Source organism: Leucopleurus acutus (assembly GCF_964270905.1).
Source record: "Leucopleurus acutus genome assembly, chromosome: 3".
Classification (NCBI taxonomy): Eukaryota; Metazoa; Chordata; class Mammalia; order Artiodactyla; family Delphinidae; genus Leucopleurus; species Leucopleurus acutus.
In genome coordinates, this window is record NC_139145.1 from 126,959,490 (window position 1) to 127,209,872 (window position 250,383).

The 250,383-nt window shown below is 36.5% G+C and overlaps 2 protein-coding genes and 1 long non-coding RNA gene across 3 annotated transcripts; 1 reads left to right on the forward strand and 2 right to left on the reverse strand.

Moving 5' to 3' along the window:
* The first annotated feature begins 24,884 nt into the window (after positions 1 to 24,884).
* On the forward strand, positions 24,885 to 131,149 carry LOC309960542. Its single transcript, XR_014326135.1, has 2 exons — positions 24,885 to 24,981; positions 131,020 to 131,149. It is a non-coding gene; the product is annotated as an uncharacterized lncRNA (long non-coding RNA).
* On the reverse strand, positions 27,147 to 243,447 carry IPO11 (importin 11). The gene is made up of 30 exons (XM_082837371.1): positions 243,299 to 243,447; positions 213,052 to 213,195; positions 209,957 to 210,057; positions 194,428 to 194,500; positions 192,834 to 193,037; positions 184,017 to 184,149; positions 179,445 to 179,503; positions 174,625 to 174,673; positions 173,090 to 173,160; positions 170,579 to 170,771; positions 169,580 to 169,732; positions 168,268 to 168,311; positions 166,321 to 166,411; positions 164,160 to 164,207; positions 163,294 to 163,399; positions 159,930 to 160,056; positions 152,003 to 152,036; positions 151,751 to 151,791; positions 150,334 to 150,450; positions 144,844 to 144,957; positions 135,917 to 136,032; positions 131,315 to 131,391; positions 124,965 to 125,044; positions 124,450 to 124,530; positions 113,961 to 114,056; positions 113,539 to 113,652; positions 100,435 to 100,556; positions 62,162 to 62,257; positions 54,814 to 54,898; positions 27,147 to 28,520 (listed from the first exon to the last, which is right to left on the reverse strand). The coding sequence occupies exons 2-30, from the start codon at positions 213,187 to 213,189 to the stop codon at positions 28,356 to 28,358; spliced, it is 2,928 nt and encodes a 975-aa protein (XP_082693497.1). The 5' UTR covers positions 213,190 to 213,195; positions 243,299 to 243,447; the 3' UTR covers positions 27,147 to 28,355.
* On the reverse strand, positions 77,552 to 79,596 carry LRRC70 (leucine rich repeat containing 70; the record flags this gene model as incomplete). Its single annotated transcript, XM_082835348.1, has 1 exon — positions 77,552 to 79,596. One exon carries the CDS (start codon positions 79,594 to 79,596, stop codon positions 77,701 to 77,703), a length of 1,896 nt encoding a protein of 631 aa, XP_082691474.1. The 3' UTR covers positions 77,552 to 77,700.
* Positions 243,448 to 250,383: the final 6,936 nt, after the last annotated feature.

The window sequence follows — 250,383 nt, forward strand, 5'->3', positions numbered from 1 at the left end:
AGATGCAGAGAATCTTGGTGAGCAGAGACAAGCTGGGCAGCCAGAGGTGGGCAGCCTTCCAGGACCCGGGTCCCGGCCGACCACATGTACACTGCACCCCGTGGACATGTGCACTGGCAAGGATGGCCTTAGAAGCTGGAGGAGGGAGCACCTCTCCCTTCGCCTGGAGGTTTTGGCTTACAGACCCATGAAGCACCAGTGTGGGCTCTTGCGGGTCTTTTTCTTTCAGACAATCCAAGACCATGCAAATCCTAGAGAGAGAGAGAGACTGTGCCTGTGTGTGGGGATGGGGCACCGGGAGAGGCGATGCATGCGTGGGAAGGCTGTGTGAAGGCCAGGCCAAGTGTGAGAGGCTGCATGGCACAGGGAGGGGAGGAGGGATAGCGCCTGGTGAGTACGGGTGAGGAGGCCGGGGAGGGAGATGGCTGATGGATGGCTCGGGGGCCGTGCAATGATGTGGTGAAGAGCACGGCCCGAGGTCAGGCGGCCCAGTTGATATCAGCGACCAGCCGTGGGACCCAGGGCCTTTCTCAGCCTATTTTCATAACTGGAAAATGGAGGAAATAATACTCATATTGTGAGAATCATATTAAATAGTACCACCATCAAAATGATCTTTGTCGTTGTTGTTTGCTGGATTACAATCATGGGTGCAGAGTGAAGGGAGGTATTCTTTGAGGTCTAGGAGCACCTAGGGAGTGACTCTGAACCACTCTGACTCTGACTCTGACTTTATGTGATTTTTCAATGAAAGTAGAATCCCATATATTCATCTACAGTGAGAAGTACAACTTGAGAGGAGACCAGACCCTTGTGTTCCACCAGTATACACTGTTTCTGAAGACAGGCTCTAGGGGGATAAGGGCCCAGTCGAGTTACCCCAAGGCTCTCTTTACCCTGGATTTTATGGCACTGACAACTCCCATCTCTAAGGAGTCTGATCTTCTGGTTTGACATGTTAGAATCACACTGGAAATTACACAGGGGGGTGATATGTAATTTGATATGATTTAATGGTGTTAGACAATAGTGGTTAAGAACTCTGCATGTGAGAGTAAGACAAGGGAAGGGTAAGCAGAAAGGAAGGACCAGGGAAGGGAAAGAGAGGCATAGGAGAAACACCCAAAGGCTGAGTAGCCAGGAGCATTAACTGCACAAGCTTTAAGCCACAGCCAGCCAGTAGCAGAGAATACAATTCAATCAAGTGTCCAGTCGGCCCCTGGAGCCTCTGTGGCAAAATATTATATCTTTATTTTACACCACATGGGGTTTGCTTAAATGTCTTTTAGATGGTTTATTGTGGGAGAGGGCAACCTTAATGAAAGAATAGGTATCATATACATACTTCAGGACTCTGAAAGAAGTGTAGAAGGAAGTATGACTTGCTACTTTTTCTAACAAAAATGGAAATTTGTAATTTCTGTTAATAAAAAGGCTGCCACCACATGAAGAGATGCTCAACATCACTAATTATTAGAGAAATGCAAATCAAAACTACAATGAGGCATCACCTCACACCGGTCAGAATGACCATCATCAAAAACTCTGCAAACAATAAATGCTGGAAAGGGTGTGGAGAAAAGGGAACCCTCCTACACTGTTGGTGGGAATGTAAATTGGTAGGACGGTTATGGAGAACAGTGTGGAGGTTCCTTAAAAAACTAAAAATAGAATTACCATACGACCCAGCAATCCCACTCCTGGGCATATATCTGGAGAAAACCATAATTTGAAAAGATACATGCACCCCAATGTTCACTGCAGCACTATTTACAATAGCCAAGACACAGAAGCAACCTAAATGTCCATCAACAGAGGAATGGATAAAGAAGATGTGGTACATATATTCAATGGAATATTACTCAGCCATAAAAATGAATGAAGTAATGCCATTTGCAGAGACATGGATGGACCTAGAGCTTATCATCTAAGTGAAGTAAGTCAGACAGAGAAAGACAAATATCAATATGATATCACTTACATGTGGAATCTAAACAAATGATAAAAATGAACTTATGTACAAAACAGAAACTGACTCATAGATCTCGAAATCAAACTTATGGTTACCAAAGGGGAAACATGGGGGGAAGCAATAAATTAGGGGATTGTGATTAACATATACACACTACTATATATAAAATAGATAACTAATAAAGACCTACTGTATAGCACAGGGAACTCTATTCAATACTCTGTAATGGCCTATATGGGAAAGGAATCTAAAAAAGAGTGGATATATGTACATGTATTCTGGATATACGTACTGATTCACTTTGCTGTACACCTGAAACTAACACAACATTGTAAGTCAACTATACTCCAATAGAAATTGAAAAAAAAAAAAAAATGCTGCCGCAGTGTTTTCTGTTCAGTGAGGTAGAGACCCCAGAATGGCCTGCCCAGGCCTGCATTACCAGACCCACAACTGATAGGCTCTGGGTCAGTGAGCTGGGTCTTGTAGGACCTCAGGAGACTTTCTAGAGCTGGGAAAGCCTGGAAAGACTGTGGTCGTCAACAGCCCTTGCAGTGAGCGTGCAGGCTGCCAAGCTCTCACTGGCTACAATGGAGAGTTTCCTCTAGACCCCCCTTGGTTGGGCCTGCGTCCCAGCTCACTCTGCTCTTCATGGTGGAATCTTGGAGGGTACAGTGCTCATCCCCCCTGCCCTAAAAGGCAGCCCAGAGCATCTGCCTCATGTTCCTGCTGCCTAGTAAAGAAGGCTCCTCAAAGCCAGTTGTGGCAACTGTCCAGCAACTTCATCACTGCCTCCTAACCTGCTGCCTTCCTGCCCAGGTTTGCTCTCAGCACCTCATTCTTGATTTTGGCTCTTGCCTATAGCCCTTATCTAGCTGTTTGGACTTGGAGCTCCTGGGTAGGGAAGAGTCTGAATCCGAGTAGTCTCTCCAGACTCTGGATCTTCTGCCCTGCGCGTGCTGAAGAGAAGCCATGCTAGTTTCGGTTCTTGGAATGCAACTCTGTGCTCTGGGTCATGGAAGCGTGGCCGGGCTGCCCTAATTACAACTGCCGAGATTTCTTCTTATGCTTCTGTCTATGGAGGAAGAGATGCAGGTACTCCCAGAACAGAGAAAGCTTTCCAAAAACTCTTGTCTGTCTTCTGATAATTTACTAACTTGGTTAGATCTTTCTTGCTAAAGAGAAAACAGCCAAGGGTTTAATGCCAAGGTTCCACATTTGTGGAGTTGTCTAGGAAGTACTGCTTCTAAGAGAAGTGAAGCTGGATGAATCTTACGAAGTCTAATCAAGTATATTTGATAAAGCCAGGACAGGAATCAGAACTAGTGAGAAAGTGTTAAGAACTAGTGAGAAAGCGTCTCTGCTATTCTTTGATGTTTATTCTTTTATGTATCTTTTTAAAATGCAGCACTTAGTAACGCTTACATAGCATAGCTGCTTTCCTTAGAGAAAAAAGGTATTAATTGAAAATTTTACAATTCTGATTTGAATCTCATATATTAAAGTACATCTCTAAGTATTTATTCTAGTGGTTATAACCCTTTATGCATCAGAAATAACTAGGAAGCATATTAAAAATACAGATGTTGAAGCCTCATGCTCATAAATTCTGGACCCAGGCATTTGCTCTGTCAGCATATGTGATGTTTGAGAACCACCAGTGTAGTGCCTCTCAAATTTTAAAGTGCATATGAATCATCTGGGACCTTGTTAAAAAATATCGATTCTGACTCAGTCGGTCTGGGATGTGGTCTGAGATTCAGTGATTCTAACAAGGTCCCAGTCTGAGTCTGATGCTGCTTGGTTCGTACATCACATTTTGACTAGAAGGCATGGACCATGGAACCAGGTGCAACCGCTCAGCTGTTGGCAGCTGGGCCCAAATTGGAGGCTAGGTACCTGAGAGAAAATAATCAGGCTCCTCAGGATGGACTCCTGACACTAAGTTGTGGAATGATTAACAATGGACTTTACATACATCATCTCAGTAAATCTGCACATAAATGACACAAGATCAATATTATTACTTTTTTTATATATATATATATATATATATATATATATATATTTTTTTTTTTTGGATGAGAAACCCAAGACTCAGAAAGTCATACAGCTAGTAAGTGCATATATTGGTTCTCTATTGCTATTTTACAAATTACCACAAACTTAGTGGCTTACAACACAACTTTATTATCTTTTGGTTCTAGAGTTCAGAAGCCCCAAAATCAAGGCATTGGCAGGGCTATATTCCTCTGGGGGCTCAAGGACAGAATCTATTTTCTTTCCTTTGCAGCTTCCGGAGGCCACCAGCATTCCTTGGCTCAAGCTCCCTTCCTCCATCTTCAAAGTCAACAACATCTCTGACCTTTTTTCCTTCATCTCCAAGCACTGCTGGGAAAGCATCTCTGCTTTTAAGGACTCAGGTAGTTAGACTAAGCCCCTCTGAATGATACGGGACACTCTCTCACCTCAAGGTCTGTACCTTAATCGAACCTGTAGAGTCCCTTTTGCCATCCCAGTTTCCAGGGATTAGGGTACAGACATCTTTGGGGCCCATTATTCTGCCTACCATCGAGGGTAAAGCAAGATTTGGAGCCTGGAATCAAATTCAGATCTGATTCCAAAGTCCACGCTCCTTCCAGTACACAACTCAAAACAGCAGCTAAATTGAATGTCGTTGTTGTTGTGTTTTCTGGAGGCCAAATGGAGAATGGAGCTTAAGTTTAGTGCAGCTGTAGGCAGCCTGAATTCTATTATCATTTTTAATTGAACTCAATGGTGCTGAAGTAGATTTTATTTGTTGCAATTCATTTTGCATTCTCCTTAGACTCATCGAAACAGGCCTGCTGTGCTAGTGCAGATTCGCACTAACATCTAAGTGTGGTTCCTGGTTGTTATTTAACCTAACTAAAACATTAAGATGGAAACCAAGGAACATCTTTCAGATTTGGCAACGAATTATTTATACTTTCAAGCAACAATGTGGAAGCAAGATTAGTAAATGAACCTCGAGTATTTGACTGCCTTGCAGGGAGCTTGTGACTACTGAGGGGCTATGTTCACCACATCAAACTCCCCGCCACCATAGCAGCAAGGTGTTCCTGTCTGCAGAGATTCAGCCCTTAAACTGGGGCAAAACTCCTCCCACTCTTCGTGAGTGCATTTAGAACTAGGTTTTCTTTTTAAGAGCAGCAAGTTCATCCACAGAACTGGGGCTTCTAGTTATCAGAAACATTATCATCAGGACAATGTGAACAGAGAAATATTTAGTATGGGTTCTTTTAAATCCATCTATTACGGGTTGAATTGTGTCCACCCCAAAATGAATTGCTGAAGTTCTAACCCCCAGCACCTCAGAATATGGCCTTATTTGGAAATGGGGTCCCTGCAGATGTAGTTAGTTGAGATGACCGTTGTCCTCATAAGAGGAAAGAGGCAGGGGGAGAAGGTGCCCATGTGACAAGATGCAGAGACTGGAGTGATGCATCTATAAGCCGAGGAACGCCAAGGAGTCAGTAGACACCAGAAGAGGCAAGGAGGGATTCTCCCTTACAGGCTTCAGAAGGAACCAGCCCTGCGCACACCTCAGTTTTGGACTTCTAGCCTCCAGAATCATGAAAGAATACATTTGTTGTTTTAAGCCACCCAGTTTATGGTACTTTGTTACAGCAGCCCTAGGAAACTGACATACTTATCTTTCAGGATGTTGTTACAATTTGTATTTCTCACTTTACAGAATGGAGGTATTACTGAAAAGGTAAATGAAAATACATCAAACAATGATTGGAACATGACTTAAACACTGGAGATGTAGTCCCACAGAATGATTTTGACTACAAGATGTTACTTAAACCACACCACAGAAATCTTGCCAAAACACCATTCATGGGGCTTCCCTGGTGGCGCAGTGGTTAAGAATCTGCCTGCCAATGCAGGGGACACGGGTTCAAGCCCTGGTCCAGGAAGATCCCACATGCTGTGGAGCAACTAAGCCCGTGCACCACAACTACCGAGCCTGTGCTCTAGAGCCCACGAGCCACAACTGCTGAACCCACGCACCTAGAGCCCATGCTCCGCAACAAGAGAAGCCACCACGATTAGAAGCCTGTGCACCGCAATGAAGAGTAGCCCCTGCTCACTGCAACTAGAGAAAGCCTGCGCACAACAACGAAGACCCAACGCAGCCAAAAATAAATAAATAAATTAATTAATTAAAAACAAACAAAACCACCATTCATTATGAAGTTGAACTTAGCAAAACAGGCATTTCCTAGTCTGGTTTCAGGAAGTTCTAAAATAACATTATAGAGCATGGACACAGCTCAGCAGTGGCAGTAACAGTCAAATGAGAACCCACTCACTTGTAAAGCACCTACTATGCTCCAGGCACTGTGCTAGGTGCTTTTCAGACATATTTTTCCAGACTATTACTCCTCCCTTTTGTAAAACAAAAAACAAACAAACCTTTTCCTTTGGGTGTTGACCTCCTGCAAGGGTAGAAGCAGTGGAATGACTAATATAATCAAGTAGAAATCTCTGCCATGGTCCCACACTGACCCTTGTCATCACCGAAACTGCTCCTCCTTCTGAAGCAGTAACCTCAGTATCTCTGTCTCTCATTACCTCTGCCTGCCAGTCCTTCCAAGTTACTTATTAACCACTCCTGCAACCACTGTTCTAACCCCATCAGGATCGGCAGTCCTTTGGACTTCCCATTTACCCTATCTTTTGCCTTCCCCTATCTTTACTTCCTTTCCATTAGTCTTAGAATTCATTGCCCATCATCTGGCTCTAAATCCTTCATCCTCTTCTAACAGCAACATCCGCTAAAACCCAACTCTGTGGCTACAGCTGAACAGAACAATACTGCTGGAGAAAGTCACACATGGCTATTTACCACAAACATATGTTGCTTTTATAATGAGGAAAAAAAAATTATTAAAAAACAATTGCTCCACGACGGGAGAGGCCACAGCAGTGAGAGGCCCGCGTACCGCAAAAAAAAAAAAAAAAAAAAAAAAAAAAAAGCAATTGACCATGTAATTGGCTTGAAAGGTTTTTGCATTTTATCAGCTTTTCAAGTGCTATCTCTAAATTATTTCAGAAACAAAATTGCTAGTCTTTTGAGTTTTCCTTCTCTGAATGTTCATCTATAGGTTATTTATACATACATACATATATATATATAACCTTTGGACTGTTTCGGCTCCAACATATGGCTTGGAAGTTATCACTCCAGTCCTTACAGGAAAAACCTGGACAAACTGAAAACCAATGACTTTTCTTGGACTCATCAGAGAACTGAGTTTGCAGGGCAAACTGTCTCCCCAAAATGTGGAGAGACAGGCAAATCCAGAGTCACAGCTAAAAGCTACTTACTTGGAGCAGAAGTGCCAGAGCCATAAACTGGTAGGATCAATTCTGGGGACCACAGTCTCAGGAGGAGCCCTTACTTTGGTGAGTATTACCTCCAGGAGCCCCACCAATTTCTCCTGGTATAATCAGAGAAAGGTTCACTCATGGCTCCGGCAGGTGGAAGGGAAGGATCATGCTTCTGAAATACACCCAGAGCTTTCTCCATAACAAAGGCCTGATCCCCAGGGAAAAGACTTTACCAGACCCTTGTCCTAAAGCATGGGAAAAGGGCATTCCTCTCACTCCAGCCCCTTCTCACCTTCGTGTCTTACCTCAGAGGGACGAGAGGGCTATCCAAGAAGAAACACATGGGACTTCCCTGGCGGCTCAGTGGTTAAGAATCCACCTGCCAATGCAGGGGTCACAGGTTCGAGCCCTTGTCTGGGAAGATCCCACATGCCACGGAGCAACTAAGCCTGTGCGCCTCAACTACTGAGCCTGTGCTCTAAGGCCCACAAGTCACAACTACTGAAGCCCTCACGCCTAGAGCATGTGCTCCACAACAAGAGAAGCCACCGCAACGAGAAGCCCGTGCACCGCAACGAACAGTAGCCCCCACCAGCCGCAACTAGAGAAAGGCTGCACGCAGCAACAAAGACCCAATACGGCCAAAAATTAATGAATGAATTAATTAATTTAAAAAAACAAGAAAAAGAAACACATGGTGGTCACAGGCCAGACACTCAAGCCCATTAAGACTTGAGATTTAATCATAAGATCAGAGAACATTCCCCTCCCACACACTTTTCCACCACACCAACAGGGCTCCAGTATAACGGTGGATTGCTGCTAAAAGAGATACCAGACACAGGTCCTCTCTGAGGAGAAGTACTTAGGGAAGCCCAAAGTCAAAGAGGGGAAACAAAAACAAGAACCCTAGGACAATTTGAAACCTCTGGCACCAAGAGCTAACATTAAACATTAAACACAGCCTAACTCCTAGCCAGATTAACATACCTGCTCACACTAGAAGATCATTTATCTCAGTCCCTATTACCCAACACAGTATGTCCAGCTTTCAACCAAAAATTAAAAGGCATGCTAAAAGGCAGATCAAGATCTGTGATCAAGCAAGAAATCAGAGATCTCGGGCAAGCATCAGAATGAGACTCATATATATAACATAGATATTAGAATTCTCAGACAGGGAATTTTAAATAGCTACCATTAGTATGTCATGGGCTATAATGAAAAAGACAACATGCATGAAGAGATGGGTATTGTAAGCAGAGAGACAGAAATTCTAAGAAAAAATCAAAAGTAAATGCTAGAAGTCAAAAACACTGTAACAGGGCTTCCCTGGTGGCGCAGTGGTTGGGAGTCTGCCTGCCAATGCAGGGGACACGGGTTCGTGCCCTGGTCCGGGAGGATCCCACATGCCGTGGGGTGGCTGGGCCCGTGGGCCATGGCCACTGAGCCTGCGTGTCCGGAGACTGTGCTCCGCAACGGGAGAGGCCACAGCGGTGAGAGGCCCGCGTACCGCAAAAACAAAACAAACAACAACTACATGAAGAAAGGATGCTTATTGGAGAAGAAATAAATGAAGGTAAAATCAAACCTTTGTGGCTTTTTAAAATTCTTAATTGATCTGAAAGGTAACTGTTTAAAGTAATAGTAACAATGTATTGGGTGATTACAGCACATAGATGAGTGAAATAAGCGACAGCAACATCATAAGGAGTGAGATGGGAGAAGTGGGAACACTGCTATAAGATACCTACACTACACAGGAATACTGCTATTTGAAGGTGGACTTAGATTAGTAAAAATGTAAATTGTAAACCTAGGCAACCATTAACATTTTTTAAAAAGAGATATAATTGAAAGTACATTGGAAGAGGTACTAGGAACCCAAGGCTATAGGCCTCACCTTTCAGGGCCCATTTCCTCACCTGTGAAATGGTAAGGTTAGAATAGATCCTCTCTCTCTGATTCCCTTCCTGCTCTGAAATTCTTTAACTAAAATCATTAAAATAAAACAAAAAATAAAAAATAAAAAGCCTATCTTCTGCCTTTACATATATCTACAAGGAGGAGCCTTTTGAAAGGTATAAAAATAATCAATTCCCTAATCTATTACTGCAGTAAGTTTAAGTTTGGGTTTCCATAGTTCCATACTGTGAGGTGCCTTTAGCAGGCTTATCTGGTAAGTATAATAAAATATTGGATTTGCTCACCTGGTTCAGCACTTCTCAATGCATTGTGTGTGAGTAAAGAACACACAAGGCTGAAGGAAAGGCCATTTCACACTATTGATTTCACTGCCAGAGACAGCACAAGACATATGCCTTTCAATCCAAAAAAGAAAGAAACCGAGCTGTTCCTTGACTAAACAGAACTCATAATTAGTTTGTGATTACCTCCTGAACTGTCAATAGACTTTCCTTTCCTGGCTGGTGTCAATACGCTTCTGAGCTCAGAGTATACATTTATGAGCTACAACTTCGCTGTCAATCAAAAAGTTTTGCTCTTCTAGATTATTGCTTAAGTTGCAATGTTCATTAAAAAGGAAAGAAAAAAAAGTCACTTTAGGGCCAGCCCAGAGAGCACTGTGGAAATGACCTGCCTCTTCTGAAATGAGATACTGATCTTGCCTCAGGCTAAAGCTATTGAGAAAACAAACAGCTCACTGGCAGATCTACTCACAGCTCATCTCCAGACTTAACCTGCTTTAACCCCTTTCAGTAAAAAACCCCAACAAGCAGACTTCTAGTCATAAGGCTAATTTCCAGCTTTAAAACATCATCCTAGTGGCAGACAGATATAAATGCTGTAAGCCTCACTGGACTCGTAACCTGTTCTAGCAGTTACTTGCATTCTATTTTTGCCCTACAGGGAAATTAAAGTGGCATGAAAATCAATGTTTCACCTTGAAGGAAAAAAGGGCTAGATGACCAGACATCAATACATTCCTTCTTGGATTAGACCGTTCTTCAAAGCACACTTGGCTAAATAACTTTCAACAGGCCCAAATGAGCTGGATGCAGGCATTAACTGGAACAAGGAACAAATCTTGCTTGTTAAAGATCTTTGGCTAACTGGAGACACTCTACTTGTTACAGTAGGAAAGGATTCAAGAGAAAATGTAGTCAATGACTCTCAGTTCTGAATTTTACCCAAGTGCTTCAGACCATAAGAGTCTCCTAGGCTAGGAGTTCAACTGGCCAGAAGCAAAATCAGAGAAATTCAGACCAATAGCTACAGCTCTTTTCCAGGGTATTAGGGTATTCACCTCAAGGGCTCAAAAGCTCAACTTCAGACAACTGCACGGGGCTGTCATGGGACATGAGGTTCTGCATACTAACCTGGATGTGTTTGGGACAGAATGGTTTCTTCTTAAGAGGAAAAAGGTAACTTTGAACTGCCGTTTCCGATGTCACAGTCCTATGGAAGTACCGAGATCAGAGATTCACATTTAAGGAATGATTATTTTCTTTTCTCTCCCCATTTTGCCAGCTGATCCTAAACCACACTAAAAGAAAATGTTCTAAAGTGTGGCATGTATTCTGCCTTTTAAGTTCAGACCAAAAATGATAACGTATTTGTGAAGTGTTAAAAAAAAAAAAACTATTTGTTGCATATTTGCCTCTTTGCCAACGGTTTACAAATCCAAAAACAACAAAGAGAAAGGCAGTTGTTTGCCTTCATTTCTTCATTTTTAGGTGGCATGTGAGTTCAGGTTACATAGGTGTTCACAAAGATCTACATATTTTTTAAAAATACAAGGGGGCAGGGGAGATAGAGAGAGGGAAAGAGAAAGAGAGGACTCTTGCCTGAGGTGTGCCATAATAATAATGGAGTTTAAGAGATTTAGGACAGTTGATGAAATGCGCACCAGGATCAATCTACCTTTCCACAGCTTGGTCATTGACTTATCTAGGTTAAAATAAAATTGCTGAACTTGCTGTAAATGAAAAGGCAAGCTAGTAGAGGTTAAGAGTTCTATGGCCAAAACAACAAAACAAACAAAAATACCACTGGAAATTTCTAGTACTGTAAGGTCTTTGAAAAATTATAGAGAGGCCTGGTGAGCACCACCTTATCCACTGTAGCATCATCAACAGAGAGACAACCTGACATTCTGTGCATCCTGTGACACCATGCAAGTATATTACCGATGGAGTCTTGTTGCCAAAAATGTTAACCTGAATCCAGTTACAAGGAAACAATTAGAACACTGCAGAGTAATGGAGATTCTACAAGACAACTACCTTGGATTCTTCAAAAAAGCGCCAATGACATGAGAAAAGGACTATTCTAGAGTTAAAAACTAAATCACCAAATGCAATATATAAATGTTCAGTAGATTCCAGACCATAAAACAAAACGGGCATGATATAAAATACATCTTTGAGGGCATTTGGAAAATTGGAATACAAACTATTAGATATTATTGCATTAATTTTCGTCAGTATATAGTGGTATATTAGTGGATATGTAGAGAAATGGCAGTCTTAGAGGCATGGAAAGAGTAAATGTGGCAAAATGGAACGATTTGGTGATGAAGGGTACACTGGTGTTCGTTATACTGTTTTTTGAATTTTTGAATTTTATTTTATTTTTTAATACAGCAGCTACTTATTAGTCATCCATTTTATACACATCAGTGTATACATGTCAATCCCAATCGCCCAATTCATCACACACACCCCCACCAATGCTTTCTCCCCTTGGTGTCCATACGTTTGTTCTCTATCCCTGTGTCTCAATTTCTGCCCGGCAAACCGTATCTGTACCATTTTTCTAGGTTCCACATATATGCGTTAATATACAATATTTGTTTTCCTCATTCTGACTAACTTCACTCTGTGTGACAGTCTCTAGAAGCATCCACATTTCTAAAATTACTCAATTTCGTTCCTTTTTATGGCTGAGTAATATGCCATTCTATATGTGTACCACAACTTCTTTATCCATTCGTCTGTCAATGGGCATTTAGGTTGTTTCCATAACCTGGCTATTGTAAATAGTGCTGCAATGAACACTGGGATGCATGTGTCTTTTTCAATTGTGGTTTTCTCTGGGTATATGCCCAGTAGTGGGATTGCTGGATCATATGGTAATTCTATTTTTAGTTTTTTAAGGAACCTCAATACTGTTCTCCATAGTGGCTGTATCAAATTACATTCCCACCAACAGCGCAAGAGGGTTCCCTTTTCTCCACACTCTATCCAGTATTTGTTGTTTGTAGATTTTCTGATGAAGCCCATTCTAACTGGTGTGAGGTGAAATCTCATTGTAGTTTCGCTTTGCATTTCTCTAATAATTAGCAATATTGAGCAGCTTTTCATGTGCTTCTTGGCCATCTGTATGTCTTCTTTAGAGAAATGTCTATTTAGGTCTCTGCCAATTTTTGGATTGGGTTGTTTTTTTAATGTTGAGCTGCATGAGCTGTTTATATATTTTGGAGATTAATCCTTTGTCCGTTGATTTGTTTGCAAATATTTTCTCCCATTCTGAGGGTTGTCTTTTTGTCTTGTTTATGGTTTCCTTTGCTGTGCAAAAGCTTTTAAGTTTCATGAGGTCCCATTAGTTTACTTTGTTTTTATTTCCATTACTCTAGGAGGTGGATCAAAAAAGATCTTGCTGTGATTTATGTCAAAGAGTGTTCTTCCTATGTTTCCCTCTAAGAGTTTTAGAGTGTCTGGTCTTACATTTAGGTCTACAATGCATTTTGAGTTTATTTTTGTTTATGGTGTTAGGGAGTGTTCTTTCATTCTTTTACATGTAGCTGTCCAGTTTTCCAGGCACCACTTATTGAAGAGACTGTCTTTTCTCCATTGTATATCCTTGCCTCCTTTGTCATAGATTAGTTGACCATAGGTGTGTGGGTTTATCTCTGGGCTTTTCATCCTGTTCCATTGATCTATATTTCTGTTTTTGTGCCAGTACCATATTGTTTTGATTACTGTAGGTTTTTAGTATAGTCTGAAGTCAGGGAGTCTGATTCCTCCAGCTCCATTTTTTTCCCTCAAGATTGCGTTGCCTATTTGGGGTCTTCCGTGTCTCCATACAAATTTTAAGATTTTTTATCCTAGTTCTGTAAAACATGTCATTGGTAATTTGATAGGGATTGCAATGAATCTGTAGATTGCTTTGGGTAGTACAGTCATTTTCACAATACTGATTCTTCCAATCCAAGAACATGGTATATCTCTCCATCTGTTGGTATCATCTCTAATTTCTTTCATCAGTGTCTTACAGTTTTTGGCATACAGGTTTTTGTCTCCCTAGGTAGGTTTATTCCTAGGTATTTTACTCTTTTTGTTGCAATGGTAAACAGGTGTGTTTCCTTACTTTCTCTTTTGGATTTTTCATCATTAGTGTATAGGAATGCAAGAGACTTCTGTGCATTAATTTTGTATCCTACTATTTTACCAAATTCATTGATTAGCTCTAGTAGCTTTCTGGTGGCATCTTTAGGATCCTCTATATATAGTATCATGTCATCTGCAAACAGTGACAGTTTTACTTCTTCTTTTCCAATTTGTATTTCGTTTTCTTCTCTGATTGCTGTGGCTAGGACTTCCAAAACTATGTTGAATAATATTGGTGACAGTGGATGTCCTTGTCTTGTTCCTGATCTTAGAGGAAATGCTTTCAGTTTTTCACCATTGAGAATGATGTTTGCTGTGAGTTTGTCGTATATGGCCTTTATTATGTTGAGGTAGGTTCCCTCTATGCCCACTTTCTGGAGATTTTTTATCATAAATGGGTGTTGAATTTTGTCAAAAGCTTTTTCTGCATCTATTGAGATGATCATATGGTTTTTCTTCTTCAATTTGGTAATATGGTGTATCACACTGATTGATTTGCATATATTGAAGAATCCTTGCATCCCTGGGATAAATCCCACTTGATCATGGTGTATGATCCTTTTAATCTCTTGTTGGATTATGTTTGCTAGTATTTTGTTGAGGATTTTTGCATCTATATTCATCAATGATATTGGTCTGTAATTTTCTTTTTTTGTAGTATCTTTGTCTGGTTTGGGTATCAGGGTGGTGGTGACCTCATAGAATGAGTTTGGGAGTGTTCATTCCTCTGCAAGTTTTTGAAAGAGTTTGAGCAGGATGGCTGTTAGCTCTTCTCTAAATGTTTGACAGAATTCACCTGTGAAGCCATCTGGTCCTGGACTTTTGTTTTTTGGGAGTTTTTTACTCACAGTTTCAATTTCAGTACTTGTGACTGGTCTGTTCATGTTTTCTACTTCTTCCTGGTTCAGTCTTGGAAGATTATACCTTTCTAAGAATTTGTCCATTTCTTCCAGTTTGTCCATTTTATTGGCATAGAGTTGCTTGTAGTAGTCTCTTAGGATGCTTTGTATTTCTGTGGTGTCTGTTGTAACTTCTCCTATTTAATTTCTGACTTTATTGATTTGAGTCCTCTCCCTCTTTTTCTTGATGAGTCTGGCTAATGGTTTTTCAATTTTGTTTATCTTCTCAAAGAACCAGCTTTTAGTTTTATTGATCTTTGCTATTGTTTTCTTTGTTTCTATTTCATTTATTTCTGCTCTGATCTTTATGATTTCTTTCGTCCTGCTAACTCTGGGTTTTGTTTGTTCTTCTTTCTCTAGTTCCTTTAGGTGTAAAGTTAGATTGTTTGAGATTTTTCTTGTTTCTTGAGGTAGGCTTGTATAGCTATAAACTTCCCTCTTAGAACTGTTTTGCTGCATCCCATAGGTTTTGGATTGTCATGTCTCCATTGTCATTTGTTTCTAGGTATTTTTTGATTTCCTCTTTGATTTCTTCAGTGATCTCTTGGTTACTTAGTAACATATTGTTTAGCCTCCATGTGTTTGTGTTTTATACGTTTTTTCCCTGTAATGGATTTCTAATCTCATAGCATTGTGCTCAGAAAAGATGTTTCATATGATTCCAATTTTCTTAAATTTACTGAGGCTTGATTTGTGACCCAAGATGTGATCTATCCTGGAGAATGTTCCGTGCACACTTGAAAAGAAAGTGTAATCTGCCATTTTTGGATGGAATGTCATAAATATCAATTAAATCTATCTGGTCTATTGTGTCATTTAAAGCTTGTGTTTTCTTATTTTTTGTTTGGATGATCTGTACATTAGTGAAAGTGAGGTGTTAAACTCTCCCCCACTATTATTGTGTTACTGTCGATTTCCTATTTTATAGCTATTAGCAGTTGCCTTATGTATTGAGGTGCTCCTATATTGGGTGATATGTATTTATAATTGTTATATCTTCTTCTTGGATTGATCCCTTGATCATTATGTAGTGTCCTTCCTTGTCTCCTGTAACATTCTTTATTTTAAAGTCTATTTTATCTGATATGAGTATGGCTACTCCAGCTTTCTTTTGATTTCCATTTGCATGGGATATCTTTTTCCATCCCCTCACTTTCAGTCTGTATGTGTCCCTAGGTCTGAAGTGGGTATCTTGTAGACAGCATAAATATAGGTCTTGTTTTTGTATCCATTCAGCAAGCCTGTGTCTTTTGCTTGGAGCATTTAATCCATTCATGTTCAACGTAATTATTGATATGTATGTTCCTATTACCATATTCTTAATTGTTTTGCATTTGTTTTTGTAGGTCCTTTTCTTCTCTTGTGTTTCCCAGTTAGAGAAGTTCCTTTACCATTTGTTGTAGAGCTGGTTTGGTGGTGCTGAATTCTCTTAGCTTTTGCTTGTCTGTAAAGCTTTTGATTTCTCCATTGAATCTGAATGAGATCCTTGCTGGGTAATCTTGGTTGTAGGTTCTTCCCTTTCATCACTTTAAGTATATCATGCCACTCCCATCTGGCTTGTAGAGTTTCTGCTGAGAAATCAGCTGTTAACCTTATGAGAGTTCCCTTGCATGCTATTTGCCATTTTTCCCTTGCTGCTTTCAATAATTTTTCTTTGTCTTTAATCTTTGCCACTTTGATTACTATGTGTCTTGGTGTGTTTTTCCTTGGGTTTATCCTGTATGGGACTCTCTGTGCTCCCGGGGCTTGCGTGGCTACTTCCTTTCCCACGTTAGGGAAGTTTTTGACTATAATCTCTTCAAATATTTTCTCTGGTCCTCTCTCTCTCTCTTCTCCTTCTGGGACCCCTATAATGCGAATGTTTTTGTTTCATGTTGTCCCAGAGGTCTCTTAGGCTGTCTTCAATTCTTTTCATTCTTTTTTCTTTATTCTGTTCCATGGCAGTGAATTCCACCATTCTGTCTTCTAGGTCACTTATCCGTTCTTCTGCCTCAGTTATTTTGCTATTGATTCCTTCTAGTGTAGTTTTCATTTCAGTTATTGTATTGTTCATCTGTGTTCTTTAATTCTTCTACATCTTGGTTAAACATTTCTTGCATCTTCTCGATCTTCGCTCCATTCTTTTTCTGAGGTCCTGGATCATCTTCACTATCATTATTCTGAATTCTTTTTCTGGAAGGTTGCCTATCTCCACTTCATTTAGTTGTTTTTCCTGGGGTTTTATTTTGTTCCTTCATCTGGTACATAGCCCTCTGCCTTTTCATCTTGTCTAACTCTCTGTGAATGTGGTTTTTGTTCCACAGGCTGCAGGACTGTAGTTCTTCTTGCTTCTGCTGTCTGCCTCTGGTAGATGAGCCTATCTAAGAGGCTTGTGCAAGTTTCCTGATGGGAGGGACTGGTGGTGGGTAGAGCTGGCTGTTGTTCTGGTGGGCAGAGCTCAGTAAAACTTTAATCTGCTTGTCTGCTGATGAGTGGGGCTGGGTTCCCTCCCTGTTGGTTGTTTGGCCTGAGGCGACCCAACACTGGAGCCTTCCCCCGGCGCTTTGGTGGTGATAATGGCAGACTCGTGGAAGGCTCACACCAAGGAGTACTTCCCACAACTTCTGCTGTCAGTGTCCTTGTCCTCACTTTGAGACACAGCCACCCCCCAGCCTCGGCAGGAGACCCTCCAACACTAGCAGCTAGGTCTGGTTCAGTCTCCTATGGGGTCGCTGCTCCTTCCCCTGGGTCCCGATGCACACACTACTTTGTGTGTGCCCTTCAAGAGTGGAGTCTCTGTTTCCCCCAGTCCTGTCGAAGTCCTATAATCAAATCCCGCTAGCCTTAAAGTCTGATTCTCTAGGAATCCCTCCTCCTGTTGCCAGACCCCCAGTTTGGGAAGTCTGACATGGGGCTCAGAACCTTCACACCAGTGGGTGGACCTCTGTGATATAAGCATTCTCCAGTTTGTGAGTCACCCACACAGCAGTTATGGGATTTGATTTTATTGTGATTACACCCCTCCTACCATCTCATTGTGGCTTCTCCTTTGTCTTTGGATGTGGGGTATCATTTTTGGTGAGTTCCAGTGTCTTCCTGTCGATGTCTGTTCAGCAGTTAGTTGTGATTCTGGTGTTCTCGCAAGAGGAAATGACAGCACGTCCTTATATAGTATTCTTTCAATGCCCCTATAGTTTAAACTTTTTTCCCCTGAAGTTGGAGGAAGGAGATACAATTTTTTGTGACATGCATCTCTTGCCTTCCTTTCATCAGCTCTCCAACAACTTTTAAATTGCTACTCACTTGGGTTTTATAAGGAACATAGAAATAGAACAGAAGAATATTCCTCTCAGTAGGTGAGCCTTATGTTTTAATTAATGGAATTAGGAACTGGTTGAAAGGTACAGAATTCTAACATTTTCAAAATCTCACTGATGATTTTATGTCAGAGTAATTTCAAATAGCTCTGAGTCTGGGTACTTTTAAATAACCTTACCAAACTATGCCATTTGAGATCAATTTTTAAAGGGAGATAAAATTATACAGTGCCAACATCATTCTCTTTTGTGAAAGATCTCCTTCCCCTGCATGCCTGCTGCTCCTGAACACACACTTCCATTAGAACCACTATTTTCGTATATCATACTGGCAAGTGTGTTCCCACTGAATTGTAAAACTTCACAAGGTAAGTACCATGTTCTAATCCCAGAATTTAGCATAGAACTATGGCATAAAACAGGAACTCGACAAACATTAGTTGAATAAAGGAATAGGTAAAATAAAGATATAACGTGAAGATTTTTCAAGGGAAACTAAAAACATGAATATTTTAACATCTAATGATGTTGCTTCTGTAACATGACTGGTAGGGGAAAGAGGAAGGAGGGACCACATATAATAACAACTTTAAAATGTTAACTGTTCATCACATGGGCCTTTGTCAGAGGGTTAGGAGAAGTCTCTGGAGTATAAAATAAATAGAAAAGGAGCACATGTAGGGAATGGAAATGATCATAACCTTGTATTAGGAAGCACAGTTCAACCAGAGGCCTGGCTGAGTTGTTTGTCCAAAACTTAATACATTTGCTATAAGGCTGAATTAATGAACAGAATTCTATAAATCAATAATTACATTTTATATCTTAATCGAGCACTTAAAAATTCAATAATTTCTCTTTTTCTCTGAGCTATTTACAAAGCCTATTTAAAATTCTGAGCTTTAAAAAATGAACCAAACTTTTCCCCTGAAATATTTTTTACTTTTTTTGCAAGGTGGCTATTTGAGTAACATTTGCTATAACACTATAATGAAATCTGTCAGGAATTGGAAAGCTGAGTATTTTACCATAACTGAAAAATGGGAGCATGTATGTGTATTTCTGAAAACACTAATGGAAATAGTGCCTCAAATGAAAATAATAATGGAAATAGTGCCTCAAATGAAAGAGAAATTATTCTTCTTAGGCCAGTCTTGAGGACTGAGTAGTAATGATAAAGAAATAACACTGGGGGAAGGAAGCAAGATGGCGGAATAGAAGGACATGAGCTTATCCCTTCTTACAGAAACGCCAAAAGTACATCTAACTGCTGAAAAACCACCAAGAAAAAGACGCTGAAACCTACCAAAAAAGATACCCTACATCTGAAGACAAAGAAGAAGCTACAACAAGACAGTAGGAGGGGCAGAAATGCAATAAAATCAAATCCCATACATGCCAGGAGGGGAACCCACAAATTGGAAACTAATTGTATCACAGAAGTTCTCCCACAGGAGTGAAAGTTCTGAGCCCCATGTGGGGCTACCAAGCCTAGGGGTGTGGCAATAGAGGGAGGAGACCCCAGAGAGTCTGGGTATGAAGGCCAGCGGTTTGATTGCAGGAATTCCACAGGACTGGGGGAAACAGAAACTCCTTTCTTGGAGGGTACACATAGGGTCTGGGTGCACCAGAACCCAGGGATAAAAAGCGGTGACCTCGTAAGTGACTGGGTCAGACTTACCTGTTAGTGTTGGAGGGCCCCCTGCGAAGGCGGGGGGGGGAGGGGGCGGCTGTGGCTCACCGTGGGGACAGGGACACTGGCGGTAGCAGTTCTAGCAACTGCTCATTGGCGTGGGCCCTCTAGGATGCTGCCATCTTCTCGCCAAGACCTGGCCCCACCCAACAGCCTGTAGGCACCAGTGCTGGGACGCCTCAGGCCAAACAACCAACAGGGCGGGAACACAGCCCCACCCATCAGCAGAGAGGCTGTTCAAAGTCTTCCTGAAAATATAGCTGCCCCATAATAAACACACCCACAGACACTGCCCTGCCCACCAGTGGGATAAAACCCAGCTCCACCCATCAGTGGGTGGGTACCAGTCCCTCCCACCAGCAAACCTGCACAAGCCTCTTAGCCAGCCTCATCCACCAGCGGGCAAACAGCAGAAGATAGAAAAACTACAAGCCTGCAAAACGGAAACCACAATCACAGAAAGTTACACAAAATGAGACGGCAGAGAAATATGGTGCATATGAAGGAACATGACAAAAACCCAGAAGAACTAAGTGAAGTGGAGACAGGCAATCTACCTGAAAAAGAATTCAGAGTAATGAGAGTAAAGATGATCCAAGATCTTGGAAGAAGAATGGAGGCACAGATTGAGAAGATACAAGAAATGTTTAACAAAGACCTAGAAGAACTAAAGAACAAACAAACAAAGATGAACAATACAATAACTGAAATGAAAAATATACTAGAAGAAATCAATAGCAAAATAACTGAGGCAGAAAAACGGATAAGTGACCTGGAAGGCAGAATGGTGGAAATCACTGCTATGGAACAGAATAAAGAAAAAAGAATGAAAAAAATGAGGACAGTTTAAGAGATCTCTGGGACAACATGAAATGCACAAACATTCGCATTATAGGGGTTCCAGAAGGGAAAGAGAGAGAGAGAGAATGGGCCTGAGAAAATATTTTAAGAGATAATAGCTGAAAACTTTCCTAACATGGGAAAGGAAACAGTCATCCAAATCCAGGAAGTGCGGAGTCCCAGGCAGGATGAATGCAAGGAGGAACGTGCCAAGACACATAGTAATCAAATTGACAAAACTTAAAGACAAAGAAAAAATATTAAAAGCAACAAGGGAAGAGTAACAAATAACATACAAGAGAACCACATGAGGTTATCAGCTGATTTTTCAGCAGAAACTCTGCAGGCCAGAAGGAAGTGGCACAATATATTTAAAGTGATTAAAGGGAAGAAACTACAGCCAAGAATACTTTACCCAGCAAGGCTCTCATTCAGATTCGACCAAGAAATCAAAAGCTTTACAGACAAGCAAAAGCTAAGAGAATTCAGCACCACCAGACCAGCTTTTCAAAAAATGCTAAAGGAAGTCCTCTAGGTGGAAAAGGCCACAACTAGAAACAAGATAATTATGAATGGAAAAGCTCACCAGTAAACACAAACATATATAGTAAAGGTAAGAAATCATCTGCACACAAATATAAAATCAAAACCAGCAATTACGAGCAAAGCAAAAATGTAGGATATTGGAAACTCATTTGAAATTAAAAGACCAGCAACTTAAACCAATCTTGTTTATATATAGACTGCTACATCGAAACCTCCTATTATCCACAAGCCAAAAACCTACAATAGATACACACACAAAAAAGAGAAAAGAATCCAAACACAACACTAAAGTTAGTCATCAAATCACAAGAGAAGAGAACAAAAGAGAAGAAAAAACACCTACAAAAACAAATCCAAAACAATTAACAAAATGGCAATAAGAACATCCATATCGATAATTACCTTAAATGTAAACAGATTACATGCTCCAACCAAAAGACACAGACAGGCTAAATGGATACAACAACAAGACCCATATATACGCTGTCTACAAGAGACCCACTTCAGACCAAGGGACACATACAGACTGAAAGTGAGAGGACGGAAAAAAGGTATTCCATGCAAATGGAAATCAAAGATAGCTGGAGTAGTAATACTCATATGAAATAAAATAGACTTTAAAATAAAGAGTGTTACAAGACACCAACAAGAACACTACATAATGATCAAGGGATCCATCCAAGAGGAAGATATAACAATTGTAACAATTGCACCCAACACAGGAGCACCTCAATATATAAGGCAAATGCTAACAGCCATAACAGGAGAAATCAACAGTAACAATAATAGTGGGGGACTTTAAGACCCTACTTACATCAATGCACAGATCATCCAGACAGAAAATCAATAAGGACACACAGGCGTTAAATGACATATTAGACCAGATGGACTTAATTGATACTTATAGAGCCTTCCATCCAAAAGCAGCAGAATACACATTCTTCTCAAGTGTACATGGAACATTCTCCAGGACTGATCACATGCTGGGCCACAAATCAAGCCTCAGTAAATTTAAGAAAACTGAAATCATATTAAGCATCTTTTCCGACCCCAACACTGTGACATTAAAAATCAACTAAAAGAAAAAAACTGTAAAAAACACCCACACATGGAGGCTAAACAATATGCTACTAAATAACCAATGGATCACTCATGAAATCAAAAAAGCACTTAGAGACAAATGAAAATGAAAGCACGACGATTCAAAACCTATGGGACCCAGCCAAAGCAGTTCTAAGAGGGAAGTTTATAGCAATACAACCTTATCTCAGGAAACAAGAAAAATCTCAAATAAACAACCTAAGCTTACACCTAAAGCAATTAGAGAAAGAAGAATAAACAAAACCCAAAGTTAGTAGAAGGAAAGAAATCATAAATATCAGAGCAGAAATAAATGAAATGGAGACAAAAAAAACAATAGAAAAGATCCACAAAACTAAAAGCTGGTTCTTTGAAAAGATAAACAAAATTGACAAACCTTTAGCCAGACTCATCAAGAGGGAGATGGCTCAAATCAATAAAATTAGAAACGAAAAGGTGAAGTCACAATGGACACCACAGAATAAGAGACTACTACATGCAACTATATGCCAATAAAATGGACAACCTAGAAGAAATGGACAAATTCTTAGAAAGCTGCAATATCCCAAGACTGAACCAAGAAGACACAGAAAATATGAACAGACCAATCACAAGTACTGAAATTGAAACTGTGATTTAAAAACTCCCAACAAACAAAAGCCGAGGACCAGATGGCTTCACAGGCGCATTCTATCATATATTTAGAGAAGAGTTAACACCTATCCTTCAGAAACTGTTCCAGAAAATTGCAGAAGGAACACCCTCAAACTCATTCCATGAGGCCACCATCACGCTCAAAACAAAACCAAAGATACCATAAAAAAAGAAAATTACAGGCCAATATCACTGATGAATATAGTTGCAAAATCCTCAACAAAATACTAGCAATATGAATCCAACAGTACATTAAAAGGATCATACACTATGATCAAGTGGGATTTATCCCAGGGATGCAAGCATTTTTCAATATCTGCAAATCAATCAGTGCAATACACCACATCAACAAATTAAAGAATAAAAAACATGATCATCGCAATAGATGCAGAAAAAGCTTTTGACAAAATTCAGCACCCATTTATGGTAAAAAACTGAAAGCATTTCCTCTAATATCAGGAACAGGAGAAGGATGTTGACTCTCACCACTATTATTCAACATAGTTTTGGAAGTCCTAGCCATGGCAATCAGAGAAGAAAAAGAAATAAAGGAAATCCAAATTGGAAAAGAAGTAGTAAAACTCACTGTTTGCAGATGACATGATACTATACATAGAAAAATCCTAAAGATGCTACCAGAAAACTACTAGAGCTCATCAATGAATTCAGTAAAGTTGCAGGACACAAAATTAATACACAGAAATCTGTTGCATTTCTATATAGTAACAAAAAAAGATCAGAAAGAGAAATTAAAGAAACAATTCCATTTACCATCACATCAAAAAAATAAAATATCTAGGAATAGGGCTTCCCTGGTGGCGCAGTGGTTGAGAGTCCGCCTGCTGATGCAGGGGACACGGGTTCATGCCCCGGTCCAGGAAGATCCCACATGCTGCGGAGCAGCTGCGCCCGTGAGCCATGGCCACTGAGCCTGCGCGTCCAGAGCCTGCTGCTCTGCAACGGGAGAGGCCACAACAGAGAGGCCCGTGTACCGCAAAAAAAAAAAAAAAAAAAATCTAGGAATAAACTTAACTAAGGAGGCAAAAGATTTGTATTCTGAAAACTTTAAGACCCTGGTGAAAGAAATAAAAAATGACAAAAACTGATGGAAAGATATACCATGTTCTTGGACTGGAAGAATCAATATTGTCAAAATGAGTATACTACACAGGCAATCTACAGCTTCAATGAAATTCCTATCAAATCACCAATGGAATTTTTCACACAACTAGAACAAAACAATCTTAAAATTTGTATGGAGACACAGAAGACCTCAAATGGCCAAAGCAATCTTGAGAAAGAAAAACAGAGCTGGAAGAATCAGGCTCCCTGACTTCAGACTATACTACAAAGATACAGTCAACAAAACAATATGGTACTGGTACAAAAATAGAAATATAGATCAATGGAACAGGATAGAAAGCCCAGAAATAAACCCACACACCTATGGTCAATTAGTCTACAACAAAGGAGGCAAGACTATACAATGGAGAAAAGACAGTCTCTTCAATAAATGGAGCTGGCAAAACTGAACAGCTACATGCAAAAAATAAAATTAGAACAATCTTTAACACCATACACAAAAATAAACTCAAAATGGACTAAAGACCTAAATGTAAGGCCGGACACTATAAAACGCTTAGAGGAAAACATAGGCAGAACACCCTTTGACATAAATCACAGCAAGATCCATTTTGACCCACCTCCTAGAGTAATGAAAACAAAAACAAATGAGACCTAATTAAACTTAAAAGCTTTTGCACAGCAAAGGAAACCATAAACAAGAGGAAAAGACAATCCTCAGAATGCGAGAAAATATTTGCAAATGAATCAACTGATAAGGGATTAATCTCCAAAATGTACAAACAACTCATGCAGGTCAATATCAAAAAGACAAACAACGCAATCAAAAAGTGGGCACAAGACCTAAATAGACTCTTCTCCAAAGAAGACATACAGGTGGCCAACAGGCACATGAAAAGATGCTCAACTTCACCATTAAAGAAATGCAAATCAAAACTGTGATGAGGTATTACCTCACACTGGTCAGAATGGCCATCATCAAAAAATCTACACACAATGAATGCTGGAGAGGGTGTGGAGAAAGGGGAACCCTCTTACACTGTTGGTGGGAATGTAAATTGATACAGCCACTATGGAGAACAGTATGGAGGTTCCTTAAAAAACTAAAAACTAGAACTACCATATGAACCAGCAATCCCATTCCTAGGCATATACCCTGAGAAAACCATAATTCAAAAAGAGTCATGTACCCCAATGTTCACAGCAGCACTATTTACAATAGCCAGGACATGGAAGCAAACTAACTGTCCATCAATAGAGGAATGGATAAAGATGTGGTACATATATACAATGGAATATTACTCATCCTTAAAAAGGAACAGAACTGTGCCATTTGCAAACACATGGATGGACCTAGACACTGTCATACAGAGTGAAGTAAGTCAGAAAGAGAAAAACAAATATCATACATTAACATATATATATGGAATTTAGAAAAATGGTACAGATGAACCTATTTGCAAAGCAGAAATAGAGACACAGATGTAGAGAACAAATGTATGGACACCAAGAGGGGTAGGGTGGGGGGATGGATTGGGAGAGTGGGATTGATGTATGTACACTACTATGTATGAAGTAGATGGCTGGGTGAGAGCCTACTGTATAGCAAAGGGAAAAAAAAAGGTGTAATCTGTTTGCAGGACATATATTAAGTTAACCTTAAAAATGCATTCCAATATATGTTAGGTGCAGACAAATATTGTTTGATTCCACTTATATGAGGTACCTAGAATAGTCAAATTCACAGAGTCAGAAAGTACACTGGTAGATGCCAGAGGCCGGGGGGTGGGGTGGGCAGGGTGGGGAGGGAGAATGGGAAGTTCGTTTTTAACGGGGAGTTTCAGTCTAGGAAGGTGAAAAATTCGGGAGATGGATGATGGTGAGAGTTGCACAGCAATGTGGATGTACTCAGTGCCAGTGAACTGTACAGTTAAATACGGTTAAAATAGTTATGTTTTATATTATGCGTCTTTTACCACAATAAAAGAGAGTCCGCCTGCCAATGCAGGGGACACAGGTTCGTACTCCGGTCCGGGAAGATCCCACATGCCGCAGAGCGGCTGGGCCCGTGAGCCACGGCCGCTGAGCCTGCGCGTCCGGAGCCTGTGCTCAGCAACGGGAGAGGCCACAACAGTGCGAGGCCCGTGTACCGCAAAAAAAAAAAAGGGGGGGCAGAAGACCTAAACACACATTTCTCCAAAGAAGACATACAGATGGCCAAGAGGCACATGAAAAGATGCTCAACCTTGCTAATTATTAGAGAAATGCAAATCAAAACTACAATGAGGTATCACCTCACACCGGTCAGAATGACCATGATCAAAAACTCTACAAACAATAAATACTGGAGAGGATGTGGAGAAAAGGGAACCCTCCTACACTGTTGGTGGGAATGTAAATTGATACAGCCACTATGGAGAACAGTATGGAGGTGCCTTAAGAAACTAAAAATAGAACTACCATATGACCCAGCAATCCCACTACTGGGCAAATATCCTGAGAAAAACATGGTTTGAAAGGATACATGCATCCCAATGTTCATTGCAGCACTATTTACATGGAAGCAACCTAAATGTCCATCAACAGATGAATGGATAAAGAAGATGTGGTACATAAATACAATGGAATATTACTCAGCCATTAAAAAGAATGAAATAATGCCACTTGCAGCAACGTAGATGGATGTGGAGACTATCAGGTGATAGTCTCCAGTGAAGTAAGTCAGACAAAGACAAATATAATATGGTATTACTTATATGCGGAATCTTAAAAAAAATTGATACAAATGAACTCATTTACAAAACAGAAACAGATTCACAGACTTATAGAACCAACTTATGGTTACCAGGGGGTAAGCGTGGAGGGGAAGGGACAGATTGGGAGTTTGGGATTGACATGTACACACTGCTATATTGGAAACAGATAACCAACAAGGACCTTACTGTATAGCACAGGGAACTCTGCTCAATACTCTGTAATAACCTAAATGGGAAAAGAATATGAAAAAGAATAGATACACATATATGTATAACTGAATCACTTTGCTGTACACCTGAAGCTACCACAACATTGTTAATCAACTCTACTCCAATATAAAATAAAAATTTTTAAAAATGAAATATCATATTAAAGAAGCTTCTGGTCTTTAAATGAAAAGAGAAACTGAAAGGGTAACTAGGATTTGCTACTTGAAGCACTGCCACCTGCTAGGACATAGTTAACACCAGAGTATGAAAGAAAACTTCCCTTTAAAATTCATTGGGCAATTTTTATGAACTCATTTTTTGTAAGGCAGGAAAAATAATCAGGCAAGCAAAGGTGAGGTATCTTTGGAAAATTTAATTTGGACCATATTTTCTTTCTTTTGCTTAAAACATCAAATATTTCCATACACTTTGGGTTCCACAACTTACAAAGGGGCAGTGGGTTTCCTGCAGTTACATACTGTACCCAACTTTCTATAGAAAGATCAGACATTTTCCAACCTTGCTTTTGAGTATTTTCTTAAAAATGCTTTAAAGGTTCCTTACAGTCAATGGCAAGTAAAACAAAGTAAGGCTTTATTTTCTCCTTTTTCCCCATTTTTGGTACTGCATGTTGGAGGAATAAGGAAGGAAGACTTGTCACATCAGTGTCGGTACCCTGGGGATCACTGCTGAGTCCTCCACGTGTATCCATATCATCGAGGCCCTGATGTACCCCTGCACAGAGGAACCTGAGATGGGTAAGTGCTGAACAGCCTGTCACAGCCATTTCGCAGCACAGGGGGTCTGTGGCTGCTGGTTTCTGTCAGTGTTCACAGGGCTCCTGGACTCCAGGGGTAACAAAGGAACTAGGATCAAATCACGACCAGAGGTCTCCCACCTGGCACTGCAGTACCACAGGTTCACATCTGTGGGCCTTACAATGTGCATTTAAAGACTAAATGTAATTACTGAAAATAACACAAGAAAAAAACCCCATTACTAATTCCCATATCAAATTACTAGAATGAAAATAAAAGCATTTGTCTGATAAAACATGTTTTCTATGTCAGATGAAAGCAACTCCCTTGCAAGATAATCTCAGAATGTATATTTGTCACTATTCATATACTTTTGCCTGGTATACAAATTTCCGTAATTGCATCATCTGAACAGGTTTGTCATTTTTCAAACTTGTAGTCTCATTAACTTAAAAAAGGGATAGATAAGGCAGCCGAATTTAACTAATTTTGGTTGCAGAAAAACATCTCAGACATTAGCCTTCTTCTTCTCAAGTGTTAAGAGCATATGATTAAAAGGTAACAGTTTCTTCTCTTAACAGGAAGCTAAGCAGCTATTGTTGTCAAATCTATCTTTAGTAAACACAGGGCCCTCATAAATATAAAATTAAATTCTTTTGAGGAATAGGTTTGTGATTTTAGGTATGCAGGATTTACATTTATTCGCTGAATTTTGTAGTAAACAAACATGTGGTCTTCCCATCTTTCTTTCAATACACAAGGGATTTCTCCATCGTCTCAGCAGGCTCTCACACACAGATGGCAGGCTGGTCATCTCAGCCACATGTCACGTGCTCTCAGAAGCCCTGCAAAAACTCCTGTAGCTGGGTGACGATCTCGGTGTCCACTGTTTCCATGAGGGACTGGAAGCCTTGCTCTCCCAGCAGCTCCTGCTGGGCCTTGAGCTTCTCATAGATGAACTGCTGCAGTGACACGGTATGCACAGGGTCCTTCAGGGCCAGCTGCAGGACAGAGAGGAGCCACACTGTGTCAGAGAGGCAAAACAAGTTCCTCTTACATGTGAGTGACTCAATTCTTTGTAATGTCTTTCACAGCAACAAAATTGCTTCTGCCTCCCTTCTTGCAAGGGATTCTAAAGGAGCCTCATTGTGGAAAGTTTGTCAAAGAAAATTTCACTCAATTAGTCTAACCTCAGCTCCCTAGGGCCTCTAAGCATAGTCATCTGATTAGCCCAATTTCTCAACAATTCATCCATGTAAAGAATCAAAACCTGGTGGAAAGTATCCTAAAAGGAACATAACATGCCAAAGAGCACTTAAACACAACTGTCCAGGGTTCCTCGTAGGAAGATCAGGTACTTTATTGTGGCAGCTTAGTGAGGCCCTCAGGACTGACAGAGGAAACACTGCCCTATCCTGGATTGCTATGCTACTTATATACATGTATATTCTTCTGGTTAAAGAAGAGAAAGAAAAATAATAAATAAAAATAGATTTTAACAACCCAAACACGTGCTCCTCCTCTTCCATTGGGATATTTGAAAAACAAAAGAAATATAATTAAATAAAAATAACCCATCCATCCACTTCCTAAAGATAACAATCACAACAGAGAACATTCTGGCCTTTTCTGTGCCTGTGGCATGCACATACATACACATAAATATACAATTAGTTCTGTTCTTTGCACTTATACTATCACACAAAAAATTCTACTCTAACACAGTTTAAGAATTCTAAATCAACTTATGTCATAATTTTTTTGTTATAGGCATGTTGAAGTAATCATGGTCTAGATTAAATACAATTTTAACTATAATTTTGCTGAATAATCTTTCACAAACACTGTTCCATGTTACAATCTATACAGCCTTTCCTATACATTTCAAATTATTTCTTGAGGATATCTACCACTATTTCAGAAGGATTACTAGATTACAGTGCATAGACAATTTTATGACTCCTGATATATATTATCAGGTTGTTTTTCCTACAGTTTGTACCAACTTAAAAGAGTTTTCAGCTTGTGACACTGTTACCACTGGTATTATCAGTATTTAAACTCCTTAAAATCTAAGAATTGAAAAATAACACAACTTTGCTTTCAGCTATATTTGCTCTCATTATCAACAATGCTGAAAATGTGTAAGGCTTTAAGTAAAGTGCATGAGTTTCTGTGTGAGAAATTCTTCTCTTTCCTTTACTGAGACTCAATTCTATTCTACGTAGATGAAGTAGCTGAGTCAGATATGCAGTTTGAACAATGTAAGTAGATTTTATTTTATTTATTTTATTTTTTAACATCTTTACTGGAGTATAATTACTTTATAATGGTGTGTTAGTTTCTGCTTTATAACAAAGTGAATCAGCTATACATATACATATATCCCCTAGATTTTAAAATAATGACCACAAATAGAAAATGTAACTGAGAGGTAGAGACATAGGAGGCATGAATGTGAAATTAAACCCCTTATGTGAACATTCCAGAGTTACAGGATAAATCCAAGGCAAGGGTAATTTCAATACTCATTCTCCTGGAAGATGGATAGGAGAAAGAACAGCAAGAAAAACTGCAGACACAAAGCTCTAAATTCACAAGCCTGAAGATATCATTCTACAAAATGCACAGAAATTGAAGATGAACATTTAAAAATATCTACTCCCTTAAGCAACATGCAATAATGTTCAATATCATTTTAATTAGTAAGCAATAGACCTCTTACTAAAGAGGATGTGAACTTTGTTGAAATATCAGTCACTAAAACCACCTGCTACAATATGAGTGAAAAGAAGCTGAGCTTGAAGATGATGTTCAACAAGTCACTCCCACTACTGAAACAAAGCTTAAGAGTGTGGTTTAAATGCTGTTTCAATTTGCTCTAAGAAACTGTAAACAGTTAACTTATCACATCTCCACGGTTTAATTTCCAACAGACTAATAAAAAGGAAAAGTATCCCCATACTAAACCCCACCAGCTGTGGCATAACACGACATTGGTATATATATTTTTAAAGTGTATTGATCAGTCATTAGAAGATTAAAAGTATTTCTGTTTTGTAAGAAGAGTTGTGGAGGGAAGAAGGAATTTAAAAAAACATACAGAATCTCCAATTATATACCTTACAAGATCTTAAAAACAAAACAAAACACACACTACTTTTAGTGAAAAAAACTACACGTTCACAAATAAATGTCTGTTTTGGCTTCTGGCAGACATTCCTTAATCATGGTTATTAATACTCTTTTGAAGAAATATATAAAACAGATTGACCACATGATTCCCTAGAGAAGAATTATCATTGCACATGCACTAAAAATCCAGGTATCATTTCTTTGAATGCAATAATGCCTATAGTCACTAGAATTAAGAGACCCTGAAGTCACTAACAACATTTTCAAAACTATTACTTTTATGCAAATAATGTCCACCTAACATAATGAACTTAATTATATGATTTAATGTGAAAAAATACAGAATGCCTAGCATGTTTACTAGGTGGTATGTTCTTGAGAAAATAATTAGTTTTCTAACATAATAAGTAAATTATAAACAGGAAGATGTTGGACATTATATATAAACAAACATAAGAAGACTCTAAAAGATGGAGAGAAGAAGGCAGCACAGCACCCAAGGAACAACATGGTGTTGAGTGCCCTTTCTTCTTGCCTCATAAATTCCAGATTTGGGGCTGAAGAAGCCAGCAACCTGGAAACACCAATGAGCACAGACAAAAAAAGCTAAAACAAATAGCCTACTCTCTAGCCAAAGGACCAGGAACGGGACCACAAAGCAAGACAAAACTTTTAGACAATAATTGCTCTACTTCAGCCAAACACCACAGAATAAACTGTGGCCCCAGTCCCACTGAGCTATTAGAAGGATTCAACCCACCTCCCATGTCTGTGGAGGTCCTTGGGGATCTTGAACTCTCCCGTTCCTCACCCAGGGAGGTATCAGTGGAGGCTTAGTGGGGAACACGGCCTCTTCCCCTACCTGGCAGTAACAAAAGTGGTACATCCACTTCTTCTGCCAGAGCAGTATCAGAAGAAGCCAGCTAAAACATTTAAATAAGATGCAGAGTCTCATAACACAATACCCAAAATGCCCAGGTTTCAATAGAAATCACTCACAATACCAACCAAAAGGACAGGGCATGGGCAAGAGGGAAGTGGATTTAATTATAAAAGGGCAACTGAGAGGTCTTGTGCTGATAGAAATGTTCTATATCTTGGCTCATTAACGTCAATATTCTGGTTGTGAAGTCACAGTTTCGCAAATGTTATCACTGGAGGACATGGACAGCAATAGTATATAAACCAGAGAGATCATTAATCTGGCAGCCTCAACCATCAAGAATAAACTGGGAGGCAAGAAATTAACTTCTGAAGGTGAATGACCAAAATAGTTTGACACCTATATGTGCAAATTTAAACAAAGTACTCATAGAAGAATCTTACAAAATCAAATTATTTATTCTTCTTTCCCACACATTTCTAACAGGTGTGATTATATTTGTTTAGCTGCAGGTTTGCTTAGATGCACAAATCTGAGGAGATAAATACCTGCTACAAGGAAAACAAAGGCAGCAATACTGAGGCTCAATTGACAGTATGAAAACATTGGGGATAATGGGAAGAAACAGAAAACTATTAAAAAACAGATCCAGACTAGATACAATGTGTGGTATTTTGGATTGAATCCTGCAACTAAGAGATTAGTGGAAAACTGGTGAAATTTAAATAAAGTCTGGAGTTTAGTTAATACTAATATACCAAAGTTGGTTTCTTAGCTTTGATAAATGTACAATACTAATGAAAGATGTTGATATTAGGGAAAACTGGGTGAAGGGTGCATGAGAACCCTCTGTACTACCTTTGCTACTTTTCTGTAAACCTAAAACTATTCCAAAATAACAAGGTTATCTATCTTTATGCCAGTACCATGCTGTTTTAATTACTATGGCTTCGTAATATATTTTGAAGTCAGAAAGTGTGATGGCACCAGCTTTGTTCTTTTTCAAGACTGTTTTGGCTGGCTACTCAAGATCTTTTATGGTTCCATATGAATTTTAGAATTGTGTTTTTCATTTCTATAAGAAATGCCATTGGGATTCTGATAGGAATTGCACTGAATTGGTAAACTGCTTTGGGTAGTATGGACATCTTAACAATATTAAGCCTTCTAATTCATGAACATGGATATCTATTTGTGTCTTTAATTTATTTCATGAATGTTTTGTAAGTTTTCAGTCTACAAGTCTTTCATTTCCTAAGTTAAGTTTATGCCTAAATATTTTATTCTTTTTGATGCTATTGTAAATGGGTTTTCTTAATTTCCTTTTCAGCTAATTATTAGCATATAGAAAACACACCTGATTTTTGTACATTGATGTTGTAACTTGCAACTTTGCTGGATTCATTTATTAGTTCCAGCAGTTTTTTTTTGTTTTTTTTTTTTTGCAGTATGCGGGCCTCTCACTGTTGTGGCCTCTCTCATTGCGGAGCACAGGCTCCAGACGTGCAGGCTCAGAGGCCATGGCTCATGGGTCTAGCCGCTCCGTGGCACATGGGATCCTCCTGGACCAGGGCACGAACACGCATCCCCTGCATCGGCAGGCGGACTCTCAACCACTGCGCCACCAGGGAAGCCCTCCAGCAGTTTTTTTAATGGTGTCGTCAGGGTTTTCTATATATAAGATCATGTCATCTGCAAGAGCGGACAATTTTACTTCTACTATTTCAACTTGTATGCCTTTAATTTCTTTTTCTTGCCTAACTGTTGTGGCTAGGGTTTCCAGTACTATGTTGAACATGCAGAGCAATGGAAATGAATAGAGAGATCAGAAATAAATGCACACATATAGAGTTACCTATAGATCTTCAATAATGGTGCCAAGAATGCACAGTGGGAAAAGGATACTCTCTTCAACAAATTGTGTTGGAAAACTGTATATCCATATGCAAAAGAATGAAACCCTCATCTTACACCACACATAAAAATCTACTCAAAATTAATTAAAGTCTTAAACATAAGACCTCAAACTGTAAAACTCTAGAAGAAAACATAGGGGAAAGGATTCATGACAGTGGCCTTGGCAATGATTTCACAGATATGGTATCATAACCAAAATACACATGCAATAAAAGCAAAAACAAACAAGGGAAACTATGTCAAACAAAACTTTAAAAAGCTATTTTATAAAAAGGATTCAGACTAAAAAAGTACATACCTCTGTGGCCATTTGGTTGGGGGACAAGCTGCCCTAGACACCTCAATTAGCTGACACAAATGTTCATTATATATACAGAATGTTTAAGCAGCAAGACTTGCAAGCTCATTTTCAAAATGAGAAAAACTGACAACCCTAAGCTTTGAATGACATCCAAACCTGATTTTTCTCATGTTAACGGCATCAGTAGATGCCATTAGAATACAGACTTCCAAGTTCTTGGTTTGTTCTCTTTCTGTTGCTTCCATATGCCTAACTCCCATTCTTGCCCTTCAAGAAAGCACATGATTATTTAAGAAGTATTTCCTTTAAAATGGTTATGATAACATTAGGAACCTTATAACAGGTTTCAGTTATTAGCAGAAGATAACTAGCTAGAATTCCTGACTCCAGGGTTATGCTTAATAAATGAAGTATTAAATAACCTGACTTACTTCAAAAGTACATACATTGGGTTTTAATAAGCAAGTCCGGTATTCCCTGGTTCTGAAATTATTACTTGAAGACAGAACGGTTCTGTATGGTTCTGTACAGTTCAGAATGGTTGAACTGTGTATGAGGTCCTTCTGTTGGTAACTTATATAGCCTTCTGACCTACAACAATTGACCCATAGGTGTTTAATCTTTAAAGCTGGTATAAGATTTTTAGCTCCTGTGGTGCTACTTACGAAGATGTACATTTCTTGTTCTTTGAGATTTTTATTCCTTAAAACTAAAATATAATTCACTACATTAATCTTCAATTTCACCCAGAAGATACTCAGTAAAGCTGAATCTTCTATTTTTCTTAGGTTATGTGGCATATTGTGTAACTGCTCTCTTTTCAAGTCTCCATATAACCTATGATAATTTTCAGAAATTATTTACTGTAACATTTTTTCATATGATATTTTGCTAAAGTTTCCTGCCTTAGAAAAATACAGAAGATCTTTTTAAAAATAATATACTTTCTATGACACCTGGTAGATTATGTATAAACACACTAGCTATGCAACAGGCCAAAAATATTAAAGAAAAATTTGCTTATAACAATGTATAACCATGTGGTCTTCAAAAATTCTGTAGTTTGATGAAAATATCTTTTGTTTAAAATTATCTTCTTTTTTGACCTCTGATTGTTTCACCATAGGTAACTCAATTTCTAAAATATATCTAAAACGTCTAAATTTCTAGAATCTCTTAGGATATAAACTCTTTTAATTTGGTGGCTTAACAAAGAGTTTGAGGCCGGCAGATGCCAACCAGAACTCACCTAATTAATAGGGCTTGGCAATGCAAATTTAGTCACTAACTACACCAAGTGTGAAACCCAAATTCCAAGGGAGCCACCTGAGATTTTTACTTTACTCTTATTTTTAAATGTATTTTTATTTTAATCACTGTTGTGGCTGTTCCCTGAGGAATTTAAACTACAATTTCTATCTGATGAGCTTGTAAGTAAAGGAACTATTTACACTGCTATGTCTAGAAAGACTGGGACCCAGACTTAATGAAATAAAAATGACAGCACACGCCTATCTCAATGACAAAAACTTAAATTTCAACTTAGTTATTAGCTTGTAACCTACGTTTTCTGATACAATTATTATTCTCTCCACCAGTCCTAGACCATTACTACTTGGGTATTTTTACTCTAGTTTTAATTTTTTTCTAGTTATACCTTTCATAGGAGGGTGCATCAACTCTTTGCAAAGTAAGCTTAAGAGAAATGCAAAATTTAAACAATGAGCCCAACTATTTATTTCAAGTCCAGCTCTGAGGAACAGAACATCTGCTTATTTCTTCACATTTGTCTCAGTATGGAATGTTCTTCATGAGAGCAATGAAATAGAAATCAAAATATATTTATATTTACTAAACTCCAAACACAAGCAAGGCATGTGCTAGGCACAGGCTAGGTCCTTCACCTATAGTATTTCCTTTAAAACTCACAATAAGGCATCTTAAGGAGGCAAGGAAGCCTTCAGCAATTTAACCAAAAATCCTTAAAGAACAGTGGTTCTCACCCTTGGCAGCACACTGGGAATCGTTTGTGAAACTTTTAAAAATGATGACATCGAAGTCTTACGTCTACAAATTCTGATTTAACTGGCTTCAGGCACGAGGATTTTTAAAAGCTCTCCAGGTAATTCTGATGCACATCTAAGTGTTACAGAAAAATTTGGAAAAACCAGCTTTGAGGACTAAGGTCTCAAGTGAACCTAAAAAAAACTCTATATTTTTACATTTAGTAAAATAAAAGAATACAGGTAATAGACTAAATAAAACATATGAAACTTAATTCCCACTTACCACCATCTATTTCTAGAAACTCTTCAGGGCTTCCTTTCTCCTTTAGTTTCAGTGAGGCATTTTTAAATTCCTTTTGCTTTACTTGTATGCATACTAGGCAATGTCAGTGTCTTTTTTTTTATCATTGTCTGATTCCTCCACCATCCCAAAGTTTAATGCCCTTTGACGTTTGGTTTTTGACTCTAGAATTCATTATCCAGTGGTATGTTTGTGTTTAGTTTTAAAAAGTTATTTTTTTAACATGTTAAAAGCATATTATTATTCTATTCCTATTTCAATAGAGGCTTTGCCAGGGATAAATGGTGAATTTAATGCTAGATTCAATTTGCTAAGGGTAATTTATATTTTTGCATCTATTTTTATAAATATAAAAATTTACTGTTTTTCTTTTTTCTGTTTCATTCTTTTCCTGACAATTCCCACAGCTTTCTAGGTTTTAGAATAGTTCAACTAGCACAGCATTACCTGTTCCTTAAATTTTGATACTACAAAAGGAAGAAAGAAAGAAAAGAATGAAGGAAAAAAGGGAGAAAGAAGGAGGAAAAAATGGGGGAGGGAGAGAGAGAAGGAAAGCTGCTGCCAAAAGGATGTCATTAGAAAAGTTAAACGCATTAAACTGTTTAATTGATAGTACATTCCAATAAAACCACTTGTAAAATGAGCATATAAACGTTACTGAGTACTGCGGGAGAGTGTTTTATTGTTCTTTTTTTTGAGGAGTGGGGAGGCAATTTAAAACATTTCTTCCATGGCTATTATACATCTATTTCTACCTGGTCCTAAGTTTTTTGTTTTTTGTACTTTTTTTGTAATTTATATTTTATTTAAAAATTGTCCATTCTGACAAGATTTTCCATTGATTAGCCAAGAGCTGCATGTATAACTCCTGAAGTTATATGTGTCCTTATCTCTAATATTGATATTTATATTCACTTCCCCACCCCTTGATTGTGGCTCACCAGAGTAGCAGCTCAGGGAGGTCAGGTGGGCAATGGAGTTTTTTTTTAAGCTCAGGTCCATCTCACAGTGGGACCAGTGGGTTGCCCATCTTGTGGCTATTTCCCAGTTCCAGAATGTATAATTGGAACACACATACTTAGCATCTGGAAGAATCCCCATATTGGGTTCTAGGTTTCCTAAGGCTGACTTTTGCTTTTTACTCACAACTTGAAATGAGTTTTGGGTTGATTTATTTTCATTCTTTCTTGTTTGATAATAACATTACTTAAGGCTATGTATAATTTAGTTGTACCCACATGTTTTTATGTGTAATAATCTCAGTGGAGTATGTCACCTAATTAAAAATTGCAAGCTTCCTCTTTAAGATATCATTTTAAAAACTTTATGTGACCAATATTTTTCTCAACAATTGCTTAATTTTGGGTTTCACTTCATTGCAGTCAGAGAATATGACCTATACTATTTCTACTCTGAAAAACTGGAGGTATTTTTGTAAGCCTCGACTATGCTCTTTTTCTAAATGTTTTATGAACATTAAAAAAAATGTATGTTCTATTTATAGGGTAAAATTTTTATTTACAGCTACTAAATTAACTTTACTGATTATATTATTCAGATTTGTCACTACACAACCACTAGGAGATCCTCTTAGGTTCAACTTTACGTAGGATCACAAGACTACTATAGGCTATCCTTAGCATCAGTTTACTCAGAAGGCCATGGGGATGACATGATATCGCAAAATGGAAATGTGTAGACAGATAAATTTTGCACCAATAAAAATTATGATAATAGGTGTATTTTTAGAACCCTGTAAAAATATGCTGCCTTTTCAAATGACCATTTTCATGTTTTATGAAAGCATTTCTACTATAAACCAACTTTAGCAGTAAATAAAGCTAATTTTACTGTGTAAATTAAGGACTATCTCCATTCAATTTCCAGCAACAGAGTTATCTCTTTACATTAAAAAAAATCAATTCTAATACATAACTAAATTAATAAATAAGAGGAAGATGCCCTCCTTCCAGTCATCTTAACATCAGAGTAAAATGACTATATAACAAAGTGTAACAGAATACTGAATTTAATAACATCAATGTTATTAAATTAGAACGGCCTGCTAGATGTCTAAATATGTTACCACTTAGCAATGCCTCTGATTCTACTTCCTACTCAAAGATATTATTAATATTCATGTTTGTCCACTCTGTGACATAATATACTATAAAACCAAATATGTGCCATAATACATTGATCCAATTATATGTAGTTTCCAGGTGACACAGAGAATGGAAAAGATTTATAAACAGAAACAGTGAAGAAAACTCAGATGAGATTTTCTATTTGCAATCTAAATGCTATCTTTGGATATGCTCAGTTTTCTGAATATCATTTATTTCTGTGTATAACCTTATTAAAGGGACTGAGAACATCAGAGTGAGCCATCTATAGGCAACACCAGCTCCCTTCTCTCTGCTTATTGCTCCAACTGCTTCCATGGTTCCAAGGAGTGAGATCACTGAGCAAATATTATGAGAATCTCTACTTTCCTGCTAAGATTCTCTACAAGGTCAAGCTATCAGGTGAAGGATCGAAGTGTAAGTGCTATATACAGGAAATTCCAAAAGAGAACTTTAAAGCCAAGAACGTTTAATAAGGAGCCAGTCAGCGCCCTCAATCTACTTCAAAAACTGGGATTATCATTTATCAAACTGTAAACCATCAATAATTTATAAAAATGAAAGAATATGACAGGAATGAAAACTTCCCATTCTGACCATCTGCTGATATAGCAAAATTGTTAGAGAATTTGCAGTATTTTAAGACCTGCACTAATTCACTATTTCTGTGAAGGGAAAAACTGTTCTATGGCTGTTTAACCTACATTTGCTGGAGTACCTGAAATGATCTCATACATGATTTAAATTACATTGTGTGTTTATTGTAGTAGGCATGCTTGGCACAAAACAAAGGAATAACTGCACAGCAGTGCCTCCAGAACTGAATTATCTGTGGAAGTCAAGTGGAAAACTCAAAAAACAGCAACACTATGATTAACAAAGATGTAACACTATGATGTCTTTAGAAAACAACACAATTCAAGCATTTCAAAATGTCTGTCCCACTATTACCTTTTAATGTTGGAGTTTATTTAAGTCTCAGAGAACCAAGCCTATCAACATTTATTTTGTTTACATAAAAACAGAGTAATCACAATCAGAATATCTACAATACCCATCCGATTTAAGACCATAAATGATCTTGTACCAGTCTCTGAGAATTACGCTTGTTCTTTATTCAAGGAATAAATTCATAATGAAATGAAACTAGTAGAGTTTTAGAAGCAATTCATGAACACCTAGTTACCACAGGCCAGATCTTTCCTAAAAAAAGGTCACCCAAATCTCCAGTTCATGTTAACTGCTGATTTATACACGTTGAAGAAATTTGCTACCACTAGCATCTAATTCAATGAAAAGTTACTGAGAATCCATCTTGTACCATTCTACATCCACACCCTGTATGTAAAACGTGTTTGGGGGGTAGGGTGGAATTAAGGTAACAGGAAAATTAGTGGTGTGATAAATTTTTATATTAAATGGTAAAAAGCTGCTGCATAAAATGTCCTCTGGAATGAGGCAGCACTGTGTGTATGTGTGATGAAGGGAGGAGATAAAGAGAGAAGATGGGGGAGGTGAAGAGGGTGCCGGCAGACAGCAAAGAGAAGATATTTCTCTCAGGTATCCAGGTCAGAAGAAAGCTAGCTGGTTATGTGGTACATCCAATGGCATCAGTATTCACTGGGTGGAAGCAGTTAATTTGTAGTTACATGAATGGCGTAGGAAATGAATGGAGTAGGAAAACACTGTCAAGTTCTCTTAGCAAGCATAACATTGCAAGCCTCTCCCCAACTGTATGGCTAAGCACAATCTCAAACCTTTTCTTACCAAAAGTTTTCTGCTCTATTTTTTCATTTACTGAGAAATTTTTTAAAAAGCCATCAGATGGTAAATTTCTTTTAAAATACATATATTGGGTTGGCCAAGAAGTTCATTCGGGTTTTTCCAAATGAACTTTTTGGCCAACCCAATACATCTGGTCTACAATGAAAATAAAGGAGAATAGGATTTGCATGAGAAACACTGGCTTGATAACCAACTTAGTTAGAACATATAGGTATTCTGTAAAATAGCCAATAAGTGATTTTTTCCCCCAAATAATTGAGTTTTACAACAACAACAAAAAAATGACAAAGTGAAAAGATCCCCTTTTATTTAGAGAAGCTCTTGACAGGATGCATTATAGTTTTTTTGAGTGGAACACAATTTTGTTTATAAAAGACAAAACCATTTATAGCATGCACTTATAGCTGTTCAGTTAAAAGAAAATCTGTGGATTTTTGGTGCAGTGGGCCCCACAGGTGGCAGCCTGTCAGGAATGATAAAAGGTAAGAGCTAATGGAGAGGCTGTATGGTTAATAGTTCTAGAGCTTATGGAAATGAACAAAGGAAACAAAGAAGAGAGCCTATAGTTTGACAATCAGTCACATTACATAATGGCCATTTTCTTAAAGAAAAAAGTGAACATCTATAAAATTCATATGTAAAGTATGCTAAGGAATTATGAGACAAATATCTATACAGATAACTTTAGTTCAAAGGAAAGAGAAGAAACAGTTATTAATAAGCAAGGCCTTCTACCCATGAAATGTGAAATGTAACAATGAAAATGTGGACATATTTCTGGAATTCAGGGTTTATACCCTAATTCACAAAATTTAAATGGTATCTGAAGTTTCATGGTCCACTGTCATTTATGCAGTCATAACAGATGAATAAGCAAATTCGTGGTAGAATATGGTTGTACAACAATCTTCTACAACACAATCTGACCAGGTCACTCCTCTGATGACAACTCTTTAATGGCTCCCTATTCCTACCAAATAAAACCCAAACTCCTAGCTTTCTATGGCTGCTGTATCAACCACAAATTTATTACCTTCTGGTTCTGTATATTAGAAGGCCAGAACAGTCTCACCGGGCTAAAATCAAGGTGTGTCAGCAGGGCTGCCTCCCTTTCTGAAGGCTCCAGGGGAGAATCTGTTTTCTTGGCTCTTCCAGATCTAGAAGGCTTCTTCCTCCATCTTCAAAGCAATAGCAGGTTGAATCTTTCTGACACTGCATCATTCTGACCCTCTCCCTTCTGCCTCCCTCTTCACTTTTTTTTTTTGTGTGTGTGGTACGAGGGCCTCTCACTGTTGTGGCCTCTCCCATTATGGAGCACAGGCTCCGGACGCGCAGGCTCAGCAGCCATGGCTCACGGGCCCAGCCGCTCCGCGGCATGTGGGATCTTCCCGGACCAGGGCACGAACCCGCGTCCCCTGCATCGGCAGGCGGACTCTCAACCACTGCGCCACCAGGGAAGCCCTCCCTCTTCACTTTTAAGGACTCTTGTGATTACATTTGGCCCACCTGGATAATCTCCCTTATGATCAGCTGATTAGCAACCTTAATTCCACTTTGCTGTGTAACAAAACATAGTCATAGATGATACAACATATTCACAGGCTCCAGGGACTAACTAGGACACGGATATGCCTGAAGATGAAAGAGATTATTCTGCCTACCACACTTATCATATGGTATACCAGGCCCTCTACAACCCATCTTTTTTTTGACACACAGTAGGCAGCTAAATAAATGTCTGAGTGACATTCCTGCCACTACCCACAGTTCAGTGAAATAAAACAAAGAATTACTTGTCCTGAGTATTGCAGGATGTTTAGCAGCATCCTTGGCTCCTACCCACTAAATGCCAGTCGCACTTCTCTGGCCTTGTGACAATAAAAAATGTCTTTCAATGCTGTAGGTCCCCTGGGTGGGGGCGGGGGCAAAATTACACTCAGTTGAGAACCACTATTAAACAAGGATCTACTGTTTGTACGGAAAAGTAAATGTAAACCTACTTAATTCACACAATGACATAAAGCCATTTTGACTAGGGTTAAGAAAGTCATCAGTTTCTTCATTTCTTCCAGCTCAGTAAGAAAGTGTGGGGAAGAAATTAATTCTCGTTTAAGTTAAAAGAAAGTTATAACTAACACCTGGATAGTTTCTAGAACAAAATCTTTCCTCTTTTATACCTGTTTTTATTTTAAAGTAATTTATTTCAAGGTGACAGTTCCTGAAAAATCCAATGACTTATTAATATGATCTTCACATAAATAAGTACAAAATTGTGCAAAGCTGTTTTAAATCATTTCACTTTGCTAGGGTTTATGTAAAAATGAATTAGAGTGGCTAGGATAAAATGAAATCTGTATCATTTAATTTGTAAATTCTTTAGTTAACAAATCCTCTTTCATCAGAAGTGATATTTTATTTGTGAACATATCACTTTATACAGGAGAATTAAATCATTTTAATTGTTTTAAATTAATATAGATGGACATGTTCTTTCTCATATTTTCTTCATTTGACTCTGAATCATGGTAGCACACCCTAGCTTTTGGTATAAGCTATGTCTTTATTCACATCACACAGTTAGGGTGAGACAACAAAGAAGCAATTGCTTTCAATGCACTGCTCAAAAGATCTAGCTGGAGTATGTATGTATGTATGTATTAGACTGATCTAAGGAATATTCTAAAAGGAAAATAAATCTGCAATTCTTAGCATCAAAATAGCCAGTCTTACGCCTCTGACTTTCAAACAATACAGTTTTTGCTGTTTTCCAGCATAACTCTTTCCCACTTCAGACCAAGGTAATTAACAATTATTTAATAAGTGTTCAGTTTACCTTAGAAGTTATATTATGGTGAATTTTCAAGTAAAATATCCTTAGAAACATCATTATGAGTATTAAAACACATTGTTAGGCTACAGTAATTAAAATAGGCAGGGTTACAGACTACAATTTGGAGTTCTGAAATAAATCCATGTTAATCTGGCAACGGAGAATCTGATTGATAAAGGTGGCATTTCAAAACAGCAAAGACAAGACAGGCTACTGATTAATTTTGTGACACAAGCCATATGTGTATGTATGTGCATGTATGTATTTATATATTTATACACATATACATATACAAAAAAAGCTGATGCTCTACTTCACTCCTTTATCAAAAAATTTCCAGTTAAAGATTTAAATGAAGTAAGCCCATAAAAACACAAGAAATGATTTCTTAAGAGTGGGGTAGCCATTCCAATCACTCCATAAAACCATACACAACAAAAGAAGAGTTCGAAAACAAAGTCAAAAGCCAAAAAAATGCTGTCAAATTAAAGAGATGAAAACAACTACCACGGAAAACTCAATATACAGTGATGATCTCTCAAAGAGGAGTGCAGATCTGGATTGATCATGTCCTCAGAAGATAGCACTTCATCTTTCAGAAAGAGGGTCAAATGAAGTGAAAAGAAAAAAAAGCCTCACGGATAGTTGTGAGGGGGAATCTGAGAACTGAAGCAGAGACAATTTGCAAAACTGTACCCAGGACTCACAAAACAGAAAAACTATCCTAAACCATGACATGCAAGACAAGCAATCTAAACCCATACTATTTTACCACAGCTCATTTAGATCCACGTATTCCAAGACAAGAAAACTGACAACTGATCCAATGGTAACTGCACTGAACTCGTGTTAAAGGTAAGACCAATGACTGACCCAGCAAATTGACTGGCTTACAAATTCTAACCAATCCTTGACAAGACCATTCTGTAACTAAACTCCAGCTCCCAATGTGTACATTCTCCCTTGTAGTAACAAGCTAATAAACCTAACTTTGTTCCTAGTTTTAGATAGATATACAGACAGACAGATAGATAGATAGATAGGTAGACAGATAGATAGAAACAAAGATGAGAATTAAGGGCTGATTTCTTTAATCTATAAACAGCTTGTTCAGGTTTACTGACTGTCGCCTAACAAACTAGTTTAAACTAGGTGGCATAAAATAACAACTATTTTTTAATGTTAATGGAGTCAGTGAAGCCGTCTTGGAGTTGGAACTACCTGAAGAGTCACTCACTCATGTGTCTAGCAGTTAATGCTGGTTGTTCTCTGGGACTTCTGCTGGGGAAAATAAGACCTATGTTCTCCTTGTGGATGCTTGGGTTTCCTTACAGCATGGCAACTGGCTTCCAAAAATAAGTGTCCCTAGGGAACAAGGTGGAAGCTATATCTAATGATCTAGACTCAGAACTCATAAAGCACCAGCAAGCCTGACCAGTTTCACCAAAAGGAAATACAGGCCTAACATCTTAATGGGGAAGAATGTCAAAGTCACATTTTAAGAATGGCATACGGAATGGGAGATATTATTATGACCATTCTTGGGAAACATAATCTGTCAGAAAACTCTTATTTAAAAGCAAAAAAAACAAAATTTCTAATAGAAAAATAGAAGTCATTCATCAAACAAAGGGATATAAATGAGCTACAAGCATCTGAAAAAGGTTCAGCCTCACTCATAATTAGAGAAAGTACATTAAACAACAAATTACCGCTTTCTAACAATCATATTTTCCAGGGTACAGGACAACCCATGTACCACCACTGGGCACATAAATTTAAATTGTTAGTTGTTTTCCTTGAAGTGACGTGCTTACTTTCGAGAAAATGCATGCCAAATGCTAAAGTCTGAATGATCATATTTATCTTTCAGCTGCTCTTCCACTTCCACATTCAAGTAGTGTTCATGAAAAAGGTTTAATTCAGCTCACAACTCAATCACAAAGGTACTTTTCCTCAAGACCAACCACTGTCAGAGAATATTCCCATTTTGACACAGAAAATATTTAAAAAATGAGCACTCAAGAGTGGAGATATATGAAAATTAATAATTTGTACTATGTCATCAAAGACATTCTTAAATGAAACTGGAGCTTTAAAAAACAAAAAACTAAGTGTATGGTAGTGGAGAATATGATGACTGCTAGTATAGTTTGGTGTCACTGACCTTATTAATGCTGAAGTGCCAGCAGTTATACCCACCACTGGGTACAAAACATTGTTTTAGCACCACCGGTACAAATGTTCACACAATGAAAAGGGAAATAATATCTTAGTATTATTATGAAATCATTATTATTATTATTATGAAACAATAATACTGTTGAAAGGGTTTGGGGAACCCCTTGTTATCTGTGGGCTACACTTTGAGAACTGCTGCACAAGAGATGCATGGGATGGAGATCCATTCAATGGAATGTCATTGTGTGCAGCTATTAGAAGAAATAATGCAAATCTAAATTTATGTACAGGAAATATGCTCATGCATTTACTACATTTAAGAGGAATCAAGCAGCAAAATAGAATGTATAGTGTTTCTAATTTGTGAACTACATACAGATGTTTATATATGTAAACTAAATGTTTGGAAAGATACATATAATGTTAGTAGAGGTTGCCTTGGCGAAAGGGTATTCCACATCATACAATGATTTTGTGATTTTTTAAATTAGTATAGGTTACTTTTATAATTAAAAAAAAGTCTTCAAAATAGGAACTTCCTTACATAGAACAATTCTTTGAAAAGGCTTCTTAAATTTCCCTTTCCTCAAAAGATAGACTCCTTATAAAAACACAATTAGCATACTGCTAATTTATTGAGAAAAAGAAAGAAGCAGAAGAGGAAAGCAGGAATAGAGTAGGAAAACCCATCAAGAAGACAGTCTAAAGTTCACTGTAATGTTACCTAAGTTCTCCCAAACCAGGTCATATTCTTCATCTAAAAATATGAAGACTTTATTTATTGAATCAATACCACATTGCCAAAGATTCCAAGTGAACAGTGGCAAATTACTGAACTCTTCCTGATTAAAGTTTTCAGTAACAATTCAAGTAAATAATGAATAATGAGAGGCTGCCTATTTTTTTAATACTCAAGAACAATACTGATGTCAGCAGGGAATTAATCTGAGATCTCAACTAAAAGCAAAAACTTAGAAGCCATCACTTTATTTAGTTCCAAGATCATTTTCAATAGAATTTTCTTTTCTAGTGTCTTTTGATTACTATGATGTAGCTACTGTGAAAGATCTTAACCTCTTGATCTCAGACTATCTTTTGATTAACATTTTAGCTCCATCACAGGGAAAAACTGCTATCTCAGGAGGATGCCTGGTTATCAATTTGTGCCTTTATTACATCTCAGTTGGATTATTCAATTCATTACTTCCTATCCTCTTGGATGGTTTAATGTTACTTGCAATTCCACAGTTTGTAAGAGCTGAATTAACCACTGCAATAGCGTATTTCAAGATATGGGGTAAGTTTAACATTGATTTTGAAGTCTCACTTGGTACAGAAAGTTTTGTTCAATCCAACTTTGAAATATTTAGTATTTTTTATATAGCTGGCCTTAGGTATATAAAAAATATACCTAGGATAACCTTTTTTACATTTTAGCATCACCTAGAAATGAAGATAAGGATACATTAACAGCAGTATAGCAGTCAGTCAAACTTATAGGTAGAATCTAAGCAAAGCATAGATAAAAACAAGTAGATCCTCCCATTTTAAGAAACTGGCTTTGTAATAAGCTAATGGCATTGAATATTTTTAAAGAATATGTATGTATTATTTACCAACATACACAAGAAAATAGGTTCTGTGGGTGGATAAACATGCTAGCAGAGAAAATACTGATTATAAAGATCAATGCTTTGTACATGGTGAGCATTCAAAAATGCATATGGAATGAATACAAAAGAAAAATAGCTCATTTTGAAGATGCTACTCTATTGCCACTGTGTGGAGGTCAAGAGAAGCAGTTGTGTAACTGCAGCAGGTAGAATTATTTGGTACCTGACTAAGAGTCAACAGAGAACTACTTTTAAGAGAATGGTGAACTGGGAGGATTTACACACAATTTTAATAAATTGGGCCTTAAGAGAATCAGAATGGTAGAAATATGTTAAGTGACAACCAAAAATAAGTGACAGCAAGCAAGTAATATAAAAATTTAACCAGTACAACTGCTTTACTTGCAAAATCAGAAGCAATCATTTATAGTCACTATTTTTCAAACTGTTCTTTAATATTAAAGTTTAAGAATTGAGTTTTAAAGCTTTCTAGGAGGCAGAGGAACAAAGACAAATTTTACCTATTTATAATGTTTTTTAAAATTAGATATCAATAAAAACATTCATAATGAACAATTTAGATCTGATTTTCTTGTTAACAAACCAGCTTCTGAATGGCTTTTTCCTATTATCTATCTACAGACTTTATAGATCACTATGTATCAAAGACTGAAGAAAAAAATGAAAACATCTCAGCAATTCTGAAGGAAAAAAAAGAATCAGATGGCAGGCCATAAAGTAACAAATGTGAGCACTTCTATGTTAATGATTACAAAGCATTCAAGCCTACACTTCTATAGTTTCAATCAAGCAGTAGCATAAAGAATATCCAGTAGTATGATAAATGAGAAAAATCTGACAATTAGTATAATAGATTTTCAGGGGCCATCTATGATACTATTATAGGTTACGTAAACAGCCTGTAAATATTTCATATTCTTGTTGAATAAAGAAAAATGAGAAAACGGGACATCTTTCACTGTTATCAAAATAAAATTTGAAAACTTCACAAATTAAGCAGGGATTAAATAAAACAATTTTTATTTTCAGTAGTAAAAAGTTGTATCAAAAGATTATTTTAGTAATGTGAAAATAAGAGAAACGATTTTTTTCTTTCAATACTTTAAAAATGTTGCTCTGCTACTGGCTTGCCTGCACTGTTTCCAATGACAAGTTTGCCACTGGCCTTATCTCTTTCCCTCTCTATATAATGTGTCTTTTTCCATTACGCTAGGAGGTGGATCCAAAAAGATATTGCTGTGTTTTATGTCAGAGTGTTCTGCCTATGTTTTCCTCTGGGAGTTTTATAGTATCCAGTCTTACATTTAGGTCTTTGATCCATTTTGAGTTTATTTTTGTGTGTGGTGTTGGAGATTGTTCTAATTTCATTCTTTTTTTTTAATTTATTAATTTTATTTATTAATTTTTGGCTGCACTGGGTCTTCGTTGCTGCATACAGGCTTTCTCTAGTTGTGGTGAGTGGGGGCTACTCTTCATCGCAGTGCGGTGGCTTCTCTTGTTGCAGAGCACAGGCTCTAGGTGCGTGGGCTTCAGTAGTTGTGGCACATGGGCTCAGTAGTTGTGGCTCACGGACCAGGGCTCGAACCTGTGTCCCCTGAATTGGCAGGTGGATTCTTAACCACTGTGCCACGAGGGAAGCCCCAATTTCATTCTTTTACATGTAGCTGTCCAGTTTCCCCAGCACCACTTAATGAAGAGACTTGTCTTTCTCCATTGTATATTCTTGCCTCCTTTGTCATAGATTAATTGACCATAGGTGTGTGGGTTTATCTCTGGGCTTTCTATCCTGTTCCATTGATCTATATTTCTGTTTTTGTGGCAATGATATACTGTTTTGATTACTGTAGCTTTGTAGTATAGTCTGAAGTCAGGGAGCCTGACTCCCTCAGCTGTGTTTTTCTTTCTCAAGATTGCTTTAGGGGCTTCCCTGGTGGCGCAGTGGTTGAGAATCCGCCTGCCAATGCAGGGGACACAGGTTCGAGCCGTGTCTGGGAGGATCCCACATGCCGCGGAGCAACTGGGACCGTGAGCCACAACTACTGAGCCTGCACGTCTGGAGCCTGTGCTCCGCAGCAAGAGAGGCCATGACAGTGAGGCCCGCGCACCATGAAGAGTGGCCCCCGCTTGCCACAACTAGAGAAAGCCCGTGCACAGAAACGAAGACCCAACACAGCCAAAAATAAATTAATTTAAAAAAAAAAGATTACTTTAGCTATTAAGGGTCTTTCGTGTTTCCATACAAATTAAAAAACATTTTTTTCTACTCTGTGAAAAATGCAATTGGTAATTTGATAGAAATTGCAATGAATCTGCACATTGTCTTGGGTAGTATAGTCATTTTGACAATATAGATTCTTCCAGTCCAAGAACACAGTAAATCTTTCCATTTGTTTGTGTCATTTTTTATTTCTTTCACCAGGGTCTTATAGTTTTCGGAGTACAGGTCCTTTGTCTCCTTAGGTAGGTCGGATTTTGCTTTTACGCTTTGTTTGGCAGGAACAGAGCAATACCTAATCTAGGGCTAATTTTGCTCCACTGCCGAGGTAATACAATTCTGAGTCCTCTACCTAATACTCTGTGAATTCTGAGATTTCCACTCTGACATGAGGGACTACTCCCTGCTCTGTGTCAGCTCTGAGTATTGTTCTCGTAACAATCCATTCTGGAGGTTCTTTCTCTGGACTTGGGTAACTTCTGCACTTGTATGTGCTAATCAGTACTCAGGTGAAGACTGAGAGGGGACCCAGTGAAGATCCCCAAAATTCTATGTGAGCAGCTTCCTCTTCTCTGGTAACCTGAGCCACTCTGGTGTCTTCAGATTTCCAGCTTCCTCTCCTCAAATCAGAGAGACCACTGGGCTCCCTAGGCCACTCCCTGGAAACTGAAGGCAGTAATATGTGGCAATCAGCGGGCTCACAGTGTTTGTTTTTTGTTTCTCAGGGATCATTATCTTTCGTATTCTGATCTCCAATATCTTTTTTAAAATGCAGGTGGTAAAGGCAGTCAAAACATACAGAAAAGTTGCTATGTAAGTCTAGCAGAGGGCAAGATCATTTCTGTAACTGGGTATGGGTAGGAAAGGTGATCAGTGAGAAGAGAGAGTACCTCATGAGAAAAATGGCAAAAGAGTAAGCTGAGTGGAGAGAAGGAGGATAAAGGGGCTACTCCAGATGAAAGGACTAGTATGAACTCCATAACAGAGACAAGAAAACATAGATATGAACGGAGATAAGTTATTTGGTTTAGCAGACAGCATGGGGAAAAAGGAACACAAGCCTCAAAAGGTTGGCTGGAGTCATATTACAGAGGTCTGTAAAGATTAACAAGGAGTTAAATTCTTATTGCAGTGGTTCTCAACCCTGGTTGTACATCAAAATAATATGTGCCCCTTTAAAGAAATATGTATGCTTGATTCCCAGGCCCAGAAATGTAGTAGGTCTAAAGCAGGGAGGCAAAGGATATGGTTTGTCCAAAGTTAAAAACAGCAGAAAAACAAGGAAATCTAGGTTAAAAGCTGGGAAAGTGATTATGAAAACAAGGACGAATTATGGGGCTCTAGATAAAGGTACAAAACAGATTTACCAGGAGAAAGGGAATAGTTAGTGAGGAAGAAGAAGAGGTTGTGATGAGAGAGAAATGTCAGAGTTCAGGATTTTGGATGAGATCAGTTCCAAATTAGGATAAGTTCAAGATTTAGCATAAGAAATAGAGGGGAAAAATGTAACAGAACTGGGCGAGTTGAGGAAAAGCGAAAAGCTCTAAATTCATAACCAGAGTGACATTTCATGCAAGTTGAATACTAAAGAGTATTTTCAACAATTGTATAATTTACCTTGATTACTCAATGTTATAGGGTAAGGATTCTCAAAAGGCAGTTCAGAAACCACCAATAATAAGATAATGGATTAATCTCATATTATTTGTAAAATAAAAATGTCTTTTAACATGCATTTCAAAATACTGATATTGAATTAAGAAGAAGACAGTACCTTATTAGTGACAAATACAATTTTGTCTTTCTACTAGTTCTGCTGAGTTTTTTAGAGGTAAATGGGAACAGGTAAAAGAATAATCTTACTGGTTCTCAGTGATCAAAACTGTTCAGGCCTAGGGGCAGGACAGGAATAAAGACACAGACGTAGAGAATGGACTTGAGGACACGGGGAGGGGGAAGGGTAAGCTGGGACGAAGTGAGAGAGTGGCATGGACTTATATATACTACCAAATGTAAAACAGATAGCTAGTGGGAAGCAGCCACATAGCACAGGGAGATCAGCTCGGTCCTTTGTGACCGAGGGGTGGAATAGGGAGAGTGGGAGGGAGACACAAGAGGGAGGGGATATGGGGATATATGTATATGTATAGCTGATTCACTTTGTTATAAAGCAGAAACTAAGACACCATTGTAAAACAATTATACTCCAATAAAGATATTTTTTAAATAAATAAATATTATGTAACAACCTAGAAAAAAAAAAAGAAAAACCTGTTCAGGGAGAGTTTACAATGTCCCATCCCAAACCACCACTATAGTGCACGCTGCTGACATTATATTTGAACTAAAAATTTACAAAACAACATTGTGGAATATTTGCAACTGATAATAAGGTAACTTTCCCTCCAACAATGTATTCTATATTCCAAATGTAAGTAAAAGTCTGAGGAAAACTGCTGTATTTCATAGTTACGCAAATAAGTTTTCAGGGAGAGTTGATGAGAAGGAAGGAAGCTGAAGGGAGAAGGAGAAGAGGGAGGGAAACAGAGGCAGAAGTGGAGAAAGAGGCCATCTATCTGCTCTCAGAAAGAGAAATATCAGGTACCTGAAGGGTATGATTTTCAGACAAGTTCCACTCCCACAATGCAGCACTTGTCCCTCCCTGACCCAGCGCTGTATTTGGCAATAGTAGCACAGGAGACAATACTCACTCGAAGGCAAAATGCAAGGCATGCTCAGGCTTTATTATATTTGCCACAAGACTTAGGATCTGGTCATGAATTTATCAAATAAAATGCAACCCAACCTAACATATCGTCAATTTGCTTAGCTGTGCTACAGCAAAAGCAGAAGACCATATGAATGATGTTTAGATAGACCTTTATTTGTGCTACTGCTTCTACTAGCACAAGTGAGTGAGAAGCTAGTGTAGTTTTAATAATGTTCAACTTATTTATACCCCATTATCAATTAAAGCATCTCTTAAGTATGTATAAAACTAGATTATTATTTACAGAAACAGATTATCAAAATATTTCTAGGGCTTAAACTTTAACAGGAAAGCATGATCAACACAGCTTTACTTATTATATCAAATGTTTCATTAATAATGCTTTCTTAGCAGGTACCAAAACATTGCCAGAAAGCATTAATATGCTCAAAAACTTAAATTTGAGAAGTTTCAACCAATAAATGCCTAGTATGTCGCATTTCACAAAAAAAGAAATTATAAGGAACTTAAAATGTTAAGGTATTAGCTAAATTCTTTATAGAAGAGGTCATGAAATTACCATTCTACTACTGGAGTATACTGGACTGAGAGGAAACTTAGAAATGAAGTGTAATGCTTAAGCCACGTTCAGTCTTCTCAGAATTAGTTCCCCCCAAACAGAACAGAGAAGAGCTGGATAAAAAAAGCACACAATCAAAAGTCTGGACCGCTTAATAGCTTTCCTGAACAGAAATTTCATCCTTATTTTAGATGAAATACAGAGAATTCTCATAAACTTATGGAAAATCATTTGGCACATCTGATATAATACTAATCATCCACCTTTCTAAATTATAATCACTGCTGCTTCACTCTACCAAAGCAGCTACTGAAATGAATACGCCACATTTTAGGGACTACTTTAAGACAACAATGACAGTCAGTAAATCAGACTTTCAACTATGTAATCCTGGAATCAAGCAGCTACACTTTTTCTTCCAAGTAAGTAAAAAATTTCATTTTAAAATGAAAAAACTCTTTGATGCTAGATTGGTTTTTCTTTTGAATAATAATTCATAATCATCTACCAGCAAACACTTCCCTTTGAAACTACAACCAAGACACATTTAGATAATTCTCAAATAATTTCTAATGTTAAAGACATCACAGTACAAGAATGATGATATAATTACAGAAAGAAAGTACATAATTCATTCTTGTAACCCTGAAGATACAGTAAAACTAATCTTGTTTGTTACTGAAAAATTAGCACTGTATTCACAATTATATTTATTCAAGGCTAATATACATAATCTCAGCATTAATCATAAACACTGTGGTATTTATCAGCATAAAACTAAAAGCCTTATGGCTAAGGCACTGGAAATCTTAATAGAGATGACAATATAAATCTACATCAAATAGCTACTGTGACAATTAATTTCAAATAAAATCAGCCACTTTAAAAAATAAAAGTTGTTCTATAAATCAATACTACCTAAAACAGAATAATGATAAAATAATGAGTGCTCAAATAAAATTTAGGATCACAAAACTAAATCAAAGAACTTTAAGGGTTATTTCGAAAACTATGTTCTTACACTGCTCTCTGAGATAGTACTGGACTTACCTTCAAAATAAAGTTAGAATTAAAATTACTACTCTATGATGTTACTAAAGATTCTATATGTAATGAAGAATAGACCTGGGTAGATCAATTTGCAAAGGGCAGATCTACCAGACTAACCATGTTACTAAGTGTACAAAAAGCTGATCTGAAAGGAAGCAGAATACCTATTATTCATTTATAAGTTCAGAACATTATTAAGAAAAATGTCATCGTATTTTTCTATAACACCAATGATATATTCAAGGCTTAAAATGTAGAGGGGAAAAGACAAATTGTTACGTTCTACCAAAAGATTATCATTATTCTAAGTGAAGAAAATACATTTTGCATGTATTTAGGATACTGCTTAGCAGTCTCATTTCATGGGAGAAATATTTCCAGAGATATATTCACAATTGAAAACTTCACTAGGACACAGATAGTGGGGAAAGAAAGGAATGGTATTAAGAGCTTTAAAAAACAAATCAAATAATTTTTTAGCTCACAGGCCTTGGAATTTGCTAATCCAATTTTCCCCTCATTTCTCAGATGAGGAAATGATTCTCAAGAGACAAGGTGACTTCCTCAAGGTCATAATTAACAACACAAACAGGACTAGAATTCAGGTTTTATGAACTCTTGGATATTGTCCTTTCCTCTACACTAGCGCTAGGGAAATGACATCTAGTATAAAAACAAAGTAAAATGGATTAAACTCAAACACAGTTTAAAAGAAGGCTGTCAGAGCCATGCAGTATTAGCTGTACACCTAGGATGAAGCCCTTGAGGATTAATGTGGGATAATTCAAGGAGTGAATATCATGAGTAGACTAACGATAGCCAACACTTACAAAGTAATTATTAGGTGTTCAGCATTATCTATCTCATGACCATTTTATGTATGTATTTATTTATTCTATTTTTGAGGTAGAGAGTGTTGTTGTTCTCAATTGCAAATGAGGACAGAAAGTACAATGACATTAATAACTGGTGAGGTCAGGAGACTAGAGCAGATTCCAAGAAAAAAAGGAGAAAAAGTTTATTTATGTAACTATTTTATATTCACGTGTCAAAGTATTTAAAAATTTATGATTATAAATAATTTTAGAGATAAGATATTTTAGATGTTTCCTATTTTTGGTTCCTTTTTCTTATCAGACTCCTGTAGTGAGAGTTATGGTTTTCAAAACAATTTAGCAGTTAATTTAAAGACATTCTTATAAAGGCTTGTAATGTATTTCAGAAAAAAATCATTATAAGATCCATGAAATAGGGAATAAAGAAATTTCAATAAATCTCAAAACAGAAGAATTAGCATTACAATTTGAATAAAGTTTGAGGGTCACATGGTTCCTATAAGTAAAGGAGTAAACCCTCTGCTAAGACAAGAAACAATTATTTCAGATCAAAAGTTAAACTCAACTTCCTGTACTATGAATGCAATTTATCTGTTTTAGGAGTATACCCCAAATTTCAAAACTCAGTTATGTTACATTAATTCTGCAACAGGGTCAGGCGAATGGGTGGATGGATGGATGGATGGATGGACGGAAGGAAGGAAGGAAGGAAGGAAGAATGGACCACCACATATTTTGAAACCTCCAGAATATCATGACAATATATGGTTTTCCCGGATTTTAGAAGCTACTTTTGTAACTTACCATCTTTTTCCTCTTATCCTGTTCTGTGGGTGGCTCTTCATCTTCTGTTACTTTCGGTTCTTCAAGATGAGACATTAACATACAGCTGCAGTTTTTAAAAAAATGTTTTAAATAAATAAAAAAGTCTATAATATACTAAAAACAAATCTCAAAATACTGAGAACAATAATGCTTCTATGTACCAATATGTGAGGAATAGCTAGATAAATTAGATGTATAATTAAAAAGTTTAATTATGAAAAGATATCTCTTTTAAAAGGGTCACACCAAAAAAAATTTAGAGCATTTTGCTTCAGTATTTAGGTAATAAATTGTAAGAAATTTATTTATAGGCAACTTTTGAACCATAAATCACTTGACAAAGCAAGGTATACCTTTTATATCTTTCTAAAAAATGATACTAAAAAAAATACTTACACTTAAAATTAATACTTCTTTTCCACTAATCTTCATATGTCTAATTATTTATGTTTCATAACAGTAACAGTAATTTAAACAGTAACATCATTAAAACATTAATTATTAATTATGTAACAATCTACTTTGTGCTCCAAATTACATTACTATGCTATGAGGAACCTGTCCCTGATAGCACTTGTACCAGCAGGACAGTTATAAATCATTTTATTTTGATTATCTGCACTACTGCTCTTCACCATTAGCAGAGATAATAGAAATACAGCTTCCTATTCAGTCAACAGTGGTTCCAGGGAGACAAGATATGAATATTGTCTAATGAATCAAGTTGATAGAACAAATGTCACTGTTCCTAATTTAGAATAGAATTCAGTAATTTATCAGAGTCATAGGTTCTTAACCAATAAACTGTGGCAAAGAAAGCTTGGTTTCTCTTATGTTTTGTGGCAAGTACAGGAGAAGGACACTTCCTAACTCAGCCGTGTAAATAACTTTTGATTCAGGGTTAAAGACAAGCGCTGACACCAGAAACCTGATCAGGCTCACTCCTGCAGGGGACATGAATGTCCTTTTATCCTTAATCCCCCACCATTAAAAAAATAATTTTTGGAACAACTGTCTCTGATGAGTCAGTACACCTGTTGGGATCAAACAGTAAGAACATTAAACTGGAAATCAGAAGCCCTGAAAAACAGCAAGAGCTCAATCGCTAACTCACTTCATGGCTTTAACCTCTTGGAACTGCAATGCTTTCGTTCACCATGATATACAAGTTGACTCTTCAACAACATGGGTTTGAACTGCACGGGTCCAGTTATACGCAGATTTTTTTCTACAGTAAATACTACAGTACTACATGATCCCTTGTTGGTTGAATCCAAGGACGTGGAACCAGAGGAACTGTGGGTATGATGGCCAACTATAAGGTATACTTGGGTTTTCAAATTCAAAGAGGGTGGGTACCCCAATCCCCGAGTTGTTCAAGGTCAACTATAAAATGATACAGCACAACTAGTTGGCCAAGGAACTCTGGCACAAAGTTGGAAAATTATGACATTATTATCTCAACCCAAAAGGTATTTAGTTTAATAAAGTAAAATGTTTAGAAAAAGTCTAGATCCCAGTTTGCATTTTAGAACTGAAGTAAGATGGAGTTCCTTCACTTAAGCTATTTTAAGTCTGCTGCAGACTTGAATTTTAACTGCAATAGATCTGGATCTCCATGGAAGTATACTTTGTACTGCATCAAATCCCTTCACTACATCCCAAAATCTGTCAACTTACTTGTATAGTAAAAAACTCTCTGTTCTTCCTTCCCTAAGTTAAAAGATTTATCACACTAATAATAAAGTATATTCTGGATATAAATATACACACTTTTTCCCCAAAGAGCAGGATATTTTTACTTTGCAATTCTGCAAATTGCATTCATTTGGGTCTCTGAAAGGTAGAAAGTGGAGAAAAACAACAAAAAAAATTGAACTGAAAAGCCCAAAGCTGAAATTCTCTACTGCAAGAAAATCTCCAATTAAAAGTCAAATCTTGGGGACTTCCCTGGTGGTCCAATGGTTAAGAACCTGCCTTCCAAGGCAGGGGACGTGGGTTCGATCTCTGGTTGGGGTAGTAAGACCCAACGAAGCCCGAGTGCCCGTGTGCCACAACTAGAGAGCCCGTGCACCACAACTACTGAGCTGCGTGCTCTGGAGCCCAGGCACCACAACGAGAGAGAAGCCTACGTGCCGCAATGAAGCACTCCCGTGCTGCAACTAAGACCCGACAAAATCCATAAATAAATAAATACATACATACATACATACATATATAAATAGATGTCAAATCTCATTTTGTTGACAAAGATTAAAGATAGGGAATCATGTTTTACATAAAAAGCATGGTGAGAATTAATAGAATTCTAGTAAGCTAAAATGTGTGCGCTGTGAATGTAGTAATAGTAATAAAATAATAATAACAACAGTTTAAAATAGGGACAATTAACATGTGAGCATAGGCAGCCACCCCTCACATCCTACTCTCATCCACTGAATACATCCAGGCACTCTAGTCTGCTAACTCGGAATCTTTCCCAACAAGAAACTCCAACCAGCCAAACACAACCAACAGTGTTAGCATGCAACATGAAATCTTTTAAATTATTTCTGGTTTAAAGGTACACCTTTCATTCAATCTATACAAACCCACTTTTTTTTTTTTTTTGCGGTACGCGGGCCTCTCACTGTTGTGGCCTCTCCCGTTGCGGAGCACAGGCTCCGGACACGCAGGCTCAGCGGCCATGGCTCACGGGCTCAGCCACTCCACGGCATGTGGGATCTTCCCGGACCGGGGCATGAAACCGTGTCCCCTGCATCGGCAGGCGGACTCTCAACCACTGCGCCACCAGGGAAGCCCCAAACCCATTTCTTAAGGTTATAATAAAACTAGAACTGACATTATTCCATTGGTCTCTGCAGTGGACACTTAGGTTGCCTACATAATCGCCCTCCTTCCTAATAGAGCCCTGAACTTGTTGGTTACCCTCCTCTTCCATGTCACCATATGCTTCAGAAAAAGGTAATCTGAGCCCCAGGTGCCAGTGGCTCAGTAAGCAATCATGGCAATCCTATTCCTTTAGTTAATGACTGCTTTCAACAGGAGTGTGTTTAAGAAATTCTAGCCAATTAGACATGAAGGGAAGTCTGATGAAATGCCTTCTAGAAAAGTGTCCTATGATGTTAAAAAGACATAAGGAAAAAGAAGATTACTTGGTTGGCACTGGCATTGTCATGAACTGTAATGCCTAGAAGTACTTTCTGACGATCAGAGAAAGTAGCCTGCATATGAAGTTAATGTGTTGAGGGGATGGAGTAGAAAGAACCTGGTCTTTAAAGATATTGTGAGGTCACAAGTAGCTAATCCTAGAGCCTCTTACCTGCAGTTGTTTTGTTGTAAGGGATAACAAATTTTTTTTACTGTTAAAGACAGCTGACTCAGGGTTTCTCTTACTTGCAGCTGAAAATCCTTTTACAGTCCTTTAAATAAATATCTTATCAAAAATTAATTTCTGGGCTCAGGCCAAGAAACAGTCTCCCTCTCTTGATACACCTACTTCCCTCTACATGAAAATAGGAACGAGGTAATTCCTAATGTATCTCTTTGCCCTGGTAGTTAGCAAGATCAGGGCTGTTTTACATCTAGATGCCACATGTTTCGCCATTCAACCTTGTTTAAATTCCTTCAATCCTGTGTTAATAGTTTTCAGTCATAATGAGCATGAGCTTTTCTTATTCACTGCCTCAAATCCTCTAGACTGAAAACAAGCAACTAACTAAAGGTTGTATATTAGCAGTATAGACAAAGTGCCACAAAGGAACAGAGAAGGATGCGATGAATTCTTCCTGAGAGCATGGAAAGGAATCTTAGAGGTAGGTATTTGCGAAGAAGGGCAAAGCTAAGGGTGTGACATGCCAAGAAGAAGAAATGTTGAGTCAAGCCATGTATATAAAAGTGGCACATTTGGGGAAGAAGGTAGAATCTAGGGAGGAAGAGACAAGGCTAATAATGTAAACTGAGGATCAGCAAAGAATACTGCCCCATCAACTTTATAAGAAACTGGGCTTTTAATTTTAAGACATGGAGCAGAATGGATCAAAAGGGTAAAATTGGAGAGAGAGAGACGCCAAGGAGGTCACTGAGACCAACGTAAGTTAGGATAATATACAGGGGATAATTTAGAGTCAAGGAACCAAGGCTGCTTCTGATATCCTCTATTCCATTTTGAAGAGCTATCTGGTGGGTTCATGCATCAAGTGAAGGAAGAAAAATGCTTATATAAGCCTAAATTTTATTTTTGTTTAAAAAAAAAGCTATATCCTTGATGGCTGATATGTTTTATACTCTCTAACTATAAAAAACACAATTTATGAGTCTTTTTCAAATAAAGTTTAGTGCCTCTAAGCTTCCTGAAATGCTGGCTAAATCCTTTCTTCCTTATTACTTCCCAAATTTTGGCAACAGGTTGTCAATCTCATCTCCCTTTGTGCCTAAAAACAATGCATAATTTAAGGAAAAAAAGGGAAGCCACTCTAACCAAAGACAAGCAGAAAGCAAATTACAGGTGTCATTAATATATTTTCCTGGTTTAATAAAATAAGAACTCTACTAACTAAAATACAAACATATAAAGAAACTCATGCAAAAAGATGAAACTAGACCATACACCATACACAAAAATTAACTCAAAAGGAACCAAAGACTTGAACATAAGACCTGAAACAATAAAACTCCTAGAAGAAAACATAAGTGGTTAGCTCCTTGACATTGGTCTCCGTGATGATTTTTTGGATCTGCTCCAAAAGCAAAGGCAACAAAAACAAACAAGTGGGACTACATTAAACCAAAAGGAAATCATTCAAAAAAATGAAAAGGCAACTTACTGAATGAGAGAAAATATTTGTAAATCATGTATTTGATAAGGGGCTAATATCCAAAATATATAAAAATCTAATTCAATTCAATACCAAAAAAATCAAACAATCTGATTAAAAAACAGGCAGAGAATCTGCAGACATTTTTCCAAATAAGACATACAGACGGCCAACAGACATATGAAAGGTCTCAACATCACCAATCATTAGGGAGATGGAAATCAAAAACACAGTGAGATATCACCTCACACCTGTTAGAATGGCTATCCTCAAAAAGTCAAGAAATAACAAATGCTGGCAAGAATTATGGAGAAAAGGGAACCCTTGTGCATTACTGGTAGAAATGTAAATTGCTGCAGCTACTATGGAAAATAGTATGGAGGCTCCTCCAAAAATCAGGACTACTACATAAATCAGCAATTCCACTTTTGGGTATTTATCTGAAGAAAAACACTAATTCAAACAGATATATGCACCTCCCAGATCTGGGAGACCAGATAATGGTCTCCCAGTCAGCTTGTTGTGCTTACATCCAACATTTTCCTTTTACAAACCAAAACTTCCCTCATGGCTGAGTGTGGCATATAGAGCCCAAAGACCTTGGTTCTAGTCTTGACTCTTCCACTAATTTGCTGTGTCACTGCACTTTTCTGAGCTTCTGTAACCTATCTTTTAAATAATGAAACTACACTAGATAATTTCTAAACTTTATTTCTGAGCTTCTGTAACCTATCTTTTAAATAATGAAACTACACTAGATAATTTCTAAACTTTATTTCTAACAACTTCCTAACTCTCAGCGCTTCCAGTTAACACACTATGCCTTTTCTTTCTCTGACATTCTATTAAAGCACAACCTGGAATTCTACTGTTTTGTGTGCTTTGTTCAAAACATATATCATTGTCTTTACACATTACTAGTGTTTTCATGGTGCTATTATTATACACGCCCTCCCCCTAACTAAATTATATACTCCAAAGAAAGACAGGGAACATTTGAATATATCCTAAATATTTCACAAACAGTTGTAAACTTTGTCACATATTATATATGTAAACACAATATTTATAGTCATGTGCCATAATTCCTACATTAACTTTTTTTTTTTTTTATTTTGCGGTACGCGGGCCTCTCACTGTTGTGGTCTCTCCCGTTGTGGAGCACAGGCTCCGGACGCGCAGACTCAGCGGCCATGGCTCATAGGCCTAGCTGCTCCGCGGCATGTGGGATCTTCCCGGAACGGGGCACGAAACCGTGTCCCCTGCATCGGCAGGTGGACTCTCAACCACTGCACCACCAGGGAAGCCCCTACATTAACTTTTTAAAAACGGCCTACACACATAAAATGGTTTGTTATTTTGGGTTTGTAATCACAAAAGTCTGAGGTTTCCACTTCATCTGAACTCCTATGTTCCTGAAAGCTAAGTTACACGCCAGAAACATTTTGTTTATACATGTTTAATAAGATTCAACTACATATATCTACTTTCCATATTTTTCAACAAAGTATGATTCGAATGGCAATCTTTCCCATTTGCTATAGATGGTTTTACAAAAAGCAAGGAAAATGGGCTAAGTACATTATTGAGAAGTCAAGCAGTATGGAATCTCATGAAGCCTTGCTTATCATTGTATGAAACATACTTTAAATAGCAATATTAAGAAAGATATGATAATTCTACTATTATAAATAACAGGATATAGTGATAAAAATTTTTTTCACATTAATAGTTATATAAATGTGAGATTATCAGCATTCCTGATAACATAATTTTAACTAATCTCCCGAAGAATACACAGTTGACCCTTGAGCAACACAGATTTGAACATGTGTAGACTTTTTCAATAAATTCGTATTACAGTGCTACACATATTACAGTACTACACAATCTGTGGTTGGTTGAATCCATAAATGTGGAATCGCAGATACAGAGAGGGTCAACTGTAAAGTTATACGTGGAGTTTCAACTGTGCAGAGGGTTGGTGTCCCTAACCCCCACGTTGTTCAATAATCAACTGTAATTTTAACTACACTCTTTTGGAACTAGTCAAGTACCATGTGACCCTCTAATATCTTAAAGGTGCCAGTGATGCTTCAACCAGTCAAATACAAATATAAGATGCTAATCCGTTCCCCTTTCTCCATAACTCACCTGAAGGGCAGGGGACCATTGTTAGCGGAAAAAAAGAACATACTATTCAAGATATCTTAAAAGAGGAATTTATATGTTAAAATACACTTGGAATTTTTTTAAAAACCTAATGTCAAATCATAAAATGATGATTAGACCAAAGAAGTCCAATTGAGAATTTCACTATAACAAAACTAAGCTTATCTCAAGATCCAACAATATTATAAGTAAAGTAACAAAAATATTCTTTTTATAAAGACAAAATTTAAAAGTTGCCATACCATGGCAACTTATATGGTTACAGTAAACAAAAATAATGCAGGATATAATTAATTACTCTCCAAGTCCAAGTGCAATTAATTAAATGATCCACCTACTCTTTATAAGTTCCCGTTTCAGGATCTTCTGTCATGACATCATGTAGGCCCTCCACTGAGATGTTTATAATCCCACAGAATTTATCTTGGATAACACTAGAATAAAAGAGGAGCAAAATAGGTTAAAATGAAGTATTTCAACAGGTAATTCTTTTTTTTCCCCTCAATTATCCTCTTGAACATGAAGAGAAATTTTAGTCTGAAAGTACAAAAGAAACTTTCAAAATATATTTCTTAAAGCAGAAATTGTACTTTGCATATTACAGTAAAATTTTCTTTCAGTAGATTACCAGTATGCTTAAATACTTAGGTGGGTAGATCAGATGGGAAAGAGATGCTTTAATATTCTTTAATTTATTATAATAGTCTTGTGTTAATGTCATAACTAAAAGAATAAAGGTACAAAATTTTGAATATCAAAAGTCTCTACTCCTGAGGAAAAAGACAAGCGATAGACTGGGAAAAAATATCTGTAAAACATAAATCTGATGAAGAACTTGGCGCTGAAAACTCAGATGACAAATAACTCAATTTAAAAATGGACAAAAATTTGAACAGATACTTCACCAAAGAAAATAATACAGATGGCATAGGAGCACTTGAAAAAATGCTCAATATCATTCGTCATCAGAGAAATGCAAATTAAAACTGTAACGAAATTTTTTTTTTTTTGGCCGCACCATTCGGCTTGCTCGGGATCTTGGTTCCCCGACCAGGGATTGAACCCGGGTCCTTGCAGTGAAAGTGCCGAGTCCTAACCACTGGACTGCCAGGGAATTCCCTGTGATGAGATTTTAATAAGTAAAATTAAGAAGACTGACAATACCAAGTGCTGGCAAGGGTGAAAAACAACAGGACCTCTCATACGTTGCCAGCAAGAATAAAAACTGACACATCCATTTTGGAAAACACATTGGCAGTTTATAAGTTAACACTCCACACAACTAAGCAATCCCATTCCTGGGTATTTACCCAAGACCAAAACAAGTATTCGCAGATCTGTATGTAAATATTTGTGGTACTTTTACTCATAATCCAAAACTGCAAAGATCCTAATGTCTACCAAGTAACAAATGGATAAACTGTGGGACATTTATCCAATGGAATAATCAGCAATAAAAGGGAACAAACTACAGATACCTGCAACAACTTGAATAAATCCCAAAAACATTACACTGAGAAAAATAAAAGATTTGAAAGGCTATATACCGTATGACTCCATTTATGTGACTTTCTGGAAAGGCAAAATTATTTAATCAGTGGTTGCCAGGCAAAGGGACACAAGGGAACTTTTGGGGGTGATGGTTATGTTCTGTATCTTGAGTGTGGAAGTGTTATACACTGTGTACATTTGCCAGAACTGTATGCTTAAAAGAGGTTTTACTGTATGTGAACTATACCTTAATAAGCCTAACTTTTAAAAAGTAGAAGTATATGACCATTTACTGGCACACAAAATTATGCTAAAAATAACTGAATAAATTATAACTCATCTCCAGGGAACTAACAGTATCATTCCTGCAAGGGACATACTGTGTTTCTCATACTGCATTAACATGCATAATTAAGTTTTAAAATGTTCACTAAAAGTAGTTCCCAAAGTCAACACAGTTTGGGTCATGTTCTCACCTTTGTAAAGTCAAAACCTTCTGTCTCTACTTTCAAGTGTGATCAGGTTTTAGAGAACTAAATCACCAGATGGGCAAAATAACCAATAGTTGTTATCATTCCGTTGCATTTTAATGTGTATGTAACAACCTATTGCAAGAGTATATATTTTTGATATCATTATATATCCTTTGCATAAGAATTTTTAAAATCTCTCAAGAAAGAAACACACATACAATCTGCCTTATCTGGTTTAGCGAGAAACACCTTAGAAAAAGGTATTGGAGCCAACAGGCACATCAAAAGCTGCTCGACATCGTCATTATTAGAGAAATACAAATCAAAACTACAAGGAGGTATCACCTCACATCAGTCAGAATGGCCATCATCAAAAAAGCTACAAACAATAAATGCTGGAGGGGGTGTGGAGAAAAGGGAACCCTCCTACACTGTTAGTGGGAATGTAAGTTGGTACACCATTATGGAGAGCAGTATGGAGGTTCCTTAAAAAACTAAAAACAGAGTTACCATATGACCCAGGATTCCCACTCCTGGGCTATATCCAGAAAAGATGAAAACTCTAATCCAAAAACATATGTGCACCCTAATGTTCAGAGCAACATTATTCACAATAGCCAAGACACAGGAACAACCTAAACGTTCATCTGCAGATGAATGGATAACGAAGATGTGGTATATATATATACAATGGAATATCACTTAGCCATAAAAAAGGATGAAATAATGCTACTTGCAGCAACATGGATGGACCCGGAGACTGTCATACTATGTGAAGTAGGGTAAACAGAGAAAGACAAATATTACATGATATCACTTAATAGGTGGAATCTAAAAAAATGATACAAAGGAACTTATTTACAGAACAGAAATAGACTCACAGACATAGAAAACAAACTTATGGGTACCAAAGGGGAAAGGGGGGTAAGGATAAATTAGGGATTTGGAATTAACAGATACACATGACTATATATAAAATAGATAAACAACAAGGACCTACTGTACAGCACAGGGAACTATATTCAATATCTTGTAATAACCTATAATGGAAAAGAATCTGAAAAAGAATATATATATGTGTGTATATATATATATATATATATATAACTGAATCACTTTGCTGTTTAGCTGAAACACTGTAAATTACCTATATGTCAAATTTTTAAAAGTCATATTAAAGTAAATGATTTTTAAAAAGCATTAGAAACCAAGATTGTGCACTAAAAGTTCAGCCACTCTCTGTCATTTCTCTAGGTGTTGGTCTTCTTGTCTGTAAAGTGAAGACTGGACTCGGGGATGGCAGATACATGGCAAGGAATACAGCCATTTTCCCTTCCCACTGCAGAGTTAATTCACCACTAATCCATCATAGCAAGCTAAGGCAGGCAGGGCCTGACATTCCTTTCTAACAGAGCAGCATTCTGGATAGCTATCAACAACTGATTTCAATTAGTTGAAAAAGACAAAAGCCCTGTATTCTATAGCTTCCAAGGCTCTTTACCAGGCCTTTATGTCAATATTATTTAGGGACAATCCACTCAGGCAGCTGCCTTCTCTGCTCAGATCACCTCCAAGATCAACCCCACACCTTCTAGGGCTAGAAATTTCCCAAGAAATCAATGGAATTTCTGAGTACTGTGTATTTTCTCAAAATGATTATGAATTTTCCTAACAGGTATCTGACAACCCACGTGTGACCATGTTCTACTATGTGTGTGAATGTTAATTATAAGGCAGTGTAGGGGAGAGAGAGATTTAAAAGAGGTATAATTTGACAACCAGCTCATTTGTTTACATGTTTTACTTCAAATTATCATATTGATCAATGCTGGGGCTACCAGCATGGTCACACATGTTTCTGAGGAGATGGTAAGAAGTTATATCTTTGCCATAATTAGAAAATGATACAGTGCTATAGCACTGGGCCTCAATTCAGAGATGAACATTTACAGAATGAGCCTTGAAGGCTCAGAACAGATTGTGATAAACTGCAGCATGGAGAAGGTAAACTTTTGACTGCACAATTCTTGCCAAAGGCAGTAACTTCACCCCTTTCTCATAAATGACCGGATTATTTAGATGACACTGCTAGAACCAGAATGAAGCTTGAAAAGTTCTGAGAGAAATCTAATAGGTTCAGGAGCCTAAGGTTTACAGAAAGCCAAAAGACAGTATTAGTGAATGATTGACAAAAGGAGTGTTAAAATCAAACTAAAGAAGAGATAAGGATACTCACAGAAGCAGACTGGACACAAGCCAGAAGATATAGGTCCAACCTCGGCTCTACCTGCACATGCTAGTCAGGAAGAAGGACTATTGTCCTGGCCCATGCTTATTCAGGCTTGGAGGAGAAGTCAGTCATGTGATCACTGTGATTCACACTCCTTCCCTCCCCTGCCTCCAGCTGAATTTCTAGCTCTACCAAGTGAGAGGCTTAGATGACTGTCTTGTAGGGGTGAAGAAGGGAGGTGAGGCAACCTCAGTCAGTTATTTTTTTCACTGAAATGTCACCCATACTGCACAGAAAAGGACACAAGAGGCAGAGATCTAGCCTGGGGAAAAGCGGGGGAAAAGGGGGGATTAATTCCAGTAGACGGGGGAAACCATGCTTACCCTGGGGTACTTAGTAAGTGCCAGAGCGGGTGAGGCTTGGACTTCAAGCTCAGAAAAGGGGAAAATGACTATGGCACAGAGTAGAAAGGTATGTAATCTGGCTTTGAATGAAAAGAGTTGACTCTAGAAAAGGAGACGGACTGAAGAAAAAGAGTGGAAAAGGAGATTCTATGCCACATTTTGGGATCAATAAAAGGAGAAGTTAAACAAAAATTATCTTCAGAGTATTCAATTTCAAAAAGCACTCAGAAGGATGCAACTCAACTACCACTCATTAAGCAGTTTGGGAAAAGTACCCCAAAATAATACAGGTAACAAAAACCTAAAAGAGGCTTGTACTTTCCTTGCATACAGATGTTTAAAGAAAACAAGCATTAAGAAGTTACAAATTCTTTTCCTCCTTTTTAAAGTATTACAAAAATGTGTAAATGTTGCATTTAAGAAGCCTTTAAAATAAAATTTTTATAGACAGTATTCTTTATGATTCTTTTTGAATATTAAGCATTTGTTTCCCTTTTTATCCACACAATACTCTCAACCCTGTACTTTATAAATTAAGAATAAATCTTGTTTTTTGTAATATACAATCTTTCTGAATTACATGCTTTAAAATGTAATTAGACATCTAAAATGGAAACAATCAAAAGAGAGCTGGAAACCAGGAATGAAATAGCAATAGGTTTGGAGGAACAAAGGGAAGGAGAAAAGTCATTGTACTTTGATAATCTTATATACATTATTTCTTTAAATACAACAAGCCAGGAACTAGGTATTATACTGTTTTTGTTTCTTTATGAAAAAAGCTCAGTTTTTCTCTTTTATATGTATTACATACTGGAGTTACGAGTAATACTTTATTAGAATTCTCAGTGTATCATCTCCTAATAGTAGCCTTCTTGTGTATATCCATTCAAATCTGGTGTCTGGTATAATGTGGGAGAAGTAAAGGTAGCCAGAGAAAACCATGTAATTTTAAATCTCACTCAACTCTTAATTCTCCAAAATCAGTGCTTACCACGAAGTGGCAGTTCACATTAACTAGGGCACGGCAATTTAGTATCCCTGAAGGAGACAGCCAAACTCCATGCTAGTCTATACAATGGCCCCTCGATAACCATGGGTGCTCAAGTCCCTTATACTATAAAATGGTGTAGTACGGTAGGCCCTCTGTATCCATGGATATGGAACACGCAGTTTTCTACAGCACGGTAGAAAAAACAACATTCAGGAGCTTAAAGAAAAAACAAAACACTGATTACTGATTATTCCAGCCAGAAGTTTATCTTGGTATCCCCCCATGAGCAGACTTCAGAAGACTGGCTTACTGAGTATTAATAAGAGGTGGATTTATACCAGGATACCAATTAACTCACAAAGAAAGAAGTGATTAGAGTAAGTGGTGATATTACCTAGGCCAATTCTTCCTGGTGTATAGGTCACCATGGTCAAGTTCATTCACTTTAGTCGACATTTTATGAGCTCACAAAACATGTTAGACATCCTGAAAAGCCCTGGGGATAAAAAAGATGGCCACCTCAGGGAACTTAGAAACTAAAGGACAAAGAAATGAAGCAACAAAAGAGATGTTCCTTTTTTGTTTTAAATCAGGTTATGATATCCTGAATAACTGACTTTCTCAATTTTACAGGTTTCTGACTTACTGGGTTGGCCAAAAAGTTCCTTCAGGTTTTAAGTAAAAATAAAAGACACATTGTTCATTTTCACCAAGAACTTTATGGAAAAACGTATTCACTGTTTTGTTCCACTACCTTCTGCCAGTTTTCAGGTAACTTCATAATTCCATCTTCCCAAAACTTTTTATCTTAGTGAGCAAAGAACTGTTCCAGGTGCCTTTTACAGTCTTCCAGAGAAATGAAATTTTTTCCATTAAGAGGATTTTGTAAAGACCGAAATAAATGGAAATCTGAAAGTGCAATGTCTGGTGAATAAGATGGATGAATCAGAACTTCCCAGCCAAGCTGTAACAGTTTTTGCCTGGTGATCAAAGAAACATGCAGTCTTACGTTATCCTGATGGAAGATTATGCGTTTTCTGTTGACTAATTCGGACGCTTTTCGTCGACTGCTGCTTTCAGTTGGTCTAATTAGGAGCAGTACTTGTTGGAATTGTTTGGTTTTCCGGAAGGAGCCCAAATTAGAGGACTCCCAATTTCACCATATACACAACATCACCTTCTCTGGATGAAGACTGGCCTTTGGCGTGGTTGGTGGTGGTTCATTTCACTTGCCCCACGATCTCTTCCATTCCACATTATTGTACAGTACCCACTTTTCGCCACCTGTCACAATTTGTTTTAAAGACGGAACTTTTTCATTACGTTTAAGTAGAGAATCGCACGTGGAAATATGGTCAAAAGGTTTTTTTTTGCTTGGAACCCAAACGTCAAAGCGATTCATATAACCAAGCTGGTGCAAATGACTTTCAATGCTTGATTTGGATATTTTGAGTATGTTGGCTATCTCCTGTGTGGTATAACGTTGATTGTTCTCAATTAATGTCTTGATTTGATCTCTATCAACTTCAACTGGTCTACCTGACCATGGAGCATCGTCCAGCGAGAAATCTCCAGCACGAAACTTTGCAAACCACTTTCGACACACTGTCAGTCACAGCACCTTCTCTATACACTGCACAAATCGTTTTTTTCGTTTCAGCTGAGTTTTTACCTTTCTTGAAATAATACAGCATAATATGCCGAAAATGTTGTTTTTCTTCCATCTTCAATATTAAAATAGCTACAAAAATTCACCAATTTTGATGTTTTTTTTTTTTAATGCATGCTGATATGACAGCTATCAGAATACAATTTAACAAAATTGTTTCAAATGAAGTTAAAGACAACTAGGCGCTATCTTACGGAAAAAACTGAATGAACCTTTTGGCCGACCCAGTATTTACTGGCTTAAGTCAGAGCATCCTGTCGTCTGGATGGTGCTCATGAAGCACTGGCAAATTACTATTCTCTAATCCTCATCACTGGCCTCTAGAGACTGGATCATTCTACCACCACTTGAGATCTTAGAATTTTCAAGTTAACTTATCTTTTATTTATTGCATTAGGATAGATGCTTCTCCTAAAGGAATCCCAAATTTGATATAAACTTATTTTCATTTCACAATGCTAAATGGGACCCAACTGATTCTATTCATTCCCTTATTATTGAGGGCTTCAAGGAGGCAAATGCGTGCCTTCTTTTCTTTCTCCTTAATTTAAGAACTTTCAAGGCCTATCGAGAACCTCAGCAAGCTCTACTAAAACCACCTTTCCAAAGTGGTATTGAACTATTCTTCCTTTCACTGCTCTCAGGCATTAAGTCATCACCTCCTGAATACAGAAGTTCCTGACTCCAATAACTGCTTACTCCCTTCCTGCTCCTCACAATGTTCTCCCTCCTTTTTTCTATTCAATGTATAATTCACATTTTCTTCACGAAGTCTTCCCTTGACCACTCTTTACCTCACTGTAATTGAGCACTCTGTCCTTTGAATTTCCAATAGCATAAAACCTCTGCACTGCTCATTTGGTGTGCCACTCATGTGGCACCTTTTTTATTACTTTCTTCTTATGTCCTTTAATTTTTCATGCCTGCATGCCTGCTCTCCCTAAGATGGTAAGTAACATGAAGCAGAGCCCATGTGTTACATTTATTTCTTTATGTCTCTTAGGGTAACATTATGTATCATGTGAACACACAATAAATAATCATAGGAATTTATGATCCCCAAAGCTCGAAAACTGCCCTCCCCTTGTTTTTTTCTTTAAACAATACTATTTTTACTTATTTCTTTTTAAAATTACAAGTATAGGTAACTAAGCTGTAGATAACATATTACAATTGACTAGTCTACACCTGACGTTAGGCAGAAAATAGAACAGAAGGTGGCTGTGTTGGAATCTACATCTGAAACATTCATCTTAGAAAATGCAAGGAAAGTTTAACATCAAGGATGAAAGGAGAGAATAAAAGTAAAACTGAAGGGCAAGAAGTATTAGTAATCTTCCTTTTTACCTATCATACTTTTCCTTTTATTATTTTACATACTTGGTTGATACATTAATTTATTTGCACAGACCAGAGGTACAACTACGCTACAGAAAGAAGACTGGCCTTTTTAAACATCTGCTTGTTTTGTTCTTCAAGTATGTGGTAAGTGATGTTCCATATATATACAGACACAAACATTAAGTAAGTAGGTGAGAGCATTAAAAATTTTACTCAGTGGGTAAAGACCATCTGATCATTTAAAACAATTCCACATAGTTTTTAGTAAATTTTTCTTTTTCAGTTAAATGCACACGAGTAAAACTACAGCTCTTAATCTTGACTTAGTATTTCCTAAAGGTATGACATTTTCTGGGTGTGTAACAGTATCTGTAGAATATGTGAATTGCAGAAACTTCACACAGAGTGATTTTTTCTTGCTTTTGAAAACTATGTACTAAAGAAAACAAAATCCATCTTTCTCGTGGTTTTCACCCAACTTAAAAAATCACGCTTGCTTAAAATTATTTCTGTCCTTTTGTATCACTATGAACCCAACCACAGGTGTCCAGAAAACAAAATGCCCCTAGAAAGATAGTGCAAAATTTTTAATCCCAAAGGCACAAATAAAAGAAATATTCTAATATTCATTTGGTTAGCCTAAACAATAAATATTAGGTTAAATGTGAACAGGACTCTAGTTTCTTTCCACTTATCCAATTTTTATTAGTATTTTTCTAGTAAGCATTTTACACTTCCAGTTTTTAGATTAACTGATCCATCATCATAGAGCCTGTGCCTTAAATAACTTCTCTGTAAGTGATGGATTTACACATTTACATCACACCTTCATTCCCTTGGGCCTTGGAGGAAAACAGGAATGCAGAAACACCAAATTTTCAGTTACTTTTTCTGAACAGTTTTATAATCGAAAACTGATGATTTAAGTTTTTCATAGTAGCAAGCCCAAGAAAGAAAGAAATCAGAACTTCAGATACTTTAAAATTTTCTCTGCTCTAACCAGACAACAATTATACTATTTGTACACTGCACCTAATAATATCTGAACGCACTCACATCATTAAATCCTAAGTCAGAGGGTCAGTGAAGTTAAGGTAATTTAAGAAAATAAGTTTTTAAGCACTAAAAGCCACAATCAAATAAAATATTCTGTAAATTATACTTTTCTGCTTATATTAACAATATTAAGCAAAGAACAGCAGTTTACTAAAAGAAAAAGGAAAACGAAAAAAGCCTTGATTTATCGGTCTTATTCCAGAATTCCTACCACACTGGAAGTTATAAAAGTGGTGACATTTATACTAAGATCAGGTTTTTCCCCTCTCTATTTTCCAGGACCTAGGCTGGAAATATTTCTGTCACTTAAATGGAAACATACATCCTTTCTACATAGTTAATTCTCTTTGTGGTCATGGAACAGTGTATGTGTTAATAAATCTAGTTCCCTTGACAAATACTGGGCAAGGAAATAAAAGGATAAAAAGTTCATAATGGAAGTTCACTAAGTTATTTTAAAATTAAAGTTTATACAACAATTATCCTTACATATTATAAAACATTCCCCCAATTAACTTTTTTTCTTTTTTGACTGCATAGAGGTGGGGGGGGGAAGCAAGCCATTATCTTTAAGACAATAAGAAATAACTACAATGATCTATGTATAGTGGGATGAGAAGAAACTGCCATATTATATGATTTTCAAGAGGAAGACTATGCTTTAAGAAACACTGCTCAGTGAAGATATACTAAGGTTCCATTAAAAAGAAGATGATCAATGACTGGCACAGAACTGTTTGGAAAAGACATTAGGCTGAAAAAACCCAATCAATGCTTATTTTCAAAGCTTATAGGAGTCACTTGACAAACTTTTTTTTTAAAGTGATACAAAAGAATTTAATAGAGATTTAGTAATTATTGGGTTGGAGGCACGACCTCACCATTATAAACGGTGGACATTTTTGAAAACAGAGCTATACAAGTTATCACAAGGCAATTGAAGATAATGTGCTCTGTAAAACAGTGTTATGTGATCAGAAGGGAAGTCTGTGATGATGAGAACATTGATGTCAAAGATTTACATGAAGCATTTGAATAAAACTATCACGAAATAACAGGGGGAAAAATCTCTCTATTTACATTATTTTAAATTATGTATATGTAACTAAACTAACAATATAATAGGCATTTGACTATTTTGTTACAGCTTTGTAAATACAACACATTCAAGCTGACCAAAAACCTTATGTAGATTTTTCTTACAGGGAAAATGAGTTAAATGCCTGCTATTTAGACCTGCCTCGTTCAGGCACACTGCCAAATTCCTCCTAAATACTGCTAGCACTCACAATGACCTCTCTGAGCTTTGGAACCCTATTACATCTACATCCTCCTTATCCACTCTTGGCAGTCTCACAAGCATCTCTAACTTAAGGTAGCCAACACCAAACTTTTGAGTGCCTTCCCAACAAAAACAAAGCAAAACAAGATAGAAAATCAAAATCAGGCTCTCTTACAGTTGTCCTTATCTGACTACAGAGCAATTCTAAGCACCCAGTGACTCAGGCCAGAACCTGGGATTCAGTTTTGACCTTTCTCCTCATCTACCCTTCAAAAACCCAATTTATCATCAAATTCTGTCACATTTATCTATGAAATTTTTCGACTTCTCTATATTCCTACTGTGAACAGTGTGCTGCAAGTCAATTCTGTCTCTACTTTGAACTATTGCATAACTTGCCACATGGGGACCCTTCCACTCTTTGCTTCTTCTAATTCATTCTCTACACAGTGCTCTTTTGCAAAATCTGATCATGTCTCCCATGCTTTAAAGTAAGGGTTTACACATGCTAACACATATATATGGAATCTAAAAAAAAAAAAAAAAATGGTTCTGAAGAACCTAGGGGCAGGACAGGAATAAAGACGCAGATGTAGAGAATGGACTTGAGGACAAGGGGAGGGGGAAGGGTAAGCTGGGACGAAGTGAGACAGTGGCATGGACATATATACACTACCAAATGTAAAATAGATAGCTAGTGGGAAGCAGCTGCACAGCACAGGGAGATCAGCTCTGTGCTTTGTGACCACCTAGAGGGGTGGGATAGGGAGGGTGGGAGGGAGATGCAAGAGGGAGGAGATATGGGGATATATGTATACATATAGCTGACTCACTTTGTTATACAGCAGAAACTAACACAACATTGTAAAGCAATTATACTCCAATAAAGATGTTAAAATTTTTTTAATAAATAAAGTAAATAAGTAAGGGTTTAACCTTTCAGTAACTTCCCATTACACATAAAAATCCAAACTCCTAATCATGGCTTACTCAGCCCCATCTGATCTGGTTGCTGCCTACCTCTCTCTGATCTCACCTAACTTTTCATACTACTCTCCAGCTATACTAGCCTTCTTTCTGACAAACACTTTCTTAGTCTTAGGACTTCCATGGAGGGATTCCATCTGCTAAGAATGCTATTGCCTGAATTTACCTGGTTAGTTGTATTTACAGTAGGAATGAAACTCCAGGAGGGTATGGTCCTAAATGGAAAAAAACTCAGATTTTTCCTTCCCGAGTAGGGAGAAACCCTGTCCTTCCCTACTATGTTTCTCTTCTGTGAGTCTTCTTTACTCACAGCACACTTTACTTCTGGTCACCAATTGTGTGGAAGATTTTCCCAACATGCCATTCTCTGTGACACCCGCTGGATGACCTACAATTTAACTCAATTCTAACACTATCTCCCTGGAGATAATGTCAGATCACACAGGTTAAGGTCTCAGACCCACAAGACTGAGCCACCCCCCAAGTACCTCAGATGCCAAAGGTTCCAATGACTCCTCCCTAGGTTCAACTAATTTGCCATAGAAATCACAGAATTCAGGGAAACATGTTTACCAGTTTACTAAAATATAAGATAAAGAATACAGATGAATAGCCAGATGAAGAGCTACAGAGGGCAAGGTCTGGGAGGGTCCTGAGCACAGGTGCTTTGGTCCCTGTGGAGGTGGGGCGTATCACCCCTCCGATGTGGATGTGTTCCCCCATCTGGAAGCTCCTTGAACACCCTACTATTGGGATTTTATGGAGAATTCCTTACATACATCCTCAATTATTAACTCCATTTCCAGCTCATCTCCCCTCTGTGGAAGACGGGGCTTGGAGCTGAAAATTCCAAGCCTCTAATCATGGCTCAGTCTCTCTGGTGACCTCAGTCTAGGAGCCCACCCCAGAGCTGCCTCGTCAGAACAAAAGATGCTCCTAATGTTCTTATCACTTAGGAAATTACAAGGGTTTCAGGAGCTCTGTGCCAAGAATCAGGGGTAGAGACCATACATATTTTCTTCTTTTATCTCACAGGTCCCCATTCTAGAGGACAATGCCTTAGGAGGCTTTCATAGATGAGAAGCAGATGATTTAAGAAAAGGGGTTCTGAAAGCCAAAACATGAGGAAACTGAACTAGAACATAAAAATATTTGCTCCATGGGACCTCAAACAAAATACAAAGAAAATGTGAACTTATGTATTAAGAATAGAATTAACACTAGGAAGAGTATCAGAGAAGGTATCTGGCAAAAAGTTAGATTTTCCAAAGCCAATATCCAAACTAAGAACAGGCAAGGGTTTATGCTCAGGTACCGGAAACTCAAGACATACGGGAAGACATGGAGATAAAAGGAAAGTACTGTATATTACAATTACACACTATTGACAATCAAAAAACTACTTCCCACTAAAATATAGTGCCCTCTACTATGTCACATGATGCCTCAAAAGTCAGGAACAATGAAACAAGGCACATTTGGACCAGCAGAACGCATACTATACATTCCTTTCATTCATGCTGCTTTCTCCATATTTATCTTTTAACCCACAAGGCTTCTCACATTAAAGTATGCAGCCACAAGAGCCTACCAACTTCAGTAGAGTGATGACTAGAGATAGAGGGCATTTTTAAAAAACTATACTTGAGACAGTAGAATACTGAAAACCATGGGCCTATCACTTGTTAATATTGCTCCATAGCTGTGAAATCACTAACAAACTAGATAATAATTTGAGACAACTGATGCATATCCCTTCCCACTCACCTAAGTCCTTATCAGCAAGTCCAATAACAGAAAAGAAAAAGTTTTAATGAGAAATAAAATGGGCCTTCTCAGGAGGAAAAAAATTAAGTTACTATTCAGTAGGCAATGCATAAAAACAAAGTCTAACCGGTAAACAGAACAACCTTCTCTTTGGTTTCACGTACCCCGTTCTCTTTCCTTAGTCCAGAGCAGCACAACATATTACAAGTCCATGAATACGTTTTCCAGTCTGGCCCAGTAACAGAAGACAAGCAAGGAGTGGGATCCTTCTAACAAGGGAGAACAAGAAGTACAATAGGATGTGGGGAAATGCATGAAGGACCAACTTGGTAGGAAGACCTAACATCAAAGCTCATTTTCAGAACCTTGTAAAAGGTTTCCAGGCTTTCTTTTCCCATTTTGCCAAGGCTTAAAAACAAATATGGCAAATTTTACTGTTTTTGTTGTGGTGTGGGTAAGAAATGGAGTGGAAAATGCCCTTATTACATGTGGGTCCCCCTCCACCTTAAAGCTTAAACACTTGGTTATTTCTATAATTTTTAAGTTCAAGAAATGTCTACATATATGTTTGAATGTTCTATTTCTTGACCTAAGTAGTGATTAAAACAGGTGTATTTACTTCTCTATGTGGTTTATAAATAAACAAGAGTTTTCTAAAATGTTGCCTGTAGTCTAAGGGCAAATATTTTCCAAAAACCTAACATCTGATTTCTCCCTCACCTGCCATGCCTCTGCCAATCACCAAGGCACCTTCCAAAGTAGCTCTAGAATCCATCCATCCTCTCTGCCACCACCCCAGTCCAGGGCTCCAGCATCTCTCCCATGAATCAGCGATTACTGCATGGGAGATTCAGATTAATCCTGTTTCTAGTCTTGTTCCTTACAGAAAGAGTGCACTTTCAGTTTGTATTTGCCAAATGCTAAATGTTTAAAAGAATCCTTGGGACTTCCCTGGTGGCTCAGTGGTTAAGAATCTGCCTGCCAATGCAGGGGACACGGGTTCGAGCCCTGGTCCGGGAATATCCCACATGCCCCGGAGCAACTAAGCATGTGCGCCACAACTACTGAGCCTGCACTCTAGAGCCCACGAGCCACAACTACTGAAGCCCACGTGCCTAGAGCCTGTGCTCTGCAACAAGAGAAGCCACTGCAATGAGAAGCCTGCGCACCACAATGAAGAGTAGCCCCTGCTCACCACAACTAGAGAAAGCCCGCATGCAGCAATGAAGACCCAGTGCAGCCATAAATAAATAAATAAATATATTTATTTATTTATTAAAAAAAAAAAGAATCCCTGAATGTGTAGCCAAACAGCAGCATTAGGTTCCCTTAACAATGCTTAAAAACCTTCCATGGCTCCATGCTGCCCTAGGGAAAAACATGAAATTACAACATCCTTCATTGTCTGATTTCTCTCTCTAGCTGCAAATCTCATAATATACCACTCACAACTCCAGTTGGACTGAATTTTAGTTCCTGAAAAGCAGTATTCTATTTCTTCAACCCTCTACCTACTACTCAGCTCTCTTTCGCTGGGCTAATTTCTACTTAGCCTTTGCAATCCAGTTTCAATGTCACTTTTCTCATAAAGCTCTCTCTCACCTCCACATATGTTATACAAGAGAGTACCTTCAAGTGCAGTATTTATCATACTGTACAATAACCATGTGTGTCCTCCTCTACATTTCAAGCTCTACTGAGAATAGGAACCATGTCCATGCTATTCACAATTATAACCCTAGCACCCAGGCAGCAGTATAGTACAAAATTAAAAGCATGGGCTCTGGAATCAGACAGACCTAAAAAGTGTCACAATGTCACAAGCTGTGAGAATTTGAGACAGTTTCTTAAACTCACTCTGCCTAAATTTCCCTACCTGTAAAACGTAGATAGTACTACCTTATAAGGCTTTTTAAGGACTAAATGTTATATATGAAGTATTTAGCATAGTGCTTGGTACACAGAAACATTAGTTATTATTAATTACTTAATACAGTGATTATCAAAGAAAATATTTGCTGAATGAATACAGTATTCACAAATTATTAAAAACATATATTTATTAATGCTAAGCTCATATAATTCATTATATATCCAAATAAAGTCTATAATTCTATAAGGATGCTTCAGTTTTATTCATGTCCATGACACTGAGGTTTTCTTATAGTCAATATTCAGTTGAATTATAACGCAGAATGTTCAAAGAGAATGACCTGTGCCTCACTTTCAGGAACAATTTGTTTATGAAGTCGAATCTGCTCCAAACCAGGGCATTCTAGAGAATTTGGGGAAGTGTTACAGATTGAAGCTGTTACATTATACCTTGCTGACTGATAAAAGCTGTAGTATTCAAGTCTATTTTCCCCTGAGTTTTCTGGTGCCTTTAGTTTTTGTTTAAACTGAACAACTTTGTAGATCAAAAAAACGATTACAACACAAGCTAAAATAAAAAAAGCTAGCAAAATGTCAAAAGCCTCATTCAACTTTTCAACTTCTTGTGTACAAATTACAGATGTTTTCCCTGACACCGAAGCAGCATCAATCGGTAGAGCACTGTTTTTTTCCAAGTTCAAGTTAACAGGAGAAGTAAGCTGTATTTGCACAGGTAACACTGCAGTAGTCTCTAATGGATTACCAAAGGTATTCTCTTGAAAAAATCTACTGGCAGGTGAAGTACGAATTCGTTCCCAGAAAGTAACATTCTCAGTGTTTTCCAAATGTTTCCCATTTGTGGTTATTTTATGCCAGGCCATCATTAATGCAGTGGTCTTGTGATGAATATGAAGAGATTTTATAGCCCAAGCTCTGGATACATTTGTTGAAGATGTAACACAATTTGTAAAGTCAGTCCATTTAATATAATGCAATGCTCTGCCACGCATGGATGGGGGATTCTGACAATAGATGTTTAGAGTAATGGCTGAAGATGCTAACCAGTCGCGAAGACCCAATAGTTTGCAGTTACATTCCCAAGGATTAGAATTTGCCTGAAGATGAGTCAATGAAGACAATGGCTTAAGGACCCTTGGATGTAAGTCTGTAAGATTATTAAATGACAGGTTAAGAATCTTCAAAGATGCTCCCATGTTTTCAAATGCACCATTATCAATGCTGATTATTCTGTTTCTATCTAACTTAAGATAAATTAAATTCTTTAACAAGCTAAATGTGTCAGAATTTAAATTTTCTAAATCATTATGACTTAAGATCAAATGTTTAAGATTACTAATTCCACTAAACCCATCCCTAGTAACATTTTTAATTCTTGAATTTTTCAGGAGGAGATACTCCAAACTGACAAGTCCTTTAAATGCAAAGGGCTGTATTGCTTCAATATGGTTATGAGACAAAGAAAGTCTTTTAAGATTCTTAAGAACTTCAAAAGCATTTGATGGTACTTTTGTTAAATTATTACCTTCTAGATACAAACAATCCAGGTTTCCAAGGTGTTGAAAGCCTGAGTCTGATATCCTCAAAATTTTATTGTTTGATAAATCAAGTATCCGAAGAGCAATCATACCAACAAACGTACCACTCCCGATGACAGTGAGGCGATTTCTTTGTAGATTTAAGTACTGAACTGAAACTAGATCATGAAATACTCCTCTTGGAACAAAAGATACTTGATTAGACTGTAAATATAGATTACGAAGATTGGAAAGTCCCTCAAATATTCCAGGATCCAAGCGTTTTATAAAATTATTATTCAGATATAGAAAATATAGCTGCCTCAAATGAACAAAAGCTTTTGGATACACATACACAATGCTAGAATTATCTAAATACAATGCTATAAGAGAATGAAGTCCAATTAATTCACTTTCATTTATATGAGATATATTATTTCCAGTCAGATATAGAAAAACTGTACTTTCAGGAAAATTCTTAGGAATGCTTGAAAGACCTAAGTTACGGCAGTTAATTTGTCTCCCAGTGCAGAGCTGGCAAACAGACGAACATCCAAGTATCTCTTTATGGAATAATAACACAAGATAACAGGTAACAAGTAGAAACAGTCGTAGGCAAGGCAGAGAAAAACGTACTCCACACATAGCCCTGTTCTTGGTTTTTCTGTTCATATCAAAATTGGCTATAAAAAGAAAAGGTAAAACTTTAAATCATCAAAAAGTTCTTTAAATGAAAGTTTTATAATACTAGAAATTCTATATTTTATTTTATTAGGATCAGCCATAATACTAAATATCATGAATCATACTATGGTGATAGCATAAAACAGTAAGGCTGAAATACGTTCTAGAATTATTAGCACCTCCAGGCCATTAACCCACTGTTTGACAAAATGATAATTCAAATTTAATGAACTGCAAAATAAAATGTTTGCTAACTTAAATATTACAACTGACTATAACTAAAGTGACAAATGATGATGCAGGGATAAAGATCTTTGGATATAATATGCCCCTTTATCAACTTAAAGTCTAATATCAATTAAACAACATTATAATTTAGGAATTATACACATTCATTAAGAACAATTAAACTCTCTTTAAACTACAGGTTTTTACAAACCAAATTATTTTTTGTTTCAGCTAAAAGTTCATATTTAAATAAATAATCTTACCAAGAACAGGAAATTCATATTATTAACACTCAGCTGATTCAAGTAAAGGTTTTCTTTCTATATCTGAAGAGCGACATTTCTAAACTCCATTTCTTTTGTGGCACTGTTGACCTCCACCCCTCCACCTCTTTTTTTTTTTTAAGTCACAATTTGCTCAGGAAACACCACTCTTCACATTGGTTCCTCCACACTCAGTGTGTAAAACAGAGGTTGCCATGGATACAGGAAACTGAGAGACAGGAAGTAATGTTATCTGTGTTTCAAAAGTATTGTTAAAAGGAAATCTCAGGAACTTATTTTTTCAGAATGCAGTTAACTTGAGTTTTCCTAACGCACAAACCTAAATATTTCATTTTAAAAGTAAGTATTTTTTAAACATGAAAATTTTAAATATTCAGAACGAACAAACTCTGTATACATCAACAACAAATAGCTATCGAATGGAAAAAGCAAGTTGAAGTAAGCAGGCAGACTCTCAACCACTGCACCACCAGGGAAACCCAAGAGTAATGTAACTTGTGTGAATTTTTTAAATGCATAGAATATTTATATTTGTATTGTTTTGAATATACAGTAGCGACTTCAATTTTGCTTTATTCCTTAAAAAAAAAACAGGTAGCAAAAACAAGTAATTTAGGACAATGAACTTGACATATGCTGTTCTTCTGTGTTCTTCTTTTTTAATTAAAAAAAAATTGGTGCATATAAAGTATTGAATACGACCAATTAGTACCTTAATATATTAAGGTATATGCCTTGAGTTATAGAATGATATCAGGTTGCATACCAAGTTACTGACAAAGGTTATCTTTGACAAGAAAAGTTGAGGCGAGTGAAAGAAGCCCTTTAATGACTTTTGACCATATATACATCTGAATTAACCCGAATTTTTTACAATAAAAATGTATCTGTGCATAATGTAATATTTTAAAGTAAGGATTTAAAGAGTTGACTATAAACTATATATTATACATTGTTTAGTCATTAATTTTCCAAAAACCTGACTGCTTAGACTTTCTAATTCTGACATTTATTAATATTACTAATACCCTGACAGTGCACTTAAAATATCAGTAATAATATATATAACTGTATACTATAACTCCCTTTCGATATTAAAGCAGCTTTATTTCACATCAAGGCAACTACTTCAGATAATAATATAAATTATTTCCATATTAATATTTTGTATAATACCCAGCACTTTCTTTCAATTACAATAAAAAATCAGAGGTGCATACTAGATAACAGATCTTTATCAAAATGACTTACAAATCTCACAGCTATCCTTTGTGGCTGGCTATTGTTACTGCTATTTTATAAACACAGAAATTAGAAAACAACAACCAAAAGCCAAATGACAGAGAAATGACGTAAATTAGAGGTAAAGATGGAACAAGAGCTAGGTTTTTCAAGTTCATTTTGTTTCATATTTTCAATAACATACAAATCATAATGAGGTACGTCTCACAGATTTTTTTCAACTGTGTCATACAACTTAAAGAATTATGATGGGGTTCAGGACACGGTACCCCAAAATATGCACCTTGGCATACTGAATACTTTAAGCTGAAGGAGTCTGAGCATACAGCATGAGCAGGAAGTTCTCTCTCTGACCTCTCCCACCCCCAGCCACACCCCCATACTCCCTGCCCTTGTCCCCTGAAAGAAGTCATTAAACGCTCAAGTGAGAACTGCCCTCCCTATAATGGGAGGAATCCTTATCTCCAAAGACAAGAGGACTCAGAAGAATCCAAACAATGGGACTTGTAAAATTTCCCCTGGTTTATTATACTTACCTCATACACTTTACCCTATCATATCTTTCCATGACTTGCCATTCTACATCAAACACAGGTTTAACAGTTTCTTTGAGTCTTCATTTCCTTATGAAGACTCCCATGACATGTAAAATGTACATTAAATTTGTATGCTTTAATCCTGTTGTCTTGTCTTTCTCAGTTTAATTTTCAGACCCAGCTAGGGACCCTAAGAGAGTCAAGGAAAACTTTTTACTCTCCTACAGTCTAGAAAAAGTCAGAGAAATTGGTCCATTGAAATCAAAATAAAATTTAAAGAGGGTAAACTACAAGGTAACAAGATCAGAACATTCATTAATTAATTTTGTCCTCTGTTCTAGAAATATCCAAAGCAGACAAAAATATTTATTCTTACTAGATCCTGAAGTAAAGATCTGTTCATCTAGGAGGTGCTGCTCTTAGATACAAGTGATCACTACTAAAGAAGACCGCAGAAATCAAAACATGAAAAAAGTTGATGCAGGGAAAGAATCCAGAGACCTCTGCATCTTTCTTGCTATGAGCACATCACTAATTAGTGGCAAAATTGCCCACTCAAGGTTTAGATAAGAACTCAAGTTTCCCAGCTTCCCACTGCACTTACCAGAGTGTACATTTCCCTGTGCTTTAAATACTTTCATTTCACAGTAATCTGTATTATTTAGATAATTTTAAATCCTCTCATGAGCTTTAAGTTCTATAACATGTTTAATAAAATCTTCATATATCTCCAATGCACAATAATTCTCCCCAACTGAATTGTGACATTTTGAATTTGCTCTGGAATAATACATCAAAATGATTCCTCGTATACCTTTTCTCATTCCTACTAATATTCAATAGAACTATTTCTGAACACTAAGCCTCCTAAGTAGGCATCCTCCCTTTTCTTTCCAGGAGATTGGCTCACTAAATTATTTCTCTCTCATTCTTATTGCTAAACCTTCTTTTGTACTACCTCTATCTTTAAATAATCTCATGCCTTAAGTTTCAACACATATCTATTTCCTTTCCATTCAGCAATTCCATCACAAGTACAAAAATACAAAAATAAGAGGAAAACTGTTCTATTACCATCTTTTACATATATGCCATCTACATTATTTAGACATATAGCGTCTATGTATAAACCAATCAAGATGGGTTTACATCTAAAGAATGGTTTACAATAGCAGTTACTGACCTTATTATGGATCTTAAAAATTACTTATAGATCCTAAAATCAAAAGAATAAAAACTTGAAATGGGGTTTACAATAAAAATTAGTCCAGTAACAATAAAAAATATTATCATTTTGCTCAATGTAGGGGAAAATTTTAATGAGGAGCAGTAACTCAATACAGATTGCTTAACAGTTGCCAGGAAAAACAAAAGAAAAGTATCACACAGCGGAGAAATCGGACAACACCTTGACCAGAATTGACATGATTAATGAGAAGCAGGTAGACACCACATACTGCTAGATGTGATATTTCAAGAAGGACACATTGCTTATGTAATATTCCAACCAGGGATGATTAACCTGGATCTAACCATGACGAAATAGGAGACAAACCCCAAATTAGGAACATTCTGGGAGACAGTAAGGGAGGAAGAAAGGGAGAGAAGGAGACAGAGTAGAACTGTATTTTTCAAAAATGTTAGTTGTAAGTGAGAAAGACTCAGGAAATGACATTACAGTGTAAAAGAGACTACAAAGACATGACGACTAACAGCTGAAGTATTTAGGAGTAAAAGGCCATGATTGATGCAATTTACACAAATGGTTCAAAAATAAAGCACCATGTATGGCTGGTGTGTGTGTGTTGGTGCATGTGTGTAATGTCTGTATACACACACATAGAGACAGAGAGAATAAGATATGGAAAGAGAGAGAGAGGACACATGCTAACAAGTCCAGGATGTCATGCTCATGGAACTTACTGAGAAAGTAATTAAAATGTATTAGAGGGACTTCCCTCATGGTCCAGTGGTTAAGACTCCACCTTCCAATGCAGGGGGTGCAGGTTCAATTCCTGGTCAGGGAACTAAGATCCTACATGCCCCACAGTGTGGCCCCAAAAAAATGTGCTAGATACCCAAATGTCCTTCAATGGCTGAAGTGGTACATCCATACAATGGAATACTACTCAGCAATAAAATAAGAACATTCTAATAACATACACAATAGCTTGGATGGATTTAAAAGACATTATGCTTCAAAAGGATATATACTGCCTGATTCCCTTTATATGACATTCTCAAAAAGACAAAATTATAGTGAAAGAGAACAGATCAGTGGTTGCCAGGAGTTAAGGGTCAAGGGGAGGATGACTTTCCTAAAGCATATAGCAAAAGGGAGTTTCCTCAGGTGATAAAATTATTCCTTGTATTCTAATTGTGGTGATGTTTTCACAAATCTACATGTGTGAAAATTTACAGTAGTGTATACCCCCAAAAAAGTCAAATTTACTCTATGTAAATTAATAAATAACAGTTTTTAAGTCCTTTTATTTTCAAATACAAATATTTGTGGGTAAAAAACAAAATACATATAAGAAACTGCTAGACAAACACTTGTTTGATTTACAATCATGACCAGTTTTACAAAGGAAAAACAAAGAGTACTTTGAATGGAGAACAGGGAACCCTCCTACACTGCTGGTGGGAATGTATATTGGTGCAGCCACTGTTGAGAACAGTATGGATGTTCCTTAGAAAACTAAAAATAGAGCTACCATATGATTCAGCAATCCCACTCCTGGGAAAAGATGAAAACTCTAATTTGAAAAGATACATGCACCCCAATGTTCATAACAGCACTATTCACAGTAGCCAAGACATGGAAGCAATCTAAGTGTACATCAACAGATGAATGGATAAAGAAGATGTGGGGTATGTGTGTGTGTACACACACACACACACACACACACACACAACGGAGTATTACTCAGCTGTAAAAAAGAATGAAATATTACCATTTGCAGCAACATGGATGGACCCAGAGATTATACTAAGTGAAGTAAGTCAGACAGAGAAAGACAAATATTATAAAGATGTCACTTATATGTAGAATCTAAAAAATGATAAAAATGAACTTATTTACAAAACAAACAGTCTCAAAGACACAGAAAATAAGCTTATGAATATCAAAGGGGAAAGAGGGGGGCTGAGGGATAAATTAGGAGTATGGGATTAAATAGATACACCAGTATATGTAAAATAGATAAATAACAAGAATTTACTGAATAGCACAGGGAACTATAGTCAATATCTTGTAATAACCTATAATGGAAAAGAATTTGAAGCTGTACACCTGAAACTAACACAATATTGTAAATTAACTATAGTTCAATAAAAAAAAGAGAGAGTGCTTTGAAGGTACTGAAAAGCATGCCAATTTACAGAATTTGTCAAAATTCTTGTCAAAGAAGCTTAGCACAGTCCAAACACAGAGAGACTAGCCAGCAAGACTGGTGCAGAATGACTGAGTAGGATAAGACTCAAGAAGTAAGCCAAAATTTTGGCAGACCCTGTAGGACAAGTTACTCCATGGAAGCCACTGAAGAGTTCTCACGTAGGAGAGGGAAAAGAACATTTTTGCTTTTAAAAAAATGGTTCTGTCTTCTTCTCTGTGAAATACGACTTGCAGGAGATACAAGATCAGTTTAGGAGACTAAAGCAGTAGTCCAGGAAGAAGAATAAGACAGCTTATATAAAGATGGTGGAAGTGGAAATGGAGGCTATGGATCTGAGATACATTTACAGGTCTAGTTAACAGCTTTGGTGATAGATTAAATGTGGAAAGTTTCTGACAAGAGTAACTGGGTGTTCAGAAGTATCCAAGACTGAGAGGAGCATAGTACATTGGTTATCTCACCTCCATCAAATATATCCAATTCAATAACATTACTGAGAACCTACTATGTGCCAGGCATTGTGCTAGACTATAAGGATACTAAAGATAAACAAAATCCTGGTCCCTGATCTCAAGCAGCTCAAGATGCCCTGAGAGAGAATAAATGTTCAACTGAGATACTCATTTTAACAATATCCTTCCTGACCATGTAAGGTATTCTGTAAGCAAGTATCCTATGTTTAGTGTTAAACAGAGGGAAAAAAATGTGTACAACATTATCATCATCACAGGCAACATTTATTTACTGAGCATACTACTTCCCAGGCATTATACTCTAAGTATTTTAAACGTATTAGCTCACTCAACATACAAAATAATCCAACAGTTTAGTTCCATTTTATAGATAAGCAAATAGACAGAGATAGGTTAAGTACTTTGCTCAAGGTCACGCAATTAATTTTAAGAGCGAGAATTCACATCTACCAGTGTGGCTCCAGAGCCTGGACCTTTCAGCCCTTCACTATATCTCAACACATGGGCCTAACTTCTAAAACGCCCAGGAGGTAAAATACAGAAAGTAGAAATAGACAAGTAATCCAAGATAAAAGATGCATGATTCAGTGAAAAAAATTCAAGGAGGCAGAAATCACTTTTAGACATAGAAATTGGAAAGAGTTTTGACAAATGAGAAACTGAGAGATAAAGAAAGAAATATCAAAGGAGAGCAAATGATACCGTGAGCCAATAAAACTGTACCTTTAACTACCTCAAACTCTACCCTCTACCCTCTTTCTCCAGTTTCCCTTCAACCTACAGACTGAATTCCAAACATTTTTCTCTGGTCTATAATAGATAAGGGGGTTTAAGGGCTATCACTGAGGAATGTTAAGAGTAGCAAATAAACACTAAGGGTCAACTCTATACAACCACTTTGTAAAGAGTAGTCAACAAAAGCTTCTTTCTGGGTTGAAATACCTGCCAATTCCTGAAAAATGAAATGGAGGCAACAACAATAATGAAAAGAATAATGAGTAAGTGCTCGCACGTGTGCCCAAGGTCTGTGCATGAAACAGCTGCAGGGAGATAAGAGTCTTTCCTCAAATGGTGGCACTGGTCACATTTGGACAGACTGAATGGGGGAAGGACTCAGAGTAAATGAGGGAAAGCCTCAGGAAAGCCTAAGATGGTACCTTCACACACTTGGTCAAAATGACTGATGTAGTAACATTAATAGTGGTAGCATGTCATGAAGAACCTAGGGGTAAGACAGGAATAAAGACGCAGACCTACTGGAGAACGGACTTGAGGATATGGGGAGGGGGAACAGTGAGCTGTGACAGGGCAAGAGAGAGTCATGGACATATACACACTAACAAACGTAAGGTAGATAGCTAGTGGGAAGCAGCCACGTGGCACAGGGATATTGGCTCAGTGCTTTGTGACAGCCTGGAGGGGTGGGATAGGGAGGGAGGGTGGGAGGGAGGGAGACGCAAGAGGGAAGACATATGGGAACATATGTATATGTATAACTGATTCACTTTGTTATAAAGCAGAAACTAACACACCATTGTAAAGCAATTATACCCCAATAAAGATGTTAAAAAAAAATAGTGGTAGCAGCGTTACTTGATAGATAGTAGCAATGATTGATAGAGTAACAATCATTCTGTAAGCAGCTTTTGGCAGGAAAGTGCTCTCTGCAGGAGGCCCCTTTTGTCACTTTCGCAGAGCTATATTGTCACTAACCTTAAACCAGGCACTCCCATGCTCTACTCATCTCCAGCCCTAGCACACCTTTCAAATCTTTTGATCACACAATACCCTGCCTAACCTGTTGGTTCTTTCCATAGATCAAAGAAGTAGAAATGAAGAATAAATAATTAACAGATGACCAGATCTCTTTCCCAGCTTCCCCTTCAGTAATCTTACGAGCAAACTGTGTGAACAAGGTAGCATCTAAAGAGAGATCACAAGAAGCCGACAAGCTGGCAAGCAGGGAAAGATGGTGATGACTCTGACTCCGAATCTCAATGATTAACTGAGATTACCTCCCCTTTTTTTCTTTAAAACTTTCATGGCGGGCTTCCCTGGTGGCGCAGTGGTTGAAAGTCCGCCTGCCGATGCAGGGGACACGGGTTTGTGCCCTGGTCTGGGAAGATCCCACCTGCCGCAGAGCGGCTGGGACCGTGCACATTCTGGAGCCTGTGCTCCTCAACGAGAGAGGCCACAACAGTGAGAGGCCTGCGTACCGCAAAAAAAAAAAAAAAAAAAAAAACTTTCATGGCCAAGCAGAAACTTCAGAGTTGGTTTGGGGACACAAGGCCGCCTTCCCCCCAGATTGCCAGCTTTCTGGTTAAAAGCAATGTTTTCTATTTCTACCAACACTTGCCTCTTGAGTATTGATTTTTGAGTGGTGAGCAGCCAGACCTGTTTGATAACAATTGATTGAGCAATCATATGCATTACACTTTAATAGGCATTAAATATACATTCTCCAATTTATCCTAATAATGACCCACAGGTACTAGTTCAAATGCCTCACTGTTGAAATATGAGAAAACTGAGGCCCAGAGAGGAATAAGTGGTCCAATGTCACACAAATAGTAGGTACAGCATGCATCTCAAGCTAAATTTAGCTTTCCTCTCCATCACACTGTGTCTTTTTCTCTCTGAGACTCAGAGTAAAAGCAGAAGCCCAAGGAAAAGAATCCCAAAAAGTAAGATGCTCCTCAAGCTATGAAAGTATTTACTACACAGGAAAAATCAGCAAGTACATAGGATTCATGACAGAAAAAGTCAGAGGACTTTTTCTATTCCTTAGTTTTTATCCCCTTGTTGAAACTAGCTACTCTGTAAAGATTATTTTTCTATTTTGCTTCAGGGCCTATACCCAATCAATACCTCATTCTCAATCAGAATCTTCTCTTATTCTCATTAAACAGTTTAAGGTCCTGAAACTTCAAAGCAATCCTATTCACTCACAGTATTGCTTTCTTGGGTTATCTGTTTAAAAGAAGCTTGATGCCATACAATCGTTGGTGATTAGTTAACATTACCCATGGTCTATAAGATGACTGCCACATTATCAAAAGTTTGTCAGAAGCCCTTATCTAATTTGTAGACACGGCACTGGTCCTAGATGTGAGGAGAGCATTAAGAGTGTAGTCCCAAAGTCACAAGCATTCAGGAACTCTCCTAAGCAACTAGGACAGGAGATGGAAGACATATGTAGTTGTTGTTCTAAGAAGCCAGGTTGCACTGAATAATAATGTGTAAACTGAATGCACAGCATGGTGCCCTGGCACATGATAGAAACTTCAAAAATATTGCTGAATGTTTGTTGTTATCAGTATCCCAGGCTTGATATTAGAAAGGAAGGTAGGGGCACTTTAGTTCTGCTGTATGTTTCAAGGGTAAAGTGAATTTGTATTGGAAATGAAAACCAAAATGGACTATTTCCATTCAAATTCTAAGGTGAGAGGATAGAAACACTTCAAAATACTTCCAAATCTACCGAACTTTGGGGTGGGGGGAGACACTGGGTTTTCAAAGGACCTGCCAGAAGAACAAGTTGACGTTCGGCTTTAAAAAGAAAGTTTTATAAATGATTATAACCCTTCAATAAAAAAATCACCAAGCCCAGGAATTAATAATTTACTTCTATTTTTCACAAAACTACTCAGTGAACATGCAATTATGGCACCAACTGTCCATCTTCTTAAACCATCTTGTCTACACCCTCCAGCTTCTGTTACCAAAAGATACATGTGCATAGCCTAATCAAAAAAATAAGATTAAAAGCTGCATTATAGAGGGGTTTTTCCCCAGTTAGACTGAAATGATTTGAACCAATACTTACTGAAAATTGCATTAGGTTAGATGCAAAGGAAAACGTTAATAATCCAAAGATTATTCTTTTGGAAATCTAAAAGCATCTATTCCATTAGTAAAACATATATTCACAAGGAGATGAGGAGCAGAACCTCAACAGCTGAGGTACTGAATCCTCAAAGTACTCTTTCACGTGTTTCTATTTTCCCTACATAACAATGAGAGAAAGAGAAATAGTGATCATTCAATATACCCAAGGAGGATTATTCATTGTGTGGTCAACTCTGGCAAAATAAATATTCTAAACAATTTCCCCCTTGACACCTCACTGCCCCTTTCCACAAATTAGTATATAATCAGATAATACTAGGATATATACTAGGTTCTAACTAGGTTAGAAATCAGTTCAAGCTAAATCTTCAGGGGAAAAAACAGCAATAATAAGAGCAAACACCATAAAACAAAAGCCCTAGACTATGCAAGGACATGTCCGTTTTCCCCACAGTAATCTCACTATTTAGCATTCCACAGACATTCAGTAAGTATTTGATGGAAAAGAGGAGGGAGTGATCATTCACTTAAAGGGCAGAATAATCACCTTTAGGGGTGATTATAATTATAATAGGGGTGCCTTCTGCCACTCTGATTCTACACCTAGAATACTGTATGGCACACTGAAATAGCTCAGCCAGGGCTTGATCATCTTGCCTATTAAGTACACACCAAAAGTAAAGAATAAAATGCTTTCCATCAGTCCTCTCAGATTGGCTTCTCCTATCTCTTCTCCAGAGGGGATACAAGAGTTTGACACACATACACAGCATAGCTTTTCAGTGGCAACTTGACTTCCAATGCCATCTCAACCTACTTACGGAAACCCATTTATAAAATCATACCTCTACAATGTATAGGAATCTGTTGTTTGAAATTACCCATTGCTCTAATCTACTTTATTGAAAACAAAAGGTAATTCATAACTAATTCACTTTAGAAATAATGTCTCATAATCTCTCATCTTTTAAAAAAATTATGGCACATAATATGTGTAAACAAATGTGTTCACTGATGACTTTTCATTCCAAAATTAACCATCATTATCATGGAAACAACAAATAATGCAAAAGGACTGTCAGCATTTACTGAATGTTTATTATTAAATGCCTTGGGAATTTCTTTAACTATACTCTTTGTATAACCTGTGCATGTATTTTTTTAACTGTAGCATTGTAGAACACTATCAATTGTTTATTATTCATTACAGTAAACTGATATTCCAAGAAACCAAGTGACTTCCCAAGTGTATGAACAAAAATTCAATTCCAAATCCCACAATCTCACACTCCCTCCTCTCTAAATTTATGAAACCATATTTAATGCTCAAATGACCAATTTAAATTTAAATGACACATCCTTTTCAAAGTAATACATCTAAATTCATTCCACACTTTTTTTTTTGCAAAGGGTATTGGTCAGGTATTAAATAAATAAATAAATAAATATATCTATATATATGTATGTATAACTATACACACACACGTGCGCGTGTGTATGGGTTGTCCAAAAACTTCCGTAGATCTTACAGAAAACCCAAATGATATATATATATATATTTATATGTTGACTTTAATAAACAGATTAAAAGTATGCCTAAAGTAGCCCCATTCGAAGAACTCCTAATTTGCAACAATACTACAAATCAGAGTATACATAAAAACACCCCTCTTAAAGGGCTGCTAAATGTGAACATCTTTTTATGGTGTGTTAATATGACAAAATTAAAGAATGATCTATTTACCTCAAAAAGTGCACTTTTTAAAAGACTGACCAAAAAGTATGCTTTACTTCCAACTAGAACTGACAAACTGAGAGATCAAATTAGCTTAATTTTTCAGGCATAAACATTCTTTAGATGTTCAGAAAAAAATGTTACTTAAGTGGGAGAAAAAATAACATCCAATTACAGTGTAAATATTTATTAAGTTCATTCAATTAACTTACCGTGTGCCTACTATGTGTTAGTCATGGTGCTAAGAACAAGAGACAATTAGTACTCAGTGTATTGATTATGCCTTTTTATTTTCTGTGTGCTGATGCTTTGACAGATGGGACCTGGAAAGACTGGCCCTCTTAGGGTTAGCCAATTCCGAGAGATAGAAAATGGCTGCCTTTGAGCACATATTTCATACACAAACTAACTGATCCACAGCTCTTACTTCAACTATCAAGCTCTTACACTCCATGCCACTATCTCCCTTCTCCTAACTAACCTAGGGCCAGGTACCAGACAACTCATGACAGTCCCTACACCCTGTAGCCTACTAAAATTACTCAAACTTGCCAGTCCTAAACCGGCTTACCCTTGCTTTCCCATCCCTTCCCACAGAAACCACAATAAAGGCTCTTGCCCACATTTCCCCCTCTCTCCCTGTATCTCTTGACCAACTCTGGTGTTTCCCCATGTGGTTCTCTGTGGTGTGGTATGCTCCTTCCTCTTGGGAACGAACTGTAAGTAACAAAAACCTTCAATGGCAATTGTCCCTGATCTGCTGGCCTTGCCGTATCTGAAAAATATTAAATCCTACATTTTAAAGCACCCAGGGTCTACTATGGAGGCACCTGTATTTCGTAATGTTTACTGAACAAATAAATGAATGAATAAGCCAAGAATGAATGCTGGCAGCAAACATGCAAGCAAACACTAAATCAAAAATTAAAGACCTGAATTCTAGCATTTTCAATATGTGGTAAGTTGGGCAGCAGCAAATTTACAATGAGTAAATTATGCGTAACAGTATTGCTAGATGAAAATTAGTAACTGCCTGATTCATCTCAGAGAATAAAACTGACTCTCCCTTGAAGGCCTTACTTTCCTAGGATTTATGCTCTATTCTCAGCCTAGCTCTCCAGCTTTATTATTCTTACTCTCTTCACTCTAATGGCTGCCACACTGGCCTTCTTTCAGTTTCCTGAAGGTGTCCTCACCCCTCCAGCTACAGAGCCTTTGCCCAGGTTGTTCTGCCTTTTTGGAATACTCATTCTCTCTCAACTCAATTAACTAGAGTTAATTTCTCTCAACAAACTAGAGTTAATTTCTCTTCTTCATTATCTCAGCAAACATTTCTTCAGGAAAGTCCTTCTGTACTGCATTAATGCCCTAATCTGGCAGCTGCACAGTATCCATGTCAACTGTTATCATTTTATTCTGTAGTTCTGTAATTCTTTAACTTCTGTCCTCTTCACTTGACTGTTACCCCGCAAATACAAAAACCACATTTATCCTCATACTGTTCCACTACTACTCATTAACATTAGGATATTAGAAAGCAAACAGGTAGCTGGAATGTAATTAAAATAAAGCAGTTTTATGCCTCATTGGTCAAAGTATTTAGAGAACATTCCTGGTAATAAAGAAATAATCTCTCGGACGCTCCACCCCATGCTCTGAGGTCGATTAAGGTCTGCGCCTGCACCAGTGCTGGCTAGCAGGCTCACCAACCTGCCGGCGGGGGCTACCAGGCACGGAGCCGGCGCCAGTGGCAATGGGAAACCCAGTTACCAAAACTGACTCTAGATGAGAGAACCTAACAGACCAGTAACAATGGAAGAAATTGAGAAAGTTATCAAAAAGCTACCATCCCCCAAAATACCAGGCCCAGATGGTGTTACAGGTTAAAAAAAAAATCCTTCACAAAGAAAGATCTTAAGCAACATGATGAACTCAGAAGCTCATGAAAACAGGCCACCAATCCTAATGTTTTAAAAACAAGATATATCACCTCATATTGCAAATGTTAGTGAAATGAAGCATTACTTGTGTGGATTCTGTGCAGCTTTCAACAATGTAGCAATCATTGGGCTTCCCTGGTGGCGCAGTGGTTAAGAATCCACCTGCCAATGCAGGGGACATGGGTTTGAGCCCTGGTCCGGGAGGATCCCACATGCCACAGAGCAACTCAGCCTGTGTGCCACAACTGCTGAGCCTGCACTCTGGAGCCTGCGACTCACAACTACTGAACCTGCATGCTACAACTGCTGGAGCCCGCACGCCTGGAGCCTGTGCTCTGCAACAAGGGAGGCCACCGCAATGAGAAGCCCACACACCACAACGAAGAGTGGCCCCCACTCACCTCAACTAGAGAGGGCCTGCACACAGCAATGAAGGCCCAATGCAGCCCAAAATAAATAAATTAATTAAAAAAAAACAATGTAGCAATCGCATTTCCCATTGGAAGGTCCTCTTGGCAAGAGCTGTATGAAATCAAAACCCAGGATGCAGTACTTCAGTTGAGAAGGGATGGATTTCGAAACTTGCACCATGGAATCCTTCCCCCATTAATGGAGAAGACAACAACACTAGCACTTATGTTTGGTCTGTATGAGGATTTATCTTGCCTTCTCCTTAAGCATATCAGTACTCCAGAGTTTGCAACCGGTAGGTAGCATGGCAGCAGTACTTGCAGGGGTAACAGAAAGCCATTTTCATACCACTGGAACGAGTTCAAACATTGCTTCAATACCACAAGTATCATGACAAATTTACACTTGTCAGGCTTTCAAGGCACCGAAATGCCATGGAATTAGAGAGTGTTATCAAGGCCTGGTGCCTGTTCTTTTCAGTAATGGATTCAGCAACGTCCTTTTTTTGGCCTTCGAGGTCCCATCAAGGAACATCTGCCTATGGCAATGACTCACAATGCTCGTTTGGTCAATGATATTATCTGTGGAGGTCTATAGGGTGCCATGTTGGAATCTTGTTTTTTGCAGTTAATATTGTAAAAACTTAAATGCAGTCTCAGATTGATGGTGAATTTCCATCTTTCCCCAAGGTTTTCCAAAAACTCTGGTTAAAACAGGACAGGAATCTGACAAACCTTTTCAGAGATGCCCATCTCTTGGGGCATAACTGATGCAACTTATGAATTCTTGTTAAAATTTATATGAAAGAAATCAGTTAAGTGCCACTTATCAACTGAAGAGACCCAAGAGAAATGCATTTTGGCCTCATTCCTAATCAGCCGAATACAAGTTGGTGTCATAAATCCAGGGCACAATGAATTATGGGCAAAGCTGCTTTCCTTAAGCACCAACAAATTCAGAATAGACACTTTCAGTAGGAAAAAAGAATGGCGGGGGGGAGAGCGAGAGAGAGGCTGGGGACAGGGATGAGTGAATAAGGACTGCTGAAGAGCACATGGTTCCTTCTGGAGGTGACAAAATGTTCTAAAACTGATTGTGATGATGGATGCACAACACTATGGATATGCTAAAGAGTACTGAACTGTACACTTTAAATGGGTGAATTGTACGGTCTGTGAATTATATCCTTATCAAGCTGTTACCACACACATACACACAAAAGATGTTTCTAAGACATTTTTCTTGTGAAAGACGTAAAAAATTAAGAACTAATTTTTACTGTAGTAAAGCTACTAAAATATTAGGTTAAGAATTTACAGATAAAAGAAAATAATGTAAAATGCTAAATAAGAATACATGACCTAGGAGTAAAAGATGTATCCTAGTGGCGCAGTGGTTGGGAGTCCACCTGCTGATGCGGGGGACGCGGGTTCGTGCCCTGGTCCGGGAGGATCCCATGTGCCGCGGAGTGGCTGGGCCCGTGAGCCATGGCCACTGGGCCTGCGCGTCCGGAGCCTGTGCTCCGCGGTGGAGAGGCCACAGCAGTGAGAGGCCTGCGTACCGCAAAAAAAAAAAAAAAAAAAAGATGCATCCTACTTTAAAGGATGAAAATAAAATTCTGTCACATTAAATACTCACTTAGGAATGGTCAGTTTAAACCAAACATAATTCTGGTAAAACAACACATCCACAATTTAAAATTTTTAAACTGCCTTTTATTTAGCTATATTTAAACTATAACAAAATACTACTCTTTGGAACCTGTTACCTTGATTCTACTAGCCTGTTTTAAAAGCTGTAAAATGACTTAGAAAATTATCTTAGAAAATTTATACAGAATAATAAATTTCCAAATGCTGATCATAATATATACTATTCTTGAGATGGAAGAGAACTATGGAGAGGTACTAAGTGTCCAACCCAAACCTGTGTAGTATATTTGATACCAAGAGGACTTTATTAGAAGGTAATTTCACCTGGAAAACAAGCCATCATACCTAAAAACCCTGCTGCTTTGTCAACCTCTTTTGAATTATTCAACTAGCTTAAGTAAAATATTCCCCATTAGTGACTTCCTTAAATCTAAAAAAAAAAAAAAAATCAAAAAATTCAAAATTCTTAAAATGCTTAATCTCAGAGAACACTTATTCACATCTGAAATTATTAGAACTGCATTATAAAAATGTGTCTTTTAAGTTAGACAATGAATTGCTATTTCAGAGAACAGAGTCAAAGGAAAGTTTGATTATTCTCATTCTCATCTATAAAAGTTTTTGTTTAATCTATGCCTTTGGAGGAAAACATTAAAAGAGTTATATGTAAATAATGTTATTTTCATATAAAAATCAGCAGAAAAAATATTACTCCCTTTATGTATGTATAATATGGACCCTAAGAAAGGGAAAAAAATTCAAACTTGAAATTATTCCAGCTACAAAACAAAAAGGACACAAGACAGTTGTACTACACAACTACAGAAAAAAAAAAAAAAAGGATTGCACTATGTTCAGAAGGTGACCAAGAAGATATACTAAGAACGTCTGGAGAAGACATGGACAAAATCATGTACCCTTAAGTTTAAGTGACAATGCAGAATACTACAAAAGATCATCAAGCTAAAGGTGACATGCCTTTGACCTATGTGGTTAGCATATTTTTAATGAATTAATGAACAGATAAACAAATACTCAATATACTAAAAATGTCCTGAATTTAAATTAATGCATGTACACAGAGACTTAAGCTTTTAGAACTTTACAGTGCAGTAAAAGGACAGATGGATGAGAAAGAGAGGAAGAAAGGGATAAAATAAAAACAGCTAACCTCATCTATCCAGACAGTTTGACCTCAATATGTAAACTCATTTAATCTTTATAATACTCTCATTAGGAAGATACTATTAGTATCCTCATTTTAAAAACAAGGAAACTTAGGCACAGGCAAGTTATTTGGCCATGGTCATTAGTGACTAGTGGCACTGGAATTTAAGTGTGGTCCTAAAGCCTACAGTCTTTAACAGATTTCTGAATCAGAAGTAGTGGATCATGGTAAAAGATAGCTTAATACAATAGTTTCCCAAATGGTCATTCTTTAGATCAGTGATTCTAAACTGGAGGTGGGAGGTTCTACTGGCATCTAGTGGGTAGAGGCCACAGATGCTGCTAAATATGCTGCTATGAACAGCAGCCCCAATATGAAAAAATCATCTGGCCCCAAACTGTCGATAGTACTATGGTTGAGAAACTGTTTTAGAAAAGCGTTATTTCTGCATGTGAAAATCCATTATAATAAAAAAGAAGAAAATAACATTTCCCAAGGTAGCCTGATTCAAAATATCATTATCAATACATTATTCTCTAGACCTCCTTATTTCAGGCAAAGGAAATGTTACATTGCAAAGTCTAAAGAAACACAGGAAGAGGAAATTACTATTATGTAGGAGGTTAACCAAGAAATATCACTGGGGATGTGGATGGGGGAAAAAATTTCCCCAAACTCCATCAACTATGTACCTATAAGTAGAAGAAAGGTGATAAAACTGCTGACCTAAACGTCAACATTACCTTCCACTAGAGCATGTGACCATAAATTTTCCTAAGTTATGTCATGGGCCAATGATAACGTGGCAAACTTAAGTTTTTTTGGTTGCTTTTCAGATGGTCACATTTTCTGTACCTATCAATGCTTCTTTAGTCATTAATCCATTAAGGACTATAAAGTTAAATCATTATTCTTTAAAATTCTATTACATTATTCAAGACTTTCTTGGTACTTAAAATGACATGAATTCACTACTGCCCAATAGATTTTTCAATACTTCATTTTAAAAACATAAATAAGATCTGATTTTCCCATTCACAAAGCTATCTCTTCACAATTTTTACTTTCTTTTTTAAAACTTTTAAATTTATTTTTCTATTGAAGTATAATTTACGATGTTGTGTTAGTTTTTAGTGTATAGCAAAGAGATTACATACATATTTTTTCAGATTCTTTTCCATTATAGATTATTAAATGATATTGAATATAATTCCCTGTGCCATACTGTAAATCCCTGTTGCTTATTTTATATACAGTAGTGTGTATGTTAATCCCCAACTCCTAATTTACCCCCACCATAAGTTTGCTTTCTGTGTCTGTGAGTCTATTTCTGTTTTGTAAATAAGTTCATTTGTATCATTTTTTTAGATGCCACATATAAGTGATATCATATTTTTTAATTTGAAAATTTAACGCTTAAGAAAATTTCAAGCCTTAATAAAATTCTGTCCCTCAATTTATGCAGACTGACATGAGCCCCAGTCTAAGTATTCTTTTAGACTTCTAGAAGCCTTTTTTATTTTCTTTACAGAACCCAACTATTTCCACAACTTAAGTATCAAAAATGTTTTTGAATCACACACATAAAATTAAATATTGAAGGCAACAGTATTATCATAAAAAGTGTAAAACGTATATGCTTTAGATACAATTAGGTATCCTTCTCACTTTTTTTTTTTTTTTTTTGGCGGTAGGCGGGCCTCTCACTGTTGTGGCCTCTCCCGCTGCGGAGCACAGGCTCCGGACGCGCAGGATAAGCGGCCATGGCTCACGGGCCCAGCCGCTCCGCAGCATGTGGGATCCTCCCGGACCGGGGCACGAACCCATGTCCCCTGCATCGGCAGGCGGACTCTCAACCACTGTGCCACCAGGGAAGTCCCTCTTTCTCGCTTTTTAATCTGTGTCATTTCAAGTTTTCCCTCAATAATCTCAGTACTTTATGTTACAGAAAACTCTAACATGTTCTATTAACCTTAATACTTTTTTTCCATCCGTTAATTTACTGAGCAAATGTTTACAGTGTTGACTACTGCCAAAGAACAGGTTCTTTAACATTTCTATTTTAAAGGCCTGAATAAATCTCTAGTCAGTGTATTTCCACGAAGAGAAAGGAAAAGAGCAGTAAGTTAAAATGTTGGTAACTTCAATTTGGTTTCCAAAAATAAATAAGACGCCACTCAGCTTCACAGTGAGGAAATAATGTTCGTCTTCTGTACATCCACCTGGGAAGCAGCACACCTGGTAGTTCAAAGAGCAAGCTCTGGCACCAAGCTGCCCAAGGTCAAACTTTGCCCTATGACATGCCACTTGCCAGATCCTAGGCAAGTCATTTAACATTAAGTTATTTCTTCGCTCTATAAAAAGACAATCATGCCTCTAACTGAGGACAGTTTAAAAATTAAATGAGATATAAATGTAAAGTACTCAGCAAAATATAATGCATATGATAATGTAAGCATATAAGGTAGGGGGTCCCCAGAGAAAGAGAATCAGGCATGGCTTTGACATAAGAGAAGCCATTTTTGCCCTAAGTCATTCTGTGATCTAAGCCTGGCCGCAATGCTTAACCTTGAGCAGCACTTGGTAATAATGATCTTAAGGAAACAAAAGAACAAACTGTTATCAAGCAAGAGAATTAGCAAGAGCAAAGATAACAAATTAGTTGTAAAAACTCACAGTTCTGTTTCAATAGTAAAGACTAGCATGAAGCACTCTTGAGCAGTTCTGCAGAATTTAAACCTCCTAGCCACTCAACCTCCAGATCAACTGGAACGTAAGGGATGATGATGACCTTCACTGACCCCCATGACTTCAATCAACCAAAGCTTGGACTCTGTCAAACACCCAAGCACCTTCACAAATATGCATGTACCCTTAGCTTAAAACTTCCCAAATTTTGCTGTTCATGGAAACACTCCATTGGGAAAGATCCCCAGTGCTCTTCTTACTTATTGCAAGTAATAAACCCTTCCTTCTCCCAGTCTTTGACTTGGTTCTACCTTTTGGCTCCACACCCACCAAGAGGCAAACCCGGTTTTTGGCTAACAGTAAGTGCTCAAAAATTATTATCTATTGTTATGGTGTTAGGACTAAACAATTACCTGTGTTCTTAATCCAAATTACCATACCAGAAATAAATAATAAATTTTTAAGAAGAATTTCTAAAGCTAACTGCACTTATTTCACTAATTTATCACTAGGATAAATGTGCTCTAAAAATTCCCTAAGACAAAAAGATATATCATTCTTCTCACACAGTATCAAGTCTTAAAAGGCCTGCTTTTATGCCTTTAAAATTAAAAGTAGCCCAAAAAAAGCATATAATGCCAAACAAAAACAGGGATAAAAGCAAAACCAAGATACTCTTCGAAAAATGTCCAAAATCAAAGCAGTTTGTATTTGCTTTTGGAAATGAGAATTTTAACAAAGCTTTACTGTAAAGTATATTATGACTTCATCTAAGAAAGGAGAAAACAATAACTTGTAAGCTTCTTTAGAGATAATCCAAAATAAATAACAACAAAATTATGTAACAAACTTTTGAATTACCAAGAGGATAATATATTTTATGAAGTGCTACTGACATTGAAATATTATATATTTAATATATTCATATAAAAAGAGGACCTAAAATAAGTCTAACAAAATCTGGTTATTTTAAAAATTGGGAATTCAGACAAAAATGAAATTGGTAAAATGAACATAACCAAGTTAAATAGCAGTGCCCACCACTCCAAGCACATCTTTTTAGATCTAGACCAACACTTGCCACATCATTATCTACTAACAAAATTAGCATACATATGCATAAAACAGCACTGCCCAGCAACATACAGCAATACCAATGGCCAAAACAGTGCTAACATTTTGATGCTTTAACAAAACAAATTTTAAGAAAACATTTCCTCACCTATTATCAGATGGCAGAAGAGAAAGCAAAGCCAAAGCCGAAAGTTTTCTTCTTTCAGGTTGGGTAATATTGTCCATGCGATCAACCCACATTTCAATCATATTTCCCAAAAGCTGGTCCATCTGAAAAAAGACCAGGAGGCATCTCAAATATTTGAAATGCTATTTACTTGTGGATAAGTACTGTTAAAGGCTGAAACCTCATAAGGAATGGCTAAAGTTCAATTCCAGCAAACCAGAGAATTGGAATATAAGAATTTGGGGCAAGCCTTGAGCTGGAAAAAAATAATTTGAGCAAAACCAGAAAACGACTCTAATTAATCTTGAGAGCCAATTAACTCTGAGAGCCAAAAAGACTTATTCAACTCATCTAGGCTAAGGGTCCAGTTGTTTGGTCAAATACTAGTCTAGATGTTGCCATGAAAGTATTTTGCAGATAAGATTAACATTTACAATGAGCTGACTTTAAGTAAAGGAGATTACCCTAGATAATGTGGGTTAGGCTTCATTCAATCAGTTGAAAGCCTCAAGAGCAAAAACTAAGGTTTCCTAGAAAGAAGAAACCCTGCCTCAAGACTGTAACATAGAAATCCTGCCTGAGTTTTCATTTGCAGCCTGCCCTACAAAATTAGAAATTGCTAGTCCCTGCAATCATATGAGCCAATTCCTTAAAATCCACCCCCCTTCTCGTGTATGTGCGCCTCTACGTGTGTATATTCTCTCAATCTCTCTCTCTCTCTTTCCATATACACAGAACTGGTTCTATTTTTCTGAAAACCCCTGATACAGTAAGAATCTATAAAGTAAAACAGGATCAAGTGTACTCATCATGTAGACTGAAAGTGGGTCCCAGGGTTTGCTTATAAACACCTGTATACTTCTTGCACCTTTTAAAGAATGCATTTAATATCAGAATCTGTACGTCATGGATTTTAGTAATATAAGATCAACCTTGAATTCCCATACTTTCCTACTTTTGTGCTTCCACATTTGTTTCCAAAAAATGTTTCAACACATTTTTTTCCCAACACATTCTGAAAAATAATAAACAGTCAAGGAAACACTTATTAGTTTAAGGCAATTATTTATACTTGAGTTCCCCAAACTGTGTGCATCCCAAGATGCCACAGTAAACTCACAAAATATTTAAAATTATTCAGAGAAACCTAACGACATCCGTCAGATACTGCAAAAACTACTAGTTCAAGATAGTTCCCAGTTTTAACATTACACTCCTTTTGATGACTTCATATCTTTGCAAAGTACTACCAAAAAATCAAGGTAGAACAGAAGATGAAAGTGGAGGTATCCAACATGATTCTAAGGTTTAAGAACTTGGGTGTTGCCCAATAGGCATACACATTCCATTAATCAGTAATTGTGTTTATTTAAGAATGAAACAAAGATATTATTCTTTAGATTTTTGTGTATAATTTTCAATAGATACTAAGTTATTAGGACGTGAATACAAATTAATTTGTTTGGATCTAACTACTTAATAAAAGGAACAGTTAGCTATTTATATTTCTTTTAGCCTAGAGGCATTGTGAAAATATTACTAACATATTAAGGGCACAATGAAGCAATACAGTCCAGTAACTGCTGATTTATACCATGTGTCTTCAATTTGTACTTAATTTGGAAACAAATGGCTCAGATATTTTATGGACTTACTGCAATTAATATCTAGTAAGCAAGATTTAAAAAATAAAGCATAACCATACAAAAGCAAACATCCAGTTATTAAAATGTAATATATACAACTAAAGCTATAGTAATATATGTGGTTGAAATGAAGATGCAATCAGCAAAGACAAGTATCTCTATGGTCTAATTTTATTTACTTATAACTTACATTTATTTCCTCTATTATAAAAATATTTAACAACAGCACATAACAAAACATAGAAACAAGACAACTGTAACATATGTTGATGACCATTTATAGCGAATTATAAAGCAAAAAAAGAATTCTGCAGTATTTCAGAGAACTAATTTCTAAAATCAAGGTATTTCTTAAGCAGCATAATAAAAAGATGATGAGATTTCTCTTTGATAATGTATGCTAAAATCTACCCTGGTGGATCATGCTGAAGATACGACGATTAAATAAATATCTACTGTAGAAAGACAGAATTTTATTTCTGACTGGTTCCATCATTTTTACAACTTTAAAGAATATGAGTTATAAATGTTGTCTATAAGAATTAAGTAATTTTATATAATTATATTCCCTGTAGGAACAGAATAATATGTTTATGCAAATGGCTATCTTTTTTTATTTCTCTCTCCAAATGTTATCTTCTTAGTCTAACCTTCATACCAGTTGCTATTCAAGCAATAAAATGTCACTTTTACATAAAATTTCATGAAACATCATTCATTGTGTGGAAACAAAAAAGTACCTTCAATCTCTCTAGTATTAGGAAGATGTGTGCTGTTTCAAGTCAAACACTTAGGACTGATTAAAGAAAAAGTCTTATAATCAAAGTAGCAGGTCCTGAGGAAAGTCATCTTCTTACCTTGTAGAACTGAAGTTAACAAAATGTTTCACTCCTCCCCCCAAATTTATAAAGTCTAAATTAAGGGATATTGCCAGAAAGAGTAAGATGACAATGTTTCTAGAAAACAAGGAAATACTTAAGGAATAGTTGAGTTCAGTCTTAGTTTTATAGAAAGATAAACAGATAATATTACTCCAATTACGCAGCTGCACACACCTTATTACATCTTTATAAAGAAGTTATTTACCCTAGAAGCATACTGACATTGTGAAAACAATTTTAGCTTTGAACATATGCATTTGCTGGCTCCCTCTGAAATCCCACTAAAATGAGAGTAAAGAAATATAAAAAGCAAACAAATAACCCCCCAGGGTCTATAAAAGAGGAGAAACTACATGGGTAAAGATGGCTACAAGTTTTTGGAAGATGGCAGGTGAATGAAAGAGTGGTAAGTGACTTGGCCGAACAGAAAAGCCTGGAACCAAACTGCCTGCCAGAGGAATAATAATCTAATGCAAACAGACTTGGTTTTCAGAACCTTGCAATCATCAGGCCACAAAGAAGACAGAGGTGAGGCACAGAGCTCAAAACAGAAAAACTAGCTGGGAATCTGTATAAAGAACACTTAGAACCTTCTAGATTGCCTTCCCCACTCCTAAAGGAGTCCAAAGATGCAGTATCTGCAAAAATAAAATCCAAGAAGCTCCAACTCAAGGCATCAAGAACAGGGGTAAGGCAAGGTGAGAAACAAATTAAACAGATGACTTAAATAAAAATCAGGACGCTGAATGGCGAAACACCCTCATCCCAAAAGCCTGTTTTCCCATCCTGAATTCCACAACACTTGTTTAAACCAAGATAGATGCTATCCCTCAGAAGAAAGAGGAAGCCTAAAGAGAAAAAGGGCCTACAAATACTGTCATTTTCTAGCAAATTTCCCTACAGCAAAAGTACCATTCTTCAATACCCTAAGGCTCTAAATTCTAAATTACGTTATCAGTCTAAAAAGTTTTCTTCATTCTATATAAAAAATGACTCTGAAAGACTCTGACTAGCAAATGCTTAGAGGTGGAACTGTTCTAATGGTGACTTCTGCAATGAACCCAACTTCTTTCCTAAAGATATTAAATCACTCTTAATTAACTTGGTTTTCTCTACTATCTGACAACTGTTTTCAAGTGTTTAGAAGAGACAAACCTTTCTGCAAAATCCCTGCTTGCTTCAAAGCTACCTGGATTTACTGGAACTCATTTTCCTAGTCCTATTTGATTCTGATGTTCTTTAAAACTGTGCTCACAGTCAAAAGTAGCCATTTGAACTACAATAATATTTCATTCTCTTTCATTTCCATAGTCTCTAGACTCAAACATGATGGCTTGACAATTTTTGGTCAAATTCTTCGTGAAAAACATTTCTTCTTCACATTGAAAAGTGAAAAAAGAAGTGTTCCATGAAAAGCCAGTGCTCTAAATACAGTGAGAGAAATCAGTCTGAACCTATAACATCTCTCTTCAATCCTTCATATTGTCAAAGGGTTGAAATAGTAACAGCACCAGCCACAGGTCATTATTTCTGTATATTTTGATGTTTAACACAATGGAGGTGGTGGCCTACTCTCGTGTATTTTTTTAAATGTAAACCTAAGACATTTGCGATAATAGAGAAACATAGGACATTTCAGAAAATTTTCCACATGACTTTTATTTATTTATTTTTAAATTTAATTTTGATTTTATATTGGAGTATAGTTGATTGATCACATGATGACTCTTAAATGCACAGCACCTAAAGAACTATCCATAAGTTAGTCTTCCCTGGATTAGCAAAGCATATTATTTTGGGTAGAAAGATGGTGTTAAGCACAGGATAGCACAGAGGCAAATTTCCTTTAAGGTCTAATAGCAAGTAAAGCTGTATTTTCAGATCTTCTCCATTCATGCAAATACATACTATGCTAGGTGACTCATTTCCAGATTCAAATCATGCTGCTACTAACAATCACTTGAAGTAAAACGAAAAATTTAAAAATCAGAAAGTAACTATAAATTAAAAAATTTTAATATAATCTTTCTTATTTTTTATACAAATTGATATTTTAACACTAACAAGCTATGTAGCACAAATCGTTATCAAACCATTTTAATAATTTCTGCCTTTCCACCACATGAGGACTCAGTGAAAGGTCAGCAGGTTACAATTCAGGAAATGGCAGAATCCAACCACGCTGGCACCCTGATCTTGGACTTCTGAGCCTCCAGAACTTTCATCACCAACTGAGGTATGTACCCCTATATACAGATGAAGCCATGAAAAGAAAAATATGGTACATCTCCCCAACTCTACCATCTCCTAGCTTTGTGACCTTGGAGTTCACAGTCAAATGGAGAAGACAAGCAAGTAAGCAATTCTGTAATTCAATCTGCAAGACCATTCAGCTGACCTGTAGAAGAGGGACTGGAGGAAGTCCAATATTAGAGGTTATGGTAATATTCCAGTCACGAGAAAAGCACTTGGGCTATGGCAGCAGCAATGGAGGTGAAAAGAAGATGGATTTAACATAGCTTACAAAAATACAGGGGGTTAAATGATACCAGGAAAGGGCTCAAAGTTCTTTGAGATAACTGGCCCAGGCCCTTAAATAAACTAAGGCCACAGGAAAAAAGGATGGAGGTGAGAGAGCTGTTCTACAATAAAAGATGAGAAAACTTATGAATAAATGAGAGAGAAATACAGATTAAGCATAATGGACACACAAAAGAAGAAATGTCAGAGGACACTGAGTGCTCAAAGAAGACAGAAGACCTTGACGTAAAGATACTGGAACTGGATTGTAAGGAAAAGGTCAGAGTTGGCCTCCCTTAAAGGAGTGACTGTGGCTGGAGATAAGCAGAGTCAGTGACTAAGTCTTAGAAAATGCTTATGGTTTACTAGGAAGTGAAACCCATGAGACCAAGAAGGAAATCAATGGGAAATTAACTTACAGTGTCCTGGAATCTAAAGAAGGGAAGAATTTCAAGGAATGTGTGAATGAGTGTGTCACCTAAAACCAAAACAGGAAGTTACTGTGCCCTCCAATGAGGTTTATGTTATACAAATATAAAACACGTATAGAGTTACACACATATACACATAAATAAATACATATGTATACACATATATGTTTGCATGTTATAGGTCAATCTACCTTGATTCATCTAAAAGACTTGTCTTTTTCTGGACTTTCCTGGTGGTCCAGTAGTAAAGAATCTGCCTTCCAATGCAGGGGACTCGGGTTCGATCCCTGGTCAGGGAACTAAGATCCCACATGCCATGAGGCAACTAAGCCCGCGCGCCACAACAACTGAGCTTGCGTGCCACAACTACTGAGCTTGCACACCTCAACGAGAGCCCGCGTGCTGCAACTACAGAGCCCACGTGCCACAACTAGAGAAAGAAAACCCACATGCCACAACTAGAGAGAAGCCCGCACCACAATGAAAGATCCCGCAAGTGGCCTCAAGGAAGACCCCGCGTGCCGCAACTAACACCCAACGCAGCCAAAAAAAATAAATAAAATAAAATAAATAAATAAATAAAAGACTTGTCTTTTTTGCATTGAATTTCCTTGGTACATTTGTCAAAAATAAACCGACCATTAATGTGTGCACCTATTTTCCAACTCAATTCTGTTTCGTTGACCTAAATGTTTATTTTCATGCTATCCCACTTTCTTGGTTAGTATATATAGGTTTATAATAGGTCTTGAAATCAGATAGTATTATATATTCTTCAACTTTGTTCTTGTTTAAAGTAGGTTTGGCTATTCTAGGTCCATTACATTTCTATATAAATTTTAGAATTAGCCTGCCAATTTCTACCAAAAAAAAAATTTTTAGGGAAAATTTTTATCTTAGCAATAACGAATCATCTAATCCATGAGCATACATATACATTTACTGAGATGTTTTTTAATGTTCTCAGCAATGTTTAGTAGTTTTTACTGTACCTGTCTTACACACATTTTGTTAACTGTATCCTAAATATTTCTAGGTTTGAATGTTATTGTAAATCGTGTTTTGAGAATTTCAGTTTCCATTTGTTCACTGGTAGTGAAGAGAAATAAAATTGTTTTTTACATATTGACCAAGTAACCCATGACCTTAGTAACTTTAGTAGTAGTTTTACTGGAGACTGTAATATACAATCATGTTGTTTGCAAAGTGAGTCAGTTTTACTTATTCCTTTCCTATCTGTATGCTTTTATTTGTCTTTTTATTGCCTTGTTGCACTGGTAGGGCTCCCAGTATCATAATGAATGGAAGTATTGATATATCAAATCTGTTAGAATTCTGCTCATTCTACTGCAAATATTTTGGATATTAAAGCTGAGAGATCTGTGATAGATACGTTAAATCACTTTTTTGTAATTGACCATATAAAAGAAAAAATTATGAAAGTGAAAGATATTATGAAAATTAAGAAATGTGAACTATCATTCAACCAAAACGAAGTATTAATTATAAGAAAAATTGTGTAATTATGTGACCGCCCCCCTTTTTGATGACAGATGAAAAATATATTGAATCTTTAGGTTCTTTCATTTACTGTATCCTAAACTTGGCTAATGATAGTTGTAAAGTTCAGCTCACTGAAAATGAAATAAAATTAAACAAATTAATATGACTTTTGGATAAACAAATATGACTTTTGGATGAAGTCTAAATATCTCTAAATATCCCAAACAGCATTTCTTCTTCTGGTGATGTGCCCAAAACTATTTGTGGAAATGCTGATACATGTTTAGGATTTGACTACATCAAAGAGTAGTTTTGAACATCTCAGCTTTCATATATTGCAAGAAAACTATCAACATTTGCTTAATAGCATTAGTACATATGAGGGAGAAATGAAAAGAAAAAGTAAAACTGCAGGGTTAATATTCTTCCAATTTCATAATTCAATTCCTGATTTGCAGGTATATTATTTATGTTTCTCTGATGCTTAATCAATATGATAGTAAAATGAAATTTATTAAGAAAAGCTTTCTGATTTGTTTGATTTACATCCCTCATTGCATATGATTAAATTGAGTGACTTAGAACCAAATATGTGGAAAATGTTTTTTTAGTTTTGACTGAAACTATATACAACTTCTCCCTAGAGAGACACTGGCAATGAGGTTTTCAGTTAAATATTTCTTACTGAAATATTTTTCTTAAACACCATATTTATTATTTCAAATATTGTTTCACCTAGCTATATGAGTTCAATAAACATCATTAAATATCTTCAAAGTCATGAATTTCTCATTTTAAGTAATCTATATAAATATTTCAAAAAGCCGTTTTCTCATTTCAGTAAATACATGTTAGCTAGCAGGTGAAAAACAAATTTAGAATATAATGATAGTCCCATAAATATTAATTTTTTGAAATTTCTATTAAATATTTCATGTCTTAAGATACTGTATTAAAACTGCATAGTTGACAGAATTTTTTAAATGCTGATGGTACTTTTCCAAATGTTTTTGTTCACTCTGACAGTGGAAAAACTTTATTATTTTGATCACTTTATTATCTAACATAAATTCATGATGTTTCCTTAATTTTTTTCCTCACTGACTGCTGCAAAAATTCTTTACTTTGCCAGAAACAATAGAACATGACTGACATGCTGATGAAATGTATTTAGAACCTTCAACTTCTAATGATACAATTCTTAAGCACCTTTGCATCCAAAGTTTATATCATTAAGCAATAACAAATCACTACATTTTGCTGAAATAATAAAAATATTTTTCATTCCAGAAATAAAGATTACTTTTACTTTGCACTGAGTCCTAAAGTTTCAAGAGGTTCCAGATCGTTCTAAATTCTTCAACATATCAGAAGATGTTCTACACTGCAATTTATTATTAACATAATTTCTTCATTGTACTCCTGCACATTCAAAAGATTTATTTACAAAACAGAAACGATAGGGACTTCCCTGGTGGTCCAGTGGTTAAGACTTCGCCTTCCAATGCAGGGGGTGTGGGTTCATCCCTGATCGGAAAGTTAAGATCCCACATGCCTCGCAGCCAAAAAACCAAAACATAAAACAGAGGCAGTATTTTAACAAATTCAATAAAGACTTTAAAAATGGTCCACATCAAAAGAAAAAAAAATGATAAACTGCTTCATAGTAAAATTTATACTATTAATTATTTACAGCATTTATCAAGGTTATTATTATACTATTTTCTAGTTAGCAGGGACTTATTACAATATTTTTAAAATTTCAATTTTAAAAATCAAAAAGGAGGGAACACATCCTAACTCATTCTATGAGGCCATCATTATCCTGGTAATAAAGCCCAACAAAGATAATACAAAAAAGAAAAGCTACAGATCAGTGTCTCTTACGAACACTAATACAAAAATCTTCAACAAAGTACTAGTAAACAGAATTCAGCAACATATTAAAAAGATGACACACCATAACCAAATGAGATTTATTCCAGGAACGGAAGGATGATTCAACATATGAAAATCAATCAAGATAACACACCACATTAACAGAATAAAGGATAAAAAACCCATGATCACCTTGATAGATATAGAAAAAGCATGTAACAAAATTCAATACCCTTTCATGATAAAAACAGTGAATAAATTAGGAATAGGGAGAAAATATCTCAACATAATAAATGCCATATATGAAAACCCATGATGAACATCAGACTGAATGACAAAAGACTGAGAAGATCTCATCCTTTAATATCAGGAACAAAACAAGGATGCCAAATTTCACCACTTCTATTTAACACAGTACTGGAAGTTCTAGCCAGAACAATTAGGCAAGCAAAAGAAATAAAATGCATCAAAACTGGGAAGGAAGAAACAAAATTATGTTTCCAGATCATATGTTCTTTTATGTAGAAAATCCCAAAGATTCCTCCAAAAAAACTGTTAGAAAATATGAACTCAGCAAAGCAGCAGAATACAAAGTCAACAAAAATCAGTTGCATTTCTATACATGAGCAATGAACAATCTAAAAAAGAAATTACAAAAACAATTCTATTTTACTATCATCAAAAAGAATAAAATGCTTAGGAATTAATTTAACCAAGGACGTGAAAGACTTGTATAATGAAAAATATAAAACACTCCTTATTAAGACATAAATAAATGGAAATACATCCCATGTTCATGGACTGCAAGACTTAATATTAAGATGTCAATACTACTCAAAGCAATCTACAGTTTCAATGCAAGCTCTGTCGAAATCCCAATGACACTTTTTGCAGAAACAGAAAAACCCATCCTAAAATTCATATAGAATCTCAAGGGACCCTGAATAGACAAAACCATCCCCCAAAATATGAAAAAAAGCCAGAGCATTCACACTTTTGGATTTCAACATGCCTTACAAAGCTTTAGTAATCAAAATTATGTGATAATCATACAAAGATAGACATATAGACATGGAACAGAATACGGAGCCCAGAAATAAACCCTTGCATATATGGTCAAATGACTTTTGACAAGAGTGCCAAGATCATTCAATGGGGAAAGAACACTCTTTTCAACAAATGGCACTGTAAAAACTGAATAACCACATGCAAAAGAATGAAGCTGGACCCTCATCTCATACCATATACAAAATTCAACTTAAAATGGGTCAGAGATAAATAACAAGGACACACTGTATAGCACAGGGCATTATAGCCATTATCTTATAATAACATTTAGTGGAGTATAATCTGTAAAAAAATAATGAATCACTATGCTGTACACCTGAAACTAATATAATATTGTAAACCAACTATACTTCAATTGGAAAAAAAAAGGGGGGGTCAAAGAACTAAAGGTAAGATCTAAACTATAAAACTCGTAAACAAAAAAAAAGTACAAAAGCTTCACTACACTGAATTTGGCAGTGATTTCTTGGATATGGCACCAAAGGCATAAGCAATAAAAGGAAAAAACTAAGACATATTGAACTTCTTGAAAATTAAAAAATTTTGTGCATCAAAAGATACTATCAACATAGTAAAACGGCAACCCACAAAACTGGTGAAAATATTTATAAATCATATATCTGATAAGAGATTAACATACAGAATACATAATTAACCCTAAAACTCAACAACAGAAAAACGGATTCAAAAATGGGCAAAAGGGCTTCCCTGGTGGCGCAGTGGTTGAGAGTCCACCTGCTGATGCAGGGGACACGGGTTCGTGTCCCGCTCCGGGAGGATCCCACATGCCGCGGAGCGGCTGGGCCCATGAGCCATGGCCGCTGAACCTGCGCGTCCGGAGCCTGTGCTCCGCAAAGGGAGAGGCCTGCGTACCGCAAAAAAAAAAAAAAAAAAAAAAAAAAGGGCAAAAGACTTAGACATTTCTCCAAATAAGATACACAAATGATTAATGAACACATGAAAACATGCTCAACACCACTAATCATTAGGGAAATGCAAATCAAAATTACAATACGACTTCCTACCCATTAAAGTGGACACTATCAAAAACAAAAAAAAGCGTTGGAAAGGATATGGAGAAACTGGAACCCTTGTGCACTGTGGATGGGAATTTAAAATGGTGGAGCTATGTGGAAAATAGTATGGTGGTTCCTTAAAAACTTAAAAACAGAATTACAACATGATCCAGCAATTCCACTTCTGGATATATACCCAAAAGAACTGAAAGCGGGTCACAAATAGATATCTGAGTACCCATGTTTATAGCAGCTTTATTCACTGTAGCTAAAATGTGGAAGCAACTCAAGTGTACACTGACTGATGAATGGATAAGTAGAGTGTGATAAATATATACCATGGAATATTATTCAGCCTTAAAAAGGAAGGAAATTCTGACATATCCTACAACATGATGAACTTTCAGGATATTATGCTAAGTGATATGTTAGTCACAAAAAGACAAATACAGTATGATTCCACTTATATGAGGTACCTTAGAGTAGTCAAAATCACAGACATAGGAAGTAAAATGGTGTTTCCAGCGGCTACAGGGAGAGGGTAATGGGGAGTTATTCTTTAATGGATATAGAGGTTCAAGTTTTACAAGTCTGAAAGAGTTATGGAGAAGCATGGTGGTGATGATTGTACACTGTGAATATGTTTAATACCACTGACCTGCACACTTAAAAATAGATAAGATAGTAAATTTTATGCTATGTGTATTTTATCACAAGAAAAAAAATTGGACAAAAAAATTTAACAGAGTAGACAGCTTTTCTTTCTCTTCCCACAGCACGATGGACAAAACTCTAACATAGTATTTATAATAATATTACAAAATTGCCTGTGTAAGTACTCTCTCCCTTAAAAGAATACTATCGGCTTGTCAAACCAGGTGTCTTCAGTGTCTAGTGGAGAAGTGCCTATTGCAGGATGTATAGAGGCAGCAGAATGTGGTCGCTGAGATATCAGCCTCTGAAGTGAGGTTGCTGGGGTCTGCATATCAATTCCATCATTTGCTAGCTTTGCAAACTTGACCAAGTCACTAAATCTCTCCAAGCCTCAGATTTCTCAGGTGTAAGATGGAAATAAAAATATTATTATCCATTGGGTTGTTGTGAAGAATTAAAATAATACATAAAATTTATATTGTTAAATATAGTTATTATTAAAACCACTCAACAGATTTTGCTGAACTCAAGTGAATAAACTCTTTAAACTTTTAACATTATTCCATCACAGTTAAATTTAATGAAGCTAATGAAAAATCTGTCCTGCCTATTCATCAAAATAAAGTCTAGATTCTCTAATTACATTAGTCTAATTCTGGAAAAACTATACATTCTACAGTTCACACTTCCTTACTCTGGATTTTCATTAAAAGTGGAAATGGTAATACCTATTTCAGCCACAAACCAAAAGCTTTCACAAACTGCCCCTCCATTCTAGAGATCAGTCAAGTACATTCCACCTTCTACATTTTATAAATCTTAACAGATTAATGACTTAAGACATAAAAACCATATTTTAATATAATGTATGTAGTCTCAAGTAACCAACTCACTTAATAACCTATTCCATACTTACTCAGGTGGTTGGTTTCAGTTACAGTATATTTTTAATAAGCTTCTGCTGAAAAAGTCATTTCCCACAATAATGATGACAGAAACTCATTGCATGGCATTAAGAACAAGTTCATTAAGGAAATGAAACAAAGGTAGTACATGATTATATGTAAAGTATTCCTGTTTCATTTTATGTATGAGTTAACAAAAACGGCAACCATAACAAATCAAAATTCTATCCTATGGCTAAGCAGAATAAAACTGCCTATTTTGAGAGAGAACAAAATTTAAGTTTCAACTGCCATTCACAGGTTTCCTTCTCCTTCTCCCAAATTATAGTATCAATACAACTTATTAAAGATTTAAAATAACAAAAATATTTATTTCAAAATCATCTGTTTGTTGAAAGTAATTCTATGAATGACTCAACTATGTACTATTTCATTTCGTATTCTTGAACATAATAAAATTTGATTCAGGGAAATAAATAAAGTTTAAATACTACAAGACTTTTATAGACTCATTATTTCACAAAATTATTTCCAATCTTTATTTGAATAAAGACCTCCTTCAATTTAAGTAAATTGATTCTTACCTCCTGATTAAATTTATGTGCCATCTCATTAAGTAGTGAGGAAAAGAAACTAGTGTTTTGTAGCAGGACTCGACCCATAACGCCGAGATACGTTGACATCACTACAGGATACCTCTGTACAATTAAAATACAGCATAGGTAAAACTGTGTTATGGTACAAATATAAACAATCATTGACAAAAAGTAACAATCAACAGGGATATGAAATAACAATATTCTTCTTTACACTGCTTCTTTAGAATGAACACCAATATTGCCTGAGTTCTAACTAAATATATGTCATACAAGGTAATATATATTATGTACATAGTTATATGGATTACATATGTGAAGAAGAAATAATTTTCCAATGAATAAGGAAAATAATTAAAATAGAACCCTAGAATCCAATACTAACTTTAGAAGCTTAAGAAAAATCTTACCTCCCCTTCTATAATACCTCTGAAAACACAGGGTAGAATTGGTTGAAACATTTGCGGGCTTAATACTGGGTTCACTTTAAGGGCATTTTCCACAACCTAAAAACCAAAATGACACATTGGTAATGCTTAATAATGCAACTCACTGCTTTATGCAAAACACAGATAAAGAAAACAATGTATTAAATATCACATATATATAAGTACATGAAGTATTCAATATTCTAGACATACTTTTATAAGATAATCCATTAAAAATTACAATTCGATTTTAAGTATGTAATATTTAGACAGTTATACATCTTACATAGAATTATAATTAATCCCATTTTGATAACAGATATGTTGTTAATGTACTTCTTATCTTTGCATTTTAAATAAATAACGCTTATAAAATGTTAATGTCTGTTTAATGTTTTATAATGTTTATTGTCTTATTGAGGCAATAAAAGGCACTTCAAAAGTATTTTAATAGTGAAAAGGGAAATCAGTAACAACTACACTCACTATCCAAAAATAAGTCTACATTTAAATTTATCCATAAATTGGATGGAAAAGGGCATGTTGCATATATACTGCATATTTACTAAACGAGAAATAATCTTATTTTATTTATAATACAATCATACAGATTATTAACCATGCACATTGTTACAGATGAAAATTTGAAACATAAATTACTTTTATCTGAGTGAGATGGGCTCCCTCTATAACAAAGACAGGCAGCATGAAATTCAAACTGGGGTGGGATTTGTTTGTTTGTTTGTTCCAGGGTTGGGGGGGGAGGGGCGGAGTGAGGAAGGCAGTGGTCAGAAAGCAGCAGTGAGGTCCAAGAAGAAATGTCCATACTTCTAGCCCCACTGCTTGCGGGGTAAGAATGAAAGCAGACACCATTTGAGAGGGTTGTGGGCAAGTACCAGTCTCAAGGCAGAGCCAGGTTTCCCTTAAAACGTCCAGCAATGTTTCTCAAGACTGACTACTGGCATTCTGAGTGGGACAAGTGTTTACTGCACAGGACTATTCCACCTATCGAGGGGTTTTTAGCATCTCTGATCTCTGTTCATTATGTGCCAATGGCATGCTCCCAACACAGCAAGAAATACACCTCGTGCATTTCAAAACATTCTCAAGGTAAGCAAACAGTACAATGAATGACAATATCCTCTAATTTTGTGCAAGAAGTAAAAGGAATGTGCAAAGAAAAATCTAAAAATACAATAACTTTTACTGTGGGCTGAACACCATGCTATCTAATAAGAAATACAGGATAAAAGATACCACAGTTCCTGATTAAAAGCAACAGGAGATGATGAGACTCAGAACATGATTAAATCTGACCTCAATAAGGTTTACTTTGTCAAAAAATTAGATTTGGAATAGAGGGGGAAGGTGCAGATAAGCTACCCAGAGGCAGATGTCACCGGACATTTTATCTATGAATGGAAAGCAAGGCCATCTGCTGATTGTTAGACACACTATAACTTCATTCCCTCCTAAAACCCCACTAAACTTATATAAAAAGATTTTAAAGGGAGGGTGAATAATTTTTAAAGGACAAAAGGAATGAGAGATGAATACTGGAAGGTACAAAGAAATTCAAGAGGTAAATGACTTATCAGATGAGAAAAAGCTGAAATCTAAGGTTACAATAGAGAAAGCTGAGAGCAACTCGATGCACACCAGATGTATCTTCTCCCTACCTCTCCCCACCAAAAACCACAGGAATTAGCAGAGCCATACATCTTTGGAAAGGAGGGTAAAGGAAAAGCTAAAAATAAGACAGGTTGGAAGTCTACTTAGGAAACAAATTGCCAGATATTCCCTAATCTGCATATTTGGGCAACTGACCTTCCCCCACCCCAGGAGAAGACAGTATATTTTCTTTAAAGGGTCTAAAAGAGAGACTTTCCAGACTAAAAGGGCCCAGGAGTGCCTGGTACTATTAATTAAAAAAACCCTAAATCAAGGTACATCACTGTAAAATTTCAGAACACTAGGAAAAAGAAAAAGAAGCTACAAGCTTGGGGAGGGGGAGCAAGGTGGGAGAGTCAGCATGGCTCTGAAAAAGACTTCTTCAAGAAAATTAAAGTAATAAAATCCTTATGGGTCAATGTGTCTGAACATATTGAACAGAGACAAGTGGCAGAGAACTCAGTGCACTTAAAAAGTTACACTAAAAAAATTATTAACTCCAAAGATTACAGAAGTTTGTACAGAAAAGGAAAAGTAATCACATATTTAAGATTATGACTTTTAAAATGTAAATTCACTGAAACGTACCATTCAATACAATCCAGCTGTCATTATGCACTTTCTTTATATATAAAGGTACAGTATGTAAAGGATTCACTTATTTCAGAACTAAAATGGAGTCTTTGTATTCAAAAAGTTAGGAACCATAGAAACAATGAGATCCTTTCTGAAAAATTATGCAGGAAAATGCCACTATCAGACTTGGAGGCAAGGACTGTGGATCAGAATCAAGAGAAAATCAGAAAGCAGAGCTGATCAGATATAAAAAACCAATTGAACAGCTGACCAGAGGTGAAGAAGTCTGGGATTACTCCTAGTTTTCACGTTTGGTCAATGGGTACAATCGTGATGCCATTAATAATAGTGAGGCTTCAGTTCAGACATGGTGAACTTGAGAAACCTGTGGGAAAATCTGTATGGAATGGTCTTATTTCCACACACATAACACTCTATACAGTCCAATTTCTAGGGAGGTATTGCAGTTGTGACCTAAAAGTCAGAGTTCAAATTATGACTATTTCCATAATGAAGAAGGTTCTTTCATAATGATCAGAATCCTACCAAACATTTTGATCAGCAGCACTGCTTTCACTTCTAAACAAGATTTTGAAAAATGCATCTAACGATTTCAGTGGTAATACACAATTTTGTATATTTTAAGTGAAATGCACGTATAGCCAGATGGCCAAACATGTCCAAGAAGGAAATAACACTAAAGACAACTAAAGCAATAACAGGTAGTTTATTAAAAGGTAATTTACAGATATTGAGAGAATTTAAATCATAAGTTACTCTTCTTGGGGAGAATCACTATGTTCTCAGGGACTTGTTTGATATATTTTAATCCACTTAGTTTAGTTTTGTTTTGATGCTCAAACTGTCCCATTATTAGGCAGTGGGAGCTCCTTCAAGTTGACTCTTGCATCCTTTTGAGAAAATCCCATCTTCTCTTCCTTCTGGCACAAGGAGAGGTCCCCAGTTTATGTTGTGTCTCTCTTGCCCGAGCTCTGGAGTCAACCAGCAGGACACAGTATTTACAGACCATAATCTAGGTTCTAAGGTGCTCATTGCCACTGGATTGACACTGCTTCTAGGTCTTTGCTTACACAGATTTAGGAAATTTATTTTTCTCTTCCTGAGAAGTATATACCAATAATTCACCAAATTCAATTTAAGACTATAGCATTTTATATAACTTCTTTAATAGTTCCATCCTTCTTCCCTTATATTGAAAACTCCCAGATTCTAACAACCTTAACTTATTTGCTTCTAACTGCTGTGTACAAAAATGCCCACATATGTACATATGGGTTTCAAAATAATAATACCGATATTACTGATAACAATAACAATACTGAAAGCAATTTATAATTTCCTTATGTTTCTTTTTGTCCTAACGTTATATCCCACCAGGGAGGTACATGTAAAATACTATTACTTGAAATATTCTCAGATGACTTATGCCACCAACATAATAATAGTTAGATTCAAATGTTTCCTTTTTTTTATGTTTAGAACTGCTTTTACTTTATTATTTTAAATCATGTGAAACATCTCTATGGCTTCAAACCCTAAAGTACAAAACATACATCCTGAAAGATCTAGCTTGCATTCTCTGTCCCTCTTTCCCCTACATAACTACTTTTCTTAATTTGGTTTATTTTTCCATTGCTATCTATGCTGCACTCTTTAAATACAAGAAAACTCTAAACACTGTTCCTTGCTTAACTCTAAAACTGTATACAGAGGTCATCTTCATTCCTTTCTAAGGCTGCACAGTACTCCTCTGTGTGGCTGAATAAGGTGCAGTACCACCTATCATCCAATCACCTATTACTAATTATTTTTATCAGCATTTTGCTATTACAAATAGAACTTCTTAACTTTACTTTCAATCCACCCCCTTTCTGAATATACCTGAAATAGTTTAGAAACAGACTATGTTTTTATAATATAATCCCTGTGAAAAATGTAGGCTTTTAGTTTGTGCCTTACACTCAAACAATTTTTTTGATTTAGGCTGACATTGCATACAAAGTGGTTAAGACCACGGATGCTTAAGTCAGAATGCCTATGTTTATAACATGGCTCCAATACTTACTAGTTGTGTGACCTTGGACAAGGTATTTATCTTTTTGTGCTTTAATTTCTCATCTGTAAAAATGGGGAAAAGAACAGTACCACTGTCACAGGTTTATGTGAGGATTAAATGAACTCTATGCTATGTGCTTAGAAATGTGTATCATATAGTAAATGCTAGTATTAGCTATAATTATTACAGAATAAATTATACCTTAAAAATATGCGTGCCATCTTAAATAAGGCTTATCACAGTGAATAAAACCAACATGGCTCACTACTGCTTAATAAGACCATGATAAAAGAGATAATTTCTAAACTCAAGTTGGTATGTATACATATGGATAAATTTCAAATTTAAAAAAAATGTTAAATTTGAGTATTTTTAGAATATAATTGTATTCATCTAGATAACTTGTTCCGAATCACAGAATACATTAAAGCCTATTTTTGCTCTGAAGGCAGGCATACTTGTCTCTCTATCCAATTTTCATAACATTGTAATTTTCTGCTTCAAAACAAAGAAGTTGCTTCCAGATACTGTCAGAAATTAGTATAACAGTGACACTTAGTCAAAAATATATTTAAAATGTGCATACTATATTAAGAAACAGTATCTGAGAGGTATTAAAAACGGGAAAAAAATGAGCCAATATTAAAAACTATTATAACTTTATTGGAACTCTGAGACTAGGAAAATGCCAAAAATGTTGAGAGTTCTCTCAGCTTTCAAGTACAAGCATAAAAGAACCATTATCCTAAAATATTCTTTTATATAAAAAAAAACACAAATAATTTTTTCATGATAATTAGTATATTTCTAGTATTTAACATCCATTTAATAAACAATAAAATTCAGTTTCTGGGATTTCAAATCAAATACAGAGGTTTAGCTACAGCAATGTTATATAAAAATACAGTCTTAAACACATGTTATATAATTCAAGTATTTATATCCTATTTATGACCCCCTGGCTAGCATACTTAGAGAGAAACTGGTTTAATGTGTAACGCATGTTAAACGTTACAAATATTTCAATGTATATTTGGATGGTAACTGATTTGTGCTGAATCATTCAATCAAAAAATATTAGGCACAACTGGGGGACAAATAATAACATTACCTTCTCTCAGTTCAAGGAAAAAGGAGAAACAAATAGATTTCCTTCTAGTAAAACTGTAAGGGTAGTGCTGTACATTATATAAATTTGGAATTTTTCATAATAAAATTTTTAAAAGAGCATGTTATTTTGAAAAGAAAGAAAGAATTTAAAACAATTATTTTTAAAAAGCCAGCTGAGATAACATGGTTCTGGAAAAAGAGTAAAATTCTATCGCTGTGCAAATCATCTACTTAAGTTATAAAAAATTTAACTAATGTACTATTTTAAATAAACATTTATTTACAAAAGATGGTCAAAGGAAGAGTTCCCTGGTGGTCTGTTTTCCCCCAAAGGGAGATTAAATAATTAGATAACTATATAATTAGATTAAAATAGCCAACAATTGTATTAGCTGATTACATGTTAGGCAATGTTACAAGTGCTTTATACATATAAGGTCATATAATCCTCACCACAACCTAAGGAAGTACGTAACATTTTTATTCCCATTTTACAGATGGAAAGTGAGGAGCAGAGATTAACTGGTTCACCTCACACAGCTGTGAAGTAACAGGGCTAATATTCTAACCCTAGCAGTTTTGCTTAAGTCACCTGCTAAGTTACACTAGGTCTAATTATTTTGTAAGAATATAATTTAAAACAAATAGTAAAAGAAAATAAATATTCTCCTTAGGACATATCCTAAAAACTTGCCTCATTTTTCAAAATAAATTTCACAATCCCATTCCATATGACTCAGAAAAAGTTGTCTTTCAATAATTACTAATAATATTGCAGAAAAGCAGGAGGAAAAAAACACTTTCAATTCAAATTTTTTCTGGTAGGTGTTTATAAACATAAGAAACAACCTTTTTTCATCACTTAGAATTTATAGATTATAATTTGTCACAGGGATTTCAGATAATATATAGTTACAGATTATTAAAAATCATATAGTACAACACCTTATATAATAAATAAGAGAATTTAAGTCCAAAATGTACTCAAGAATGTATAAGTAACAGAGCTGGGTGTACAAAACCAAGGCACAGGTCAAGGAGAGAATAACATTCCAAATGCAGTTATTATTTACTAAACTTAGGATCATGGAAAAGCTTACAGTCTAGTAAAGGAGAAGAAGATAAAACACACACATATTGAAAAATCTACAAAGGCAACATCAAAATGACACGACAATTTTCTCTCAAATTTCTATCACTCCCACATTGCCAATCAGTTATTCCTCAAACAGAATTAAGTCCAAAGTATCAATTCCTTATATCCCTACTTTCAGAGAAGAAATTATCACCAAGGCAAAAGATGAAGCTGAGATTCTGTAAGACAGATGGAAGTTCCTCAACATAATTATATATTGCCACTATATCAGTTTGGTAAGGGCATAAATGCAATAAAAATTCACAAAAACAGTTTAGCAAACAACATGTCTAATGTTACTTGCTTGTAAGCTTTGGAGCTAGAACACTTTGAAATCAGTACAGGTGAGGATTGATAGACATATGGCGGTAGACTAGGACTCCAGTATCTGGGGTCTTGACAAGCCACACACACAGATTCCTGTTATTACTCCTTCAGAGCCCACAAGCTTCTCAGTAACAAGGGCATACATTCCCATCCTTTACCCCCTACTCTAAAAAAGAAACTGAAGAACCTATGAAATTAAAACCAGAGAGTTCTGCTGTATTTTCACTCTATATTTACCCACTTCTTAGTTTATAACAATATTTTGGATTTAAGTTTCCATTGTGATTTCAAATATAAAACAGCAAATCAGAGAGTGTGAAAAATGTAATATGTTTGATAAACAATCTTTCTGGGAAAAATCAGAATTTACCAAAGTACTTTTTATTTCAACTCTTGTTAAAAGCCTTTACTTTACAAGATTTCTCTTACAAAGTCTAAGACGACATTCTAATATAACTGAATCATTCTTAAATTTCAACCTAAACATCTGTAAGACAGAGTTCATTTAAAAATGAATACTGAGATGAATACTACTCAGTCCCCTCTCCCTCCTCAATAAGTGCAGATGTACTAATCATCCTATAGTGTTCCTCTGCCTCACAGTGACAGGCATCAGGCAGCTCTGACAATCTTGTCTTTTTATCTGGAAACATCAAGGTCATATGCCAGTTTCTTACTCTCTTCACCTAACATTATATCTACAGCTTCAATCACTACCAGTCTGGCCAGCTCTCTTAAAAAACAAACTCTTGCCCCTTCTACATACGCTCTAGACTTAAAATACCAATCTCCTGTAGCATTCTGGCGCCATCTTCCTTTCTATTGGGTCACTTTTACCTACAAAATCTACTCAGATCAGATTTTCCTCACTGCCTCTCCACACACAAAAGCTATCTTTTTATTTTTTAACAGTAAATTCTTGTTATGGATTGACTTGTGCCCTGCCCCCTGCAAAAGATATGCTGAAGTCCTAATCCCAAGTACCTGTGAATGTGACCTTATGTGGAAATAGAGTCTTTGTAGATATAATTAAGTTAAGATGAAGTTATTATGGTAGGCACTTAATCCATTATGACTGGTGCCCTTATAAGAAGAGAAGACAAAGATACAAGGAGAATGTCATGTGACAATCGAGGCAGAGACTGGAGTGACGCATGTATAAGTCAAGGAAGCCAGAAATTGCTGGCCACCACCAGAAGCTAAGAGAAAGGCATGGAACAGATTCTCCCCTAGAGTCTTCAGAGAGAATATGGCCCTGCCAACATCTTGATTTCAGACCTGTAGTTTCCAGAACTCTGTGAGAGAGATAATCACTATAAATATTATAAATTAGTTCCTGTTGTTTTAAGCCACCCAGGTTGTGATACTTTGTTATGGTAGCCCTAGGAACAAATATAGTTCTTAATAATATAATCATTTTCTCATCACTTTATAATTTAACACTTCAGTAATCTGGCATATGAACCCCTCCAATTTATAGACACTAAAGGTTTTAAATAACACCATTATCCCCACCTTCAACAAACAATTCTCACAGTATTCTCTCTGTTCTTATTTCTGTTCACTTCTCTGCAGTACTTAACACTGTATTAATCTAATTCACCCCACTAGGATTGCCAGAATTAGCAAATAGAAGTACTATGTTTTATCTGGTAACCCTAACCCTACCAAACATTTAAGACCCAGGTCCCATCTCCACCCTTTCTCCCTGAAAAATGTTCTCTGCAAAATGCTGGGTTAGATGACCACATCTATACTCCCAGAGTAACATAAAGCCAATGGACAGCAATGGCTCACACTAGAAAGTGCTCATGAAAATCACCTAGGGAACTTTTTAAAAAGAAATACTAACATCTTATGTCCTACCCAAATTTTCAAAAAGTTCACCAGGTAATCTGAGATACCTCTAATCCAAAACAACATAACACACTAAATATGGGCTGATTGCTTACATGCCTCCTTCCCCCAAAAGAACGAATTACTCAAGAGCAGAAACTGGTTTTTCTATCATGTATGCCTACCAGAACGCACTGAATACCAGTAACAGGGGTTGGCAAACAATGCCCTCGGGCCAAATCCGAACAACTATATGACTGTGTAAATAAAGCATTTTTGGATACAGCCACAGTCATTAACTTACATACCATCTATGCCTGCTTTCAATCCACAACAAAACATATAAATAGTTGAGACAAAGACTGTAGGGCCCACAAAACCTAAAACATTTACTAGCTGGTCCTTTACAAAAAAAGTTTGCTGACCCCTGACCTATATGGTGAATGACTGGATAATCAACAATGATAGTAAATGCAACCAATTTGAAAATCAAATTAACATGCATATTAACACAGATATCTGGAGCTTTAGAGGTGCATACATGTGTATAATGTCCAAAGAACAGCACATAAAATAGTGTAATGCTTGAATAAGTGCCAACTGATGATTACTCTTATTGGCTATTATGAAAGACTTTACTGCCTGCACAAACTTATACCCACTTAGCCCCCCAAAATGTACTACGGGTTGTTGCTATGATTATTGTGGTTAACACATTTCTTACAATGAAACTCTTTGGGCAAACACTTTTTCATTTCACTGGAAGGAAATCAAATTGTTTTTAGGATCTAAAGCAATGCCATAGTTTTCACACAAAAAAATGCTACTTGGTTAAGCTATAGTAACACTTCACCTAACCAGCTCTCATATCTGACTTAAAACATAGCTAAGAAATTAGAAACAAAAAAGAGATGCTTTTAACAAAGTACACCTCATAAAATCCATACAAAATATGTGTGTGACACATACATGTGAAGATATATTTATATATACATTTATATTTAAATATATACATTTGATACTCCTTTATCTTTAATATATAAATATATAAACATACAACTCAGAGACTGTTGGTTCTTAATTATACATAATTATATACAATATATAAAGATAATATATAGTGATTCTATAAAGATATAGTGCATAAAGATTAACTCAGAGCCCATGGGTTCTTTTTTTGTTTGTAAGTTTTTTAATTCAGGTATAATTGACATAAAACACTATATTAGTTTCAGGTATACAATATAATGATTCAACATTGGTTCTTAGTTATACACAGTCCATAAAACTTGGTACTCTAACTTCTAGAGCCGATCCAAATTAAAAGTACCAAATTATAGTGGGAATATTGTGTCCCAAAAGCAGGCTAACAAACTGGACAGGTGAGAAGTATCAGATGTCACCAGGCTTTGGATAATTTGTAAAAGTTTTTAAAGCCTTGCTACACAAAGTGAAGTCTCAGGATGAGGGGGAGCTTTGAGTGGGGTCCCATCAGCAGAAAGTTAGTTAGAAATGTGGAATCTGCATTTTAACAACATCCTCAGGTGATCTATATGCACAATCAAATTTGACAACCCTGGTCCAGAGGTATTAGACCAATTTAATACAGCTGAAAGAAAATATTCTGTCTAGAATTACTCTTCCCCTTCTTGCCCATCATCTAAACCCAAATGAAGGTCTAATTTCACAAAATACAGATGGAAAATGTACAACAATATTCATTAGAAAGATGACAGTACCTTTAGCACTTGAACTTGGCCTTCTGTAGTAATTTCGTTTAGCAGTTCACAAAAGGACTGACACAGACCTACTGCGTATGTCTGAAATTCAATGAAAAGTCAAAATATACATATGAATATATCTGCAATATCAAAAAAGGTATAAAATTAAATTGGGGACTCATAATCTATTTGAGAATTAGATACTAAAGCTCTAAGCATATAAAATTTCAATTAGAACTCTTTAGGAAAAGTTTAAGAAATAAAAATACAGTTTATTGCTATTCTAATTTTTGTAGAAATATAAGGATATATTTACATGTAGAGCATTTTTTTATGTTAAATAACATAATTCATGAGACTACATCACATCTGCCCCACAGTAGGCAATGCTTATGACGTTTTTCCCCCCCTTAAAGTAATAAATCAATCTATTAAATTTTGAAAAGGTTTCAAAATAAGATTCCTGATTTCAAATAAGAAACAATCAAAATAATAACTATACAAATTTTTACAATGCAAAAACTACAACATACCTGTAAAAATTCTGTTGATGATAAAAAGATATAACCATTGATGATCTTAAAGCAGGTTCTGAGACTTTCTGAACTTAGTTCTGCCAAAATAATAATTTTTTTTAAAAGAAAAAATTAATTCATTGTTCAAAATCAGTTTAAATGAAGTGACTCATTTAAAGCTAAGTTACATGCCCTTCTTTACAAATCTTTTCTGAATGCTATTCAGATGGCTAGTATATAAATATCTATCTAAAAACTGGTATTAACCTGTAACTTAATGCTTTCCCATATACCTCCCATTAGTTAAAACAACTTAGAAAATACGAAGCTCCCTTTTCTTTCCTTTCAGAAAATAACTACATGATCCAACCTTGCATTTCAAACGAAATTTCTAGTACCAGCATGGCAAACGACATGCAACTGAATCATTTAATCATCATATTTTGATATCTGCTTAAATGGGTTCACTCAATAAGCATTTACTGAGTGTCTATTGTGCTGGCACTCAACATGCTACCCTACTTACGAAAAGAGTCCCTGTTATATTCCGAAAATTATACTGTGTTTAGATATTCTCAATTCTTGGGCTTTGTTCTTCAAATCCACTCCTCTATGAAAAACCTACACATAAAAAATCTTCTTTAAAATGTTATTACCAGAAGAGTATAGGAAAAGGATATTGTTTTTAATTATTCTTTTTCAAGTGCAAAGCAGAAAACTTGTTAAAGCTGAAAATGATCAAATGTTTATGCAGTGTTATTTTACATGTCTTATCACATACAATAATGATACAATAGAACATAGATTACAGATGTATATTAATTATACAGATCAAAACATGACCCCAAAATATCATCTATATCTAAAATCTTTCATTCTGTATTGCTACTATTTTAGAAATCGTATTCACTTGCAATAGGACAGATTAAAAAATGTTTCCTGGCAAAAGTGTAGGCCCTGGGTTCTTACCTAACTCATATCCTAGCAAAGTGAGAAGATATTCTATTCAGGTGAGAATTACCCATACACTTTCACAAGAAAATAACAATCCCACTCAAAGCTCAAAATGTGTTTTAAAGGCATTATTTTCTATACTTTAGTAATTTAACATATTAGTTTAAAATGAGAATGTAGAGGGGACAGAAACTAACCAACTTGTTACCATGCTAACAGAAGACATAAAAAGAAATAATAAAGGCTGTCACCTAAATATTTTTCACAACAGAAGTAAGACAAAATCTCAGGATAAAGGGGTAGGCCATTACATTGGATAAAATTATTCTTATGAACAATTCACATGTCCTTTTCTCCTCAAGGAGCAAGTGCAGTCAAGTCTAAACTTGTGCACACTGTTTAACAGACCAACAATAGCAGACTGTTTGGCAACCACCGTTTTGGCAACCACTGTGATAAATAAGGCAGAGGGTCTACATTTAAGTGAGAACTTAGAATGGCTACATTCCAGGTATGTCAGTGAATATAATTTCTCAATCACTGCCATCTAAAATTTTATCAAGATCTATGATGAAGGAGACAATATTTAAGAAAGATTTATTTTAAAAACCATAGTACCAGGACTTCCCTGGTGGCTCAGTGGTTAAGAATCCGCCTGCCAATGCAGGGGACACGGGGTTGAGCCCTGGTCTGGGAAGATCTCACATGCCACGGAGCAATGAAGCCTATGCACCACAACTACTGAGCCTGCGCTCTAGAGCCTACGAGCCACAACTATTGAATCCTGTGCGCCTAGAGCCCGTGCTCTGCACCAAGAGAAGCCACCGCAATGAGAAGCCCACGCGCCGCAACGAAGAGTAGCCCCTGCTCACCGCAACTAGAGGAAGCCTGCGTGCAGCAGTGATGACCCAATGCAGCCAAAAATAAATAAATAAATTTATTAAAAAAAAAAAAACCTAAAAATAAAAACCATAGTACCCATCTCTTCTTACAGATATTTTAAAAGCTATTTCTAGATTAATTTATATAAGCAAATAAGCAATTAGGTCACTTCATACTGTTTTCCATGCCTCCATCATGCAAAGGACTTTTACCAAATTTCCTAAGGAATGCTATCATCAGCAAATATTAAATATCAATAGTAAAAAAAAGTCCTAAAAGTAATAAATTTATCTATTTTAAAGTATATTGAACATTGTTCATTATATCCATGAGTTCCTAGTAAGACTCTGATAAAAAATTATTTTCTGGTCCTAGTATCAGGAAGAGCTGCCCATACAACAGATCTGTATTTATTTTCAGCCCTGTGAATAATTTAATTCAAATGTTCTCAACCATGGGCAATTTTGCCCCCTAGGGGACATCTGGCAATGTCTGGAAACTCTGGTTGTTAAAAACTAGCATCTAGTGGGTTGAGGCTAAAGATGCTACTAAGCTTCCTACAATGCTCTAAACAGTCCCTCACAAGAAAGAATTACATGGCCCAAAATGTCAACAATTTTGAAAATCCCTAACTTAAGTGATCAAGTTTTTCTTTCATAGACAGAGAGCTCTGATTCAAATCTGTAACCCATCAAAGTATCTAGTTATGCTGTGTGCACATATGATTTATATTTATTAGTCTAATTATATTTTATATTCCATTCCTCTCTGTTTTTCTCTATTCTTTGGCTCTTATTTTTAATTTCTACTTTCATGTTACATTTTACTTATTCTTTTTAATCATACTATTTAATGTTTATGTTTGGAAATGAAACTATACTAGTTTCTTCTTTTATTTCAAATTCTGATAAAATATGAAGGCTAAAGTGTGTAAAATAGCCTACACATCATCAAGATGTCAGGTGGGAAAAAGTTCCTTCCAAATTAGAAAAATTTTATTGGTCAAGGAACATTAGCTTGGCACTTACAACAACATGGACAAGAGTCAGTCAGGTGTTCATCTTTTAAGTAATGAGAATACTGAGAAAATTAATACCATAAAAAAGATTTAAAGGATTTTAAAAATAAGCCTTTAGAACTGAATTATTAGAATTAGTTATAGCCAATGGTTCTACTTAAAGTATCTCCAGTTCTACTTACATTTGGGGAAAAGGATATGAAATGAATTTTAGCCTTGGATTTATTCACACATAATTAACATATCCTAAAAATCATTAACTTAAACACCAATATTGTTGGTTTTATGTGTTTTAAATGAAAATGAGAAACTACCAGCCAGCAGCTTTATTTCTACTTGGAAAAAATAATAGCTATCATATTCATTAAATAAATGTTTAAAAATCACTGATCTAATAGGAAAAAATGTTTTCACCTTTAAGAAAAGTGAGTATTCATTTCGATCTATATTCTTAAAAGATTAAAGTAAATATCCTGGTTATATTTCAAAATAAATTTTAAAGCTCACCTGAAAGAATGTGTATGCAAAAAGCTACATATCAAACAATATTAATTAGTTGTGCAATACTCAAACAAAAATAAAGGTAATACTGATGTCGAGGTATACTAAACATTCACAGATATAATTTGTATACAAAATTTCTTCATATTATTAAGTTAACTAACAAATCCTACAGAGCCAGTGGTTCAGTACTTTTTCTTTTAAAATAGCAATAATGTTGACAGTAATAGTAGTAATACATATAATTACAAAACACTTAAACAGTGCTTTCTATGTACCAGACATTGTTCTAAACACATAAAAGTTCTTATTGATTTAAAGGACTATGCATCAACTACAAAGCTTTCTATGGTAAAACTGTACTTTAGTACCTACCTAAAACTACACTCAAAATAGTGTCATATGGTTATAGGAGGGTTAGGTATGTGCTTTTTTTTCAGTCTCTTCTTCCTGGCTACCAATCTTCTCTCCCACCACATTGTAAAGGCCAGGCAGGCTGAATTCGGGGTGGAATACAGAGATGAAGTGAAATCACCTTGTGAAGTTACCCATATGTGAAAATGGCTGAATCCTGTTCATGACTAAGTTGATAATGGGCCTGGTCGAGGTTTCCATTCTCAGGGCAAGTATAAAGAAGCACTGTGGATTACCCAGGATGGTACTATATATGGTCTCCAAGTTAGGTAGACTAGAACTGGATGGCCTTCACTGAGAGTAAAAGAAAGTAAAAGGACTTTGCCTATTCTCTTCCTCTATGGTATCTTAGCTACAAAACTTCCTAGGAGACTAGCAATAAGTGACTGGTCTATTGCCACTGTCTTCATGTTTGAAAATTTCTTCCATAATTTTATGGGGATGCTAGATGATAAAACATCAAATGGCTTTTTATTAGAAAACAGATGGCATCTTGGTATTATCTGAGGTCTAATTTATTCTGAAGAATGAGGTAGAAGAACAACAACAAAAAAAAAAATCAGAAAACACGAAGGACTAATCACATTATCTATAGCCCCCATGATCATCCAGCAAATGAAGACAGATGTTTTTTATTTTTTTAATAAATTTATTTTATTTATTTTTAATTTTTGGCTGTGTTGAGTCTTCATTGCTACACACGGGCTTTCTCTAGTTGTGGCGAGTGGGGGCTACTCTTCGTTGCAGTGCGCAGGCTTCTCATTGCGGTGGCTTCTCTTGTTGTGGAGCATGGGCTCTAGGCATGCGGGCTTCAGTAGTTGTGGCACATGGGCTCAGTAGTTGTGGCTCGCGGGCTCTAGAGCGCAGGCTCAGTACTTGCAGCGCACGGGCTTAGTTGCTCTACAGCATGTGGTATCTTCCCAGACCAGGGCTCGAACCCGTGTCCCCTGCACTGGCAGGCGGATTCTTAACCACTGCGCCACCAGGGAAGCCCAACAGATGTTTTTTAATCAGCTATAATTATGTTTTAGTCCACACTTGTTGATTTTATCAAAGAATGTGTCTACCTTTCTGGTGCATCATTATACCTCAGTAATACCTTCCCTCTAATAAAACTGCTCACTACAAGTAAGTTCTCAGAAAAAATAATTTTGAGATACTGCCATAATAAGTATGCCTTTTTTCCTAGTTTTTTCCTACATGAATGCCCTCTCCTGACAATATTAATCTATTCAGTCAGTATACCCAAAGTTCTAATGAAGGAATTAAAGATGCTTCATGGGTGAGCCTTAGAAAGTGGGAACTCTGAACGGAATAAATGTAAATAATTTTTACATTTTGTAAATAAACGATTTTTTAAAATGGTAGTAATCTGCAGACTGAAAAAGAAGCAAAGGGCCAGTAAATAGCACCATATACAATTCTTAAATACTCAATGAGGTTTAAATGTGAATCTGCACTGGTAAAATCGCTCACAAAAATAACCCTGTGAACAAAATATTTTTTGTAAATTTAAGGTATTACATACTTGTGAATGGTAGCTGATATGTAGCAGACAAGTATTGGCTTTCTATGACTAAGTATCATCAGAATACATGTTCAGAAAAGAATCTAACCAGGTATCCATGGTGGCTAACAGAGACTAACAGCCTACTCCTAGCACAGTGGCCAGTTCTCTGGTGTCACATGCCAAAAGTGTTGCTTTAAAACATTAAGCTTCCTGATTTCAAGCTTCTACATAAGCAATACCTCAACAAACAATAAATGATTTTCTAACATTTAATAATCTTTATTTTGGTGGTTCCTTAGCTAAATCAGAAATATGTACAGAGCTCATTTGTTAACAACTGACAGCACAAAATCAATTTTCAATTAACTATAAGTTAAGTAAATTTAGTGTTTGCTCTTTAATATGCAGAAATAACTCTAAAAAGTTATATTGAAATTGAGCTATTTGTAATGAGGTGGATAGACCTAGAGTCTGTCATACAGAGTGAAGTAAGTCAGAAAGAAAAAGACAAATACCGTATGCTAACACATATATATGGAATTTAAGAAAAAAAATGTCATGAAGAACCTAGGGGTAAAGCAGGAATAAAGACGCAGACCTCCTAGAGAACGGACTTGAGGGTATGGGGAGGGGGAAGGGTGAGCTGTGACAGGGCGAGAGAGAGTCATGGGCATATACACACTAACAAACGTAGTAAGGTAGATAGCTAGTGGGAAGCAGCCGCATGGCACAGGGATATTGGCTCGGTGCTTTGTGACAGCCTGGAGGGGTGGGACAGGGAGGGTGGGAGGGAGGGAGACGCAACAGGGAAGACATATGGGAACATATGTTTATGTATGACTGATTCACTTTGTTATAAAGCAGAAACTAACACACCATTGTAAAGCAATTATACCCCAATAAAGATGTTAAAAAAAAAAAAAAGTTATATTGTAGGAAAAAATCTAGGAATTATTAAAACACTACACAACTTATTTCTCAAAATCAAGGGCTTCAGTAAAAATGGAAGGTATGATTTATAGTCACCTATAATGCCCCAAATTATGGTTGCATTCAAAAACAGTGGTAATTTTATGCTTTAATACATACCTAGAAGTGGTGACATATTCTGAAATATACGAAGTAACTCTGGTGTAATACATGGGCTGTTTTCCAAAGTCACTAACCTAGGGGAAAAAAACAGACAATTAAATCACTTTCCATAACCATTAAAGCTATAACTATAAAAAGAACCAAAGATACCCAACTTGACCAGTAATCAAGAAAATATAAATTATAACCAAAACAAGGTACAATTTTACCCCACCAGATCAGCAGAATTTTAAGTGTGACATACCATGTATTGTTAAAGCTATAAAAGTGGGAACTCTTGCATACTGCTAACAACAGTGCAAGTTGATATAATCACTTTGGGAAATAATTATTATCTGGTAATACTGAATATGTACATGTGTATACACCTATGACCTGGCACTATATCTAGGCAGAAATGTGCACAGGGCATAAGGTCTTATACATTTGCTCTAGGAGTCATGCACAAGAATGTTGCATTATTTGAACAAACAAAATGGCAAACGAGTAAATGAATTGTTACAGTCACACCATTAAGCTCTTCACTATGGATGAATCTCCAAACAGGAAGCAAAAAAAGTAAGTTAGAACACATATGATACAACTTATATAAAGTTAAAATATACTGTTTAGAGATACACGCGCATATGTGATTTTAAAAGCATTAAAACACAAGAAAGAAAACCAAGGAATGAAAACAAAAAAATCAGTACAGTGGGTTATCCCTGGCATGGATGCAGGAAGATTCAACAAACATGCCACACCATGGGCTTCACAGACATTCCTATTGTTGTATTTCTTACCCAGAGTATGGAAAATTGATTTTCATTTTATGTAAGTTATAAATAATTATAAACAATATGACCTCATATTATTTTGTGTCTATGAAATACTTCACAAATTTTAAATGACAAAATCAGGTAATCTGGGCAGGATATTACACAGGGAAAACCAGCTACTCCCAAAATGAAGTACTTCCAACATGCACAAGCAATGATGTCTTTGACACCTTAACTTGATCAACAGTAACAGGATTTTAAAGAGAAAGACGAATACCATATGATATCACTTATATGTGAAATCTAAAATATGGCACAAATGAACCTATATGCGAACAGAAACAGACTCAGAGACATAGAGAACAGGCTCATGGTTGCCAAGGGGGAGGGGCGTGGGGGAGGGATGGACTGGGAGTCTGGGGTTAGTAGATGCAAACTACTACATACAGAATGGATAAACAACAAGGTGCTATAGGGAACTATATTCAATATCCTGGGATAAACCATAATGGAAAAGAATATAAAAAAGAATGTACATGTGTGTATAACTGAGTCACTTTGGTGTACAGAAGAAATTAACACAACATTGTAAATCAACTATACTTCAATAAAAAATAAATCTAAGAAACAGCAACAGGGGCTTCCCTGGTGGCGCAGTGGTTGAGAGTCCGCCTGCCGATGCAGGGGACACGGGTTCGTGCCCCGCTCCGGGAAGAGCCCACATGCCACAGAGCGGCTGGGCCCGTGAGCCATGGCCGCTGAGCCTGCGCGTCCGGAGCCTGTGCTCCGCAACGGGAGAGGCCACAGCAGTGAGAGGCCTGCGTACCGCAAAAAAAAAAAAAAAACTGAATGGGATATTTTAATACATCAGGGTCAAGATGAAAAAGCAAAATAATGTGAACTAACAATCTACAAGTTAAAAAGAACAGATACACATGAAAGTCTGCATCTTTGATACTATCATTACTATTTATGTGAATATATTACAAAAATAGATACTATAAGAAGTCACTAAAATTCACATTAAGTTTAAAAAAATTTTACAAGTGGTATGTTATATTTACAATGCAATAAATCCAGGCCTGAACCATATATTTTAATATCAGCAAAAAAATAAACAATGTTGGGTCAAAGAACTCATGAAAAAAAAATCACATCATCAGTCTGAAAAATTTTTCATTGTAAACAAGACCACAAACATCAACTGGTACTGGTAAGCCCTACCAGTTCAAATTTCCATTCCCCAAGATAACTATTTTATACCTTTGTCCCCACAAACCTCTCTCATCTTATAAATACTCCCATTCCAGCCCATGACACTCAAGTGATGACTATACTTCATATTTTGTTGAGAAAACAGAAGCTATTAGATGGAACACCTTCCCATCTCATTCTACTACAATACAGAAACCTATCTTCCTGCCTCGAGTTAAAATGGACGAAATACCCCTGCTGCTATTTAAAGAAAAAAAAAAAAAATCAACTCCTTCCACTTATGCTGAATCCCATCCCTTCTTGCCTCCTTCAATTATCTCACTCTCTTGAGCCTCATCATACCTCTAGATCTTTATTCCCGCACTAGCCAACTGTTAACGCAATTTCAACACCCTCTTCATAGTAAAAACTTTCAAACAAGCTGTCAGTGCTCACAGTCTGTACTTACTTACTCCAATTCATTCTTCAATCTACTCCAATTCTTCCTTCTGTTCTCACTACTCCACTGAAACCCCTCCTATCATCTCCATTCACTTCTCTGTACACCCTTACAAGGACAATCAGCAACATTTGACATAGTTAACCATTCCCTCTTTTAGGAAATATTCTCTCTTGGCTTGGTTTTCCTCCTATATCATCTCTGATGGCTCCTCGTGTGACCTCAGAATGTATTTTCTTCAGGATTCTGCCCTGAGCACAAGGCTCTCTATCTGCCCTTTTCTTCCTAGGCAATCTCACCAATTCTCAGACTTTATAAATCATACACAACATGCTAACCACTTTACAAACAGTATCTCATGCTCACAACAACCACATAAGGTAGAAATTATTTTCCTCATTTTACAGAAGGCTCACAGAAAATGATTACAAACCTAATGCAGTGGTATACGTGGGATTGGCCACCTATATCTGCTTCCAAATACGACTTCTAACCCGTTAAGAAAATTATATTAAGAAGTGTGTACCCTGATTCTCTAAATAATCTTAGCTTTAATAAATTTGATAAATTTTTAAAATGTATCCTAATGATTTAATTTTGTTTACATATAACGAAAGGCTAGGAAAAAAGAAATTACCATTAGTAGAGCAATGCACTTCTCATGCACTGTTCATATAATGCACTGTTCATATAATCCCTAAAAAATTTATATACCTCTCATTAACACATTAATATACTAAATCTGTAATTATATTGATAAGTATATGAGTCTGCCTCTTTATTATAATATTTTTAATCTTTATGATAGATATCATATACATATGGTTACAGAAAAGTATCTGTGTGCCAGAGATTAATGTTTTAATTTGTAATCTAGAGTAGAAGGTGGCAAACTATAGCTCATGGGCCAAACCAATACCCTTTTTCTGTAAGTGATGTTTTACTGGAGCATAGCCGTGTCCATTCGTTTATATATTGTCTGTGACTGTTTTGGTGTTGAAACAGCGGAGTTGAAGAGTTGGGACAGAAAGTACATAGCCTGTGAAGCCTAAAATAATTACTATCTGCTCCTTTAGGGAAAAAGTTTGCCAACCTCTGATCTAGAGTAATCCATCCTGTACGAATAAAAATATATGAATATAAGAGGCTCCAACATATGCTAATTTACAATCATTTAAGTCACTTAAGTTCAAACAACATAACCCAGAAAAGAATATGAGAAACACAAATTGCAAATTAATAAGTATCTACCTTAGTTATGTTTTTAAATTGTTCATCTAGTATTCTGATACAGATCATTAATTTTATCATTTGCATCAAAGACAATTTCTTAGAATCAAAAAACTGTTCATTCCTAGACATCCAAGCAAAACTGAAGGAAGGGAGGGAGGAAGGGAAGAAGGGAGGGAAGGAGTGAGGGAGGGAGATACCACAAATGTTTATTTTTTCTGTGGTTACTTTCTATGATTTGCTTTTTTAATTCCAATACTAGGTTTTTAATTAGAACTTTAAAACCTTTCCTGTATTACTAATTACATCTTAAATAAAGATTGGCCCTGAAGAAAACTGCTGCCATCAGTAAGACGAAGAAAAAAGATTTCTAGTCAATGCTCAGTCTGTACTTACTTAACTCCAATTCATTCATTTCACAGTTTGTAGCTCTGAGATGCCACAGAAACAGGGTTTGTTTGTTTGTGTTTTACCTCTAAACACTATATACTACTTACTCAGTAAAATAATAAGCCAAGACTAAGTAGCATTAACATTTAGGGCTGAGGTATTCTATCTCAGTACTTACTGGGTAAAGTAGTAAGAGGTTGAAAATACCTCAATATCCCCCAAAACATCTCATTTAACACGCTGGAAGTTTTATGTCAATTTTTAGTTTTGATCAAGATTCCCCATTTTATATTACAAATTCCAAAAGAAATTCAGAAATTCAGCTGAGTTCTTACTGAAACTTCCTATCTAACTTTGACTATTATAAGCCTACACTGAGTGACAGCTGCCAAGAAAAGCTGGAGCTATGTATTATGCTACCCAGTTCAGGGAAACTGACTTTATGTTTTTTGTTTTTAAATGCTGAGTTTTTAAGCCCTATTACATGACCTTTGCTTTATTGCCATGAGTAGGGAAGGCCAGGAAAATAAATAAATAAGATCCACGGTATCAAGTTTTTCCTCTTACCATAATTCTAAACCATCTTCCAGAAGATAAACATGTGGAGGCTGGGAAACATCTGTACTCAGTTGAATAACTGGGAGCAGGAAAGGGTACAGGTTCTTGCTGTCTGCTCCTAATCCCTATGGGAAGTATAAATAAAACTTAACATAAGATACTCTAAGGTCCCACCTCCCACCAAAAAATCACCTATCATATTTAAAAGCCCTAAAATCAACTTATAAAAAATCAATCAATCAGATTTTAAAAGAATGGTTCTAATTATAAGCACTACTAAAACAAAATTAGTTCTGTTTACAATTGGAAAAAATATTATTCAATTGCCTAATGGTAGTAAAACCATATACACCAAAGCTACACACATCTGTTCATTTTAAGAGATTTCTCATATAAATATTTATTTTTCCTTCTCTGACAACTGAAGAGGTGTTAACAATGATGTAGTAAATTCTACAAATTAACTCACCTAAATAAGCTAAAATGAACCCAATCTAAATGTTCATCAGTAAGATAATTAAATTATAATACCTTCATATTCTAGAATACTGAGTAGCCATGAAAAAGGATTAGGCATGGAATGAAAACAATCTCAAAAATAATGACAGGGCTTCCCTGGTGGCGCAGTGGTTGAGAGTCCGCCTGCCGATGCAGGGGACACGGGTTCGTGCCCCGGTCCGGGAGGATCCCACATGCTGCAGAGCGGCTGGGCCCGTGAGCCATGGCCGCTGAGCCTGCGCGTCCGGAGCCTGTGCTCCGCAACGGGAGAGGCCACAACAGTGAGAGGTCCGCGTACCACAAAAAAAAAAAAAATAATAATAATAATGACAAATTGGGATTAAAAAGAAATGTATATAACAATTCCACATGCCAAACTATTTTTTTAAATAGCTATGTATCTGATATGAAGATACACGCATAAAAATGTTTCTTGGGAGCAAACAGAAAAAACTGTTAACACTAGTTAAATATGGATATTGGAAAAGGATGTTGCAAGAAGGTAAAAGGAGTCTTTTTTTAATGTGTGCATGTTTTTTAACGAAGAATTTCTGCTAAAATTTTTAATGAATTAAGAATACAAAGATGGGGCTTCCCTGGTGGCACAGTGGTTGAGAGTCCGCCTGCTGATGCAGGGGACACAGGTTCGTGCCCTGGTCCGGGAAGACCCCACATGCCGCGGAGCGGCTGGGCCCGTGAGCCATGGCCACTGAGCCTGAGCTCCGCAATGGGAGAGGCCACAACAGTGAGAGGCCTGCGTACCACAAAAAAAAAAAAAAAAAAAAGAATACAAAGATGGAAGAAGAGGGGGTTTTAATTTAAAATTCTACTTTGACTAATTACTGTCTTATGGAGGTTGACTCAGTATATCACACTAAATCTAAGCACTTTGAAAGAAACAAAAAGGATAGAAAGTCAATTTTTAATTCATAATAATCTCTGTAATCTGATAAACACAGAAAGGAAACCAAACTATCAAACACCTCCTCACTTAGAAAATAATTCAGATGTCAATATAGTTGACATATAATTACAATGCAACAAAATACATATATATTCCCCTTTTGATGACATATATATGTATATATATATATGAATTTTTAACAGTGAGGTATAGATACTTCAGTGGAAATACATAAAGCTTATCCTGAAATATGTTAAGTTTGGCCCTTTCTATAACTAAGCATCAGCTGAAAGACTTTATTAAAGATTTTTCCAAAGGAAGAGATTTATAAAAATGTCACATTTCATAAAGTAGTAAATTGGGCCTTAAAATTCAGTTAAATTTCACTCTCCATAGCTCAATTCTTAACAGAACAAAAAAAAGAAAAAACATGAAGAAAAACTAGTCAAGTTCATTTTTAATATCAAGTAGACTTAATATTCCTAGGAATGTCAGAATCTACTTACTTAGTGCACATTCCAATGAGCACAGTATGCTAGCATTAGCAAAACTAAAGTAAGCAACTGCTAAAAACATGACTCTCTCAGTTAAAGCCTGAAGAAATTTACCTTTGTAATCTAGTGGCTTGAAGAATGTGTCCAATCCCAAATATGCAGCTTTAAGTAAATTTATTTGAACATTCTTTCAATCCACAACTGTAACTGTAAGACACTGTCTACAATACTATGAAATAATTACAGTTAGAGCTACAAGATGTTGTCTACAATACTATGAAAGCTCAAAAATAAAGTCATCAGTTATTAATAAAATTATCATAAATGCTTGAAGGGGGGAAATCATATTGTACTATAATTACATAAAACATAAAAGGAATTTAAAATTAGGTGAAAGGTATAAGGAAATCTCTCTGTACAATCTTTGCAACTGCCTGTGAATCTATAATTTAAGTTAAGAGGGGAGAAAAGTACAACACTCTCTAAAAATTGCTATTTCTCAGGTTATTGTCTTTGGTTCCCTTCTCATGTCCCATGTACATGCTGATAATGTCCAAATCTATTATCTCCAACCAAAACCTCTGAACTTCAGATACCCCAAATGACAGAGGACATCATCACCCAGAAGGCATCTCAAACTCTCAAGTATACCAGTGAACCAACTCATTGTCTTCCTAAAAAAAATGGTTCCTCTTCCTGCATTTCCTAACTCAAGTGACATGAATCACTGTCTATCTAGAAATAAATTATATCACAACTACCTCCTGGTTCTTCCTCCTCCTCACTCCCAATCTAAACAATCCTTAATTCTATCTCCCTAATATTTTTCAAATTTTTCCCCTTCTTTCCATGGCTTTACTTCAGGTCATCATCTCTTTCATGGTTAACAGAAGAGCCTCCCAACTATTTCCTTGACCTTGGTTTAACTCCATTCCAAACCAGTGTCCCCACTGGTACACTGATTACCTTTCTAAAATACAAAGGATAACATTTCTTCCTCTGAACTTCAAGAGATGTTCTTTATGCCTTCCTAACCAGACCCCCACACCCAAGCTTAGGACTCTATGTTGCAGCTATACCAAACAACTCCGTACCAGAAATCACTGTTAACTTCCGCAGAAAGCTGACAGACTTAACACATGCATTTACTACTGTGCTCTCCCAAGATCCACTAAAAGGATATATGAGGATGTGCTTTTAAAGACCTAAAACCGTAAGTACAAAGACAGCATAAGAAGAGATAAAAGCAACTCATTTTTGGAAGCGGGAAAGAAAAACAGATTTAGCAGACTCAGAAAATGAAAGCTCAAAGCCAGCAGTGAAAAAGGGCAAGAAACCACCTGATTTATATCACAGAAACTCCAAAAGACTCAGGAACTGATAGCTCAAGGTAGTTTGGGAAGGGGAAGTTGAAGAGGAGGTATTAAAAATAATAGGACCTCTAGAAGGTATTTTAAAAGACATCTGATGACAAGATCTCATCCAAGTGCAACAGTCAACAACTGGCCCTCTCCTGAACCCAGTATAGAACTGGCCATTTATTTTCTAGTTAAGTAAAACAAATCGTCTAAAGATAGGGAGATATCAGGTAATCAAGACTAAGGATACTATATAAAACAGGGAGATATAACGTAACAGACGGGAGACTGATGGATCTTTCACTAAGGAAAGATCTGAAAAACACGGAACCAAAACATCTGTCCCATACAAAAAAAACCTCCAGCTAGATTATCCTAAAGAAAAAATCCACAATCAGCAAGCTTCGCATACATACTTAACCCTTCCAATTAGCTTTTTAGTGCTCACTCTTAAATTTATACAGACAAAATGTTGATATAGCTCTTTTAGTTGGGTGATGGTTACCTAACGATTCATTATACTGTTCTTCCTTCTTTTGTACATGCTTCAAATTTTCACAAGGGAAAAAAAAAAAGCAGGCAACCAAGGATCAACATATAAGATTAAAATATCTAATATGAAAAACAGAGAACAGAACAATAAAATAGAAAACAGCAACTTGAAGGAAACAGAGACCACACATAGAGATGAAAGCTTAGAAGAATACATCATTAATATCCTTGTCAGAATAAAAGATAACATTGTATTCATGAAAAAAAAAAATGAAATGCTGTAAAATGATTATTCAACAATACAAAAAAGAACTCATCGAAGGGGGAGGGGAAAAATAGGATATGGGATGAAGAGACACAAACATGTATAAAATAATCAATAAGGATATATTACACAGCACAGAGAAATACAGCCATTACTCTGTAATAACTTTAAATGGAGTATAATCTATAAAAATATTGAACTATGTTGTACACCTGAAATTAATATAATATTGTAAATCAACTATACTTCAATAAAAACAAATAAAAATTTTTTAACTTAAAAAAAAAGAACTCATAGACATTAAAAATATTATAGCAGGAAAGAAAAACTCAATAGAAAGGGTGAATGATAAAGCTGAAGAAATACCCCAGAAAGTAGAGCAAAAGGACAAAGAGAAGAAAAAGCAGAAATGAAGAAAAATACAGGGCTGGTTCATTCATCTATCATCTAAGTAATAAGAAGTTCAGAAAGAGACAAAAGAAAAACATGAAGGTGCAGAAATAATCAACAAAAAACAATAGACTTATCTAGAACCCAAGAACACGAGTTTCCAGTTTACAATATACACCACATGTCCAGAACAGTGGAATAAAAATACACCCACATCATCATGAAATTGAAAACAGGAACACAGAGAAGATCATACAAGTTGTCAAAGGGAAAGGAGAGATGAAACATTCAAGAAACGAGAATTAAAATGGCTCAGGATTCCTAAAAGCAACTCTAGAAGCTAGAAGACAAAGGAAAAATGCCTCTAAAATTTTGAGGGATAATCTAGAATTTTACACTCAGCCAAACTATCAGTCAATGTGAAAGCTGTAAGACATTTTCACACATGCAAAATCTGGAGAAAATTTACCTCCCATGTACCTTTTGCAAAATGCCACTGGCATTCATGGGCTCCAACAGAAAGAGGAAGTAAAACAAGGAAGAAGACAGGTACAGAAAACAGGCATCCTATAGAAAGGATAGGCAAGAAGAACCCCTTAGATGACACTGAAAGGGGATCCAGTTATAACAGCTGTGAACAAACAGAGAGTAAAGCCAGGCCAGACTAAAGCACGTAAGAATCTTCCAGATTCCAAGATGATGAAAGTAATAAAATACCTGATGTGTGTAAACACACTGAGGGAATATTTAGATAACAAGTGGAGAGAATGGATTCAATTACACAGAAAACTAAATATAGCAGGCAGAATACTAAGATGACCACCTATGATTCTTAACCCCAGTTGTACACACACCATTTGCCAGTTATTCATTCAAGTGCTAATTTAGATATTACTTTACAGATGTGATTAAGGTCCCAAACTGAACGACCTTATGACAGGAAAATTATACACGTAAGCCTGACCTAACCACATGAACCCTTTAAAAGAGAGTTTTCTTTAGTTACTTGCATAAAAGAAAGTTAGAGATTCAAAGCCTGAGGGGATTTGACAGCCAAGAATCTCCCCACTGCTGACGCCGAAGATGGAAGGGGCCATGTATCAAGGAATGTGGCTGGACTCTAGGAACTGAGAGGTGCCCCAGCTGACAGACAGCAAGTACACTGGGACCTCAGTCCTACAGATCAAGGAATTGAACTCTGCCAACAAGGGGACTGACTATAAAGACAAGTCTTCCTCAAAGTCTGCAGGGGAGAACTTAGCCTGGCAGACACCTCAATTTCAGCCTGTCAAACCCTGATCAAAGAGTACAGACAAGGTGTGCTGGACCTCTGATCTACAGAACTATAAGTTATTTTGGATGTTGTTTTAAGCCACTACTTTTGTGATAATTTGTTACACAGTAATAGAAAACTTATAAACTAAGCAAACAAATTATTATATAGGAGTGAAGATTAGGAGGATGGTTGTACAATAAAGAAAATTAACCATAACATAATGATATATGCCTTCAATAGCCTTTATATAGTCACACAAATAAAAACACTAAATAATGACCTAATTTAAATTACAATCTAACTATATTGGGAGGATGGGAGGAATAGGAGTCATACAGAGGGAAATGAAAGAATTAAAATTTCATCTTCTAAACAGGGTGTTCAAGAGATAATGCCTAAAATGCTTAAATCAAGAATGAACAATATAAGTATGTTACTTAGAGCTAGAGATAAAAAACCAAAGAGACAGGGCTATAAGTGTTGAAAGTAGATTCCTCCACCAAATAGGAAATGGATATACTGCTACTTTTCATAAAAAGTCTTCAAGAACTGACTCCTTAACCTATCTACATACAAAACTAATCAATACATAAACTCAAGGGCTTCCCTGGTGGCGCAGTGGTTGAGAGTCCACCTGCCGATGCAGGGGACACGGGTTCGTGCCCCGATCTGGGAAGATCCCACATGCCACAGAGCGGCTAGGCCCGTGAGCCATGGCCACTGAGCCTGCGCGTCCAGAGCCTGTGCTCCACAACTGGAGAGGCCACAACAGTGAGAAGCCCGCGTACCGGAAATAAAAAAAAAAAAAAAAAAAAAATATATATATATATATATATATATATATATATAAATAAACTCAAAAAAAAAAAAAGTATCCCATTCTCACATGTCCAGGGGGCTTTACATATGCTGGTCAATTTGTTTAAAATATCTTTACCACTCTCGTCCCTGAACCACCGTATCTCATTAACACCTCTTGTTCAACACTATTTGGGTATCACCTATGAAGGAAGCCTTCCCTGATGTCCCACCTCACCCTCCAGTCTAAGATGGGTAACCTACCAAGTGCCCCACAGCATCATGTTCTTATTGCTAACAGAGCACTTAGCTATTCAATCTTCCCCTAGACAGCCACATTCACAAAGAGCTTGCCCTATTCATTTCTGCATCCCAGTGCCTAGTACCATGTATTGCATATTGCAGCTGTTCAAAAAATCTTTATTCAATGAATGAATGCCTACTTCCACTGAGGCCAACTACTGCAGACGAGTAAGTTTATTTTCATCCATTATTACACTCCTCAGTCAGAGACTATCAGTCTGGGTTCCCAGAATTTAAAAAATGAAAACAAAAATATACAAATACCTACACTAATATCTGCCTATTAAATTTTAAAATTCAAAGTGTGGCTTGTACACGAACTATATTTCAATAAATAAATAAATAAAAATAAAGTCAAAAGATGAATTGTTTTCCATGAAAGGAAACTTACCTATAACCCTAGTATAATCTTCTCAAAGGACTGAAAAACTTATTTTTTTAAACACTTTTTTTTTTTAAATAGATTTATTTATTTATTTCTGGCTGCGTTGGCTCTTATTTGCTGTGCGCGGGCTTTCTCTAGTTGCGGTGAGCAGGGGCTACTCTTTGTTGCACTGCGTGGGCTTCTCATTGTGGTGGCTTCTCTTTGTTGCTGAGCACGGGGTCTACGTGCGTGGGCTTCAGTAGCTGTGGTTCACGGGCTCTAGAGCGCAGGCTCAGTAGTTGTGGCGCACGGTCTTAGTTGCCCCATGGCATGTGGAATCTTCCCGGACCAGGGCTCAAGCCTGTGTCCCCTGCACTGGCAGGCGGATTCTTAACCACTGCGCCACCAGGGAATACCCTGAAAAACTTATTTTAAGCTAGTCTCAATTTTAATATTAAATGTTATATGCTTTCTCTAGGAAGGGCAGATGATTACTTAGACGGAGGTTTGTATCCCTGGCCTATACAACTACACAGGGTACTTAAATGTCAGGATTAAAGAAAAAGGTCCTATATACTCCAAACATTCCATGCAAGTTACTATGGCTTCCTAAGATTTCCTGAGGTAACATTGCCTGAAGAGACACACCTCCCTCACAAAAATTGAGTCTAAAAACAAATTTGGCAGGGATATAAAGCAAAAGATATGGCGATCACTCTTTGTTCTGACACTTACATGAGCAATCTCAGGCTACTTGTTAACCTTCTCGTAGCCTTTCTATCCCCATCTATAAAAGGGATACAATTTTTCAGGATAATCACAAGAATTAAAGGATAGATAAGAAGAGATGCTAGGCCAGACATTTATTAAAAAGAAAGTACTTTAAAAAAAATTTTGTATCACTAATCAAGTATCTAAAGCTTCCTCAGGAATTTGTAACTGCAAAACTCATCCATAAATATTTAGTGAAAGAATGAATTTATGTTTCAAAAAAGTACCAAGGTAACAGAGAAAGGTTTTTTTAAAACTAATATTAGACAGGGTTTTTTTTAACTTATTAGAACATTTCATAGTATTAATTCTTAATTTCAAAAGAGAACTCCCCATTGGAAAAAATCTATCAAACTTTGGGGCAAGGCAGTAAAAATCACTTGTGCATCCCTGTAGCCAGATATTCTAAGTCTTGGCATTAAGTGCTTTCCTCACCATACTCTCACCATCAGACTATAATTCACTATAACAGTTCAAATGAGGACTACAGTCCCATCTCTCTCTCTCTCTCTCTCTCTCTCTTTCTCTCTCTCTGAAATTTTAGGGTCCTCTCTTCCTGCTGCACATCCCCATACCTCAAAGGCAAGATACTGAAAATCAAATTCATTCCTTCCCTCAAAAGCAATTCACCTGTTTTTCTGCCTTCCCAATATGTGAAAGGGAAAATTTTTATATTAAATCAAGGAAAGAGAGTGAAAATGGAGAGTAACTTTATGCATAAGAGTTCTGAATACCAGGGAAGCTGCATGCAAAGAACAAGTGACTGACCGCACAAATCACAAGTCTACCATCATTGGGGAAAACTACATCCAGTGAAAGAAATCGTCTTTTAAAAGTAGAGAATATTTTTATGTCAAAAAATGCCCATAGTAAACATATAAAAGGTATTTTTAAACTGTTTAGATCACACATGAGACAAATGTAAGACCTTTTACTATCACTGACAAAAACCACATGAAAACAGTAAAAAAATTTTAAAGAAGAAAAAATACTAAACTAAGAAACTGTGGAGAAGTAACTTACCTGAACAAGATGAATAAGTGTTGTCAAAATAGCACATCTCAACATATTGTGTTCTTCACTCTGCTTCCAAAGAAGAGGCAAATACTGTACCAAACACCCTACGTACGGTCGTATCTATCACAACAGGAGTAGAGGAAGCAAAAGAATTATATTAGTAAAGAAGGCGACTTACTTCAAGAAACACTGACAGACCTAATAGGTCCCAGGCAGCAAATATTTAATATTTACTAGATGTAATGTATTAAGCACATATCCTTTTAAAGATAAGTTAGACATTACATAGAGACACAAAGCTCCATGGTAAATATTAACAATTTTAAACAAGTACCAAATTTATTGCATGAAATAAAATTTAGGAATAGAAAACAACATACTGAAGCCAGTTATTTCTTTAGAATTTAATAGAAAATGCTGTTACATCCTGGTTCTTTTTAATAAAACAGATTATCTAATTGGATATTATACTGTCTTAAAAAGAGTTAGCACTTACTCATTCATTCAACAATTACCTAATGGCATCTTCAAAGTATCAGGCCCTGAAGACTAGGCACCAAAAAGAAGAGGATATAAAGGTAGACACACAAATCCTTACAATGAAAAACAATAAATGCAAGGTGAAGGTGTTCACAAGGTATGGTAGAAACACAGGAGAAGAAACTCCTCTTCAAAGGATAAAACTGTTAACTCCACTATGGATTAAGCTCACCAGTTTTAAAAATATGCCCTTAAGCACAGCACAGCTCGACATTGAGCTTTTTGGAAAATGAAATGGATTCACACAGAAAATGGACACAGTGCTCCAGCTTCAGGCTTACAGTCACACAGTATTTGGAACTGATCTGATGAGAGTACCCTTGGTGATAAAAAGAAGTACTAGACTTTCACAGCTTGAGTACTATCTATCAATCCCACGGATTAAAATTTAAAAAAATGCTCCCAAAAAGAGTAAGAGTTTCTTTATTCTGCTTATAGAACGTCATACACTAAAAGGGTAGCCAGAAAAAACTGTAGGATTTCTTCCCCCCGGGTTTGGGGGAGGAGGTACAGAAAGATAAGAAGTTAAACATTTGCCTAAATATTTCAGTGAGATAAAACTGAATAAATATTAAGAGACTATTTACATATAAATTCTCAATCATACTATTAAAATAATTATTGAGCACTTAATTTTGCTGAGCACTTAATTTTGCTAAGTGCTCTATCTCAAAGATCCCTCCAATTAATTTATAAAGGCAAACCAATTAACACATAAAGACACAGGTTTCAGAGTACCTAATGCATTCATATTCAACTAAAAGCAGCATATAACAGCATGTTCTACTGATAAGGAAAATAAACCAGCTTTTGTTTTGAACAAATTAGAGAGAATACTTTCTAAGGCATGGAAGAAAGGAAGTATATGCTATGAATTGTAGATAGGGTAAGTAATAAAACCAAAGCACCCAATTACATTTGAAAGTCATGAAATATTTATATCCCAGTCCTAGTTATTCATTAGAATATATGATGTTCTAAATTAAAATTAATGCTTCAAAGACACTATTTCAAAAATCACTCATAGATTCAGTGTTGCAAAAGACAAAAAAAGAGTTAGCGAATCATCAAAAAATCTACAAACAATAAATGCTGGAGAGGGTGTGGAGAAAAGGGATCCCTCTTGCACTGTTGGTGGGAATGTAAATTGATACAGCCACTATGGAGAACAGTATGGAGGTTCCTTAAAAAATTAAAAATAGAACTACCATACGACCCAGCAATCCCACTACTGGGCATATACCCTGAGAAAACCATTAATTCAAAAAGAGTCATGTACCACAATGTTCATTGCAGCACTATTTACAATAGCCAGGACATGGAAGCAACCTAAGTGTCCATCAACAGATGAATGGATAAAGAAGATGTGGCACATATATACAATGGAATATTACTCAGCCATAAAAAGAAATGAAATTGAGTTATTTGTAGTGAGGTGGATGGACCTAGAGTCTGTCATACAGAGTGAAGTAAGTCAGAAAGAGAAGAACAAATGCTGTATGCTAACACATATATATGGAATCTAAAAAAAAAAAAAAAAAAAAGGTTCTGAAGAACCTAGGGGCAGACATAGAGAATGGACTTTAGGACACAGGGAGGGGGAAGGGTAAGCTGGGACGAAGTGGCATGAGAGAGTGGCATGGACATATATATATACACTACCAAGTGTAAAACAGATAGCTAGTGAGAAGCAGTCACATAGCACAGGGAGATCAGCTCCATGCTTTGCGACCACCTGGAGGGGTGGCATAGGGAGGGTGGGAGGGAGACGCAAGAGGGAGGAGATATGGGGATATATGTATACGTATAGCTGATTCACTTTGTTATACAGTAGAAACTAACACACCATTGTAAAGCAATTATACTCCAATAAAGATGTTAAAAAAAAAGGGCTGGCGATTAGAAAACAAAGTGATGACATGAAAGCCAAACACATTCCCTTAGGGCAGGCGGAAGGTGGTTAAAAAATACATTATTAGGGCAACTGAGGAAATCTGAATATGGACTTGATATTAGAAAATAGTACTACATCAATGTTAAGTCCTCTGAATCTAATCATGGTTATGATTAAGAAGGAGAGGTCTAATATACTGGGTGAAGTGTCATGATGAAATTAGGTGAAGAATATATGGGTAGTGATTTACTGCAACTTATCTGTACATTTAAAATTTTTCAATGAAATGATGCGAAATAAAAAATACTACGCATATACATTCTGAAAATGATTATAACATGAGTTTTTTGGTAGACCAATTATCAGTTATTTATATAATATTTAAAAAACACGTGGAATTAAGAATGTTTTATAGACATTGGGCTAAATAACCCTATAACAGAAACTGAACCACAAGCATTAAACAATTGAGACGAAACAGCTCTCATCTTTTGGCACTTCTCCAAAGAAAACAGAATGGGGACGTGGGGGGGTGCCTACTATGAGCATTATAATTATACTCTTATGAGTTAGTTCATTCTAGATAGGGAGATACCCACTTTCATTCATAACACATTAAGAAAAACGTGATATATACACTACTGTGTATAAAATCAATAACTAATGAGAACCTACTGTATAGCACAGGGAACTCTACTCAGTGCTCTGGGGTGACCTAAATGGGAAGGAAATCTAAAAAAGAGGGGATATGTGTATACGTATGACTGATTCACTTTGCTGTATAGCAAGAAACTAACACAACATTGTAAAGCAACCATACTCCAATAAAAATTAATTTTAAAAAAGGGGAGAAAAATACTTTGAGACAATTAAAAAGAAAGAAAAACATGTGAAAATCAAATATGTGACAGCCTAAAAAATGTTTTAGCAAAGGCTCCATTCACAGGGGAATTTAAAAAGTAAGTCTCTAATGAAACCTCATTTTAGGTAACATTTTCAACTGAACATTTACTATTTCACGCTGGCCCTTTAATTTTTAATTTTGTTCTTTTCCTTTAGAAATGCTTAAGTCCAAAGACTATCTACCTGACATTACACCTGATGATTAACACATTTTTCCTGACTGTGCATTTATGGGATCCCTGCACCAGAATAATTTAATTATAGGTTTTCAACTATGCTTTTTAAAAGTAGAGGAAATATAATCTTCAAATAATTGCAAGCTATGGTATAAAAATTGTGAGTTCCCTAAAACTTCAAAAACTATTATGTGTCAGAAAGCACTGTTGTAAGATGGCTCAAAATGTTTGCAACCTAGTAAACAAAAATCAAATTCATATATAAATGATAGCTGAAGGATATATAAATGATGGTGTTATTCAAAGGTTAACATGGGAAAATGTTAAAGAATCTACTAAAAACATTTTTCGTAACCCTTTCCTACCTGCATTCTGAAAACAAAAAGTACTACTGGATAACTATATCTTATTGCTATTTACTAATGATATAGACACCTGAGCTGCTTAGGCTATTTGTGTTACAAAAGATGAGTATGGATAAAAACAAAAGCATTTTTAAATTTACTAAGCAAGAGTAATGGGGGAAAAAGGTTTAAAGGTTTGGAGAGATGGGGGTAAGAAAATACATTTCTAAAAGAAGAAAAAACAATATTCTTTAAGAAATTCCCATTAGTCAGATGATATCTAAATAAAACTAAAATAAAAATTTGCCAAATCTTTCTTATATAATCAATTTTTAAACAACTTATTGCAATTGTATGGTGATCTAAAGCATACAGAACATCTGTAATAATTTCGCACTCATGAAATCATTTTTTGTGTTTGTGAGTTATCTTTAACTTTACCATTTTATACATGGGGACACGAGGTTAAAGACCTTGCTCAAGATAAAGAGCAGAGACAGGGACTTGAAATAAGTTTAAAACAGTCTCAATGACCAAACTCTCTCAATGTTGTTTATAAACCAATATCAAAATGAAATAACGTAATTAATGTAATAAGAATCCCAAGTGTTAAGAAAACTGTAAGATATTACTACTTTGAGACACCAGGACTCAGATCTGCTTAAAATGATCAACGGTCACTCAAAACTGCAACTGCTGTTAACATACTATAATGCTGAGTTTGAATACTGTCAATGCCACTCAGATGTCTGAACTTCGGTAAGTTTCTTAAAGCCTCTAATTTTTTGAGATAATACGTTCTAATTCCCACCCAAAGGTTTTTGTGAGGATTAAGTAAGAAGTAAATGCAAATCATCTGGCACAGAAGTTGGAAACTTGTCATTACTCAATAACTGATAGCAATTTTCATCAACTGCTTTAGAATTAATAAACAGGTTCAAGGTGTCAGAATTCACTAATGAATTCAGGAGCAGTCTTCAGGACTGTGGACTCGAGGTACTATCTTTCCCTAATACCTCACAGATTTACTCAGCGCTTTTCAAATAAAAATATGCACTGGTAAACTTGGATATAAGAAATTACAGAAAATTATACTGTGATTCCTGGATTATCAATTTTTCACAAAGATTAGGAGTGATAAGGGAAGCTGAATACAGTTAAATAATAATCTACTGTTAAGAACTTTACATATCATTTTTATATTAAACCAATCATGGATATAATGTGGACTAGACTGCAAAACACACTCAATTTTTAAGGTACAAATAATAGACTTCTGCGAATATTTGCATTTGCTGACAGACACTTGTGACTATGCACTCAAACACACTAAATTTTAAGAAGTATTATTAAATATAAACTGAATTTTCTAAGAGATATATAATTTTGCTTTCTAATAAACACCTCTACATTGCTGATCCAATTTTTTATTTTTTAATTTTAATTTTCTTAGGTCATTTTATAAAAACTCAAGCATAAATGTCAATTTTGATACATAACTGAAATCACAACCTATGAGAATCATTTTAATGATGTTTTAACACTTAAACAACATATATAAAGCAAAGATATTAATGAATTCTATATATACTCTACTTACTCCTCTAACATCTATTTTCATGCTTTACAACAAAATTACCTGCATGTTTACTCTTTCAATCACACAAGAAAGGACATGTAAAACATGCATCTTTGTGTCACATTCTGTAACTTGCTGCAGTAACTGAAAAAGTAGTGTGAACATGGTTTCCAAATACTGTAGGTAAAAAGAAAAAATAAAAGTTTGGAATAGAAATGTAAAAACTTTTACATACAGAAATAAGAAATAAAACTAAATCATAATATCAAAGCAATACAAGACAAATAGAGAAAACCTTAGCATTACCTATACAACTTCAAAATGATCAAGGTGCCAATATTTAGGGCAGTGATTTTTTTCTTTATTGCTGTTAAATGTGTCCATTTTAGAATTTAATTCATCTAGACACTGAGTAATGTTTTCAGAGGAAAACTGTATCTAAACGTTTTATGTATAAATTTTATACTGCTAAACCCAACTTTTAACAGCGCTTTGTCATTGGTTTTCCACATATGCCTATTGTTCTGCAAAGTCTACTCATTAAAGCAAAAGGAATGCCATTATTGCAATCACATACCAGCTGTCTCATGTGGCCCTTAACATATGCTGCGCAGAGATATAAACTTTTGTAGATAAATACTTGTAATTCTAAGAACAACAGAATATTTCTGATTAGGAAATCGAAAACAAAAATCCTATGTCTGGCTTTTAACTCCTACATCTTGAAAATTATAGTAGGAGTTAACAAATCACAGGATGCCAGATACATAAACATTTGTTCTTTCACATATCTGGTTCATTTTTATATAGATTGGTAAAACATATTTCTTTCATCCAAAAATACCTAGTGATTCTTTTATTAAAGAAAAATTTCTGCTCTACAAGTTTTCCCATCTATGACCCCATAAGAAATATAAGTAGACATTTTATCATAAAGTTTTCTTCTTGTTTAGTCCTCTCAAGAAAAACAAACACTAACGCGCCAACCTTACTGACATATTTAACAAGAGCTCACTGAGTACCAATTATGTGAAAACACCACGCTAGGTGCTGAGAGTTGAGTGAAGGAAAAAAAGAAATGAGTAAGACTTGGTATTCTGCTTTTCAAGTAATTTGCAATCTAGTGTAGGATAGACATACATACACAGACAACAGAGGGGGATAACCTAAGGATGAAAAGTAACAGACAAACATGAAGTGAAATTACTATGTTTTATAATTGTGAGAAAAAAAGTTCAGCAGTCCACTCCAAAATAGATGACAAGATAACTAAACAAAAAACAAGCAGAATAAAAGTAAACTATTTCAAATTAAAGTTACCAATAAAAGCAATCACTTCCAAAAAATCTAATATACTTTTCAATGCAACTTTAATAAATAACTGATACTACATATATAATTTCAGCTATAAAATAACACAACATTCTAAAAGACATAAGCAGAAATTGTTATAAAACCTAGAAATAAATATTCTTACCGGTAGAAACTGATCTGTTCTAAACTCAAAATCATCAACAGGTGAAGAGCAGTTAAGGAATACTGAGAATATATGAAATTCAGAATATATGAAATTTATCAGGATAAAGTATATGTAAAAACAAAATACAACAAACCAATCCAAAATTACATTTTAAACTACCTCATAAATTAATTTTAAAAATAAGTAACAATTTTAAATTGTTGTTAAAATTCTTTGCAATGAAGTGTTTTAAAAGTTTTTAAAGGATATTTAACTTCAGAGTGGTAGCTGTTTCAATACGGACCTAAAAGAAAGTATACTGTGAATTACGAATCATTCTAGAATTACTAAACATCATTAATAATGAATGACAAAAAATTTACTGCAAATCACTTTCTCTACTTAAAGTCACAGAGTACATTAACATCTAGAAATAAAAGGACATTCTCCTTATTTAGCAAGGACTAAAAAGAAAAAGTAAAATAGTGTCAATTCCCACCCTTCTCAGTTTCCCATAATTTGCTTAAAGGAGTCTTTAATCCAGTGAGTGCTTCCAGGAAGAAAACTAATTTGCCATAACACTGTGGAGAGTGTGGCACTGAGAGAAAAGAGTGTAAAGATGGTGTCAGAGGGAAAGGGAAGGTTGAGAAGCAGAGAAGAGAAGCAGGAAAGCAGGGTGGGCTTGGAGAAGCCGGTGGATGTATAAGTGAAGAGTGAGGGAGGAGAAGAGAAGGAAGAGGGAGGAGGAAAAAGCACACAAATTCCCATTTGTAACCTCAATTACAGGAAGTCCCTGAAATAACCAAAAGATAAAGTCTGATATTTTCTAAATCCCAAAGTTCACAAATACAGAAAGGTTTGTACAAGCTCTTAACCTTGCCAAATCACACTTTCTTTGTGTATCAGCATGTTACCTGGGAAAATCATATCATGACAGCATAATCTTCCTATTTCTTTTAGAGTTTTACCTGTGACTTGACCAGCTAAATGGGCATGGGCTACCACACTCAGTTTCCACACCAAGTAACATGAACTCAAGCCATGATTAAATGCTACACACTGCTCTGTAAAATAATGTATCTAAAACTTTTATTTCCTGGCTAAGAGCCATTACTTTCTTAGATTGCTGCTATGCTTCCCACACCTGTAACAGCAACTGGTTTTTCCTTTGCAGCCATTTTCCACAAAGAAACAGTTTTGATCATTTTATAGGAGCTTCTGAGGTCTTGAGGTGCTGATTAGGCATATTCATCAAATGTTAAGTACTCTAGTTCCAAATCCACAGATTCTAAGAGCCTAGAGTACAGATGTTTTCTCACCTGCCTTTTCTTTTTATTCACTGTTTCTAAAGGTAATATGAATATTTCTAGATTTTTTAATGATTTAACAAATGTGATTATCCAATACATGCAAAGCACTATGCCAAGTGTTCTACTATGAAATGACCTAATGAAAAGATGACATACTCGTGCAATTAAAAATATTCAACAAGGAACTATGACTCCCAGGCATTGTGTTGGGTGCTGTGGGAAAAAATGCTGAGTAAGACACACCTAGTCCTTGTCCTCAAAAAGCTTACAATCTAGCAGGGGGGAAAAAACACCCAGATATTAAATGATTATCAATAAAAATGGCTAATGTGAAGAGCTTAAGAACAGGATAATCCCCCTGAGGACATGAACTATTTCTAGTCATCTTCAAATTGTAAGCATTTAGTACAGCGTAAGGCATATAACTGGCACTGTGGCAATAATTTAATTCACAAACACCAGGACTTGAAAGTGCCCCCCAAAAGGAAATCAAACTGTCAGCACACTAACCCTTAAATCTCTCTTGATCTTCCTCCACAAAAGGACCAGAGACGCATTTAACCCATAACGATAACATTTACATACATAAGTATAGGAAAGAGACATCTGAATGAAAACTATCTGTGTTTTCCCTCCTAACAAAGGGAAGAAGTCAGTGCAGTACTGCATGCAGAGAAAAAGATGAAATTAATCATGATGCACTCTAGCTTAACTGTAAGACTAGGAAGCCAGATCATAAGGGAAAACAAAAAGCACACAGTTTAAGAAAAGAGAGAAGCATTTAAAATATGACAAACACAAATAAGAACAAAATTAGCTATTCCTGAGCTATAAAAGAAATAGGAAGTACTTACTGCATAGAGACAATGAACTTTGCAGCAATTCACAAGTAACAGGGAAAAAAAATCAGGACCTGAATTTACAGAATGAATAGTTGGGGACTGTGACAGAAGATTGGCAGAAGATCATCTAACACAACTTCCAAGACATGATTCAATATATACTTGATAAATAAATGCAAGAATACGAAACAAAACAAAAACAATCTTCCCTTAACCAGACTCCAAACATAACTTTTCATAGAATAAACCTAGCTTTTTGAAGGAGAATGAAACCCGAAGTATCCAGAACCATATCTAGACTGTAACTCAGCCTGAGTCTACCCTACCCCTTCAGCTGAAACATCAGAAAAGTTCTAAGAAGATAACAAACTAATTCCATACTGGGGCAAACAAGTGCCATCAAGCCATCAGAATCATTGGAAGAATCCCAGAGAAGCATGACAGCAACAGAGAAATGAACAAGAAGAAATCACAGGTCACCACTACTTCCAAAGAAGACTGCTACATAAAGGCAAGAGTAACCAGAAACTTCGGTGTCCAGCATGAGAATGAGCCTTGGCATAACTGTCAGGGTGGTTGATTTGAGTTCTAGGCTTGGAGCAGCCTAATGCTTGACCACTACTACAGCCTGCCCATAGCAGTGAAGGGAATTCCACACACTAGAGGAGTGAGCATGGAGCTGGGACCTGAAATAAATGGCAATGTCTCAGGGACTTAAGACCACCAGGAAAATGTAAGTAAGGCAAACATGAGAGAATAATTATGAAATAGATTATATTTCTCTGCTGAAAAGAAACAATAATAATTTTATAATGTTTTATCCTTATGTCTTAACTCTTTCAATAAACATTTTCTGATTCCATGCTAGGCATGGAAAGAGATACTAATATGAATAATATTATCCTACTCATTGGCTCTTTTATTACTTGGTACTATTATGGTACTATTTTTACTCTATTATGCAGTCAAGATCACTGAATTACATATTTTCTTCTGAAATACACATGTAAATAACTTTCCTAAAAGGATAAAAAGCACCTTCCATATTTTCATCTCCTTTTAAGAAAAACATTCTAAAGCTCATTTTCATATAATATGGATACCACACACATCATTACAAAACCAAAATGGACTATAAGAAAGTTACTAGATTAAAGTTTCCTTTCTTCCTGGTTTTAGAGTGCCCTAATACCTTGATGTCTCAAACACATTTTTTTTTTTTTCTTTTTGCGGTACACGAGCCTCTCACTGTTGTGGCCTCTCCCGCTGCGGAGCACAGGCTCCGGACGCGCAGGCTCAGCGGCCATGGCTCACGGGCCCAGCCGCTCCGCTGCACGTGGGATCTTCCTGGACCGGGACACGAACCCATGTCCCCTGCATCGGCAGGCAGACTCTCAACCACTGCACCACCAGGGAAGCCCTCAAACACATATTTTTTATATTTCCTTCGGAAATTACTGGGTTGGCCCTAAAGTTCGCTCGGGTTTTTTCCACAACATCTTACCCAACGTATTTGCTGAATATAAGTGAATTTAGAATTCATTTTGTGAAAACACAGACTAACACAGAGTTTAAAACCTGTAACAGTTTTTTTGAGACACAAAGGATGGTCAAGTGGGAAAACCTGAAACTGTAAGAAAGTGTGACAGAACTGGGAGACCCATATAAGGCAGAAGAGTGGAAAGACAGGAGAATTTCAATGTACCTTGTTAAAAATACCTCTGCCCAGATCCCAGCTGCACCTCCCACAGTGAATTCAGGGTTTGCTACAGTCATGTACATGCCACTCAAAGTCCCTTCTTAAACTCCATCAACTGGCTTTCCACCTGAAAAACTCCCTATTTCTATGCTGGTAGTCAACCTGCCCATGAAGATGGCCTTTCCTCTGCTTGACAGACAATAACCCCCACACACCCCACCCCCAAACTATAAACCTTCTGGCTGTACCACAGTCTACATTATACACTGCCTCTTACAAGGCTGAAAGAGTACACTGATGCTAATTTTTAAGTAGCTTCCTGCTTGTTTTATTGAAGGTTGCATAAATAACCTAAGTAAAACAAAAAAAATTTTTAATTACTTATAATTTCCGAAATTGGAAGGTTATTACTGGATCAGAAATCTTACCACTAAAGAAACCAAGTATGTAAATCAAATATTCTGGTTAGAGAATCCTCTGGGGTTCCCAGGAAAAGAAAGTTCCTTTCACCTAAAATTTAGTCATTCTGTTTACACTGTGGTAACAACATTCTCAAATCTGAAACTTGCCATAAGCACTGCATCTACTAAGTAACATGTTCTAAGAGGGATGGAAGAAAGCATGCAGAAGATATTTTTTAATGGATTTTTCAATAAAGCATTGTACCACTGTTGTCCTTATAAAAAATTAATAAAAATGGAATCTTACTTGATATCATGTCGAAAAATAAATCCCAGATGGAATAAAGAACCACGTGTGAAGAAAACGGATTTATTAAACAAGAAACAAAAAGAACAAAATCAAAAAAAGGAAATCAATAAATCCAATTATACTGAAATTAAGAACCTCTGCTCGGGACTTCCCTGGTGGCGCAGTGGTTAAGAATCCCCCTGCCAATGCAGGGGACAGGGGTTCAATCCCTGGTCCGAGAAGATCCCACATGCTGCTGAGCAACTAAGCCTGTATGCCACAGCTACTGAGCCTGCGCGCCACAGCTACTGAGCCTGCACTCTAGAGCCCGCGCACCACAACTACTGAGCCCGCATGCCACAACTACTGAAGACCAAGCGCCTAGAGCTCATGCTCTGCAATAAGAGAAGCCACCACAATGAGAAGTCTGTGCATCACAGTGAAGAGTAGCCCCCGTTCACCACAACTAGAAAAAGCCTGCAGGAAGCAACAAAGACCCAACGCAGCCAAAAATAAATTAATTAATTTAAAAAAAAAAAAGAAGCTTAGAAGTTAAAGTTTTCAAAGTAGCATTATCTTACACCGAATCAAAATTCCCAACATTTATTACAAAAAAAGTTTCCAAATACTGCAATATTATAAATGCTTGCCCATTATGCCTAGATCAAGTTTTAATTGCTAAATACTGATGAAAAGTTATAACACTATTTCAAATAAACCAAAAAAATTTCACTCAATTTGCATTATATTCCTCCAGATCAAACAACACTATCATGCAACTATCAGAGATATTTACTCTACCCAGTAGCTTCTGACATTATAAAATTTTATAGAGTCCTGAGTTAGGGGGTTTTGAGCACAAGTCACCCATTCTCCTTGTCTGGCCCTGCAATAAACCTTCTTCTGCTCAAAAAAAAAAAAAAAAAAAAATTTATAAAGTCCTATACCAACTGGAGAAGTTGCTTTCTCCAGTTGCTGCACTATTTCTATTCTGCCACAGCAAGCCTTGTAATAACACAGCTATAAGACTAGGAAGCCATGTAGACAACTAGTTAAATGTATCCCAACTCCATAACAGCAGCAATCAAGCAAGAGAACATAGACTCTGAAAGCCAAAGAAGATTTAGATTCATCAGAATCTATATACTTTGTGTGTGTGTATATGTGTATATACATACAAATGCACTCATGTATGTTTGTACATGTATGTCTGAATGCCTGTACATTGTTGTGTATGTCTGTATGTATAAGGTATCTTCCCACATTTCATTAGCCAGCGTTTCTCACAGGTTGAAATTAGAATAGTATATCTTATATACTATTGATCTTAAATGTACTTAAAAAAAGGGGGGGGACACAATGTACACACCATGAACTTAGTGTCTTACAAAACACTGTCTTCTTAAGAAGTTATAAGAAAATAATTCTGGCAGGCCAAAACTGTAAAAGTGTAAAAATGAGATGCAGCCACTGGAAGACATACAGGAAAAGGGCAAATCTATATCTACAGCAGCATTTCCTCAAAGTATATTCCTTGTATATTAATGTTTTTGTCACCTTGGATAGTCACTACACAGATGTACATTTTAAAGATTCTTATGGGTCCTACAGTAAAGAGGATTATTTGAATATTTAGTCCAGTGTTTTCCAAACTTAACTGGCCATGAAACCCTTTTCCCCCAATAATGTTTACTGATGTGACAGATTTAACGTTCTGCTTTTAAAGTGCTGACCTAAATGACTCATTTTCTCTTCACTTCTCTCCTAATAGACTCATTAAAAAAAGAATATAAGATCCAAGAAATTTCTCTTTCCCACAGAAAACTGACCTGAAATTTAAATCTTCTGTAACACTTTCATGAAGCATTTAATGTCTTCTCTCTGATACCACTGATAGAACAGCAAATAATATTTCCAACTAGGAAAACAAAACTTAAATCTTACAAATGCTTTATTCTAAAGGTATTACAAAAGTAAATTAATTCCAGCAAATAGTATTCTTAGAAACAGCTAAGTTTTATTATATTAACAAACTTCTAAGAATTTAAACATGGTAAAATAAAACTGGATTCTCTTGTTTAAGCATGGGATGCTTAAACTATTTAATAATTACAGAATGATATTTAAATTCTCAATTATTTACACAAAGTAGGTAACATTTAAGTAGAAAATCCAAAAATCAGTTCTATTTGCTTTTAGAATGTATCACTGCTTCTGCAATTATAATGTTTTCTTAATTTTGTAATTTCTCTAATTATGTTTTCCTTTGTTGAACATTAAAAGTAGTTTATATTATCACGGCACACATGTGAAAACAAGAAAAGTATGACCCAAGCCTTTGCTGAAAACCAGGATAATTGGGTAGGTTCAAAATTTTTTTAAAAGGTGGTATATTGAGAAATGATTAAACAAGATCTTAGCAAAATTTGGTGGGGGGGGGGTGGAATCACTCAATTTTATCTAAAAATAATTTGAAGCTCAGAAAAAAAATCAACCAGATTCACTTTTTAAAGACTATGCTGGAGTCAAACCTAAGCACAAGACAAAGAAAATGTACAGTAAGTCATGAATATATTTACTCAGGCATAAAATAAAGCACCAACGGTGGGGGTGGGGTGGGGGGAGGATACTATTCCACACTATGCTGAACTTCTTTTAAAAAACCTCTTTGGCGGGCTTCCCTGGTGGCGCAGTGGTTGAGAGTCCACCTGCTGATGCAGGGGACATGGGTTCGTGCCCCGGTATGGGAAGATCCCACATGCCGTGGAGCGGCTGGGCCTGTGAGCCATGGCTGCGGAGCCTGCGTGTCCGAAGCCTGTGCTCCGCAATGGGAGAGGCCACAACAGTGAGAGGCCTGCGTACCGCAAAAAAAAAAAAAAAACTCTTTGGGGACTTCCCTGGTAGCACAGTGGATAAGACTCCACGCTCCCAATGCAGGGGGCCTGGGTTCGATCCCTGGTCAGGGAACTAGATTCCACATTCATGCTGTAACTAAGAGTTCCAATGCCACAACTAAGGAGCCTGCCTGACGCAACTAAGACCTGGTGCAACCAAATAAATAAATAAATATTTTTTTAAAAAAAACCTCTGAGTAAATAACATACAATAAAGCAGCAAACCTACCTGCCTTGAAGGGGAACAAAAGAAGCAACAAAGACGTCATTATCAAGTTTTCAGTAACACAAAATCAAGAATATTATGAGAACACTATACATAAAGTCCTAAAATAAACAATTCCAAAGGCAAACAAAACAAACCCCAAAACTGAGAGACAAAGAAAAAATCAATAGTAAGGGTGAAACAGATTATGGTGTTATCTTAAATGTAAAAATGACAAATTCTATCCTGAATAAGAAAAAGGACACATAAAGCTATAAAAGGATTTTTTAAAAACTGCCTTCTTTTATTCTTATTAAAAAATTATAATTTTAGATTAGTAGAGTTTGGTTAAATTTTTTTTAATTTACTAGTGATGAGAAGGGCAAAAAATAATCAAAGGACTTTTTTCCCTCAAATCAAACTACTCACCAAGGAATAACTACAGCACTGAAAGGCCACCAACATTCTAAAGAAAGATATAAACCACTTCTGAATTTGAACTTTAACATATGTTAAACTTATAAAAATAACTCTTTTAAAACCTTTAAGCAACATACCACTAAGTCTTGATCCTGAAGCAAGTTACAAATTGCCTCATATAACATGGGTCTTAAGTCAGACTTGAATTTCACAGAAATCCACTGACCAATGAGCCAAATCACCCTGCGTCGCAATGGCTTATACCTAGATAGGGAAAATCATGAAATTAAAAGGTTACATATTTTAAGAAGCCTATTTCACTTAGTATATTTCATCGTTTAAATCTAAAATGTAGTAAGAAAACAATATGCATTTTTATATAAAAGTTTAAAAGCACTTTTAAATGTACCACAGTATAAATACTAACAAAGTTCTGATTTGAAAAACTGAAAATTCTTAGGCAGATATATTGTAAATCTGATTATTTTGTATTAAAGAATTACAACACAGTTATGTACATAAAAACCAAGTCCACTTCTGTTCCTTAAAGTAACCAAAAAAAGTTAATCTAAATAGGTATAACTAGCAAATGTTCCAAACCCTAAGGCTGGACAGACCCCAAAAAGTAATAATAAAGGAATTTTCCAATTCCAATTCTGTTAATCTCATAAAGATTATTTTCAGAACACTGTGAGAAATCTCTAGACTATAAAATATGCATATAAATTTATACTGATTTCAGCTAAAGTTTCTAATTTTGTAAAAGGTGCCCAATTACAAATTGTGACTCAGATTACCAAAATAATGATTTGTAGTTTTTAAGTTATAAAACATTTACAGTAACATGTACATATATTTGTTTCTCTATGGCCATCTTTGCTAAAGAAAAGGAAGGTTCTTTAGGCAAAGAGAAAAATCACTTGTGTCCAAGAATTCCACCCACAAAGTCTCTTCTTGATATTATATTTATTTTAGTGGCAAGATGATATTTATTTCTGGGTGAAAATGTAGCAAACTAATGAATATATCACATTTTTTAGAAAATTATAATCTTACATGATTAAACACGTAAAAAGAATTATTCACTAAGTTCCAAAAGAAGTGTATTCCCTGCTTTCAAAATGTTTAACATACCTAAAAGAATTAAAGACTACAAAACTATATACTAGGATTGCAGAAACGAAAGAGAGAAGAGCAGGCAGAGGGAGATGGGATTTGAACAGTCTTTAAGATAAATAGCATTTGGGGCAAAAAACTGAAAAGATGCCACTTCAGGGGACAGGGGCAATTTGAACAAAGTCCCAGAGGTGGAAGTAAACAAGACTTGTGTAGAGTAAAGGAAGGAACCACAGAGTCTTTAATTTTGGACTGAGATCTCTGGGATTACCACATTCAACATTCTGTTCTCGACAAAGAGAATGAAGCTCAGAAAGGTTCAAATTCCAAGATGACAGTCACTTCTGGGCAAAGTTAAGAATAGGAGTCAGTTTGTTCCTCAAAGTGTGATTCCTGGACCGCAGTATCATTATCTGGAAGTGTGACAGAATCACACAATCTGACCCAGACTGATAAACTAAACCAGAACCTGCATTTTAACAAGATCACCAGGTGATTCATATGCACATTAAAGTTTGAGAAATACTGGTCTAGTTCAGTTCTGTCCAAAAGAAATATAATGCAAGCCAAATATGCAATTTTAAATTTGTTAGTACCCACATTAAAATAAGAAGATACATGTGAAAATTTAATATTTTTATTCATTGCAATATATCCAAAATATTATCATTTCAACATGTAATTAATACATGGTTGATCAGTCTAGACTAAACAGCCTATAAGGGTTTAAGGACAAGCAAAGTGCACATGTGTCTCCCTACTAAAGGCTTTCTCTCCAACAGAGGCTCACTAGCTCTCTGAGGGCAGAATTGAAGCCCATCTTATTCACCACTGCCTCTACAGGACACAGCAAATTCCAGTGCTGAAAATATTTGATTGAATAAATGACTGAATAACTGAATGGATAGCTACTTAATGGTCAAAATTACTTTTAAAGTGTCTCCAGCTCTACAATTCTATGGCTCTAAATATTTATAAAATGATCCATATATAGATAGTTTTCTATTCATTTATTAAAGTAGTCAAGATATGTTAACTGATCTATGACTATATGCTAGGCATCCTGACAAGTACCACATCTACAGAAATAAATCACTAGAACTGCATGATTCAAAACAAGAAAAAAGTATCTTGGAATTTTTTTTAGGTGTCTAATTTTAAATGAAGAAAAATTTTAAAAATTATGAAAGACCCTTTCCCTTCCATTTTACTCATTCAGTACCTAAAATTAAAATAATTAGGCAAGAATTTAAATGTATATGCAACAGAAGAATTGGGCAAAAACCCTACTAAATGTCAGACAGATCTGTACTACTGAATTAGGCACCTCAATACAAGCCTAATGTGTATCCAAATACTTTTTGCCATGGTGTCTCTGCAACTCCTTCTCCCCAAAGACTTGCAGTATGCTCTCTCCGTGTGATCCCAAGGCAGTCACCTTTGATGGATGTTACTTTGGTTAGGCTACTTCTGGCATCAGGCCTAGCCTCTATTAAGTCTCCAATTGGCTTCCTTTTGTACACAATTTCTTTCTAGAATTCAGAGATCTCCATCTTCTGTTACCTTTGCATAAAATTTCCTCCTGCAAATCCCATTACTGGGCATACAGCTGGAGAAAACCATAATTCAAAAAGACACATGCACCCCAGTGTTCACTGCAGCACTATTTACAATAGCCAGGTCATGGAAGCAACCTAAATGCCCATCAACGGACAAATGGATAAAGAAGCCGTGGTACATATATACAATGGAATATTAGCCATAAAAAGGAATGAAATTGGGTCATTTGTAGAGACGTGGATCGATCTAGAGACTGTCATACAGAGTGAAGTCAGTCAGAAAGAGAAAAACAAATATCGTATATTAACGCATATGTGTGGAATCTATAAAAATGGTACAGATGAATTGGTTTCCAAGGCAGAAATAGAGACACAGATGTAGAGAACAAACGTATGGACACCAAGGGGGGAAAGCGGGGGTGGGGGGTGAGGGGGTGGTGGTGGGATGAACTGGGAGACTGGGATTGACATGTATACACTAATATGTATAAAATAGATAATTAATAAGAACCTGCTGTATAAAAAATAAATTAAAGAAACAAAACAAAACTAAAAAACAAAAATTTCCTCCTGCAAACTAGCTTATGTAACATCAAATACTTCATACATGTCACAATTCACATTTGAAGTAAAATAACAAGAAACGATTTTGCTTATTTTTCAGTTATAAGATTCACAAGTCTTACTCCTTTCTACACTGGACACTATCAGCTAAGTCAGACTATGACTTTTTTAAAATTTTAAGCAATTTTAATGCTTTCTTGTCTTCATTAGAAAATCAATAAGATGAAATAAGTATATAACAAACACAGAGTTTTATACTTGCCTATTGTGAATGACTTGTAATTCTGGAAGAAGCTGGTTTTTAAACCACTGATCAAAATCAACACTGTCAAACAGCTCATAAGCCGCTAATCCAACAGCATTATACACTAAGAAGAAAAAATTTAATTTCAGATACTGGGCAAAATGCTAATTGTCCTTATGCAAGAAAATAAGCCTTAAGGACTACTTCGAAATATGTAATATGTTAATAGAGAGAAATCTACAATATGTTAATCTGGGAAATTATTTAAACAGACATTTTAGAAACATTATTTAAGTTACTTTATGTTTTTCTTAAATACTCAGTGCTTTCAAACAGAAAATTACATTCATTTAAAAATATTCAAGTCAAATTATAAAAACAACATCTGCTTCCAAATAGATGCAATATTTTATGCTATGGGGTCCCTAATTATCCTCTTTCCAGCCTCTTCTCTCACCACAACCCATTAAACTCCATGTTCCAATTAAACAAAAATACACCCAATTCAAAACTTAACTGGACTTGTTCCTCTTCCCTTCAAGTTTCTGTCCCTACTGCTCCTTCTGTCTGGAACCGCCCCCTCCCCCTTATTAACTCTCACTTATCCTGTGTTCGCACAGAACACTTCTTTAGGAGCCTTTCCCTGGGTACACCAAAACTACCTTGTAGTTTTCCACAGTACTACATAATTACCACCTATTGTAGCATTAATCAACTGATACTATGTTACAATCAACTGTCTGTTTACTTGGCTATCTCCACCACCAGGCAGCTCCTAAATTTAAGGTATCTTTGCATCCCAACTCTCCCAGCATAACACCTGCCACAAAAGAGACACACCATCTTCTGAAGAAATGTTTCTAAATCATTTTCGTTTAACATACCAGCATCTTTGATTAACAGTGCATTCATATCTTCCACGTTAGTGGGCCCTGAAAAAATAAGTATCAGCAAACGTAAATAAAACTAGTTTTTAAAAGATATTTAAACTCAATTTGTTAGTTTCTCAATTCATTAAGTACAATATATTTTGTGATATTAAATATACATGCAGCTGTAAAGAGAAAGTTTAAGTTTTGTTACCATCACCGTTAGAGAACACAGATACAACATGTAAAGCTATATTACAATTTTAAAAAATCATTATAACATATATGGAAAATGTTATGTCAAGCAGCGTTCTAGAAAAATGTATGCCAAATTACTAACTATTGTATTATACCCTGATTATAAGAGAAAATTCTTAGAAAGAATAAAAAGATGAATCCCACAACAGGAAAAAAAAAAAGAACAAGTATGGGCAATTCACACAAGAAGTTCTAAACATAAAAAATAAACCAGGTTATGACAATACATTAAAGGGTTAACAACAAAATGCAAAGTACAAACAGAAAAACGAGAGCCATTACATAAAGTGAAAACTTCAGAATAAAAGCCGGCAGTCTCTGCACTACTCTCCAGAACGGAGACTACCATGGTTAAGACAGGAAAAAATACAGTTTACTTAGTTAGTATATTTCTTTAGAATAGAAAGTTTTCTAGCAAGTTTATCAAAGCACCTTTCTGCTGCTAAATACGATTTCTTAAGCTCACTAGTCCAATTACTAGAGTTAAGTACAGCCCCAAATAAGCAAATCGCTCCAGAACTAGAAAGAAAATAACTAAACTGAAATTACTGAAAACCTTACCACCCCATAGAGCAACTTACCACAGTGTAACCTAATTAGCTTACCCACTTTCCTACAGTGGTTCAAGAAAAACTGAAAATACAATTATTATTCAAATTATCCTTAAAAACGAACACAAAAAAACTTGATTGATAGCTCATTTCTTCCCTTGGTTTATAACTTAAGCAGGAATACTCTATTAAATTTTTGAGAAAACAAAAGCCTAAAAAGTGAGCTACCCTTTATAATACGACAAACAAGATCAGGAATCTCCTTCTCTACAGGAGATTCTCTTGCTGTTATTTCCTTACATTACCACCTACCCAATACTTGAACCCTTATAATGTGACTCCTGCCCAAACCAATCAAGTAACCTGTTTAAGACTCTAAAGTTCAGGATAGTCTTTGATAGCTTTCCCTTGCCCAGCAGTCAGTTAATTGCCAAAAGTCAATCAACAGTTACTGAGTGTGCTAGGCGCTGGGAACAAGGTGTGAACAACACAGATGTGTTCATGGCCTCCTCTCTGAAATTTATAGTATAGAAGAATAGTCAGTGATAAATCACTTTTTACAAATGAATCTATTTACAAAACAGAAGTAGAGTCACAGATGTAGAAAACAAACTTATGGTTACCAAGGGGGAAAGGGGGGTGGGGTAGGGATAAATTGGGAGATTAGTTCTGACATACACACACAACTATACATAAAATAGCTAACTAATAAGAACCTACTGTGTAGCACAGGGAACTCTACTCAATACTCTAATGACCTATATGGGAATAGAATCCAGAAAAGAGTGGACATATGTATAACTGATTCACTTTGCTGTACAGCAGAAACTAACATACCATTGTAAATCAACTACTCTCTGATAATAAAAATAACTAAAAAAATGATAAATAACCTGTGACACTTAAAAAATTTAATTACTTGTGTACAAAGTACAATCATCAAGTGCTAAAAATTTCACTTCATCATTTTCTCTTAAATCTATTACCTTCTTTCCATTCCCACTGCCACCATTCTAAGGCTAATAACATTTATTATTTTAACTTCTTCTCCCACTACTTCCTACAGCATGCTCCAAATAGACTATTTCTCCAACCAATATACTTGACTGCTATTTTGTTTATGCTGCTAGTATGCTTACCACAGCAAAATCTAATTACCACATTCAAGGCCTATCTCATTTGTGAATTGCCCATCCTTGTTTTCTATCTTGAAGGCCACTCTTTCAGAAAAGCACACATTCTGTCTTTCTCAAATTCGTGTCTAGTATATGATCTAGGAAACACTGCACTGCACATAGTAGGCACTCAAAATATTTTACTGAACACTAATTAAAAGATAAATCAAAGTATCACAAAATATACCTCACCTTGAAGTGTTTGCATCATTTCTAAAAGTACAGGAGTAAGAGTCTGATTATATTCATGGAATATATCTATAAATAATACTTCAGTGCATGGCTGTTGGGGGAAAAAAATTTCTAATGAAAACAATGGTATACTGCATTGATTAATTCTACATTAAAGCAAAGAATACTCATTCTTAAAACTCTATGTTTCCAATTCTTGATGTTTTTTGAAAAAAAGTTTATTGCTGTTTTTTGTAAACACAGAAATAAAATCAAATTTAATAATTTAATTATTAACATGGAATGTTTATTTCACTATTTCAATCATTTGGCATTATGCATTCCAAAACGCCAAACTGCGAAGAGGAGAAATTTACATGTTTAATTAATAATTCTTTAAATCTAAAAGGCAATCTGGAGCCACATTCATTTACAGAATTATAAATGACTGTCCAGGAATTAATGTTAAAAACTGTATATTTTCTTGGCAATGACTTAAGTAACAACAGCAATTCATGAATTCAATTCACCAGAGTTGTTCTTCCTTTAACAGACACAAAAAGAAATCACAAATAAAAAGAATGATTCATTTTCATTCTTAAAAGTACTGAATCAGGGCTTCCCTGGTGGCGCAGTGGTTAAGAGTCCGCCTGCCGATGCAGGGGACACAGGTTCGTGCCCCGGTCCGGGAAGATCCCACATGCCGCGGAGCAAATGGGCCCATGAGCCATGGCCGCTGAGCCTGCGCGTCCGGAGCCTGTGCTCCGCAACGGGAGAGGCCACAGCAGTGAGAGGCCCGCATACCGCAAAAAAAAAAAAAAAAAAAGTACTGAATCACTAGATGTTTCATAATATAAAGTATAATTAAATGTTGAAGGTATTGTGCTTTATGTTTAAAAAGGAATCTTACAGATATACAGACTGAAATATGTACAGATGAAATGACATGTCATCTCAGATATTTACCTCAAAATAATCTAAGTGGTTTGTAAAAGAGTGCTTCTATGAAACAAGACTAGCCATGAGTTGATAACTGATAAAATAGGTTTCGAATACAGAAGAGTTCATGATATTATTCTATTTTTTAATATGTTTAACATTTTCCATAAGAGAAAGTTTTAAAAACTTAAAGCAACAAAATTTTTTTAAAAAACTTTTAAGTGGGCTTCCCTGGTGGCGCAGTGGTTGAGAGTCCACCTGCTGATGCAGGGGACACGGGTTCATGCCCGGTCCAGGAAGATCCCACATGCTGCGGAGCGGCTGGGCCCGTAAGCCATGGCCGCTGAGCCTGCGCATCCGGAGCTTGTGCTCCGCAATGGGAGAGGCCACAACAGTGAAAGGCCCACATACCGCAAAAAAACAAACAAACAAAAAAAACTTTTAAGTACTAATATTTTCTATGGAAGCTTATGAAACTAAAAACTGTAACACACTTAGGAAAATAATGGCAAATTATGTAAACACAACAAAAAGAATAGTTCAAAGACCACATTTGATAAATCTTCCTCAAATGTTGCCCTTATCAATAAATGTATATTTAAAAAGCATTCTATAACTAAAAGCAATGGGCTGGTCTCTGAGAATCATACTAGATAGTAAGAGAAATAATGTATCAAAAGGAGCTTTATAATTACTGAAATACTTAGGAGGAAAAAAATCATTCTAGCCAAAAAAAGGTAGCTTTCACTGCAAAAACATTTCCTACTTCTGCAATGACAGTTATTTCCCAATCAATTTGTAAAATGAAGAAAAATTCAGTTTGCAAAACTCCAACTTAAACAAAAATTTCAGATCTAAGTTCATAATTTAATTAAGTACTTTCCTCTCAAATATGGACTCTTGCAATTATGAATAAATGTTCCCTGTCTGACTTAATGCTTGAAATCTTCAATAGAGTATCATTCTCTACTAAGAGTTATAGAAGCATTAAACTTTTCCCTATCAATTTTTCTTTCAATCAATACTCACCCTCAAACTGTATTTCCAAGAATCTCCTCCTGTTTCTTCCACTGCTGCAATTAAATATAACAAATGATGTTCTCCACAAATGCAATAATGATGTTTCCAAAATCTCAGTTTGGAAAACAAAGACTTTAAATAATATCAATATAATATAGCTGTGAACTGCTTTAAAATAACACTGAGAGCGCATGCTTGGGAACACAAGGCCTTACAAAGATTTCTTTACTATAACCTACAGATCGTATCTGTGTACATCATAGTCATCTATCAAGTGCTCATATCCATAAGGATTCTTACTTTCATTAAGAACTCTGTATGGAGGAAAGCTCAAAGTACTTGTCACTCCCAGAGTATGTGACATCACCTGATACACTATCATTACAATCCTGAGAATCATTTCATACAATAATGATGTTTTACAAGTTCAAATGATTAGTCATTTTCCATAAATTTCCTATATTTAAAGTAAAATACTTCAGGGACTTTAAAAAAAGCAATAAGAAGCATAAGACTTTAAGAGAAAAAGCAAAAACAAAATATGCATTATACAGTGTAGTGCTGTATTTTCTAAATGGATTAAAATATTTTTAAATGAAAAAGAGAAAGAAGATAAGTCTTACAAAAATGTTTAAGGTGTTCTAAAAATATTGGAAACACGTGTATAACTACACAAAGGCACCTAGCCAAAGGGATGAGTAGAGGTTAAAATCTAGCCTATGTCTGACCATGGCTGAAGCAATTCACACACGAACACTTTATTCACACACAGGTACTTTATCAGGTACACAAGTCCTCGATTTTCTGTAGCAAAGGACCTGATATTCTATCTAGTACTAAAATTCATATAGATAAAAAGAACTCCTATAAAAACGTTTTAATCATCAAAAAATTAATTTTAAATTAAAACTTAAATAGGTAATCCATTCGGCAATTCAGAAATTTTCATCTCCAAACTTCGTTCTGAAGTAAAAATTTCTACAAATAAAAAATAATACAGAATGAACCACAAAGATAATAGAGAAAGACAGTTAATTTTATATTTTTGTTTTAAACTACAGGATATATTCATAACATCTAAAAATTTTTATGTTTTTTGGGAAAAATTTTATATACTTGAACATGCATTCATTTTCTCCTTCTCAATTTGTACTAATGGCTAATAAAGAGAGAATGATAAGCTGACTTTTAAAAACCAAGATTCTCAGAACAAAAGTACTACATTAAAATACAGTGTTATTATACCTGTCATTCAAACAAATGATATCTATTGATGGAAGGGGGAAAAGAACCATGCAAAGACTGAAAAAGGGATACTTACTAAAGCCTTCTGGGTCTTCTTCCCACATTGTCAGTTCTTCTTCAGTTAACAGAAAATAATGAGAGACTAATCTTCTACATATCTCTGTCAAAGTGGGATATGTGAAGAATGCCATCTTAATCTTATGAGCTTCAAGAGTTTCAGGGCTGCTATCTAGAAAAATAAAATTTCCAAGTCAACTGTACAGACATTCTACCCAAGTTGGATTATGTAACTTAAATTAAAAAATACCTCCTATATAGTGGTGTATAAATTTTCATTTATATTATGGACAAATCTCAAAGATGCTCTTGCCTTTATTCATACCACACACACATCAGTCTTGCTTCGTCTTACCACTATAGCTTGTACATTTCCATGCTATATTATCATACCACATTGAAGTGAGTTACTTATGTATCTCTCTCTCCTACAAGACTTTCTCATTCATCTCGATATACATGTACATGAATGAATTCCAAATACAGTTTACCCTTGAACTTTGAGAGGCCATTTACACTCAGATATTTCAACAGTAAATACTACAGTATTACATGGTCCGTGGTTGGTTGAATCCTCAGATGCATAGGAACCGCAAATACAGATGGCCAACTATAAGTTATACTCAGATTAACCTCCTCATTGTTGGAGGGTCAACTGTAATATAACAAACAATTTAATCTATCTAGAAGCAACATCACTTTATACAAGGTCAGAGAAAAGTTTTAATTGTACAAATAAATATAGCCTACAAATGAGCTGCAGTAGTTACCGGAGGGCTTCAACTGATCTTCTACTGCGTTGCAAAAGAAAGTTTACTCAATGCACTGTATGGTTTTTAAAAGCTGGCATTCACATATTAAAGGCTCAAATCCTTATCTCTATTTCATGTCCCAGCAATATTTTATTTTTCAGACTTAAATAAATGAATTTCAAAAAACTTACATAAAAATAGCAATTGCTTCATGCTTAGATTAAAATAAGGAAGTGAACAAAATAAAACTACCAGTAAAGCATTACCTTCAAAGTTTTTGGATGGCTTATAAGCATAATTTTTGACAATCATCTTAATAAGATTCATGCACTGGACAATGAATCGTTCAAATGTAACTCCTTCACCAACTTCTGTAAACACATAGCTTACAGAAAATTCCAGTGATCTCTGAATTAGAGGAGTAAATGAAAAGGGATGCTGATCCAAGAAGTCCAAAAGCTATAAAGAAATAAAAATTAAAATGTATCAAATTCACATAGGAAATATAATCATTCATAGGTATATCTCATAACTTTGGTAATAAACACTTAGCAAGTTTTGAACCTTGGTGGGAAGTCCATGTATATATGTATATGCAGTTTCACATGTAATAGACATGTAATATACTTCCTGGGATACATCATACAACAGTGGATTAAATCAGATTATATCTCATTACCTGAACTCTCTATTATTTCTAGTACAAGGTTCAAAATAAACTTACTTCATACTTAATTTGATATCAATGGGCAAATGTGATACAAAAAGTACAAGTATACAAAAGATAGGCTTTTAAAAAAGTAATAGATAAAGGCAAAGAATCAAAAAACTATCCTGCATCAACTGTATTTCAATGTATCAAACAGTTGATGAGACAGATTTCTTCCTTATAGAAGAATTCCAGCTAATAAATTCAAAAGGAATAATAGAGTTACATTGCCATCATTTTGTAACCCCTAATCAAACAACAGATCTAAGTTATGATCATCAATGGCTGCTAAATAAGGGAAAAGCTACTGAAGAACTTTACAATAGCTCACTCATCAATTTTAGACAACCAGACACTGTGCATTTCCTGATGTGATACAATAGGAAATACACAGCATCACCTGTAAAGTATTCTTGTCACTGCCATCCTCCTCCCAAAAAAAAAAAAAAAGGCCTGAATGTGATCAAGCCTCTGTATCTAACTAGAAATTTATAATAAATATGGGAGTAGGAGGGGTATAGAGACAAAGAAATATGTTAAATAACACATCAGGATGTAGGCAGCCAAATCCACAACATGGAAAACTCTACAGGAAATGATCTGTTATCTCAACAAATAAGTAACAAGAAGGAAAGAAAAAAAAAGACATAAAGAGAACCAACACTACTGAATCCTTATTCAAATAAAAAACAACTATAAAAAATTTATGAGAGAAATCTGAAAACTGACTAAACATTTAGATGATATTAAGAAGTCATTCCTACTTTTTAAATGTGATAATATTGTTAGATTATATGTTTTTTTAAAATCCTTCCTCACTTAAAGACACATATTCAAATATTTATAGATAATACTATGTGATATCTGGGCTTTGCTTTAAAACAAACAGAAAGGAAAGAGAAGCAGCATACAGGTAAAAACAGAATTGACCATGACCTTATTTTGATAATTGCTGAAGCTGAATGATAACCTCATGTGATTCAAAGTTACTCAGTTCTATCTGGAGGCATATTTTAAATGTTCCAATTTAAAAAGCTTTAATAAAGTCATAAGACCATAAATATGAATTTCATAAATTATATACTCACACTGTGTAGTCCCACTGCCTAATCACATCATTTTGTTTTACTTTGCTATGTGTTTTTTGTTTTTAACTTAAAGGATCTAAGTCAATTTTATCTGGATCTTGGATGAGGTGGGCTTTGCTGCTGAGGCTCTTTGGAACATGAGAGTTGGAAATGAAGACAGAAACTGAAAGTGAGTTGGAAATGAAGACAACTGAAACTGAAAGTAACTGCTACCCAACCACAAAAAATAAGAACAGCTCATTTCTACTCCTTTTCTCCACTGGCCCCACCAGGGAACAGACAACCTCAACCCTATTAATGATCCTTCAATGAAAAGGGGGAAATATGCTACAGATTCAGATATTGCCACCTATCTTCAAACACCTGTTTTAGGGCTATGCAGTCCTCCAACCAGGTCTTCCTCACTGCTATACCCAATTCTTTGTACTTTTCCCAACCTCCAAGACCAAAACTTTGTAAAAATTAATATTTTTTATAAAACTTAATTTCATCAGAAATATATACACACTGCCTAGTACAATGCACCCATATAATTATATTCAAAAGATATTTGATATTAATGATGATAATCTGTCATTATGAATATAATGATTTCCTAGTATTATCTACTGTGACATCTTAGCTGCTTTCTGCTGAACTGCATTGCTGTCTTCTTTATCTCTGCTTTTTCCAGTGGGTTTGAGAATAATGAGCCTTATGGGAATCAACTTCTCTAATATTTATTAGGACTGATTTTTTTTTTACATCCAGGTGACATACACTATGATATATGGTATATAAATTTAATTTTTATATGCATTCTAAAGACTTCAAGATACAAGGGTTTTGGGGTTTTTTAGCTTTCTTATACACAGTAAGAAAATAAGTTACCTTAACACTAAAGTGAAAGTGTATGCTTATTAAAAAATCATTTTCCTTCCTAAATTTGAGTATGTACATTTCATTTGAGAAAACATACTTAAGATCAAAAAAAAACTTACCACTTTAGTAAAAAGAATGATGGTCTTTTCCAGTCTATCTCTACATATATTATCTGTACCTATACTTCTACCTGTTAGAAATACATTTCAAATATTAGTAAAAAATTTATAATATTCTAGAAATTCACAACCAAGACAATGACAAAACTTTTTACAAAAATACTGCTCAGATTTATTTTTGCACATTTTGCATTATGAATTCACTAGTGTGTATTCCCAACTCTAAACAAAAAAAATTAAGTTTTTAAAAAGCAATACCAAGACTTGTACTTGACACAGTAACCTTCAGTGCCATATTTCATAAAATTAATCCTAAAATACAAACTGAGCCCATTTCACAGTAAAAGGATAGCAATTTTATCCATAAAATCAGGAATTACAGTTTCAAAATCTAAACTAGTTATATCTGAAATACCTATCAAGCAACATAAGTAAAAACAAAGAATTCAAAGATTAACATAATCATTATTTTTCCTATATCTTCTAACAATTTTCTTCTGATAATTTCCCTGGTATAATTAATTTCTGTACATTCAGAATAATGTCCATCAGCTCATTAACTATCTTGCTCCCTAATCATACTAATCATATTCTGTCTCAACAGTTATGTCATTCTCTTCTCCTGGAAAGACTTCTATTCTTCCTTCTGTTTCCCCCAGGGGGATGACCAGAGGAAAATGACCATTTTTAGGAAAAAAAAAAACTATATTATATGAGCTGTCTTATTCATCTTTACATGCACAGTACCCAGAACAATACCTGGCAACACACTCAATAATGATTCTACTAAACCGAAAATGACTGACATAAAACAATCAGCAACTCCCTAAAAGTGAGTACATTAAGGTATCTTCTCAGGATAGTAAGTCTCCCAATACACTCACACATAAAAAACATACACGTATACAGGTTATACATACGTGTGTGTGCACGCATTCGTGTGTATCCTGTGTATGTTATGTGTGTGTATCCTGAGCAAAGGTGCTTATAATCATAGGGAAGAGAAAAGGATAACAAACAGACCACCAGTATAATACAACACAAATGCAAATGCTAAATTCTTTCGTGTGGGAGAGTGGATCAGAAAGGGTCCTATAGGTAAGTCAGAAAGGTTAATAAACAAGGGATTTACAAAATGAATGTAACCATTTAAGAACATTTATATCAAACAGATACGTAAAATGTACTAAAAGAAACAATCAATAAAAAGTCTAAACAGCATTTGACATAGGGTCTACACTTATTATCTGCTAAACATACTACCGCTGTGGATGTCTGCATGGAACGGAGTAGTAGCAGCAGTAGAAATACAGAGGAAGGAATGGATACAAAATAATTTTATTTTTTAAAAAACATTTCCTCAATACTTAGGACAAGACAGGTATATGAAGACAAAGCTGAGCTTCCAATTTAATTTCAGATAATTAATTACCGAGATAACAAGATTTTAGCCACTCCAGATTTGCAAGTGCCAAGCGGAAGCTATTAATGAGTAATGATTCTACAGTAAAAACTACTATCATGGAAGTACTTACTGCACTCCAGAAATTGTTTTAGACGTTCAAATATTCCATGTAAAAAACCCTAGAAAAGAAAAAAATTTTTGAAGAGTCTCAATTTATTGTTATAATTTTACCTTACACTTTTTCAGGGAAACTAAAACATACTTATCACATCATATTAAAAAGTTAAAATTAGATAAAAATCATTCCATTATTATAAAATGTCTTCAGTCTTCCACAACAAAATAACTATTTCATCTCCTCAGTGTCTCATTTCAATAACCTAAATCACTTTGCAATAAATAAAAAATTATTTATTAAGCATTCTATTTCACTACATATTCTCTATTCTCCTTACTGTTTTATTTTTTTTATAGCCTTATAACCCCCTGACATACTGTTTATCATCTGTCTCCTCCCTCTAAAATGTAAGATCCTTAAGAGCCAAGAACTTTTCCTTGTTATTTTGCTCTATCCCAGAATCCAGGAATGGTATTTAGCAATAATAAGTACTCGTAATATGAATAAATGGTAGCAATTATTTATAGGAGAGTTCTCAATCTCAAGTATTAAAAACATTAGCCTTCAGATACCAGAAAAGGCAAGACTCACCATTTACCATATGGGTCCAATACACCTTTACCTTTTAATATATATTTTTAAATGTTATGAAAATTTCACAGAAATAGGGCTTTCCTGGTGGCACAGTGGTTGAGAATCCGCCTGCCAATGCAGGGGAGACACGGGTTCGAGCCCTGGTCTGGGAGGATCCCACATGCCGCGGAGCAACTAAAGCCGTGTGCCACAACTACTGAGCCTGCGCTCTAGAGCCCGCGAGCCACAACTACTGAAGCCCACGCACCTAGAGCCTGTGCTCCACTACAAGAGAAGCCACAACAATGAGAAGCCTGCACGCCGCAACGAAGTAGCCCCTGCTGCCACGACTAGAGAAAAGCCTGCGCACAGCAACAAAGACCCAACACAGCCAAAAATAAAATAAATAAAATAAAGTAAATTAATTTAAAAAACTTTACAGAAATAAATATAAAGGAATAGTGAAAAACAACTTTATTAAAAATTTTTAAGAATTTAATTATCACAGACTTCTTTGTATCAATAAATTCTGGTGTATAAACATCATAAAAGATGTCACGTGTCCTGTTAGCAAATGAGATGGTCCAGGTTTTTGTCACAAAATACTACACAATGAAGGCCTTCCTGATGAATGACTAACTAGAACAGAATGCTCTATTTCTTCTTTGAAATATAGAAATATATTGTTCACTCATCAATTCCTGAGTCTGAGACAATTCAACTAGGATATCATCACCTGAAGACACGAAGGCTGGGATTTCACTTAGACAATTTCACTATCATCACTAGGGTCTAGAATGCTGCTACCGGTCTCTCTGAGAGCATCCATCTTCAGATTCGTGTAAAATTTATAAAACATTTTCCTGTTAATTTTCTTTTCTCAGCCATTTCGAGCAGGAAATGAAAAATCCTGAACTCTCGACTGTGTTAAATGAAAGCTAATAGTAAAGAGATAGTGTTTGTGGTCTTTTACACCTTCCTAAAAGACGATGCAATACAGTAGACAACACAGTAAGAAAACTGCAGGACAACAACTAATTTCACTATTGCCTCATCCTCCGGCAATCTCATCATTCTTTCATTTTCATACTATTTCAATCTTTTTAAGCACAGTTGAGAATGATAAGTAACGATAATTAACAATAAAATAATTCCTAGATGATGAAACAGCAGAATGTTTCAAAACAGGAAAAATAAAATCACCAAGATCCCATATGTATGTTAAATTTATACAGGGGTTCAATGGTCCCATACAGTAGCTACAAGATAGAAGGAATTTTATTCTATTTTCTTTTAAATATAATTTGTGTACCAGTCAGGGTTCTCTAAAGAGAGTAGAAAATTATAAAGGCCATCAATTTTAAGCGCATCAAGAGGATCAGGAACTTACAGAACTAGACCACCGACTAATCTGCAATCCAAATCAACTAATTAACTTGACTATTGTTATGTAATAATAAAGTAAGAACCCCTTAAAATTATCATTAAATGGTCATTTACAGAGCATTTTAATTAGCTGCTGACCTCATTACAAAAATCATTATCTCCCTTAATCCTCACAACATCCAATGGGATATGTACTATTATTTCATCTCGTATTACAAAAAAGGAAACTCAGTACCAAGGAAGATAAGTAAATAGTCTGAGGTCATGTTATCAGGAAAAGGCCAAGCCAAGATTCAAAGCCAAATTTATCTGCCTCCAGAAACCCAGATCTCATGACTATCATATAGTGCTTCTTAAGCATCTTTTAAATTCCATGTTATTTTAAAGATCTTTATGTTATTTGAAAAGTTGCCCATAATTTGTTAAAATTCTATTCTCTTTACAACTAGTCAATACACATTAAATGCCACAACACAGCATTTATAACTGAGTAAAGGTTGACGTACAATTTGAGACAGAAGAAAGACTCTCAAGGAAAAGCCAAAGGCTCACAAAATAGGGATAGTATTCACTGAAAACTATTATTCTAGTTTACAGAAATATGATTCAAATCAATTCATTTTCACTAAAAAAAACCCTGACATATTCAGTATTTTAGTTAATGTTATGGTACTCAGAATAATATTACATAACAAGATAATCACTGAGCCTTCTGACATGTTTCTACCATATCATATAGTCATTCATTTAACAAATAACTACTGAACATTTTTATACTGCAGAGATTGTTCCAAGCTCTAGAGTGAACAGTGAATGAAACAAAGTCTCTGCAGTCATGAAACTTACACTCTAGTGAGGGAAATGAGGGGGAGTTGTCAAACTGGTTTCTGGAAAATGTTCTTTGACAGCATGGCAATAAATATAAATATTTAAATGTATCAGTATTTAAAACTGGGATTGGTTTTGATATATCTTCAGGAAATTTGGTAATATATATCAATATCATCAGTGTGCATACACTTTAACCCAACATTTCCATTTCTAAGAATTTATCCTAGAAGATCACTTAGAAAAGTACACAATGACATATGCACCCAAATGTTCATTCCAATACCATTTATCAACAATTAAAAACTGGAAACAACCTACATGTCATCAACAGATAATTGGGCAAGTAAATTATAGAAAACCTATGATTAATTTTATCATTTTTTTAAAAATTTGTACACCGACAGCAATCATATGGATTTACTATACAATCATTAAAAACATGACATATAACAATATTACTGACATGAGAAAAATATCCCTAATACACTGAGTTTAAGAAAAAGCCAAGTGGACTTCCATGGTGGCACAATGGTTAAGAATCCACTTGCCTATGCAGGGGACACAGGTTCTAGTCCGGGAAGATCCCACATGCCACGGAGTAACTAAGCCTGTGTGCCACAACTACTAAGCCTGAGCTCTAGAGCCCACAAGCCACAACTACTGAGCCCATATGCCACAACTACTGAAGCCCGCGCACCTAGAGCCCATGCTCCGCAACAAGAGAAGCCACCACAATGAGAAGCCCACATACCGCAACTAAGAATAGCCCCCACTCACCACAACTAGAGAAAGACCGTGCGCAGCAACAAAGACCCAACACAGCCAAAAATAAATAAATAGATGAAGGAAGGGAGGGATGGAGGGAGGGAGGGAGGGAGGGAGGGAGGGAGGGAGGGAGGGAGGGAGGGAGGAAGGAAGGAAGGAAGGAAGGAAGGGAGGAAGGAAGGAAGGAAGGAAGGAGGACGGACCCAAGTAAGGAAACAGCTTGTAGGTCTCATTCATATAAAATTGAGGAAGAAAGTATATCTGAAAGAATAGGCATAAGATGTCTTAAAGGATAATTAACAAATGTTAGCAATATCTCTGATAGTAAGTTTTTAAATTATTTATTTCCTGTTTCCTTTTCTGAGTTTTTTAACCTTTAAAAAAATAAGCATATAATGCTTTTATAGAAAAAAATCATCTTTACATTATAATGACGTATATTAGCAGTTTCTGAACTCTTTTAACAATAGAACCATTATTTCAATCATAATCTTATGGAAATACAAAATATAGTAAAGATTTAAAACAAAACTGTGACTCCGGTCAAATCTAGTAGGACAGACCCAAAGACCCAATTAAATATACTCTTTCCACAATTCCTATGCAGCCCCCAAGACAATCCAGAGAGTATCTTAGCTGACCTAAACTCACTGTGAAAACTAATATAGATCTGAGCAAGTATAATACAATTCCATTTTGTTTAGGAATAAAATTTATGCAGCTATATATTTCTGCATATAGAAAAAGTAGATGACGTGATACCAAAAATGAATATATTTCACAACTTGTTGGGCTTATCAATGGAGTTTTCCCCTCTTATATACATAACTTTTAATTGATTGCAAAGAGCATAAATGGTATGATTCAAGGGGAAAAAAACACATTTTAAGAACATAAAAACAGACAAAGGAAAATACCAAGGATATAAATCAATCTACACTGACCCTGGTAATGTTATCATAGCATTCAAATTCACAAGAGTTCACTTGAATTCAAAGTAACACTCTCAATGCACCACGGCATCTTGAGAACCATCCTAGTTCTACTTCCTCTCCTTCACATAATACTTCTGCTTTAACATAGTTTCTGTACGTCTGAAAACAGACCACAAGTCTAAAAGTGTAGTATAATATATACAGAATAGTAAAAAACTAGGTGGTCATTTAATAAAAAACTTTTAAATGCATGTCAAGTAAAAAGAATAAACTTCGTAACATTCAGGAAAATACCAAGCACTTTTCCAAAGTTAGAAAAATTAAATGACTTCTTTCACTTACCATCACCTCCATATTCTTATGAGGTTCCACGAATCCATTAACAGTTAACTTACGCAGCACTGAAAAGTAAAATCAAGCTTTACTTACATCTTTTTTTTTCATATTTTTTCCTATTAAAATCATAATCATAATAGACTCAGAATCACAAAGCCTCATCAAGCCTGGAGGTTAATCTAGCTTAATCCTTTCGTTTAATAGATAAAGAAAGGTAACTCCTGGTCACTGGTTGGTTATGAAGTGGGAAAGATGGAACTAAACCCCAGTTATTGTGACTAAGAAGCAACGCTCTTCTCACTTATCGTAACTACTCATGTTTTTTAAAACCATACTGCAAAATTTAGTTCAATTTACATAACTGTTAGCACTTCTCACTTGCAATAACACCTACAGGCTAAGTTGAGAAGGTTACCTCTATTCCATAAACTTTAAACTATGACTCAACAGTGACCGAAAAGGTTTATTCAGTTTCAGGCTACATTAATGAAAATACAGTACCTCCAAAAAGGGATAAAAAGATTAAACTCTATTTCGAAATCTGGAATAAACTACAGTGCTCAATTACGAGCATCACATTTTACCAATGTACACAGGGAGACAAGCAGGATTAACAGATTTGAAGTCAGATCTAGACTTAAATCGTAGCGCCAATGTCTAAAACTGTATTATTTTGGGCAACTTTTCTGATCTCACATTCCTCATCTATAAAATGTGGTTATAAGTCCTACTGCATAGGGTTATTAAAGAATTCAATAGTACAATATATGTAAAACACTTAGCAGAATTCAGTAACAACAAGCATGATAGCAGCATAAGACTACCACCTTATATTATCAAATTTAAAGTCACTTCACTTTAAGAAAACAACTTTATAGACAGCATTGCTTTCTATATAACTAAAGACTTAGTGTTCATGAGGTGAAGTCTAAGGGCAGTGTAACCCACATACCTACAGTCAATTAACCTTCAATAAAGGAGGCAAGAATATACTATGGAGAAAAGACAATCTCTTTAGCAAGTGATGTCGGGAAAGCTGGACAGCCGCATGTAAGTCAATGAAGTTAGAACATTTCCTCACACCATACAGAGAAATAAACTCAAAATGGCTTAAAGAGTTAAATATAAGACATGAACCATAAAACTCCTAGAAGAGAACATAGGCAAAACATTCTCTGACATAAATCGTACCAATGTTTTCTTAGGTCAGTCTCCCAAGGCAAAAGAAATAAAAGCAAAAATAAACAAATGGGACCTAATCAAACTTACAGTTTTTGAACAGCAAAGGAAACCGTAAACAAAATGAAAAGACAACCTACAGACTGGGAGAAAATGTTTGCAAATGATGCAACCAACCAGGGCTTAATTTCCAAAATATACTAACAGCTCATATGACTCAATAACAAAAAACAAACAACCCAATCAAAAAATGGGCAGAAGACCTAAATAGACAGTTATCCAAAGAAGACATACAGATGGCCAATAGACACATGAGAAGGTGCTCAACATTGCTAATTATTAGAGAAATGCAAATCAAAACTACAATGAGGTACACCACCTCACACTGGTCAAAATGGCCATCATTAAAAAGTCTACAGGGACTTCCTTGGCGGCGCAGTGGTTAAGAATCCGCCTGCCAATGCAGGGACACAGGTTCGATCCCTGGTCCGGAAAGATCCCACATGCCACAGAGCAACTAAGCCTGTGTGCCACAACTACTGAGACTGCACTCTAGAGCCTGTGAGCCACAACTACAGAGCCTGTGAGCCACAACTACAGAGCCTGTGAGCCACAACTACTGAGCCTGGGTGCCACAACTACTGAAGCCCATGCACCACAACGAAAAGCCACTGCAATGAGAAGCCCGCGCACAGCAACGAAGAGTAGCCCCCACTCGCTGCAACTAGAGAAAGCCCGTGTGTAGCAACAAAGACCCAACACAGCCATAAATAAATAATTTTTTTGAAAAAAGTCTACAAGTGATAAATGCTGGAGTGGGTGTGAAGAAGAGGGAACCCCCCCTACGCTTTTGGTGAGAACGTAAATTGGTACAGCCACTAAGGAGAACCATATGGAGGTTCCTTAAAAAACTAGAGTTGCCATATGATCCAGCAATCCCCTTCCTGGGCATATATCTGGAGAAAACCATAATTCGAAAAGATACATACACCCCAATGTTCATAGCAGCACTATTTACAATAGCCAAGACATGGAAACAACCTAAATGTCCATCGACAGATGAATGGATAAAGAAGATGTGGTATATACACACAACAGAATACTACTCAACCATAAAAAAGGATGAAATAATGTCATTTGCAGCAACACGGATGGACCTAGAGATTATCATACTAAGTGAAGTCAGAAAGAGAAAGACAAATACCATATGATATCACTTACATGTGGAATCTAAAATATGACACAAATGAACTTATTTACAAAACAGAAACAGACCCACAGACATAGAAAACAAACTTATACTTACCAAAAGGGAAGGGGGTCGGGGAGGGATGAATTAGGAATTGAGATTAGCAGAAACATACTATCAGTACTATATACAAAACAGATGAATAACAAAGTCCTACTATATATATAGCACAGGGAACTATATTCAACATCCTGTAATAAACCATAATGGCAAAGAATATGAAAAAAAATGTGTGTATATGTGTGTGTGTGTGTGTGTGTGTGTGTGTGTAAGTGAATCACTTTTCTGAATCACCAGAAATTAATACAACATTGTAAATCAATTAAACTTCAATAAAAAATTAATAAAGTCAGTGTATTAAAATTAGGCTTAGAATGCAAATGTCTCAAGACCTTCAGTTTCATACCCTCAATTATATACAACTCAAGTTACTGCACCATAATAGGAGAAAATAGGGCTCAAGCTGAATCCCTTACCCTGGACAAGATCTTTCCCACCACAGGACCTTGGTCTACACTATCTGGGACAGTGCTTTCTTTCTCCCTTTATCACCTAGTTAACTTCCATTTATACTTTATGATTTTAGTTCAAACATCAGTTTCTCAGGGAAGTCTTTTCTGACCTTATTATCAATCATCATAACATTGTAAGGCCCCCCGTCACAGATGTCATTTTACATGTACTTGTATGACCATTTTATTATATCTGTCTCCCCAGAACCAAGCACCTACCTATAAATATGATGAATGAAGTAATGAACATATGCCTGTCTAAAGGATACTAAATGCACACAGGTATAAATGCAAAGATTACATGTGACAAAAGCTCTAGTCCTAAGTATTTAAGTCATAAAAGCAAAGAAATTTACAGCTTGACAGAACAAGTATTTTAAAGAAAAATGCTATGAGATTGTTCCAGGTCAGGATGCCTTAGAAATGCTAATGTGTGTCTAAGACCTTGAGATGCTGTGATATCAAAAAGCCTAAAGCAGGCTAATGTAGAGTAGAACAGCATCATTTGTGTCAGGAGTTAGGCTTTGAAGTCAGTGAGACAAAAAGACCCTACAATCAAAAGGATTCATGAAAATTCCTTAATCATTAAATACAGTACTTACACACCGCTTTATGTATCTAATCTTGTATCAGTTTCTCTTTCTTTCTGTGTAAACATTTCTAAGGCCTTTTAATGTCTTCCTCAAGAATGTTGGCAAAACCATCTCCATTCACTTGTAAAACCACCTGTACAATGGATTGGATTTTACATGTCAACAGTCCTTTAAAATAATTTGTCCACAAGGTTCCCCAAAATGTGTTGACAGTTTGGGGTTTGTGCATCCACTATCTTATCGATGTAAGTGATGCACTGGAGTAGTGCCATTGTAAGGTACTAAGGTGAGTATGATAAAAGGGTTTACAAATAAAACAGAGAATGCAAAATGAGCTGCAGTAAGAAAGAAATAAAGGTTGCTTGAGCTCAAACTAAGAAACACAAGATAAAAGAGCCTCAGCAACCAGAACAGAAGGAAGACAAAGAGAATAAAATGATGGTGAATGTTTTAGAAAGGAAATGAACCTCGGAATACATGCATCAAGATAAGCTCAGCTCAGGGAAGGTGATAGAGATTTATGCTAAGGGAATGCCTATAAACAAAGCATAGGAAAACACAGGCCAAGATAGCACCCCAACAAGCACCTTCTAAAATCCAAGTGAGCCTAAGATACAAACAAGAAAGATGAGTTCTCAGGGAAAAGAGAGCTGGGAGATAGAGCTCAACTAATAAGCCTTGGGGACAGAAGTTTAGGAAAGTCGGCATGACAATAATAATGGTAGCAGCCCAGAATGAGAAATGAAGCAAAAAAGAAGTGCAAGTATTTGAAAGGTATGCATTCAGAGCCATGAAAACTCCAGTAATGTGAATAGAACTTAAAGCTATCCATCTGAACTATGTGTGCTCTCATCAATTAGGGTAGAGGAAGAGCTATTCTTACAAAAGAAAAACAAACTACAAGAGCCCTTGTCTCTGAGGGAACTATTAATGCCTTATTCTTCCACCAGTGCAACTGGAAACAGCAAGTCCATACAGATAAACTATTCGGCCACTATTCTGAGGTATGTTGTTTCAAAAATAAGCATGTCAAGTTTAATAGTACCTTTCAATGACAGTAGAGTTCGTTCTAGTGAACTTAGAACTGCAGCTTCATTGCCAGAAGAAACTTGTTGAAGGAATGTGTCTGTGTGGTGATTCCACAGAGAGCAGGCAAAACTATAAATTCCAGAAGCTAACTGCAAAGATATCAACAAATTTGGTCACAATATTATTACAGATTTCAGTAATCAATTAGACCTACGTAGTAATACGTTTTGGTTTTAAAACTGAGCACACATTTTCAATGAGATTTAAAATAGTCAAGAATCACAGCAACATTTTAAACTTTTTTTAGTCACAATGCACAGCAGTAAGTATAGTTTACATTGGCTGCTGCTAAGAACACACACACACATGCCCCCCCCAAATATTAGTTTCTTGAAACATTGCTTAGCCTAATGCCTGCATTGCAGTCTGATATTTCCTATTTTTACTTTTTTTTCTTCCACTAATAGTTGTAACACTCAGCTTTAAAAACAGAACTGTCACTGAGTTTATCAGATAAATCAATATACTAAGAATACAAAGGAGTTAAATTTCTGTGTTCTGCCAATTCTACCCATATAGTCTTGGGTATTTAAAGCCAAGAACATAACAAACCACATCACTTGTCAGGCCGCTTGCCTAATATGTCCCAGTATTTAAAAACCTGACTCACACTGAGAACCACCTTCCAGTGGTATCTTCATTTTTTTTCCAGAAGGTCTAAGAGCAAACCACCTGAGCCTACATGGCAATCTTCTTCAAATAAAATTATACATAAGTGCATATGACTAGTTATCATTAGTACACTTCAGAATGATTTTTTCTTATTTGAGATATGTCATATCAACTAATTAAACACTGTATTTACTAATGTGGTCAGGCATCAGAAACCAGTCAGAAATGCAATCCAATAAATATAATATTTCTATGAAAAAGCAAATTCCACTTCTGTTATTTTAATTCAGTAATCTTAATGGTCTGTGCGTCCAGGTATAGAGAAACAGCTTCACCATACCCCTTGGAAACTGCACATATCTACACAGGCAAAGGCTTAAACCTCAGCTAATCCGAGTATTGGCAGAACATCTTGTGATCCTCCTGGAACACAAGAGGATGAAAGGCTTGTAAGCAACTGCTAGAACACCAATCTCCTGCTCACCTCCCTATCTCCTCTGTTAGATGGTTTCTCATGGCCTCCTGGAATCTGATAAGGTATAAAGTATCCTATCCCACCCCTAACTCTCTCCCCCAGAAGAGAGCTGCAGAATATAATACCACTTAGTTACAGTCCAGAATTGGCTTCCCAGCAATGGGGCATTCCACAACCTGGACTGGAGTCATCCAGCCCCTGTTGCTTTGGTCATTGTTTTTAGTGTGTAGACATATAGCATTTGTGACAGAAATCAAGAAAGAAACAGTAGTATGAAAAAACTTTAGTATTCTTCTTTGTTTCACACTCCAGTTCTGGAGCTAAGCACCTAGTTTAGGCATTAGGCATCTATTATGCCACAATTCATAATTCTTTATAGCTAGCCTACAAAAGGCTCTGCACAAACAGCGATGGCTGGAATGAAGCAGCAATAGCACTACACTTTCAGCCCAAGGGTAAAAGGAAGGAGACAGACAAAGAAGGAAGAAACCACAAGAATTTGGGACGGAATACTGCTAACTATCCTGTAAACACAAGCCCTCCACAAGCTTCTATCTGCTCCAGAAAATACCAACTGATACATGGTCACAAAAGGCTCATCTGGAAAAGAGAAAGTAATAATAAAGCACAAATAGGAGGGATAAAAATATTTATTCTACATTTTATTCTCAAAAATGTAGAAGGGGTAGGGAATATTCAGTTAGACAATAAAAAAATAAATTATTTAATGAAACATTTTAGGTAGTAGTTCACGAAAATCCCAAATACTTGCATTTTTCTTTTTCTAAACCAGAAGAAACAGTGCCACCCACTGACTGCTTAGCAACTTTGTAGAAGCACACACACTTGACTCCTTGAATATCAAAGGCAAAACATTACAGGAAGTTTTATTTCTTTTAGCATTTTAAATATTCTTAAACTTTTTTAGCCTCAGGACCACTGTCCTCACAATTTTCCCCTACGAAAAGTGAGCACCAAAAATGTTTAAATCAAAGTCTTGTAATTCATCACTAATAGTGGGGCAATGAATATTATCCACAAACTGGAGCTTTCAAAACCTGCTTAACCTAACTCTAATCAACAAGATAGGGACTTCCCTGGTGGTCTAGTGGTTAAGAATCCATCTTGCAAAGCAGGGGACACCAGTTCAATCCCTGGTCAGGGTACTAAGATCCCACATGCCGCGGGGGCAACTAAGCCTGTGCACCACAACTACTGAGCCCGGGCGCTCTGGAGCCCACATGCCACAACTAGAGAGAAGCCCGTGTGCTGCAACAAAGAGCCCGTGCACCACAACTAGGACTCTACACAGCCAAATAAATAAATATTAAAAAAAAAAAAAAGATAACCAAAAAATGTTTCAACATGTCAATGGTGCACCAATAAAAAAAGAAAAAGACAGAATACTATTCTAACTTAAAAAGGCTCCTAAGAAGGAATTAATTCCCTGGCGGTCCATTGGTTAGGACTCCGCACTTTCACTGACAGGGGTGCAGGTTCAATCCCTGGTCAGGGAACTAAAATCCCACAAGCTGCATGGTGTGGCCAAAAAAACAGACACTTAGGAAACATGATCAAATGCTATGTACCTGCCATATTCATTTTTCTGGCTCAAACACACCACCTGTAAACATATTTAAGAACGTAGAAAACTGGCTAGAAGTATTACATCATATTAAATCACTACTTTTACGTGTGTCAAGTATGATAAAAGTTAAATGATTATATATGCTAAGTAACCAGATTAGGCTCAAGATGGAATCACTCATGCTAAGCCCCACAGCAGCAAACCAAAACTTAGAACTAAGGTTCTATGCTGGGCTCTCCCAGAAAAGGCAGGTCTAGGTCAACCAATCAGTGCCTGCCTGCTCAACACAAGTTACCTGACCCAGCTCTAAGACTTCTCTTTGCTCCATATGAGGAAAATAACCCTGATTTAGCTATTCAGCTAATTCCCAGTCTAGCTTCCTTGTTCCTGCTCACTTTCGTACAAAAAACTCTTTCAGCTTGTAGCAGCTCCTATCTGCTAGACCGGATGCTGCCTGACCCATGAATAGTTGAATAAAAGTCTACTAGGGGCTTCCCTGGTGGCGCAGTGGTTGAGAGTCCGCCTGCCGATGCAGGGGACAAGGGTTCGTGCCCCGGTCCGGGAAGATCCCACATGCCGCAGAGCGGCTGGGCCCGTGAGCCATGGCCGCTGAGCCTGCAGGTCCGGAGCCTGTGCTCTGCAACGGAAGAGGCCACAACAGTGAGAGGCCCGAGTACCACAAAAAAAAAAAAAAAAAAGAAAAAGTCTACTAAATCAGTAAACTGTCAGTGGAAAATTTTCTTATAACCTTTAAAAAAATAAATCTATCTTTTTACAAATGAATACTCAAGTATTTAGTAATAAAATATCGTGAAATCTTTAAATTACTTTAAAATATCTTAGAAAAAGCAATAAAGCAAAAACAGCGAAATGTTAACTGCTAAATCTAGGTGATGGGTATATGGCAGTTAATATTTTTTCTTTATTTTTCTATATGTTTAAAAAATTCACAAGTAACTCTTAAAACATCCACACATTTGTAACAAAAAAAGGTAGTTACTTTAGTAGTAGTCAGCTTTTTCCTTAATATTTCAATATAAATTTGTTTCCACTTAACCATGACATACATATATATCAAACTACCCAAATGTGTCAGGCCAGAAGCTTTGGTGGATTATAAGGTTTCAAAAACAATTTCCAAAGTGCCAATGTCTCTCAATTGATATTTATTAACTTTCAATGAAGGACATTCCTAAAGACCTGTAACATCTGTTACCTACATATTTTTTAAGTAAAATCTAATTTTTATTTTGTTCTCAAACTTGCCACTGGTACACCTCAGGCCCAGGAAGGTCACTGTGGCCCATCCAGATCCCTCACGTCCTCTAATCCTAGCAACAGCCATAAGGCTGTCCTTAGCTACTGATGTCTAGACAATGCTCTCAGGTATACAGAATATGATCTCAATATGAGGAAGGAGGAAGTGAAACTACCCTCCTCTCCATTTGGGATCCTGCCTTTGTTCACAGCTGCATTTCAGGCATCCAATACAGTGACTGGCAGAGTAGGAACTCAAATATTTGTCAGACAGATAGAGATGGGCAAAAAACAAAGCATAAATCGGCAATGCTTCAAGAGCCCCTTTTCCTAGGACCCAGACAAGAGTCCTTGTGAACCATCCAGAAAGGATAAGCACCATGCTATACTCAAAATCTCCTCTTCTGTTTAGTGCATAGCTTTTTTTTTTTTTTTTTTGATCAAGTTAGTCACCTTGACTCTCTCCTCCATTAAAACTTCCCACCAAAAGTTTCCTCATATTTATATAAGCCTAGACTCACACGCATGCACGCACGTGCACACACACACACACACACACACACACTCTTAAGTCCCCATACAGGCTCATAGCAGAGATGACCCTTTGTATATTATAGGAGTCACTCTTTAAACAACGTGATTAAAAGCCAATTTGAATTTGGCAGAGCAAGAGACAAGATCTAGAATCAGCATTTAATCAGTACTTGGCATTTAAAATCACCCAAACAAAACTGAAAACAAAATGAATTTAACCTACTTGATGATTTGCTTATAAACACATTTATCTTTTAAATAAATTTCACTATTTTGTAAATTTCCTGGAGGTTCAAGCTATACCATATAAGTGGCACCTTGGCATTCTCAAATGTAACATTCATAACTTCAACTATTTGGGAATTTTCCCTAAGGACCACATCATGAAATTATAAATTTATAAGAAGTTAAGTATGAAAATCTCTTTTACGAGGCTGAGTGAGCTTATACTAACCAACCCATCTCAAAGTAGCTATGTGGTTCTGTTTTGTTAGTTTATTCAGAAAACAGTAACTCATCAGGAAGACTCTTTGGTAGTATTGCAACCTGACTTCACCTTGCCACACAGTTTTCTCTTATCTTCACCATGCAAATAATACATATGCTGTTAGTGGGAACATTATTCATCATAAACCCTTCAGTTTTTTATATTTTCCTAAACGTTAGCTTTGACTATAACAATGTAATACAGTATTTAGTTTTCTTCTGTGGCAGATTTTAATAAATTACTAAATGAACTTTGAGGGTTTGTGTCTTACACCTTTCCCCATGAATGTCAAGAGACGACTATTTGTCTCTTTCATCTTCTTCAGTACCTTAGATATCTCTCGTACACAACAGGCAAACAATATCTGCTGACCTACTCTCAGGGAGAAGAATTTAAGATTAATTCCTAACATCCAAACTTTAAAAATTCATAATAAAAACTGGTTATGGAAAATGTCCTTTTTAGAGATTCATACTCTATAAATATTATTGGATGAAATAACACATTAAGATTTGCTCCAGAAAAGAGGAAAAGTAAACGTGGCAACTCCTTAAGAATTGTTAAATATGAGTGAAGAATATATGCAGGTTGTTGTATTGTTCTCTCAACTAGAGTATATTTGAAATTTTCTTAATTAAGAAAACGATATAACTGGTTGTATGCCAAAATTCCACAGAAAAGTATCCAATAAAGTCAGTAGGTCAAGAACTTAACTGTATGCTAAGAAAATACAAAAAAAATAAAACTAAATGTACAAAGGTCTTGGCTTCTAGAAAAAACAGTGATTGAAAACGCAAAATTGGGGCTTCCCTGGTGGCGCAGTGGTTGAGAGTCCACCTGCTGATGCAGGGGACACAGGTTCGTGCCCCAGTCCGGGAAGATCCCATATGCCGCGGAGCGGCTGGGCCCGTGAGCCATGGCCACTGAGCCTGCGCATCCGGAGCCTGTGCTCCGCAACGGGAGAGGCCACAACAGTGAGAGGCCCGCATACCGCAAAAAAAACAAAAACAAAAAAAACCGCAAAATTGATATTTAAATTACACCATAACTAAGATTTCCATCTCAAAACTTTAATGGTGTTTGTATAGATTAACTTGGAATAATAAAAATTATAAATTCTCAGAATCACACAACTTTAGAATTGAAAGAAAATTTTAAAGAATCATAAAGTTTAAATGTCTTACTCAAAATTCCAAAGCTGCTCAGTACAAAGAAACATTCTTCACTGGAAACCAGGTCTTCTCATACTTCTTAACCCATATTTCTAAACACAAGTGAAATACACTTGCTTTCAAAAAATCTTTTCTTCTTTTTTGAGTTTCAGATTACTTCATTTACCATAGCATAAACATTTGTGGGTTACACATCATGTCTACAAGGTATTATTTGGTTAATACATTTACAAGTACATTAGAATTACTATCTGTACCTTAAATCCCTTGCTTTTGTAGACTTTAGATTTTAACTGTACTTAATGCCAACTTTTTTATATTCAGGTTTGTATGAAAAGCTTATGATTTTCTAGAAAATGAATCCTCTTTGTGTCAAATCAAGCTCAATTTTGTAACTGCAAAGCAATTTTCTCTCCACTGCTGATTTTGTAGTTTGTCACCCCTGAAAAAGACTTATTTTAACGTGGAGGGAAAACAAGATATAGAAATTGCTGGGGCACGCAGAGCAGTAGGGAAGGGTTTTAAGTGCACACTGCACTACTTTGCCATACCAACTAGCTCAACTATGACCTTACACTTAATTTTAGGTGGTAAACTAATTTAGTACATGAAGACCATCTTAACAATAAAGTAAACACATTACTAAAAGGAAGATTTCCCCACACTTCAGATTACCAAAATAATAGGAGTTGCTTTATTAACTAGCAAACTTGCTCTTTATAATAGTATCTTCCCACACATGCTACCTTCAATTAAAGTACACATCTTGTTCCCCAACCCCATGAGACAAGACTCCCCTCCTAGTCCCTACTGTGCTCCATGTTTCCAGGTTCAGATACTCCATTCCAGAATGAAAGGTGCTAAGCTGAATTATTTCTTACCGGTATCTTGAGTTTTGTATATGCTCCTCAAACTCCTGCTTTTTGAAGTTTTGCACTATACCACTTTGAAATCTAGAAGGTATCTAAGAACAAATCTCTTCTTTTACCATTTATTCATTTAACAGTTAATGAGCACCAACCACTGATGTGCATTCTCCTGGGCTGGAGAGTAGGACTATAACAATAAGAGCTACAGTCCACCCTCATAAAATTCAGTGTGGTGGATCTCAAAAAGGTAAGTCAACAATTATAATGTAATTACAATGCAATGTACAGTGTAATAAATACTCTGCTGGAAGTAAGTACAGGACGCTAAGGAGACCTATATTTCATTTTATATGGAGAGGAAATAGCCTCACACTACAAGAAAACCAAGCAAGAAAGTTGAAGTGGACAGGAAGCTAACGCAAACAAGCTATACAGACTAAGGCTAGTTTAGATACAATTTGTAGAGCCTGACTAGGCTAAATATAAATTATATCTGAAAACCAAGGAGGCAACACATTAAGAGAGTACAACTTCAGAAAGTCAAACTAAGAAGTAAGACTTCTATAGAAGGGGACCCTTCACTACAGAGTAACTGTAACCCAGAATCTTCTACACATTTGATTTTGGAAAACGTCTATATAAAAGAAATTGAAGGGGCCTAAGATGGGGATAAAGGTGAGAAAAATCAACAAGAAATTCATAGAGTGACTTGAGAAGATAAAATGTCCATTTCTTTAGTCCTTGTTAGATATCAAGCAAAACTGACAAGGACTTTAAAAGCAACCTTTAACAAAAAGAATTTCTTACACTCAATATCCTCAGATAAATAGAAAATTGGCTATTTAAACCTACTGGGTTAAAAATAAAGAGAACATAATGTGGTTCTGGTTTAAACTTTGGTGTATTAAGAATCACCTGGGGAGGGCTTCCCTGGTGGCGCAGTGGTTCAGAGTCCACCTGCCGATGCAGGGGACATGGGTTCGTGCCCCGGTCCGGGAAGATCCCACATGCCGCAGAGCGGCTGGGCCCATGAGCCATGGCCGCTGAGCCTGCGCTCCGCAACGGGAGAGGCCACAACAGTGAGAGGCCCGCGTACCGCAAAAAAAAAAAAAAGAATCACCTGGGGAACCTATCAAAAATGCAAATTCCCAAGCCATATCCTCAAAGTGAGGATTCCAAAGGTAAGCAAGAACACTTAAAAACACTTGGAGACTCCCATTGTTACCTGGTACAGTTCAAAATGTTAGGTTGAATAATATGAAAATCACTGTTCTGGTAGTTCAAAACAGTGAAATACAAACAAAAGCACCAAAGCAACTGAATAGAGAAGGTAAAGTTTTTTCAACAAATGGTGCTGAAACACCTATAGACACCCTCAGTCGTGTCAGACTCCTTCCTACATCCACCGATTACCCAGGCGTGTCAATTGTAACTTCCTAAATTTCAACTCTACATGCTTCTAAATGTTCTCTTTACCGCTGCTTCATTTAAGAGCTTTATCATCGAATCTGAACTACTTCAGATAGCCTCAAAACCAGTCTCTTTGCCTTCAGACTGTTCTCCACCAATTTTTCCCCCCTCACTGGCAACTAAGTGACCTTACCAGTCATATCACTAACCAGCTTAAAACCTTTTGGGTGTTATCTATTAGTATGAACCTTTTGAGGTCAATTAGAAAGAATTAATAATCCTTCAATAAGATATTTAGAGGTAAAATTACACACCTTTTAATACAAGTAGCACAGTTTTCATTATCAAATTCTTTGTTAAATCACTTACATCATAAAACAGTTTTCTATCAGCAGCCAGTCGTTTAGACGCCAGGGTCTTGGTAACATGATAAAAGGTAAGCAACGCTCTGTGCTGTCGAAGATCATCTTGTACTTTGACAGATTCTATAAGAGTGGGAATCAGTTCAGGCCACTGTCTAGGACAGTCCAATCGAGCAACTTTTGCAATCAGCACGGCAATTTGAGTTGCAATCTAAAGGAAAAAGAATTAATCTTCAGAAATAAACATATGAAATTAAAGCAATAGATAAGGAATGCATTCATAGTTGAAAATTACCTTTTTGGTTAATTATACATTTAACAAAAATGAGTAAGATTTCACTGAACAACTGCTTAAGATAGTAGTTCTCAAAGTGTGATCTATGGATCCCTAGGGGGCCTAGGATCCTTTCTGTGAGGTCCTCCCTTTCCCAATAACGTACCGGTGTGAAGCTAGATTTTCATCATATAGCTTCTGCCAAAATAATATCACAACATTGTAAATAGCAGATATATCTGAAAATCTAGATGTCTTCTTTTAAATAGCCAGACACTAAAGAGATAGGCAAAAATGCCAAACAATGTTACTCTTCTCATTAAATATTTATTGTTTGGGGAAATAGCTATTGTTCACTTTTTAAAATTCTACTTATGTTAAAAAATAATAGTTTTTTAGATTTCTCAATTTTAATTTCTAATACAATAAATATCAACATATATAACCATTTCGTGTTTTACTTTAGCAGTATAAGGAAGTTCTAAGAATGCAAACTTTGAGAACCAATGACCTCAGAGTAGAAATGAACATCAATATTAGGTATTTACATAATATTTGTTCAGATCAGTTTCACAAATTCTGGTTGACAGAACACCTAAGCAATGGTTTACCCCTCAATCACCCAAGACCCTGACCCCCCAACCACCTCCTGCCCCACGGAAAGTAACTCTGTTCCTCTCCATCTTCCCTCATCTCCCTCAGTTGAAGAAATGCACAGCAAAAAACTCAGATCATTTAAATAGGTTTAGATAAAACTGCATTGGATACACCACCTAATACATTGTGCTTTAATATTCAAATTAAAGAATCAAATGTAAGAAATAGTAGTAACTTGGAAAAATAATTTTTGTATCATAAGCAAACTTATTTTATTCTTAAAAGAAAAATCTCACTATAAGGGAAAGAAAAATTCAATTCCCACAGAGTAGTGAGAACTTCAAATGTGATGAAGGAAACAGACAAAAACCAGAAGCCATCCTGTAGTTTAGGGGGAGGGGGGATGGGAGTGCTAAATTAACGTCTATAATTAATATATAGAGATGTGCTTTCAATATCGGCTCAAAAACTGAAGAAGTTAAAAAATATCCAAGTATATCTATCTTCAAATGACTTCTGAGTTTTAAATCATTAACAGCCAAATCTAATCAAAATTCTTAACAGGTAGACTTGGATCTAAAAATTAAAATACCATCAGAGAAATGTGTATAAACATCACAAATGAACATTATAAGATTTTATTTTTAACGCCAAGAAACAAAGTTAGTTTGGAAAAGAAGCAAAAACTAAGGGAAAAGAAAGAATAGTTGGCACTCATTTTCTCACTAACCTGGTTTATTGGTTCATTGAAGTTGGTGATTAGCCCTGCACGCAATGTAGATTTCTCCTCCTCTGAGAGAGCACTGTAAAAAGATATATTTGTTATGCAAGAGAATGCTGCCTAATAATGAATGCAGTTAAGCACGACTGAGAATTTTAGCAATAAAAAGTCTTTCAAACAATGTGTCCTTGATTGTTTTGGTAATTAAACAGAATTATTTCCATTACTTGTATATTGACACATCAAGTAATACAAAAGCACAAAATTCCTTCACAACTGAATAAATAGGAAGCACAAAACAGTAAGCAATAGGAAATAAGATAAATCCAGAGTAAAGAACGTGATATTTTGATGTTTCCTTCTATTGATATAAAAACAGTTACCTACCAAAAAATTAATGACGGTCTTTAAAAAATCTATCAGTAAATATTAGTCTTACACTGACTTCTTTTACAAAATTCTATGTGGAAAGGGATCAGGAATCAGAGAATATTTGGGATGGAAGACTTACTAGAAATCAACTAGTTTAAAATCTCTCATTTTACATGTCTGAAAAGAATAAACACGATACTAATAAGTCTGACTGCAAATGAGGAAGGAAACTAGATAGCAAAAGGAAAGAGACGGAGACTATCCATCTGTATAAGATTGTATACATTTTGAATTTTGAACTATATGAATGGTTTTATTTATTATAAAATTAAATTTTAAAGACCTGATTTTAAGGTTTTCCATTCTGGCTATGATAGAGTAGCTGGCACTGGATGAATCATCCCCCAAAAAATCTGCTATAGGGCTTCCCTGGTGGCGCAGTGGTTGAGAGTCCGCCTGCCGATGCAGGGGACGCGGGTTCGTGCCCCGGTCCGGGAGGATCCCACATGCCGCGGAGCAGCTGGGCCTGTGAGCCATGGCCGCTGGGCCTGCGCATCCGGAGCCTGTGCTCCGCAACGGGAGAGGCCACAACAGTGAGAGGCCTGCATACCGCAAAAAAAAAAAAAAGTTGCATACAATTTTTTAAAAAAATGTTTTAAAGCGTCTGTTGAGTTGAATTGTGTACCCCTCCCCAAACCCTCCAAAAGCTATGTTCAAGTCCTAACCCCATATACCTGTGAATGTGACCTTATTTGGAATTAAGGGCTTTGCAGATGCAATCAAGTTAAAACGAGGTCATACTGGATTAGCGTGGGCCCTAATCCAATGACTGGTGCCATTTATAGGAAGAGAAGAATTTGAACAGAGACACAGAGAAGATACTTGAAAATAACACTATGTAAAAATGAAGGCAGAGATTGGAGTGTTATTTGGATATTAACATACCTCTCTCAGTAACTGATGGAAAAGGTAGCTCAAAATCAGTAACAACACAGAAGACTTCAATAGCATAATTAACAAATTTGACCTGATATATAAAACATTATAATCCACAACAGCAAAACATACTTTCCTTTCAAGTGCATATAAAACATTTACCAAAATACCATATGATGGGATCATAAAACAAGACAACACATTTCAAAGAATGAAATCAGTAACAACAACAAGAAGTCCCACATGTTTGGAAATTAGATGAAATACTTCTAATTAGCCTATGGGTCTAAAAAGAAATCACAGAGGAATTTTTTAAATATTTTTGAATGAATGGTAATGAAAATACTACATATCAAGGCTTGTGAAACTGAACTAAAGCCATGATTACAAAAAAGCCTTAATGTTTTAAATGCATATAAAGAAAAACTGAATATCAATTATCTAAGCTTCCATTTCAAAAAACTAAAAAAAGAACAGTAAATTAAATTCAAAACAGTAATGAAAAGTACACCAAGCCTTATAAAGTACAATACCTAAAGCAAAGATAGAAAAATAGGCCAATAGGACAAAATAGAGAATCCAAAAACAGATCCATATGTATGAAGTGCCTGATTTATAACAAGGGAACCACTGAAATGCTACTGGGGAAAAATACATGGTGCTGCCCCTACTTCACATCTATAACTTACACAGAAAGTGTAAGTTTACACAGAAATCACACAGACATACACCAAAATGTGAAAAGTAAAAAACAAAGCTTCTAGCAGAAAAAAGAATATTTTCATGGCTTTGTGTTGAGCAAAAATTTTGTAAACAGATCCCAAAAGAATTAATTATAAAAAGAAAGGTAGCTAAATTGAACTTCATTAAAATTACGAACTTCATCAAAAGATACCAGCAAGTAAGTGAAAAGGCAAGTCACAAAATAGAAGATATTTTCAATATATATATATTCAACAAAGGACTTATATCCAAATATATATATATAAAGTCCCATAAATCAATAAGATAATCCAATTTTTTTAGATGTGCAAATGGCAAGCCCTTCACAAAAGAGGATTTCCAAATGACTAATAAGTATACGAAAAAGGTACTCATTGTTTATCAGGAAAATGCAAAAATTACCAAGCACACCAGCATGACTAAAATGAAACAGATCAGACCAAGTATGGTGAGAATGTGTAGCAAATGTCAACGCCCATGCTACTAGTGGAAGGGCAAACTGGTACAAATAGTCTGGAAAACTAATTGACAGTATCTACTAAAGCTGAACATACACCTAACCATAAATGACAATAAAATGCAAACTTATATGCAACAAGACATGCAAAAGATTTTTCAAAGCCGTCTTATTTTTAATAGTCAAAAACTAGAAACAACCTTCATACCCATCAACAGCAGAATGGACAGATAATGGTGGTATGTTCCTAAAATGGGACGTTATAAAACATAAAAGAGCAAACTACTGTCCCATGCAACTACATGGATAAATCTCACAAATATAACACTGAATAAAAGTCAGACACAGGGCTTCCCTGGTAGTGTAGTGGTTGAGAGTCCGCCTGCCGATGCAGGGGACACGGGTTGATGCCCCGGTCTGGGAAGATCCCACATGCCGCGGAGCGGCTGGGCCCCTGAGCCATGGCCACTGAGCCTGCGTGTCCGGAGCCTGTGCTCCACAACGGGAGGGGACGCAGCAGTGAGAGGCCCGTGTACCAGAAAAAAAAAAGTCAGACACAAAAGAGAACATACTATAAGGTTTCCATTTGTATGAAACTAATCTAAGGTAAAACTAATCTATGGTGAGCAATGTCAGATCTTTGAGGAGGACATATAGGTGACTGTGAAAGGGCAGAAAGGAAGCCTCTGGTGTGCTAGTTCTAGATTAGTTCTGAGTGGTAGTTACATGGATGTGGTCACATTACAAACATTCAAACTGTACCCTTCGTTTGTGTACTTTTTAAGTATGTTACATACTATACTTCAATAAAAGTTTTTTTTAATCTTAACAGTGACTTGCTCAAGATTAGTAAACAAATGAGAAGACAAGATTAAGATAAACATGGGGGGGCATGTGGAACAGGTGAAGGGAGTATAAAAGTACAGACTTCCAGTTGTAAAGTAAAGTAGTCACGGGAATGTAATGTACAGCATGGCAACTACACTTAGTAATATTGTACTGTGTATTTGAAAGTTGCTAAAAGAGTAAATCTTACAACTCATCACAAGAAAAAAAATTCTCTATGTATGGTGACAGATGTTAACTAGACTTACGGTGGTGATCGTTTCACAATACATACAAATTTTGAATCATTATATTATATATCTGAAACTCATATAATGTTATATGTCAATTAAACTTCAATTTAAAAAATAAACATTTAGGCAAAAGGAGTTAAAGCCCAACAATTCAATGCTTTCCCATTAAAAATGATCTCACCTGCTATATAAAAAAAAATTAATAAAAAATTCAAAAATTAAAAACAAAAAAACAACTAATACTAAACTTTCTTTGGGTTATTTGTATGGAAATATGTTAATATAACTGTTTCAGACATTACTTGAAATTCCTAAAAAACATATATTCTGGTATAATGTTATAAGTCATAATTCTAATTATTATTTTAAAATGTATATCTCAGAAATAACTAAATTTCCTTGTCAACTGCATTATTATGAACTTTCATCAAATCTTTAACCGTGAAGGACTTCCGGGAAGATGGCGGAAGAGTAAGACGCGGAGATCACCTTCCTCCCCACAGATACACCAGAAATACATCTACACGTGGAACAACTCCTACAGAGCACCTACTGAACGCTGGCAGAAGACCTCAGACCTCCCAAAAGGCAAGAAACCCCCCACATACCTGGTTAGGGCAAAAGAAAAAAATAAACAGAGACAAAAGGATAGGGACGTGTCCTGCACCAGCGGGTGGGAGCTGTGAAGGAGGAAAAGTGTCCACACACTAGGAAGCCCCTTCGCGGGCGGAGACTGCGGGTGGCGGAGTGGGGGAGCTTCGGAGCCGCGGAGGAGAGCACAGCAACAGCGGTGCGGAGGGCAAAGCGGAGAGATTCCAGCGCAGAGGATCAGGTCCGACCGGCACTCATCACCCAAGAGGCTTGTCTGCTCACCCGCCGGGGCGGGCGGGCGGGGCTGGGAGCTGAGGCTCCAGCTTCAGTTGGAGCGCTGGGGGAGGACTAGGGTTGGCAGCGTGAACACAGCCTGCAGGGTGTTAGTGCACCGCAGCTAGCCGGGAGGGAGTCCGGGAAAAGTCTGGACCTGCCTAAGAGGCAAGAGACTTTTTCTTCCCTCTTTATTTCCTGGTGCGCGAGGAGAGGGGATTAAGAAGGCTGCTTAAAGGAGCTCCAGAGACGGGCACTAGCCGCTGCTAAAACTGCGGACCCCAGAGACAGACATGAGACGCTAAGGCCACTGCTGCCGCCACCAAGAAGACTGTGTGCGAACACAGGTCACTATGCACACCCCCCTTCCGGGGAGTCTGTGCAGCACGCCACTGCCAGGGTCCCGGGATCCAGGGACAACTACCCCGGGAGAACGCACGGCGCGCCTCAGGCTGGCGAAACGTCACGCCGGCCTCTGCCGCCACAGGTTCGCCCTGCACTCCGTGACCCTCCCTACCCCCAGCCTGAGTGAGCCAGAGCCTCCGAATCAGCGGCTCCTTTAACCCCATCCTGTCTGACCAAAGAACAGACGCCCTCCGGTGACCTACATGCACAGGCGGGGCCAAATCCAAAGCTGAGACCCTGGGAGCTGTGAGAACAAAGAAGAGAAAGGGAAATCTCACCCAGCAGCCTCAGAAGTAGCGGATTAAAGCTCCACAATTAACTTGATGTACCCTGTGGAATACATGAAAAGACAACGAATCATCCCAAATTAAGGAGCCGTGTGGATGAAAGGCTCTTGGTGCTGCACCCAGGAGTTAGTGCTGTGCCTCTGAGGTGGGAGAGCCAACTTCAGGACACTGGTCCACAAGAGGCCTCCCAACTGCACATAATATCAAACGGCGAAAAGCTCCCAGAGATCTCCATCGCAACACCAGCACCCAGCTTCACTCAACGACCAGCAAGCTACAGTGCTGGACATCCTATGCCAAACAACTAGCAACACAGGAACACAACCCCACCCATTAGCAGAGAGGCCGCCCAAAATCATAATAAGTCTACAGACACCCCAAAACACACCATCAGACGTGGACCTGCCCACCAGAAAGACAAGATCCAGACTCACCCACCAGAACACAGGCACTAGTACCCTCCACCAGGAAGCCGACACAACCCACTAAACCAATCTTAGCCACTGGGGACAGACACAAAAAAACAACAGGAACTACAAACCTTCAGCCTGCAAAAAGGAGACCCCAAACACAGTAAGATAAGCAAAATGAGAAGACAGAAAAACACACAGCAGATGAAGGAGCAAGATAAAAACCCACCAGACCTAACAAATGAAGAGGAAATAAGCAGTCTACCTGAAAAAGAATTCAGAATAATGATAGTAAAGATGATCCAAAATCTTGGAAATAGAATAGACAAAATGCAAGAAACATTTAACAAGGACCTAGAAGAACTAAAGATGAAACAAAAAATGATGAACAACACAATAAATGAAATGAAAAATACTCTTGATGGGATCAATAGCAGAATAACTGAGGCAGAGAACGGATAAGTGACCTGGAAGATAAAATAGTGGAAATAACTAATGCAGAGCAGAATAAAGTAAAAAGAATGAAAAGAACTGAGGACAGTCTCAGAGACCTCTGAGACAACATTAAACGCACCAACATTCGAATTATAGGGGTTCCAGAAGAAGAAGAGAAAAAGAAAGGGACTGAGAAAATATTTGAAGAGATTAGAGTTGAAAACTTCCCTAATATGGGAAAGGAAATAGTTAATCAAGTCCAGGAAGCACAGAGAGTCCCATACAGGATAAATCCAAGGAGAAATACGCCAAGATACATATTAATCAAACTGTCAAAAATTAAATACAAAGAAAGCATATTAAAAGCAGCAAGGGAAAAACAACAAATAACACACAAGGGAATCCCCATAAGGTTAACAGCTGATCTTTCAGCAGAAACTCTGCAAGGCAGAAGGGAGTGGCAGGACATATTGAAAGTGTTGAAGGAGAAAAACCTGCAACCAAGATTACTCTACCCAGCAAGGATCTCATTCATATTTGATGGAGAAATTAAAACCTTTACAGACAAGCAAAAGCTGAGAGAGTTCAGCACCACCAAACCAGCTTTACAACAAATGCTAAAGGAACTTCTCTAGGCAAGAAACACAAAAGAAGGAAAAGACCTACAATAACGAACCCAAAACAATTAAGAAAATGGGAATGGGAACACACATAATCGATAATTACCTTAAATGTAAATAGACTAAATGCTCCCACCAAAAGACACAGATTGGCTGAATGGATACAAAAACAAGACCCATATATTTGCTGTCTACAAGAGACCCACTTCAGACCTAGAGACACATAGAGACTGAAAGTAAGGGGATGGAAAAAGATATTTCATTCAAATGGAAACCAAAAGAAAGCTGGAGTAGCAATTCTCATATCAGACAAAATAGACTTTAAAATAAAGACTATTAGAAGAGACAAAGAAGGACACTACATAATGATCAAGGGATCGATCCAAGAAGAAGATATAACAATTGTAGATATTTATGCACCCAACATAGGAGCACCTCAATACATAAGGCAAATACTAACAGCCATAAAAGGGGAAATCGACAGTAACACATTCATAGTAGGGGACTTTAACACCCTACTTTCACCAATGGACATCATCTAAAATGAAAATAAATAAGGAAACACAAGCTTTAAATGATACATTAAACAAGATGGACTTAATTGATATTTATAGGACATTCCATCCAAAACAACAGAATACACATTTTTCTCAAGTGCTCATGGAACATTCTCCAGGATAGATCATATCTTGGGTCACAAATCAAGCCTTGGTAAATTTTAGAAAATTTAAATCATATCAAGTACCTTTTCCGACCACAATGCTATGAGACTAGATATCAGTTACAGGAAAAGATCTGTAAAAAATACAAACACATGGAGGCTAAACAATACACTACTTAATAACGAAGTGATCACTGAAGAAATCAAAGAGGAAATCAAAAAATACCTAGAAACAAATGACAGTGGAGACACGACAACTCAAAATCTATGGGATGCAGCAAAAGCAGTTCTATGAGGGAAGTTTATAGCAATACAATCCTATCTTAGGAAACAGGAAACATCTCGAATAAACAACCTAACCTTGCACCTAAAGCAATTAGAGAAAGAAGAACAAAAAAAACCCAAAGTTAGCAGAAGGAAAGAAATCATAAAAATCAGATTAGAAATAAATGAAAAAGAAATGAAGGAAACGATAGCAAAGATCAATAAAACTAAAAGCTGGTTCTTTGAAAGGATAAACAAAATTGATAAACCATTAGCCAGACTCATCAAGAAATAAAGGGAGAAGACTCAAATCAATAGAATTAGAAATGAAAAAGGAGAAGTAACAACGGACACTGCAGAAATACAAAAGATCATGAGAGATTACTACAAGCAACTCTATGCCAATAAAATGGACAAGCTGGAAGAAATGGACAAATTCTTAGAAAGGCACAACCTCCCAAGACTGAATCAGGAAGAAATAGAAAATATGAACAGACCAATCACAAGCACTGAAATTGAAACTGTGATTAAAAATCTTCCAACAAGCAAAAGCTCAGGACCAGATGGCTTCACAGGCGAATTCTATCAAACATTTAGAGAAGAGCTAACACCTATCCTTCTCAAACTCTTCCAAAATATAGCAGAGGGAGGAACACTCCCCAACTCACTCTACGAGGCCAACATCACCCTGATACCAAAACCAGACAAGGATGTCACAAAGAAAGAAAACTACAGGCCAATATCACTGATGAACATAGATGCAAAAATCCTCAACAAAATACTAGCAACCAGAATCCAACAGCACATTAAACAGATCATACAACATGATCAAGTGGGGTTTATTCCAGGAATGCAAAGATTCTTTAATATATGCAAATCAATCGTGATACACCATATTAACAAATTGAAGGAGAAAAACCATATGATCATCTCAATAGATGCAGAGAAAGCTTTTGACAAAATTCAACACCCATTTATGATAAAAACCCTGCAGAAAGTAGGCATAGAGGGAACTTTCCTCAACATAATAAAGGCCATATATGAGAAACCCACAGCCAACATTGTCCTCTATGGTGAAAAACTGAAAGCATTTCCACTAAGATCAGGAACAAGACAAGGTTGCCCACTCTCACCACTCTTATTCAACATAGTTTTGGAAGTTTTAGCCACAGCAATCAGAGAAGAAAAGGAAATAAAAGGAATCCAAATTGGAAAAGAAGAAGTAAAGCTGTCACTCTTTGCAGATGACATGATTCTATACTTGAAGAATCCTAAAGATGCTACCAGAAAACTACTAGAGCTAATCAATGAATTTGGTAAAGTGGCAGGATACAAAATTAATGCACAGAAATCTCTGGCATTCCTATATACTAATGATGAAAAATCTGAAAGTGAAATCAAGAAAACACTCCCATTTACCATTGCAACAAAAAGAATAAAATATCTAGGAATAAACCTACCTAAGGAGACAAAAGATCTGTATGCAGAAAATTATAAGACACTGATGAAAGAAATTAAAGATGATACAAATAGATGGAGAGATATACCATGTTCTTGGATTGGAAGAATCAACATTGTGAAAATGACTCTACTACCGAAAGCAATCTATAGATTCAATGCAATCCCTATCAAACTACCACTGGCATTTTTCACAGAACTAGAACAAAAAATTTTGCAATTTGTATGGAAACACAAAAGACCCCGAATAGCCAAAGCAATCTTGAGAACGAAAGAAGGAACTGGAGGAATCAGGCTCCCAGACTTCAGACTATACTACAAAGCTACAGTTATCAAGACGGTATGGTACTGGCACAAAAACAGAAAGATAGATCAATGGAACAGGATAGAAAGCCCAGAGATAAACCCACGCACATATGGTCACCTTATCTTTGACAAAGGAGGCAGGAATGTACAGTGGAGAAAGGACAGCGTCTTCAATAAGTGGTGCTGGGAAAACTGGACAGCTACATGTAAAAGTATGAAATTAGATCACTCCCTAACACCGTACACAAAAATAAGCTCAAAATGGATTAAAGACCTAAATGTAAGGCCAGAAACTATCAAACTCTTAGAGGAAAACATAGGCAGAACACTCTATGACATAAATCACAGCAAGGTCCTTTTTGACCCACCTCCTAGAGAAATGGAAATAAAAACAAGAGTAAACAAATGGGACCTAATGAAACTTAAAAGCTTTTGCGCAGCAAAGGAAACCATAAAGAAGACCAAAAGACAACCCTCAGAATGGGAGAAAATATTTGCAAATGAAGCAACTGACAAAGGATTGATCTCCAAAATTTATAAGCAGCTCATGCAGCTTAATAACAAAAAAACAAACAACCCAATCCAAAAATGGGCAGAAGACCTAAATAGACATTTCTCCAAAGAAGATATACAGAGTGCCAACAAACACATGAAAGAATGCTCAACATCACTAATCATGAGAGAAATGCAAATCAAAACTACAATGAGATATCATCTCACACCAGTCAGAATGGCCATCATCAAAAAATCTAGAAACAATAAATGCTGGAGAGGGTGTGGAGAAAAGGGAACCCTCTTACACTGTTGGTGGGAATGTAAATTGATACAGCCACTGTGGAGAACAGTATGGAGGTTCCTTAAAACACTACAAGTAGAACTACCATATGACCCAGCAATCCCACTACTGGGCATATACCCTGAGAAAACCATAATTCAAAAAGAGTCATGTACCAAAATGTTCATTGCAGCTCTATTTACAATAGCCCAGAGATGGAAACAACCTAAGTGTCCATCATCGGATGAATGGATAAAGAAGATGTGGCACATATATACAATGGAATATTACTCAGCCATAAAAAGAGACGAAATTGAGCTATTTGTAATGAGGTGGATAGACCTAGAGTCTGTCATACAGAGTGAAGTAAGTCAGAAAGAGAGAGACAAATACTGTATGCTAACACATATATATGGAATTTAAAAAAAAAAAATGTCATGAAAAACCTAGGGGTGAAACAGGAATAAAGACACAGACTTACTAGAGAATGGACTTGAGGCTATGGGGAGGGGGAAGGATAAACGGTGACAAAGCGATAAAGAGGCATGGACATATATACACTACCAAACGTAAGGTAGATAGCTAGTGGGAAGCAGCCGCATAGCACAGGGAGATCAGCTCGGTGCTTTGTGACCGCCTGGAGGGGTGGGATAGGGAGGGTGGGAGGGAGGGAGACGCAAGCGGGAAGAGATATGGGAACATATGTATATATATAACTGATTCATTTTGTTGTGAAGCTGAAACTAACATACCATTGTAAAGCAATTATACTCCAATAAAGATGTAAAAAAAAAAATCTTTAACCGTGGTCATTTTTAAGTCTTTTGTCATTTACAGACAGTTCTGGGTGTACTCTGATGCTTTTGCAAAAATGTTCCTATAAAAGGGTTTCATCGGGCTTCCCTGGTGGCGCAGTGGTTGAGAGTCCACCTGCCGATACAGGGGACATGGGTTCGTGCCTCGGTCCGGGAAGATCCCACATGCCACGGAGCAGCTGGATCTGTGAGCCATGGCCGCTGAGCCTGCGCGTCCAGAACCTGTGCTCCGCAACGGGAGAGGCCACAACAGTGAGAGGCCCACGTACGGCAAAAAAAAAAAAAAAAAAGGGTTTCATCTTCAAGGAATTCATGGAAAAGACTCTGACAAGCACAGGTTTCTGGTAACTGACTATACTGCTGAACTGAATGAATAAGATAAGCATTTTCAGAACTCTAATGGAAAACTGATGAATTCATAAAAGTGCTAACAAAAGATCAAGATGAAAAAAGCATTAATTACATGGGACTGAGTGAACTGATGAGGATGATTATAATTTTTGTGACCTTCTGTTTGAATAAAAAAAATATGAGAAAAAAATAAACCAATACTGATACATTAAAAAAAAATAGTTCTTGATACGATGCTTCAACTCAATTCTTCAAATAATCTATTTACATTTAAAAAGAATGTTTTCATTTTTTGCTTAATTATTTGAATCAAATATAAGCATTTCTAATTTCATGGAAAACAATCACTCTCTTCATAAAATTAGTAATTCATATTTTATCGTCATGTGGATTTAAATTATCTCTTAGAAAATATGATTCAAATACCATTGTTAAATCTTTTGGGTTGCTTGGTTTTATGTCATACATGACACAGAAACATACAAATTTATAACATTTCTTGCAACAGTGCCTTGCAGTATTATAAATACGATGTTGGATCCCTATCAGTTATACAATTCTTCTGTAACTTAATAGCAGATATTCTAAATTGCATAGCAGATAATGTCATACAAAATATGAAGAGAATGCACAATTTGAAAAATTAAATTAACTACATTCTTTAGATGTTTTGTTTCTTCATTAACTAAAAATTTTGTATATTTTGTGCCTCCTTATTCTCAGATTGTTTTCCTCACAACTTTCTATAGCTTTTATTATTTTTATTAAGAAACACATGCTCACTTTATAATCATTAGAAAAGAAATAGTGCAGACAGAAAGAAAAACCCTAGAGTCCTATCATCCTGAGATAACTCCTTTTATCCATTCAATTTCTTTCTCTGCCTTTCTTTTACTCCTTAATTCTCTCCTTCTGAGAAGTGTGTCACACACACTTTTTAATACAAAAATGATCTGAGCTCTGTCATAAATTTATTTCTCATAATTATATGTGAAAATTTAGATTACATAATTATTAGCTCATGCTTTAATGACGTAATTTAACACTTAGTTACCTGATTTTTTAAATTGTTTCTAGATTTGTTTTTCCTGTTATCAACAACAAACATTGCATACACATTATACAGTTGTTTGATTATTTCTGCAGGGTAAATTTTTGATGGGGAATTTTTTCGGTGAGGAATATGTACATTTCCAGTCTTTTTAATGTATATTCCCAATGTGCTCTCCCTAATGGTGGTGGCCATATATAATCCCTCTGGCAAAGGTTCAGTGTGCGCTCTTCAGGACTGTACATTACATTCCTTTTTAAAAAAAAAAAAAATTATTTATTTATTTTTGGCTGCATTGGGTCCTTGTTGCTGCGCGCAGGCTTTCTCTGGTTGGGGCAAGCGGGGGCTACTCTTTGTTGTGGCGCATGGGCTTCTCTTGTTGCAGAGCACAGCCTCTAGGCGTGGGGGCTCGGTGGCTGTGGCTCACGGGCTTGGTTGCTCCGCGACATGTGGGATCTTCCTGGACCAGGGCTCGGACCCGTGTCCCCTGCATTGGCAGGCGGATTCTTGACCACTGTGCCACCAGGGAAGCCCCCTACATTCTTTTTAATATATGCCATTTCAACAGGTGTGATCTTCTCATTGCCTAAATTGGAAAAACTTTGACTACTAATGATTTAAACAATTTAAAATATATTTATTAGCCAAATGAATTCCATCTTTGAGATTTATCTACTTTTTCTAATCTATTGTCCCTTTATTCTATTTATGGGAATATAGGTCTCCTTTATGGTTTCTTTCTTTGACTTTAAGCTTAGCTTCTGCGACACCAAATTATATACATATTAACCTATATTTTCTTTAGATACCTTTATGTTTTGAGTTTTTTACAATTAAACTTCTACTTCACTGTTGTGAAGTAGAGATAAGGCTCTAAATAGCAGTATTGAAGAGCGCATCTTTCCATCCTAATTTGAAATGTGTTCTTTATTATGTACAAAACACTTACATGTACATGCATCTTCTGGACTTTTTCTTCAGTTTTGTTGATCTGTTTATTTTTGAAAAATGCTCCATTGTTATGATTGTTTATTTCTGATATGTTTATAATGTCAAGTAATACAAGTCCTGTGTATTACAAAAAAATAAATAAAATAAAAATGATCTCTCTAATCTTTTTATAACTATGCTGCACTTTTCAATTTTAATAGCTTCCTTCTATCAATCAAATCCCTGAAACAATGTTTTCTCCTATAATTTTTTTTTTTTTTTAGATGCTGGGGGTAGGAGTTTATTAATTTATTTATTTTATTTATTTTTGCTGTGTTGGATCTTCATTTCTGTGCGTAGGGCTTTCTCTAGTTGTGGCAAGTGGGGGCCACTCTTCATCGCGGTGCGCGGGCCTCTCACTATCACGGCCTCACTTGTTGCGGAGCACAGGCTCCAGACGCGCAGGCTCAGTAGTTGTGGCTCACGGGCCCAGCTGCTCCGCAGCATGTGGGATCCTCCAAGACCAGGGCTTGAACCCATGTCCCCTGCATTAGCAGGCAGATTCTCAACCACTGCGCCACCAGGGAAGCCCCTCCTATAATGTTTTGATTCAAGCCTGAAATTCAAGTTTTCTTCTATGTCAAGAAGCCAGCTTCAACAGTTTTCATGTAACTACATGCAACTGTATTAAACTATATAACTATTAAAGAAAACAAGCCATTAACCTGAGAAATCTCATGTTTTTAGCAATTCTACAATAAGAGTTAGCATTCCACCTTCAACTTTATGCACTTGTTATCATTAGATGAATTCAGACTATATCCCAAGCAGAAACTGGATAGTATCTAATTAATTAGGACCCAGTAAGAATTGCATTTTACATAGTAATGATATAAGCTTAAATTAATCATTCTGTGCCAACAGTGGTAAGAACAGAAACTATAAGAAGGAACTTAGATAGGAATACAGTTGTTTTTTTTAAGTGTCTGAAATTTAAATGAGTTTGATAACTAATCTTTGCTCCCTGCTTTACATTCTTAGCATCCTTGCTGCGTAAGTACATTCATCTCCTTTCTAGCTTGTATCTCAATATATCACTAAAAGAGACAGCTTGGGGTTTAACTACTTATTATAAGATATCTCCCTTAACTTTTAAAATTTAAACTAAATTCCAGTTTCTAATTCTTTACATGAAAGTACAATCTGAAATATTTAATTATAAATTTACTCTCCCATCCAAGACAGTCACTTATAACCATATTCTTCATATAACTAGTAAAACAAAATGAATTTTAGGGTACCTATAAAATTTAACTGGACATAGCAGTAGAAACATATCTTGTTGCATTGTTTCCTACAACTCAACAACATACAAAATTTCTCATCACTAAACACTCCATTTCTCTCAAAATTATGAATTAATTCTAAAATAAGTAGAGAAGGGTTTGATTTATACTATAGTATCCTAAGTGTAGCCTTAAAATACTCTAGTTACTTCCAATATTACTCAAGAGCATATTTTACAAGCACTATGAGGTATTCATTTTTTTTAAAAAGGGGCTTAAAAATATAAAAACTACAGAGTTGTGGTGCCATCTACTGGAGGACAAAGACTATGTTACTCCTTTGGCAAAGTTCACTGTTTTCTATCCAACAAATTCTTGGGTCCAGTCTACACTGTCTTTCCATCAATTATATAACATGCAATTAACTATTAAGAAAAATTTGTTCACTTAACCACGTAAAGAGAAGTTACAACTGAATCTGATGAGATTACAAATATATACTACTCAATTTCCACCACAGAGGCAATTATGCAGAAGACTAGAGAATTAACATCAGTTGGCTCAGAAATGACCTGGGAGTTCCTTCTCAATGACATTTTCCAGAATTCAAGCCTTGTACTTCCTTTAAAAAAAAAAGGACATTTCTGAACATGACTCATTAATTCAGCATTTGTTTTATGCCCATAAAATCAGAGATCCTCTAAGACAGAAGGCCAATGAGAAATCCACAAACCCTATGCCCATGGGGAAAAAAAAACTCACAGAAAAAGGCAGTATTATAGATGTTGATTTGTAATTAACTATGTAGAACACTTTACTTCTTCAGTAGTTAACACACTTCTTTTCTTTTAAATATCAAACACATCACAAATCATATCATCCTAGAGCAGGGAGCATGTTAATCTCTGTACTGTTCCAATTTTAGTACATGTGCTGCTGAAGTAAGCACAAATGAATTCTTTCACATAAAGAATGAAGATTAACAGATAACAGTCTTATACCGCCTTGAATTTGAAAAGGATGACACTGAGGGGGGGAAGAGGTGGAACTTACTGAGGTGCTACACGTCTCCAGTAGCGATCAATTCCATTTTTAAAATACAGCACAGCAAGCCACCTTACATTTATATCCAGAGTGTGGTTTGTGAAAATATTCTGTAAATAAAAAACAAAGCATCAGAATGAACATGTAATAAGCTAAAAGTATAATTAACATAACTCAAAAAAGTGATAGATTTTTAATTAAATGCTTCACTTAAATTTTATCACTACCCATATCATATCGTTATTTTCTAAATATCTATAGCTCTACAATTCATGTGAGAAAGCATATCTGCTCGGGAGCATGTTAATTATGTAAGCTGAGTAATGGGTATGTGGAGATTCATTATACTATTCTATATTTAGGTAGGTTTTAAATTTTTCCTAATAAAAAATTAAATTCAGAAACAAATCTAATTACACAGCATAATCTACACGCACACACACGAAACTAAAATAAACACTGCTAAATTAAAAAAGAAAAAGCAGACCCACCACAGCACAGATTCAAAGAGCCAAAGCCCCTGGGTTATTAATTCATGCTATGAAATAAACAATTTCAAAGCATCCTCCTTATCAAAGCAATTATGCTTACGAATGAGTTCGACAGCAAAATATTTTCAAGTAACATAAAGGCAGAAGTGATATGAATAATTTCAACTCAAAGTTAACCATTACTCAAAAAATTTATTCACTGTGTTAATCAAATACAGGCAGTCCCTACCTTGCACCATAGTGGGACAGTGTAAAAATGACTGTGCAAGCTAAACCATGCAACATGACCTTGAAGTCAAAATTACAACTGTTCTATAACCTTTAATTGATTTTAAAATTTATTAAAATTGTTATCAAAAGCTTATAAGTGACACTTATAAATGTATATGAAATAAAAAGAATAGTAAACCTAATACTAACACTGTAATTTAAAACATCACAGTGAGAATTAAAATGTTTTACTGCTTTCTAAAAAATGTTTCTAGAATAGCGGGTACATAGGACAAACAGGATTGTAGGAATATGTTAACTAACTAAAACTGTACTACACCTCACACCAAAAACAACTCAAATCCCTGGAGTTGACCTCTTAAACACAAGCTTGTGTGGGAAAACCTCAAAGCCAAAAACAATGATGTGGAAGTATCTCCTTTACTATAAAAACAATTGATGTTAAGTATTAAAAATAGGTATGTATACTATAAACCTATTTTTAAAAAATCATGTGCAACGAAAAAAAAAGTTACGAAGATAGTTGTGTAATGCCCACTTATTCCTTAAGACCCCTGACAACTGAGTCAGAGTCCCTCTTTTGGGTCTCCTTTGCAAAAGAAAGAACAGATTCTCTCACCACATTAATTGCAAAACTAATTAACTGCATTCGACTTCAACACTTTACATGCCTACCTCCCACACTAGATTGAGTTGTGTCTTATGAGTGGAGTCTAGCATACAGCCCAGCAAAGCAGAAACTTCATAAATTTCAACTGAGCAAATGAGTGAATGAATGAAAGTAACGTGGGAATACTGCGGAAGTTGGCGGATCTCAGCCGAACTCAGCTACACTTAGGAACCAAGAAAAGTCAAGCTGCAGGTGTCAATCCAAGTAAATATATATTATATACTGAATAAACATATTGAATAACAGGATTGGAACACACACCTGAGATCAGATATACAAATGTAGGAATCTCCAGACTAAACTGGATGGCTAAGGCTCAAACAGAGCAAATGTGGCAAGACAGTGAGTACAGGGAAAAAAGAAAAAATAAACTCAGCAGTTTTTAAATCTATTATAATCTATTCTATCTAAAAGAAATTTTACTATCCCTCTAAGAAGAAAAGTATACCTAGTAAAAATAAAAACAAAAAGGTCTAGGCACTTAATATTAATAATTCATACATTACACAAAAGGTATCAAGCAAGTCTATTGGTTTTTCCAAGGTCAAGCAGTAACCAAAATAAGATAAAATGTTTTATATTTTGGCCTGAAAAAACACAAGGCTAAATACAGAGCACATTCATTTAAATAAGCATATAGTCAGAGATTTTCTAAAGATTTATACTATGCCCCAAATTTACAAACATAATGCTGGGATTATCTACAAGAATAAGATACTTTCTTTAGTATCTTTAGAAATTAATGTTTTTTATCTTTGTGTTATTGTGTCAAAGAGCCAACTTTCATGTTATATATTCAGAATATCAAGTATGACTCCAGATATTTAATTTCCCTTCCAGGCATGACTAGGAACTTCTTAAATGTAACAACTCAAAACTTTTTAGTCATGAAGTCAAAATATGTATGTAATGTCATAATTTTCTATTTTACAAGATATAGTAAACAGTTCTGCTCTGAATTTTTGACCCAGTCACACATACTGAATTGGTTTTTGATCCAACTGGTAACCTCCTTGCCATGGCCAGAAACTAAATCTCACACACTAATCAGAGTTCAGAAATTTTCCGAAGAAGAAAAGAATAAGAAAGGCCTTCAATACAAAAAGACATCTTTTCATTCTGGCACTGAGAAAACGATTTTCATTAATTAACCAAAAGCTTCTAACTCGCAGAAAGATATAGTTAAAGCACATATTGTTAATTATCATACTATTTCCCATAATACCCAGGAAAAGATCAGATATGTTAAGAAAATAAAATTTTTACACAGGGGAAAATAAAATGGCGTTTTAAAGTGAAACACACTGACCAAGGTAGACCTGACGGATGCAGTGGTGGGGAGACCCGAACAACTCTGACAACATAAATTAACTGGGGCAAGGATAAGGATGAAGACAAAACATCAAAGTGTACTACCTAAAGTCTTCAGGTCAGCATTAACACACTAAAATAGATTATCAGCACAGTGTTGTCTACTGAGCAGATTCTACCAGTACCCTGCTGGGTTATTTATTCAATCACCAATAAACATTTTTTAAACATTCTCAAAGAGCCATGCTCTGAATTTATATGTGGCAGGAGCAATGGTAGGCAAACATTTGGATCAGTTTCACTAAAGTAAACCACCAATACAAGTAAGTTTTTAGAACAATTAAAAATAATAGTGTCTCATTTTATTAAAATTTATAGTAAACTCTTTTAGAACAACTTACCAGCAACACTGAATAGAAACCTGGCTGCGTCTCCCACTGTTTCAACTGCTCCTCAGCTGGTTTTAACACAGCAGTATCCTGACTGGTGGCCTGTGTTAAGACCTGAAGAACGACAGTACTGGCACTATTGAGATCCATGGAAACCTGGCAATGATAAGTTAACATACTTGAATGTATATTATACTTAAAAAATTAACACTAATAAAAGGGAGAAAAGGGGCTTCAATGTTCTGAATTACCCCTGTACTTCGTATCTACTCTTTCATGTATCTGCTGGATTTCTATCTTTTATGTACCACCCACACTCTAACTTAAAACTCCCATAATTCAAATTGCCTTTGCTTAAATCAATTTATTTCTAAAGGAAACTGCCTTTTATTGTCCCATATATAGAAGGTAGTAAATTGGGGGGAAAAAAATGACAAACAAAAACCAAAGTTTCTAAATTCTGGTTAAATACCACTGCCTGCCCAAGACTCTAATCATAATGCCTTCTTTGTTTGTTAGTTTGTTTTTAAATATAAGCATTATAGGGCTTCCCTGGTGGCGCAGTGGTTGAGAGTCCGCCTGCCGATGCAGGGGACACGGGTTCGTGCCCCGGTCCGGGAGGATCCCACATGCCGCGGAGCGGCTGGGCCCGTGCGCCATGGCCGCTGAGCCTGCGCGTCCGGAGTCTGTGCTCCACAACCGGAGAGGCCACAACAGTGAGAGGCCCGCGTACCGCGCAAAAAAAAAAGATAAGCATTATAAAAGCTATAAAAGTATTAACTACTTTATTCCTAACAAGACCAGGAGGAAGAGAACTGAAAAAGGAATGCTTTGACAGAGTGCTAAGTACCTCACATTATCATCTTAGGTGCCACCAATAAAACATGTCTGAAAATTCTTTTTTTTAATATAAAAGACAAATGCATACCCAAGAAATATTGTGGAGGGGAAATAAAGAACTGAACTAACAAACAAAATAAAACCCTAAGTTAGAAAGGATCTTAAGGGTTGGATGATCTAATCCTATACCAAGAATCGGAAGCCATTCTAAAAATACATAAGCAATTTATTGAATTCTCCAGGATTCTGTTTCTAATCATCCCCAAAATTGTGTACAATTGTTTACTCAGAAAAGTATGTATAGTTCACAATACACATATACAAAGTATGCAAGATTAAAACTGAAAACTAAGAGTTGATAAAAAACAGTTCCCAGTACAGAGGTGACTGGGAATTAGCTTTATGACAGTAGTTACCTAAAACTGAAGAATGTTCCAGACAGTAAAAGTCTAAAAGTCATTAACCCATAAGGAATATAGCCAAAGCAAATTACCTCCTTTGTTAAGAGTTGTAATTAAATTGCAATGACTCATGAAAAGGGAAGATTCCAAAAGTTGATTCAACAAGAAATTTTACCCAAATATTACAACTTTTAAGGAAATTAATCATTTTGAAGTCTATGTGAGTAAAGCAGCGCTAGGGCATAATAACTGGAATCAGACAAAATATTACCAATTAGCAATGGAGCTGAACTACTTTTAAATTAGTAGTCTGTTGTCTGTATTTTAGAACTGTAAATATATATTGTCTCCCTCACTAATTAGGAGTTTTGGGGGTGTTTTGTTTTGTTTACTTTCTTGGTAAATTATTTTTTATTGAAGTATAGTTAATTTACAATGTTGTGTTAGTTTTAAGTACCCAGCAAAGTGATTCAGTTAGATAGATAGATACATAGATTCTTTTTCAGATTCTTTTCCATTATAGGAGTTTCTTGAACAATGTAAGTTTCCATGTTTCATTACCACTTGGTAATAAGTGAATGGATTTTTACTCAATTTAGACTGTTTGTTGGTAATGTGTGATTTCAAAAACAGGCTATATAAGAGAGACTCACTTCATGGAGGCCCTAAGAAGATACTTTAAAGAGATAGGCAGTATGTCTTCCTGCCTAGTTGAAATATAATGCAAGCCACAAAAGCAAGCCATGTATGTACTTTTTACCTTTTAAGTAGCCACATTAAGAAATAGAAACATGTGGAATTAGATTTATTATATTACATTTAACTCAATATTTCCAAAATGTTATCCTTTCAACATGCAATCAATATTTTTGAAAGTAACAATGAGATATTTTACATTTCTTATACTAAATCTTCAAACTCCTGTGTATATTTTATACTTAAGGCACATCTTATTTCAAACTAACCACATTTCAAGTACTCAATAGCCACATGTGGCTAGTGGCTACCATATTAGCACAATCTCACTGAAAGTGTGGCCCAAGGACTGGCAACACCAGCATCACGTCACAGAAATGCAAATTCTCAACCCTCTCTCCAAACCTAGCAAATGAAAATAGGGGCTGAAGGCAGGAGGCAGTGGGACAAAAAGCTGTGCTTTAGTAAGTTCTCTAGGTAAATCTTAATAATTGTCAGAGTTTGAGAAGCACAACTTTAGAACATCTAAAACTAAGGTACATCTGAAAGTCCAGCTCTACTGCTAATGCAGTGAATGACAAGATGTACAGTAGTTTCAATTATACATTCTTACTAAAAACGGTAGACCCAAGACTTCCCTGGTAGCACAGTGGTTAAGAATCCGCCTTCCAATGCAGGGGACATGGGTTTGATCCCCGGTCCGGGAAGATCCCACATGCCTCGCAGCAACTAATCCCATGCGCCACAACTACTGAGCCCACAAGCCACACCTACTGAAGCCTGCACATCCAGAGCCCATGCTCCTCAACAAGAGAAGCCACTGCAATGAGAAGCCCACGCACCGCAATGAAGAGTAGCCCCCAGTCGCCACAGCTAGAGAAAGCCCGAGCACAGCAACGAAGACCCAATGCAGCCAAAAATAAATATTAATTAATTAATTTTAAAAAAAGAAAAAGCTAGGGCTTCCCTGGTGATGCAGTGGTTAAGAATCCACCTGCCAATGCAGGGGACATGGGATCAAGCCCTGGTCCGGGAAGATCCCACGTGCTGCGGAGCAATTAAGCCTGTGCGCCACAACTACTGAGACTGCGCTCTAGAGCCCGTGAGCCACAACTACTGAGCCCGTGTGCCACAACTATGGAAGCCTGTGCGCCTAGAGCCTGTGCTCCACAACGAGAAGCCACCGCAATGAGAAGCCTGCGCACCACAACGAAGAGTGGCCCCCGCTCACCGCAACTAGAGAAAGCCTGTGCACAGCAACAAAGAACCAATGTGGCCAAAAATAAACAAATTAAATATATTTAAAAAAAAAATATATATATATATATATATATATATATATATATATATTTAAAAAAAAAGGTTGACCCAGCACTAATTTGCAGTTCTCACAAGGGAACTGAGGTATACAGAGCAGGAATTCACTGATTCTCTCCCAAGCAATGTAAGAGCAACCAGCTTTAAAAAAAAATAAAATAAATAAAAACAAAAGCCAATATCTGAGCATATATTACATGCCAAGCATTGTACTAAGTGCTTTATTCATTTATTTATTCCTAATAATTATTCTATGTAGTAGATACTCTTATCCCCATTTTTTAGGGAGAAACGTAAAGGATCAGAGACCTTACCTTGCCAAGGTCACAATCTACTAAGTAGCAGTCCCTGGATTTGAACACCAAAGCCACTATTCTTTATTTTATTCTTTTTTTTTAAATGCTGGCCTTAGACAAGAGGCCAGGATGGGGACTCAATTGTTTGTTTGTTTATTTGGCTGCACCAGGTCTTAGTTGCAGCACATGGGATCTTCATTGCGGCATGCGGGATCTCTTAGTTGCAGCGTGCAGGCTCTTAGTTGCGGCATGTGGGATCTAGTTCCCTGACCAGGGATCAAACCCAGGCCCCCTGCACTGGAAGCGTAGTCTTAACTGCTGCACCACCAGGGAAATCCCCAAAGCCACTATTCTTAATCAATATCTAATAATGCCTTCCTTGAGTGACAGAACAGACATTTAAGGCATCTCTGTAGTCCCAGGGCCCAACAAGATACATGACATATGCTTAATAAATATTTGCTGAATTAACAAAAGTGATCAATTTCGAGCAATAAAGGACTTCACACTGAACCACACAGGAGCTAATTAACTGATTTATTCAATAAAACTGCTGAAAGCCTGCTGCATACCAGGCACTGTTCTAGGTGCTGAGAACATAGCAGTGAACAAAATGGTGTTCTGACTTCATGCAGTTTACATTCTAGTGGAAGAAAACAGATCTGTTTTTTAAAAAAAGAAAGAGGTAGTGATATGAAGAAAATAATGTTAAAAATTGACTCTAACTGAATGTGTTACTTCAGATTGGGTGTTCAGAGAAGGTTTCTCTAGTGACATTCACAAGAGACATGAGAGTGACAAGAGAGACCCACAAGCAAAGATCTGAAAGCAGAGTTCTGGACTGGGAAAACAACTGAAAACAAGGCCTTAATATTATAAACAAACTTAAGAAAGCCAGTATAATTGGCACTTAATGAGAAAAGTGGAAAGTAGTACAAGATGAGATTGGAGATGTAGGCAGGAACAGATCATGTGACGGACGACCTTGTTGGGGAAAATAAAGTGTCTGGACTTTGATACACACACAAAAAAAGTCACTGGAAGATAGGAAGAATATACGAATATAATAATAGAGAAAGGCTATACCAGAACTCATCCCTACCCCAAACTCAACCTGCAAAAAGAAAGAAAAAAGCCATGTCTCTGTTTTGGGCTACTACTTGAAAAATAAAATCACTGACTACTGCCAACCCCCAGAGCAATTTTTACCTAGAACAAAGATTGTGCAGAGCACTCACATACACACACACCTTCACACTTCTCTGGACCTTCGCAACAAAGCAATCCTTAAGTCTATGTTCTCTTATCTCTGGGACTTCCCTGGTGGTCCACTTGGTAAGACTCTGTGCTCCCAATGCAGGGGGCCCAAGTTCGATCCCTGGTCGGGGAACTAGATCCCACATGCATGCCACAACTAAGAATCCCACATGCTGCAACTAAACACGCCACAAGGAAGATCCTGCATGCCACAACTAAGACCCAGCACAGCCTAAATAAATATTTTAAAAAATTTTAAGTCTATGTACTCTTAACTTTATGCCCCACTTACTCTCGCCATTCACCTGTTCTAATGGAAATGCTAGAGTTCCCCATCCCTACCTCCCTCCAGCACCCTGCTCCATCCAGGTCTTCCCCAGCAGTATATGCCCTGTCCTCTCCTCCTCTTGCTTTGATCCTTGCTCCCAAAAAGCTCATCCAGTCTGGGAAGGAAAGCTCAGCTTATATATTTTTGGAGAACCAATTCTATGCCAAGCACTGCAGTAGTTGTTAAGATAAGAATTAGAAAGGGTCATTTTCTCTCCCCAAAATATGGGGAATAATGAGGTGGGAGGCAGAGAATTATTCTTATTAAAACAAACTACAGGACTTCCCTGGCGGTCCAGTGGTTAAGACTCCAAGCTCCCAATGCAGGGGGCACGGGTTTGATGCCTGGTCGGGGAACTAAGATCCTGCATGCCACACGGCATGGCCAAATAAATAAATAAATAAATACTGATGCTGCTAAGTATTAAAAAAAAAAAACTACGAAAAGTAAGTTTCTAGAATACCAGTTGGAATCAGAGTATATTTCCCCCACAGAAACAATATTATGAGTGATTTATCTATTGGGTAAAAAGGCTTTTCGGTCTGAGAAACAAATCATCATTCATAACTTATACTGGAAATATTTCCAAGTACTAATCAACTTCCTGAAGGGAAGCTTCAGGCGGCAATCAGTTCCTAAATTGCAGATTAAGTGCATCATCAAAAATAACAATCCAGACCCATAATGGATTATTAAACATACCACATTACTAAAGCCTATTAAATTTTTTAAAGATCCCATAACAAACCTATAAAAAGCAAATCTGGCATGTGTACTAATATCACTGTTTTATAGAGGAAGAACTTACAGCTATCAAGAGAACTGTCCAGGATCATTGTAGAAAACTAGTACATGGCAGAGTAAGCCCTAATAACAAGGTATTTAGAATCCCAGCTCTTCCTACTAAAACGTAAAATGGTCTCACCACACCACCCTACTCCCTAATAATTAGAAACACACCAGGCTCTCCCATAATAGGTTCCTGGAGAAAAAGATTCCTAAATCCATCAGAAATCTGAAAGGACTACATTTTCTATGTATTAAATATTCATACAGTACTCAATTGTGGAGTTTTCTTGAGAGGACAACAATGGCAACAAAGAACAGGGGGAGAAATGTACTGAGTCATTCAAATGTAACAGTGTGGAAATAAACTTCATTTGGGATAAAAGATAGATGACTACTGACTAGCAGTAGTCAGTTTGGAGGGTAATACACCTGGAAACTAACCTTCAATATCTTTCTCTTGGAATTAGCATGCAGAAATATAACAGGGCTACTACTGTTATTTGCACATAGTAGTGAAGCAGACACACAATAGTCTCCAAAAAAGCCAGAGACCTGAGACTGACAGAGAAAGAGAGGGAAGAAGAAAAGAAGGGGGTAAGGAATGAGAAAAGAAGGGACAGGGTAGAAGGTAAGAGAGGGAGAGACAGACACAGACTAACTGGTGGGAATGGGCAGAGGTATTTCTCAAAGAACTTGACAGGATCTTCATGGCGATCGATCATCATGTAGGCCTGAAGGCCATGGAAGCTAGTCTCTCACAGTGGAAGTGCTGTTACATCTCCTCTGTTGAGGTCTATGTGTAGTGAGAGAAATCCCATACCTATGTTAAAACAATGTATCCTTTCCCTTTCTGTGCTCCTATAAATTATCAAGAGACAACCAAGCAAACCAAGCAAGATTAAATTTGCCTAGGTCTTCTAATTAATAGTGTATACACTGAGGTTGCTTTGATTTTCATTAATATGTGTCGTTTCAAAATCATAAGCAAGAGGAAACACTGCCTGTGAGCATTTTATTACCTCTCAACTACACTACAGAAGAGCATTATTCAAAATCTAAATGCATACTCTTTTTTTCCTCTAAGAACAATAATACGAAAGGAGAAGATGAAAATTAAAAGGGCAGGCGTTTCACCCTTCTCACTATTTCACAAGTCAGTCAGTTCAATTTATTCATTACTGAACTTTATTGTAGGCTTTGATTCTATTAAAGTTTAAATAATCTAGCAATATGTGACCAAGAGCCTAAAAATACTCATACCTTGTAACTGGACTTCCTAGGCTTGATTCTATAAGATACTTTGCCAACTGTGGGAAAATCCGAAGTCCAAAGATAATACAGATGCACCTGTAGTTGGAAATTTACCAATTTTCATTAAAAGAAACAAATAGGGAAAACTCAGTACCCTGCCTGCCACCAACAAACAGACTTCTCAGGCCTGCATCGACTTTAACTTCAGTCATGACAATTTTCTTTAGACTACTACATTATCTATCTGTGTTTGTCCTTAGTTTTAGAACATTCCACACAAACAATAACCACACCCCACTTTTAAAAGTTAAAGCAGTAAGTAAACTGACTGAAGAAAAGAAGGTGTAAGATTACAAGAAAAATTGAAGAAAAAAGAATTTCAAAATCAAAAAAGGTTCCCTCAGTGAAATAATTTATTCAGGCATAGATCAATATGGATGCTAAAACCATTAAATGAAAGAAGAGCTGTTGGGGAACAGAATATTCTCAGTGTATCGCCCCACAGATTACTTGCTAAATACAATGAAGAAATAAACAAACCTTTAAAATGAAGGGATCTGTCAGTCTCCGGCTCAACCAAGAAAGCAACTTTAGTATCACCAACAGCTGCACAACTTGAGCTAAAGTGCCTCCTGATGTGATGATGCAAAAAGAAGTATACAACCTCATCTCTGAACTACCAAAACCGATCAGCCACAATCTAATCAAGACTCTAGATCCAATTTCCAGTTTAAAAGAAAGGAGAGAGAATACTTCTGGGATGGTGGCATGAAGAGCTCCACAGATCCTCTCCTCGGTTAAGCAACTGTAACTGATAAAAGTTATAAAAAGCAACCATTTACAGTCTCTGGAAAGCATATTTAAGGACATACAGCAAATGGAGAAACATTTATGCAAGAAATACTACTAAATCTTGGTAAAAATAGCAATAATCTGTGGCATTTGAGCCACAAACTCACTCCTGCCCCAGTGTGACAGAAGCTATACTCCAGGGAGAATGAGCCAAGAACATGGGGCCCTCTCACTCCGGCTCTTAATCTAGGGCTACAGTTTCTCCCCAAGAAAAGCAGACAGCTAGCATTTCTTTTCTTTCTTTTTTTTTTTTGCAGTACGTGGGCCTCTCACTGTTGTGGCCTCTCCCGTTTCAGAGCACAGGCTCCAGACGCACAGGGTCAGCGGCCATGGCTCACGGGCCCAGCCACTTCACGGCATGTGGGATTTTCCCAGACCGGGGCACGAACCTGCATCCCCTGCATCGGCAGGCGGACTCTCAACCACTGCGCCACCAGGGAAGCCCGATAGCTAGCATTTCTCATCTAACTGAGCTACATACTGAAGCTCTATTCCAGACAAGCACAGCCAAAAGGTCTGGGGTACTCTTCTTCCACCCAGGCATCAGTCATGGGGCAGAAGCTCTACCCCAGGCATATCAAGCCAAAAACAGTGGGGCTCAGTCATGTCCAACCCAGCTTGCTCAGCCAGGAACAATAACAGTTGGAGATTTCAATACTCCACTTTCAAAAATGGAGAAAACATCTAGAAAGATCAATGAGGAAATATGTCTTGGGAATTCACTGGCAGTACAGTGGTTAGGACTCCACACTTTCACTGCTGAGGGCCCCAGTTCAATCCCTGGTCAGGGAACTAAGATCCCACAAGACACACGGCATGGCAAAAAAAAAAAAGAAAAAAGGAAATATGTCTTGAACAACATTATACACAAACTTGACTTAACAGACATTCCACTCAACAGTAGAATGAAAGCAACCATTCATCTCAAGTGCACATGAAACATTCTCCAGGACAGACCATACGCTAGGCCACAAAACAAGTCTTGACAAATTTAAAAGGGTTGAAATCATACAAATATGTCCTCAGATTGCAATCAGTAACAGAAATGTGGGAAATTCACTCACACTTCCAGATTTCAAAGCTTACTACAAAGCTACAGTAATCAAGACAGTGTTGGTACTGGCAAAAGGACAGATACACACATCAATAAAACAGATTTTAAAGTCCAGAAACAGACCCTTACATCTAAAGTCAAGTGATTTTTGACAAGGGTACCAAGACAATTCAATGGAGAAAGAATAGTCTTTTCAACAAATAGTGCTGGGACCACTAGATATCCACATGCAAAAGAACAGCTGGACCTCTTCCTTACACCATAGACGGAAATTAACTCCAAGTGGATCATAAAGCTAAGCATAAAGAGGCAACTCTATAAAACTCTTAGAAGAAGATCTAGGAGTATACTTTCATGACCTTGGGCTAGGTAAAGCATTCTCAAATATGATACCAAAGCACATGCAACTAAAGTAAGATCAGTTAAATTCATCAAAATTTAAAACTTGACCAAATACCATCGAGAAAATACAATTCACAGGACAAGAGAAAATATTTGCAAATCATATACCTGATAAGGGGCTTATAAGCAAAATATACAAAGAATGTTTATAATCCAACAATAAAAAGATAAACAATCGATTAAAAGGCAAAAGATGAAGAGAGGTTTCTCAACCTGATAAAGACAATCTACAGAAAACCTACACATAACACCATACTTAATGGTGAGAAACTCAAAGCCTTCCCACTAAGATCAGGTACAAAGAAAGGATGACCCTTCTCAACACTCCTTTTCCACATGGAACTAGAAGTCCTTGGTCATGCAATAAGGTAAGAAAAGAAAATAAACGGTATACATATCAGGAAGGAAGACATAACTCTCTCTCTGTTCAGAAGTGACATGATCATCTATGTAGAAATCTGAAAGAATCAACCAAAAACTTCCTGGAACTAATAGGCAATTTATAGCAAAGTTGTGGGATACAAGGTTAATAGACAAAAGTCAAATGCTTTCCTATATACCATCAATGAACAAGTGGAAATGAAAATTAAAAACACATTAAAATCATTTACATTAGCACCCCTAAAAATGAAATACTTACGTATAAATCTAACAAAATATGTACAAGATCTATATGAGGAAAACCACAAAATACCAATGAAATGAAGGAACTAAATAAATATTGAATAGATATTCCACGTTTATAGATAGAAAGACTCAACATTGTCAAGATGTCACTTCTTCTCAACCTGATCTGTGGATTCAATGCAATTCCAATCAAAATCCCAACAAGTTAACTTACAGATATGAACAATCTGATTCTAATGTTTACATGTAGAAACAAAAGACATGGATTAGCCAATACAATATTGAAGAACAAACTGGGAGGACTGACACTACCCACTTCAAGACTTATTATAAAGCTACATGAATCAGGAGAGTGATACTGGTGAAGGGCAGACAAACTGATCAATGGAACAGATTTGAAAGCCCAGAAATAGACGCCCATAAATATAGCCAACTGATCTTTGACAAAGGAGCAAAGGTAGTACAATAGAGGAAAGATAGGCTCTTCAACAAATGGTGCAGGAACAAATGAACATCCATGCAAAACAAAATGAATCTAAACCCAGACTTTACACCCTTCACAAAAATTAACTCAAAATGGATCATAAACCAAAATTTAAAACATAAAACTAAAAGACTCCTAGAAAATAACATAGGAGAAAACCTAGATGACCTTGGGTATAGGGATTTCTTTTTAGATTCAACACCAAAGACACAATCCATGAAAGAAATAATTGATAAGCTGGACTTTACTAAAATTTAAAACTTCTGCTCTGCAAAAGACAATGTCAAGAGAATGAGAAGAGAACCCACAGACTGAGAGAAAATATGTACAAAAGACACATCTGATAATGAACTGTTACCCAAAATATAAAAAGAACTCTTAAAACTCAACAACAAGAAAACAACCCGATTAAAACATATCAGTCAAAGACCTTAACAGACACCTTACCAAAGAAGATATACAGATGTCAAAATAAGCATATGAGAGGATGCTCCCCATTATATGTCATCAGGGAAATACAAATGAAAATGACGATGAGATACCACTACATACCTTTTAGAATGGCCAAATGCTAGCAAGAACGTGCAGCAACAGGAACTCTCAGACATTGCTGGTGGAAGTACAAAATGGTATAGCCACTTTTGGAAGACTGTTTGGTGGTTTCTTACAAAACTAAACATACTCTTACTATAAAATCCAGCCATCGCATTCGATGGTACCTACTCAAAGGAGATGAAAACTTTATGTCCACACAAAAACCTGCACATACATATTTATAGCAGCTTTATTCATAACTGCCAAGACCTGGAAGTAACCAAGATGGCCTCTAGTAGGTGAATGGATAAACAAACTGTGGTATATCCAGACAATAGAATATTATTCAATGCTACAAAGAAATGATCTATCAAGCCATAAAAAGGGATTGGGGAAAAATGTGGAATGACTTCAGTTTGAGGTGATGAAGTGTTTTAAAATCGACTGTAGGGCTTCCCTGGTGGTGCAGTGGTTGGGAGTCCGCCTGCCGATGCAGGGGACGCAGGTTCGTGCCCCGGTCCGGGAGGATCCCACATGCTGCGGAGCGGCTGGGCCCGTGAGCCATGGCCGCTGAGCCTGCGCGTCCGGAGCCTGTGCTCCGCAATGGGAGAGGCCACAACAGTGAGAGGCCCGCGTACAGCACAAAAAAAAAAAAAAAATCGATTGTAGTGATGATCACACAACTCTGTGAATATACTAAAACTCACTGAATTGTACATTTGCAGTGGGTGAATTGTATGGTCTGTGAATTATATCTTAATAAAGCTGTTATTTTCTTTTAAGTGCTCTGACTGTGTAAATGCCAAAGTTAGCAAGAGACCAGGAAAAGCTGAAGAAATGAAAAATGTGGCTAGAGTAACAACAACAAGTGATGTTAACTGAGAGCAAGGAAGAGCACTTGTTTAAGAAACTAAAGCAAGATGAAAGGACAAAAGACTTCTGACATAAGCCAGAAGGTTCCAAAGATGCTAGTCCTATTCAAATTCACACTGTACCATTTGGATTCATTTCAGTTTCTCAACAGAGACTGCTTGGCAGGAAAATTCTTCTCTGTGCATGCATTATAGGTTGTTTAGTATCCCTGCATAGTATATGTAAATAACACTTCCTAGGAATTGTTTTGACTCAAGATGCTTCCATATATCTCCAAATACCTTCAACTCAAAGAACCACGAGGGCTATGGAAGCATTCCCTGAGACATCATGCAGACTGTCAAAGACTGGTCTATTCTGGAATAAAAGATACACACTAAAACATACAGAACAAGGAGGAGAGGAGATATTCCCTTGCCTTCTCTTCTCTACTCCTAAAATATTCTACCTACTCAAGAGTTTCAAAGGACTTACAAACTCCTGCTTGGTGGTAGAAACTCAAGCTTAACTCCTAAACCAATCAGGATTTAAAAAATACTCTTACTCTATTTTGTAATTAGAGGAATATCTATAATGTCAAATAAAAAATACCACATAAACATAATAAAGCTATACAAATATAAAAATGCCTAAGAATAAAAGACAAGCAGGAAACATAAGATTATAAAGTGTTGTGCTAAGGTAGTCCTAGGAGTTATGGGGATTCTAATAGTCTACACATTTTACATTTACGATGAAAAAACATTTTTTTTAAAAGGCCAAGAATTTTCACTTTACACCTACTCTAAATTTCCATGGGAATATTTGCTTGATTTCTCTTCTGTAATCCTAAAACTTATTCAAACTCCTCAAGAGTTTCAAATCATCATGTATTTCTCTTGTCCAGCACACACCAAGAAATCATGGTAATATATTATATATACACATTTAAGTAGATAATGTAGTCAATAACTGCACTCTCATCATAAACATTCAGGACTTGGTTTTCAGTAGCAAGAGTTGATAAGCAACAGTTCTGCCATATTACCTGGATTTGTGATGGCAATATTTACCAAAAGACATCTTCCTCATGCAGGGGACTCTGAGTCTTATATTCTAACAGCAGTTTTACCTACAAATATTCGTCTCTAAAAATTCTTACTGTGTGACATTCATAAAAACAAAACTTTAAAACATTTAACAGTCTAAGAAAAATGAAACTAAGAAAAAAAATTCTGATTTATTATTTACTTTCCTTTAAGCTTCACATACATATATACTGTACACTTCCATGATATAAAAGGAAAACAAATGTGTTTGTTAGCAATATCGTGTTTATCTTTAATTTCACTTCCAAGTATTTTCCATGAAAGGTTCCACATCAACTTGTTCCTTTACAAGATAACATCCTACTAGATCTACTATTTCTAAAGATGTAGAAATAAACTGATTAATCTGCAGTGCCACCTGATGGTAAGAAGTAAGTAGCACATCCCAAAGAGTGTGTTCTAAGCATCCTCGTCCCATCAACGACAGGGGAAGAGAAGGACACTGGAATTCTCAGTGACCACTTGGCCAGGAAAACCATCTGCAAAGTGACAGGACAAACTTACAGCAAGTGTTTTCAGGGTTCAGGAAGTTAGGGCAAAGAATGCTGAGAAAAGCACTCCTGAGGGAAAGAAATGAATGGGAGACTAAAGAATAATGTAATACAAGATGGGATTGAAAACATGAAAATGAAAACTTCACAGAGGCAAAACATGACAACAACTTTACAGCACTGTCTCTAATTCTGTACTTAAATAATGCATCATTAAAACTACTCTCAGAAGATGGCGGAAGAGTAAGACGCGGAGATCACCTTCCTCCCCACAGATACACCAGAAATACATCTACACGTGGAACAACTCCTACAGAACACCTACTGAACGCTGGCAGAAGACCTCAGACCTCCCAAAAGGCAAGAAACCCCCCCCCCCACATACCTGGGTAGGGCAAAAGAAAAAAGAATAAACAGAGACAAAAGGATAGGGACGGGACCTGCAACAGTGGGAGGGAGCTGTGAAGGAGGAAAACTGTCCACACACTAGGAAGCCCCTTCGCGGGCGGAGACTGCGGGTGGCGGAGGGGGGGAGCTTCGGCGCCGCGGAGGACAGCACAGCAACAGGGGTGCGGAGGCCAAAGCAGAGAGATTCCCGCACAGAGGATCAGGGCGAACAGGCACTCACCAGCCCGAGTGGCTTGTCTGCTCCCCCGCCGGAGCGGGCGGGGCTGGGAGCTGAGGCTCGGGCATTGGTCAGATCCCAGGGAGAGGACTGGGGTTGGCGGCGTGAACACAGCCTGCAGGGGGTTGGTGCACCACAGCTAGCCGGGAGGGAGTCCGGGGAAAAGTCTGGACCTGCCTAAGAGGCAACAGACTTTTTCTTCCCTCTTTATTTCCTGGTGCGCGAGGAGAGGGGATTAAGAAGGCTGCTTAAAGGAGCTCCAGAGACAGGCGCGAGCCGCGGCTAAAAGCGCGGACCCCAGAGACAGACATGAGACGCTAAGGCTGCCGCTGCCGCCACCAAGAAGCCTGTGTGCGAGCACAGGTCACTATCCACACCCCCCTTCCAGGGAGCCTGTGCAGCCCGCCACTGCCATGGTCCTGGGATCCAGGGACAACTTTCCTGGGAGAACGCACGGCGCGCGTGAGGCTGGTGCAACATCACGCCGGCCTCCGCCGCCACTCCGTGACCCTCCCTACCCCCGGCCTGAGTGAGCCAGAGCCTCCGAATCAGCGGCTCCTTTAACCCCATCCTGTCTGAGCGAAGAACAGACGCCCTCCCGGTGACCTACACGCACAGGCGGGGCCAAGTCCAAAGCTGAGCCCCTGGGAGCTGTGAGAACAAAGAAGGGAAAGGGAAATCTCGCCCAGCAGCCTCAGGAGCAGCGGATTAAAGCTCCACAATCAATTTGATGTACCCTGCAGCTGTGGAATACATGAATAGACAACGATTCATCCCAAATTAAGGAGGTGGACTTCGAGAGTAAGATTTATTATTTTTTCCCCTTTTCCTTTTTTTATGAGTGTGTATGTGTATGCCTCTGTGTGAGATTTTGTCTGTAGAGCTTTGCTTCCACCATTTGTCCGAGGGTTCTATCCGTCCGCTTCTTTTTTCAATTCTTTTCTTAATAATTAATTTTATTTTAATAACTTTATTTTATTTTACTTTATCTTCGTTCTTTCTTTCCTTTCTTCCCTCCTTTAGACAACGAATCATCCCAAATTGAGTAGGTGGACTTTGAGAGCAAGATTTATGATTTTTTCCCCTTTTCCTCTTTTTGTGAGTGTGTATGTGTATGCTTCTGTGTGAGATTTTGTCTGTAGAGCTTTGCTTCCACCATTTGTTCCAGGGTTCTATCCATACATTTTTTTGTTTTTTGGTTTTCTTTTCTTCTTAATAATTATTTTTTATTTTAATAACTTTATTATATTTTATCTTACTTTATTTTACTTTATCGTCTTTCTTTCTTTTTTTCCTTCCTTCCCTCCTTCCTCCCTCCCTCCTTCCTTTCTTTCTTTCTTCTAATTCTTTCTTTCTACTTTTCCTCCCTTTTCTTCTGAGCCGTGTGGATGAAAGGCTCTTGGTGCTGCACCCAGGAGTTAGTGCTGTGCCTCTGAGGTGGGAGAGCCAACTTCAGGACACTAGTCCACAAAAGACCTCCCGGCTGCACATAATATCAAACGGCAAAAATCTCCCAGAGATCTCCATCTCAACACCAGCACCCAGCTTCACTCAACGACCAGCAAGCTACAGTGCTGGACATCCTATGCCAAACAACTAGCAACACAGGAACACAACCCCACCCATTGCAGAGATGCTACCCAAAATCATAATAAGTCGACAGACACTGCAAAACACACCACCAGACGTGGACCTGCCCACCAGAAAGACAAGATCCAGCCTCATCCACCAGAACACAGGCACTAGTCCCCTCCACCAGGAAGCCTATACAACCCACTGAACCACCCTTAGCCACTGGGGACAGACACAAAAAAACAACAGGAACTACGAACCTGCAGCCTGCAAAAAGGAGACCCCAAACACAGTAAGCAAAATGAGAAGACAGAAAAACACACAGCAGATGAAGGAGCAAGATAAAAACCCACGAGACCTAACAAATGAAGAGGAAATAAGCAGTCTACCTGAAAAAGAATTCAGAATAATGATAGTAAAGATGATCCAAAATCTTGGAAATAGAATAGACAACATGCAAGAAACATTTAACAAGGACCTAGAAGAACTAAAGATGAAACAACAATGATGAATAACACAATAAATGAAATGAAAAATACTCTAGATGGGATCAATAGCAGAATAACTGAGGCAGAAGAATGGATAAGTGACCTGGAAGATAAAATAGTGGAAATAACTAATGCAGAGCAGAATATAGAGAAAGGAATGAAAAGAATAGAGGACAGTCTCAGAGACTTCTGGGACAACACTAAATGCACCAACATTCGAATTATAGGGGTTCCAGAAGAAGAAGAGAAAAAGAAAGGGACTGAGAAAAATATTTGAAGAGATCAGAGTTGAAAACTTCCCTAACATGGGAAAGGAAATAGTTAATCAAGTCCAGGAAGCACAGAGAGTCCCATACAGGATAAATCCAAGGAGAAATACACCAAGACACATATTAATCAAACTGTCAAAAATTAAATACAAAGAAAACATATTAAAAGCAGCAAGGGAAAAACAACAAATAACACACAAGGGAATCCCCATAAGGTTAACAACTGATCTTTTAGCAGAAACTCTGCAAGCCAGAAGGGACTGGCAGGATATATTGAAAGTGATGAAGGAGAAAAACCTGCAACCAAGATTACTCTACCCAGCAAGGATCTGATTCAGATTTGATGGAGGAATTAAAACCTTTACAGACAAGCAAAAGCTAAGAGAGTTCAGCACCACCAAACCAGCTCTACAACAACTGCTAAAGGAACTTCTCTAGGCAAGAAACACAAAAGAAGGAAAAGACCTACAATAACGAACCCAAAACAATTAAGAAAATGGGAACAGGAACATAAATATCGATAATTACCTTAAACGTAAATGGACTAAATGCTCCCACCAAAAAACACAGATTGGCTGAATGGATACAAAATCAAGACACATATATCTGCTGTCTACAAGAGACCCACTTCAGACCTAGAAACACATACATAAAGTAAGGGTATGGAAAAAGATATTTCATGCAAACGGAAACCAAAAGAAAGCTGGAGTAGCAATTCTCGTATCAGACAAAATAGACTTTAAAATAAAGACTATTAGAAGAGACAAAGAAGGACACTACATAATGATCAAGGGATCGATCCAAGAAGAAGATATAACAGTTGTAAATATTTATGCACCCAACATAGGAGCGCCTCAATACATAAGGCAAATACTAACAGCCATAAAAGGAAAAATCGACAGTAACACATTCATAGTAGGGGACTTCAACACCCCACTTTCATCAATGGACAGATCATCCAAAATGAAAATAAATAAGGAAACACAAGCTTTAAATGACACATTAAACAAGATGGACTTAATTGATATTTATAGGACATTCCATCCAAAAACAACAGAATACATATTTTTCTCTAGTGCTCATGGAACATTCTCCAGGATAGATCATATCTTGGGTCACAAATCAAGCCTTGGTAAATTTAAGAAAATTGAAATTGTATCAAGTATCTTTTCCGACCACAACGCTGTGATACTAGATATCAATTACAGGAAAAGATCTGTAAAAAATACAAACACATGGAGGCTAAACAATACACTACTTAATAACGAAGTGATCACTGAAGAAATCAAAGAGGAAATCACAAAATACCTAGAAACAAATGACAGTGGAGACACGACAACCCAAAATCTATGGGATGCAGCAAAAGCAGTTCTAAGAGGGAAGTTTATAGCAATACAATCCTACCTTATGAAACAGGAAACATCTTGAATAAACAACCTAACCTTGCACCTAAAGCAATTAGAGAAAGAAGAACAAAAAAACCCCAAAGTTAGCAGAAGGAAAGAAATCATAAAAATCAGATTAGAAATAAATGAAAAAGAAATGATGGAAACGATAGCAAAGATCAATAAAACTAAAAGCTGGTTCTTTGAGAAGATAAACAAAATTGATAAACCATTAGCCAGACTCATCAAGAAAAAAAGGGAGAAGACTGAAATCAATCGAATTAGAAATGAAAAAGGAGAAGTAACAACTGACACTGCAGAAATACAAAAGATCATGAGAGATTACTACAAGCAGCTCTATGCCAATAAAATGGACAACCTGGAAGGAATGGACAAATTCTTAGAAAGGCACAACCTGCCAATACTGAATCAGGAAGAAATAGAAAATATGAACAGACCAATCACAAGCACTGAAATTGAAACTGTTATTAAAAATCTTCCAACAAACAAAAGCCCAGGACCAGATGGCTTCACAGGCGAATTCTATCAAACATTTAGAGAAGAGCTAACACCTACCCTTTTCAAAGTCTTCCAAAATGCAGCAGAGGGGGGAACACTCCCCAACTCATTCTACGAGGCCACCATCACCCTGATACCGAAACCAGACAAGGATGTCACAAAGAAAGAAAACTACAGGCCAATATCATTGATGAACATAGATGCAAAAATCCGCAACAAAATACTAGCAAACAGAATCCAACAGCACATTAAACGGATCATACACCATGATCAAGTGGGGTTTATTCCAGGAATGCAAGGATTCTTCAATATACGCAAATCAATCAACGTGATACACCATATTAACAAATTGAAGGAGAAAAACCACATGATCATCTCAGTAGATGCAGAGAAAGCTTTTGACAAAATTCACCACCCATTTATGATAAAAACCCTGCAGAAAGTAGGCACAGAGGGAATTTTCCTCAACATAATAAGGGCCATATACGACAAACCCACAGCCAACATTGTCCTCAATGGTGAAAAACTGAAAGCATTTCCACTAAGATCAGGAACAAGACAAGGCTGCCCACTCTCACCACTCTTATTCAACATAGTTTTGGAAGTTTTAGCCACAGCAATCAGAGAAGAAAAGGAAATAAAAAGAATCCAAATCGGAAAAGAAGAAATAAAGCTGTCACTATTTGCAGATGACATGATACTATACATAGAGAATCCTAAAGATGCTACCAGAAACCTACTAGAGCTAATCAATGAATTTGGTAAAGTAGCAGGATACAAAATTAGTGCACAGAAATCTCTGGCATTCCTATACACTAACAATGAAAAATCTGAAGGAGAAATTAAGGAAACACTCCCATTAACCATTGCAACAAAAAGAATAATATACCTAGGAATAAATCTACCTAAGGAGACAAAAGACCTGTATGCAAAAAACTATAAGACACTGATGAAAGAAATGAAGGATGATACAAACGGATGGAGAGATATACCATGTTCTTGGTTTGGAAGAATCAACATTGCAAAAATGACTATACTACCCAAAGCAATCTACATAGTCAGTGCAATCTCTATCAAACTACCAATGGCATTTTTTACAGAACTAGAACAAAAAATTTCACAATTTGTATGGAACACAAAAGACCTCGAATAGCCAGAACAATCTTGAGAAAAAAAAATGGAGCTGGAGGAATCAAGCTCCCTGACTTCAGACTATACTACAAAGCTACAGTAATCAAGACAGTACGGTACTGGCACAAAAACAGAAATATAGATCAATGGAACAGGACAGAAAGCCCAGAGATAAACCCACGCACATATGGTCACCTTATCTTTGATAAAGGAGGCAGGAATGTACAGTGGAGAAAGGACAGCGTCTTCAATAAGTGGTGCTGGGAAAACTGGACAGCTACATGTAAAAGTATGAGATTAGATCACTCCCTAACATCATACACAAAAATAAACTCAAAATGGATTAAAGACCTAAATGTAAGGCCAGAAACTATCAAACTCTTAGAGGAAAACATAGGCAGGACACTCTATGACATAAATCACAGCAAGCTCCTTTTAGACCCACCTCCTAGAGAAATGGAAATAAAAACAAAAATAAACAAATGGGACCTAATGAAACTTAAAAGCTTTTGCACAGCAAAGGAAACCATAAACAAGACCAAAAGACAACCCTCAGAATGGGAGAAAATATTTGCAAATGAAGCAACTGACAAAGGATTAATCTCCAAAATTTATAAGCAGCTCATGCAGCTTAATATAAAAACAAACAAACAACCCAATCCAAAAATGGGCAGAAGACCTAAACAGACATTTCTCCAAAGAAGATGTACAGACTGCCAAAAAACACATGAAAGAATGCTCAACATCACTAATCATTAGAGAAATGCAAATCAAAACTACAATGAGATATCATCTCACACCAGTCAGAATGGCCATCATCAAAAAATCTAGAAACAATAAATGCTGGAGAGGGTGTGGAGAAAAGGGAACCCTCTTACACTGTTGGTGGGAATGTAAATTGATACAGCCACTGTGGAGAACAGTATGGAGGTTCCTTAAAACACTACAAGTAGAACTACCATATGACCCAGCAATCCCACTACTGGGCATATACCCTGAGAAAACCATAATTCAAAAAGAATCATGTACCAAAATGTTCATTGCAGCTCTATTTACAATAGCCCAGAGATGGAAACAACCTAAGTGTCCATCATCGGATCAATGGATAAAGAAGATGTGGCACATATATACAATGGAATATTACTCAGCCATAAAAAGAAACGAAATTGAGCTATTTGTAATGAGGTGGATAGACCTAGAGTCTGTCATACAGAGTGAAGTAAGTCAGAAAGAGAGAGACAAATACCATATGCTAACACATATATATGGAATTTAAGGAAAAAAAATGTCATGAAGAAACAGGGTAAAACAGGTATAAAGACACAGACTTACTAGAGAATGGACTTGAGGATATGGGGAGGGGGAAGGGTAAGGTGTGACAAAGCGAGAGAGAGGCATGGACATATATACACTACCAAACATAAGGTAGATAGCTAGTGGGAAGCAGCCGCATAGCACAGGGAGATCAGCTCGGTGCTTTCTGACCGCCTGGAGGGGTGGGATAGGGTGGGTGGGTGGGAGGGAGACGCAAGCGAGAAGAGATATGGGAACATATGTATATATATAACTGATTCATTTTGTTGTGAAGCTGAAACTAACACACCATTGTAAAGCAATTATACTCCAGTAAAAAAAAATATTATACACACAAAAAAATATATATATATAGAAAAATCTATAGTATTTTACTAAATTTATTTTACTAAAGAGACTATAGTATTTTACTATAGCCTGTTAATGGTGATTACATTAAAATAACAATGTTTGAAAAAAAAAAAAAACTACTCTCTTCTTGGGAATTCCCTGGCAGTCCAGTGGTTAGGAGTCTGCATTTTCACTGCCAAAGGCCCGGGTTCAATTCCTGGTTGGGGAACTAAGATCCCACAAGCCGTGCAGTGTAGCCAAAAAAAAACAAAAGGAAGATTAAAAATACTCTCTTCAGGACTTCCCTGATGGTGCAGTGGTTAAGAATCTGCCTGTCAATGCAGGGGACATAGGTTCGAGCCCTGGTCCAGGAAGATCCACATGCCGCAAAGCAACTAAGCCCATGCACCACAACTACTGAGCCTGTGCTCTAGGGCCCACAAGTCACAACTACTGAGCCTGCGTGCCACAACTACTGAATCCTGCACGCCTAGAGCCCATGCTCCGCAACAAGAGAAGCCACTGCAGTGAGAAGCCCGTGCACCACAACGAAGAGTAGCCACCACTCGCCACAACTAGAGAAAGGCTGTGCGGCAGCAACAAAGACCCAATGCAGCCAAAAATAAATAAATAAATTTATTAGAAACAAAAAATACTCTCTTCTCTAGCAAAAGAAAATGTGAGATGAAGACATAAATATGTTTGAGCTTTACACAAAATAAATATGACAGATCTTAAGAAAATGTAATATTCATAAGCAATATTGTAGCATAAAGGACACTGAGAAACTGTAGAACAGAACAGGCAGAGTGATATGAGGAGCAGGATGAAATCACCTAAGGAGAAAAACATGCAGTAGTTTGACAGAAGGACATTTGACAGAAGGACAAATATTCAGAAAGAGGAAGAAAAGCCAGATACAAGCCATTGAGACAGTGGCATAAGAACCTGAAAGCTCCAAATTTCCTCCTGGAAGAACAGGTACTGGGCGAATAAAAACTTGAATGGCGAGTAGCCCTTTTGGTGAAATGTATAAGCAATATAGTACTTACCATGAATCACTGGAACATTTCTTACAGAGAGATGTGAGGAAGATGTCATTTTTTCAAAGATAGTTAAATTCCTGCAAGTCAAATCATGATCTATAGCCCAAGTCTACGAAAAGAACAGTAAGAGGCAGAAAACATTCTTGAGGAATTATGGATAGGAAATATTACAAAACTGCCTGGAGTCAAAAGCAAACTAGAGAAAGACAATGTGTCAAAGACAAGAAAGAAATGAATTTCTGTGAAGACCAGGGGAAGAGTTCAAACTCTGAGAAACAGAAATCTTAAAGCAGTTTGCCAAAAAAAAGTTAAACCTGAAAATGACCAAGCTTCTAGACAGCACGACCAATGTAGTTAGAGCGGAAGTAGGTGGAGGTAAGATGAAATAAAATTGACCATGAGCTGACAACTGTTAAACCTGGGTGGTGAGTAGATAAGGGCTCATGATACAATTCTGTCTATTTTTGTGTATGTTTTTTAAAGTGGCAGCTAATGGACCATGATACAGAGAATACTAAAGCTGCTGACATCAGCCGCTCTGGAAATCTTTAAATGCACTAGATAGTAAAGCACTCCTTCCTCCACACCACTCTTCTACATAGAACATACTTCTGTTATTACATCTATTTCCTTTTGAGTCCCATCTACAAAATCACGAGCTACTTAAAGGCAAATATTGTGTCTTATTCATCTATACATGCGAGCACCTAATACAGTGTCAGGGCTATAGCAAATGCTCAGTAAATGTTTGATGAACTGAACAAAGCAATAATGTGATTGTAACTTCTAAGAGCGGAAGGCAGGCTTTTAGAAATGATGAAAAAGAGGTCAAAGAAACAACAATATTTCTGGAAGTACAGAAATTATATCACAGTAAAGAGAGAAATATCTATAAAAGATACTACGAAAGTAAACAGTATGCTGAAGAGCTAAAAAAAAAATTGAAGGAAGGAATAAATGAATGAATAATTCGCTCAGTATCTTCACCTACTGAAATGAGGCACATTGAGCCAATAAAATTTAACAATGCTTTTCACTGGGAATATCTAACATCCTCTGTTCTAATCCTGTTCTCTCAATCAGGTTTCTGATACTTATTGGCCTGTCATTAGACTTTTCCACATTCATTCATTCATTCAAATATTTATTGAACACCTACAATGCCAGACATTATTCTAGGCACTTAAGATACATCAATGAACTAAAAAGACAAAAAATCTCTGCTCTCATGGAGAGTATATGCTAGTGGGTGGAGAGAGAGAAGTAAATTATACAGTATGTATAATTTACATACAGTATACAGTGCCAGAAGACGGCTGTGAAACAAATCCTGTCCAATAAACCCAAGTATTCATGTCGTACTGGGGGTTTTTAGTAAAATGGCATTGATAAACTTCAATAAGTCTCTTGCCTGTTTGGTATACACGAGAGTCCCCCATGACTGAACACCTCCTCATAGGAAAAGTTAAGGAGCTTATCCTAAACAATAGTGACACCCACCAAGGTAGTGTCAGCAGTGAGGCCGCAACTAGTGTCACCACCAACTTCTCTGACATCTCTTTAGGTGAAAGAAAAAAATATACAACTGTATAAAAACTATTAAAGAACAGCAATTATGCTTACTGGTTTTAAAGTTCCTTCTCTGATGTCAAAGAAATAGGAAGGAAAAGCTGTACACTTGATTTTGGGAAGATACTGTTCTTTGAATGGCAGTAATAGCACAGCCTAAATTTAACAGACCATAACTGACCAAATTTTAGTCAAAACTTTTTGCTAGCTGTTAAGGGATCATCAGTCCTCTCCAAATATACATATCTTTGATTAGTTTCCAATTACTGATCCAGGATATCATACAACTCGTCTTAGAAGAATCTCATTCTTGTTGTGAGAGTTCAGCCTAAGGACTCACTTGAATTTATAAAAATTCACTCATTAAAACATGTATAGGGCTTCCCTGGTGGTGCAGTGGTTGAGAGTCCACCTGTTGATGCAGGGGACACGGGTTCGTGCCCTGGTCCAGGAAGATCCCACATGCCGCGGAGTGGCTGGGTCCGTGAGCCATGGCCGCTGAGCCTGCGTGTCCGGAGCCTGTGCTCCACAACGGGAGAGGCCACAACAGTGACAGGCCCGCGTACCGCAAAAAAAAAAAAAATATGTATAGGCTGTATGCCAGTAACACCCTAAAATTAGAAACTGTTCTACATTTTATCATTAGAATTATGTTCTGAGTCATTAGAATAATTTTCTATCACCTTAGAGCCATCCACATCAGTTCTCTAAACAGTAAGTATATCTAATTTAAGCATTTTGTTTTACTGACCAAGAAACTGTGTCCTAAAAAGGCTGAAGAGAAAAATTGTGACTCTTGTACAGTCACACACAGGCAAATTGGTGACATTTCTGGAAACCTAGAATTCAAGTCTCCTATCCCAACCCAACACTCTCTATTGACTACCACATTTTTCCTTTAGATCACAGCGTTGTCAAATACCAATGAAATTAACCGGCTTCTAAAAATCTTTAGACCTGAGAACCAAAATACAATATCAAGACTAGAGCTTATCTTCCTGATAAATTTTGTTACAGCAAAACTGAAAACCAAAATTTAAAAAATCTTTAGACCTGACAACCAAAATATAGTATCAAAAGACTAGAGTTTATATTCCTGATAAATTTTACTATAGCAAAATTGAAAACCAAAATTAAAAGTCAATGAAAATACCATACACAAAGTTAACAAGATTTATCAGGAATTTTTTTTTAAAGAGGTATTACTTTATCATCATCAGATTGGCAAAAATTACAAATTCTGAAAATATTCAGTGCTGGCAAGAATGTATGTAAATAGAAACCTTTATGCACTGCTGCTAGGAGTATACATTAGTAAAACCACTTTGGAGAGCAATCTTGTCATCATGAATGAAATGTGCTTGTGTGTGTGGGTACATTCTATGATCAGGTAATATCCTATGACCCAGCAGTTCCACACTTGGTACTATAACTAAAGAAACTCCTGCATAGGCATACAAGGAAGAGACAAGGATAAGGGTGTTTGTCTTGGAGTTGTCTACAGTAAGAGAGAGCTAGAGACAATATGCTGTCCACCGTTAGTGGAACAGATACATAAAATATATCTTCTCCTCCCCTTGCAGAATATGTTCCCTCTGGCTGCAAATCTCCTGCCTCTAGATATCTGCATGTCTTGCTCTTTAGCTTCAATCCAGTTTCTGCTCAAATTGTCAACTAATCAAATAAGTCTTCCCTGACTGCCCAATCTAAAATATCTTACCTTTCAATCCAGAATCTCTCTAGTCCAGATATCCTTCCTTCTATTTTCTAATCTTCCATTTTTCTGCATAACACTTTTAACTGTCTGACATTCTAATACACATGCGTTTATTGTTCAGAATCCCAATTAGAATGTAAAATCCAGACACCAGAAGATTTGTTCAAAGGAATATCACCAGAATCTAGAATTAGTACCTGGCACATATAAAGTGATTAATAAATATTTGTTCAACAAATGAATTCAATGACTACATCCCAATCTCCGCTTATAGCTGTGTAAAGTCACATAAATGAACCCAAGTCTCTAACTTTTCAAACCCACTCACAGTATATAACCTGAGTGGTTATATAACCTCCAGAGTATATAACATTCCACATTTTTTTCAACTCCCTGGCAATTCAATTTGCATTCACAGTATTCAGCAATGAAGCAGCTTCTCATGGCCAGGCACTACTCTGAGAAATAAATAAGGGAGTCTTTGCATTCAAGTCTAGAGAGGAAAAAAGACAATTACAATATAGTATAAGCGCTATGATAAGCTGTTATGGAAGGAGGTCAGAAGATGACCTAACTCACCCTAGGAAGGCTGGGGAGGGCTTCCCAGAGGGGAGCAAGGCAGCATTTGTGCTGAGTAGAAGTTATCCAGATGAGCACATTATGGTTATTTGTCAGATAGGTGATGGCTACATTCTAGGCAGAAGACACACAACATAAAAGTGCCTCAATTTTAAAAAACATCCTAACACTTTTGAAGAACTGTAAACAATTCAGCATGACAAAACAATGTGACGCAGGAAATAACAGAAGGTGAAAGCAAAAACAAGCAAGGCTCAAATCATTAACATCCCTATTTCCAAGGCTTGGTAGTTTGGATTTTTATCTGAAAGTCTGCATAGAAGGATTGCAGAATAACAGCACCATCTGCCTACAGAAAAAGGAAAGGTACAGAGGGATGGTATGCATTCTCAGAAGCATGGAAATTATTTAGAAGGTTTACATAGAAGTCCAGATAATAATGATAATCTGAACCAAGGCAGTAGCCACAGAGAAAAAGTAGATGAAAGAGGTAAAACAAGATTTGGTAAACAGTAATATAGTTAAGTGTGGGAAGGTTAGCACATAAGGGTAATAACAGGGAAGAGTTAAGATTCTAGTGTCTCTGACTGAGTGATGAGCTGCATGCACGAATCACAGGAAGAAGAGAAGCAACTTCAGAAAGGGTGAGATACATAATTTTTTTGACATGAGTTTAAAGTATCTTAATACAACCACAATGTATCAGAGTTGATCTGTGCTAAACAGATCTGGGAGTCATCAAAATAGATATAGAAGTTGAACTCATAAAGGATGAAAGCCTTCAAGGAGAGTAGGCAGAGGCAGAAGAGAGGAGAAGATAGTAGACAGACTGAAATGAATATTTAAAGTGGCCAGAGTGGCCAGAGAAGAGAGAAAAATATAAGGAAAGACTGACCAAGACATGGAAGGAACATAAGGAGACTACAGTGTCACAGAAACGTAAGAGAATTTCAAGGAGGACTAGTCAAAATGTTAAATGATTAAAAAGATTCCATTAGATTTCAGAATAAGGAAATCAATAGTGACCATCACCCCATCAAATTCAGTGACTGCAGTGGATTGGCAGACTTCAACACACTGAAAAATAAATAAATAAATAAGAAGGAGGTGGAGAAAATGAACATAGACAACTTTTTCAAGAACCTTAAAGGAAATAATTACAGATAAAATTGAAGAGGAATCTAGAGTGAAAAGAGTGTATTTAAGACAAGTGCATTTAAATCCTGATAAGTCAGTACCAGTTGAGAGTAAAAGGAATAACCAAGTGTTATGGACTAAACTGTATTCCCCAAAATTCATATGTTGGAAGCCCTAACCCTCAGTATCCCCCGTACTGAAGATAAGAATTTTGAAGATGTGATTAAGTTAAAATGAGGCCATCAGAGTGGACTCTCATCCAGTATGACTGGTGTTTTAATGAGAAAAAGAGACACTAGAGGTTCTAGTGCACAAAGGTACAACCATGTAAAGAGGCAGAAAGAGGGCATCTATAACTCAAGGAGAGAGGCCTCAGAAGAAACTATTTCTGCCCTAACCTTAATTGTGGACTTCCAGCCTTCAAAACTGTGAGAAAATAAATTTCTCTTCTTTAAGCCACCCAGTCTCTGCTTTTTGTTATGTCAGCCCCAGCAAACTAATACACCAAGGAAACACTGTCCCTGAGGAGAAAAAACTCGGAACACAATTAGAGATGAACAGATAGAGGTAGACAAGTATGCAGGTGAAAGAGGGCAAAAAGCAATGAAGTTCCCACCAATGTATTGCATTTCCTCTGTGAAGCAGAAGACAACATTATCCAGGAAAGAGTAAGGAAGGAAGGAGGTGGTGGGCTAATAACCACCATGGGAAACAAGAGTAGTTACTAAAGACACAGAGAATTATTAGGCTGCCTTTCCATTAGTCAGTAAATGTTTGTTACCTAGTGTCATTCATGAATGCTTTAGTTCAGTTTCAATACGGTGAACTCTAGCAGTAACTAGTAAAAGAAATGCATTGCAATGAATCAGAACCTGGTTTAAAAATCTAGATAACATGTGACCTTGTGCAAGTCAGTTACCATTCTGGGCCTTAAGTTTCTTCAACCAGACAAACCAGACTTGATAATCAGCATAAGATCACCTCAGATTAAAAATAAGAAGTGCTATAATGTTTATGCAGGTTTGTGCATGACCTTGGTCTTCAACTTTTACCAACCAAAGTAGTGTGTCTCAAGCTGTAATGTACATTCATACCATCTGGAGAGCATGTTAAAATGCAGATTCTGATTCAGTAGACCTGGGGGTAAGCCTGAGATTGTGCATTTCTAACGAACTTCCAGGTGATGCCTACACCATATTTTGAGCTGCAAGGGTGTAGAACACTGATCCAGATCAAGTTCTACAAAGCTTATAATTATCAGCTTATCTGTAATCAGCCTGATATTTAGAAAGCCAAGGAAAAACATTCTAGACTCACACCTGCACGAAATGTCTTGCCATTCCGTGAAACACTCTGAAATTAACTGATAGTCCCCATTTGGTGCAGACAGGAAAAGAAAGGAATCATAGGAAAAGAAAGGAATTGCCATCAATAACACTAAATTAGGAGAAGCCCAAGATTAAATACAAACACACACACGTACACAGATATACAACACAAAGGTTAAAACCTATCTAATCAAATACATTTTCTTTCTCAAAATATGAACATTTCTGGAAAAACACATGTATTTATCTCTAGAAAAATCTTCAGTATACTTTAACTGTCACATGTCTACAAAGATTCTTTTGCATTCTGGTTTGATCCTGAACGCAAACAAATTCTACAGTGTCACAAAACCTAAAGTTGTTTTTTTTTAAACCTAAAGATTTTTATGTTAATTCCCAAAAAATCTTCACCTATTTGTTTAGAACCTCCAATTGTATTATCACAACTAAATTTGTTTGTGTTGAGAATTCTCTTCTGCTTTAGGAAGTGTAACTAGGGCAGAGACAGCCCAGCTGCCTTAGGGCTATAATGTATCGCCACAAATCATTGCTATAATTAAACCGGTTTTTACTATTCCCTGTGCTAGGGGTTACAGGAGGTAAATTCCACAATCTTATCACAACCAACAGGGAGAGATTTTCAATCTAATTTCACAGAAATCTTCTTCAGTGACAAAAGACCTAAGAAAAAATGTCATGAAATGGATGCCTCATATCGTAGAGTCACTCTGCCTTTAACCTGAAACCTCTGTACTGAACAGAGAAGTTTGAAATAACGTGAAAACGAAGTAATGAACTCCCTATCCAAGAAAAAATAAAAAATATTATGGCTGTAAACTACTCTTCCTTATTCCCTTCTGAAGAATCACCAAATCGCAAGGGCACTAGCGCACTACAATCGAGCCCGTTCAAATGGGGTGGGGAGGGGAGATCAACTGCAACCTTGGTACCAGGAGGCAATTTAGCAGTCCTATCTATCTAGCCAAGTCACTCTGAAAAAATAAGACTTCCCTCATTCACCACCATGTCACAAAAGGATTTTTTTTTAAAATGACAAATGCAATGGGCCTCAAAATAGTTTTGCTGAATCACAAATACCCTCAAGTTATAAAGCTGCAGAAGTCGCCGGGCTCGAGCACTGTCGGCCATACCTCAGCAAGTAAGTCCTCTATGAACATGTATAACTTCCTTCACTTGTTCGTTAAAGTCAAGCAAGGGTCTAAATGGTCAATTAAAGCTTTCACAGTATTACTATTAGTAGCAATACTGTGGGTGCAATAACAACATACAGTGGTTTTATACGAAAGATGACCACGTTCTCTGAAAAGTGGCACCACCAATCCCCCAAGGGCAAATGAACCACCCTAACCCGCAACGCAGCCACAATGAGCACCCTACGTCCTCATTCTGACACCCAGTCCCTGCCTCCCCGCGCCCTGATTCCTCCGCGACCATGCTTCCCGCTCCCGGGCTGACTGGGGCAGCCTCGAGCTCCCAGGGGTCCTTGGGGTAACGGAGAGCCAAGCCTGCAGGCCGCCCTTCTCCCGCTAATGCTATGCCTGGCCTCCCACTAGCCACACGTTCTTCCCTCACCTCTCGGGTCTCCGCTGCCCAGCCCACTCCTCCCTTCCGCTCGCCCGCGCTCTGGGGCTCTCAGGCCTGGGCCTCACCGTTTGGTTCGGTCCGGAATGGCCCGACTCTCCCGCTTCCACGCTCCAACACGAAGCGGCGTCAGCTCGTCCTGCGCCCCACGCTTCCAGTCCACACGCCGCCGCCTACTGATGCCGAAAGCCGCTTCTAGTAACGCGCCATGTTCCGCGTCGCGGCTCCAAACGACGCGGGCGCTCGAATACTGCGTCACAGACACCCGGAGCGCGTGGACTAGGCAAAGACAGAAGACGATAGGAGAACGGCGAAAGGAGAGGGAGGAGCTTTCCCTTCGAAACCGAAGGCGCCGGGCATCTAAGGCAGCTCTGTGCGCTTGCGCAGTATAGAGAGCTGGGACCCCCCCCCCCCCACCGGACGCTGAGCGACCTGTAACCATGGAAACCATAGTTCGGCTCTGCCCCACTCCTGGGAAAATCAACTGTCCTGGGTTGACTGAAGCTTAAATCAGAATCATTTTCCCTTTCTTATTCCAGATATCAGCTGCCAAACTGCATTGTTTTACGGATCTGTCTCGGTAAAGAAGAATTATTTAAAATAATCCTACTCTCAGCAGTCAGCCCTCCCACGAATATTTATTTTTTTAAGGTCCTAAACTTGCTTGGCGCTCCAGTCCAGAACGATAGCAAGAGTGGAAAGATTAAAAGGGAGTAAATCCAGTTCTCTCTGCCTCTGCTTCTAATTAGCTTAGTGACGTAAGTTTTCTTACATTTAGAAAAAAATAGTTTAGTGTTCATAAAGATTAATAAAAATAATAGATAACATTCATTAATCATTTAGAATGTGCCAGATACAGTTCTACGATCTTCAGATGAATCATGTATTTAAATCCTTAAAACAACCCTAAGAGGTTGAAGAAGCTGAAACATTAGAAAGATCAAGTAACCTGCCTAAGTTCGCACAGCTAGTAAGTAGTAACTAGCAGTGTTAGGTTTGAACCAGGCAATCATAAGCCTTGCATTACAAGATGCTCATCACACAAGGGCTATTTTTGAAAGTAAAAATATAAAAATTACCTAAATGACCACCAAAAGGAATGACTAAATCATGACACATGCATATATAATACAATACAAATTGGCCATTAAAAATAATGTTGAAAAAGAATCTGAAAAAGAATGGATATATGTGTATGTATAATTGAATCACTTTGCTGTACACCTGAAACTAACAAAACATTGTAAATCAACTAACTATACTCCAATATAAAATAAAAATTAAATTTAAAAAAAATTTTAAATTATGTTGATATGTTAACATGTTCACAATGCATTAGGGAAAGAGTGGGTTACAAAACAATATGCTCAGTATGGTTACATTTTTGGAATAAGTATATGCGAAAATGTTAACAGGGTTTGTCACTAGTTGGATGGTATTATGGGCATGTTTTATTTTTTAATTTATTTTGATTGTATCTTCTGATTTTACTGAAAGGTAATACTTCTCAAATTTTAAACGTGCATAGAATCACATGGGGGTCTTGTTAAAATACAGAACCTGATTCAGTTGGTCTGAGGTGGGGCCTGAGAGTCTTCATTTCTAATGAGTTTCCAGTTAATGCTGCTCTTCATAGATCACACGTTGTGTAACAAGGCTGTAAGGAATATGCAATAAAGCAGGAAAAAATTGCCTAATTTTAATTAAAATGAAAAAATTTGTTTAGAAGGATCTTTTCTGTTTGGAATAATGGGTTCGTCAGATATTGAAGGAAACCTGTAACTCAGAAAAATACACATACATAAATTGTGCCTACAGTTTCAGGGCACCAAATTAAGATGCACTTGGAGGTCCTAGCTTCAGCTACTATGAATGTAAAATCTAGTAATATAGTATGTACAAAACAAATATGTACAGCTGGATAAATCTCATATGACTGCATTTTGTTGCTATATTCTCATATTCTCACGTTCTTTGAAGAAAAAGACAAATATTAAATTAATTTAAATTACATGATCATTGGGCTGTTCAGAACGTATTTAAAATATAAATATATTTTCAGTGCTTTCCCCCCCAAAATGGTTGAAAACTGAAAAGAGAAAGCAGAAAATTGATGGAGCAAATGATAAGTTAAAGAAACATTAGCTTCCCTCACCCCTCAGTCTCAAGTAGGTTCCAAAAAACAGATAAACATAATAACAATGCAAATTATTTGCCTCAGTAATATTATGATTGCTAACTTCTAAATATTCCTTATGTACCAGTTACTGTTCTGTTTTTTAAGTGCCTGACATTGAACTGTAGACATTTCATGTAGTTTATTATCCTCATCACCACCCTATATGGAGGTTATTCTTTCTCTCATTTTACAGATTAGAAGATGATGCTCATGAATTAAGTAATTTCAAATTCTTAACTGGAGAAGCACAGACTCAAATTTAGATATATGCTTTGTGGTAGATAGAATAAAAGATAGCCAAATCCTAGTCCCTGAAACCTGTGAATATATTACTTTTCATGCCAAAAGGGACTTTGCTACTATGATTAAGAATCTTGAGCTGGAAATATCTTGTGGGCCCAATGTATTCACAAGGGTCTTTATAAGAGGGAGACAGGAGTATCCGAGAGAGAGATGTGACCATGGAAGCAGAGGTCACAGCGACACGGGGCCATGAGTCAATGAATACAGGCAGCACAGAGAAGCTGGGAAAGTCAAGGAAATGGATTCTCCCCTACAGCCTCTGTAAGAAACTCTGTCCTGCAGGTGACTTTAGACTTCTAACCTTCAGAACTCTCAGACAATAAATTTGTGTTGCTTTAAGCTACTGTTTGTGGCAATTTTTTATAGCAGCAATAGAAAACCAATATGTGCTCCAAAATCATAAGGTTTCGAATTTGCTACACTTCGTTTCATATTGTAACTTGGGTAAAATTGGGTCTTGGGCAACTCTGTATTATAGTTCATTAGCTGCTTATAGATTAACTCATTAGAAGCTTACCAGCTTGGGAAAATAAGTCTTTGAGAAACTAACTGATCTGCCCTTGGTAATATAATTTTGTAGCAGCTTCAGTTTTGTTTATATTTTTTTAAATTTATTGATTTTTGGCTGCATTGGGTCTTCGTTGCTGCGCGCGGGCTTTCTCTAGTTGCGGCGAGCAGGGTCTACTCTTCGTTGTGGTGTGCGGGCTTCTCATTGCGGTGTCTTCTTTCGTTGTGGAGCACAGGCTCTAGAGCGCAGGCTCAGTAGTTGTGGTGCACGGGCTTAGCTGCTCCGTGGCATGTGGGATCTTCCCGGACCAGAGCTTGAACCCGTGTCCCCTGCACTGGCAGGCAGATTCTTAACCACTTCGCCACCAGGGAAGTCCCTGTTTATAATTTTTAAAAAATTTGAAACAGTGTAAGTGTCTTTCACTAAGGATTGATTACATAAATTATGGTATGTTCATACAATGAAATACTCTCTACCTGTTAAAAGTGGTGATATAGATTTATATTCATTAACATTAAAAGATGTCCATCATATTTAGTTAGGTAAGAACAATAGGTTAAAAGAATTTTTTATATCCAAAAAGTCTTGGAAAATATCAATACCTTAATGGAGGTGAACTCTGAGTGATAGGTTTCACTTTCTAAAATCTTTTTGTACTATCTAAAATTTTTTGCAATGTTTAAGTATTACTTTAATAATCAAAGAAATATAATAAATAAAATATTTCTACTTTGGAAAAATAAATATAAGAATACCATGTAGCTTTGTATCTCTTAAGGTGAAACGGCATTTTTTCATATTCTCCTGGTAAGAATGAAAATTGATTCAACTGTTTCAGAAAATAATCTATTAGTATATATTCAGAGACTAAAATGTTCATATATTTTGACTAAATAACTCCATTCTTGTAAATCTCTACTAGGGAAATAATCCAAAGTATAGAAAATATTTTTCATAAATGCAGTAAAATGTGTATGGCTCTATTTTTTACAACAGTGGTATAGGAATGATTTAGTGAACTCTTACACAGTCACAAGATGAAATCTTCTGCAGCAGCTTTCAATACTGACTATCAAGATTGTACAAAAACTAGGAAAAGTGCTTTTTATGTTACTGTATTTTATATTAAAAAAACAGTAAATTATATGATCTCAACTATGTAAAAATATGTATTGCTAAAACAATAGGAGAAAACAGTGTGTGTCAAAACCTTCACAGAGGTTATCCCAGAATAGTGAGATTAGACGTACATTTTTCATCTTCTTTCTACCTTCTGTATTTCCCAGGATTTTTGCAAGTTAAGTTTTTGGTTTTGTTATTTCGTTTACAACGTAGTTGTCCTATCTTTGGGGCCCAGGAAACGCATAAAAGGGGAAAATAAAACCAGTTTTACTTACTACATCTCTGTCATTAATTGTTACTTTGTACACAATTTATTCTTAAATTCATGGTAACCAAAGATTTAATTTTTTAACTCCATACTTTAGAATTCACTTGACTCTTACATTAGCTTGTTATTAAAGAGTGAAATTAATTTAAATTGTATCTAGAATGACTCAGCTAGTATCTTTTGCTTTCCTGCCATTCCACCAGTGATGAGAGTACAGTCATCCCTTGGTATCCATGGGGAATGATTTCAGGACCCTTCCTGTATACCAAAATCCACGAACCTCCAAGTCCCTTGCATAAGATGGCCTAGTACACTGGGTCCTCTGTATCCGCGGATGCGTAACCTGCAAATTGACTATGATGGCAACACTCAGAAGTAGAGACCAAAGGAGCCCACAAAAGGCAGCTGGTGTCCTGCTGTGGCAAGAGCACAGGCTTCCACCCCTACTTCTGCTGCCAACTACCTGAAAGACCTTGAGCAAGTACCTTTAATTTCTGTGAGACTCAGTTTCTTCATATGTAATACAGCATAAGCATGCTTGCCCTAACAATTTCCCAGGGTTTCACTGAAAATCTAATTGTGTGGAAAGTACTTTGAAACCCATAAAATGAAATATGAAAATATAATATATAAATACAAATACTAAAAATATAATATGAAATAGGCTCTATAATAATCCACAAATAGAATTCTTAGTACAATAATTTTCCTGTTGTATTTGGAAAGCTTCAAAGTGCTTCATTTTGCAACAGAATATATATTATTTTATGGTAATGATATGAACACATTTATCTGACAGATGCTTTTGGTAGGTATCAATGATTCGATATTAGATTTTCACTAACAATTATTAGATATTCACTGACAATGCTTAGACTCATCATGCTGGTATTAAACAGAGACCAAAGTCTTCTTTCTTAATTAATTGTATTAATTTAAAATAGCATTTTAATAATCTGAAAAAAATCAGAACATTTTTTATAGAAGACTCTTGCTCATAGTATTCAAGGTATATTACTTCTTTCAGCCAAATTTCATCACATTTTTCTGTTAAGATTTAGACAGCATAGTAGAAATTGTCTCTAGGTACTCTTTGAAATTGTTCTACGTTGTAAGGCAGCACTTCATTTTAGTATTGGATATTGGCACAATTTTTTTTTGTTCTAATCAAATTAAACAGCTTGATATTAAGTAAATTTCAATTTGATTTTGTTTTATCTTGTCCAGGTGAATTAATTTTTCATAGAAATATAGTATTTCAGTTAATAAATCCATGTTAAAAGTGTGAAATTCAAACATTCTTAATGTTTTTATGACTTTTAAATATATTAAAAGTCTGCAAGGAACTATAATTTATACAAGAAAATGCTCACAATGTTTTATTTTTATTCTTTATTATATTCCCTGGCACATTAAGAATGTTATCATTTCAAGCATGCTGTGAATTTAAATAATCCTCTTCTACCGAAGCAAATGTTATTGTAATTATTTTTCAAGTTATGATACACTTTGCTAACAAAAAACACTATAAGAATGGCAGTAATCAATTGTGCACACCCAAACTGAAAAATAATTATTTTTAATTAACAAAGGATATAAATATGAAGCAGAGAAGCATAAAATTATTTTTTACAATTACAAAGCCATTCATAGCTGCAAAGATAACTCAAATACATTCCAGCATAACTTGCATACACATTTCTTTAATGCAGCTCATATCCCAGCATCACACATTCCCTAGGGCTCATGGATCCATGCTGCACCCAATACTGTCTCACTTCTGAATGTTACCTTGGTACTAACAGAAAAAAAAATCCCAACAATTGGATGCAATTTGGCCAGAAAAATAAGCAATACCAATTATTAGAACAATTTTCCTGTACTGATGAGGGTGCCCTTCCCATCCTTTTTCAGTTCTGTAGAAATTCCTCAACCAAATATGTTATTTTAGTGCAGAAAGTAGTGAATCCCTACCTGCAGTGTGCATCAGAATCTCCTAGAGGGTCTGTTAAAAATGCATTTGCCAGGGCCAAATCCTATTCTGATCCAGAATGTTTAGGGTGGGCCTTGGGAATGTGAATTTTCATTACATGTGGTATTTGTTTGTGAGGGCTGCCATAATAAAATACCCCAGACTGGATGGCCTAAATAACAGAAATTTATTTTCTCACAGTTCTGGAGGTTAGAAACTCAAGATCAAGGTGTCAGCAGGGTTTGTTTTTCCTGAGGCCACTCTTCTTAGCTTGCAGATGGCTGCCTTCTGGCTGCGTCCTCATATGGTCTTTCCTCTGTGTATACACATCCCTGGTGTGTCTATGTGTGTCCAAATTTCCTCCTTTCATAAGGATACCAGTCAGATTGGATTAGGTCACAATCTAAAGGCCTCATTTTAACTCAGTAACCTCTTTTAAGGCCCTATGTCCAAACACAGTCACATTCTGAGTACCAGAGTTTAGGGCTTCAACATATGAATTTTGGGGAAACACAGTCCACTATGTAACATGTGCCCTAGTTTTTCGGATATAGGTGACTCAAGGTTCATACCTAAACAAACACCAATTCAGTCTGTAGGTAAGCTAAATGTGCACACTCACCTCAGTCATTTAGTTTTATGTGGCTTATTTTGTGACAACTTCCAGGAGGGTCTTGCTATTTCACTCCTAAAGAAAATTATCATTTGGCTTCCATCCTTATTGTCTATCATGCTACATAAAATAGTCTCTCCCACCCACCCTGTTGATCTCTTTCTCCTCTACTTTACTTTTTTCTTCAT

Excerpts from the sequence above, each read along its gene's own strand:
- IPO11 (XM_082837371.1), bottom strand. The coding sequence starts at position 213,189 with ATGGATCTCAATAGTGCCAGTACTGTCGTTCTTCAGGTCTTAACACAG. Across the intron at positions 168,312-169,579 it reads AGAAGACCCAGAAGGCTTTA|CAGTGGAAGAAACAGGAGGA; the intron begins GTAAGTATCCCT and ends ATTTAATTGCAG. Across the intron at positions 124,531-124,964 it reads CATCAACAGAATTTTTACAG|ACATACGCAGTAGGTCTGTG; the intron begins GTATGTTGTAGT and ends ATTGAATTTCAG.